The 281,033-nt window shown below is 44.2% G+C and overlaps 17 protein-coding genes and 2 long non-coding RNA genes across 34 annotated transcripts in view; 8 read left to right on the top strand and 11 right to left on the bottom strand.

Moving 5' to 3' along the window:
- Positions 1-35,279, bottom strand: part of obscna (obscurin, cytoskeletal calmodulin and titin-interacting RhoGEF a) — a 40,267-nt gene extending 4,988 nt beyond the window's left edge. Inside the window, exons 1-70 of the mRNA XM_080297062.1 lie at positions 35,213-35,279; positions 34,866-34,903; positions 33,572-33,950; positions 32,659-32,820; positions 32,383-32,487; positions 31,997-32,263; positions 31,644-31,913; positions 31,284-31,550; positions 30,944-31,207; positions 30,590-30,856; positions 30,000-30,269; positions 29,623-29,889; positions 29,190-29,456; positions 28,698-28,970; positions 28,357-28,620; positions 27,972-28,238; positions 27,434-27,700; positions 27,082-27,351; positions 26,630-26,896; positions 25,996-26,271; positions 25,563-25,829; positions 24,703-24,969; positions 24,198-24,464; positions 23,562-23,828; positions 23,134-23,400; positions 22,770-23,036; positions 22,375-22,641; positions 20,814-21,083; positions 20,373-20,651; positions 20,008-20,265; positions 19,647-19,913; positions 19,258-19,524; positions 18,873-19,139; positions 18,388-18,654; positions 18,000-18,266; positions 17,583-17,849; positions 17,080-17,346; positions 16,674-16,940; positions 16,248-16,514; positions 14,010-16,175; positions 13,863-13,935; positions 13,691-13,779; positions 13,496-13,605; positions 13,146-13,346; positions 12,936-13,018; positions 12,552-12,725; positions 12,315-12,474; positions 12,103-12,204; positions 11,841-12,005; positions 11,555-11,713; positions 11,274-11,451; positions 10,951-11,064; positions 9,860-10,027; positions 8,132-8,234; positions 7,914-8,043; positions 7,716-7,821; positions 5,198-5,306; positions 3,904-4,034; positions 3,710-3,822; positions 3,381-3,549; positions 3,190-3,277; positions 2,914-3,114; positions 2,771-2,831; positions 2,614-2,691; positions 2,362-2,534; positions 2,152-2,178; positions 1,908-2,060; positions 1,681-1,726; positions 1,530-1,607; positions 1-1,421 (exon numbers count right to left, since the gene is read on the bottom strand). The exon at positions 1-1,421 is cut by the window's left edge and continues 290 nt beyond it. Of these exons, the coding sequence (XP_080153188.1) occupies positions 1-1,421; positions 1,530-1,607; positions 1,681-1,726; positions 1,908-2,060; positions 2,152-2,178; positions 2,362-2,534; positions 2,614-2,691; positions 2,771-2,831; positions 2,914-3,114; positions 3,190-3,277; positions 3,381-3,549; positions 3,710-3,822; positions 3,904-4,034; positions 5,198-5,306; positions 7,716-7,821; positions 7,914-8,043; positions 8,132-8,234; positions 9,860-10,027; positions 10,951-11,064; positions 11,274-11,451; positions 11,555-11,713; positions 11,841-12,005; positions 12,103-12,204; positions 12,315-12,474; positions 12,552-12,725; positions 12,936-13,018; positions 13,146-13,346; positions 13,496-13,605; positions 13,691-13,779; positions 13,863-13,935; positions 14,010-16,175; positions 16,248-16,514; positions 16,674-16,940; positions 17,080-17,346; positions 17,583-17,849; positions 18,000-18,266; positions 18,388-18,654; positions 18,873-19,139; positions 19,258-19,524; positions 19,647-19,913; positions 20,008-20,265; positions 20,373-20,651; positions 20,814-21,083; positions 22,375-22,641; positions 22,770-23,036; positions 23,134-23,400; positions 23,562-23,828; positions 24,198-24,464; positions 24,703-24,969; positions 25,563-25,829; positions 25,996-26,271; positions 26,630-26,896; positions 27,082-27,351; positions 27,434-27,700; positions 27,972-28,238; positions 28,357-28,620; positions 28,698-28,970; positions 29,190-29,456; positions 29,623-29,889; positions 30,000-30,269; positions 30,590-30,856; positions 30,944-31,207; positions 31,284-31,550; positions 31,644-31,913; positions 31,997-32,263; positions 32,383-32,487; positions 32,659-32,820; positions 33,572-33,950; positions 34,866-34,903; positions 35,213-35,279 (16,982 nt within the window). The remainder of the gene's footprint in view (positions 1,422-1,529; positions 1,608-1,680; positions 1,727-1,907; positions 2,061-2,151; positions 2,179-2,361; positions 2,535-2,613; positions 2,692-2,770; positions 2,832-2,913; positions 3,115-3,189; positions 3,278-3,380; positions 3,550-3,709; positions 3,823-3,903; positions 4,035-5,197; positions 5,307-7,715; positions 7,822-7,913; positions 8,044-8,131; positions 8,235-9,859; positions 10,028-10,950; positions 11,065-11,273; positions 11,452-11,554; positions 11,714-11,840; positions 12,006-12,102; positions 12,205-12,314; positions 12,475-12,551; positions 12,726-12,935; positions 13,019-13,145; positions 13,347-13,495; positions 13,606-13,690; positions 13,780-13,862; positions 13,936-14,009; positions 16,176-16,247; positions 16,515-16,673; positions 16,941-17,079; positions 17,347-17,582; positions 17,850-17,999; positions 18,267-18,387; positions 18,655-18,872; positions 19,140-19,257; positions 19,525-19,646; positions 19,914-20,007; positions 20,266-20,372; positions 20,652-20,813; positions 21,084-22,374; positions 22,642-22,769; positions 23,037-23,133; positions 23,401-23,561; positions 23,829-24,197; positions 24,465-24,702; positions 24,970-25,562; positions 25,830-25,995; positions 26,272-26,629; positions 26,897-27,081; positions 27,352-27,433; positions 27,701-27,971; positions 28,239-28,356; positions 28,621-28,697; positions 28,971-29,189; positions 29,457-29,622; positions 29,890-29,999; positions 30,270-30,589; positions 30,857-30,943; positions 31,208-31,283; positions 31,551-31,643; positions 31,914-31,996; positions 32,264-32,382; positions 32,488-32,658; positions 32,821-33,571; positions 33,951-34,865; positions 34,904-35,212) is intronic.
- Positions 35,280-38,111: 2,832 nt separating this feature from the next.
- On the bottom strand, positions 38,112-44,099 carry LOC113016492 (dynein regulatory complex subunit 11). 2 transcript variants are annotated; one of them, XM_080297988.1, is made up of 19 exons: positions 43,956-44,099; positions 43,183-43,510; positions 42,961-43,080; positions 42,614-42,796; positions 42,446-42,517; positions 42,163-42,368; positions 41,976-42,060; positions 41,787-41,897; positions 41,558-41,633; positions 41,110-41,216; positions 40,843-40,929; positions 40,704-40,765; positions 40,547-40,629; positions 40,039-40,146; positions 39,758-39,957; positions 39,287-39,373; positions 39,040-39,217; positions 38,713-38,951; positions 38,112-38,470 (listed from the first exon to the last, which is right to left on the bottom strand). In XM_080297988.1, the coding sequence occupies exons 2-19, from the start codon at positions 43,279-43,281 to the stop codon at positions 38,360-38,362; spliced, it is 2,214 nt and encodes a 737-aa protein (XP_080154114.1). In that variant the 5' UTR covers positions 43,282-43,510; positions 43,956-44,099; the 3' UTR covers positions 38,112-38,359. The 2 variants fall into 2 exon arrangements, with proteins under 2 accessions (XP_080154114.1, XP_026015143.1); XM_026159358.2 differs by having other exon boundaries at positions 43,919-44,060.
- A 158-nt stretch (positions 44,100-44,257) lies between these two features.
- Positions 44,258-52,962, top strand: alkal1 (ALK and LTK ligand 1). Of its 2 annotated transcripts, none has more exons than XM_026159362.2 (6): positions 44,258-45,297; positions 45,588-45,869; positions 47,884-47,937; positions 48,469-48,549; positions 50,614-50,687; positions 52,481-52,962. In XM_026159362.2, exons 2-5 carry the CDS (start codon positions 45,599-45,601, stop codon positions 50,676-50,678), a joined length of 471 nt encoding a protein of 156 aa, XP_026015147.1. In that variant the 5' UTR covers positions 44,258-45,297; positions 45,588-45,598; the 3' UTR covers positions 50,679-50,687; positions 52,481-52,962. The 2 variants fall into 2 exon arrangements, with proteins under 2 accessions (XP_026015147.1, XP_080154115.1); XM_080297989.1 differs by having other exon boundaries at positions 48,466-48,549.
- Positions 52,963-58,137: 5,175 nt separating this feature from the next.
- mindy4 (MINDY lysine 48 deubiquitinase 4) lies at positions 58,138-65,998 on the bottom strand. 3 transcript variants are annotated; one of them, XM_080297280.1, is made up of 18 exons: positions 65,432-65,998; positions 65,012-65,131; positions 64,750-64,934; positions 64,396-64,654; positions 64,083-64,318; positions 63,924-63,976; positions 63,027-63,139; positions 62,815-62,931; positions 62,644-62,735; positions 62,383-62,544; positions 62,166-62,229; positions 61,947-62,012; positions 61,791-61,858; positions 61,640-61,703; positions 61,096-61,257; positions 60,126-60,306; positions 59,557-59,635; positions 58,138-59,433 (listed from the first exon to the last, which is right to left on the bottom strand). In XM_080297280.1, the coding sequence occupies exons 1-18, from the start codon at positions 65,522-65,524 to the stop codon at positions 59,385-59,387; spliced, it is 2,163 nt and encodes a 720-aa protein (XP_080153406.1). In that variant the 5' UTR covers positions 65,525-65,998; the 3' UTR covers positions 58,138-59,384. The 3 variants fall into 3 exon arrangements, 2 of the variants coding, with proteins under 2 accessions (XP_080153406.1, XP_026015264.1); XM_026159479.2 differs by having other exon boundaries at positions 62,383-62,484; XR_013905168.1 differs by lacking the exon at positions 58,138-59,433 and having other exon boundaries at positions 60,126-60,302.
- A 4,317-nt stretch (positions 65,999-70,315) lies between these two features.
- On the bottom strand, positions 70,316-79,249 carry nexn (nexilin (F actin binding protein)). 5 transcript variants are annotated; one of them, XM_026159535.2, is made up of 15 exons: positions 79,056-79,249; positions 77,294-77,654; positions 76,996-77,193; positions 76,085-76,169; positions 75,856-76,004; positions 74,411-74,611; positions 74,146-74,319; positions 73,543-73,725; positions 73,036-73,227; positions 72,649-72,693; positions 72,198-72,392; positions 71,866-72,087; positions 71,588-71,773; positions 71,145-71,505; positions 70,316-71,008 (listed from the first exon to the last, which is right to left on the bottom strand). In XM_026159535.2, the coding sequence occupies exons 2-15, from the start codon at positions 77,600-77,602 to the stop codon at positions 70,995-70,997; spliced, it is 2,514 nt and encodes an 837-aa protein (XP_026015320.2). In that variant the 5' UTR covers positions 77,603-77,654; positions 79,056-79,249; the 3' UTR covers positions 70,316-70,994. The 5 variants fall into 5 exon arrangements, with proteins under 5 accessions (XP_026015320.2, XP_080153126.1, XP_026015319.2 ...); XM_080297000.1 differs by lacking the exon at positions 72,649-72,693; XM_026159534.2 differs by having other exon boundaries at positions 70,976-71,505.
- Positions 79,250-85,158: 5,909 nt separating this feature from the next.
- tab3 (TGF-beta activated kinase 1 (MAP3K7) binding protein 3) lies at positions 85,159-92,454 on the top strand. Its single transcript, XM_026159665.2, has 7 exons — positions 85,159-85,418; positions 86,087-86,258; positions 86,414-87,671; positions 88,149-88,309; positions 88,811-88,904; positions 90,199-90,282; positions 91,606-92,454. Exons 2-7 carry the CDS (start codon positions 86,157-86,159, stop codon positions 91,743-91,745), a joined length of 1,839 nt encoding a protein of 612 aa, XP_026015450.2. The 5' UTR covers positions 85,159-85,418; positions 86,087-86,156; the 3' UTR covers positions 91,746-92,454.
- A 1,251-nt stretch (positions 92,455-93,705) lies between these two features.
- On the bottom strand, positions 93,706-99,197 carry tmem47 (transmembrane protein 47). Its single transcript, XM_080297279.1, has 4 exons — positions 99,022-99,197; positions 98,723-98,950; positions 94,693-94,833; positions 93,706-94,598 (listed from the first exon to the last, which is right to left on the bottom strand). Exons 2-4 carry the CDS (start codon positions 98,946-98,948, stop codon positions 94,420-94,422), a joined length of 546 nt encoding a protein of 181 aa, XP_080153405.1. The 5' UTR covers positions 98,949-98,950; positions 99,022-99,197; the 3' UTR covers positions 93,706-94,419.
- A 5,276-nt stretch (positions 99,198-104,473) lies between these two features.
- On the top strand, positions 104,474-109,839 carry prrg1 (proline rich Gla (G-carboxyglutamic acid) 1). 2 transcript variants are annotated; one of them, XM_026158982.2, is made up of 4 exons: positions 104,474-104,589; positions 105,196-105,236; positions 105,950-106,110; positions 107,726-109,839. In XM_026158982.2, exons 2-4 carry the CDS (start codon positions 105,227-105,229, stop codon positions 108,185-108,187), a joined length of 633 nt encoding a protein of 210 aa, XP_026014767.1. In that variant the 5' UTR covers positions 104,474-104,589; positions 105,196-105,226; the 3' UTR covers positions 108,188-109,839. The 2 variants fall into 2 exon arrangements, with proteins under 2 accessions (XP_026014767.1, XP_026014768.1); XM_026158983.2 differs by lacking the exon at positions 104,474-104,589 and adding an exon at positions 104,988-105,116.
- A 365-nt stretch (positions 109,840-110,204) lies between these two features.
- cpox (coproporphyrinogen oxidase) lies at positions 110,205-116,729 on the bottom strand. The gene is made up of 7 exons (XM_026160765.2): positions 116,024-116,729; positions 115,770-115,913; positions 115,581-115,691; positions 115,335-115,476; positions 114,287-114,505; positions 110,880-110,984; positions 110,205-110,782 (listed from the first exon to the last, which is right to left on the bottom strand). Exons 1-7 carry the CDS (start codon positions 116,583-116,585, stop codon positions 110,698-110,700), a joined length of 1,368 nt encoding a protein of 455 aa, XP_026016550.2. The 5' UTR covers positions 116,586-116,729; the 3' UTR covers positions 110,205-110,697.
- Positions 116,730-119,676: 2,947 nt separating this feature from the next.
- ccdc181 (coiled-coil domain containing 181) lies at positions 119,677-123,867 on the top strand. 3 transcript variants are annotated; one of them, XM_026160771.2, is made up of 6 exons: positions 119,677-119,817; positions 121,201-121,316; positions 121,682-122,695; positions 122,780-122,926; positions 123,095-123,255; positions 123,559-123,867. In XM_026160771.2, exons 2-6 carry the CDS (start codon positions 121,212-121,214, stop codon positions 123,728-123,730), a joined length of 1,599 nt encoding a protein of 532 aa, XP_026016556.1. In that variant the 5' UTR covers positions 119,677-119,817; positions 121,201-121,211; the 3' UTR covers positions 123,731-123,867. The 3 variants fall into 3 exon arrangements, with proteins under 3 accessions (XP_026016556.1, XP_026016555.1, XP_026016557.1); XM_026160770.2 differs by having other exon boundaries at positions 122,780-122,947; XM_026160772.2 differs by lacking the exon at positions 119,677-119,817 and having other exon boundaries at positions 121,295-121,423; positions 122,780-122,947.
- A 1,064-nt stretch (positions 123,868-124,931) lies between these two features.
- Positions 124,932-169,494, bottom strand: p3h2 (prolyl 3-hydroxylase 2). 3 transcript variants are annotated; one of them, XM_026158504.2, is made up of 15 exons: positions 167,987-169,494; positions 136,036-136,188; positions 135,380-135,569; positions 133,282-133,413; positions 132,067-132,194; positions 129,891-129,980; positions 129,509-129,549; positions 129,074-129,165; positions 128,843-128,970; positions 128,659-128,754; positions 128,368-128,518; positions 127,256-127,373; positions 127,094-127,169; positions 126,428-126,568; positions 124,932-125,929 (listed from the first exon to the last, which is right to left on the bottom strand). In XM_026158504.2, exons 1-15 carry the CDS (start codon positions 168,401-168,403, stop codon positions 125,837-125,839), a joined length of 2,046 nt encoding a protein of 681 aa, XP_026014289.2. In that variant the 5' UTR covers positions 168,404-169,494; the 3' UTR covers positions 124,932-125,836. The 3 variants fall into 3 exon arrangements, with proteins under 3 accessions (XP_026014289.2, XP_026014292.2, XP_026014290.2); XM_026158507.2 differs by lacking the exon at positions 167,987-169,494 and adding an exon at positions 161,414-161,432; XM_026158505.2 differs by lacking the exon at positions 133,282-133,413.
- A 5,285-nt stretch (positions 169,495-174,779) lies between these two features.
- On the bottom strand, positions 174,780-176,299 carry LOC113016696 (claudin-7-like). The gene is made up of 4 exons (XM_026159731.2): positions 175,960-176,299; positions 175,586-175,750; positions 175,390-175,468; positions 174,780-175,303 (listed from the first exon to the last, which is right to left on the bottom strand). Exons 1-4 carry the CDS (start codon positions 176,159-176,161, stop codon positions 175,141-175,143), a joined length of 609 nt encoding a protein of 202 aa, XP_026015516.1. The 5' UTR covers positions 176,162-176,299; the 3' UTR covers positions 174,780-175,140.
- Positions 176,300-178,426: 2,127 nt separating this feature from the next.
- LOC145424196 (uncharacterized) lies at positions 178,427-179,384 on the bottom strand. The gene is made up of 2 exons (XR_013905167.1): positions 179,022-179,384; positions 178,427-178,870 (listed from the first exon to the last, which is right to left on the bottom strand). It is a non-coding gene; the product is annotated as an uncharacterized LOC145424196 (long non-coding RNA).
- A 4,300-nt stretch (positions 179,385-183,684) lies between these two features.
- Positions 183,685-185,323, bottom strand: LOC113016958 (claudin-7-like). Its single transcript, XM_026160192.2, has 4 exons — positions 184,985-185,323; positions 184,632-184,796; positions 184,422-184,494; positions 183,685-184,320 (listed from the first exon to the last, which is right to left on the bottom strand). The coding sequence occupies exons 1-4, from the start codon at positions 185,184-185,186 to the stop codon at positions 184,155-184,157; spliced, it is 606 nt and encodes a 201-aa protein (XP_026015977.1). The 5' UTR covers positions 185,187-185,323; the 3' UTR covers positions 183,685-184,154.
- A 7,348-nt stretch (positions 185,324-192,671) lies between these two features.
- On the top strand, positions 192,672-194,021 carry LOC113016959 (uncharacterized). Its single transcript, XR_003271338.2, has 2 exons — positions 192,672-192,978; positions 193,100-194,021. It is a non-coding gene; the product is annotated as an uncharacterized LOC113016959 (long non-coding RNA).
- A 490-nt stretch (positions 194,022-194,511) lies between these two features.
- ccdc50a (coiled-coil domain containing 50a) lies at positions 194,512-212,883 on the bottom strand. Of its 3 annotated transcripts, XM_026158611.2 has the most exons (12): positions 212,561-212,883; positions 209,849-209,911; positions 207,566-207,695; positions 205,509-205,599; positions 204,971-205,061; positions 200,134-200,193; positions 199,729-199,880; positions 199,258-199,302; positions 198,921-199,058; positions 198,739-198,818; positions 198,553-198,662; positions 194,512-196,515 (listed from the first exon to the last, which is right to left on the bottom strand). In XM_026158611.2, exons 1-12 carry the CDS (start codon positions 212,613-212,615, stop codon positions 196,496-196,498), a joined length of 1,035 nt encoding a protein of 344 aa, XP_026014396.1. In that variant the 5' UTR covers positions 212,616-212,883; the 3' UTR covers positions 194,512-196,495. The 3 variants fall into 3 exon arrangements, with proteins under 3 accessions (XP_026014396.1, XP_026014397.1, XP_080153401.1); XM_026158612.2 differs by lacking the exon at positions 200,134-200,193; XM_080297275.1 differs by lacking the exons at positions 200,134-200,193; positions 204,971-205,061; positions 205,509-205,599; ... (1 more) ...; positions 209,849-209,911; positions 212,561-212,883 and adding an exon at positions 200,564-201,401.
- A 2,197-nt stretch (positions 212,884-215,080) lies between these two features.
- uts2d (urotensin 2 domain containing) lies at positions 215,081-216,496 on the top strand. Its single transcript, XM_080297276.1, has 5 exons — positions 215,081-215,313; positions 215,472-215,576; positions 215,656-215,693; positions 215,881-215,971; positions 216,056-216,496. Exons 1-5 carry the CDS (start codon positions 215,223-215,225, stop codon positions 216,079-216,081), a joined length of 351 nt encoding a protein of 116 aa, XP_080153402.1. The 5' UTR covers positions 215,081-215,222; the 3' UTR covers positions 216,082-216,496.
- Positions 216,497-228,070: 11,574 nt separating this feature from the next.
- On the top strand, positions 228,071-231,640 carry LOC113015825 (uncharacterized). The gene is made up of 2 exons (XM_080297272.1): positions 228,071-228,218; positions 228,666-231,640. Exons 1-2 carry the CDS (start codon positions 228,200-228,202, stop codon positions 230,612-230,614), a joined length of 1,968 nt encoding a protein of 655 aa, XP_080153398.1. The 5' UTR covers positions 228,071-228,199; the 3' UTR covers positions 230,615-231,640.
- A 5,206-nt stretch (positions 231,641-236,846) lies between these two features.
- lrrc15 (leucine rich repeat containing 15) lies at positions 236,847-241,789 on the top strand. The gene is made up of 2 exons (XM_080297273.1): positions 236,847-237,110; positions 239,186-241,789. Exon 2 carries the CDS (start codon positions 239,193-239,195, stop codon positions 240,891-240,893), a length of 1,701 nt encoding a protein of 566 aa, XP_080153399.1. The 5' UTR covers positions 236,847-237,110; positions 239,186-239,192; the 3' UTR covers positions 240,894-241,789.
- The last annotated feature ends 39,244 nt before the right edge of the window (positions 241,790-281,033 follow it).

Raw genomic sequence — 281,033 nt, 5'->3', positions numbered from 1 at the left:
TCCCGGGCTCTGGGAGGCCTCTCTGGAGCCTGCAGAGAAGAGAGGCTGGGACTGGGGCTTGGCATTAGCGGCGTCCCCAGCTGACCTCTGCTGTTTGTGGACAGGTTGGGATTGGAGCGTGTGCGATTACGTGGTGGTGCCCGGGGAAACGAGCTTCGGGGTTTTACTTCTTGGAAAGAGCGAGGCGATGGTGCAACGAGGCGCTCACCCTGATCATCATATCCATCGCCGTCTCCTGATCTGTATCTCCCTCTGAGACGACCGTGACTCAGTTCTTCACTGGAGCCGAGTCTACTTGAAGACTCAGAGCCACCATGCTCCAAAGTAAAAGACTCAGCCAGAGACCCCTGGGAGCCAGCAAAGTCATCTCCCTCCGTCTGTGCTTGGTCCAAGCTCGAAGGAACAGAGGCTCCTCTAAAAGCCTGCCTCACCTGCACAGGAGTGACAGAGCCTCTTCTCGTGGCTCGCTGAGAATTTGGGATTGTCAGCAAGTTTGTCCCGGCCACTTCATCGTCTGTGAAATCTTCCTTTAGACTTTGCGACCCTTCTTCTTCACCGGCGTTCGCACGTTTGGGTGAAGTGGGAGACCGACGTGAATACTCATCTAGAGACCTGCTCCTTCTGTGAGGTGGTGCGTTAGCATGGGCGAAACCCACCCCGCTGTCAAACGAGCAGGACTTCTGCATTGCGGTCTGAACGGATGCCCGTCTCTGGCCACGGCTGGTCTCCGTCTCATCCTCCACATATTCAATAAGAGGCTCGTTGAGGCGTCCTGAGAAGCTCCTCCTGAGCGGCTTGCGGCCCCTCTCCTGCTTCTTAGCTTGAAATTTGTCCCTTAATGTCATGTGTCTGGCAGACAACGGCGAAAGCTGATGAGAGTTGCTATAAAAAGTGCTTCGGATGACGCTTCCCCGAGGAATACGACCTCCGTCACTCCCTGAACCCTCGTCCCCATCCGACAGGTAGAGCGATGGACTGCTGTCCTTGCTGGACCGACGTTCCCTCTGAGGTGTCCTTTGACACGATACTTCCGACGATGCGACCGATTGCCTGCTCATACTCCGCTCTAATACAGTCCTCCTTCCTACTATCTCTCCATCCTCTTCCTCGCCTAGTGTCAAATCCCCTTCTTCTTCTCCATCCCGGTGGAAGCTGGGAAAAGGATCTGGGATCTGTGCTCTCTCCATTAAAGGATCATAGTCTTCCTCTGTTTCCTCTTCCTCTTCAGTCTGGCTGCAGTGCTGGAAAAAGTCCCAGGAGTCAGCCTCGTCATACTCCGACGAAGAGCCACTGCTCGGGGAGGTACTGCTGTGTTCTTGGGGCTCTCGGGGCACCGTCACTGCCGTCTCCCTGAGAGGAGCATCTAGTAGCTCAGGAATGGGCCTCAGTGTGAGCACCGACCCAATGCATGTCAGAGAACGCTGAAGAGAAAGAGAGCACACTCAGACAAAGATGTTTAACACTACAGGAAACCATCTGGTATTTCCTTTTGTATCCAGGCAGGTATTAAAGCTGCAGCAGGAACTCACCTGCCACTTCCTTTTTGAAATGAAGGCTTTCAGACTCCTTGTATTGATTTCATCCGTGTCTTCTCCTGCATGTTCATCCTGACAACAGTCCCAATGTTCAGTAAGTTTGACATTCACAGTTTAAAGGAAACACCTGATGATATGACCTCACCTGGATCCAGTCATGGCCCAAGCACTCAAAGGCAGACGGTCGCTTCCTAGGTACAGAAACATCAGAGACATTCTCTGTTTCACCTTAAAGCAACTGGATCCAACATAATGAAGCTATAAGAAGCTTAGCAGCGTTAGCATCACTGACACAGGGTACTTTCTGTCGTTTGCACATAACTTTAAAAATATCTCACGAGCCCACGTAAAACACCAAAAGCGCTTCCTTACTCTGGGTCAGGCTGAAGGAGCGTGTGGAGAAAGTTCTTGGCTTCCGGGCTCCTGTACATGACATCAGGGGCGGCCCAGTTCAGAGTGCCCTCCCCCACCCTCAGCAGTGTGGCGCGGTCAGTCTCGCCCACAAAAGGGCACCGACACACCAGGCTGTCCAGATAAAGTTTAAGAGTCGTTACATTTTTGGATGTTCTGTGTTTTTAAGATTTCAAGATTGCTTTCAAAAGGCGGAGATACATACCAGAGAAACGCGACAACCCCCACGGCCCTGACAAGACAGAAACGATTCAAACGTTTTGTTTCAACTTTTAACTTTTGTGCACTACTGCAAATAATCGTTTACTTTTATTTAAATCTCCGTATAAAACTAGAGGGTTGGTTCTGCATCTGGATGTAGAGAAATATACAGTATTTGATTTATATCTAAAATACATGTAGCCGTTAAACTCACCAAATATCAGTGGCCACAGTTACTGGTTCTTGGTGAACAATTTCTGGGGCAACAAATTCAGGCGTCCCAAACATGCTGTACTGGTGCCTGGATGTGTCTATTTCCTGGCAGAAGCCAAAGTCACAGATTTTGATCTCGTCTCTTGGGGGATACACCATGAGGATGTTTTCAGGCTAAAAGGAAGAAACATGAAAAAGAGACTTCGTGAAAATAAATCCCAGAGTAAATAATGCAATGCAGCAGAGCGCTCACTTTAATGTCCAGATGCAGGATGTTCATGCTATGAATGTGACCAACTCCCTCCAGAATTTGCTGTATGAATGACTGAATCTGAAATAAGAAGACACAACACGTGTCATGCACCTTTTCTGCAAGACTCAAATCATTTAATAAAGTAAATTAAATATACCTCTTTTTCTGAGACCGATCCTTTCAGTAATAAATGATCCAGAAGCCCGTGAGAACAGCAGCTAGAAAAGCTGTTAAAGAACTCACAGCTTCAATATGTGGTCAAACACACAAATTAACTGTAACACGTAAGAGGTAGGATACATTTCTGTGATCAGCACCAAGGTGCGTCTGGTGCAAAAGAAGTCCAGCAGACAAGCCACTCGGGGGTGAGCGAGGCGGGACAGCAGGTCCCTCTCCTGGAAGGCCCTGGTCCGAGTGCTGCTCCGCAGAGGCAGAAACTTGGCAGCAAAGACTTCAGCGGTCCTTCTGTGGACGACGCGCTTCACTACTCCGAACGTTCCCCTAAAACACAGAAAGATGATTTACTGCACATGAAATCTTGGCAAAGATAATGCTAAAGAGAAAATGCAGATTCACCTTCCGATTTCATCGTGGACGTCATAGACAGAGAACAGCTTCCTTCTTTTTCCCAGCTCCAGCTCTCTCTCCTGGAACTCCAGGAGTCCTGCAGGCAAAAACTAAAGCTGCAACTAACTCCAGCGCTGGAAACAACAAACGCATGCTACAGCGACGAGCAGCCCTTTGGTTATTTTGAGCTCCCGTGTTACCTTCTTCCACTGTCAGCTCAGCCTGACACGATGCATAACCAGAGTTGTTGTGAGCGAAGCAGGCGTACATCCCACTGTCCTCACCCTCGGTGCACACTATGGTTAATGAGCAGCGGGCACCATGTTGTCCCATCCTCACATTCTCATTGGCTGCAAGCTCCTCTTCATCCTATTAATGTGAACCAGCAGTTTCATTTATAAATAAGCTTTCAGATTGAAACCAGCGGTTTGTGATCTTAGAACAATGTGATTCCCTGTTACAACCTTTGAAGAGTTGATATAGACCAAAAAATCCATTTAGAAAACAACTCAAAAAACTCTGCTCATACCTTGTACCACTTTATCTTAGGTGCTGGTCTTCCTGTGATGATGGCTGTAAATGTCGATGGGTGACCCGGCTCTACAAACAGGTCCTCGATGGGTATCTGGATAGAGGGAGGAGCTAAACAAGAAATTTGATTCATGAGCTAATCATGTAAAATGTGATATTATTCTGCATGTTATGAGTAGGAGGCAAGGATACCATCTGCAATTTCTTGTATTTGCTCTGAGATGTAGATCTCCTCTTCTTCCTCGAGGTAACACATGGGCTGCTGTGCTGCTGGATCGGCTGACGTGGGGGCGTAAAGACTCACTTCAGCACCACCCTCAGCGCTGGAGACAAACATTAGATTAAGGACACAGTTATTATCAGAGATGGACAGTAACGCGTAATGCGTTACTGTAATCCGATTACTTTTTTCAAGTAACGAGTAAAGTAAGGGATTACTATTGCAAAAATGGTAATTAGATTACCATTACTTTCCCGTAGGAACGCTGCGTTACTGCGTTACTAAAACTGATTTTTTTGCGAGAATGTCTCACGACAGTGACGTAAGCGAGTGCGACGTTCGTGACAACAGCTGTGTGCAGATCAACAATGGATCATATATCGAGTGCAGAGAGAGTATGAGCGTGCAGCGTTTAAAGCGTGGAAGTACTGACCTTACTTTGAGTTTGATTCCATAAAAAGGGACAAAAACATTAGTGTCCGCTGTGCGTGGGAAGAAAACTTCTTTTTACAGCGAAAAAACCCCTAAACTTCCAACAAGCACCGAGTAGCTACGACGTAATGGGAAACTCACAGAGAAACTCGCGGATTCTTCCACTGACCGCAGCACACCTGCACCAGGGTAACCCTCCGCCTACCCTGCTCCTGCTTTACAGGTGAAAATAGAGCAACAGGACCGCTGAGTCTTTGACTTTATTTATTTTCTGCTGTGTTTTACTTGCATCTATTTGAAAGACTGAGTGTAAACACAAAAAATATTTTATTTTATGAGCTGGAATGTGCAGAAAATAGGTTTAAATGTTAAACTAATTTCTTCCAGTCAGAGAATGTTGCAGATAATTAAATCTTTGCTTGATGCATAAAGTTAAAAGATTAAAACTAATAAAACAAGTTTTAAAAAGAGACTTTTCCATTTGATTACATTTTGTATGATGGATTATGCAGAAAAAGTAGAATTGGGCTGAAAGATCTATCACTTTATCACCTACTCAGGTTGTAAATCGTGTTTTTAAAAAGTAACTAAGTAATTAATTACTTTTAAAAATAAGTAATCAGTAAAGTAACAGGATTACTTTTTGGGGGAAGTAATCAGTAATTAGTTACTGATTACTTTTTTCAAGTAACTTGACCAACACTGGTTATTACACAGTAAATGCTTAAAATCCAGATCTAGTTTCACAAGCAAACCATTAAACAGAGACAAACATTCAAAACATGATCGGGATGTAATGTGGAAGCGAATGTCAGTGCATAAAGCTGAACTTACTGTTCAGGACTTTCGGGAGGAAAAAGCATCCTTGCAATAGAAGTTGGGTTGAAATCAGCCTGTAACCATTTCTTCACAAATGCAGCAGACCAGCCCTCTGAGTCGGGATCTACGAAGATCAAAACCAACTCAGACAGAAAACAATGGCAGTAATTATATATTTCAAAGGATTTTACTCTTATTAATATGTTGAAAAAGGAAACACGTAGGGTACATTACCTTACAGCGCAGGAACAGCAACAATGTGCTGTGATCCTTACCTTCAGCCTCTGGGTTGGATCTTACCAACCCACCACATCAACAGGACATGGACACATGCCCCCTGCTAGACGGGCGCAAAAGTGACACTTGCCCAGCACATGACCATCTTTTGTTCACAGGAGTGAAGAGTTAGCTGGGCATGCGTTGGCAAGAGGAGAGAGGAGGATGCTGAGTGGTTATTTGTTATCATGACAATGATGACTTACATGGAACTGTCCATGTGAGGAACCTCCTGCTTTAGGACCAGTACAGGGAAGATGAGAAAATACGTAAGTTACGGACAATGGAAGGACAAACATGGCGTCAACAGTCCAGAAAATATAGATATACTCAGATCGTACATGCTATACTTACACTGATTGCTCTATTCTACTGTATTGCTCTGCTTTAAGTGTGGATTCTGTAGCAAAACTAGCAGAGTTGGAAAATCACTGCATAATATTCAGTAACAGCTACTTCCAAGCTTTGTATATTTATCTGTTTAGTTTGAATCCATGCCTTCTGTGAACAGTGGAAATGTGATGAAACACACAAAACGTTGCATACGGGGTCTTCTCATGGGATGCTGTGCAGTAAGGTATGGTGTCTATGTTGAATGGTAGCCACTAGATCCCATCGTTATGGCAACAGAACAAATGTTAGCTTTGAGAACACCATGTGACCCTAAAACATTTCAGACGTCCCATACATGCAGAGGGTGACGTGCTACAGCTCTACAGTCAGTTATTAGAGAAGATCAACAATGACTCAGGTCTGAGGAGCTTGGAAAGAAAAAAGCGTCTGGACTTTCACCTCTCATCCGAGAAGCTTCCTCAGTTCTAGGGTCAAATGGTGGAGAGTCCCAGATCTACACACCTTGGCCGTGCGATTAGGTGGAGGATCATTAGGGGGTCCATGTCCCTCTTGGTGTCAGCGTCCTGGGTCGGAGCGACCCAAGGTCCCGGAGCAGTTATGAATTATATTATTATTATTATATATGTATTTTGTTATTGCTGTCCCTCGTTCTCCCTGCTTGTAGATATATGTGTGTATGTAGGTGTGTGGGTGTGGCCCTGGCAAGTGATTGGCCACACCTGAAGTCCGTGACACACCTGCAGCTGATCAGGCCTCGTCGGAGGAGCTACTTGAGAGTGTGGTGGAGCTCTCTCCGACGCGGGATCATTGCGTGAAACTTCCAAGTCAGTGTGTTAATCCAGGAAGTACTGATCGTGTTTGCCCGCGGGAGGAGGAGCGTGGAGAGGAAGGACAGCACGCACAGGGTGTGCAGAGTCACGACAGCGGGGAGCACGAACACGGACGCCACTGGAAGACACACACGGGAGTCTTGGGGAGCACGGGGATTAATTGTGCATCGATATTTACCACACTGTAAATAAACGCACTGCTTATACACAGAGCACCACGCCTGGGTCCTCCTTTCCCCACATCCCCACGGTGACACTTGGGGGGACACTCCCACAGGGCTTAAATCTGGGACTCTCCACCATTTGACCCTAGAACTGAGGAAGCTTCTCAGGTGAGAGGTGAAACGTCTTCAAGCAACTTAAAGAAGTCCAGGCGCCTTTCTTTCCAAGCTCCTTAGACTCCGATGACCTGGATGACTGAGAAGCTTCACAGACAATGACTCAGGTTTTAGATTAGTATTAGAGAGGATGAGATATTTATGTGTAAGTTGGTTTTTGCTGGAAGATGGTAGTTACAGATACTGAGATGATATGGATATGAAGTGTGCATTTTTCATGACGTGCCAAATGGGAAATGGGTTGATGGTGAATAAATGTTGACGTGGTTTTATCTCGTGTGATATATGACAGTTAATAGTTAGGATTTTGCATTTGCTGCACAGTGCAAATGGAAACTGCATCAACTCTGTGGCATGCAGCTACAGTGCAGACTACACCCAACGCCATAATCCTTAGGAATCTAGTGACAGCTGGTAGGGTGGTTGGAACTATTCATGATGTGAGTGTGTGTGAAACGGGGAAAGGAAAACGTGAGTAAAGTCTGAAAATGGTGTAAACTTGATCAAATGAATGAAGGGTGGAAAGGTGAAACTGATCCAAACTGTTTGTAGTGAAGGGAAGAGATGTCACATGGTGTGATGTAAGAACAGGGTGACTGGACAATGGCATGTGCTTCACCCTTTCTCCAACGCAGCTGAACTAGTGACAGTGTGACCCCCACCCACTTAAAAAGGCTCTTATGGGTTCCCATCCTAGGTGGAGGATGTTAACTTCATTGGCTGTAACTGTCTTACCTTTAGGAGGCAAGTCCTGTGATTGGTCATTCTCGCGGTCAGTCGGGGGGACATAGGCGGGGCATAAACCTGCCTTGCACTTGACGCCACCAAGTTCATTCCAAAGCTGAACAAAATAAAACATTTTCATACATATCAAAGGCAGAGCTCTGACATTCGTGACACCAGCTGTGTTCACACATGGACGATGTTTTATACCTCACACTCGTACTGCCCAATATCTGCTTCAGTTGCCCTGACGACGGTCAGAGACAGGATCCCGCTCCGTGCATCATTCATAATCAAGTATTTCTGCTGGTCAGTCAACTCTTTGCCATCCTTCAACCACCTGTCAAGAGCAAGCAGCGCTGCATTCAGAAACACAATAGTTGCAAAATCGTAAAGCGACTACAGCGGTCAGCTCTGTGCTGCGATACCTAATTCTCGGTAACGGAGTGGTGAATGTGGAGCAGGAGAACTGGATGTCCTCTCCTTCAATGAGACAAGCACTTTCCAGTCGACTCACGAATCTGGGTGGAGCTGGAGAAAAGAAGCATGAAAAGATCAGGTTTAGCCTAGAAACAACCAAAAGCAGCAGCTATTATATTAATATTATAAGAGGTAAGTATTCACACTACAACCTGGGTTTGCCTCTTATTTGTAATTTTATTTAATTTAATAACTGTACAGTACTCTGTTTATAGTAACCACTGTCCTTGATGTAAATACAAAACTGTATGTTTCTTTCCTGTGTCCTGTTTGTTGTATATGTGTCTTTCTGGCTGCTGTTACAACCAAATTTCCCCTTGTGGGACAATTAAAGGATTATTCTATTCTATTCTATTCTATTCTAGTAACTCCGGAGCTCTCAGGGGAAATGTTCTTACCCTTACCCTTTGTAGGCAAATTTAAAGTTGGATTTATGAAACGTGCATAACGGTGTATGTTGTTGCATGTTAGTAAATCAAAATCATTCAGACACAGCAGCGTTGTGCAATCAGCATACTATCTGCATACTATCTGCATACTGCCCCGCTCCATTTCTCTGCAGAAAGAAGCACAGATGTGAAATGGCAAAACAGGTGACTATGGTGTAAGAACGAAGCCCGCACCTCTCAGGCAGGGAATAAGGTCAGACTATAGAAAATTACACAATGCTGTCTGAGGTCCAAGGAGTAAGACGGAAGAGGTGTAGCTTTTCAAAGTGTTTCGACTGGAGTGACGAAACATTTAAAAATAAATCAATAAATAAAAAGCGACGAATATGATTTCCCCTGAGATCACTGCAGCTTAAATAAAAAACACAAAGTTGATACGAAAAAGCCCAACAGACCACGAGAAAGAAGAGAAACAGGTGGAAGACACGGACAAGGTGCCGTGTGTCAACCTAAAAACAAAAACTCACTACAATGAAAAGAAAGATCCAAATTCTCAGCATCAAGAAATCACGCTGCCGTGATGGAAGTCATCCTGAAGAAAGGTAATGTTTAAGCTATGATAAAATAAAATAACGTATAGGGGAATATGTTTAAATTACAAAGGTTAAAGGCCACATCGCTACATTTAGTAATTTGTTTAATTTACATGTTTTCTTTTTGTTGCAATTCTGTGCATTTTGTTGTTTATGCTGTTTAAAAAAAAGGACATTTTTGTAAATAATAACCAAAAGGCAATAATAAAAACAATAATTATTGTTGTTGTTGTTAGTTGTAGAAGTAATGGTGAAAGCAGTAGTAGGTGTAGTATTCATTTTAAAGATTTGTGTTTAAATTCCTAAGGCAACCAAGAAGTTCTTTATTTGTTTTACGTCTAAATGTGTTCCTAATATTGATCAATCATGGATACGTGCGTGAAACAGTCGCGTGATTTACGCACAGATTTGTTTGTAAGTAAATCAGCATCACAAAACTTTATCAATCGCTGAGAAATTATACAAAGTAGTTCCCTGACAACAAGGAGAACCAAAACTTTCTCGATCCACATGTTTGAAAAGACAAAACAAACACTAACATACAAAGTAAAAGACAAAGACAAAAGTAAGAAAAAGTTAAAGTAAGGAGACAAAAGCATCAGCAGCTGAAACAGGCTGCGTGCCGTCTGACGCATGCGCACATATCAATCGAGCCCCAGTGTTAGCATAGCTTAAACTCGGATTGGTAACTCACCCTGCACCACCACCTTAGCCAGAGTGCCAGCTCTGCCCATGAAGCTGGTAGCGTAGCACGCATACTCTCCGGAGTCCTCCGCAGTGAGGCTGTCCAGGATGAGACTGCAGGAGCCCGACCGGTCTGCGGTGATGATGTGACGTGGGTCGTCCTCCAAAGGAAGGCCATCTAGGAGGAAGGGATCAGGATCCAGGTAGGTTCATCACTGTGACCATAACACTCAATTATGTGGTGATAAACTCGTCTGCTATTCTGGACACATGTCACACAAATACACGTTTTCTTTTCTTTTTAGGAACACAGTAATACCTGAAAGTGAAACCACCTTTTTGGGTTGTCTTGATGCATCTCAATCATCCAGGTAAGTAAATCTCCAAAAGTTGATTCTGTTCATCTGGACGTAGCGTTTTGTGGGAGAAACGTTTCGTCATCATCCAGGTGACTTCTTCAGAAGATAATTTGCATAATTAAGATGAAGGAACTGACCTCCCAGCCCATTGTTCCTTCAGTGGGCTGGTTTCAGTCATCATATGTACTCTTTATAAGATTGAAACCTGCAGTCAGCTGAGACTGAAGCAGTCACCTGGATGAGTGACCAAACGTTTCTCCCACAAAACGCTGCGTCCAGATGAACAGAATCCACTTTTGGAGACACTGGGTTGATTTTTAAAGTGGAAAAGGTGAAATGCAGTTTTATACCTAACACGAGTTCAGATGACAAAGGATTGGCACGTGATGAAGTGCGCAACAAACTTACAAGACAACCCGATATAAAAACACGAAAACACAAATGTATTAAATGTTGGATTAACCATTACAGAAGCATAAAAATGATGCTGGTACTTCAGGGCAGGTGTAAGCCTCACATTAGGTGGTCGTCTGATAAATGTGTTCAGCACAGTATGTAAAAGTTGGCTTAACTGTCAGTTCTTCATATAAGTCAGAGTTACTTTGAATGCAAAATGTGGATACACGATGGCATAAATAACAAGATATGTATGCGAATGAGGGCAAACAATATGATCTGATAAAACATCAAACAGATGCAACCATGTGAAGTATAATTTTCTATTATGTGTCTATTTTCAAACCTTTGAGCCAGCTGATCTCTGGTTTTGGAGATCCTGACACTTTGCAGGTCAGCTTGATTGTTTGTCCCATCTTCGATGTGCAGTCAGACAGCAGTGAGCCAAACACTGGGGGACCTGTGGATGCAAACACACAAATATACATCAAGCACACAGCGTAACTGGACCCATCAGTTTATCTTTGACTGTTTATCACTGAGATAACTTTTAATCCAGCGTTTCAGAACTGAATGTTGCCGTGTTAGGTTAATGAATGAAACAGTATTTAGTTTTATGGTTTTATCATAAAAATGTTCGATGTTCAGTACCTGGACTAACAGACTTACTGTTAGTAGGCAGGCTGGAACGTTGCTGTAGCTCCTTCAGGTCTTTAAGCCAGGACAGTTTGAGCAGCGTGGAGCTGCCCTGCAGCGTGTACCTCCTTATGGAGCCTCTGTGTTCGTGCCACAAGCCCCAAGACCTTTCGTCTCCACCCACAGTCTCCTTTATTTCCACATCATTCAGCTGGAGACAATGAGGAGGACGAGTAAGTGGGAGGACGACATGAAGAATAGGAAAAGCAGTAAGTGTACGGCGTGGTGCGACGCAGAACGACAAATGACCTTACCTTCATTTTGTTCTTGAAGGTGTAGGTGTCTCGGTTCATGCTGGTGTCTTTTTTCAGTTTACACAGTACAATGCATTCCCTGAAGAGAAAGACTTGTCTCTGATGCCCTCTAGAGGTGGTCTTAATTTCTGGAGTCTCCTCCAACACTGTGAAGGATCCCTAAAGAGAAGAAGACGTGAAATCATTTGTGCGTTTCTGCACAACTAGAATGTTACGACAGTTTTTTTGGTTTGCTTGTTTCATGCTGGAACCAGATCTAAACTGTATATAAGTCATTTTTGCCCACCTGACGCACGGGCTCGCCCAGGGCAATAAGAGGAGCCGGGTAGTTCTCAATCAGAGACACCTTGTGCAGGTTGTCTGACCTCCAGGGAAGGCAGGACACCAAAGAGAAAGCATCCTCCAGCAGATGGCAGCTCTGGCCACTCTTAGCTTTATTCTTGATTAACTCCTGCAGGTAAAAAGTTGAACTTTTCATGTGACACACTTTAAAGAAGATTAGCCCTAATAGCCTTAAATGTTAAATGGTATTAAATCTATATGCTGACCTTTAGTAATGCTTGGTAAGTTTGAATTCTTTCCACTGGTTGCTGGAGGAATGTAAGGACATCCATAACAGCACCGTCCAGCTTACCAGCTTCTGGTAACTCCTGAAATATGCCAGGAAACAACAACACATTAGACTGATGTAGTAATCCTGCTCTCCACACCTTTGTTTCAGCAGCATTAAATGTTTATACTTGAATTCAGTTGTGAATACCTTGAAAAACTGTTGGATGGCCTTGTCAGCGATGCAGGCCTCTGCCTGAGCTTGACCCACCATGTAGTGCAGATACTTCTCAAAGTCTTCTCTGTGTTTGATCAGATGCATGGCCACGTCATCATCTGTGGCACACTCCCTCAACCCAGGAAGGACACACCTGAGAAAACACGAGTTCTGTTACTGTGATTTGACACGTTGATGCGTTTTGCCTTTGATCTAGCACGTGTGTATCACCTCTCGTGTAACAACACGATGTCTTTGATGTTCCTGAAAATGAGCTCTTTCTGGTTGAGGACGTTAACGGGGATGCGGTAGCTGGAGTCCAGAAAATTTAGCTGCTGAGATATAAACATCTTCATCTCTCTCACAAACTCCTCCTCTCCGTCAATCAGGCCTTGGATCAACTGACTAAAGATACAGGGAAACAAATGGATTCATCACAGAAGCCAAGATGTTATTCAGGACCAGCTGTGATGACCAACACCAAAGTATCGTAGAAGTGCATGAACATACATGAAATATGTATGCATGTATTTACTCTGACACAGTTTAGTCATCATCAGTATAAGTCATCCAGTATCCCAATACTAGTAAAGCTCATCTGGCAGTATGACGCACCTCAGGCCTCTCCTGTACTCTTCTCCTGTACATCCAATTCCATCAAGATCCTCTTGACGTGCTCTCAGCTGAGGGAAGGTCTCCTGTTTAAAATGACAGTTATAACTATTAAAAGCTCATTTTTTAAATCCTCAACGTCTTTGTTGATATAATAATAAACTAACAGTATAGATTTTCAACATGTTTGTCATGCGGATGTCTACATCCCACCTTTCTCTTCTTCTCCAGGTATGCTGGACACAGCCATCCCTGCCGAGCAGGGTTGGTTTTGGTGGGTTTGGTCCTCACCAGCCATCTGTCAGGATGAACAGAGTCCAGCACCTCTACAAACTGGCCCTCCTTCAGAATAAAACTCTCCTTACTGCCACTGTTAGGGCTACAGTGAGCTCGAGCCACATATATTTCAGACGTCTGAGGAAGAAAACAGCAAATACATTATTTATGCCTGGGACGTGTGCAATATTATTTTGTCATACAGTGACTTTCTCAGATTTGTTCCACTGATGCTTAAAAAGGACATAAAAATAGACGATAACGTGCATCCAATCAACGTAAATCACCTCTCGTCTGTCCTCTTCCCCCTCCGACTCAGATCCAGAGACTATGCTGTCCAAGGGCGTGTGGGCACGATGTTTTGGAGATGGTGTCCTCATTTTACTGTCATGGGCCCCTAAACATTTGTAATAGAGGATAGCTTCAGTACACCTGCTCAGAAAGTTGCATAAATAATATATTAAATAAATAACCTTGCTGACCTTTGATCTTTAATAGCGTCTTCGGAGGTTGGGTTGTCTCTTCGTTATCATCCTTCGGAGCTGCTTGTTCTGTTGGTTTTGGTTCTTCCCTGTGACAATATTCATATTTTTGGCATCTTTACAGCCAAACAAAATGACATTCATAGAATAAATCAAATGTTTTATCTGGTACCTCGGTGTGATTGTGGTCATCTCAACAGGTTCCATCATATCGGGAGCTGTGTCATAATCGGAGGGACTCGACACTGTTGAAGGCAGAGTAATGAATCATTAGTGCTTCAATGTGACCCAGTCAAGTTTTTAAAGCTAAGTCACTCACTGGAGCTGGCAGCCATGACAGAGGACCGTCTCCTCTCTTGGGGGGTCTGCTGGGGCGCATGCTCTGTCAGCGTGTAGGCCTCCCACAGCGACACGTTCATGCTTTCTGCATAGTCCTCTGCTGACGTGGGCACCTGCGCTTGACTCGGTGGCAGATTCTCATTCTGGTCTTTGGGCGGGGCTGCGGGCTTTGTTGGGGCGAGCTGCAAAGGAGTAATGGCTGCAAGAGGTGGGTGTACGGGCTTCTGTGCCACAGGAGCAGGCTGGGGGGTTTGCACCACTGTTATGTTTCCATTGTAGGAGGTCACACCAAACTTATTGACCGCCTCACAGGTATAAATTCCTCTGTCGCTGTTTAACAGGTTCTTGATCACAAGTGTGCATTCTCCATCATCTGTGGTCGTAATCCTGCATCTCTGGTCGTTGCAAATTTGTTGCCCGTTTCTGAGCCACCGTACTGCGCTGGGCTTTCCCTCGACAACACACATTAGTGTGAGCGTACTGTGAAGATCTGCTGTCTGGTTCTTAAAAACCTCTTTAAAAACAGGTCGCATGTCTTTGCGCGTCTTGAAGCCTTTGAAGGCAGCCTGGATCTTGACCGCAGCCTCTTGCATTTGTGGTTCATCCTCGGTGCTGATATCGATCTCCGGCGGAGACTCCTTCAATGGTTCTGTCGTCTGGAGTGCAATCTCAACAAAGGGTTCGTGGGGCTGGACATCCCTGTGGGCAGCTGGTATCTCAGTCAGAGCCTCTGAGAAAGTTTCATCTTCAGAAATATAAAGGAGGGGAATGTCTTCTGCCACCTGTGTTTGTTGTTCTTCCTCCCTCCTCGTTGGCTTCACTGCCAGTCTCACGTCCTGGTCCATTTCCGGTTCTTTTCTCATGGGTTGAACTGGCTGTTTTAATGGAGGGTTGGCAGGCTGCTCTGTTTCCTCAGTTGCTGACTGGTTCCTCTCAAATGCTGGTTTCTCTTCGGCCTGTTTTATTAACGGCTTTAGAAGCTGTTTCATAGGTTGGTCTTGAACTTTTACCACTGCTGTTGTTGGCTCTTGTTCCTCTCGATCCGTCTCCGTGTCCCGTGATACTTGTTTTTCTACACCTTTTACTTTGCTTTTTGTCCTCACAGGAGGCTTTGGATGAGTAAACGCATCTTCCTTTTCTACCGGCCGTTCTGGTTGTTCAGTCGGCTCTTTTTCTGGCTTTGTTCCTCTCTCTGACTCTTTGGACACTTGTTTATTCAGACGACCTCTCTGTTTGCTGTCTTCTTCAGAATCGATCTGTGTCATCTTTAACATTGTAGGAAGGATCTCCTCACCATCCTTCAGTAAATACTTGATTGGTGGCTTTCCATCTGTCAGTTTTCCTTTAGATCTTGTTGGTGGTTTCAAAGGCTCTCCTTCTGTCTTGTCTAGTTCACCTTCATTTTCTAAAGATGTCATATTTTGATCTTTCATTGATTCTTTGCTAATCAACCCTTGCGGTGGTTTCACAGGAGACTTGTCATCCTGGCTTATCGTTCCTACTTCTGCAGCTGGATGTTTCTGCTTCTCCTCAACTCCACTTGTTTTTGCCAAATGTATTTCTAGTTGTTCGGAGCTGTTTTCAGTTCCAGGTTTCTTTTCTTTTTGTTTCCTTTGTGCAAAACATGTTTTATCCAAAGCCCTGTCTGATTGAACTTCTTCGTGGTCAGCTTTAGCTAATTCTTCAGTATGTCGTCTTGTTTGTTTCATCTCCGGTAAAGCATCAGTTTCTTTTTCCAAATGCCTAGCTGGCTCCTCGACCTCCCCGTCAACCCTATAGTCTGTAGTCTCCTGTAGTCTCACAGGTTTATCAGCTTTCTTGTTCACCTCCCTGTCCTTCACTTTATTAATCTGTCCATGTGCTGCGTTCTGTGCACCATCCGTGCCTTTTTCTACAGCTCTTGCAGGCTGAGTGTCCTTTTGGACTTTATCATCATGCTTCAGCGCAGACGGTCTGAGGTCAAAAACAAGCTCCGTGTCTTTTTCTGAATTTGCAATTGATGCTTTTCTTGCCCTCTTTTTCGGCTCAGGAGGAGCTGGTTTACCCTCTGGGACCACTGGTCTCTGCGTCTCCTGAGCAGGAGTTGTTTCTTTTGCCTGCAGCATGATTGTTGGAGGTTGTGCCTCTGCTGGAGTCGGTTGTTGTCCTGGACAAAGGAAATGAACATGAGTGTGTTTACCTTCTTGTAACCTCGCCGATCAGCAATAAATCAACGTACCTTTTACTTGCACCATTGCAGTGGTCTCTATGCTTCCTGCCTGACAAGAGTAGTTACCACTGTCTTCAGGTTTGAGCTCATTGATGATCAGCTGCAGGAAGCAGCCGTCTTGCTTCATCTCGTACTTCCTGCTGGCCCTCAGTGGGAGCTTGTTCTTTCTCCACTGTATTGATACGCTGGGCTTAGACAGCTCACAATACAGGGAAGCTGTACCTCCTGCTTCAGCCTCTATGCTTTCTAATTCTTTGTTGAAGAATGGAGTGAGCTCTAGGTGGGATAGAACAGCCCAACAAATAGTTTGATACAGGGTCAGCTAAGAAATACAGAATGCTACGATTTAGCTTACATAATGCTAAAGTGCCACAAGTGCTCAGAAACTGATATTAAGACTCCGTGAATGCAGCTGAAATGCACTCATGCACAAACCTTTCACTGTTACAGTTGCGCTGGTCTCTGCTTTGCCTGCTTGGCACGTGTAGCTGCCGCTGTCTTCCACTTTGAGTTCCTTAATCAGCAGCTGCATGAAGCAGCCCTCCTGCTTCATTTCATACTTTGCATTCGGTCTCACCAGTAGCCCGTTCTTCTTCCACTGCACCATAACTGCAGGTTGAGACAGTTCACAGGAAAGGGAAGCCACGCGTCCTTCTTCAACTTCCATGCTATGTAAACCTTGCTTGAAGAATGGAGGGAGCTCTGAGGTGAGGAAGGAAGGTAACGCTATGTTTTTAATATCTAGCTCATAGTGAACAATGGACTATGTACAAGAAGATGTAATAGATTGTTTTACTATGTAAATGTCTGCTGTGGATGAGTTTAAAACCAGTGTACAAACCCTTTACTGTCACAGTCCCACTGGTTTCTGCACCTCCAGCTTTACAGGTGTAGCTGCCGCCGTCCTCAGGTTTAAGATCTTTGATGTGGAGCTGGAGCAGGCAGCCGTCCTGCTTCATCTCATACTTCCTGTTGGCTCTTAACGGTGTGTTGTTTTTCTTCCACTGCACTGACACCCCAGGTTTAGACACTTCACAGTGCAGGGCTGCTGTGCTTTCCTCCTCGGCTTCTACATTTTGTAATTCTCTCTTGAAGAAAGGAGGCAGCTCTGGTAAAATAGGCAAGGAATTTAAAATTCATAATGTATAAGGAACCATGCTAATACATCACTAACTATATTTTCTCTTTAAACTACAAATATTTCAAGTGTGTGAGTTTATTAAAAAAAACTAAACTAATAGATTATGAATAACAAATAATAGGACAGGATAGAATAACAGAAGGCAGCACTAATACCAGAGCTTTACCAAATGATTGGGAAAAGTCTTTTCTCGCTGCACACACCTTTCACTGTCAGAGCTGCAGCTGTCTCTGCAGCTCCTGCTCGACACGAGTAGCTGCCGCTGTCCTCGGGTTTGAGCTCTTTGATGTGGAGCTGGAGCAGGCAGCCGTCCTGCTTCATCTCATACTTCCTGCTGGCTCTCAGAGGCAGCTTGTTCTTCTGCCACTGCACTGATAATCCAGGTTTAGACACTTCACAGTGCAGCAAGGCGGTGCCTCCTTCCTCGGCAGCCACATCTTTCAAATCTTGTTTGAAAACAGGTGGGCGCTCTGGAGAAAAAGTCATCATACATACAGGATACATACAATACTTCAGGCATAAACAAAAGTCGTATAAAATATCTTTTCAACAGCTAATGTAAGATAGCAACATACAGAATGAAACGTGTGTGTTTGTATGGTGGATTCTGTTTTGCATACCTGTCACGGACACTTTTGCAGTAGTTTCTGCCGTCCCTGCTCGACACGTGTAGCAGCCGCTGTCCTCGGGTTTGAGCTCTTTGATGTGAAGCTGGAGGAGGCAGCCGTCCTGCTTCATCTCATACTTCCTGCTGGCTCTCAGAGGCAGCTTGTTCATCCTCCACTGCACTGATATCCCAGGCTTGGACAGCTCACAGCACAGCGATACTGTACTTCCCTCCTCTGCCTTCATATTCTGCAGCTCTTTTTGGAAAAATGGTGCAAGCTCTGCAAAAAAATAGAGGAAGTAAAGGTAATGAATAAAAATGTTCCTGGATTACCCGAGTGATGCTTTAGACGTTAAAATGTCCTGAAAATATACCAAATGCAAATCTATAGTTTAACGTACCTTTTACTGACAGATTTGCACCAGTTTCTGCGTTTCCTGCTTGACACGTGTAGTAGCCGCTGTCCTCGGGTTTGAGCTCTTTTACATGAAGCTGGAGGAGGCAGCCGTCCTGCTTCATCTCATACTTCCTGCTGGCTCTCAGAGGCAGCTTGTTCTTCCTCCACTGCACTGATATCCCAGGCTTGGACAGCTCACAGCACAGTAAGGCTGTACCTCCTTCCTCTGCATCTATGTTTTGTAATTCTTTTCTGAAAAAAGGTTGAAGCTCTGGCAAAAATAAAAGGTTGAGGGATTATCATTAAAAGAAAAATTAAGGTAAGGGCAAATAAGTTATAGAAAGTACATGTGATGTAAAAAGATGACTAAAGTTTGCTCCACTTGTTTTTAACAAGTATAGATGATCAAAAGTAATTTTAAAGTAGTTCCCAGTGATCAAGGGCTTGTGAACACTAACGTTTACCATGTAACTGGCCATAATCACAGACCTTTCACTGTTACAGCTGCAGTGGTCTCTGCACGTCCTGCTTGACATGAGTAGCAGCCGCTGTCCTCGGGTTTGAGCTCTTTTACATGAAGCTGGAGGAGGCAGCCGTCCTGCTTCATCTCATACTTCCTGCTGGCTCTCAGAGGCAGCTTGTTCTTCCTCCACTGCACTGATATCCCAGGCTTGGACAGCTCACAGCACAGTAAGGCTGTACCTCCCTCCTCTGCCTTCATATTCTGCAGCTCTTTTTGGAAAAATGGTGCAAGCTCTGCAAAAAAGAAGATGGCTTGAAAGTAATGAACGAAAATGTAGAAATGCAGAAATGATTTCTACTCAGATATTAACGATGCTGTAAAACAAACCAAGCAAATCAGCCATTCACACACCTTCCACTGACACATTTGCGCTGGTTTCTGCACTTCCTGCTTGGCATATGTAGCTGCCACTGTCTTCAGGCTTGAGCTCCTTGATGTGAAGCTGTAAGCTGCAGCCCTCTTGCCTGATCTCATACTTCCTGCTGGCTCTCAGAGGCAGTCTGTTCTTCTTCCACAGCACTGACACTCCAGGTCTGGACAACTCGCAGTACAAGGAGGCTGTACCTCCCTCGTCAGCCTCCACACTTCTTAATTCTTTCTTGAAGAATGGAGGAAGTTCTGGAAAATGTGTTAAAAGGGAGAAGAAAGTCCTTTTGAAAGGTTTTCAGTGATGTCACACCATCACCACGCATTATGTTTCTGCCACTGGAAGGATGCTAACACAGTAACACTTCACACACCTTTCACAGACACAGTCGCACTGGTCTCTGCACCCCCTGCTTGGCACGAGTAGCTGCCACTGTCTTCAAGTTTGAGCTCCTTGATGTGAAGCTGGAGGAAGCAACCGTCCTGTCGCATCTCATACTTCCTGCTCGCTCTCAGGGGCAAGCTGTTTTTCTTCCACTGAACTGGAACTCCAAGTTTGGAGAGCTCGCAGTACAGGGTGGCTGAAGCTCCTTCTTCAGCTTCCACACTCTGAAGCTCCTCCTGGAAGAACGGAGGAAGCTCTGGGGGAAAAGGACAGAAATGGGAATAGTTTAAGAAGAACGCCTCACTGTACGTGCTGATCATAAGATTGTTTAGCTCATTGCCCTGAAGTACCAGTGACGGCGAGTTTGGCAGTGCTCTGCATATCTCCTGTATCACAAGAGTATACACCAGTATCCAGGGGGTCGACGTCACGGATGAGCAGCAGGTTGACTTTTCCGTCCTTGCGCATCTCGTATTTATCACCATTTCGAAGAGGAACGTGGTTGCGTTTCCAGGTAACCAAGGTGGTGAGGTCAGAGGTGGTGCAACTCAAAGTTGCCGTCTCGCCCTCCATGACCACTGTGTCTTTGGGCTTCTCCTCCAATAAAACTAGAATTTGATATCAAATCCCAGTGATCATCAGGGGGTACATAACTTTGAAGCATTTTATTAGTTTTTACTTAAATACACCCTCTCTACTGTGTTCTTATGCTCACCTTTAGGCTTAGGAACAACCAGCAGGCGTGCAGAGGTCCTCTCCTCCCCGACCACAAAAGCAACCGTGCCCGTCTCCTCAGGCGTTGTCATGGTGAGGACCAGTCGGTGCTGGCGGCCGCGACACGTCATCTGGTTCATCTCGTTCTTCTGCAGAGGGCTGTTCCCAAGCCACCAGACGCCCTCGCTCACGTCTGCGTGGCTCAGCTCGCACACAAACACCGCGTCCTCTCCCGCTGTCACCGTTTTGTCTTGAAGCTCTGTAACGATCCGAACGCGCTCTGTGGAGGAAGCAGGAGCTAGATACAGCTTCAGCAGAAAAGGAAATTTGATACGTTTACATTAACTCAACTCAGAAGGGTCAGCTCTGGATTTCGTGTCATGTAAATAAATGAGCCCAATACTTCAACAAATAATGACATTAGACTGCCATATACACCCACCCCTGACAATCAACTTGGCAGTGGTCTTTTTGCCCCTGGTGATGCAGCTGAACTCCCCAGCATCCTCCAGATGCAATTTCTTGATCTGCAGAGTGTGACTGGGGCCTTTCTTTGTCACGATACAGCGTTCTCCTTCTTCCACCACGGTGTTGCCCTTCTTCCACGTTACGGGCACATTAGGACTGGAGACTTCACAGGAGAACAGCACAGACTTCCCCTCCACCACAGTTTGGCTCTCGAGTTCCTTTTCAAAGAACACCGATGCTGCCGCTGCGTGAAGAAAGAGATATTCAGATTACTTTTTTAACAAAGAGGCGATGATCACAGTGTGGTGGGCGTGGCTTGCACTGCCGTGCAGGTAAGGCGGACGCACCTGCACAGCATCCGCAAAAAAGTGTGTGTTGTGAACGTCAACCTTGAGTTGTAATAAAGAGATGCTTGAAAGCATGAACGTGCACCGGGTCTGCTGTGGGTTTGTTACAGTGGTGCTGAACCCCAGGAAGGGGACACAGCAGACCCGCGACTGGGCCAGCCGGGGAAGGAGCTGACCCAGATGGCGGCTGAGATGGTGGCCACACAGCAGGAAGAACTGGAGGACCTGGTTAAGTGCCGCATGCAGAGGATCGCGAGTCTGGCGGCTCAGATCCAGTCCTGGCCGACATCGCCGCCACCCCCACCGTCATCCCTCGAATGCATGGGAGTGGCCGACGTCGGGAATGTTCTGGCGCCCGTGCCGGCCCCCAAGTTGCAACCAGCCAGGACGCAGCCTGCCGCCGCACCCATCCCCACTCCTCAGGTGGGAACGGCTTGTACCGCCTGTTGTTGCCTTTTCCTGCTCCCTGGAGAAGGGCCACGAAACAACCACTGGGTCCACCAACAGCTCACCCACCTGCTCAGCCCGAGCCGGAGGTCAGCACACGGCGAGCACGGGGGGAACCTGCCAAGCTGTCGCTGGAGGAGGAGGCGGAGCACGAGGGTCCATGCCTGACGGGTGACAGGAAGGAAAAAGAGGAGCTGCGCGGGGGTTCACGCCTACTTGTGGAGGAGGCGCGTGAGGATCCGTGCCTGCCGGTGGTCAGGGAGGCGCGTGAAGGTCTGACAGAGGCGCAGTTCTCACCGGGGTGGTAAGCGGTTCAGGAAAGGGATAAATTAATGGGTTCATATCAATTGTGGGATTGCGGTTCCACAAATACAACTCCAGCATGTTTAATGCACAGTTATACAGCGCAGGTCGGGCCTGAAGGATAAGAGTTCAGCCTTGGCAGGGGATCAGTCCGACAGGGCCTCCACTCCTGGCCGCCGCCAGGCACACAATGCACCCGACCCCTACGGTGCCTCCTGCGGGTGGTGGACCTGCAGGAGGATGGGCCCGTGTCCCCTTTTTGGGCTGTGCCCGGCCGGGCCCCATGGACTAAAGCCTAGCCACCAGACGCTCTGCCTCGGGCTTGGCTCCAGAGCGGGGCCCTACCAGGGGGCAAAAGCCCCCAGACAACATAGCCCATGGGTCCAGGGTAGCAATTCGCAATAAAATGCAATAAAGAAAAGTAAACTGTTCGAATACCTCTCACGTTGACTTCAGCTGTCGTCTTCTGCTCCCCGAAGGCGCAGCTGTACTCGCCAACATCCTCTGGCTGGATGTTTCTGATGGTCATCTCAGCTACCCTCCCCTTCAGCGTCATCTGATACCTTCCTCCATGATAAAGCTGGTCCTCCCCCTTCCACCACTGCACGGGCACCCCGGCCCTGGATAGTTCACAGCGCAGGGACACGTTGCCTCCTTCAGGGGCCTCCTGGTTCTTCAGACCCATTTTGAACGTGAGCGGGATAGCTGTGGATGTGGAGAAGAAAATCGAATTTGAAGTCTAACGATCAGGAAAGAACATATTTCATTTGGTAAACGTAGGCTTTAGGAGCATGAATGAACCAGACACTTTCACATCTACACTCTTGGCTTACGTGTGATTGTGACATTGGCTGTAGTCTTGACATCTCCATAGAAACAGCTGTAGAGGCCGCTGTCCTCCAGTTGTGCGTTTTTGATCGTCAGCTCCATGACGCTGTTTCGATTTTTCATCTGGTGCTTGAAATTATTCCTCAGCAGCTCTTCTCCTTTCCGCCACTCCACAGCAAGGCCGGGCTTGGACAGCTCGCAGCTCAGGGTCAGGCTGTTCTCCTCCTCCACCTGCTGGTTCCTTAGCTTAGTCTTGAATGTGACCGGCGGCGCTGCAAGAAGCACCAAAGAGGAGTTATGGAGTTATTTGACTTTTATAAAAGTTCATTCTTTGAGATTGAGTGTTTCTAGTGTGGGAGCTGGGTTTACCTCTAACTGTGAGCTCAGCAGTGGATTGGCTGTCTGTAGTCTTGCAGGTGTATTTGCCGGCATCGCTCTCCTCCACGTTGTTGATGATCAGCTTGGTGACGCGTCCCTCCTGTTTCATCTCGTATTTGTATCCAGGCTTCAGAATCACTCTGCCTTTCCTCCAGTCCACCGGAGCTCCGGGTTTGGAGAGCTCACAGCAGAAAACGCCACCGTCCCCCTCCCTCACCTCCAAATTCTCAACCTCCTTTGTAAATGTAACAGGAAGTGCTACAGAAAAGAAAACAAAGTGAGTGAAATCTGAAATTACAAGTCATTTTCTAAATCTGCCGTGGTTAACAGGAAGTGCTGGGTGTTTTCTCCTGTGGTCATTCCCAGCTGGACAGTTTGTATCTCTACCCCAGCTGTAGTGAAGCTGTAGTGAAGCTTACCTCTTACTTTGATGTCAGCTGATGTCACAACAGTCCCAACAGAACAGCTGTACTCGCCAGAGTCTGCCAGAGTTACGTTTCTGATTAACATCTCCGCCACTCGGCCTTCTTGCTTTGTTTGTATTTTTTCTCCCTCTTTCACCAGTTGAGCGTCTTTCCTCCACTCCACGGGGACTCCAGCTTTGGAAAGCTCACAGCGTAAGGTCACGCAGCCCTCCTCCACAGCTTCCTGGTTCTTCAGTTTCTGCTTAAAGGTCACTGGTATTGCTAAGGAGTGATAGCCAGAAACATTACAAAAACATTTGTAGATTGTTAAAGCTTAATTATAAATGGCCTGTATTTGTATAGCACTTAGTCCCTAAGGACCCCAAAGCTTTACACATCCACACATTCACACACTGGTGATGGCAGCTACATCGTAGCCACAGCCACCCTGGGGCGCACTGACAGAGGCGAGGCTGCCGGACACTGGCGCCACCGGGCCCTCTGACCACCACCAGGCAACGGGTGAAGTGTGTCGCCCAAGGACACAACGACCGAGTCGGGGCTCGAACCGGCAACCTTCCGATTGCAAGACGAACTCCCAACTCTTGAGCCACGATCGCCTCGTGAACGATGTTGCTGAATGCATCTCACCAGTAATAATTGTTGTTGCCGTGGATTTTATCTCATCACAAATGCAGCTGTAGGTGCCGCTGTCCTCGGGGAGGCTTTTCCTGATGTGGAGCTCGTGGATGCAGCCGCTCTGCTTGATCTGGTATTTGTCTCCGTTTGAAAGGACAGTGTCTCCCTTTGTCCACTGCACGGGGACCCCAGGCTGGGACAGCTCACAGCACAGTGTAACAACACCGCCCTCCTGCACCTGAATATTCTTCAAGTCTTGAAGAAATTTGATGGGCCGCTCTAGAAAAGAGCAGAGGAGACATCCTGAAATGCACGTCAGCTTTATGCTGCTGTAGCTCTGACAGGTAGACACTGAGATGAAGTCAATGACATATAAAATAGATTTAAACAAAGATATATGTATATACTGCGTCATTTTTGAGTCACCATACTTCTGTTCGTCATCTTCATCTTTAAATGTTGCTTTATGACATTCAGGATGCTGGAAAACTGCTACAGTGAAAGCAGCAGCGCTCACCATTCACTCTGATCTCAGCTGTTGTCCTCTGTTCTCCACATATACAAGTATAATCTCCACTGTCCTCCACACAGAGGTCTGCGACCTTCATCTCCACCTGCAGGTCCTTTTTCCTCATCTGGTACTTGTCTCCATTCTTCAGCAGCTCTCCTCCTCTCCTCCACTCCACCGCGGACGCAGGTTTGGTGAGCTCACAGCGCAGAACCACACCGCTGCCCTCCGTCACCTCCTGATTGGCTAGCAGTATCTTGAAACTAGGCGGTAACTCTAACGAAAACCAAGAGCCACAGAGAACATCACGTGTCGCGCACTAAAGGGATGTGATTTTAAAATACATAAACAATTATTACAGATAAAATTAAAGGTCACACTGAAATCCATAAAGCATAGGAGGGTTGTTTATGGTACAACTTCAGCAATGAGTGGAAAACACGACTACAGGTGGAGAAATCCAGTGTCCACTCTGCTACAAAGCTACTGCAGAGGAGACGCGGGTATTCGATATGCGCTATAATGGATTAAACTCTAATCCATTATATTCCAGGCTGTGTTTGTCTCATGATGCCTGCATGAGACAAATGATGGACTGCTGCTCATAATAAGATTCAGGAAGCTTTGGCTTCAATGATGCAGGACTTTACAGTAGAGGACACACTGTGACACAAACTGGGTGACGATATGGAAACATGAGTGGGTTCACACAGTGATGACGGTCTACTTAGTTCATTCTGACTATTATGTGGCTGACCTCTTTGACGTCTGCGCTTGGGTGACTCTGTTAAATAATGACATCAAAATTCAAAAAGAAGGAAGAAGAGTGCTTTATGAAATCACGATCAGATGTCGGGGGTGCGTCTCACCTACGACTGTGAGCTCAGCAGTCGATTGGCTGTCTTTAGTCTTGCAGGTGTATTTGCCGGCATCGCTCTCCTCCACGTGGTTGATGACCAGTTTAGTGACGCGCCCGTCCTGTTTCATCTCGTATTTCTCTCCAGGCTTCAGAACGACTCTGCCTTTCCTCCAGCTGACTGCAGCTCCAGGTTTGGAGAGCTCACAGCAGAAAACGCCGCTGTCCCCTTCCTTCACCACCAGGCTCCGGATCTCCCGTTTAAATGTTACAGGAAGTGCTGTTGGAAAATGGATCTTTTTTGGTGATTGAATTTGCAAAGTGCCGTTTACACCTACCCGCTGTATTTGTTTCTTATTCAGTCTTTATTTCTGCTTTTTCATGTAGCACAGAGGTTAAATAGCCAGGACCGATGCAGTTAAGGTCACAAACTGATTTAAACGTACGTTTCACTTTGACTTCAGCGGTGGTTTTCTCATCTCCTGTGATGCAGCTGTATTTTCCTGCGTCTTCCGGTTGGATGTTTAAAACGGTCAGTTTAGCCGTCTTTCCTTCGAGCTCTGTGCGATACTTTCCCCGCGATCCCTCCTCAGAGAGCAGCTGCCCCTGCTTCTGCCACTGAATCGGGACTCCCTTCTTTGACAGCTCACACTGCAACGTCACGCTGCTCCCTTCTTCGGCCACCTGACTCTTCAGGCTCACCTTAAATGTCGCAGGGATCGCTGTCAAAGCAGGCACATATATTTTTATATGTGTGAAGTAAAACAAAGGCAAGAACGAGACAAATATGATTTACAGGTCAAAGTTCAGTGAAAAGACATTTTTCTCAGGTCTCTGTGCAGTACGTTGAAAAGCAACGTTTATCGTTACTGCTTCCACAGAGATAAAGAAGGTAAGTAGCAGCCAGGTGATGTGCTTAACGAACTGATCCTCAGGAAGTGTGACCGACAGAAGCAGAAACGATGGAAGTTTGCTAGTGTGAGCATTCGGGTGTGTGACACCTGAGCAAAGGTCAGACGGTGCAGGCCTCATTTAGCAGGGCTAAGTAATAACGAGATGTGGCACCGAGAGTAAACTCACCAATAACTTTAACCGTAGACTTTGTCCTCTGCTCTCGGCACACACATGTGTAGACACCGGTGTCCTCTGGTACGGCATCTCTGATGCTCAGCTCCAGGACCGAGCCCCTCTGTTTTATCTGGTGCTTGTCTCCGTGCTCAAGCAGATCTCCTCCGAGCCTCCATTCCACTGGGACACCAGGTTTAGAGATCTCACAACACAGCGTGATGTTGTGTCCTTCCTCGACTTGTACATTTTTTAGCTTTTGTTTGAAGACGATGGGAAGAGCTGAAAGGCAAAGTAAGTGGACGAGATAAGTGAAGCGCCTGAAAACAAACATGCAGCACGTCCTTCTTTCACGGGTCTGCTCTGAAATTCACTGAGGTAATTAATTAAAGCCGTAATGTGTGGGTTTCAAATGTGTGACTGCCTGTACCTGCCAGATACACAGAAAACACTAGAACATAAGTTACCATTAACAGTCAGAGTGGCGGTGGTCTCCACGTTTCCACAGATGCACGTGTAGATGCTGCTGTCCTCGGGGGTCGCATCAAAGATCCTCAGCTCGACGAGCATGTCTCTCTGTCGTACGTGACATTTCTCTCCATTTCTAATCGGTTCATCCCCGCCTTTCCTCCACTCCACCGACTGACCGGGTTTGGAGAGCTCACAGCGTAACGTGGCAGTGTTGCCCTCCTCTATCAACACGTTCCTCAGCTTCTGCTTGAAGGTGACTGGGAGAGCTGAGAAACCCATTAAGACCAGATAAATAATCACAGATGGCCTCATATTCCTTTATCAGCTCGTTGGTAAATAAAGTCCTACCAGTAATCCTGACAGTGGCAGATGTCATCTGATCAGCACACACACAGCTGTAGACCCCACCGTCCTCGGGCACAGGTTTCCATATGAGGAGCTCCAGTGTGGTCTCCCGTTTCCTTATCTGGTACTTCACACTGTTCTTCAGCACCTCATCCTCTTTCCTCCACTCTACCGGGATCCCAGGTTTGGAAATTTCACAGCGCAGTATGACGCTGCTGCCCTCCTCTGCTTGCATATTCTTGAGTTGTTGTATGAATGTGATAGGAACAGCTGGAAAATAAGGAGTGACATCATAGACGTGAATAAAAGAGGATAAAAGCTTGTGTGATAGTTTATTGCATTAGCAGCTGTACCTGTGTGTGGCTAACTGCCATATATCAGTGCACAGTAAGTTATTGCATGTTGCATGCGTCTGTATTTCTCACTGCTCCTTTTATACTTGCATGAGCTCGCAATGGATGTGAAACATGTTGTAAATGCTAAAGAAGAAGTTTTTGGTAAAGCTGTGTCAGGTGAGTTTGTAGTGTGATGAAGACTTTACCGTGTACTTTGAGACTTGCTGTAGTGTGGTGGTCTCTGCACAGGCATGTGTACTGTCCAGCGTCCTCGGGTTTCAGGGCTTTGATGGTCAGAGAGTTGATCGTCTTCCTCTGTTTCATCACGTACTTGTCTCCTGGCCTGATGCTCTCAAAACCTTTCTTCCAGTGGACGTGGACCCCAGGCAGAGAGTACTCACAGGTCAGGGTGACAGCTTCTCCTTCTTTGGCCTCCACATGCTTCAAATGGTGGATGAACTCTGCTGGGATGGCTAGGAGTGACAATGAGGAGGTCTTTGCTTATTATAATTTCTCCAATGTAATCATATACAATCTACCAGAAATGTTCGACCCACAGCAACCACGTGACAAATAAATCCCTATTGGTACCTTTGACAGCGACCGCGGCCCTGGTTGTAACAGAGCCAGCACTGCACTCGTACACTCCTGCATCTGTTTTACAAACTTCTCGAATGGTCAGCCGAGCTTCGCACCCCAAACGACTGGTAAAGTATCTTGAGGAGTTCCACATGAGACAGCCATCTTTGTACCACAGGATGTGACACGGCTTGGAGGTCACACAGGACAAAATCAAACCACCTCCTTCGATGGCCTCGCAGTCCTCAAGTGACTTACAAATGGTGGGACGCCTTTCTGGTGAGCAGATGAAGCACAGCACATGTAAGATGTGACAAAAAATACACGTTAAAACCCAAAGATCTCAGCTTTACCTCGAACCAACAGCGAGGCGTACGATCTTTTGTCCCCTGCTGCGAAGGAAATGGTGCCGGTGTCTTTACGGGCCAGCTGTTTAAACGTCAGGGTGTGGAAGCCTCCTGAAAGCACCTGGATCTCATTGAGCTCGTTGGTATAAAGCAAAGTCTCATCCAAATACCACTTGGCCCCAGCGTAGTCACTGGGAGAGATACGACACCTGAACGTGACCGTGTCCCCCTCCAGACACTCAACGTCTTCCAGTTCATCCAGAATCACCACCTTCTGACCTGCGAGACGGAAAAGACAAAACTCTGACAAACTTGCAGCATACATGACCCGATCAGCACCATTAGATTTTTACCAAACATTTTACTCAGCAATGATAAACGTTGCATTGCAGCACTCATCGTATTGGCATTTCTCCCAGTGTGTTGGTTCCTTTGTTTTACAGTGTTTTCCATCACTGCCTGATATGGCCCAGTTTGATTTAAATGATCCACGCTCACCTTGCACAGTCAGCTGTGCCCGGCTTTGCATGGTGCCAACGTCACATATATAAATATCTGTGTCCGATTTCTCCAGTGAGGTGATGGCGAGCGACAGCACCACGCCCTTCTGCCTGATGACATACTTCCTTCCAGGCCGCAGCTCAATCAAGCCCTTCAGCCAGGTCACACGCTTGGCTGGCTGCCTCGTCTCGCACTCGAGTGTCACCTTTCCTCTTTCTTCTGCTCGAGTGTCTTTCAGCTCCCTGGCAAATGTGTGCTGTAACTCTGAAATGAAAAGGCAGCTTAGTAAAGCCGATCCAGCCATGAAAAGCCCAAAGACATATAAGCGTGGAGACAATATCGATCCTTTCAATCTGCTGCAGCCTGTGTTTTACCACTACCTGTAAATGGTTGCTAACCAAGAATGAATGAAAAGTCAAATCGAGGCTACCTCTGATCTCAAGCTTGGCACGGGAGGCCACGCCTTCGGCCTCACAGCAGTACTCTCCAGAGTCTCGGATAGTGGTGCTTTTGATCACCAACCGTGCCAGATGTTTCTCCACGCTCATCTCATACTTGGGGCTCTCCTTGATCAGACGCCCGTTTTTCAGCCAACGGATGGTGACTTCTGGTTTGGTGATTTCACAGCTCAGCTCTGCATCCTCACCAGGCACGGCCTTGACGTTCAACAAGTCCCTGAAGATGTGCACTGGCTTCTCTGTGTGAGAAAGGGCACATTTCAACATCTTGAAACAATTTACAGTGTAGGATATGTATAATGTGTATAAACTCTCCAGGCGTGACCATATCTTAGGAAAGATTATGTACCTTGAACAAAAAGCATGGTCCTACAGGTTAGATCTTTAATGGTGAAGACCACATCTCCAGCGTCAGTAAGTAACGCATCTCTAACTGTCATCGTATACATGCGGCCGCTGTTGGTGAGCTGAATACGGCTGTTGGTAGCCATGAGCTGGCCGTTAATGGTCCAGGAAGGTTTATCGTCAAGATCATGGGAGAGAAGACACTCAAAGGTGCAGGTGTCTCCCTCGAGGACAGCCGTCGTCTTCAAACGCTGGACAATTGTAATGTGTAAGTCTGTAAATAAATACAATCAGTGAATGACCACATATGTCAGCTGAATGCTATACTAACTGTGGATGAGAGCTCAGAAAGGTTTAATGCCACCAACACTCATTAAACATGGTGCAGAGTAAAGGAATAATGACCTTATTTAACTTCTTAAATGGTTTCAGAAATACAAGAGCTTTTACTGATAAACTCGCATAAAACAATTTACCCTGTGGTTTGAGAGCTTATTAGAAATGGCGTTTCTTCTTCTACTCACCATTAGAGATGGACCGATCCGATATTACGTATCGGACATGAAAAAGTGGTATCGGTCCATCTCTACTCACCATGTACTGTGACTTTGGCTTTGGTCTGACTTGTGCCGAGATCACACGTGTACTGTCCTGCATCGTCCTTGCTCAGTGAATGGATGATCAAAGCCATGGACTTCCCAAACTGGAGCAGCTCGTGTTTGTCATCAGCTGTCAGAACTACACCGTCCTTCTTCCAAGCAGGGCTCGCCGTCTCTTTGGAAATCTCACACTGAAGACAAAGCTCCCCTTGCTCCTCTCCAACTGCATCCTCCAGAGGCCTCAGGAACACTGCTGGGCATTCTGGGACACATTACAGGTTAGTCTTTGTGTTGTTATCATTGCAATTTATGTTTCTGAGAAATTTAAGCAACTCCTTCTGTCACTGACCTTTGACCTTTAAGGTGGTTGTCTCAGTGAGAAGGCCCGCTTTGAAGGTAACCCTGCTCTCCTGTGGCCGAAGCTTTTTGATTGTGAGGCTGTGCATGGTGCCCATGTGGTGGATCTTGTTGATGGCGTTGGAATAGAGCCGGACATTATTGAGGAGCCACTCCACATTGGCCACCACGTAGTTGAGTTCACACGAGAAAGTGGCGACGCCATTCTCCTCAATTTCCACCGGTTCAAGGTGTTTGATCAACTTCAGTGTCCGCACTGCAATACAAAGGCTCAATTCATCAACGTGTCCTGAAAAGGCTTCATATTAACGTTTGCATCACCCTGAACCTACCTTCTACTTTAACGTGTGCCGAGCTCTGTGACCCTCCAGCCAGACAGCGGTACTGTCCCGCATCCATCCCCGTCAGGCCGTGGATGGTCAGCCCTGCTCGTTTCCCCTCCCTCTTCATGCTGTACTTGTTAGAGGATTTCAGAGCTGTGCGGCCCTTAAACCAGCGCACCACCCTGGGAGATGGGGCGAACTCACAGCTCAGAGTCACAGAGCTGCTCTCTTTTGCCTCCACGTCATCCAAGTGGTGGACCACCTGAAGAGGCCGCTCTAAAAGGGAGACAGGTTTAGTTCAGCAGCGTGTTTCCATTATTTCACTGGAGAATACCATGTTATCAGTTTGAGGCGGTGTGGGAGATTCACCTTTAACCGTAAGCTGAGCGGTGGAACGACTCTTGCCAGCGACAAAGACCACCGGGCCTGACATGGAGCTTTCTGTGGAGGTGAAGCACAGGCTGTGGAGGGTGGCCTCCCTGTCAATGTCCACTGCCGCGCATGGCTCCATGACCTCACCGTTCAGCGTCCACTTTGGTGGCCTCCCTGATTTCAAGTTGGTCTCTACCTGGAATCGTGCAGGCTCTGGCTCCATCACCTCCACCGATTTCATCCCCCGCACTATGGTGATAGCCTGCTCTGCACGTACAGCATAATACATATTACCTCTACTGCACAGCTCCTGACATCATAGTTTGATTTCATAAGTGTGGGAACCTCACCCTCCACCAGAAGCTGGCAGGAGGTTTTATCATCCTGTGCGTCACATGTATAGGTGTCTTCATCTGACGAGCAGACGTCATTGATAGCAAGCTGCCTGTAGATATCTTGGCTGATTAGCTGATACTTCTTGCTGGGAAGTAGCTCCTTCCTGTTCTTGTACCACCTGACCTCAGCGTTAGGCCGTGACACCTGGCACTCTAGCAGACCTCGGTGGCGATACATGGCGATTTTTACTCTCAGAGGACGCACTATTTGGACTGGAAGCTCTGAGAGTGGAAGAATAAACTCAGGTTTTATGATCTTTATTGTTTTATAAGAGCTATTTCTTGTGTGTTCATCAGGATTTCCTTCATGCCCAGTGTGAGGTATGAATCTCGGGGCTCACCTTGTACCGTGAGGGTTGCACAGGATGAGACCCGCTCTGCCGTGAACCTGATCTCTCCTGCATGTTCTGGTCTGACTGACTTGAAGGACAGAGAATGAGTTTCACCTGAAATCACATTAAACCCAGTATTTTATTCTGCTTATTACCTTTTCCTCGGTTAATTCTCAGAGTTCCCCTTATGGTTCAGGTACCAATGACTGAAGCTCATCAGTTCAAGCAACTATAAGGCTAGCTCCCCCAAAATAAGGCCTACTGCTAAGATAACTGATCTTTTACCTTGGTGTCTGATCTTGATGCTGTCCCCAGGACGGATCCGGCAGTCATCTCTGTACCACCGACCATCCACATCCATCTGGCTGACCTCGCACACGAAGGTTACAGGTTGACGCTCGACTGTGTCGACATCTTCCAGCTCCTTCACGATGTGAATGTCCCTAGCTGGCAGGAAATATCCACACTATGACTCGAAACTTAGTGAAAGTAACCAAAGAGAGCTTTTTGCCACTAAAATATTGGCTAACTGCAATCTGACATATTACTCCATATCATTATTTATTTATTGAACTAAATGGCCTGTATTTGTATAGCTTTCCTAGTCCCTAAGGACCCCAAAGCGCTTTACATATCCAGTCATCCACCCATTCACACACACATTCACACACTGGTGATGGCAGCTACATTGTAGCCACAGCCACCCTGGGGCGCACTGACAGAGGCGAGGCTGCCGGACACTGGCGCCACCGGGCCCTCTGACCACCACCAGGCAACGGGTGAAGTGTCTCGCCCAAGGACACAAGGACCGAGACTGTCCAAGCCGGGGCTCGAACCGGCAACCGTCCGATTACAAGGCGAACTCCCAACTCTGAGCCACGATCGCCTGAACGAACTAAAATGAAAGACGGTGCGCTGTGACTGTATGTTCTGCGGTTCCATAGCTTTGTTGGGTTCATAACACTGATTAACACCGTCTGTCCAAGTCCAGCAGTTGTTGGACATTTCAACTACAGCATGCACTTCACTGCAGAAACTACAGCCTCTTAAAGACACGTATGAACCTCGAGTTAGTGGTTCAGGTTATCGAAGCCCCGGAGAAAGTCACTGACCTGATTTTGGGATCTAACACAGAGATGGTCTGGGCCATATAAAAACATTCAATCCTGTGAGCATGCAAGTAGTTCTGTCACATTACCTCTGACAGTGAGTCGGCCTGAGGTCTGAATGCCATTAGCTTGGAAGGAGAACAAACCGGCATCTCCCAAAGCCACCCTGTTCAGTAAGAGGGAGTGTTTCTTCCCGTGTGTGCTGATGCGACAGTTGGGTTTAGATTTGAGCTGCGTCCCATCCCTCATCCACACGCCCTCTATGTAGGCTAGGTTAAGAGATACCTCAAAGGAGCAGCTCTCACACTCTGAGACCTCTGCGTCATCCAATCCCTTCACCACCTGCAGACGGTTCTCTGGCAAACACACACACACAGGCGGCGTTAGAGGCCTAAAGGCCTTTGACTCATGGTGAGAACTCTGTTGAAAAAGCACAAATGCATTTAGAAATAAACATACTTGCAGCTGCTACTATTCCTCCAGGCTTATTGTCTCCCATGTCTCTTGTTCTTGGCTGGAGAAGTTTGTTTTCTATCACAGTCAGCAGGCTGCAAATACAAACGTACCCGAGGTGACCCTGAGTCATGATATGTTGTCTAACCGTGTTACAAAAAGAGAAATCAGCTTTTCCACGAACTCATTCAGCTCACAGTTCAGGGGTACAGACATTACTGATTTCTGCATAAGTGCTTAAATCTTTTGGACATCATTGCAAAAACAGATTAATTCCTTTCAGGCTAACCATCAAACCACAACGTCCAAAATGGTAACCCCATCAAACTGATATACATGGCATCAGTGTCTCATGTTGTTGATCCCTGTGATGGCGTGCCAGTCAGTAATGAAGAGCAGAGTAATCTCTGTCACCGCACTTGGCTGAGTTCATCCCCACCAATATAGACTCAGCTGTGATCAAACCTCCATAAGGCAACATGAGCTGAACTCAGAGGAAGGGAAAGCTCTGAAAAGCCAACAAGCGATCGACCGATTGATATGATATTTGAGATCATCAAACACGCCAGCTCCTCCCAGCAGCGCTCCAAGCATAGGCCAGTCTGCTCCATTACATTACCTACAGCTAAAATGGTATTTTATGATGCGTCACACACGCCACTGTCTTTGGAACCAGTTATCTAGATTACCTAATATTTTATCATAAGCCTATTAAAATCTATTCTGCAAAATAAACACCAGAGAAATAAAAACTGAAATCCTTTCAGAGCAATACAGCAAACCAGCTTAATACAACTCTGCAATATAATTCAACTATATTCCAGTGATACTCTATTCAACAGGGTTTCTTGTTGGCTATATTCAACTGCAAAAATAAAAAATATCATTTCTATACACATTTCCAAATTAAAGAAGAATACATAAGCTTACCTGCACCAATGCACCAGCTCTCAAACTAAGCAGGTGATCTATAGGACGAACACATGCCTGCATGCACTGTTTCTGCACCTGTTTCAAAAAAGCAAAACTACTTTATCCAAAGCAAACACGAGCTGGATGAAACCTCCAGCGTGGCCACTGATCCTTTGGGAGTGCTGTGCTGTTTCTCACAGAGCCTTTAAGGTTAACAAGATGCATTTAATCCACCAAAGAGCGTGTCCATGCCTCCTTGTGCATCCCAGTTCCCAAAGTTGACAGGCTATAGTGCTTTCTCTTTTTTTCCTGCTGTTATGGAGCATAGTGCTGAACAGCTGACATATCTCTCCCCACACACTAACCTCCAAAATAGCCTTCTGTCAGTATGAGGGCAAAGATAGCTTTGGCTTTAATGGTGCAAGGCACCATATGCTCGACATCACTGGAACCATGAAAAACAATCAGAATGTAAACAGTGGTCCCAGTGTCTCTGATGGTTTTCCACCGTGCATCAATGAGGGGTTGACCAGCTTACAAACATGACAACAAAACGTAGATTCACCTTATTTTAAAGCAACCTTTGTATTGCATCAGAAGGTCTGCAGCATTTTCTCTCAACAATGAGACCAAAATGACCGAACAGCATCAGACGAGTCTCTGCACCATGAGGCTGATGGGGTTTAATCGCCTGCTCTGTACAACCCCGACCCACAGGTTCAAGGTTCAAGGTTCTTTATTTGTCACATGCATCATAGTTATACAAGTATAACACACAATGAAATGTAGCCTGACATGTGCAAAAAAATTGGGGGGGGGGGGGGGGGGGGTGTAGAGGAAGAACATTATATATATATATATATATATATATATATATATATATATATATATATATATATATATATACATACATATACATACATATATATATATATATATATATATATATGTATGTATATGTATGTATATATATATATATATATATATATATATACACACACACACACACACACACACACACACACACACACACACACACACACATTGGGTGCCACAGTGTCTAAAACCTGTTACAGATACAGACGTCAAACAGGTAACAGGAAAGAGGTGGTTTCTTCCACTGTTAATGCTAAAAGGTCATGAAAGATGCATACGTCCTTAAAATCGTTACAAAACAAGTTTGAATGTAGGATTTTCTGTCATCCACACAGGGTCAAAGCATACATACGCACATGTAAAATCAAATCAAGACCCACCTTCATAAGACACCTTTGGAGCCTCGGGCATAACTCTGGCTGCATATTTCACCACTCATCACGGCCTGGTGGGTTTCCTTTTAAACATAGTCAGTAAATTTGAAGTTGGGGTTTTGGGACGGTCCATCAGAGAAGCATCACAGAGCTACATCAGAACAGCTGCAGATCAAACACAAACAACTGGACAAAAGTACCAGTTATTTGGATATGTCACCACTTTGCTGAGGAAGACCAGCCAAGCTGTCGCCCTCCGCTGAGAGGATGTTCAGGAACAGCCCAGAAACCACCAGGGTTAAAGTGTGTCATGAACTCGAAACCGCTGGAACACCAGCGTCACTGTCCACAGTCAAAACAAGTTTTACACAGACTGAGAGGATCCCGACCAAGACAGAAGCCACTGCTCCATAATCGAAGCCTTAAAGTGCAGTTGAAATTTGCAGGCGTACACATGGACAAACCAAATGCCTTCTCCAAAAGATCAAAAGTCAAGCATGGTGGTAGTAGCATTATGCTCTGGGGCTGTTTTGCTGTGAGTAGTACTGGAGGCCCTAAGAAGGAGACCCTCCAAAATCCTCAATTTCACGATGGTTGGATAGATTTTGCTAAGGGACATTTAACCTAATGTTATTTGGGGCGGGGGTTAAGGAAAACACAGAATAAATCCAAACTTGTGCACCAATTCTTGTTTTTTAAAAGTTCAAAGAAATCATTAAAACCTTAAATTACTCTGACATCCATGTCCGTGATTACTGTATGTAACCTTTTGACCACAACTATGGTCTGTGTGGCTGCATCTGGGATCTGAAAAGCTCAGTTTGCCCCAAAAACCAAATACAGGAAACATTACAATGAGACGGTCAAAGCCCAGCAGCCAACCGTGCTTCAGCCTTTATGCTATTGTTTTAACCATTTTTTACGTAGTTCAGATTTGTGGGAATCCCTCATCAAAAAGAAGAAAGCCAGAGCCAGGCAGCATTGTGTAAACCTCAGTCTGACAGACAGTCCCATGTGCCAGTGAAACTGTATCAGCAGAGATTATCTCTGTGGGGCACAGAAAATAACCTGTCATCACTGCGAAGGAGAACGGTGGTCCACAGAAGCCATTCTCAGTTTACAGAAGCTCATTCACTGCAATGTTTAACAGGTAAAATATCGAGTCGGTGTAGGAACAAATATTTCGTTGTATTTCTGACTCGAAGGCTGTCGCTGTTTCTGAAGATGAAAGACGAGCAGCCTCTGATGTCTTGATCCTGTGAAGATGTCCAACAGACGAGCTTTGCATGATGAAATGTGGATCTTTGTGTACAAACTCTAAAAATAGAGTCACGGTAAAGGAACCAAGTCAATGTGAAGATCTGCCGAGGGAATTTAGAACTTGACGAAACAGCTGAACTAAGCCTCTGGATCATGTTGGAAACACTCCCCCTCGTGTGTTTGGCATTTCTTCTGAGCCTGACTCTCTGCACCACACAGAGGCAATAACAAAGAGCACACTGTAGGACTCTGCAGCACGCTGTGATTATTTAAAATGTGGCTCCTGTCGTCGTCTCGGTGCCCTGGAAATGAATTTTACTCTGGCTTTGTGTGTGACACCTAAAGAAAAGAGGATCTCCTTAACCTTCATAACTGAGCGCTACAGCCAGGAAGCCACAGCCTGAACATTAAATGTCCTTGACTGAGCCGCCTTGGCACATCTAATAACAGCTTAGCCTTCAGTCTCACAGCTACAGCCACCAGTTTGACAGGTCAAGGGTCATATTTACATATATATACAAACTGCACCTCAGAGAGAACAGGCCATTCAGAAGTAAGGATGAAGAACCTGCATCTAGATCTTCTTCTTTGTATGGAAGCCCACAGTCTCGGCCTGGCATCCACCCAAACAAACATGACAAAGCTGAGAGGATAAAATCCGACACCAAGCGAGCGAAACGCAGAAAAAGCGAACGCACTGCAGAAGTGGGCGTCCTTGTTCCCACGTGCATACTGAAAAAAAGACCTCCCAACGTTTTGGAAACATTTTACTGACATAGAATTGAAAATCATCAAACTACTGCATTCAATAAAATGTAGGATGCTAATGATTTGAAAACGACTGCGTTCTGTTTACAGGTAACTCCTGCACAAGAGAGAAACTTCACTGATGTGGCTGCAAACACAGGGACTGCAGCTTAATGTGTGTTACTGACGCAGGACAGCGTCAGCCTCACTGAGGGTACAACTCACACACTTCAGTAAAAGACAACAAATAAAAGATCATTTTTTTCCTTTCTTCTTGGTATTTTTGTCTTTAGCTGGTTCTTCTTCTTCCTTTCCTGACGCAGCTTTACTTCTCTTCTTTCCCAGGGGCGTCTTTGCATACCAGCTCTGTTGGAAAAAGAAATCCTTTTATGATTTTAATGTCAGTGACAACAATACTGTCAAAGAATGTAAATGTAAGCAAATCCTAAAGAGTAACTTAACAACCTCTAATAATCTCATGTCTAACCTTTATATAAAGTGATCCGCAGTACTTTTAGTCTATTTTTAGCCCGAGTAAAGCGGGCTTCAATATTCTGCTTCTCAGCCTGTCGTTGAGTTACTCTTTACATCAAAGACATCCACGTTACCTTCAGGGCCTCCTCCTCCTCCTGGAACACGGGGTCAATCTGGGCTAACGGGGCGATAAACTCGGCTGCAGTCAGCGGTCGTTTTGCCTGCTGGAAGACTCGATGTTTGGTAAGAACGCTCTGAATCACTTGGACGATGTGTCCTGGAGTATAGCCGTCAGAAATCTTTGCCAGAGAACTGAGGTCCAACGCCTCGGTCCCTTCACCTCCGTGTTTTCTGATCAGCTGCTTCCACAGGACTGAAGGCAAACAGAGTCAAGTTTAACACCAACGTCGTCGAAATATCGTTACATTCATTACAAAAACATGACGTTTAATTGTCTTTACTGCGTCTTGAGCCGTAGTCAGGTCTTGGGATGAGGAGGATTTTGCTGAACATTTTGCACAGAGACTTGATCTCGGCGCTGTGCGGGTCTCGAGTCGTTCCTATGATCAGAACGCGATCCTCCCCTTTGATCAGCTTCAGGAACTTGGGCAAATCTTTCTTCAGCCGCTTAGGGTCCAACTATTAACCACATGGAAAAATCAGCTTTACAACATTTGTACACAACGACAATCCCTTTGTCTGCTTTACCTCTTTTTCCTCTTTGGGGATTTTCCTGTAAAACATTTTCTCTGCATCTTCGATCCAGATCACTGAAGGCTGCATCAGTCTCGCAACCTGTAAACGATCAGGAGGAACTTAGCAGGATGCAAATGTTCATGGTGATGTGGGTCATTTCTGCTGCTACGCCAGCTGAACACAAGCCTGTCTTTAGATGCACTCTAGTCTGTGAGCCTCAGCCCTCTTTCTTCCGCCTTATTTGGGTTACACTCACGCTGCATTTTTCTATGCACTGGCTTCTTTATTCTGCTTGACATTAACCAGTTTGTCATGTAAGTTCATTAAGGTTCTGCCTTCATAACTTTGAGTCTTTAAGATAATGACAGAAAAATCTGAATGCAGTCTGATTTTACCTTTTTTAAAGTCTTTAAATCACCAAATTCTTCTCATTTGTGCTGCACACGCGAGATTAAAAGCATTGATTGCGGTTGGCCGTTTCACCTTAAACACCATGTGAAGCATCATGGCGAGCCCGCTCTTGCCTGGGTACTTTCCGGCTGTGTTCAGGGGAGACAGATCAAACAGGCAGGCGCCCGTCTCGTGGCAAACCGCATGGACCAGCATCTTTTTACCCACACCTGTGGGTCCGACCAGCAGGACCGACTTTATCAGAGGAGCCTTCTCGTGTACCACCTGAGAGCCTGAAAGTGACGCGCATGTTATTTCAAACTACAGATGTTTTCTGTCCCGTTGATGTGAAAGATCGGTGCTGGCTTTAATACCTAACGGCAGAACTGCGTACAGAGATATGACTTGTCGCACATCTGACAATGACGGCATGGGCTCAATGTCGTGTTGCCTCAGCGTGGTCCCCAGGTAGCTATAGTCGCCTAGGGAGTATGCAGCAAGTCACCTGTTTGTTAGTTTCACATCGACACAATACAAATGTTCTGCAAAACCATAATCAGTGAATAAATCTCACCTTAACAAAGGCTGGGATATAAAATGATGTAATAAGTTACAGCATTTTATTTAATCTGTACTTAACTGAACTGTGACGTATGAATATAGACAGTCGGTGCAAAATCATCAACATTACATCGAACGACTGCGTGAGATTAGTTTTAGCAACGCGAGCCAGAAGAGGGCAGCACATCCACGCGCCATAGTTTCTACTTAACACAGCTCAGTGGTGAACTTCCTGTGGAGTACCAGCACATCATGCACAAGCACACAAAAACAAGTTACAATTAGACAAAAGCATTTCTGTCACAGTGTGTCGTGTCTTACCCAAGAAATCCTGCAGCTGAACATTACGTGTCTGCTTCAGTAAGCCCTGCTCCACCAGCTCCCGACACAGAGACTGCAGAGTCCTACAGATGTGAATAAAAGATGAAATCTCTTCTGCATTGTGCTGAACATCCAATCAGGCTGCGCGTGACCTCACCGATCAGCCGTCAGGTCTTTTTCCTTTTTCTTCTTCTTTCCACTCTTAGAGCCTTTCTTCTTCTGCAGAAACAAACACAATCAGCAACACGCTTCAAGGAATCAGCGTAAACTGCGGCCGCCGTCTCTCAGTCAGGTACCTTGGCGTTTGCTTTCGTCTTACCGCCCTTGTCTTTATCCACAGACAGCTTCCACTCAGCCAGTTCGTGTCTCATCTGCTCATCGACCTGGTGCGAGCAAAACATCACCAGTGAGTGAGGCAAACCCAAGCATTGCATCGAACTCTCTGTTAAGACCAAACGAAATGTTAATTTAAGGCTAAGCAGAAGCAAACGGGTGTTTTGCTGTGAAATGAGCCAAGAATTGCTTTTACAATGGTGGCTCGTGTGCTGGAGCCTTCGCCGCACCTTCACTCGAATTTCCGCCTCAATGACTTTCCTCTTTTCTTCCTTGATCAGCTCCGGGTCGTGCATTTGGTTAAAGTTTCCGTACTCGCTGCGATTGTGCCAAAAGTCTGAGGATGACAAAGATGCAGACTCTAAGTATGCGCGTGAAAGGTTGGCGCTGCTCATCAGGACGCAGCGTGGGGGAAGCGGCTCGTCACTTGGAGGCTGAAGAAGTCACCTGGATGAGTGACGAAACTGAAAACGTCCAGATGAACAGAACTTACAGAGTTACTTACCTGCATGACTCAGCATGCATCAGGATAAACTGTGATACTCACAAAGACTCATGATTGGCCAAAACAAACAAAAACCTTTACGCTTTGTTGCAAACTGGATGTGAATCACGAGTTTTAGTGTTAAAGGTTTTTAACATTTAAACAAACTGTCAGTGTTTGGCACTGGACCGTACCTGCGTAGATTTTACTTTCAACTTCGAGGTCCAGCAGAAATGCAGAGGGCAGCATCTTCAGCCCTGCCTCCTCCACCTGATCGTGATGCAGTTACAGCGATGAACACAAAGTGAAGCGTTTGGTTTTGCTTTGATTGAGCTCAATATTTTGCTATATTCTTATCTAAGATACAGTAATAATCATTTTACAGATTGTTCTACTAAATTAAAAACAGCGGTGTCTCCCCACCTCCTCGTCTTCCTTCCTCTTGTCACTTTTCCCCTTTTCCTTCTTTTCTTCTTTTCCTTTAGCTTTGGCGTTGGCCTCTTCTTCTTCTTTTGCAGCAAATTCTTCCAACAACTAAAAAACCCACCAACGCCACTGTTTACGAACAATATTAAAGCACGAATGAAACCTTTAAATCAGACTGGATTCTACCTGCTGAGGGGTCTTTTCAGCAAAAATGAGGGCAGAACCTCCATCTTCTTCATCTGGGTAGTCTGGAAATGTTCCTGTAGCATTGCTAAAACATCGAAGATTCAAACGTGAAACTAAACCCACCAAGTGTGAAAAAGCTCCGTGACCAGAGGGAAAAATCATGGAAACAAACTCTCTGCCAGCTTACCGGCACTCAGTGAACCACTGCTGAATTTGCACCTTCATGCTTTTGCTCATGTCGTCCCCTTCCACATCCCGTAGTTGGTTCATGACATCCACTGTGGCCTTTTGGTAAGCCTCCTCGTGCTCCATCTGTTTTACTCGTGTGGAAGCCGCGATGGCCTGGGCCGTCATTTCCGCAGGGCGTGGCTCCTCATACTTTGGATCCATATTCTAGAACAAAAATTCAGCACTCTAGTGTTTCCTTATAAACATTAAAAAGTATCTTGATGAAGCCGCATTTTACCCACCATTCCCAGAAGGATCATCTCCTCCTCTCTGGCAGTTTTTGTCCTCTTCCTCTGCACGTAGCCCTTCCACACCTGCGAGTACATTCAATTGTACCTGTGAGCATGAACGAGTGCTTGCACAGAAAAAGAAGATGGCACGTGACACGTGGTGTGTGAGTAACGATGGACCTTTTGGATGCAGACTGCAGCGGATTCAGCACTTTCTGCTCCAGGTTCCTTGATCCTGTACATGGTGTTCATATTTAAGTTTTTCATGTTGAACTTTGCCCTTTCACGTCCTTGTCGTGCCCGCTCTGCCACTTGAATAATCTTCACTGCCTCCTCTTGACTCATCTTCTTGGCCATTACAGGCTGTGGGGACAAAAATAGAACAGACAAAAATACGGGAACACCTTCTGCATGACGCCGGCTCATTAAATGTAACAGTTGTTGCATAAGCGTGTAACAAAATGACAGGAACAAATTAAGCGAGAAAGTTTCAGGGCTTTAAAAGATTTGGCTGCTTTTCCACTCACCTCAGGAGTTTCAGTGACCTCCGCCATTTTCAGGATGTCAGTCAGCATGGCCTTTCTTTGCTGCACCTCTTTGCTGCGTTCACTGTGAAAGTAGCGAGGGATGGGGATCTCGAGGTCGGCCTAACAGGACATCAGAGTAAACAGTGGTTACTATGTTGGCCCTGGGCGCCGGTGTGCAGAAGCTTATTTTGGTTTTATCTTGAACTCAGAAATCAAACGTACAGGTATGAGCTTCAAATCATGAAGCACATCATCCATGTAGTGGTACTCTGAAAACTCTTTCTCCACCATTTCATTTTTCAGCTCTAACACTCTTCCCATCACACTTTCAAGAGCTGAGTGAATAAATCTCCTCTTCTGAGGGTGGACCACCAGGTCATAGGCTTTCTCCAGCTGTCTGAAGATTTGGGTGTAGCGCACAAAAAGCACGGCCAGACGCTGGAAGAAAACGACTCTGTCTTTTTCAGGGCCCGGGGGCTCAGCTGGTAGTTCTTCTTCTAGCAGACAGCTCAGCTCTAACTGGGCATCTGCCCACAGCTGGTTGTATGTCCTGAAAAAGTGGAAGCAATCTGATGAGTTTGTGCCAGAACGAACAGTCTGTGAGTGAGAATCCTGAAAGGTACATAATGCAGGTTAGTGATTGTTCAAAGAATAACAAGAATAAACGATCATGACTTGCAAATGCGAATAACAACAAAGCTAAATATTTAAAGAGCAGAAACCAGCACACGTGTCAGCGCTGCTATTCAGCTGGAGTCTCATTACTCATTGGGATTGACAATAATAATAAGACCCTTTATTTATTCTGTGATCAAATATGCTGCTAAATTTGAAATATCCCTGCTGTGATACTTTCTTTAGTTTGACTTACTGGGCACAGATATTTTCACGTTTTACGCACAACAAGCAAACATTAAACACTTCACAACAACAAGCACGTGGCTTTTGAACAGGTTACCTTTGCGACATATTTAGATAGAAAACGTGTCTCTAACCAAAGAAAGGTCCCACGGAGCCGAAACTAAACCAAGGTTAGCTACAGCTAACGTTAGCTCAGCCTTCAGTGCGTGGTCTGTTTCCATAGTAACAGTAACACAGGAAGTCTGTCCGCGTTGAAAGTCGTGTTTCGCTCCGCATACCCTCCAAAGGTGTCAAGATACCTTTGGGCTCCAGTTGAGCGCCCCAGAAGACAGTGGTTATGTTCAGGGACCAACACCTGACGCACAGTGCTTCTTCTCCACAATTAATATAAAAACATATAAACATCTACACCAACAACAACAATAAAAACAGTAATGTCATCTTCCTCCTCCTGTGCTTTTTAAACCACCAATAAACATCGAATGACGAAATGCACATCTAAAGCTTCCACATGAGCTCTTTACGCAACTAGGTGACGTGAATGCATGCAAAGTGCAAACGTGGATCTCTGTAAGCACAAATAGAAGCCTGTTAATAACTGATTACACATGAAACAATGAATCAATCTGAAGACTTCACGCATTAATAGATTTGCCTCATTGTTACACTCATACAAACTTTGTATTTTAAACTGGATTGGAGCCACAGTTCCAGCAGCTGAGTCAGCAGGTGTGTCTGTATCAGATGCATCTGAAATGTAGCGACCCACTAATTACACCACTCCGTAACACTGCCACACCTGTAGGTAAAGTTTTAGAGTTATACACGGACATGACTCTGTTCAGCATGTGTGGGAAAAAGCCGGATGGCTGCTCCAGGAGGCGCAATATCTGCGGCGCTTAGGCGGTCACAAGACTTGGACATCGGTGAGCAAAAACATCGGCACGCTGACAGGTCAGCTAGAAGCTCACATGCCCACAGATTCTTCACTTCTCTGCACCCAACATCCAACAAGTCGCTCTTTTTGGAAAAGTGGACACTCGTGCGCTTCCGCGCCACGGTCTTTGTCGGGTTTTGTTCTTTCTTTTTTAATGGAAGTTATAGTGCACGGGGGACTTTTTCAGATCTTCGCCCATTATTGCATCTATAAGAGGGTCGTTTTTATTTGCAAGTAGCCTGTCCCGTTCAACTACAACTAGTGATGTTTTTGGTGCGTAAAGGAGTGGCTCATGCCTAAGTGAGCGAGTGCCACTGGAAGAAATTACACCAAAGATGTCAACATTGCTTTACCACCCACTCAAAATCGATTGTATTACCTTCAAGAAGGTGGCTCCTCGTATAAATAGGAACGCATTATTTCAAGAAAGACGGTGGTGAGCACAGTCTGTTGGCTTTCTCTCCTATCGGATCGGAAGAATTTGCTGAAGACAACTGTGTCCACCCTCCAGGACATAAGCATCTTTAACTCCTAAACTAGTAAGTTTGAAGTTCAATTAAATGCATTTGCGTTACTCTTATATTAAACAAGGGGAAAGTGGAGATTTTTTAGAAGTTACCTATTTTATCTCCAACATGCAGATTTTATTAATTTTGCTGTAATAATGAAAATGTGAAGGACTTCAAATATCAGTGCTGATTCGTCCCTTCATGTAAATCATAATGCAAACTGTCCAAGTGTGTTTTTGGTCAGTCCAGTCAAACAAATGAGGCATTTCTTTTCGTGTAATGACTTTCGTGTAACAAAACCCGTCTGCTCATGCTTTCAGACAGTAAAGTCATGCAGGTGGAAAGGAAATGGCACGTACTGCTCACTATCTTCTTTCTGCTCATCACTTCGGGTCAGTGTATGGACAGCAAGGAGGACAAGCAGAAAGAACGAAGGACCCTGTTGGATCTAATCTTACAGGTTATCAGAGACAGCCAGCAACGGGAGAAACCCATCTCCAGGCGCTGTAGCAGTGGACTCTTCACTTCAGCACAAGACATGAAGTTCTCCTCCCGGGAAAAGCCTTTCTATGTCCCTAGGCTGGATAACAGTAGACTCTCAGGTAAGCTGATAAGATTTATTTTTAGGTTCTGATGATGAAGGCATAATCCCCATTTTACAGTTGGGGACAGCTGTCAGTGTTCTGGGCAGTGCTGCACGCCTTATTCAAGAGCTTCTTTTAGCTGAATGGAAACTGGTTTGTTCGAGTTAAATTTTGTAATTTTGTGTGTCACTGGTGCTCAGAGAGGTCAGCATCCACATCCGTCTGGCCTCAAGTGTCCAGCTAAATTTAAAGTGGTTTCCATGAACACAATGCAGGTGTGCTTCATTTTGAAGACCTGTTTTCTGACCATGTTTCTTCAACACGTGTTTAACTGACTGTTGGACAGATGGAGATGTGGATAGGCTGATTAAGGTAGGAGGGGCATGGTGATGCTAAACTTGTGAATGAGTCATTCAGTATGATTGGACTCTTTAACGTGAGTGATGAGCGCCCAACATGCACACAGGCGCTGTAGTGTCCTGGAAAGCATCTCCGGTCACATTCACGTCTGCAGACAGAGCAGATAAAGCAGACTGGTTGTGCTGTGTCACGTACACGGCATTGCATCAGTGATACTCTAACTAAAATACTGTTTTGACCGTTATGGAATGAAGAGCCTGTATGAGGAGACTATAAACACTGGACTTTATTTATCTGGGAAGACTATCCAGAGCATGTTACTGAATGTTGCCCTTGCGACATTTAACAGGATTTTTACTAAAACTGAGTCGTCTCAGACATTTCAGTAAATCTGCATTAATGCTGCAACTCTTCAAATATCTAAAACCTGGCAAAGAAGGTGCGCTCGAATGTGATAAAGAAAAGGAATCCAGAAAATCCTTTTATGCAACTGTTTTTATCGCTTTAACAGACTCAGAGAGTAGTCGAGGGCTGTGCCTCACTGGTATGTGTGGGAGTATATTAAGGGCTAAGTTAACATAATGTGCTGTTTATTTCCAATATCAGACTGTGTCCAAAACCACTATCAATTAGATCCTGTCGTAGAGATGTTGTGCAGGCGTTATACAGCTTAAAATCTTGGCTCCAGCTCATGCAGTTGGAAAAGTACCTTTCAGACCACTGACTGGATGGAATTCATCTTTTGAGGATATAAAAAGCAGCACATTAGCAAGCGGTGCGTGCAACGCTACCAAAGATTTGTGGTCACGCAAGGATGGATGTTTTGAACACAACGAGGAGGAAAGAGAAACATCGATAAATCCACTGATGTGTGCGGCACACTCACCTCTTCCTCTACAGCTACGGTTGTTTCAAGAAACACGCCATGAAGCCAGGCACTTATTTTCTAGCTGGTTTTATCTGTTACATCGTTACAGTTTAGGACTGGCAGCTAAAAACAGTGTCGACACATTCACTAATCCTCCACATATGTAGACCCTGAAAACCTGACCCGTGTTGCTCTTATGGGTTGTCTTCTGTCCGTCTTCCTAAATTAATTTTGTAATATTCTCTGTGATTTTTCTTAGTGCATCTAAGTGATTTTCTTCCATATTTATCCCCCCGTAGAGCATTGCACAAATCTCTTGCTGGAGGGTTAATGTAGCTACTTACTTCTTCTGATGGGCATTAAACTCCCATAAAATAATCTCTTTAGCCTGTAAGCATGGCCATTGTGTTGCCTGGATGGACAGTTAATACAAACAGAGGTCCTTGGTGTCTTTATGAATACACAAAATTTCCTCAGAGTGCAAACCGTGGACAAAAACACGAGTGTGTCAATCAGTTGGAGAAAAACTACATTTGGTGCACATCTGAGGAACTTAATAGAGAATGAATAATGTTCATTTATGATTCTGCAGTTGGGACGTGTGCAGTAAAATCCAAAAACATTTCAAAGTTATTAATAATGCAAAGCAGCTGTGCATCGTCACGTAAAGCAGCGACACTGCTGAGATTCTTGAAACATAATGCAGGATGCAGGAGGGAGACTGTTAACACTGACGATCCCTCCGTCACTGTGGTTCATGCATAACTCAGATGGTGAGAAGCTAACAGTGAGTTTCTTTTCCAGAAATCTTTTCCAGAGATGCAAACATGAAAGAGAAAATCATTGAGCATTTTGGAGGTAAGAAACCAAAGACGACACTAGGAGCACAAACTCTGTCTCTAATGCAAGACCGTTTGTTTCTGACAACTAACTGTCCCAGCATTGATGGCACTAATCCAGTGCAAATTCCTCCTTTTGCCCCTGTGAAAAAATCCTTTTCTTTCCAAGCCAGCATGCAGTCTGCTCAGGTCATAGAAAACATCACGAACACTGGGGGCTGCAGTAAGTTAAGAAAGGGTTGCTTGTAGGGCAGCAGTGCTGAGAAACAGCACATGGTCTGAAGCTGACAGTATTAAGCTGAAGGCAGCGGCACATTAAGCTGATTATTTGTCTCAGGAACTATGTGCAGGGTTCATGAGTGATGTGAAAATCTGGAAGCTTAAATGTTAGATGTGCTTCTAATTGAAGACTCGATTCCCCTGCACACTAAGGCCAGGTCCAGCTTTAGTTAGCACATGTCTGTTCACATTAACTGTAAGCTTAATTACACCTGCAAATAAGATTCAAAAATGATTGCTTTATCTGATGAGACCTTTTTCTGTTAAGCAGGACCAGTCAAGTTCTCATCGGAGTGCAAAACACACTTTCATAGAGTTTATCACAACACGAGGGACTGCTCGACACCAGCATGTATGTATGACTTCTTCTCCTGTTCTGTTTCTGCTGATGTGCTCGATGATCTCTGCGCTTCCTCAAAACCTGCTTTTACGGGTTTACTGTAACGTCTTAACAGTTTGTTTGGGTTGAAGTTGTCACACTATGACATTTAAATCAACTACCAGTCAAACCTGATCCGAGTTCAGTTTATGAGTGCTAAACTCTGTGCTTAATAAGACAAACTTTATTGCTTTAAACTGTTCTTAAATTATAAAGTCATTTTGATTTGTGGATGAGGGGGATATACACCACCGCTGGCTAACATTTAGGGAGTAAAAACTGTAGTGATTGAGGGATATCGTATCTGTATTTATGCCAGAAGCATAGATAGTAGAGGTGGGAATCACCAAACATCCCACGATACGATATTATCACAATACTTAACGCACGATACGATATTATTGCAATTTTTTAAAATATTTTGCGATATTCAGATTCTGTCCATAAAGGTAAACTTCATCAATATTCATTTTATCTAATATCAAAGTCTCACACTCAGTCTTTCTCTCATCTCAGTTTTATTGTTGACAAACTGAACGGTTTGTATTACAGTCTAGTCCAGCTTAACTGAAACCATCTGGTACAATTACAGCTATTCTGAACTATGTAATATGAAAACTATGCAGCCCCTTCAGCAACTGAAGAATTTGAAAGTAAATTAAAACAAAATATAATTTTACATTAAATAAAAAAGTTTTAAACGTAATTAAAATAAAACATGTCTTAAATTAAAATAAGTAAACTGTCGTGTTTATTTCTGCCAAAAAACAGTTAAACACATTTGGACAGCGTCAGGATTGTTGCTCAGAAAAAGGATCAACGTGCTCTGAAGTCAGAGCACAAACTTTTTCTGTAACAAAATATCGATTTGTGCTGTCCCTGCATCGATACATTATTAGCAAACAAAATATACGATACTACACAGTATCGATTTTTCCCCCACCCCTAATGAATAGGGGATCATATCAGAGCGGCCGTCCAAACAGAAGCCTGAATCACTGTCAGCCTTCTCTGTGACAGCGATGTGACCCACGGCCTGCAGTACCACACTAAACTGTGTGATTTACAAGACTGACTGCAGAAATCGCAGCTACACTGGAAATGAATCGTTCACGTTATGTAAAAAAACTGTGAGTGTGTTTTTAAGTTCTTATGCAATCGTTCTTACTTCTGAGATCAAACCTGCGCACACGCAGCATTGAAATAAAACGAGTTTGACACTTGAGCTGTACACGATAACGCCGAGGGTTTCTAGTAAAAGTAAACAGAGCTAACGCGCTGCAGGGATTTCAAAGCTCAAACACGATGTTTTATTATTTGATTCTGTTGTTAAGACAATTTGGTGATGTATTATGAAAATCCCGGTCTTCCTTCTGGGATATTAATGATATGGGAATTATGAGGAAACCGTCCACAGACATCAGTGAGTGCAGACGGTAATGCTGGGTGGTGTGCGTTTGTCACACAATAAATTAGAGTGAGAAGCTCCTCCTCTTCCTGATGCCTTTCACACATGTGACCGAGTCAAACAGGCATCAAACTACATCACATAATCAGGATTGTCCCGAGGTTAAGGAAGTTTATTTAAAGCCTGACAATAGTGAGACAATGCTGGCCAATGGATCACATACAGGATGCTGGGTTGGCCCAGAGGATTGTGGGACGCAGTTCATGTCACGCAGATATTACAGATGTCAGGGTCAGAAAACGGGACTCTGTTTGTATTTCAGGAGTTATCATGTGGCAGCAGCGCTCAGAACCTTCTCTTAGGTCTATTTCTTTTTATATATGTATGTGTATGTATATATATACACAGACATACATACATATAATTGGCTTTTTATCTTTTACCAGTAAGTTAAGTATACTTTACTATAGATGCCACAGCAGAACACGGTTTAACAAGTATTTCACTGTGAACCTGAGACCTCATGTCTACGTTACTATTTTTACCACAAATCAAAACGTTTCATGTTTGTTTTTTACTGATATGGTTACCAGGGAGGCGTTATATTAACATCATGTTTTTCTCCCCAGATTACAAACGATGTGCGAGATTGCTAACACGATTAGCGATGAGTCCACTCTGCATGCAGTCCTAGATATTGCATGTAAGTTTTTCCTGCTTTCCTGACTGTCATCATTTGTTGTCATCATCCTCTGAATAGACAATAAACGAGGTTAAAGAAGACAGAAATATTAATTCAGAGGTCTTTGTTGCTTTTGGTCAGTTTAATTGAATGTGTGATACAGAGCTGGGGGGGGGGGATTTTTCACGTAAGTAGAAATGTTAAATTCAACATTTCTTTACATAAGAAGACTGTATGCTTTGATGACATGCTAGCCTGTCAGAACAGGGTTTAAATTTAGGTCTGTAGTGGAGTGAGAGTCAGAAAGAACAGAGATGCAGATTTTATACATTCAGTTCTCTTTATGCCAAACATGCACATTAGAGCATGTAATTCATGTTGTCAAGCACATGTGAGGAAATGGCACACAGAGATAATAAGACTTCACCCGTGGTCTCCTGCATCCACAACAACAGAGGGGTTAAAGTAAAAATACATACATAACATACATATATATATATACATACATATATATATATATATATATGTATGTATGTGTGTGTGTGTGTGTGTGTGTGTGTGTGTGTGTGTGTGTGTATATAGTCTTTTTCCATGAACGTCACTGCTTCCCGACGTTCGTGGGAGAAACGCCACTCGTGTACTTCCTCACACTAAATCTATTAATACGACCGCTCTCAGGACAGAGGACGGACATCAGTGGAGTAATTTACGACGCTGTCGTTGTCAGGCCTTTTTAAAATTGATCTTCTGTGACAGCAGGTCTGAAGGGTTCACTGCTGTCTAAATGCTGCAGCGTAAACGCACACATTCAGTACAGGAAATTAGCTGGAGAGTGATTGCTCTTACAGTTCATCTCTACAAGCGGTCATCTTGGTTCATTGGATTTTTCTGTAGTGGAGTTGGTGATTATAAATTTGAAGAGGCTGACACATCCCAGGTATTCAGTTTCTCAAGTGAATCAGATAATAAGATCCTGTCGGCGAAATCTGACAAATGTAACAATCAGAGGGAATATTAAAGGATTCGTTATGTCGTCATTCTGGTCATTTCTTAATAGAGATGTTAGCAGAATTACATCGTTGAGTGGAAAACAACAAAAATTTGCATTTGGAGGTGAACGTGGAAGTATAATTAGTTTTCTAGTTTTAGTTTTCTAAATACAGTTCCTGCTTTGCGGGGGCGTCTTAGCCTTCTTCTGTTTGCCTTGCAGGGAAAATCTGATTTGCAAAATTTTAGTAATGAACAAATCTACTGTAGCTAGCCTAGCAGTCGTTAACTGTTAGCAGAGGAGCTTCTGAAAACCATCACGTTTGCAAATAGAAAAGAAATAGAGCGTGGGAGACAGGAAGAAGAAGAAGCAGTGTAATGGCGTGCAGCAGTGGTGCACAAACACGTGGGGTCTGAAAATAGAATAGAATAGAATAGAATTCAACTTTATTGTCATTGCACATGCACAGGTACAGGGCAACGAAATGCAGTTTGCATCCATCCAGAAGTGCTTTAGTGATATAGATATATTACAATATATATTAGCAATAGTATAGATATGTGAGAAAAGGAGCCTGTTCCAGCTGAACTAAAGGATGCCTCAGGGTCACCTGATCCTAACTGTAAGGAAAAGCCTGAACTTGCATGTACGCTGGGGGTGCCTTCATCTATCTCCTGGATCCACAGTGGGAGCTGCTTCCACAGAAGACGCTCTGCCTCCCATTCTACAAACTCTGGGAGCCACAAGCAAACATGCAGTCTGAAAGGATGCAGGAAGGAGTGACGGTTCATCCTCATCAAGGTTTTGTATTTTCTTTTGATTGCAGGTCCCAGAATAACAGAAGAAGGATCAACGTGGTGCCAAGGAAGTGCCTTCAAACCCACAGCAGTCATGAGAACGTGGTTGTGTTTCTAGTGTTTCTACTTTCTGTTGTTCTCGCTGTCATCGACGGACGCCGTTGGTTGTTTTTGAATGGATGTACCTGTATATACCATGTATCTGTAAAGAAATATTAATTTAATATTAAATGCACCTATTTATTGAGAAGGAATGTATATAATAATTTCACAGTCATTCAAAATTTGATTCTTTTTTGGTTATTACAGTTATGGATGAGGAAGAAGCTTCTTCTCATCCATATATAAGACTCCCACTGTTATACTGATGTTACGCTCTGTCATTGACTTCATTACATTTTATTTGGCACTGGAGTGAACTAAAGGATGTGGCTGACATTGAGAATATATGGAATAAGAGCAATGGTGATAATGCACTGCAGTACTGAACAATAAAGAATACTGAAGCACAGCATGTCGCCATCATTGAAGATGAGGGGAAGCTGGTGGAGAGCAGTGTGATGAGCTCAGGATTAAGCCAGCCTCTCCAGTTTGCAGAGGAAACACCGTTCGGTGTCCTGAACGAGACTGCGTTTCATTACAGCTGTTATGCTGTGGGAAAGCCACAGCCAGTGGGTCTTTATGCTCCTTCTGGCCCGAGTATTTCTTCTTCTTTCAGTTTTCAGCACCTTTCTGACGCTCTCTGAACAGGGACCACCATTACTAAACTCTCTCCTCTAACTGGAGCTTGTTGCAAAATTTCTGGCAGATTCCTCTGCTTGTCTCTGGCAATCACACACTCAATCTTAGCTGTCAGATATCTTGGACTCGACGGGATGTTGAGCAACCCGAGCTCCAAAGAACCAGCTTTGGATAAGCTCAGCAAAGGTTTGATGAACTCCTCAAGTAGTCACACGTGAAAGGCATTTTTCAGAGTTGTAGCTGTTGATAGGGAGAATCTAAATTAGCTGCACGATGGCTGATGGTGGGCTTTGAAAACATCTGTGTACCGTGCGGAAGACTTGACAAATTGGCTCTGGCGAAAGTTTCTTGCAGTTTACAAGTGCAATCAAGCAGGGAAAGAAAACCGTTTGAAGAAAGTTTGTTCACGATCATCAAAATTCACTGATTGAAATGTGCTTTGTGTTCAAGCCTCAGGCCACCTGCTGTATCAGTTAACAGGCTGAACTGAGCGTAGTCTCCAACTCGTCTGACTTTGTGCCAGGAAAGAAAGAAATGTGTGTTTTTTTTCTTCCAGAGGTTCTCTCGTGTTTTCTTTTAATTGAATTCACTGTGAATTTCGGGGACGGGGGTCAACTTGGCTGTGGTTACAGTACAGAGCGCTTTAAACTGCTGACAAAATAAAAAGGTCAGAAATCTATTTCTCTTTTTCATGTCGTACATTTGTGCTCTGAGAACAGTGACAGTGATTGCTGTTTTTATTTGGGGAGTGAAATAAATGACCCACGTACACGTGAGGATGCTGATAAGCTAAGAAAACATACCCTAAGCCAAAGATTACAACAGCTCTGTTCTCACGTCAGTATGTCTCTGCAGACTTAGCAGGAAAGTGTTTCTTACAAGGGATCATGCATTATTCAACAAAGTTTGGCCTGTTGTGGGATCGTTAAAAAATCATCTGCAGCGGACATCAGTTCAAAGGGTTGTGAACTTAAACTCCGTTGAAAATATGTGCGTGGGGGGCGGGTTGGGTTGTTTTTTAGTGCTGATGATGTACAGATCCTATCAGTGCAATGTTTCCAGCATGATAGGAGATGTCCTTGTGCTGCAGGGCAATAAAATCGGTGATAGCCTCCCTTCCACAAATCAAAGTTGCTTAGGAACAGACGAATCCGGCTCAGAAATTTATGCCCCACCAAAAACCAGCATATTGCAAAACCAAATAGCCGAAAGGATCCAGATGAAGCACTTCCTCTGTGGCGTACTGTGCGGTAATGAACTGGACCAATTAGGCAAAAGGGTGATGTTTTCAGCCCAAACTATAAAAGGATTAGGAAGCTAAAAATACTGCTCGCACCCCACGGGATACACTGGGGATCCCTTTCCCTTCGGGCAGGCAGAGCAGGGACACCGGATCCTAATCTGAGGAGGATATCACTTATCTGGAGACAAACAGCACAGATTAGGAGAGGAGACAGAAGATGCACAGGGGACAGTATGTGGGAGGGCGTTAATACAATTACACACAAGCACCAAATCCTTCCTCTGGTGCCTCTGAGAAATGCTGCTGTAATAAATAGCAAATAGAGACCAAAGCCATGCCATTTCCTTCCTGTCAGGCGGTACCGAGCTCCATCAGAGCTCAAGACCAGTGAGGAGAAACGTGTTCATGGAGCCATGTTTAGATGGAGGCTGGAGGACACGTTGCTGTAAACTTCGGGCCTTGTTCGGATGTGATACCAGCTCACCAAGTGGATGCAATGCTCCCATTCCTGCAGTTTTGTTAGCCATTTGGCACTTACTAACATATTTCATGCTAAAACCTAAATATGGGCTCTTATGACGTAAATATCCAAGCCCTGCCCCATCCACAGAAGAACACTTTGATCCAAATGCTTGGACCCCAAGGCTTCATTCAGTCAAACCGCCTTATTTATAGTGATCGCAGTCGTCTTGATGACTGTAAAATTGCTGTCGAGGGTTCATTGATTCACTTCATGTCTCATGATTAATTCATCTCTCTTCTCATGTCTTTTGCGAAATGCACAAATCCTACATGAGTCACCAATAATGTCAATTCAGATAATACATCCTTCATCGGGAATCTGACAGCTGAAAGACGACTGCATTGTCATCTTCATCATCACAGTCCAGTTCCTTCGTGGCTTTTTCCATCGTGCTGAAAGAGCCGTTGTGGGTTTGAGTGATGTGAAGAAAACACCTGTTGTTCTTTTGTGTGTTTATAAAAAGATTGTTTGGGGATTCTGTGACCCCTGCGCAGCCTGGGCCGGTCCGTGCCGTGCCGTGTGATTTGATGAGAAGTGCGCCGCCGCAGCTGTCTGTGCGCCAGCCTCTTTGATCGCGTGTCCTGGAGGTGTTGGAGCTGTCTTCCTGCCACCCCCTCTGCATGCCCCACACTGAGTGTGCTGCCACGGTTAGGTCTGAACGCACCGATTAACTTCAAGGCATCTTTTTTTCACCCAGACGTGACATATAGTTAAGAGTTAATTTACGGTCAGTTTGTTCCCATTATGTGGAGAAATTACATAAACCGTCCTTTTTCATGATCGTTAAAAATAAATGCTTCACATCACAGAACATCAGCGACATCAATGAAAGTGATTTGTGCACGTGGAATATCGTTTAGAGTAATGTTTCTGGGGATTTTACTGTGTTTTGAATTCATGCCAGAGCCACAGACAACCGACGATAAACACGTCATTTTCCACAAGATGCTTTCATTTATTTAGCAATTCATCTATCATATAATTACAAACTCTTCTCAACCTGTGCATGGAAAAAATAACGGCTCCATGCGGGTTTGAAGTTTTATAGCCGTGCCGAGTCCGGCCCAGCCAGCTGGATGACTTTGGGAACATGTGAGAGGGTGAGGGAAGCTTTTTTATTCCAGGGAACATTGTGTTGCAAGTCATTTAGAAACGATCGAGTCCTGATCGCTGTTTTCATCCGAGACGGGGCTTCAAACACAGTTTTAGAGGCAGACAGAGAAAAGCACGATCTTAGAGAGCTCTGCTGTGTTAACTGATTATTGAGAAAAGTGAAAATCACACTGATTTAATGGTCAATAAAATGTGACTTTAAAAACTGATAACGATTCATCTCATAAGTCACGACTCTTTGCCTCCAGTACTGCGCAGGACATGTTTATGAGCTGTTGCACACAGACGCACAGACACGTTTCAATTGTAAATGTACTCAGATACTTTCTTTTGTTTGTTTTTAACAGACTCAGCGGGTTTATTGGTCTGGCTACCTGAGAACTGCCTGAACTACTTAAAAGACTTTGCATCTGGATGTGAGAGTTCAGTGATTTCTAACAAAGCTAACCTGCCCATGGACGCTAACTTTGCTGGCAACAACTTTGCAAAGAGGAGGCAGATCTGGTCAGTCTGGCATTAATTGTGGACATGCATTTTGTCACTGGTTTGTCTATTGGCTCCAGCTTTCCAGCTCTCCTCTCATCCAAAGACTGTTATTTCAGACAACAGAAAACAACATGGCAATAGCCACAGGCTACCTTACAACCATAAACTGTGGGTGCACATGTCCATCTCTTTTAATGAGAATCCCCCCGATGAACAGAGCACTAGCAGAAATCCTTGTGGTCATGTCCCTCTGAGGTTTGCTTGTGCAGCCTGTTTTTCATCTACATTTTATTTATTTTTGAGCACCCCGTTATGGAAAAGAAAGGTGCCCGGTCCATCCACTTTAATTCCTGCAGGCAGTTCCCATAGCTCTGCAAGAGGCTTCATGACAAGCGACTCAATTGACAGGAATGCAAGAGTTTCTTTATGGGCTTCCAGACCGTAGAGTTTCCTCATAGAACTGGATTATTTTAATTTATTGCCCACTAGTCATTTATAGCTACTATCCATGAAAATGACGTGAATGTCTGGATAAATCTATTCATATTTAAAATAGAACAGGGACGAAGCAGCGTTGAGAAGAGAGCCAGAGAAGAACTAATAACTGAATTAAAGTGGTGTATAAACATGCGAAGAAACACAGTGCATCATGGGAATCCCAGCAGCCTGGCTGCCTGTATCATAACTAAGGATTCCTTGGTTTGTTTAACAGCTTTAAACAAAACTTTTAACGAAATGTTTGATAAATGTAAAGAATATTTGCTGTATAACCTTTAAATCGGAATTCACTTTGTGGTGAACGGTGCATGAAGCCTTTCTAATTATTATTATTATACTTTTATAATATTGTCCTGTGAGCTCTCTGGGTTGTATGTCTGAATGAAGGTGCTCTAAAACGGTACAAAAAACCATTTATTTAATAAACAATAAACCCAAAATACATTTAATCATTACCTAAAACAAAACAACAGTTAAACAGGCGTGTAAAAAACACGATTTAGCCCTTTGTTCCTGAGTGGTTGAATTTTTATCATTTGCTCTAAGAGGTGATGAGTCTCATTTACATGCTGAAGAGCATTCCTATGAGTTGGGTCCAAAACGTTTCTGGATGCATTTGATGGATAAATGTAAAGATGAAGCTCGGTATAGTTTTAGCTTCGGCTGCCTGTCGAGCAGTCAGCAGCTAACACTGACTGAAGTGGCTTTGTGTTCAGGACTGCTCCTTTATTTCTCTTTAAAAACAATAAGTACATGCTCTCACAGCGGTGACCTGCTATTACAGACTTGCTCTTGAAACAGAGCATCAACCCAGTAGTTCCATTAATGCTGTTGTCTTTGTATGTGTGTCACCTGGGCGGCGGTGAAGTATCCGTGGATTTTCCTGTCCCAGTCTGACCCTTAAGGCCATGTTCATGGTCTTTTCTGATTACCAAGATACAGACAACAAAGAGCAGCTTACATAACAAAGTTAATGCACTGCAGTATTCAGTACATACTCGGTGTTCTGCAGTTTCCATCAGGATGGCAGGCAGCAGGAGGGCACAGTGCTTAGTGTAGAAAACATCAAGCATGGAGACAGCTGAGGTATTCAATTATTTTATTGTCCACACAGGTGGTTTGTCCAACGTGAACAAGCATCAAGGCAATGATGAGGAATGTCACACTCACTAAAAGTTCATCTAGATTATATGTGTCACAAGTCCTTAAAATAATAACATGTTACATATATTTTGTATAGAGCGCTTTGAGTCCATTTACCAAATATTTATCAGCAGAGAAATCAAATTAATTTAGTGTAAAATGTGGATACGATGCTTTTATGTTAAAAGGACCAGCTGACAGCAGAAGGCCACTGTGGTGAACACTGTCCTGCAGCAACACATCTAAAATATTCACATGCACATGTTCTTATTGCCAAACTTTAGAAGACCAACTATTCCCCAAAATATGGTAAATGTGCGGGCAGCAGAATCAGGCTGTGACAGACGACACGATGGCGGCGGACAGCTTTCCATGTGTCTGCACAACGCTTCGTCTCAGACGGACAAAACAGCAACGCAAGAAGTGCAATCGAAAGGTTCTGGGAGTGTTCCCGTTACGTGTGGATGGAGCACGTCGTGGTCGTGTGCATCAGCTCACACACTGCCATCAGAAATAAAAACGTCATGTTAAGAACGTCTTTATTATTAGGAAACGTTTTGGCCTGAACAAAATGTGTCAACATCAAAGTGTTTCCTTTCCCTGTTCTCGGCTCCGTTTTTATGTTTCTGTGACTTTGTTACCTTCAAAGCCAACTGAGGACAAAACCTGCAAATTATGGCGAGCTCTGCGGCTCTTCGTGGACCGCCCCGGCTTCATTTTACTAAAGGGCATTTACTGGCAGTAGTCTGTAAATCATCCCTGTTGAATGAAAACAAATGAAAAAGTAAATAATAAAAACACGCGGAGTCATTATTCAGAGACATGTTGCACAACCAACATCAGGAGTGCACGTATTTTTGTGACCAGCGCCAGATGTGCCTCTAAAAGTTTAACTGCGGACCTCAGAAGCAGCACTTTGGGCATTCAAAATAAATAAATATATATCCATTAAAAAGCTGACTTCTAGGGAATGTGTCAGGCATGGCAGGAGAAGAGGAACAAAGCAACTACTTGGAAAAGGACGGCGGCCAAATTTAAACGGGTCACAGTTTTCACTTTCCTACGGGCTCAGGCTCTGAACCTTTCGATCGCACTTTTCTGTATCCACTGTCAAGTTCGTACGTAATAAAACCGACGTGAAATAAACCAGCAGAATAACAAAAGCAAACTGAAAACAGATGATCGCTCAGAGAATAGGCTCCGTGTCATTCCAGCTGACACATGCATCCTTCCACCTGCAAGAAGAGCAGACTCGTCTATTACAGCTTCAGAACTCGTTACAGGATTAAAAGGAAAAGCAAAACACGTCGAAACATTTTATGGTTGTTTCAGGGATCTGTCTGTATGACGGCTCTCACCTTGTTCGGATGCAGAGCTCCAGAGGAGGAGTGAGGTCAGTATCCACCTCCTGACTGCTCTGGGACAATCTGCCGACCGCTAAAAGTAAAAACATTTTTATTTCGCAGCTTTAGGAACACTCAGAAGCAACGACTTGAAAAATCTGACTGAAAACAGGTCACGATTAACCCAACACATTTTAGACGTCATGTAAGGCAGAGGTCTCCAACCTTTTTTGCGCCACGGACCGGTTTATGCCCGACAATATTTTCACGGACCGGCCTTTAAGGTGTCGCGGATAAATACAACAAAATAAAACTAGTACCGGTACCGAAAAAAAGAAGATTTATTCATAACACACGTGGAAAGACCCAGGAAAACCGAGTACACGATAAAAACGATAACAAAATAACGCTGAAAACCGATAAAACCCTGAAAACCAGACATTTCACACCCGAGCCTCTACTCTCGCGGCCCGGTACCAAACGACTCACGGACCGGTACCGGTCCGAGGCCCGGGGGTTGTAAGAAGACAGACTGGACACACGGGGCTGCAGACAAAGACAATCAGATAAACGATGCTACGTACAAACAGTGAGGCGGATCTCCTCCTGCTGGTTGGCCAGTCCATCGAAATAGTAGAGGTCGAACTCCGTGCCGCCGCCCTCGTTGGTCAACAGCTCCCTCTGCAGGCCAAACAGCACGCTGAAGTGGCTTTCACTGCACACCACCCAGATGGGGTAGCGTGGCGTCTTCAGGTAAGCTCCTACCTTAGAAGGAGAAAACCAATTGTCTTTGATCACATCAGCCATACAGAATCACTGAGTGATGCAATACGTGTACTGAAAGCAACGCAGGCATTACTGCTCTGTACGTAAGCCAAACCCATCTTAACCATTTATTCCCGACGACCTGATGTAAAGACGTCTCGTGTGTAAGACGCCAACGAAGCGAACTACGACAGAGTCGACGTAACAGGTCGCCCAGCAGAGCAGCAGAGGAGTGAAGTCAGACACAGATGGTGCTCCAAGACTTCATGAGTTTGGAAGCTCTGCACCGGCCAAAGAAACAACTACAACAGCTTTGAAGGATTTGGGTGTTTCTGGAGCTTTTGGTGTCCCGGGTGTGCACAAAAACAGCTGAGCCGTGACGCAAACCCATATCCCCCTTATTCAAACTTTTCAACTATGAGAGGAAAACCCTGCTCACCTCAGGGTGTGACCTGACCAGACAGTGTGTGAAATTCAGCCCCAGAATAATGCTGGTGGCCTTCCCGTCTGCGTGGACGGGGACCAACTGGTCAGGAGTTCACTCATTTACCAACACGCTACCAGTTATTACGAAAAATCCAGTTAAAAATGAAGATTTTTGAGTACTGGTTTCCAAATGCTGCGGCACATACGTTTACTTGAATATCATATAGATTCTATAATAGTTTAAGAATATACTTGTGGCGATGCTCCCATCATCAGAGTGAACAATGGGCCTGAAGTCAGGGCTTGTCGGTGTAACATGAATCAAACTGGGATGTGGTCTGTTAGAGGCTCGGTGTTTCTCACCTTACAGATGTTATAATGTTCAAACAAGGACAGCAGGCCGACGTCGCAGTGACCTTTGATTCCTTTGAGCAGAGTCATGTTGCCGTTGCCCGAGTCCAGCTCCACGTCATCATCGAACACATTGGAAACTGCTCTGCCACACAGCAACAGGTTGACCAGCTCCTGGTGAGAAAACACACAGTTATTACTGCGTCGTGTTTCTGTTACCTCCTGTAAAGCTTAGACAGCGTGGCGCGTACTGTCAACACGTATGTTTAAAAACAACAAAGACAAAATGAAGAAATGTTCCTCTGACAGCAAACGGCGCAGAGAGCGAGCGGCCTCGGCCGAGGGGTTCATTGCTTTTTCACTGTTCAGTTAAAGAGTATTGTTTAGGATTTAGTGACACCTAGAGGCGAATCTTCCAAGCTACACTTCAAAGACACCTGATGTCGCACCATCACTGCAGATTCACAGCCCAGAAACACAACAACACTGTGACAGCTTTAAAAGCAGCTTAGAAGCTGAAGCTAATGAATCTTCTTATATCCAACTAGCACAATACCTGTGTGCAGTACCCATGGGCTCCAATCAGCGTGGTGGTGGGCACATCCATATCTTCCTGTACTCTAAAGAAAGAAGAACCACATCATAGTTGTTTCACAGTCTGGTTCCAGCTACTTTGTTCTGCATAAAAGATGTTTTTAAAAAAGTACTTTTGAATGGACCGCGAGAGAACAGCAGACACAGTCAGCAGCACGCAGCCCAACATCCCAGGTTCAAACTGTGGGGAAAAACAGATAAAAAGGAAAGTGGAGGATAAACGTTTGTGCCCTCGAGAGGGAAAAGGAGAAGAAATGTGCTTCTCTCACTTGCTCAACATGCTGCTCAAGGATCAACTCCAGATCTTTGAGGTTCTCCACAGTCAAACAGGTGATCTAGAACAAAGACAAGTCGTAAAACGTCAACAGAACAAAGTTACGGTTACGGCTCTGAATCTTACGTAAGTTTGACAAATATCATTTCATGAACCTCACCAGTTATCTTACATTCATTCTGATTAGCTTCAGTGCAAATATAAAAATGTGTACCTTTTCAAGCACCCCCTCAGATCTGTAGGGTCGAGCTGGGGTGAACTGATTTCTCCCTGAATTTCTGTTTCCAAACAACAAAACCACAGCAACACCTTCATAAACGTAGCGACGCGAGAGCAGACTCACACCAACGCAGTTCCTAACATCTGCACAATATCTGCAGATACAACACCAATAAAACGGCTGTGTGCTTCAGTAAAACTGGAGCTCTCACATTGCAACTGTGGCTTGCTTTTCCTCGCCAGCCCTCCACAAGATCTCAGCCAGAGCCAAAACGAGACACTTTCTCCTGATGCTGTTGGACGGTCTTAATCTCCTGAAGGGGGAAAAAAATCTCATCTGAGCGAGAAGCTCTCTGGTGATAGTACGGTTGAAACTGAAATACAGAAGTCACTTGCTGAACATCATTCCCCCGTGTGAAGTAACTGGAATAAAGTGCTCGCAGGTTCATGCCATGAACTAAAGGGTGACTTACTGCAGGCCCGTGGTACAGCTCTCAGTGCTTTCAAACAGCAGTTTCTTAAGAACAAAGGCTTGAACAGACGCCAGAACTCCACAAGGACCTCCCTTAAAAAATTCAAAGCCACAATTAAATAAAGCCTGTGAAAATAAAAACAATTTAAGCATCCGGCTTGATTGAAATCACCTTTCTCTGCACAATCCCATATCGGAGGTCATGCGTGTCTGAGAATGTGAAACCCTGATTCCTCCACTCAATATTGAAACAATTTAGGCTGGATCCAAGAAGAAGTGTTTTTAATTCCTAGAGGGAATAAACGGAAAACAAAGACATAATCAAAGGCAACTGCAGAAAGTCTGCGCAGCAGCTTGAGAGAAACCCTGGTGTAAATCACCCACCGTGGCAGTGCCCTGGTCCATCGGGCGACCGGCGAGGCTGTGTTCGGGTAAGGTTCCCCGCAGAGGGGCGTCGCAGAGTTCTCGCAGATCGTCATCATAATCCTCGATGTCATCTAAATAATTAACACAAATATATCCTTGAAAATCAAAAGTTAGGCACCGATTTGTTTTCAAAGGGCGAGAAACAATCAGTGAAGCCCCGGACCGCACATACAGAAAGTATTTGCCCTAAAATAAACTTTAATACTAGATGAAGACAGCCCAACGCCGTTTTTAAACAATGAGTTCACTTTTAATGGGAAAAGATTATCCAAACCTTAAACTAATAACTGTTTGTGCCACCAACAGGAATTTTGGACCCGTTTTTTGGCAGATTTGCTTTGATCCAGTCACAATGGGGGCTTTTTTTTGCAAGCCCCTTTTTGTTTAAGGTCATTCCAAAAGTATGATTGTTTGTTTTGCTGCCGGTGTGCTTCAGGGCTTTGTGCACTTGAGCTTCACAAACAAACGTATGATTAAACCTTCTCCTTCTGGATTTTATAGCAGAGAGCAGAATTTGTGGTTCCATCAATTACAGCAAGTCATTCGGGTCTTAAAGCAGCGAGGCAGCCATCTAACTAATGCTACTAACTCATCAGGGAGAGTCAGGGTGTGGCTGCTGACATCCACCTCAGCTTTCCCGAAAATGAATTAACCACGGGTAATTTATGAATAAAGAAGGTTTGGATAACTTTTAAAATCTGCGCTTTGCATTTACTCGGGTTATCACGCTCTAAGGTTAAAATTTGTTTGGTTTTCTGAATGCTTAGGTGTGACAAATATGCAAAAGAAATCAAGAAATCAATAATCAGAAAGGGACAAGCACTTTTTAACAGCCCTGTACTGCACAGCACTTACCCAAGACCATCGCAGACGCATCCAGATCAGCCACACTTGGCCTGGTCTTTGCTCTAAAAAAGAAAACAACGTGTAAATATTGAGAACAAAGCCTGGGAAAGCAGTGAGCATGAGGCCATTACTTATTATGTGGAGTCAAACAGCTTAAAGCTATTTTACTTTGCTGTCGTCACCATGCTCAGTCTCACTCGCTCAAAGCTGTTTTCACTCGGTGTTCTCTGTGAAACGCTCAGCGCCTCGCGCCCCGCTCGTACACGGTCAGCTGAGCCGATTTCACTTCTGCTGCCTTGTAAACTTCCAGTCACCAAACGTCCATCCTGAGTGGGTCTGGTTTCCTCTTCTCCTCTGAGTAGCGGCTGGGACACCTTTCGACTGTTACGTTTTCTGTTTGATTCCTGAAAGGAGAAAGTGGAGGATTAACAGCAGATGAGCACGCGATCACATGTGTTTTTAGGCATAAAAGCTTTAGTACCTGGGGTACCGGTCCAACCAATATGCCTCTCCTAATGCGATTAGTTCTGCTCCTTTGGGTGGTCTCAGAGGTGGTTTTTTCTGGTTCTTTTTGGATTAAGCTCTTCTTGTCTTGGAGGGAATCCATCGCTGGATGGTCTTGTTGAACTCCTAAGTCAGGACCCCGGAAACCTGTCTGATTATTACTGGACTTTCTATCGTTTGCTGGCATCAGTGAAGCATTTGTAGCTTGAGAAGGGAATGTTGCTGTTATATCAAGCCTGTGAAAGACAACAGCATATTCATTTAAGCACATTATTACAAAAAAGAAAGTAAAATCAGTAGAAAATAATCACAAACGCTGCCTGTAAAATACCTCGATCTGGTCTGTTTGCTTGGAACAGAAGCCGGGCTGCGGTCCTCCTCTCCTCCATTATCCATCGAACTAGTTTGGGCTCTCCGTGGGGAAACCTCACTGCTCACTGGTTTCTCATTCTTTACTTGTTCAATGAGATGCTTTACAATAACCTCCAGTAATGTTTTCAGAGGGTTATTTTGAAGCTGCAGTGACAGAGAGATCAGCTACACACGTTACCTGTTGCGCACCACAGCAGTCACCTTGCAGCTTTAACGCTTACCTTGTTCTTCCTGTAGAGATGCTCAATGCTGAGAATCTGCCTCAGCTCCGACCTGTTGTTGATACTGGCCTCTGTGCGTGGATGCTCCTCATCCATGCAGGCAATAGTCCTCTTCAGCCCCTGAACAACATTTCCAACAAAAAACAAACAAACTGGGAATTAGTCTATTTATTTCCCCTCATATTGCGAAAGCTTGCATCTTGGTCGCATGCTCTCCCTCGTGCACTGCTGCTACGACTACATGCACGTTTTCTTATTTTAAATAAAGCAGGGCTGCTTACAGACACGCTCGCTGGACCAGAATCGCATCGACACAAGCTCGCAGCGGTGCTGCAGCGGGCTAGCTAGCAGTGTTAGCGGTTTGCACAGAAACGCTATGATGGGCTATCAGTCTGAATTACCACACGTTAGCCGACTCACCTTACGACTCAAATACTCCCGTACAAGGGACGAAGACACCTCTTCGACTGAAGGGACCATGCCGAGGACGAGTCTGTCCGTGTTAGCATACATGATCAACGAGAAGCGGCCATGGTGTTAGCAAACAGCAGCGGGATGCTGCGCCGACAGCACTGAAGAGCTGAGTTAGCTGCTTATTGTTAAGGTCTTAATAAATCATAGCTGGGTACAGTTTAGGTTCAAACAGGGTGAAAAACATGCAATCTCCACTCGGTGTCGTGGGGTGTCCTCGCGGGGGCTACAGCTCCGCGAAACTGCGGCCCTTTCTGACCCTGTACGGCTGCGTTACCATGGCAAAGCTAGTCGTTCACGGACGCTTCGAGCTTTTTTGATGCCCTGGGCTACTTTAGCCTTGGTGCCCTTCTCTCAGGTTTGTGGGTACAGCTTCTATCCGGTACAGCTCGGTAGCACTGGATTCGACCCCCCCCCCCCCTTTTTTTTTTTAATTACGTTCGTTCAATTTGTGTAGTGATTTGTTCACTACACATGATGCAAATCTCCTGTTGCACCACATCCCAAAGCGGCTCTATAGATTGAGATGTGGTTACTGTGGAAACCATGTGAGTACAGTGAAGTCACTCATGTTCAAGAAACCAGTCTGGGATGATTTCATATCTAAATACCACAGAGATGCACCACAGATAATAAATTGTTACGGACAACAAACAGCTCAGGAGCTGCTGCTGAAATGATGTTTCATCCTTCATTTAAATACATCACCACTGTGATTTTTTAAATATTTGATTCATGATCATTTCCCCTCCGTGACTGTTAAGTTTGGAGAAATCAGTGACAGTTTACAATCACACTATTTCAATTACCACACCACCCTGCCAACAAAGAGGAACAATGTGTGCTTGGAGATGAGAGAAGCCAAAAGGAACAGACTGCCCATGAAATAATCGTGTTTGCAGAAAAATATCTTAGAGCTTTATGTGACCTTGTATCTAATCCATGTGTCTGAAAGTGCTATGAAACTATGCTGGGAAACCCACAGTTCAAACAAGCTGACAGGACTGCTCTTCAGCGTCCTCTCAGACTATCACAATTTTGCTTCTTCTTGCAAGAATAAAAGAAAAAGCTCTTTCAGCACATCGATCGGGGTCTCCATTGCCTTGGTTTTTATTAAAGTGGTGTCACCTTTGGATTTATCTGACATTCCGCTCCTTCAAGTCAGATCCTACATCCCAGCCCTTTGCCAAAAATAAGGAACCTGCAAATTGTGGGAGGCCTTGGGACCATTGCTGGATACCTTATTACTCCCACTGACCACAAATTCAAAAGACCTGTCCGACAACATTTGTGTTATCTGAATCTTATCCAATAAATTTACCAGGAAAATGTTTGATGATAAAATCAGACTTAAGTGTAATTCCAAGTGCAAAGGGAAAGCGAGCCATCAGGTTAGTGAACGAGAAGCTTGCTTGTTAAGTCATTGAAGTGCAGGGAACTTCTGCAACCCGATCCTCAATAACTTCTGATCTTTGCAGAAAAACCAAGACATAATTATGCCATTTAAGACAACTTAGCAACAACTATCAGAACTACATTGTACCTTATATTATAAACACAGATACCCGACCTGATTTAAATGATCAACAGATCAAAATGGGAAGCAAGCCACACACAAAGAGATGGCGTCTGATGCACTGGGAACTACTTTGAGATAACATAGCCACATTTAACTGTAGAGAGCCTTATTGAGCCATGGGCCATGCTATGCCTAAACAAACAGGAGGGCTGGTACAAGGTTAGAAAGATTTCTATGTGATGCTGAGGAAGACAGCAAGGGTGTACGATGTGCTCTGCCCTTCCAACCTTTCAACTGCATTGGAACCAAAGAGTGAAAAATCACCCTGCTCCAACCAGACTGGGCCAAGCTCCAACTAAGTGATGTGCAGCAGCTGACCATTACTGGTTGTTGCTGTGTGCCATGTCTTCAAGGACTGATTCAGAGAATTATTATTACAGCACTGATTAAGGTAGATTGCATAGATGATATAATTTTGTATACAGAGGTACCCATGATGGGCAGATGGTGGCCATGATGACACCAAGTATTGGCGATCTATAGCTTTGTGTTTGGTTTAGCTCCTTTACATATGAACTTGGTTGTAGCTTTTCTTTTGCGTTTATTATATTTTATTTGCAGTCTGTTTGGGTTCTGGTTAATCTTCCGAGTTCAGTCATATTAAGTTGATTCCCTTTGTGATCCTTTTTCCCAGCCGTCGATGGTCCTTCGTCTCGTGTGTGATGTTCTGCTTTGCTAGCTTTGGTTCTTTTGTGGGTTCTGTTCAGCTGTGTTCCCCAGATGTTTCCACTCTGCTCTTACCTCATGTGTGTGTTTACGTCTTCAGTCTTCCTCTGTTCTTTCTCACATTGTTGTCATACGTGTCCTCACGCTGTGTGTTCTACGTTTCCTCCATAGTTCATGGCTTTCCATGTGAGGTATTATTACCCTTTATACTCATGTATTTTGATCTTCTTGATATTGTTTAGATAATAATAATAATAATAATAACTTTATTTATAAAGTGCCTTCAAACAAAGTGCTGTACAGCTATTTGACAGTAAGAAGATGAATAAATAAAAGAGATAAATAGCAGTACAAGTAAAAACAGTAAGAATTAAAAAACTAAAAGGCAAAGAATTAAGACCTGTAGGATAGGGTGAACAAACATGTCTTCGACTTAGTTTTAAAAACCTCCACAGTGCAGGTCTGCCTAATATCTTGAGGGAGGCTGTTCCACAGAAACTGGGCACGAAAGGTAAAAGCTCTCCAACTGTCTTTTTTCTGGCTCTAGGAACCTTTAGAAGGCCAGAGTCCTGAGATCGGAGCGCACGAGATGGAACATAAAGGTGTAAAAGGTCGGAGAGGTATGAAGGTGCCGATCCATTTAGAGCCGCGTAGGTGAGCAGCAGGACCTTAAAATCTGCTCGAACCTGACGAGGTAGCCAGTGATCTCAGAACAGGGTAATGTGCTCTAATTTCCCAGTTCTTGTTAAAATGCAAGCAGCTGCATTTTGCAACATCTGTAGACCTCTGAATCTTTTCTTTGCTGTGCACGAGGAACAATGTGTTCTAGAACAATGTGTTCTACGACAAAGGAACAGACTGACCATGAAATAATTGCTGTGCAGAGAAATATTGTTGACTTGCATGTGACCCTGTATCTAAACCATGTGTCTGAAAGTACTATGAGGAAAAGCTGAGGGGCCTGGCTCTCATCTTCCTCTCAGATTATAAGAGTGAGAGTGTTCTTGCAAGAATGAACAAAAAGCTTTTCCATCAGTCTGACAGTGACGTAGTTCCTCCTGCAAAGTGCAGGATGCAATGAGCAGCAGCACTGTATACAGAAGTATTAGCCTAAGCTTATGCTAGCACAACCTCGCCCAGAGCAAGGAGGGCTAGAGGGGCCGCCAAACCACAGGCGTAGATCCTCCAAATATGTGGAATGATTAAAAAAGAAAATACATCAAATGCATGTTTTTAAACTGACAGTGTGTAAATTGCTAAGACTATAAACCTCTTTTTGAGGAACTTGCTCCTTGGTTGAACATTATGACCACAGGCCCTGTTCCTGCTGTGTAACTCCTCAAGTCTGAACACAAACTGTATTGAAATCACGTTTCAGCTGAACGTGTTCTGAATACAAATGTAGAGATGCAGATAAAGAAAAATAACAAAACTAATACCTACATTTTGTGACAGAACAACAACTAAAGAGGTGCAGTTCTCATCAAGTGCAGCTGATGAACGGGCAGTGCGACGATGCGGTTCGAGGGCAGTTGCCTGCTTTGTCTAAGGCATAGGTGTCAAACTCTGGCCCGCGGGCCAAATTTGGCCCGCAGCCTAATTACATTTGGCCCGCGAAGCCATACCAAATTACTATTAGAGCTGGCCCACTGGTATTATACAGCTAATATATATATTGTTTAGTATTAAGCTCGGCTTGTTCCATATTCAGTTTTTCAGCAAAACGTGTCCATAAGAAAAGATTCATTCTTATATCTGGAGGAATAAATATATTTCAATAAATATTAACGTTAGCCCGCGACTTTGTTCCAGTTTTGAATTTTGGCCCACTGTGTGTTTGAGTTTGACACCCCTGCTCTAATGTGTAGTCAACCAAGGATGGGATCCAAACATGTCTTTGTAAGGGAGGAAAACTTTGTGCGGCCTCCTTCTTGAAACTGCTTCATCCTGTGTTCACAGCGTGTTGCAGTTTACTCAGCAGTGTTATCCTGTAGTTACAAGGCCCTTTGATTGCATTTGAACACAATACTTACAATGTCAGGTCACAAGACATTTTAAATACTTTGCTGCCTTAAAATAAAACTTATAGAAAAAAGCAATGAACCTATTCTGGCATTTCATTCTAGAAAGGTTACATTTATGTATTTGCAGTTTCCTTCCCACAGTCTTTTCTTATGAACATGTATAATGTTCTTTTATTATGTGCATGTCTTTATTGTTGTATGTTTTCTCTGCACAGCTCTGTGTTGGACAAAAAGATGTCCACCTCAGACGGTTTGGAGCCATGGTGCGCTGTCCATGTCTTAACGGATCATTCTGAGTATTCGAACATTTTCATGGTTTTTATGGGGAACTTTTCATTTTGATAAATTACCACCCACTGCATTTCCATGGCATACAGCTCCATTCATTGTGCTGTACTATGGATGCATGCTACACTGGGATGCTAGTGTTTGTGGAGTGATGATGGGTTTCCTCAGGTGTAGCTTGTGGTTACTCATTCGTGACGGGACAGTCCGTCCTTTCAGGCAACAGGTTGCAGTTTGTTGCTGCAAAGGTTGTAACAGTGAAAGAAATCAACAATGCAGTTCTTTGTGTTCATTTTATTAAAAGGTTTTTTTTCTATTTATAATATACGACAAATAATCGGACATGTCTACTTTTATATTCATTATCAATCCTCGACAACTTTAAGTGTAGTACATTTAACACAAAAATGGTTGGTGCATGAAAAATTCATCTGTAGAGGCTGCAAGTAAAACTCAGGGATGCAGCTGTTTTGTTCCTGCAACATGTGGCTGCCTCTAAATCGTCGATATAACTGCTGTTCTTTAAGTGAATGCACATCTTACATTTAACATTTCAATACCTCAAGCTTAACATTTGCCATTTATGGACCAAAACGTGTGATATTTACAGAACAGTACCAGAGCAATGCAGGAAATGTGCTGGTATGACGAGTATTGTCAGGGCCGCGCAGGAGAGATCGTTTTGAAGTTTTGGTGCAGCCCTTGTCGTGGGAACAAGAACCACGTGTTTTTGGCACAGGTATCATCTTCCATCCTAGAGGGGAGTGCAGCTTTACATTTGAGCAATACGTAAACAACATCTTGTCTTTGTTTTTTGCATATGTGTGTTATGTGTCCCTCCCTTAGGAATGCCAAGCATACTGCTATTTCCTTCCCTCTGTTTGACAATGCCAGGAGGGACGACGTTTTACAAAAGGAGTGAGAGACAGAGGGAAACTCTCTAGATCACGAGGCGGCATCAGTAGTCGTAAGCTGCAAGAAAGAAACAGAAGGACGGTTATCCAACTCGCCGTCTGGCAGAGTCTACGAGGAAGAGGAGCATGCGATCCACTTCGTGAAGAGAGGTTCATATCCAGACGGGCATGCAATCACACCAAGGTGGTCTTACTTTCTATTGTGAGGATGCAGGTACTTGCTGCCGTGCCTCTGCTGTTCACGGCCTTGCACATGTACTCTCCCTCGTCCTCGGGGAAGGTCTCCGGCAGGTAGAGGCAGTATGTCTCTCCTCTCTCTATGTACTGATAGTCCTCACAATCTTGAAGCACCTCTCCCTCAAACCACCAGGTCACCTCTGGCTTTGGTTCCCCGGTGATCTTTACGGTGAACCGAACTGGCTCAGAATCTACCACCGACTGGTTTTTGAGGGGCTTTTTAAACCACGGGGCCCCTGACCTGGCGTGATCCTCCTCATCTTCGTAAGCCGCAGAGCCGTTAATGATGCTGCCCTCGTCCTCCATGTCGTCATCCTTCTGCAAACAGAGGACAAAACAATCACAAAAAGTTGTTCGTTTGTTATCTCGGTGCAGTTTGTCATGAAAATGGAAGATTTACTTTTTGGAGCGCGGCATCAATCTCCTGCTGCTCAAACTGCATCCTCTGCAGTTTCTGCTCCTCTATCCGCCTCCGTTCCTCCTCCTCTCTTGCTTTGGCCATCTGCTCAAAGCGGGCTCGCATGTCCACTTTCTGTTTGAACGGTGACTCTTCGGCCCTCGCTGGAGTCGTTTCCTGGTCCTCATCCTCCGGAAAAAACAAAAACTTGTAATACATGCTGCCGAGATCATCTTCCATTGATATGAAAAAAAACCACATGTGCTATAAAGTGCTCTTACCTCCTGGAACCGCTCAGCTTCTCTCTCCTTAATTTCATCATCGATGGCCTTCCTCTTGGCTCTCTCCGTCTCGATCTTCTTCTGAATCTCCTCCTCAGTCAGCTGCTTGATCTTCTCAAACTTGGACTTGAGGCTTTTGGCCTGAATGGAGCCGGTTCTCTTGAGCTTAGTGAGCTCTTCGTACTCTTTGCTTACAACATCCGAGCTTTCATTTATTTCTTCCTGTAACGATATGTGGAACACAACTTTAAACATTTAGTCACATTTTTCTGTAAAACACGCTGTCGACTCGACTGGCTGCTGTCTGATATTTTCAGCTGTTCGAGACTGACCTCGCCCATCTCTTGTCTGAGTTGTTCGAATTCCTGCTTCTCTTGCTCCATTTTCTTTTTGCGCTCCTCTGCCTTGCGTCTCCTCTCAGCTTCCTCCTTCTCTTTCAGCAGCTCTTCAAAGTTGATCTCCAGTTTCCTGGGGTGCAGGGCTTCCTGAGACTCGCTCTTTACCATCCCTTCGTCCTCATCTAGTACCTAAACACACAAGCACCCACAAAAGTGTTTCAGTATTTTAATGTTTAATGAAATCCTGCAGCAGTAACATCTTCAATTTGCAAAAGCAAGTGCAAATCTAAAGCATTACAAACATTAGATAAACAGCTGCATGCAAAAAAAACAAGATGCATCGTCTGGAGGCCACTGTGTCCTTGTATGTGTAGGGAACACATTGATAATAAGACTCTTGGAGTAAAAATAATTTATACTATATCTGAAACTGAAAATCTCTTACTGTTTCATCTCCAAATGCAGACTTTTCCTGATCCAGACCAGGGCTCTTGAAGAAATAATTGAGACAAGGAAACAGCAGTGCAGTTGTAGCCCATCATTACTGATGTGCAGCATGAATCTATTACAGGCAACACTTCTGCAGGGTCACTTAAAGAAGGTGTTGGCTTAATCCACTGATGCTGAATGAAACTGTGTTTGATTGTTTTACAAATATCGTAAAACTGCTTTTCATGCATGTTTTCCTGCTCTGTAACAAGAGAGCTGAGCAGCAAAGCAGCAGCAAATCAACTTGAGGCTTTAACAGCACAAAAAAGCAGTAACACATTAGTGATCAGTCCAATACATGCAGACTGTGCAACGCTTTTGTCACCAAGTGATGGACGTTTACCATGCTCTTGCGGGCCTCAGCAAACAGCCTCTTTTCCTCCTCCAGTCTCCTCTTAGCCTCCTCCTCTGCCCTTTTCTGCTCTTCCTCTCTCCTCTGGCGTTCCAGCTCCTCAAAGCTGACACATATCTTCCCAGGCTCACTGCCCTCCAGGTTCAGCAAGGCCATCAGCACCTCGTCATCCTCGTCTACAAGCTGAGTGAAAACCCAACGGTGCAAAGACCACATTAATGTCTGCCTGGTTTTAAAAAGCAGTTGATCTCACCGCCTGTACACACAGTAAAGGCAGCTCTGCACAGAAAGCTCGATAATTATCCAGACTAGTTTGTTTCACTAACCAGGCCAACCAGCTGCTGACTAGAGTGTAACGTTCAGTTGGCAGATGATCGCTTCCTCACGCACAAAAGTTCAATCTACACTTTTAAGGCAAACAAATTCATTGATATAATCAACAGATATGTATCCACTCTGAGAGAAAGGTTTTGTATTAAATGCAGATTTAATATTGACCATGCTTTTCCTGGCTTCAGCAAAAGCTCTTCTCTCCTCCTCCATCCGTCTCTTGGCCTCTTCCTCTGCTTTCTTGCGCTCTTCCTCTACCCTTTGTCTCTCCAGCTCTTCAAAGCTCAGTCTCAGTTTTCCTGGGCGAAACTCCTCCTTGTCTTCCTGTCCTGTGCTTTCCTCGTCTTCTTCCTGATGGGACACAAACATATCGCAAACGTGATTAGGCCATCTTCACAACACAAAAGTGATTTGGAAGCGCAAACACAAATCCCCTAAAGTTGTTTTTATGAGATGTTAATCCCAGGAGGACTTCTGAAATATTTTCACATGGCTCGTGATTTATATCTTGCTTGAAGTAACTGTACACTGGAAGATGCTGGCAGTCAGAAGGAAGGTTGTTATATCCGTCTGTAGATATGTATGTGTGGTTTCTCTGGTACCGCCCTAAGCTTGAGGGCGGTACCAGAGGAGGGTTGCAAAGCGACATGCAGATGTACAGCAACTATGGGAATGCTAAAGCTGCTGAAGCGCACTTGTTGCCTTCATGAGATCTGCCAGTGAATCGCACATGTACAAAAGCTATGCTTGCTGTTTTGCAGTCATGTGTACCATTCCCAGCCTGGCCTCCTCAAAAGCTTTCTTCTCCTCTAGCAGGCGGCGTTTGGCTTCCTCCTCCGCTTGCTTCCTCCTCTGCTCCTGCCTTTCTTTCTCCAGCTCCTCAAAGGTCAGTTTCAGCTTTCCAGGAGTGACTTGAACCTTATCGGAAGCTTTCTCCTCTTCATCCTAAAGCAAAAGAAAGCAAGAAAGCAGACCTGTGGCTGTAAAACACAATATCTCCTGTTAACACTGCGTTCACATTGACATCTTCATTTACCTGTTGATTAACTGAGCGTCTCTTCACTTCCCGGAAGGAGCGCTTGTTTTCGTCGTAGCGTCTTTTTTTCTCCTCTTCTGCCTTCCTTTTTAGCTCCTCCTCTCGATTCTTCTCCATGTCTTCAAAATTCACTTTGATTTTGCCGGGAGGTCGTGACGGCTTCGCCGGGACCACACGCACCAGGATTGTGTCATCTCCTTCCTAAAAAGTTAAAACAGCCGATAATCACGGTCTAGAGAATTCACAACAACAATATCATCACAGTTTATATTAAAGCAAATGTGACGAGTCAGATATGATATTATTATTACTATTATGTGTGTTGTCTGCAGCACTGAGAGAGCAAACCTCCCACGTTCACTGGGACTGTGTGTGGGTAGGGAGCGACTGCAGTTCGCAGTAGGTCAGTGTACGGGTGTCAGTCTAAGATAGCAGCAGTCGCAGCAGGGAAGGCTCGAGCTAATTCTGTCTGTGGGAGGTGTGGGAAACAGCTGCCAGTCATCTGCTGTCTACACCTGGCAGCTCTGTTCCAGCTGTTTCCAGATCAGTGCATTCCTATATGTGAACAGGCTCTTTTTAATGGTGTGATCTGAAGCGTCATTGTCTTGTGTGGTCAACGAGGCACAAAGGAAACGGTTAAAGCAGCAGTCAGGGGTCAGAGTAGCTTTTTAGACACGCTTTGAAGAAACTGATTTGACTTCATGATCTGATCTTTACCATAATCAGGGTCCCAGATACACGTAATTGTGTAACGTAACGTACAAAGTACAATGGAATCTGTTCACTGGTACAGATTCAGCGAGATATTTGAATAAGCAAAAGTTATTGTTTCAAGTTTGAGGAGAAAACATCTTTTGGGTTTGTTTTTTTCCGATTGTGTTTCAGTGAAAGCAACAGTGTTACGCTCCTGCTCTTTCAGGCTCAGTGTTATTAGTGATGACTAAGGCAGAGCTTTGCAGCCACATTCAAAGTTTCACACTGAACAGGATCCATATAAAAGCCCCATTTTCAGACAGCATTGTGAACCTTATTGCTTTGCTACAGCAGCAGAATCAGGGCAAAGAAGTAGTGCACTGCTGCTTGTAATTGCCTATTTGGCACGAGATCACTGACGTAACCATTTCCAAGAACTGCACCGTCTGAATGTATAAGAAGCCTGAAAGTGGACTAATTGGAAATCTCTGTCTGATTTAGCTTGAATCGTTTTCCTGCATAGTGAGGTTAAATGTGTGCCAGCAGTTCACAGACTGGTCATGTTAGCAATGCTACTGGTGGATTCAGACCTACATCCAGTCTGTGCCAACTCTTTGGACCTCAAATGCCCATTACAACTCATCCGAGAGGCAGCTGAGGATTAACCATTACAGTGGTAACCACACTGGTTCATCGCAGCCTCTCAAACACCAAAACACACTTTGTTTTTGCTTGAGCCCAGGTTCACTGACCTCAGCGGCTTTTTGAGCCAGTTCTTTCTGGATTTTGGCTTTCTCCAGCTTATCCTGGGCCTCCCTCTTCTTCCTCTCTTCCTCCATCCTCTTCCTCTCCTCCTCCTGTCTTTGTTTTTCCATTTCTGCAAACTTCCCCTTCACGCTACCTGAGGATTTCACAAAGCGAGACACAAGCCTTAAGCCTCGTCTTCCTCCTGGATAGTCATCGCTCATTACCATCCCTTACCTTTGATTTTGGGGACGTAAGATTTTTCCACCTTCGCTGGCTTCACCTCCTCTTCCTCATCACTGGAAGCAAGCAGTTCTTTTATCTGTGATCGAGCAGATAGAAAGTGTGACGAGGTGAGGTTACGGTTTAGCTGGGATCATCTCCTTTGCCACTCAGGAGCCATGCTGGTCCCAGCAAGAACACGAGCCTAATCCCTGCTAATAGCAGTGTCATGTGGCTTGCAGCAGGCCTCTGATTGGCCCGTCGTGTTGTTGAACAGATAGGGGATGAGTGCAGGTGTCCGAGCCTGGCCAGCTACGGCACAGCAGTACACAGGAAGGGCGTTTTGTCTGAGTGCCTGATAATCACACAACACCGTATCACTGCCTGTATTTCACTGCAGTCGAGTAGGAAGAAAAGCTGAACCCTGGAATTCTTGATCTCTGACCTTCTCAGTGGGACTGATGTCTGCTTTTTTCTAATGGATTAATGACGTTTTGGTGATATATTAAATCAATTTAAAGCAATTTACCATCGTGGACTAATCTGATTAGTTGATCACTGGATTCAGACGTTTCGGGCATCGTTCATGCTGCTTCACTATCACGTAACCCGCTGGATATTTGACATATGGTGAATTCTGAATTTAAAGTAGTGGTGAGAAAGTTGTTCAGTGCATATTAATATGGTTAAAGATGGCTTTTTACAAAAGGTCACTTTAACAACAAGCACAGGCCAGTTTGACTGAACATGGGCTCATATCTACAACGTTTAGCAGGTTAATACATGAGATGTGACAGATGTGACAGATGTGTCGGTGCAGTGTAAAAATCGAGTTCTCTCACAAACCGCAGTCTCTGTCACGGCGCCATGCCTCATCATGCCATGCAGATCACAGTGGGAGGTTAGTGGGGTTATCAGCCTTTGACCTGCTGCTTCCTGCGATGCCACTCTCTCTCCTTGATGTATTGCTCCTTCCTCTTCTGCTGCTCCTCCCTGTTCCTCTGCCTGCTGCGCTCCTCCCTGGCCTTCTGCATGGACTCAAATTTGCTCGTCACGTTCTCCTTGTCTTTGTTGAGCTTTGGCACGTAGCTTCTTGCCACCAGCTTTCTGGATCTGAGGAGTTTCTGTGGTTTAACAGTCGAAAAAATGATGAGTTCGTTGATGTAACTGTGGGAAAAAATGGTACCAGAAATGTAAAGATGCTGCCAGTGTTTTCCATCTCACCTCTTTTTTGAATGCCACATCAGAAATGTTCTGGTCTTCATTTGTTTCAGGCTCTTCCTCCTCCTCGTCCTCCTCCTTCTGTGAAACACCATTAACATCTCCCGAGCTCTCGTTTCGCCCTTTCTTTTCTTTGTGCTCCAAGCCGTTCACGTGTGTCTTGTCGGTCTCATTGCTCGCCGTTTCATTCCTGCCACGAGGTTTCTGATCTTCTGTGGATGCTCTCTCACCTCTACCCTCGACGTCATTGGCTGTCACATCGCTTTCTTTATCTTCCACGTCGTGGGCATCTACAGCTGCCACCTCAGTCATGTTTGTACCACAGTGACAGGCCGACAAACACACTCTGTTTAAAGTTCTTCACCTGCAAAGCACACAAGTCACGGTTCAAACACTGATGACCAGCCAACCTTGCTTTTTTATTCCACCAAACGTGTTTTTAAGAATCTGCTGTTAAACACACAAAGACACAACTCACTCATCACAGCAGAATAAAAGCTTAAAACTAAACTGACAGATACATGCTGAGTTTGTTAACCTTTGCCATGTAGTGCCGCACATAAGTGCTCCCTTTGGCCGACAACATGGCAGACTACATTAATTTTACATGATTAAAATCCTAATTTTAAAGTTTTTTTTTATTAATCTGTGTTTTGAATCAATCATTTTAATGCCATTTCTATCTTTGCCTAATTTGATTTTCCATCCTTTAGCTGAATATCAGCGTAGCACTTTACTGTCGTTTTGCTACATTTCACAGTTACTGTCTGTCTGCACTGTCACATTTTTACCACTGCAAACAGAGCTGTTACTCAGTATCTGGAGAAAGAGTGCAATGGAAGCTTGCCGGCCCCTATTTATAGCCCACTTGTGGCTCTAGGGCATGTGATCGTGACTATTTCTGATGACTGATAGGCAGTTGGACACAGCTCGAGCTGGCACCCACATGTCGCCCCACAGACCCTCGACAAAATGGCCAAACTGAGAGCAGGACAACTGGATGAATGAGAGCTGTTTGGACTGTTAGTCACCCCACACTAAAACTGTTGCTGTGTATCAGCGTCCCCAAATACCTTTCAGACTCAGACATGAAGATCTCACTGTGACCCGGCACAGCTAATCAGAAGCTCTGCCATTGAACCAACAGTCAACGCACTGAGGCGGATCACTGTAGGCCTCACAGGTGGGTTCAGCCCGACTTCAGAAGTATTCGAAGCACTTTTACATTATAGCAGAGAGTGGCTAATTGAAGCAATTATAGTTATCAATTTTAGGCCTACAACACACTGCTGGAGCCAGGGTAGGTTGTAGCTTGATTTAGGGACGGCTGATTTGATTTTCCACCCTCGTTTTAAGAGGTGAATGCCAAAGTCAGACAGTGACAGTGTTTGTTGCCCTTTGTGGATCTTCACGCCATATTCTGACTGTTTAAATTCCAATTTAGAGGGATTTTGAAAGAAATCCATTATAACTCTATTGCTGCTGATAAATAAAAAGAACCTCTCTCAATATTTAAACAAACGCTAGTGTGATTTCTGTGCACAGCTGGCAAAATCATGCCATAAAAGCCTGATTCTAACCTCAGTCACGTTTAAAACTATTATTAAGCAGTGAAGCTAGAGCGACACCAATGAGCATGGCTAAACCCGCAGTAACCAAAGAGCTGGTTAATCCTAATTCAGGGTGTAGGTAAATAATCTAAAACCACACACTTTGGTCTTTTCCAATCCCCCTCGTGCTACAGAATTATGAAACCAGACTTTACCTCTTCAGTGCTTTCGTCCTCCTGCTTTGATTGATTTTCTTTCTTATTCCTCTGGGAAGCCACAAAACCTAAAGTGAGACCAAGCGGAACAATGCGAGGAGCGACCGCTTCCACCCACTCGACTGGCTTCTGGTTGCTGGTTGCCTGTTGGTGAGCAGTTTCCTTAAAAGTACCGTTACTTTCTACCGGACACTGCATTCCGCGCGCGCCTGCTGCAGGTTCAGCTGTTCAGCCCCGCACGCGCTCCCACACACATGCACGCGCACCGGCGCACGGCCCTATCCCGGTCATTTATTCACAGCTCGAAGCCTTTCTTTTTAATAAAATAAATACAGTAATTGTTTTGGAGGATTTCTGGCTGCAGACTCAGCGTTACTTTTGTCAGATTATTATTTATGTATTTATGAAAAGATCGTTACAAAAGTGTAATTAGCGAGCGAATTATTGCTGATTTTATACCAATGACAACAGATGGATAGGTTATCATTTTTGGTTTTTATTAATTTGTCTGATTAACGTTTTTGTTTTGTTTTTAGAATGAACAAAATGAGCATCATCATCATCATCATCATTATTATTGTTGTTGTTGTTAACCAAGGACGCACTGCTGAGATAAGAGCAGCTCGTTTGGACTGTTTGGTAGAACTGGAGTCTAAATGCAGACAGATTATAATTATCTGCTCGTTATCCAGTTCAGCGCAGATTCAGGACTTATCAGTTCAGAGGGACAGCAGCTTGCCCTTTCCTTTTTTCTAAAATGACCTAGATGTTGCTGTCAGTATGCTATGCAGTGACAGTTGGTGCTGACATTGTTGTGCCAACACAAATCCAGTTGTTCAGTGTGTCACATGCGCTCAGGAACCAGGCATCTGTTTAACTTATCTTAAGTCAAATAACTGAATAACAGCTCCACGGTAGTGCTGATAAGCCTTCTTCTTTAAACTGAGGTGACAAAGTGTTTCTCTCACTGTAGATGGATGTAAATAGAAACCTGGCTGCAGACAGCCCGCTCTAATGCCCCCATGCACAGCTGCTGACTCACTGACCACACAGGCATCCGGCAGAAAGTGCACAAAGTTAAGTCCCCATTCAAGCACTCCAGGGCCCGTATCCCTAAGGATTCTGAGAATCCTCTCAGAGAGCTCCTAACTTAACCTAAAAATTCCTTGCCAGGAGTTTTAGCTTAGAAGTGATTCCAGAACATTTTCAGTGAACTCTGAGCAAGGAATGGATGGAAAATCCTATCTTAGTGAGGAGGTGTGGTTGACCCCGTTGCTAGGTATGAGTCATCATTTCAAAAGCCGTGATTGGTTGATCCTACAAGTTTGATGGAAATGAGCTTTTGGTGATAATGAGCAAAGGATGTACCCTCAAATCAATAAACATATTATATACTCTAATCTTATGCTGACTGTAATTGTAAATAATATTTCACATTCAAGAAAATATCTGGAAAATGAATAGTAAGCTGTAGGGGTCATAGCCAGTAGAATCTAAAATATGTGAAAACTTAAACTCATTACACCCTGTTCAAATAATGATTTGTGTCTTATTTGCTCATATTAATATCCTAGCTGGCATATTTTGTAGTTTCACTCCCATATGGACCCTGTTGAAAACAAGATGGCCTATCTCAAGAGGCTGTCCTTAATGAAGTAGAAATCACAACGTTACAAGTCCAGTGTGGTCTTAACGAGGGTAACACGGCTCAGCTTTTAGCAATGTCTGTGATTGCAGACCCAAGTCATCACTGCTGCATTGTTGCATTTTCCCAGTTGCCAAATACCTCGGGGTTGTGATTACTTTCGTCTCCGGTGTAATAGCGTTGTAGCGTCGAGTTGGTGAAGTAATTGCATCTCTAAGGAGATCCACCACAAACATGATTCCTGCACGATCCAATCTGTAGCGTCTCAATAGTTCCCTGTCATCCAGTGTTTGCAGGACATCTCTCCTGCCTCTTCTGTTGGCCATTTTGTGCAGCTGCTTAGGGGAACTCCTAAGAAACTAAAAGTCCTCTTCCCTGCTCTTAGCAGATCTCGCCTTAGGAGCCCTTTTAAGCGCTAGGAATCTTGAGGAATAGCTTTTATATTAACTGGGATTGTCGTGTCACTTTTAGGGGAAATTCTAAGAAAAGGTCATGACTCTGAGAATTTTCTTAGAATTTGGCCGCTAGGAGCCACTTTTTGCACAAAGATTCTTTAGGGATACGGGCCCAGGAATGTTGCAGACAGTTTTTGAGAGGCTGTGCACAAAAGGCTCTGCTGATCATGCTGCTCATTTGTCAAAGCTTTGGTCATATCTACTTTTTGGACATGCCAAAAATGTAGGAAAGCTTCATGATTCTAGCAATTACACTGTGACTATGTGAGAGGTGTTGATATTTTGGACCCCCCCCCTCCCAAACTGAAGAGCTAAAACTCGGGCTAGTGTTGCACTTCTAAGTGAAACATGAGAGTCACAGTGCCTCTGGAAAAGAAAGAAAGCTCGAGGAGTCCTTTGAGGAAACAACATTAAGACTAAGCTGTTGTGTTAACTCGTTCGGTGCACACAATTCATCAAAAGTGCACAGTGTAGATAATAAACACAGAAAGTTTGCCAAGGTCACTACACGTCTTCAAGCAGGCATCGAACTTTGGATTGTTGTATCTGCGTCTCGACTTTGACTGATGTTTGCATTTGAATGATCACATGAACTTCCTGCCCAGATTAAAGCATTAGCTGGTCAGGGGTACTGTTCAGTGAGCTCTCGGGGCACTGGGGTCGTGGTCCTCCTCTGTTTCCGAGTCCGGTGGGGTATTAGGGACAACAAGGGGACTGCTTTAAATAGCACCACAGCTGTGGAAACTAATCAGCACTGCAAGGACAGCTAACCTGAGTCAGACTGGGCCTTAGCATCAGCTGCTGCAGCACAACAACTCAGACTCCCCTGTGGATATTTCATGGTGGTACAGCCCGCGCCCCCACGCTGAAACCCCTGTAAAGTGGCTCACCGGGTCAAAACTGCGCCATGTGCTGCTGAATGGACACACCTGTCCACACCTCTAGCAAAGGTACACATAACTTATGAGCAAATTTCAAACCACATAACCAAGCAGTCAATAGAAAAGGCCGGCGCTACGTGACACGCTCATGAGCTCAGCAAAAGGAAAAAAACTCATCAAATCTTTTATGTCTCTTTTCATTTAAGTTACTTATAAACAGGCTGATTCACACAAGCAGGACTTGGACCAGTTAAAACACATTTTAGCGACCCTCTGATTCTTCCATCCACGCCTCATATAAAATATATTCCTGACACTTGGTCATGATGAAGCTCAGCCATGTCGGACTGTGAAGCAATCCTTCCTCCTGAGCAGACAGGCCAGTCCAGTGGCATGCAATCATGATACAAAGTTGTGCTTTGGAAAGAGTTAAAAGGCAAATGGAAAGTAACAAAGTGTGATCATGAGCAACAGCCTGCTCGGGCCCAGAGCAGTACTAATCTGCAGGTTGAGCTGGATGATTGCATTTTTAGAAGAAATTGCTGTGTTCTGGCCAGACTTGGCAATGCACTGTAGGACATGAACTCTGTGATGCCTCTGCCTTTTCTCCAGCCTACATAGTTAAATGAGATCAAATTAGGTGGTCCGGAAAGAACAGAACAACCCTTCATCAGCTGAGACATGAACAGATGTTTGTGCTGTTTTCAGAAGAACAAGCAGACTGTTGTTCAGCTCGTGCCCCCGTGTGTCTAAATCAAAATAATCAGAATGAATGCTTGTTAGCATCCGTGTTTGTTTTGTTGTTGTTGTTTTTAACAGTTTCTCTCTTGAACTACATTATAACTAATTTGGGTTAATGTTACATACAAACATGAGATCAATGTGGTTTTATTTGGCTCTTCTGTATTAAAGTAGGGACTTAGAACATTTCCGTAATAATGATTCAAAACAGCCCAAAGTTAAAATATTCCAGTTATCTGATAACAGGCACTGGCTTCCACTCTGCACCACTGGCTTGGTGACAGCCCTCCGAGGGACGGTTATTATGGTACTACCCATGACTGGACACAATATTAACAAGGACAGATTTATATGTAATCGTGCATCAGTCAGCAGCTGGTCTCATGGCCCGGGGCTTGTGTACATTTATTACCTGAAATCATGAGGAAAGCTGGTTTATCCTCCTGTGCTGTTAAACAAATTAAACCTTGTGTACATTTTTCTTTTCCGGACCTTCATCGAGGCGCCTTCCTGTCAGCGTGGATGCAGAATATGAGCGTCTCTCACTGCCCCCTAGTGGAAACAAAGGGAAAATACCTGTAACAGTCCTGACCGTAAAATGAAAGGCAAGAAATATATCATGTGAGCTGGTGACTAATTATAAATATTCATTATTCTGCACTTGATGTCTTTATGCTTCAGTTTAAAGGTTGTTCAACGACCTGAGCAAACTAAGAAACTCATTATGATGTGTTGACCTGAAGCCCCTTCATTAAAAGCCTGTGTGTATGTGTTTGCATTGATGTCGTCGGTTTGTGTCACTGTGGCTGAACCAGTTATTAGGTAACAAAACACGTTACTTCACTTTAGAATCAGAGCCTTTCAGTCTCACTGAAATGTGAAATTAAGTGATTTTATGGAGAGAACATTAAGATTTTCTTTGACTGTTGCTGAATTTTGGGTTTTTTTGTTACTTTATTTGAGCTTTGAATACTAACACCCTTGTTTCTTTTATTTCCATAATGTTGTGAAACATGTGTCTACAGGTGTGTTTATGCTTTATTGGTAGTGCTGTAAGAAAGTCAAACATTAATCATAAACAGTGGATTTCAGACTGTGGGCTGGGCGCTGCTGGGCACAGAGCCAGTGGACGTGTGGGTGTGGACTAGTGGAAATATCGATTGAAAATAAGTTAAATGAATGTGATGTTTGTTGTCATAAAATGATGACAAATATATGTTTGTGTGTGTGTGTGCGTGTGTGTGATTTTTGTAGAAAAAAGTACAATTTTCTTATACCCCACCTACTTTTATTTCACTAAAATGTGACATCTGACATGTTTTCAGCTTCCAGAGTTAAAGTATCTTCTTCTTTTGGGTTCCAACACATCAACCCTCTGCCTGCTCTGCTTCAGTACATCCATGAATCTTCTCTGTGGTCTTTCTCTTTTCCTGCTGCCTGGCAGCTCCATATTCAAGATCCTTTCTCCAACGTATCCATTGTCCCTCCTCTGCACATGTCCAGACCATCTCAGCTTTTCCTTTCTCATTTTGTCTCCAAGCTGGTCATCCTGAGCTTCCACTCTGATGTACTCATTTCTAATCTTGTCCGTTCTGGTCCCTCAGGCCAAAAATCTTTAACTCTGCCACCTCCAGCTCCTTCTTCTGTCTTGTTGTCAGTGCTGCCATCTCTGAACTATACATCATAGAAGGTCTCACTAAACCTTCTGGGCATGAGCTGATGGCTGGATATTCTAATAGAGAGCAGAAGTCACGATTCCATCAATTACAGTGTGCAGTCGTCCAGGTCCTGAAGCAGCAAAGCAGCTCAGACCATCATACTAACAGACTAGCTACGATGGTCTGTTTATGAAAAACCTTCCAAAAAGCTCAGTTTTTGTCTCGTCAGTCCGCAGATTATTTTTCCAAGAGTCTTGGGGATCATCAAGATGTTTTTTTTTGGAAAATGTGAGACGAGCCTTTGTCTTCTTTTTGGTTAATAGTGGCTCTTTCCGTTTTTGCCCACTCTGTCTTCCTTATTGTTGAATCATCAACACTAACAATAACTTAACAGGTGAGGCCTGCAGTTCTTAGACATTGTTTTAGCCCTGTGTGGAAAGCTTTTTGACACAGGGCCAGGTAGGTTTGGATGGCTTTTTTTCCCGTAATAATTTAAACTGTCTATTGTTATTTGCCTGAGTGTGACAAATATGCAAAAAATAAAAATAAAAAGATAGAATCTATTTATATATCTGTATGAAAATGTATGTGTGTGTGTGTGTGTGTGTGTGTGTCGGGGGGGACTGGCTCAGTATTTACAGGAAATACATTGTTATTCACAAGCATTTGTGCCCCTGTGCCGAGACAAAATACTGAAAGCAGTTTAGCGCGCACGCTCCACACATGCGCACTATTGACAGCGCCCATCACGTCGAATAAACAACTTCCTGGTCCGGGAAAATCTGACATTATCGCGATAGACGGGCTGATCTGTTAGTACTTCTGCACTTCAGCGGCACGGGCCTGACGCTGGAATGCAAAAGCATAAGTTATTTAGCCCAAACAAAGAACCGGGAAACGTCGGCGCACCTTTTCAGAAGTATCACAGCTATCCCTCGGGACTCCGCTACAGCCCGAGACATGAAGGGGACTCTTAACGTGTGGTAAGAGCCATGGAGCCGTTTTAGTGGCTAACGTTGGCTGGCTTTAGCATAGTTAGCTAGCTAATCCATCAACACCCGGGCTTGTGACAGCAGCTGACCAGCCAGCCGGACCGAGCTAGGGTTAGCATTAGCATATTTAGCTGACAGGCTGTTGAATTAAGTTAGCCTGGTTTAAACGCATTGTTGGTTTAGGGGTTTATGACGCTGCGTTAGTGACAGGTGACATCGGAGCGTCTTCCAGGAGTGGCAGGATTGTCTTTTAGGGTGCACAGGTGCGGTTGTTTATGTGAGTGATGTACGGAGGCTAATTGATGCTGATAACTAGCCTGCTAGCTAGCATTGGTATGTCGTCGTTGCTTGGTGCAACAGTATGGCAAACAAACAACAGACTGACAGCCACCTCCTTACTTAGCACGCGTGTGCTAATGGGAATAAATGGCACAATAATCCATGTTTTCGTTTCGTCTGTGTCTTCCATTCACGGATTAACTGTATTCGGTTAAATAAGCAACATGACATGCCGCACAGTGACTGTTTAATTGATACGTGCGTTAAGATTACTGCTGACACATAGGGTGTGTGACTGTCATTTGGCAGGCCGACCGTCCTGATGGGATCATTGCAGGAATTTCCACGTTCAATTATTTGTTTGCTTTGTTTGTCATCAGGGGATGAGACGAGATCGGTTATTTCGACATTTGCAGCTCTGGGCTCGTTGACTCTCTGTTTTGGCTCAGGATGGCGCAGGGAGGCTCTCAGCTCGACTACCACATCCTGCAGGACCTCAAGCAGCGTTTCCCAGAGATCCCAGAGGGGGTAGTGTCACAGTGCCTTCTGCAGGTACATATTGAAAGCTGCTATTTGGATTGAGACTTGTTATAATATATGTATTAGTGCATCATGTGTTTGCACTAATTCTTGCATCGTAAAAACATTGCAGAAGATATTTATGATCAGAACATGATACCTATTAATCACACTCCTTTCTGCCTCAGAACAACAATAACCTGGATCTCTGCTGCCATCTGCTGGCTCAGGAGAGTAACAGATACCTGTATGGTGATTTCCATCCCAGTCCAGAGGAGGGGCGGCTGAACCGAAATCACATGCTACACATTAGCTTGGGCTACCCAGGTTCAGATGCAAGCAAATCAAATGGAGGAGCAGGAGGAGTAGGGCGCTCCCTAGTGCACAGCACCAGTGACAGTCACATCGATCCGCAGCGACCCAACTACCCCGAACCGCTGTCAGCCCCTGCCGCCATGGCTCCTTCCCCTGGATACAATCCTTTTTTCATGAATGATCAGAGCCGCTCGGCCAGTACTCCCACCCCTCCACCCACAATGCCAGGCATGTCTCCCACATACTCTTCTGTTTCACATTACACCATGAACCCTATAACAGTCACTCTTTCGCAAAGCATACCCAACGTCCCACAAGCTCTGCAGATCCCTCCTGGACACTACGCAAACAACACCAACCCAAGCCTGTACATTCGACCCTCGCCATCTCAAAGCCCGCAGCCAGCACCCTGGTCCTCCTCAGGTGCACCTGTCTATCAACATCAGCAGTCCCCTTACAGCACTCCCACATACGGCTCACCTTACAGCTCCCCACAGCATCAGGTCCAGGCGCAGCCCCAACCGCAACCCCAGCTGCAACCCCAGCTGCAACCCCAGCACCAGCAGTATGTCTTCCTCCCTATTAGCTCCCCAACTCTTCCCAGCATGCCCTACCATCACCAGCAGCCGCCCCAGCAACAGCCTCCTGTTTACAGGCCGTACCAAACAAAGAACCTCCTTAAGAACCAGATAGAGATTACTCTGGAGGGTCCGCGGCCTCGCAGCAATTCACCTGTGCACACTCCTCACCCCCAGGGACAACTTTACATGTCTACCAGTTCTTCGCCCAGCTCCCCTTCGAGGGGCATTGCAATGAGTGCAGGTCCGCAGTCGTACCACCCTGGGGTGTACATGCAGGGAAGACCTCGGCCCGCCTCGTCCCCTCAACCGGGGCAGTCAGCCTATACGTTCAAAATCAAAGTGTCCCCAGGAGGCCAGGCTCAGAGGCCCCCGAGCTCACCACCCGTCACTGAAGCCGAGCCTATTCTCAACATAGTAGACCAAGGGGCGCACAACGCCGCCCCTGCACCCATCCTGCCCATCTCCGCTCTACCGGGGACTATCACCAGTCAGTTTCAGCCAATGCCCAGACGTTCCAGCTCGGGCTCTGATGACTATGCCTACACGCAAGGTAAGGGCTTCTTGTTTTGGTTTGTCCATCAAAATCTTATATTTCAATATTCATATCATTTTATGTATGTTATGCTTTGCAATACTTAAGATCTCGCCTGTCATGGGTTTATTAAGCAGCGTGACAACTTCTGCTGCTCATTGTTTGGACAGTGTGGTTGCAGCTGCACCTTCAGCCTTGTGATATTTTTTTACTGCTTTGTGCTTGATTGTCATCTTTAAGTATGTTTGGTTGTCTGCGTGTTGTGATGAGAAAAGGTGATTGTCAGCCTTTTTCTTTTTTTAATTTAAGGCTGCATGTTGGTCTTTTGCACGTGTTAAGTACACATGACACTGCTCTCATGTGATTGTAGTCTTCCCCACGCCCTCTACCTGCACCACTTTCAGGCTTATAGCAGATTGGAGTCGCAGCAGAGCATTGCAGCTTTTCTTTTCTTTTTAAAAAAAGCCTTTTTGTGTTTGGTGCGTTTCCCTTCAGCTCTCCTGCTCCACCAGCGGGCGAGGATGGAGCGTCTGATGAAGGAGCTGCGGCTGGAGCAGCAGAAACTCGAGCAGCTGAAGGGTGACGTCAACAACATGGAATACGATGCCCTTCAAAGACGCTTCCGACGAGTCAACTCCACCAGTCTTATCCCCCGAGTAAGGCCTGAACGTGTGCTTGTCTTACATGTCAGTCTTTGTGTGCTGCTTCGCTGACCAAAGCTATAAAGGCAAGCTGTGAAATGATCACTGATTTTATTGATTATTATTTTATTCACTGGGAACTGCTTGATTATTCTCCCAAGACCTTCGTGGCTGCTGCTTACCTTGCAGAGTTTTCACTTGACTTCATTTTCGTTGATGTGCTGAAGGACTTGTCTGTGCATGTTTGTCCTGTTTGTGCAGTATTATCTAATCTCACCCGCTGCACACGCCTCACCGGTCCAACACCTGCAGTGAATGGCTTTTTGTGGTGTTAAGGTATATTGCCACCACTTTGTGGTGATATGTTGCCTGTAAAAACACCATATTTAAGGAGTATTAGAAAATCACTGAGACGGTCAAGCTGGTGTTAAGACTGGTTTGATTTCGCTGCTAATACATATGAAAGTGGAGTGGGAGTGGGCTAATCAGACCGGCTCGTGTGCTTACTGTCTGCAGCCTGAGGAGATGACCCGACTACGCAGTCAGAACCGACAGCTTCAAATTGATATTGACTGTACACTGAAGGAAACAGATCTACTGCAGTCTAGAGGTATGTACGCATCACTCGCACACAAATGCATTCCCACACAAAGCTTTGAAGTGTCTCTGATTTATTTGAAAGCACTGATCTTGAAAGAGCCGAGGCCTGAAGCAGACGGTGTCGGGTCCAGAATGATGGACGAGTATCCACTGCAGCGCATGCAGATGCAGGCTTGTGAAATGACTGGCCGGTGCGTTGCAGGCCTCGGGCTGATCTGTGCTCGACCTCCACTCTGGGCCCTGCGTAGTATTTCGCTGGCACATGATTCTTGTTGATTCTGCAGTTGAAACACTTGGCCTACAACACAGCGTGTGGACATTAGTTCCAATCCTTTATCTGTTTAGCAGGAGTGATGATGATGATGGAAGCAGCACACTCTCAGGGACCGTTTTCTTCAGGATTCATTTGGCTGTGTTCGTCTGACCCTCTGCTTTGCAAGATGTGCTGCAGAGAGCAGCCCCACAACTCGATGCTGCCACAACACACTCCATGGCACATTGTGTGTCTGTGGATGTGACATAAATGTTGGCCTGTGCGATCAGACGTTTCGTTCAACAGAATGGCAGCAAATCACAGTGCTCGTGTTCACCTGTGCCAGCACCGTTAGGAGTCTGATACCTAATTTTCTAACAAAGACAAGATTATCAGTGCCGTTAATTCAAGATAAGCTCGTGTGCCTGTGAGATGTGGCCTCATGTTATTCATGTCACATCGTGAGATTCTTGTTGTCCTGAAATGGTAGCTGTTAAAGGTAAAATTAATTTGACAACACGCAAACATTTTACATAAAACTTGTTTACAACTTTCTTCTACAAACTCGAGGACTTTGCTTACAGAGAAAATCCAACAGTTATTTAAGTAAACGTCTCACCAGCCTGATAAAAGCAATCACAACATGTGTGAATGTGTCATTAATCTGTAATCTATTATTTCAGTTCAAACAATCGTTGTGAAGCCTGCTTGTTTGTTGTTTAATGATTCTGTGTGTGTCTGTTTTTCTTTGCTTCAATTTAATATAAAAATCTTTGAGAAAAAATATTTTCCTATAGATGATAAAACACTTAATTATTTGTCATCAAACAGTTAAAGCAACAATTACTTGATGCTCCCAAAGTAGGATAAGACGTTTCAAGTAGGCCTGCACGATGCTCGTCTTCTTCCAGGTGTTTGATTGGCCGACAAGTTGTTGAGTAAACTGAGTCTTTGTGACAGCTGCCTCTGTCTGTCGTTGCCTGTTGGGACAGTTCTGGCTGAAACAGGCTCTCTTTAAAACAAACTAAAGCTTTCTGTCTGATCTCTGCAGGGAAGTTTGACCCCAAAGCAATGAACAACTTTTATGACAATATTCAGCCTGGTCCTGTGGTGCCACCCACATCTGGAAAGAAAGGTAAGCACTTCTGCAGAAGTCAGAGACATTTTAATATTTTACCAAGGTGCAGATTTGAGGCTTCATTCAGATCTTTGTCTCACTTTGGTCTTAATTCTTACTGTTTGGTCTGTTCATGCTGACAGCTGTGAAATTAAATGACACAGAGCTTTTTATAAAGTGCTGCAGATGCATAAAAATGTGTCCGTTTAAACATGTGGTTGCTCGGCAGCATCGTGATGCGATAGGTGTGTAATTCAACTATAAACGAGTTTTTGTTGCCTTAAGATTAAAACAAAAGTCTTTTATAAAAAAGGATTTTAGGAAGATAAACGTTAAAATCAGGTCAGTTTAGGTTAGTTAGTTGCTAGGCAACGTGTCGACATTATATCAGACTCAACTGAACTTTAGTGGATAAAAATCTGATTTCACTGTTGTGAAATTAAAATGCTGTGTAGCTTTTCTAAGGTGCTGTGGTGGCCCCACAGCTTACACGATCGGCTCACTGAAACCCTTTCGAGCATCTGGAGTTAAAGTTGGCCAAAACAAACATGCGGCACTTCCCACACTACCCACCCAAAAGTAGAACTGGCTGTAGTGCAGGACATCCACTAATTGGAAAGTTGGTGGTTTCTTAGCTTCTCCAGTTTGATAGCAGATACTGATCCCAGAGCTGCTTCACTCACATTCGATAAAATGATAGTTTAGCGTAGACAAAAGGAGTAGAGTAGGAAGGTGCTGTATGAGAAGCAGTTCATCTAGCATCATAATATCTGATGTAGAGAAAAACCTTCAGGGCCAGACGATGCACCTGTTGCTCAGCTGCTGAGTGTAGCAGGACCTCGGACAGAGATGTAAGATTCGCTCTGCGGTTTAGTAAATGCATGTTTCTGTCAGGTTTCACCCTTGGGCGATCGTGGCTCAAGAGTTGGGAGTTCGCCTTGTAATCGGAAGGTTGCCGGTTCGAGCCCCGGCTTGGACAGTCTCGGTCGTTGTGTCCTTGGGCGAGACACTTCACCCGTTGCCTACTGGTGGTGGTCAGAGGGCCCGGTGGCGCCAGTGTCCGGCAGCCTCGCCTCTGTCAGTGCGCCCCAGGGTGGCTGTGGCTACGATGTAGCTGCCATCACCAGTGTGTGAATGGGTGTGTGAATGGGTGGATGACTGGATATGTAAAGCGCTTTGGGGTCCTTAGGGACTAGAAAAGCGCTATATAAATACAGGCCATTTACCATTTTTACCATTTGAATGATTACCTGCATTCGTTTTAATGCAGCTCTGAGTTGCAGCCTTTCATTACTGATGCGCATGTTTTACCACGTGAATGAGCTTCTTTCTTTTTGTCAGAAGGGACACAGGCCTCGAAGCGGGTGCCCCAGACGGACGAGGACTTTGAAGGCGCCCAGTGGAACTGTGAAAGCTGCACCTTCCTCAACCACCCTGCACTAAACCGCTGTGAACAGTGCGAGATGCCACGCTACACCTGAGCTTACGCACTGTGCTGTATCTCCACTCCTGCCTCATCCCTTGCAAATCCCTGGATACTATAAGCCCCGCCCCTCTACAGTCTGCAGAATCTGTGTAGAGGTCTCATCCCATCAATCAGTATACGTCCCCTCCTACCTGCTGAGGAAGAGCCACTTATCCCTCTCGTCCTGCTCTGGTCCCCTACTCCTGTGCACTTTGACCTTTGTTTTCTTTGATGGATAATGACCACGGAGGGCTGGAGCTTCCGGCGGCAGACATGTAAGAGCATACTGCGGCTCAGACGGCGGGCGCAGCAGGCTTCAGAGATGTCAGAGCGCTTTAAGGATTGAGGAGGAGGAGCTGTGGTTTACCTGGCGACCATTCCATGCAGAACTAATGACTGCCCTGTTTACACTGTGCCCATTCCCGAAGTACAAATGGAGACACTTGTTTTATCCAGGACCTCCAGCTCCCCCATTCTGACAGTGGAACAATGAAAGCAATGAGTATATAAGTTGTGACTAATGCGAAATGTAGACTTTACACTGTATCTGGCTCTGTATGAGAGCTCACTGAAAGAACACTAAAGACACTTGCATACGAGTATGTTCCTGGTACTTTTATGCATATTATTACCACCCTGTATTATGTGTTCAACAGATGTTGATTTCCTGTGCAAATGCCTCAACTTGCTGTACTTAATAAAAGAGCTGATTCTATGTGACTTGATCCTGCGCAGGTGCAGAGTTTCTCTCCTTCCCAAATGAAACACGCACGATTGATTTATTTTCTACTACATGTTTATTGTGTTTATCAGACCAGTGGGAATTGTAAATGCATGCACACATTCATTTACTTTGATGTTGCAGGAGGGAGTTCATGAACGCTATAAAGGAGCTTTAAGAAGACGCCCGTTACCACAGCACGCCGCCGTAGGTCGTCTACCTCGCGGTCCTCGTTTCACTCGTACACAGCACGTCTCACTCTGGCGTGCACCTTCGCTCAGACGCTAAAACCGAGTCTGTTGCCTTTTTCAGCTACAGTCTAGGGAAGCAGATGTATTTTTAATGGTGCCTGTTGAGAGCGTTTCATTTCCTACTGAGAGGGAAGATAAGGAGGCATCACACGGGTAGGTCTGTGAGCACATGCTGGGTGGTATGATCATGCACACTCGCTCAGCAGACGTGGTCATTTGCCCTCTACCTTCCTACTGCTGTGCTTGTAACTAACAAGCTTTATTATTTTATTTATGATGCAGTTTCCTGAAAAAGAAGGTATGACTGGGGGTATTTGAAAGGTTCTCACAGCAGGTTTACTAAAGCCAAGACTTCAGGTGATCTCACGATCGGCCGCTACTTTTAGATCGCCCTCTGACACTGATGCTGGATCTTCCATAGTGTAAAAGCTATGATCCGGGGCCGGGCAGCAGCCTAAGCAAGGATGCCCAGACCTCCACAGCCCAGCCACCTCCTCCAGTTTATCCTGGGAAATGCTGAGGAACCTCTTCAGCTCGACTCCTGTAGCTGGACATCTTAAACCAGCGACTGTCCTCCCTACGGAGGGCTCAGGTTCAAACAATTCAATTCAATTTTATTTATATAGCGCCAAATCACAACATAAGTCGCCTCAAGGCGCTTCATAGATACAGAGAAAAACCCAACAATCATATGACCCCCTATGAGCAGCACTTTGGCAACAGTGGGAAGGAAAAACTCCCTTTTAACAGGAAGAAAACAGAAGCTAATGTTTGCAGTCTGTGGTCATGGATACTTGGAATTCCAGGGAGCGATCTAAAAATAACAGCTGTGCTGGAAGCTTTGTGGGCGTGTCGCGGGTAAAAGGTAACTTTGAACGTTAGATGACCAAATTAAATTCAGGCAATGCTTTGGATTTTTTTTATAGTTTTGTTCTCAGAACTTCTTGATCGCATCTTGTAAATCAGGTTTTGTGTAGAAGACACTCGTGAGTCATTAACTAGGATTGTGTTACTTCCACCCGTTTGGAAGGTGTTAGCTGTCTTAGGTAGCTTCTGTTTGTTTATTGACCCAGTTATAATAGACACAAGCAGGACAGGACAAATGCAGTGAGTCCAGGGAGCTCCGTGACATGCTTTCTCCGATATATTAAAGTCTGCTGGCAGCAGAAGAAAGCTTGGCCAGCCTCCAGTTATTGTTGCGTCTCTGGGGAAATGTGGCATGTTGCATTCTTTAGGTGTGCCTCCTCAGTTTGTCATCCTCAGGATATCACTTCAAAAGAATGTCTTCCTCTCTACATCTCCTTCTCTTCTCTGATTGGCTAATTAGTCCATCAATTCCTCCGGGTATGGGGCCAGCGAATCCATCTGTTCACAACACACCTTGTGTCCAGAACTAAGACCTACTGGAGTTACACTTAAAGGGGACGCAGGATTATCTGACCGGTGGCATTCGCTCCCAAATGAAAGTGCCTCGCTTCTTTATATGACTGGATTCGCTGCCAACCCTCCTAAGAGACCTCAGGGCTTCAGTCCAATGAGCAAGGACAGCATTTCAGACAAGTTCACAGTATCAAATACAAGAGCTCCTTTCCAGTCCTGAAATTTTTAATGAGCATTTTTTTTCCTATTTCTGGTCTGGTTGTGCGATGTGTAACAGAGGTGCTATTACTAATGTGGACACTAGCTGGGTGAGGTCCCAGGTTTCTCCTCTTGTCTTTTCAGTAGTAGTCTTCATAGTTTTTGGGGTTGAGGCAGTAGAGGAGGGCGCCTCCGAAAGAGAAGATGGTGGATCCCCATGCCAGGCCGTAGCCCCAGTTAAATTCATGGTAGATCCTCAGACTGACCGTCTCTATGAACTTGATGGGGAAGAGAACCAAGCTGCACACTTGGAGCACAACTGCAAGAAAAACAGACAGTTCAGACGCAAGATGCATCATTAAAGTTGGGGTCTTCCTGTGCACATTCGATGAAAATGTATTTTCTTTACATACCTGCAGAGAAAAGCATGACGGCCACAGGCTTGTAGCAGCGACTCCTGGAGCCAAAGCACAGGGAGAACAGCGCCACGAGGAAGGCGAGCAGCGTGAGGGCTGCTCCCCCCAACAGCAGAGCCAGGGTGGCGATCTGCCAGTCTGAGACGAGCACAAACACAGGGGCAGAAAGGAGGGAGAGGGGGAGGGAGGAAAACCGTGAAATCACACTGAAACAGAGAGTGACACAGGTAGCTAAAAAAAGGTTACTCTGGAGAGCCGTGTCGGCGCTGCTGACAGGAGGGGGGAAGCGGAGAGACAAGATGAGGACGGATAAAGGGAAGAAGACAGAGGCAGCAGAATAGGTCACAGGCTGCAGTGGTTAGCCACAGTAACAGTGCAATACTCAGTCCCTCAAAAGTAAATAACACTGGTGGTGAATTGCCACAGTGTAAACACAAACTATTTGTGGTTCGGAGGCTGAGCGATGGCGGCGATGGCTCGGAACATTTCTGAGCCACCGGGGACCCGTTGGCGGGGTGCAGATGAGGAATGCAAACCCTCAAACTGAGCACAGGCCTTTTTCTGGCACGAACACGCGCCTGGTTACACGTGCACATTTCCAACAGTCCAGTAATGGATCCCAATGGAGCAGAAAGGTGACTCTGACAATGAGTATATCCCTGTCGGCTGATGACTGCTCAGCAGCATCCTCAGCATCCCATCCACACTTGAGTGGAAATAGCTGTCTGCCCCAAACAGACGCAGCTGTGAAAGGCAGAAAAATACGATCGTAGGCTTCTTCTTCTTTTTTAGATGCCTTGCCTTTTTCTTGAGAAAACAGTTTTTCTTAGTCTAAATTAGCCACGGGACACCAACTGACTGTTGAGAGACAATATACGTTATTGTTTAGAGATTAGGGGTCTCTTTCATTGCTTTACTGTTTACTTGCGGAAACAGGAGGTCTGCATGTAAACAGGAGGAGGATATTATGATGAAGCATTTGATTACACAGGAAGAAATCATTTAAAGTACGGTGGGTGGAAAAAGGTAAACATCAAAGCATAAAGGGGATTGGGCTCTGTATACGCGGCTCAGTGTTACAGAGTGTGGAAAAGTTTACAGTGACTGACTAAAGTTTATTTAGTCTGTTTTTAGTACGTGTACGAGGTATTGTTTATTACGGAGTCTGGGAAATAAAAAAAGATTAAGCATGGCTGAGAATACTTCCTCTCTGCTGAGGCAGAAAATCATTAAAACAGCAGAAGAAAGTGACGGAACATAAGCTGCTTAAAATACAGTTCCCACTCTTGTTGGAGGGAAATTTTATTGGAGGGGCCAAGCCGCTCAAATATAAACAAACATCAACCACTTCTGACCAAATATGGCTCAGGATTTAGAGTTTAAAAAATGGGTCCTGTCACCACAGGATGCTGGAGCGAGCCCACAAAAAGCAGAGCACCACTTTTCCTTCAGCCTCCCTGCTTTCACAACCACAGCGACCCCCTCGCTGCTGCTGCCTCTCAGCAAAGAGGGAGGGTTACACTGACTTGACCCGCAGCTGTCACAGACCCATCGCTGTTGAGATACTGTATCTTTCCTGGGTCATTTTGGTGCCCGCAGCCCAGCCGGCGCGCAACTTTATCATGAAAACAGCAGGATGCAGAAAGTCATCTCATCTCAGAATTGGAACGGATCCTGTTCGCTGTGCGAGAGACACAGCCAGAGTTAGGGTGCTTAAAGGCTTTGACGAGCAGGAAGTGCCAAACTATTAATCTGAGCCCCGCACGATAACAGATGGAAAAGGAGATACAGTACACAAGATCCAATCTGAGCATTAATTATGGTCCTCTGTACGGATGTCAGGAACTGCTGAAGTGTTAAGCAAATAAATCCTTCAAGGCCCCCGATTCAGTTGCTTTGTCTCAGACAACTGTGGAAGATCTGTGTCACAGAAGTGCCTCGAGTGTCTCTCTCTCTCGCACTGTCACACAATCTCAGCCTCACTCTCTCAAGGCAGCAGGATGAAGGCCTGTTTGAAGAAGCACCATCTTCAATCGGAGGCCCCAGGTTCGTGTCCTCTGTGTCGCTGAGCTGAGGCTCTGTCCCACAGAGCCGGTATGTGGCCTGCACAGTTCTGTGACCTCCCGTAAAGAGGAAGCAGGCCCCCAGAATGGGATAGCTAACATATTACATTATTAATACGCTTTGCCATCACTGCATCTCACTGAGCTGGACGTGCTCACACTCTGGCTCCACATTGATATCCTGATCTCGCACCACCCTGGCATGAACACACTGCTGCTGCTGCATTCCTGGCTCTATGTGGAGTCTGTAGCATTTATACTTGACCACCGGCAGCTCCTGACTACATGTGTGTGCGTGTCTGTCTGAGAGAGAAACACGCAGACAGGATAACCTATATGCATCTGCACAAACACTAGAGCACGTAATGAGGCCATACTTGATGTCTACCTTACAGCACATTATTACGGTTTAAAGAGAACTTTGTGCAGAACAAGTTCAAAACATCTGAGCTGCTGTTTCAGACTAACAGGATCTATTTAATGCCCGAAGCATGACACCAAGGAAATATCGCGGGTTGATGAGGGGAGGGGGTGGTTAGAAACTGATTACTGGGATTCAAATCAATAAGCCCTAGCCAAGCACGAGCCTGAGGAAATGGGAAGTTCACTGTGTGCATTTACTGTGGTATGCTGCTGCTGCTGGGAGCTGACACGGAGACTACGTGTCTTTATATGGCACCAAAGTGCACTTTGTCTGCGCTGACAGAGGAGGAATGGGGCCAGAGTGGCCCGCAGTTACTCATCTCAGACAGAAAGAAAACATTTTGTCAGACTAACAAAAATGCAATTCACCAGTCAGCACGCAGGAGCCGCTCAGAGACAGCAGAAACACAGACAGGAAATGTTAGACAGTCTGCTCAGGGATACAGCAGGATAAACCCGTGTAAGCTTTAGGCACATTTACAAGAAAATTAAAATGACAAACCTTCTCTGTGCGATCAGTTTCGACATTTTTTTGCTTTTATTGTGTTGCAAGATGGATCGTCATCTACAAACTGTGGCTTGAAAGCCTGCCAGTGCGTTAGAAATGTCATAAAGGGCTGTTGCACTGCTTTACATATGCAGTAGATATTTTGCACAGCGCTACAAACACTCAACTAGCGATAGGATCAATTTTCTGAGAGTTCAGCCAGCTTCTCTCTTCCTTTCTCTCGGTGGATTAGTAGCTATGATGGAAATATGAAATGCTTCTAGAAAAAAAAGCTAAGTGAGGGGACTCCATAAATATTTTTTTTTCCCTAATAGAGAAAATTTCTGGAGTGTTTCAGCTTGTTTCCCTGGTTACTAATCTGCAGGCATCTGGATCTCGGGGGAGTTCTCTGCTCTGAGCTGCCCCTGCTCCTTGGCCGGTGAAGAAACCCACACAAAGGCTCATTTTGATCGCAACAAAAGGCCAAATGAAACCCCAGCTGGACCGCTCCTGGCGAGGCAACATTCCCACATCATTCTGTGGCGCACTGAGCAAACGCTTTAAGCAAAAAAGAGTCAAACGGCCTAGAAAGAAACCAACGCGTCTTATTCATCAGACTTGTGAGACTTCACTTTTTCCTGTACTCGATTATTTCCCAATTGGACAGCAGTGCGCAACACACCGTTCTAGATCCTATTTCATGCAGAAAATGTCGGCACTTTAAATTAAACAGGCAATAGCTAATTATAAAGTAATTAACATCTAGCATTCTCTGGGGTGATGTTTTATAATTCTCACCCACAGAACAGATTGGTTCAGCAGCGCACTCTCCGCGGGGACCCTTTGTTATCCCTGAGAGCTGTGCATCGCACTTCATTTGAATATGAATGTAGGTGTCTGTCTGCGCCCACAACCCTGCGATTTCGAAGGTGAAGCATCCCTTAAAACTACAACACCCAACTGGTTTAAAACTTTCAGCCAACATGGTGGCACGTCACGCCAGCAGCCGCCAGTGTTAAGCGTGTCTGTGCGGGCACATGAGCGTCTTTCTCACCCGTGGCCAGCGTGCTGTTGCAGGACCAATCCTCGGAGCTGACGGGCTTCCAGCAAGACGCCCACAAGGACAGGGAGTACTGATCATCCGCGGTGACCCACGCCGGGCTCAACATGGCACCGACATCCAGGCAGAGAGCGAGAAAGACGCACACAAGTCCCACCAACTTCAGGGGCGTCAACGCCGTCACCCGCACCTCCTCTGTGCCGCTCACGGATGAAGCCATGTCTAAAGTATCTTACTCATTAAATAACAAATAGTAGCAAAAAACAATGAAACAAATGCGGGAAATCGCCAACCTTGAACCAGTAATAACTTGCGGTTGTTCCCTCTTGAACGCGCACAGTGTGGTGGCGAGCCTCCGCTCACTCTGCGTCCTGAGCCCAGAGGACGCTGCCGCGGTGTGTGCTGTGGATCCGGCGCTCTGCCGACGGAACCGTGCCACGGAGCTCTAAAATAACGGGGCTGCACCTGCTGGGTCCTAGTGCCAGGGTGTGTGTGTGTGTGTGTGTGTGTGTGTGTGTGTGTGTGTGTGTGTGTGTGTGTGTGTGTGTGTGTGTGTGTTCTAATGCTCTCACTGATAACCAGACAGATTTATGTTTCCATATTCAGATATTTGGGGGCTCCCAGCTGTTGTGGTCCTGCTCTTGATTTGAGATCAGTTAAATCTGTGTGTACTTATGTTACAGACCTTAATGTCACGGTACTGGGTCGTGTGACCCAGTGTTTGAGTTTTTATGTATCTTTTGTATTAATTTGGTTTCTAGTTTAGCTCATCTAGTTAATTTCTAAGTTGCAGTTTAGTCCTTTGTGTCTTAGTTGTTTCTGGCATCTCCCCCTGTACTGTCTACCTGTCATGTTTCATGTCTGTGTGGTCCTTGTTGTCAAGTTCGTGTCATGTCTGTCTCCATATTTCCTGTTTTATTTTGAAAGGCTCTGGTGTTCTTGCTCATTGCATTTAGTGCCCCTGTCCTGTCATTAGGTTCATGTGTGGCAGCTGTTCTTCCTCATGTGTTCCCCTGATCACCCCTGTGGGTATTTACTCTGTGTACCTTCCCTCTGGTCAAGTTAAGTGTTTTTCAGGATTCTGTGCAGTTCGTGTTTGCCATTTGGTTTATGTTGTTTTTCATGCAGCCGCACGATGAGGTTCCGTGCAGGTCATGTTCATGTCTGTTTCGTCACGCCATTTGGTTCACAGTTTCCATGCATCTGCACAGCATTCTGTTCACAGTGATCATAGTTTTCCCTTTCAGTCGTGTTAGTGTTTTTCCAGTTTAGGTTTCTGGTTAGTTGCCTCTCTGTCCCTGTTATGTTTTGTCTACTCCCCTCTATATCAGCCCAAATAAAGGCTCGCTTTCAGTTTAAGTTCACTCCCGTCTCCTCACCTGTGTTCGCACCTGGGTCCACCACACACACCTCCTTATAGCGCTTTATCACCCCAGTAGAGCGCTTTGTTCTCAGACTGTTGGCTTACTTGTGGTTCCAGGATATTTAAAAGTAGAATGGGAGACTTAAGCTTTAGCCCAGTTTGGATTTGGGCACCAGACACCCTCTTAGGCTTAAAAAAAACATTTTTCATGAAGCATATATTTAGGGCTGCATCAGGTGACCCTGAATTCTCCCTCAGTTATTCTGCAGAAGGCCTAGGCTGCTGGAGGCTTCCCATGATGCTATGAGTGTTTTTTCTCCCCGCCCTGTGTGTTTATACACCCCTCTGTATTTTGTTATTAATCCCTGGCTTTGTTCGACACCTTGTCTTTTGTCCTGTCTCCCTCCCCTCACCAGGGACCCGTCACAGCCCTGAGCCTGCTTGTGCTGGACGTTTCTTCCGGTTAAAAGGGAGTTTTTCCTTCGCACTGTCACCAAAGCGCGTGCTCATAGGGGCTCATCTGATTGGGTGCAGTTTTCTCTCTTTTCTCTTTATCATTGTAGGGTCTTTACCTTACAAATAAAAGCCCCAACTTAAAACTTTTTAATGACGCAGCCTTCCGATGTTGTTTTGTTAAGTTTTTCACTCCCTTAAGTCACTTTTCCAAAAACTGACTGCAGCTTCTACCTGGTGATAGGAATGTTCTTTCTGGCTCAAAAGGCATTGATGTTATTCCCGAGAGGCATGTTTGACATATGTTTGACGGATTATAGGCCAAGAAGTCATTTCTGAAAGTTTACATTCTTGCAACAATGGATGCCCAATGCATCCATAAGGCAGCATGTTAGTGCAAGAATCTGAGCTAATAATTAACTAATTTTTATTCTTTAACTGTGTGTTATTTTACAAATTTAAAGTATTGTGTACAATTTATCATCAGTTTTCACTGGATGCCTAAATACATGTCATAGTGTGAGTGTGACAGTAGGTGTGTTTTATTGTAGGATACAGGAAGTCCAAAAAGCATAGCTGAATATTCCTGAGATGCTGTCTGTGATCTCTATGTTATATGAAATCATTGTTCAAATTGCATTATATAACCATTCAATATAAACTCACTGGACACTTTATTAGGTACACCTTGGTGGTACTGGGTTTGACCCCTTTTTGCCTTCAAATCAGTCTTAATTGTTTGTGGCATAGATTCAACAAGATGCTGGAAATATTCCCCGCAGCTTTTGGTTCATACATGATAGCATCACACAGTTGCAGCCGCGTGACGTGTACAGACCATTCTCTGTAAATGCCAGATATTGCTATGTGGGAAAAATCCCAGCAGACCGTCTGGCACCAACAACCATGTCATGCTCAAAGTCACTTAAATCCTCTGTTCTTCCTCATTCTTATGCTCAGTTTGAACTTTAGGAGGTTTTCGTTTCTATGTCTACATGCCTGTATGTTGCTCCCATGGGATTAATTCATTGGATATTTGCATTAACAAGCAGCTGAAGAGGTGTACTTAGGTAAGGCAGAGAGGGTTTGGACATGTGTAGAGAAAGGGTCGTGGATATATTGGACAAAATATGTTGAAGATGAAGCTACCAGGAAAGAGGAAAAGAGGAAGACCTCAGAGAAGGTTTGTGGATGTAGTGAAGGAGGACATGCAGAAGGTTGGTGTGACGGTATAGGATACTAGAGACAGGGTGAGATGGAGGCAGATGATCTGCTACGGTGAACCCCACAGCAAATCTTCTGCGGTCACCAGAAGTGGAAGATGAGGGCTCGGCTTTTGTTCATTCACTTTGGCTTTAAGATCATCCTCCCTTTAGGCCAGCTTTGTTCTGATTGGCTGCCCTTCCCAAACAGAGAAGCTGGTAGGTGGAGCTGCTGTGCTGATAAAACTACTTTAAGGACGTCTCCACACAATGACATCATCAAGAGTGCTTTGAGCAGTGCGAGGTTGTGGATCACAGCGCAGACACCGACTGTATCACTTTAAACACTCTGTGAGACAAACCTTTATTCTGTCTCACACAGACTCAGAGCTACGGTTAGAAGGCTGCTCGTGTTCTTTCTAATTGAACTCAGTGATTTTTGTCCCCAGGGACGAATCTTGGAATTAATTCATATTGATCACAAATGCACCCTGAGAGAGACGTAGACGAGTAAATTAACTTCATAGCTACATTTAATTAGAAATGCACCATCAGCATCTGTGTTGGAGTCCTTGTTAGTTTTAGGTTATAGACCGCAGTTAGCATGAAAGGAAACTGAAAATAAAACACAACGTTTGAAGTTTCATGAACCAGTACAGTGATATTATATGCAGGTCTGTACTGTGTGTGTGTGTGTGTGTGTGTGTGTGTGTGTGTGTGTGTGTGTGTGTGTGTGTGTGTGTGTGTGTGTGTGTGTGTGTGTGTGTGTATTTACCCATCCAGCCTCTCCTGATTACAATCTGTTTTCATCAGTAATGATGTTGAAAGACTTTGCCGGCAGGAACATTTGACCTACACTTTGGTAAGACACACACACACACACACACACACACCACACGACATCATAACTCATCAGTGTTAATATACTGCTCGGAGTTGCATATTTGATTGCACGTCTAAGGCACAAAATATCAATGCTTAGATTGAACTGATGACTGACACAGAACACTGAGCACGAGGGAAACCATGTGGAAACAAAGTGAAATGAACAACTGTATCTTCCTCTGCCACGAGGAATTGGAAAATGTGGTGACGTGAGCAAAAAATGAAATGTCAGGCAAACGCTAGAGATAAATATATTCTTTAATACTAACGTCGCTGCACAGCAAAATCTCCAGTGTTAAATTAACACTGGAGAGTGTCTATATGGGTCCACACCTCTGAGTGTTAAATTAACACTGTTGACAGTGTTATATGTTTAAAAGTAACCTAGTCAGTTTTGAAGATTAACAATGGCTAACACTGAGCAGTGCTGATTTTCTAACACTGGAATATTTCTAACATTTTGAGTTATTTTCCAGAGTTAGAAAATCAGCACTGCTCAGTGTTAGCCATTGTTAATCTTCAAAACTGACTAGGTGTGTGAAAGAGGATGGTTTTCTGGATCTGCATTTTAGAATCATCCTCACTATCTGAGATTTGAAGTGAAATTTGTCTCAGCTTGGCAAATATTAACGTCCCAAAATCTCAAACCAAACAGAAGGTCTCTGTGAAGGTTCTCAGTGATCCAGGTCATCGTAGTCTAAGGAGCTTGGAAAGAAAAGCGTCTGGACTTCTTTAAGTTGCTTGAAGACGTTTCACCTCTCATCCGAGAAGCTTCTTCAGTTCTAACTGGTGGAGAGTCCCAGATTTAAACCCAGTGTTAGTTTCCCCCCAAAGAGGACCATCAGGGGGTCCTTTGTCCCTCTTTGGGGGGAAACTCCCACTGGGTTTGAAATACAGTGTACCCCTTTGGCCTCTACAATTCTCCTGTGGGAGCGGTTGGCGTCATTGCTTTCCTAACACTGTACAACACACATATAACGTATATTTAGCCACCCTGATGTTTCTGATTGTTATTTTAGTTCATTTATTGTCATCATTGTGCCTGTTTTTGTTAGATAAATGTGTAGTATGTGTGTGTCACAAATGTGTTGTAGGCGCCGTTAACGCTGAATATATAATTCTGGCTAGCTTGGAAGTTGTGATGGGCTGAGCTAACCCCCCCTGTTTGTATTTGGCTGCAGGAGCTGGAGCGAGTAAGTTAATGACTTGGACGTCTTTCTTTCCTTTACCTTTCTTTGTCAGGCACGCAAGAACACACGGTTACAATAGCAAGGGTTCGATTTATTCTATTTAAATATTTTCTTTCACTTTTTGTTCTGCTTAGTTTCATTTTAGCGTCTGTGATTTGAAGGCATGTAGGTTTGGTTTTCGTTAGTTTCAGTCTTTTTATTGTCGTGCGGAAAGATCTAAGCAGCTAACTCAGTCTTAGACGTCCAAACTCTCAATAAACATGTCAATCAAAGCCTTATCAGAAACGTGAAAAATGTTAGATATAAGATTTAAATGTTTTACCTAAAACTACGAATATTTCCTCTTTATTTTCTTTTCTTTTATTTGAGCTAGTTTTCCAAGTTCACAAAATAGTTTCATTATTTTTCATTATTCTTTATGTTTTTTTGTCACATACGATTTTAGCTTCGTTTAATTAACCTTGCGGAGGATGGAGAAAGCAAGAACTGCCGCCTTTCATCGATGACCTTTGATTTTTATTGGGTGGCCTATTTGTGAACTAACTTGCATAATTAGATTATTGGTTACATTTATGTATCTTTAGTTATTTTTTCCACATTTACCTGCTATTCTTCGTGCTAACGGCGGTGTGTCTCTTTAACTCGGGGCAGTTCGTGAAGCCGCGATACCAAACAGACCTTGTGCGCCTGCGCAGTTTGTACAACAAATCTTTCGGGCAGCGGAGGAGACGAACGGTCGCTAATGCGCATATTTGGGGACGAAAAAAGGTAAGTCGCAGCGATAGGCGTTGTGTTTGCAGCAACACGCGGTTTCGAGAAGCAGTGAAGCCCGTAGCGTTTGGCGGGACTCTCTCCCGGGAAGTCTTTGTTTGGATCCTGTGTTGATGGCCAGATTGAATTTAAAGGTGAAGGCTCCGTGAGCCCACTAATCGACCTGCCAGGACACTAACCCGCTCAGCCACACACCACCGAAGCTAACCTAACCCGATAGAGACCGTTAGCACAGCGCCGTGTCCCCGGTGGCTGTTTGGGGCGGAGGCGCTTTGTGATGGATGATTGTGCTGATGGTCATCTATTTTTGGATCCGTGCGGAGCGCTGGACGGCAGCCGCCATTGGTCGCTGTCACTTCAGCCACGGATGTCTCGTGGTCATGGCGTAACGACGCCCTTTACCGTGTCCCTGTTAGAAAACGTCGGTCTGTGTGAGAACAGCAGAGATGTGGTGTCTGAGAAGGAGCTTGGAAACCGTGCTGCTCGTCTTTAAGTAGGACCAAAGGAAGGGTGTAGCTGCTGAGGTGGAAGTTCTTGTTAACTGTCATCTTACTCCATCAGCAGGTTCAAACTGAAGCTTAATGCCTGTTTGCTTTTCTGCAGATAAACCCCCCCAAACAGACCCGCGGGAATCATGGGGAGTGGTAAGTTTACCCACAAGCAGAGACGGAAACACGGATTCCTCTTTTTCCTACTCTCGCTTGTTTTTCCTGTTCCATTGTGTTGATTTTCCTCATTGTCCATGCTACTAAACCACTGCAGTGCCCCCCCTTGTTGACACAGTAACAATTCCCATTCTGTCCGGGGGGAAATTCCTGTTTGGATTTTGCTCTTTGTCCTTTTTTCTGCTTTTAAGCCTTTTGCTGATCCCATTCCCGAAGTTATGAGTCAGACAGCCGTTACTTGTTAATTTGGGCATGTTGTGGCATCTGACTGTTTCCTTGGGGGAGTTTATGTTTATATTCTGGGTGTGAGAAACAGAGGGCCACCTTGTCTCTTCAAGTCCGTTCTTCCAGTTTCTTTTATTTGGCAGAGGGACGGATGCCTAAATCAAAGGAGCTTTTGTCTTTATGTAGAAATGTGGGCACTGACCAGCGCTCGGCTCGGCTGCCTTTGTTTCAGTCCCCACCTCGCTCCTCTCCCCATTTTCCTCATTATTCTTTTCCCAGCATCTCTTTCCTTTTTGCCGCCCTTTCAATGCCGTCTAAATTCCTCCCCCATGCTGTTCTGCTTGCTGACTCGCCCTCACTTTCCTGTCATCTTCATTCCTTTCCTGTCTCTGCTTGTTGATTAATGCATTTTTTTCTTTCCCCTACTCGCTCCTGTCTTTGCTTCCTCCCTCCTCCACTCGTTTCAGTGTTCCTGCCAGCAGAAGCGGCCCACTCGGTCCTGCGGAGGCTGCGCAGGGCCAACTTTTTTCTGGAGGAAATAAAGCAGGGTAACATCCAGAGGGAGTGTCGGGAGGAGACCTGCACCTATGAGGAGGCCCGGGAAGCTTTTGAGAACGAAGAGAAGACGGTGAGAGGATGAGGAGGCGTGTCGCATCACACAGTGCACATCAGAACTCCAACATGAACCACGCGTCGTTTTTCTTTAACAGGAAATCATTTCCCATTGCGGCACATTTGTGGAGTGCTGGAAATAAACAGCTTAAAGTTTTCCTGATTCTTATAGATGAGGACAAAATTATTAGCCCACCTATGAAATTTAAAGTCTTTCCCGGGTGCTTCTTCAACAGAGCATGTTTGTGCACAATAACAGAACTGTTTCAGATTAGTTTGACCGGGGTCAGTATTATTCGCCCTTCTGGAAAAATAGACCTTTTTATCGTGCCACCGCACAAAGCACTGCTGGGAAATGATGTGATTTAACTTGGTAATGCTCAGAGCTTCTAGAATCAGGATAAAACTGAAGGTTATTTTCCTATTTTCACTCAGTATAAAAACTTCAGCGAGGGTCTGAGCTATCAGTTGAGAAAGCATACAGAGTTTCCAGAGTAGAAAGCAGAGACGATGCTTATGTTTGGAGAGAGAAGTGAGAGGTGTACAACCAAAGAGCGCTGGCTCCACAGTGAAACACGGGGGTGGGACTATTATGCCGTGGGAATGCTTCAGCCCACTTTAAACAGAGAGTCTCAGGATGGAAGGAATCGCGAAGAAAGAAGGAAATAATAATAATAATAATGGATACTTTATTGATCCCCATGGGGAAATTACTTGTTTTTTCTCTGCATTTGACCCATTCACTCAGTGAAGCAGTGGGCAGCCCACTAAGCAGGTGCCCGGGGAGCAGTGTGTAGGGACGGTACCTTGCTCAGGGGTACCTCAGGGTAGCCGTTAAGTGGATTCGAACCGCCGACCTTCCGATCATGGGGCGATCATGGGGCGACCACTTTACCTACTGAGCTATCCCTTGAACTTGAAAGGAAGCTTTAGAAAGAAAACCTCAGGCAACCAGCAGCAAATCTGGGTCCTAATGTCTTCCAACACGACAACAACCCAAAACATGCCTGGTGAAGAACAGCTGGTCTGCACGGAGCCCTGACACCAGTGCCAGTCTGTGGGGGGGCCTGAAGATCTAGGCCAAGGTGATCAAGTCTGGAGGATCTTGGGAGATTCACTGAAGAAGACACGTGTTAGCATTGGGGAGCTAATCATTTTGACCCTGGTAGTAAAATAACATGATCATCCAAAAAACTAGGATGTTTGGATAATTGAAACTGCTCGCCCTTTTTAAAAGCACTTGGGAAACTTGAAACATGAAAACATGGCTTCCACTGCAGCTAAATCCCACAGGTCAGCATCACCGGTGGAGAGTAACCCACGCCAGCCGCTCTAACTACAAGTGATATTTTGTGGCGTTCATGTGTCCAGCAGTGAAATCCTGTGCCGAGAGCGGAACGAGGGTGTTTGTCAGAAAGTGATTGCGATCAGCAGGAAGAACAGCCCAGTGCAGCATTGTGTGGAGGCTGGAGCTAGGTCATGTGTGCGCTCACGTGGTCTCTTTTTGTTTGTTTGGGTGCTGTTGTCGGTTTCCTTGCGTTGCAGTAATGTGGATAAAAAGCGCTTGCAGTGGGGGGGGGGGGGTGCACGTTTGGGCTGTTTTATTGACAGTGTGGATGTTCTGTGTGCAGAGGCAGTTCTGGGAAGAATATGTGCGTGAAAGCAGTCCGCCTGGAGGCCCGGAGGCGGCGGTGGGCGGGATCCACTCGCTCTACCTGATTGTGCCGCTGCTGCTGGTCGTGGTCATCATCGCCGGCGTCGCAATCACTGTGTGGCGCTGCCACTCCCGCAAACGCTCACAGCGCAGCCCCAGCATGGGACTCTCGCATCACAACAACGTCTTGTCAGTGGTCTCTATGGACCACTGGGGGAGGGAATACCACGGTGACCAATCAGAACTCAGCATCCACAGCAGCCCAGCGTATCCAGGCTCAGAGTTTACGTCAGGGCGCGGAAGCGCCGGCGACCCGCCGCCATCTTACGAAGAGGCTGTGGGCCACACGGACGTCCAAATAGAGACTGAGCCGCCCCCACAGTATGAGGACATAGTCAACAGCAGTTCTGTTAGTGTCAGTGGGGGCCAAGGGAAGTGAACGTGTTTTTAACCAGCAGCCTAACAAAAGCCCTAACACACACTAAGACTTATTGTTTAGCAGTGCTACTGCTGTGGTTTCACCAGCCCCCCCCTGCAATCCAACACACACGACAGAAACACTAATAACTGTTTGGTCAGTGGACTAATGCAATCATCAGTGCTGGAACAGAAGTTGCACTAACCGTTGAAGGAACGAGTGATGGTGCAATACCACGCTGCTGCTTCTCCTCACGCTGTGTCACAGCTACAGATTCACAAACAGGGTTTGTATCACAGGTGTGAGACCAATGCTTTAGTGGCGCTCGGTACCGACTGATGCCAGTTTGAGACCCGAGTGGGCGGCGTCACATCATTTGTTTTTCATCTTTGAATACGTCCTTGTCAAAAATACTTCATCCACAAGTTTGTGGTTGTACATTTGCCGTGTGTGACTCGATCATAAGTGAACATAATGCAGACTTTTGAGAAAGGACATTATTCACCAGCCGGTCTCTCGTGGTGGGCCGGGAGCCTGCATGTGGCTCCAATGAGGGTTTTACCTGTAAACAGTAAACAGATGTCAAGGCATAATATATATTTTTTTATTTAACCAGGAAGATCCCACTGAGATTAAAAACCTCTTTTTCAAGGGAAACCTGGCCAAGATAGGCAGCAGCAGGTGTCTCCCAGTTACAGAAATGACTCAGTTAATATGCCTTAAACCATGAGGTGACACGCCAAACCAAAGCATTGGTCCATCTTTAGTAAACACGAAGGGTTAAGGGAAGGAGGGCAGTTATGCGTCATTCCCTGCTTATATTTCGGTAACGCCTGTAGTTCATGCTGTCCTCGTGAGGTTAGAGGTGTCTCCGTACTGTCTAATTTGATTTAATGGTCAGGACTCACTGGCCCATGAACACTAGTGGGGCCTCTGACAGCTGCTTTAACTGTGGAACGCCCTCCTTCCCAAACGGACCTCCTGGATGTGAAGCTGCAGCTGTGCTACAGTTACTGACTTGCACATAAATGTGGGGCAGAAAGCAGCAGAGACGGGTTGTCAGGGGAAGCTTCTGTATTTACAGTCACCGTGGATAAAGTCTATGTTTAGCATGAGTAATGTATCTATGTAACTGTGTATCTGTGTGCAAACATTACGGGGAGGCATTTTTTAAAGCTTAAAGGCCAGTGACTGCACCGGTGCTGATGTAACCGTAGTACAGTCGGTTGTGAATAATGGAGGGGCAAAGCTCAGAATGAGCTGTTTCATGGAAAGTAGGACAGTCTGTTTCACGTTTGCTGTGTCACTCAGCAGTAACAATGACGTTGTAATCCTCAGAGTGCTCGGTCTATATGAAACGCTGCTGCTGCTGCATACACTCTAAAGCCAAATATGTCGTCACTAATGCTGATCACTGTCACGCAGCAGAGCACTGAACGTTTGCAGCGTGACCTTTGAGCCTCAGCACTCGCTGCGACACTGAGCTGACTCGTGCTGGTAGAGGTAGCAATTTTGGTTCGGCCACTTGTTGTACTGTTACTTAACCGAACCCTGTTTTTACAAAGCCTTATCGAGGAAAAACACGTTACATAACACTAAAAGTAAGGAGCTTGTTATAAATCTTTCACTTGTGCAAAAGCTTGAATTAATTTGTAATAAAATATTTAAAACTCGCTGCATGAATCTTTCAGCGTCTCGAGAACATGTTCAGTTTGTTTGGGTGAGCACTTGTTGCCCCCCCGCACTGTTACCATCATCACTCACAAAGGGACAAATTATTCATCGCCTGGTGGTTTTCCAGGCGCTCACAAAGTGAGATTCTTACCAAGGATACAGATGTATCCAGTGTGAGCTTCACTTTATTTTAAAGGAACAGAAGAAACTGTAGATAAGACAGATTGTTGTTTCCACCTGGCCTGTGACTCACATTCGTCCTCTGTGGGTCAGAGATTGTTTACTGCTGTTCAAACAAACCATAAAGTGATTCATTAACCACAAATCAAAGACCAGCACAAAGTGAATGGGCCTCAGCAGAGAGTGGCGAATATCCATTTATTCATTTTGTGGCAGAAACAGTCATTGTGGACATTGAAACCAGCTTCTATTAACATTAGATGGCAGAGCTGACACTGGCTCAGTTTGTCCTTTTCAGGTGTTTGTTGAAAGCGAGCAGAGGACGGCTTTAACAGCTTTGAGCAGAGCGAGCCACATTTAGCTGGTCATAGAACAAAACACACACGTTTAAAGGAGCACAACGGAAGTGCAGCTGACCTGAAAAGGAGGTCGCCCATTAAGTCACATTATTTGGTCTTGCAGTAAGCAATGGCACCAAGCTCATGAACTGAGTTTGACATTATTCAGGGTCCGTTTTACCACGGCTCGTTTGACAAAATGAAAAAGCTCTTCAGACATCTACAGCGCAGCTCCATATTATAAAAGCAGGGTTAAATGTTGCCCAGCTGGTCGATCAGCCAGCTTTATAAAATAGATGTTTTTGTCCATACTGACGTCCAAACCCGGGGGCGCTCCGGTCACACCCAGTCTTTGGGGTTTCGTAACGCATCCAGCATCTCAGCCTCCCGGGTGCCTTTGGCAGGCTCGTGCATGTACTCCCACCTGAGGATGACGAGTGATTCTGTTACCACGCGACGCAGGCAGCCTGCTGTTGACACAAGCGAGGTGCAAACAGTGCTTTGAAGAGGCAGCAGCTTACCTTGCGGTGAGTGGGAGGGACATGAGGATGCTCTCGATTCTTGAGCCGGGCGTGGCCAGGCCAAACTTCACTCCCCTGTCGTACACCAGGTTAAACTCCACATACCTGCAGAGCAACACATCCTCACTGTAGGCTCAAAACTTCCTGTTCATTGTTTAAGGTGATCAGGTGCTGTATGAAAACACATAAGAACAAACCAAGGCAGCCCATGCTCTGGGTTTACTTTCACAGGAATAATATTGTAATGCGTATTTATTCATTTTGTTTTCTTTGTTACTGTGACAGGTTTGTGGTAGAGATGGCACGATACCACTTTTTAATGTCCGATACCGATATCATAAATTTGGATATCTGCTGATACCGATATGAATCCGATAGTGTTTTAATCAGTACGACTGTTTTATTAATATCTTGCTGCATTTTATACAAGTTCATACTCAAGTTTAAAAAAACAAACACTAAAGCTGTTCTGTTGAACCTGTGTGTAAAAACTATTTCATAGTTCAGCAACACTGATCAATCTAATAAACGTAAACCTGCTCCATCCTCCCTATTCTGGTATTTTAAAGAGTACTTAGCAGAAATATTAAGCAACCTAACTAATAGGGTTGAAAACGCCCCACAAAAAATAAATAACTAGGGAACCACCCCCACCCTCCGCTTCGTGATGCTTAATCGACGTAATCAACTTTCATTTCATGTGTGTAAAAGAAAATTCACAGAAATCAATTATTTTTCAAGAAATATTAAACAGATTCAACATCTTCCTTCAACAGATTTGCAGACTGCACAGATGGTACCTTCCCAAAGGAAAAAGTACTATAGCTTACTAGGGTATATTAGACTTAACAGTTACTACACTCAACAAAAATATAAACGCAACACCTTTGTTACTGCTCCCATTCCCCATGGGATGGACGTAGAGACCTAAAATTCATTCCAGATACACAATATAACCATCCCTCCCAAACAGTGGTCACAAATCAGTCCAAATGTGTGGTAGTGGGCACATCTGCCATATTGAGATAATCCATCCCACCTCACAGGTGTGCCACATCAGGATGCTGATCTGACATCATGAGTAGTGCACAGGTGTACCTCAGACTGCCCACAACAAAAGGCCACCCTGGAATGTGCAGTTTTTTGCACTATTGGGGGTCTGGGGACCCAGAACCGGTCAGTATCTGGTGTGACCACCATTTGCCTCATGCAGTGCAACACATCGTCGCATGGAGTCTATCAGATTGTCAATTGTGGCCTGTGGAATGTTGGTCCACTCCACTTCAATGGCTGTGCGAGGTTGTTGGATATTCGTGGGAACTGGTACACGCTGTCGTATACGCCGGTCAAGCACATCCCAAACATGCTCAATGGGTGACATGTCCGGTGAGTATGCTGGCCATGCAAGAACTGGGACATTCTCAGCTGCCATCTGCCCTGAACAATGTGAACCATGATTCATCCGTGAAGCGCACACCTCTCCAACGTGCCAGACGCCATCGAATGTGAGCATTTGCCCACACAAGTCTGTTACGGCGACGAGCTGGAGTCAGGTCAAGACCCCGATGAGGACGACGGGCATGCAGTTGAGCGTCCCTGAGACGGTTTCTGACAGTTTGTGCAGAAATTGTTTGGTTGTGCAAACCAATTGTTCCAGCAGCTGTCTGGGTGGCTGGTCTCAGACGATCTTGGAGGTGAACCTGCTGGATGTGGAGGTCCTGGGCTGGTGTGGTTACACGAGGTCTGCGGTTGTGAGGCCGGTTGGATGTGCTGCCATATTCTCTGAAACGCCTGTGGAGACGGCTTATGGTTGAGAAATGAACATTCAATGCACGGGCGACAGGTCTGGTTGACATTCCTGCTGTCAGCACGCCAATTGCATGCTCCCTCATTGCTTGTGGCATCTGTGGCATTTTGCTGTGAGACAAAACTGCACATTCCAGGGTGGCCTTTTGTTGTGGGCAGTCTGAGGTACACCTGTGCACTACTCATGATGTCAGATCAGCATCCTGATGTGGCACACCTGTGAGGTGGGATGGATTATCTCAATATAGCAGATGTGCCCACTACCACACATTTGGACTGATTTGTGACCACTGTTTGGGAGGGATGGTTATATTGTGTATCTGGAATGAATTTTAGGTCTCTACGTCCATCCCATGGGGAATGGGAGCAGTAACAAAGGTGTTGCGTTTATATTTTTGTTGAGTGTATATACAGTAATGGACTTCTATACATCAGATTAAAACTTTGGGTGTAAGATTCAGATAATTTTTTTATTAAAAGCTCGACATTTTAAATGAGAATAAGAAAGAAAAGTATGTCTTTGTGCCCCCTTTTCCCTGTTCATGCCCTATCGGCCCCCCTGGCTAAACTTTGCTAGATCCGCCCCTTTGCTTTACTTCTCTGGGATAACTTCCTCGGAGATGAAATGCCGGGTTGGTAGCGAGGCAGCAAATGCTGAACCAGACTGCCGACAGGCCTCGCACGCCACAGCCGCTCTGTCACGTGACGCATACTGCCCCGACGTGCGAAAGTTATGAGCTGAATTACGTCATGTCACAAGTTTTGTGAGGTGCTTTCTGTATGTGCCAACACATACCACACTGAGCTAATCTGAACAGTCTAATCACTCTACTGGTTTCCAGCTTGCTATGTACTTCCCTCTCAAACTCGCCCTTTAAGTCAGTCTCTGTGTTGTTAGCGACTCCCTGCCAGGATCCACTCCAGCTTCAGACCACACTGCAGTCATTAAGTAGCTCAATCACACAAGTGAAGGAAGACTAAACCTGAGACTGGCAGTCACTGCAAGTGTGTGGCCTGAAAAACAGGACGGACTGACTTGGATCAGCTGGTCTGTGAACCCTTTATAATTTTGTGTTTATTTGAGCTCAAATATTCTTAAAGGAAAATCTGAATAAAAATAATATCAAACTTTGATGTTTTACTTGTTGTAGAAAATGAGCAAAGGTGCAAAAATAAGTGAAGCTTTGTTTCGGTGTCTAGTGTGGATCCCTCCTGCAGCAGTAACTGTAACTAAAGCTTTGTGTCGATCCGACCTGTAGCTTCTTCCTCTGCAAAGCACAGCATCACCTCTGGGACGTCTGCGTTTCCTTGCATGACGTGCTCACTGCAGGTTCTTCTGCAACATTTCTGCGTGTCAGGACGCTCACTCTGACTTCAAAACGGTCCCTTTAGTCTTCTTCGACTCCTCTATGATACAAAGACTTGTGTGTTTAAGGTCACTGTGTTGATGTGTGAATTTTATTATTTGTGCAAAATCCAAGACGAGCATGAACAGCTCTTTGTTGAAGACCTCAGAAGTCTTGTTTGTAGACTTCCACAAAGATCTGAAAATCAAACTGATCAGATGGGTTCTCTCTTATTTACCGTTTGGTGCTACTCACCGGCCTCGTCGAACCTGCTGCCAGTCCTTCTCCTCATCAGAAAAAGAGTCATTGAGATGTTTGTACACGATGGGCAGATAGCAGGGCACCACCGTGCGGGCGCAGCTCTTGACGAAGCTGAACACTTCCTCCTGATTCGGGGAGTCCAGGTCGTCAAAGAAGATTCCTCCTATACCGCGGGTCTCTCCTCTGTGGCGGACGTAGAAGTACCTGTCACACCTGGGCAACATGCAGTAACATATACTGAGACAGAAGCAGGGCCAAATAAATATCCAAATATATGACATACGACAAATGAAGTCTGAAAGACAGATTTGCCTGTATGTTGATATCAGTATTTATAATGACCGAGTAATGAAAATTTAGAAAGTAAAATAAAACGTTTAAAAAAAAGAGAAAATGTCCTCTCAACCACGTTATGAGCAGTGATGTTCCAGTTTGTCCACCAGAGGGAGCTCTGCAACTTCTCTGTTGCTTGGACCACCACAAACACACCAACTCAGCAGATTCAACAAAACAGCAGTAATATCTTAGTGAGGATTAAAAATAAATATGAATTGTGTTTATGTTCCATTTTTCCTGAGAGAAAAAGAAAAATATCGGCCAATATATCAGACTTTTAAATCATCAAACGTCAGTATAGGTATCAAAGCTCCAAATGGGCTCTAAATGAATTAACAGCAAGTCGACTGAAAGCATGTCTGTAGAGACAGTAAACTGTGCTACATTTAGTGGATGAGAGGGGTGCCAATCGTCTCTGTAACAGGAAAGGCATATTTATGAAAACATCACATTATTCCTTAAATGTAAAACTTTACCTCATACAGCAAACATCAGATAAACCACACCCATCATTTCCCACTGAAGTCAATCCCTGACTAACGTCTTGCTTCAACGGTTTTTCTGCAACTGCAGATTTTAGGCAAAGACTTCCTCTTATCATAACTCCACAGTGGGGATACACCCAGTGCAAATCCACACACAGCGTACGTGCTGAAGGACGCACGTGCAAGTGCAGGGGACGAGCGTGGGGCTAACCAAACCGTACCATTTCTTAAAGTCGGGGTAGTGCTGTGGGTGGTGCTTGTCACAGGCCTCCTTCAGGGTTTTGTGGAAATGAAAGGCATCCTCCTTATCTATATACACCGGGGTCAGGTCTGTGCCTCCACCGAACCACCACTGCTTAGTGCCTAGAACAAGGAAGAAGGAAACAAGGGTTATCATTCACTCCACACTCAGCTGTGTCACTGACACTGAGAGCCAACTGCTGATGTGATGAAGGCCTGATGCTTACCATCTTCCTCCTCAATCTCAAAGTATCTGTAGTTGAAGTGCACAGTGGGAATATGGGGGTTTTTGGGGTGAATAACGGAGCTTACTCCCATGGCAACAAATGGCAGTTTACCTGGGAAAAATAAAGATACCAATATTAAAGTTTAAACCGCTGTGTTCAAGAACACAAATCGCAGTAGTCAAAACTCACCATCTTTCCCTTTGAGGACCTTTCCTCTGCTCCTCATCTGCTTCGCCGCCTCCTCTGTCAGGTTCCCAAACACCACCGACACATTAACACCCGCCTTCTCAAACACCTTTCCGTCCTGCATCACACAGCTGATGCCTCCACCACCTGACACAGACACAGTCTGTTTACTTTTGGTTCTTCTTTAAGCAAATATAATCATGTTACACTCTGTTACGCTGTACGTGGATATTTTATGTCAGGCAGAAGCGCCTCACCTTCCTTCCTCTTCCACCGGTCAACCCTGAACGTCCCACCGTCCACTTTCTCCAGGGCTTTGCAGAAGTCGGCCTGAGTCTCCATGATCAGCATCTCCATCTTCGTACGCATCTCGTCCTTGTTCCCCTGCAGCACACTAATGTCAGTCACCGGCGGAGACATGAAGCCCCGGCACCTCTGAAGAATGTCCGCTTCTTCCCCCGTCTCCTTTGCGGCTCGGGGGACCCTCGTTGCCATCTCTGCGCGCTGGAAGTGGTCAGTGTTAGCTAGAAACCCCGCTACGACCGCCGCCGCTGTTACTGCTGCGGCTCCGCTGAGCGCCAGGGCTCCCCTCCTGGTATTCCCGGACCTGCCTGCGGTCCCATGGGACATGAACCTCACGCCGGTACCCCTCGAAAACCATCTCGTTCCCGGAAGCAAAGGCACTGACCGACTGTGAGTGGAGGCTAGCCGCGAAACGGACTCTCCGGCACTAGCGAGCCCCTTTAACGGAGAAGTTAAACATCGTCTCGCGGCGCTGTGAGCCGTTTTGTTCACCGAGTAAAAGACGATGGTGGCCATCTGTGGACAAGACACGATTCTCTGTCCGTGTGTCCGGCCTGTCACTGTGTTCTCACCACCAACTTAAAACTGTGTCAGAAGTTTCACCTACGTGATATCAGGCATGTCTTAGATGAAGGGGCGTGGTTTGTCAAAGGAGATAAACGCAACATGGGAAATGTCGTTCTCCATTATCGCGGTGCGGGGCTCAGAATGATGCATGCCTACACAAAACTCCAAGACCCAGAGTTCAGTGCGCCACACAAACGTTGCATTCAAAGACTTCAAAGACTTCTCTGTTTGGGGAGGCATTTAAGGACCTCTGTTTCTCATACGATTGTTCATAACATTGATTGATTTTTTAGACTTCTGCGGGAAATCTTCGTCTTAACTTCGACGACGTAACCGGAAACCCCATTTAACCCTAACGCTGCAACCTCCTACAGCTTTCAGGTCATTGCGGGCTACATGTTACATATCCTGGGAGGTGCACATCCGGTTACATGGAAGTTTATCGGGGAGCGTTAAAAGGAGTTTGTGCTTACTTCATAAGTTATGACTTAGAATTGCAGCAGAAGTGTAAATCAGGCATTACTCTTTATCAGTGAGTCGAAATATAAAACAAGCTGATTCCCTAGCTTGGGGTGTCAAACATAGGGCCCAAGGGCCAGAATAGGCCCACCACAAACTCCAGTATGGCCCACTGGATGTCTTTGGAAAATGTGATGGGAGGCAGTTTGGACTTCTAACTGTACTTTCATAAGTTTAACAGCTTTTTCTACTGACAAACACCACCATGGCCATTCAAACTACACCAAAGTAATTAAGAAAAAGATGGGGAAAAAACATTTTTTGGACCATCTACTATAGAAATATTTATATATATTTATAATTATTTCTTTATTTTAAAAGTGGATGCTTCTGAAAATTAGCAAAAACTTTGTGTTTAATAATTACAGCACCACCTGGCCAATGAGCTACCAGAACTTTCTGTAATTGAGTAATTTCTTACAATTTAAGCCCAGAGAGCCATGCTGATAGCATCATTTGTTTATCGTGTGCAAAAAAGACATATTGTTCAAATAGCACTTCTTTTTCTTATATTAGGATAAATGCAGGAATAAATGTGTTGTTAAACATTTTCACACTGACAGAAGTTTCACTGCTCCTACAAACATAAGATCAAACTGATTTAAATCTCTGCTCTGGATCCCCGCTTTTCTTATCAAGAAAAAGAAAAAAGTATAACAAGTAATGATTAAATTTTTTTCATCCATCTAAACTGGTTTGATCGTCCTGGCATTGTGCGTACAGACTCCCTATCATATCTTCTTCTTCAGTATTTTTTAATTATAACGTGTCTGGTTTTACACAACATTTCTGGATGTAAAATCCCCAGGCTCTATGGCTTCCCTTCTTATACATTTTTATCATTATCTGTAACAACGAAAGAGTTTCGGATTAGTGTAAAGTTTGTGTTCAGGGTTTTGACACACTGAGCTGCACTGTTGGAGGTGGTCAGTTCTGTGGAGCTTCAGTGTTTCTCCGCACTTAAAGAAGAGGCAGTTGGGAGTAAACGGGAAAAGAAAGGGTCTGACAGTGACACAGGAAAGGTAGAAAGGTAATAAAGAGGGTGGGGGCAATAAAGAAAAAACAGGGGTTATGAGGAGGTGGACAGATAAGAGGTAAAGAGATGGGATGGATGAAGGCTGGGGTAGATGGAAAAATGTTAGGGGAAGGGTGGAGACAAGGCAGAGGCATGGGGAAGATAAAGGAAGGTAATAAATAAAATAAAATACATATTCAAAGTGGGAATACGGTGATGACGACGATTATGATTAAAATATAGTCATACAGGGTGTAACAGTAACAGAGAGATAAACATATCTGTATTTATAAATGACATACTGGGTAATGATGTATAAATGATGAATTAAACACTTACTAATACCTTACTAATGCTTAATACTGTGACATTATTATTAAGTATATATATCCAGTTGCTAGCTTGATAAAATCGAGCTCTCTTGCTGCAAAGAGGCAGAAACTTGTACCCACGTAGTGTGCACTGTTGCTGATTCTAATCATCCACGAGTGTTTTTTTTATTGACTCATACATAAAGAAATACGAAATTTACTTTTGAAAAGTAAACACATCATATAATGTGTTCGTTTTTATAAAGTCCTGAATCATTCACCAGCATCTGCAGCATTGCTGCCACAACACTTCCTGCTGAAGGCTCCTTTCAGTTGTTTCATTTTTGAGAAACATCTTTGCAAAGGTTCACCCTTTAATCACAAGGCTTGTTATAAACAAATGAGAGCATGCAAAAGTATAACTTCCAAGTTTTTTAAACTACTTTGGGGTGAAAGTCTAGAGTTACTTACTTTAACCTGTGCTAACCATTTACACTGATGTGTTGTACACATACTTCTTATCAGAGAGGTGGTTGGAGATAAATGACTTCCTTGTAAATTTTCTCTTTTCTCTGCCCTCTTGACACTTTTTAATCTTTCATCTGTTGCCTGATTTTGTTTTACTTGCCTGCCTTTTTTATTCTTTAATAAAACCCAAACTTAAATAAAAAAAATGTCACGACGTATAAAATGCAAATAAAAACGTAATGCAAAGACTCGCGAATCTCACAAACCCAAGTTTTATTCAGAACATAACACAGAAAACATATCAGTGTTTAAACTCTTCGTATTCTGGTTTTGTTTACATTTTACACGTCGTCCTGACATTTTTGGAATTGGTTTGTTTTTTTATTCTCACCGTAGATAAAGAGGCAATCTTCTAAGTGCAGCCTATCCGGGCTCAAATGTGCGCTTTAGTTTTGTTTAGTCATAAAAATGTGCAATAATGGAAAGACTCGCACAAAAGGACCCAGTTTATCTATAGTGCTTTAAATTTAATCGACCTCAGCCTGGAGGAACAGATAACTCATTTAATAACTTTACTTTATTCAATATTTACGGTCTTTTAACACCCCCTGGCTTTTCCCTCATGTTTACGCTGTGTTCATGGAGATTTTCTTTTTTGTGAATGCGTTTAGCAGGTGGCGTGCGCATGCGCATGTGTAAAGCGTGTTGCTGGTCTCTATGACGACGTGTCTATTAAACCTTTTAGGGGCCGTGGAGAGGCTTGAAGCAGATTATGTGCACAGGTGTTGCTCCACAGGCCGGCGGGGACTACGCAGGCCAGTTAGACGGTCGATTTGTTGTTTTACTGAAACAGGAAGAGCTGCTGCTGGTGAGTTTAACATCACTGTTGTCACATTTTACACTGCTGCTTTAAAACCGATCGATGTAATCCGACTGGGTCCAGTCTGCTCTCAGCCTGCCCTCTATACGCTATAAAGCGATTGAAACAAATAAAGTAAAAGCTAAAGACGACTCGACTCTGTTTCTGTGTTTTAAGCTGCCTGGTGGAAGCGGCTGTGACCCAAACACACATGCACTGAATCAAAAGCGCGTATAAATCTATAGATGTTAGCAAGTGAGGGATATTATATAGGTATTAAAGCCAAAAAGAATTGTAGATTTTGACAGCTATTCAACTTTGATCTAATACATGAGATGGGCACAAAGCCCTGCTACAGATTTATACCTAACATATAAATGAACCCACTTAAAAGTGGCTGTGATGGAGTTTTTACCATAACATGGCAAATACAGGTGCTCACAAACGCTGCAACACAGAAATATATTTCTTTTGGATTGTCTGTTGTTAGTTTTCTTAAAGCACAGGCCCGCTGTGAATAACGCCGGTCTGCCTCTATGTGCTGATCTTTGCATTATTCTTTATACTTAATGTTAACGAGCTGTTAGTGGTGCCCAGGTCGTTGGACATCAGCCATCATTGGCTGGATGTCATGTTCCTACACTTGGGTAAATAAGGTTATCTGTGCTGATATGTACCTCCTTTGTTTTCTGACCTTTACTGTTATATTTCGGCATAAAATAAACAGCACATATTATAGAGGGACACTGGATTTATTCAGGTTTCTGTGTGATCACCACAAATAATGTATTTAATGAGGAAGACTATGATTATGCACTTTTTGTCTCATGTATTAAGCACCAGTCAAGAAATCATCCAACCTGTTGGTGGCAGCCTCTCTGTGATTAAACACTACAAGAGAAACCCGAGAACACAACCAGCAGATAAAAACAATATAACAACACAATCCACACAAATGCAGCATCATAAACAGCAGGTCAGATACTAAGATTTAAATCAAGGGAAATTTAAGCCTCAAGTTTGAGAACAATGCACGTTTTACTCTACAGGAAAGATGCTCACCGTGTAATCCCAGATGTATCCTGCAGGGTGTTTTCTGCACTGTGATCTGTACTTATTAGACTTCAGTGAATAATATAAAACAGCTACTTTTCTCTTGAAGCCAAGTCACCCTCTCACAGAAAACAGTGAGCAGAAAATAATCATCAGTGATTTTAAACCTGAGGTGTGGTTGGGCTGCACAGGTGATCTCCACGGTCTACAGCCATGATCGCATCGTCACTGTGCTGTCTCAGGCTTGACTTCACTTTCTTTGGGTGCTACAGTGTGAGTGTGTGCAGGGAGAAAAACTTTTATAAGCATTACGTCACATCCTTCCGTCCCCTCTTTCAGTTCGGTGGTAGATGATGAGCGAAACAGTTTGCACAAAGACTCAGGAGGAGTACGAGGACGACTTTGAGAAAGATCTGGACTGGCTGATCAGTGAGGAAGGCCGGAGCGGGGACCAGGTAGGTCTGACATTACATCTCCTGCATCTCGTCTTTCTAATCTTTCTTTCCTTTTTAGCATGCAGTATATATCTGAATGCTGCTCTACTTGCTGCAGGCTGAATGAGGTGTGTATACCTGAGCCTGCTCTGTGAAAGTGTGACAGCGAGCAGTGTTGAGTTACCAGACCTGGCACACCGAGTTTGGATGTGAAACCTATGCTGCTGAAATGCAGCGGCATACTTTCACTGTTCCACTGCTGGATGTAATATTGATGAGCAAAATAAAACATACCTGTTATCTGTTGCTCAGTATTGATGTTGCACCTTCATTTATATGCAGACTTAATTAATGCATGCAAAGTACGTCTGTCTTATCCCCCACAGGGCTCTGACTATGAGGACATAGAGGCAGACATTGACAAAGAACTGGAGGAGGGTGAGAAACGACAGGGAATGAAAGGAAAGGAGAATAACTACAAGGAAACAAAGCGAGACAACAAAACAGAGCAACTGGAAGAAGATGAAGAGAGGTGGCCATCTCCCATGGAACCATTGGAGTATGACTCAGACAGGGACAGTCCCAGTAAGTCATCACCTACAGCCCCACCTCCTCCAGGGATGGATGACCAAACAGACGAGGAGAAGAAGTACATCCTCGAGAAGATCCAGCAGGCTAACCGGGAGCTGCAGGATCAGGAAGTGCCAGATATGACACGACGGAGGCGGTTGCATTTTAAAGAGACATTGGTGGACCTGGTGGTGCCTCCGCTGCAGTTTGAGAGAGATGGCAGCAGCGATGAAGTAAAGGGGAAAAATGGGAGCAAGGAAAGAGCTGAGGATGCACCGGCAGATACTGAAGTGTCGGGAAAGCTGTCCGAGCTAAAGATTTCACCTCGCAATGAAAGCAGGAGTTCTGAAGGAGGTTCTGGCAGGGCTGGGGAGAGCAGCGAGGGAGGCCAGGGGATGAAGGAGGGCAGAGTCCTTGTGGAGAAGGACGGGAAGTTTGACCTGGTCAGCCTAAAAGAGGTGGAGAGTCAAGCCCTTTTCCCTCCTTTAGCGAACAACTTCAGTGACAGTTCACGCTCCTCGCCTCGTGTTCAGGAGCAAAATGTAAACTCTGTTAAGATCCACAGTTCCTCCTCTTCTCCTCGCCTTCGGGCTGCCTCCTTCTTGTTTCCACAGGCAATAGATCACCTTCGGGCCCCCAGACCTCCAGCACAACCAAAGAGCAGGCCTAGCTCAGCCAGCCAGAGTCAGAGAGGCAGTCAGAGGAAAAGCAGCAAGAGGCGGGTGCAGTCTGCCACGGAGACACCCAGCCAGGCCACGTACACCCTGACCCCACAGCAGAAAGAGCAGCTGCAGAAGATCCAGGAGAGGAAGCAGAGGCTGGCCAGAGAGGTAGGAGATGCAGCGAATTAGGTCATTTCAAAAAAAGGTCTGGCTATGGTTGCTACATTTCTTCACAGTTATTATGTTTCTCAGGCAGAACAGAGGAGGCGTGAGGAAGAAGAGCTGAAGAGGCAGGAGAACGAGCTGGCCTTCAAAGCCTGGCTGATTAGGAAGAAAGAGCAGCTTCAGGAGGAGAGAAGGATCCACAGAGCCCAGGAAATCGAGAGAATGAATTGTCAAGTATGGCCACACGGGGGCACAGTAAGCTCATAACACAGTCGCTACACGAGGACCACTTTTCCCCCCAACACTTTCCGTGTCTTAAACTTTGATGCAATACAAAGAAAGTGTCCGGTAAAAGTGACCCGACTGAGGATGGTAATACGCTGCTTCTGCGTCCCCCGTTAGAGAGACTCCAACCCGGACCCGGAGGAGGCCTTCAGGTCATGGCTTCAGAGGAAGCAGGAGCAGCAGCACAAGGAGAGGCAGCTGGTGGAGTTCAAGAGGCTGGAGGAGGACAGTGGGTACCTGTTACACAGCCGTGAGGAGTGCGACGAGGCTTTCAAACTGTACGTCTGCTTTTAAACTTTGTAACCTGCAGAAAGTTTCATATGATGACTTCCTGGCACACGTAAGAGTAGAGACAATCACGTCTGTCACCGCTTGTTTCTGCTCTAAGGTGAAGTTAAAGATTTACAGGTTGAATTTTGGTTCGTTGATTTATATCCTGTCAGGAGTAAAGTTACATTTAGACAATATTAATAATAAAAAGCAGGCTAATGATGCAGCCCTCATCTGGCTACAAAGGGCAAATATTCTGAAAGCGTGCTGGAAGTATCAGCTGACTGACAGATACCTTTTTCCTCCCTCAGGTGGCTGAAGCGAAAGCGGACGGAGAAGCGAGCGGAGCAGCAGGCGGCCCGAGAGCACTCCCGCAGGCTGGTGTTAGAGGAGCGGCGTGCGCGGCGCATGAGGGACTTGATGTGCACCGCCAGTGAAAGCAAACCGTTCAGAGTCACTGAACAGCTGGCCTACCGCTTCTGAGCCGAACCAACCCGGCACGCCGACCAAAGCCACATGTTACCTCTAATCAGGGTCCCCACAAACTCAAACTAAGGACTCGGGCTCGTTACAGAAAGCAGGTATAAACTCCCAAGTTTGTTAAACACGAGATGAGCGAAATCCAGGTTATTTGTTCCAGAAAGAGGGTTAACTGAAACTCTGACTCCCCCCGACACACTGTTTCATTTCCTCATTGATAGGGTTAATATCAAAGTGTGTAGCAGAATGCATTAACATGCACATGAAACCCCAGGTTTAGTTTAGTGGTGCATTTAACACGAGTGCTTTCAGAATCAACCAGCCTTGGATCATGGATGTGATCAGCACACACTGTAGATTTATTAACAACTCAAAATCTGTTGGCTACATGTTTGTAACATGCTGACTCTGTGGTCAGTAAGGCAGCTGTCTGCTAAATATCTCAATGACACTTTTCTGTCCACCTCTTTTCTTTTTTACGATAAATATGACTCAGTCCACTGGATGGGTAGGTGGATGGATGGATGGGTGGGTGGATGGATGGATGGGTAGATGGGTGGGTGGCTGGATGGATGAGTGGATGGATGGATGGGTGGGTGGGTGGATGGATGGGTGGGTGGATGGCTGGGAAGATGGATGGATGGATGGCTGGATGGATGGGTAGATGGGTGGGTGGCTGGATGGATGAGTGGGTGGATGGATGGATGGGTGGGTGGGGGGATGGGTGGATGAATGGATTGGTGGGTGGGTGGATGGCTGTTTGGATGGATGGATGGGTAGATGGGTGGGTGGCTGGATGGATGGGTGGATTCCCTGCTATGGTGAATCATGATCAGTTCTGATCAGCGGGAAGCACAAGCTCAGAGTTTACTGACCCTGGTTTCTGTAGCAGGGCTCTGGTGGAGTTTCTTGTTCGTCATTTTTGAGCTCGAGTACATTTGTAAAAGTACCACAGTGACCTCTCCTCTGTAAATAACTGAATAACAGGAAATACAGGGGTGGCATGGTTTGAGTAAATGCTTGCACAAGTTGTGAGTATGGGCGGAGCTCCTGACAAAGTGCTGCGATGTAATCCTGAATAAAAATGACCTTTTTCCTATCGTCTGTCTTTTCTCTGAGAGTTTGGTTACATAAATACGTTTTCTGATAAATAGTATTGTTAGTTGCTATACGTAATTACACACAAAACAATAGGGACACAAAACACGTGAAATATTTTTACTTTATAGGCATGTACACATACATGTGTTCTTCAGCATTTCAGAATTAAACAGTAAAACATTTTGAACCCACGTAGAAAAGCCAAGTTACTCTTATTTATTTTTCTTCTCCACCTGATCTCCAGTGCACGACTCGACCGTTCTGGACCAACCACACAAAGTAATAAAAGACCGTTATTCAACACGTATTCCTTGAAACAGGAATAATTGGCATCTTTTATGAAAAAAAGTTTCTTATATTAAATGTAGCCAGCAGCTGTCATTACAAGACAAACACAATGAAAAACCAAACACACTCTGTCCTCGTGTCAGTGAGCATCTTAGGCAGTGTTGTGCAGTGATTTATTACAACTAATGAACTAAACTGACTAAAGATGTTTCCCGTTTCACTTAAATATTCAACAAGACACTAATTATTCAGATGAGTCTCATTTTAGACTGAGAAAACAACAGTGCACCGCATATTTAAAAATATATTACAGTCATAGAAATACAAACTAATAAAAAGGGATAATGTGCTTAATATCATACTTGCCTGTACCATTTGTGAAGACACAAGTTAATATATGAACATACAGTGAAAATGTTGGTGTTTAAGTCTGTTGACCAAAGCAGTGAAACTTCACAGTTGAGTGAGATTACAGATACAAGCTGACGACATCGTGTCGCTCCAAACACACGGAGGCTGTGATTGGATCGAACGCCCAAGAACCAAAATGTAAACTCAAGGTTGAACGAGAAGCAGGAGGAAAAATCAAAATAACACAAAACGACATTGACCTTGCACTTCCAAAACAGTAGAAAAATAGAAATGTTCTGATCCAGAGGTCATTCAATAAATAACATATACAAGTGTTTGACTAAAGAAGGTGGCGCCATTCTGACGTTTCTACAACTCATCTTTGGGGTTGATGTTGAGACCTTGACCGAACACATGCTGCGTGTCCAGGGCCTGGACCACCTCGTCCGCCTGCAGTCGCTCCTGTAGCAGGAAACAGTTTGTCCAACACATTTATTAAACAGCACAAATTCGGTGAGATTTTTTTGTGTTTGTACATTTTTGGTTAAAACATTCTTCCTTTCCAAACGGTCCCAGTGATTTCTACCCGTATAACCAGTATCACACAGGATTACTTTTCATAATAAGTTGTTCTACTGTTGAGACTTTAATACAGCAGCATGTAATTAAGTACACAGTGATCACTGGCACATGACTCCTGCCTCTTAAGAGGTCCTGACATATCGACAGAACACCTGAACCTTTTCTTGATAGAACGACAACAAAGTGCACGAAACAAAGTGTCCAGCACTGAATCCTCTGACAGCGTCCTCCATTAGAAACTAAGGTAGTTTTTATTCTACCAACTGAGTAACAATGTGACACTGTTACAGTGTAACCAGTTACTTCTCTCAGTTTATTCTGCAAAGACGGTAACTAGACACTCCACCAGCAGATGTAGACAAAGAAGCTACGTTTTACCAGTTCTCTGTAGAGTGGGTTCAGGGTGAACCAGAGAGCCACAGCACACCTCTGTCCACTCGTAACGGCCTTCACGCCGTGTGGATTTTCCCCTCCTGATGAGAAACCTACCATTCTGCCACACTTTGGTTTCACTGATGCCTGAAGGGGACGACAGAAGGACAGATGTGAGGCTACGATGATCTTGTGATGTGAGCACAAAGCTGAAGATAAACAGTGACACTTAAAAATCATCAACTTCACACATTATTAGGATTTTAAAGTAAATATTATGTTCATGAGTTTTTGGGTTTCCAACGGTCCAGATCCTGCACACCATGCTGGGATATTCCAGCTTTCCAGCCATCAACTCTGTGAAACACCTTGTTGGTGCAAAAATACTCATGCTTGTCAGACTATGTTAGCATTTTAGACTCAGCTGAAAAAAAAAGGGCAACAATGTGTCCTTTGGCTGGTTTCAATTTAAAATGAGTTCCTTGCCAGGTTGTCTTTGAATGATTAATGTGTTAAATGGCTTAAACAAAAAAACATTCCTCTGAAAACTAGTGACAAAGCAGCCTGAAGAACTACTGCTCAAGAACATTTAACACGAACTTACAAGTAAACGTGTTTGGAAGCAAAACAAATAAAAGCTATGAAATCATCTTTGCTGGGCAAACTTCTCACCGTGACGGTTTTGGCATCCATTTCTGTAAATACGAACTCCCCTCCTTCAAAGTCGGCATTTAGATATAACAGTGCACTGAAACAAAGAAGGACATTGAAACAGGAACGTCTCACAGTATAAAACAAACCTCACAAACACTTTAGTCTGGATAAACCTCGTACCTGTAGTCTCTGTTTGTGTAAGCTGGAGGTTCCTTCCAGCACTCATTGGCATCAGGGTCCAACAAGCAGTTGTCAGCATGGATGGGATGGCTCAGGTCATTCCTGTGATCTTGCTGACCTAAGGGAAAAATGACAACACTGCTTTTCATGTGACGGTAAACGCAACAACCATCCATCTTCCTGGATATCCGGTTGTTCAGTCTGACACTAGCCGTGTCTGGGTCTAAACTCCGCTGCAGGTCCATATATCAAACGATCACTGTGGCATTACTGAGAGTTGAAAAACTGTCTAAAGTCTTTCATCTTTAATAAAATGATCAGCGTTCTGCTCTACCAGGTGTAACAATCGAGTTTAACATCCAGGCATCCATGAAAACGGAATTTATGACATTTAACAGAGTTAGAAGTTAGCAGGGAGTTAGCTCGCTAGCTTCTATCTAAATACAATATAGCATGTCCTGACTGCGGGGTTTTGGAAACAAATTCAAACGTACAGCTCTGCTATCACTTCCAGCATAAATGAAGACAGAAAACTAAACAGCAGTGACGTTTGTAGGGTTACTGAAGTTGGGCTAGCTGGTATATAATGATGTGCTACGTGACAGCTAGCGACACAGCTATGTTAGCATAATATAAACAAGCTAACTTTTTTTCCACCCGATAAAAGTTAGCGTGAGTGTTCTCGGTGGTCAGGAACAAATGTAATCACATGGCAGGATGCTGTAAAAGGACCAAACTTCAGCCAGGAGAACAACTGAGATAATCCATCCACAATACGAGGTTAGTCATTCATATACTGCTGCATGGGCTGGGCTGTAGTTACATCCTAAGGTTTTAAAAACTGAGCTTAAATAAATGATTAGCGGTAATAAAAGCCGAGGGAGGTCAACAGGGATCACTGACTGTTTTAGGAGCTTTTTGAGATTAAATAGAAGAAAATACAAAACATTAAACATGTTAACAACACAAAAGCCATATTAAACGCAGACTACTTTAGGCCCGGAAGTAGGATTCGTCGCGTCATCACTTAACGACCAGATTTGAAATCATTGGTGTGAAAGGCAGCATTTTATTTCCTTTACTAAACACTGGTTTTGGCATCAGCTGAAGACCTTTGATGGCTGTCCGGCACACCAGGTGTGTGTAGGAGAAGTGCAACGTGGAGTTTAGCACGAAATACGACTCGATGATTCGTCTCGCCCGCTCGCTGGTTTCGTAGAAGAGGCGAGCACTTCTCATTGGCACTCTGCCCTCAAAGCCGTGCTGGGAGGAGAGAGGGAAATTGTAAACGCCATCAGAGTGGAGGTAACCTAACAGTCCTGTTTACAGTTTATGAAGCTTGTCCTAACATTCATAACCAGACTGGAAATTAGAGACTTGTTTGTTTAGTGACCAGTGTTTACCTGCAGGGTTTTAAGCACACTGGCTCCTTCGAACTTCTCATTGGGAGTGTGAGGGGACATCCTGCCTTTGTAACCGTCTCCTGCCATCGTGACAGTCTTTAGGACAAGAATACAAAAACCACTTTAAATACAGTTTCACACACTGAGACAGAAACAAATGCACGATCTGTAAAACTGTCCTTACATGTGCCAGCTGTCTGAGCTCTGCACACTCTTCCTCAGATAAAACATGATCCAGCAGCACCCGCTGGGTCCCGTTCAAAGCCGCCGAGTTCTGCACCAGCTGCACGCCCTCGTACAACAAGGGGCCCCCTGCCCAGATCACAGCATGGGAAGAATGCAGACTGTTATCTCAGCCAGTGGTGGTCTTCATCCTTTTAGCTCCTCATTCTGCTGTGTTAGCACCAAACTTTACCTTCCTTGAGACTCTGCGGAGACGTGACGGTGACATTTTTCTTATGCGAGATGGGAACATACTCCATCCAGCCATCGGTGCCTGAGGGAACGCTGAATGTGGAGAGAACCTGGTGTGAAGATATCCACTCAGGAACAGCAGTACGAACATTTTCTGAATTTAAAGCTCACAACACAAATACTGGAACTGTGTTTAGCTTCGTAGACATCTCCACCTGCCTGGAGCTGGAACAAACCAGCGTGCCCTTTGAAGGTTTGACACACAGATTTAAAAACGTCCGTCTATAAAGCTGAGCGAGCGTGGCGAGGGCGAACCAGCACATGCCTTTAATCTAGAAACTTTGGATTTGTGAACTGAAGGCAGTCTTTTCATTACCAGACAAATATAATATAAACAAAAGGATGAATACACATCACGTTGTTTACAGTGTTTCACCTGTTTGAGTCATCTCTTCCACCTGTGCTCCTCCAGTAGTTCTGAAAGAAAAAGAGAAACTGTAAATGTGCATGTATTGTTACGTGTGGCGGCATGGCCAGCAGGTGGCGCTGTTAGCTGAGCAGATAGACGTGCAGCAGCCATGCCAGACACCTGTTACCCCTGCTTTGAATGAGCCAGCAGCAGCAGGGGCGCATTAAGGCTGCTACACACTCTGCAGGAGATCTGCTCTGCATCACAAACATACGGACTCACTTACCAACAACTGCTCGTTAAATTACAAACTAAATCTCCTTCATTTTTGGGGGAAAACAAAATTAAAGAACGTCGGTTTGTTATTAAGCACTCAAAGGCTGCTCCAGGGTTTAATAGCATAACTTACCCCTTCTGTGAATTCTGCACCCATGATTTTGCTGCCAATCAGAAGGAGCTTTAGTTCCTGTTTGTGCCTCCTCAGGTACCATGCAGCTTTCTGTTGAACAAAAAAGGATTTATGGTGAACAGAGTAAAGGAAAATGTCATCTGCATTGTTTTAACCTCTCTGAGGTTAAAACCCTGCTGTCGACTCACCTGATAACAACCAAACTAATTAGTTGCAAATTGTTTCTGTTTTAGTTCCACTTACTTTTCCAACCCTCGACTGCAGAGACACAACAACGGCATCAGATGGCAGCAAACAGTAAACATGTCTCACTTTAAACATTTGATTTATTTCTATGTTATAAATAATAAATAACGGTTTTATTTTGATCTCTCGTGCATAAAACACCTTCAGACAAAATTATTCATATTTTAATACGAGTCCTAGATAACTCAGAGGTCTGTCCATAATTTCTCCAAGCTCTAAAAGTCACAGGGTATTCCTCTTGTCCGTATGAAGGAAATGAGAATGAGACCGTGTTTCCTTTGGCTCTCTGCGCTTCAGTGCCAGGGCTAATGGTTGTGATGAACTCTGCTCATTTTCTCAGAGGGAAACTTTCCCTCCTCAGGGTAAGAAAAGAATAATATTGCAGTAACACAGAGAGCTGCTCTGCATTGAGGTGGATTGTATAAGATCTAAAGCTCCCACAGTGTCTCACACACTTCTGTGATTTTTTCCTCCTCCCGAGTGCCTAAGAAGCCAGACTCATCAGCGGGGAGGCGGTCGGACGTGGCACGGGACCCCGGACTCTGTAAACGAACTCTCCCCAAAAGAGGGAGAGGACACAGAAGAAGAGAGTCTGCGGCCCAGTGACTCTTCTGTAAACGGATGGGGATGGAAAGACAATACACACACACACACACACACACACACACACACTCACACACACACACACACACACACACACACACACACACACACACACACACACACACACACACACACACACACAGTGTCTCTAATGAATAACAGGCTTTAGGAGAAAAGCTGTTTACTTGGAGCTGGACTGAGGCAGCATTTCCCTCTTAAAGCAGCTGATCAGAGTTTAGGAAGAACAAACGCTCAGCGCACAAGTAGCTGATGAGCAGTAGTCAGCCTCTGCAGATTTCATTTTCACTAGCTTGCAGACATTTAGCCTTTAGTTACTCAGAATAACAATAAAAAAGATGGCAGGGGAAACTATGTTGCCGTAAACATTGCATGTCGATAGAGTGAAATGTGCCGAGTGCTGCCAGCTGGATGGAAAACGTACACGAGTGAAAAGCAAACTTGAAGAGGCAGCAGCTGCCAAGTGGCAAGTAGCTGCTTCATCCAAGACATACAGCAGGAGGGCCGCTGCCTCTCGTCTCCTCGGGTTTCCTTAAATCCACACTTTTCCTCTCCAGTCCCGGACGTCTCACGCCAACACTCCTGTTACATTACTGCACATCCATCTCAAGTGGAATCTTTAGCCTTTATTTAATCTTTACTGTTTCTTTGACGCACTTGCCAGTTACCTCAGCCTCATTCCTCTCAGCGCAGAAAGGTGTTTGAAAGAGTTTGTTCTCATAACTTAAAAGAAACCGCATAAAGCCCGGAGCGCCTCGATTAACCTGATTACACCGTCCAGCTTTGAGTCTTTGAAAAGAGGGAAAAGAACAAGCAGAATCACGTCTGCAGATAATTAAGAAGTACCGGCGGCGATCAGTGCTACCCCTCAGCCTCCTAGTGATGCACATATGGGATGAATTTCAAAATCCTACGTCACCTTGTTCCCCAGTTATCGCATTCACAAGATTTTCAGGAAACATCACCTCTGACCTTGAGGTCAGAGGTCACTGAGACTCGAACTTTGTGTCCACGCCACCTGCCTTCCAGTCGCTTCAGTGAAATCTTCTCAAATGACTTGTTGGTGTTTTATTTGCATTTTTACTTTCATCGGTAAAACTTCCATCTTTACATACGAACTCAAACAAACAGAGGCCAAAACAAATGATCGCAGCTCTCTCATGCAACATCCTGCATATTCGAGCAGTAACGTAGCCGGGCACAGACACTAAACACACTCGACACGTTGCTCTTCTTATGAAGTTTAATTTAGAGGCCCATTCACTAAATTCATCTGGTGTCTTCACGTCCAAACACATCAGCTCCTTACCTCTCGTGGCTCAGCATCATGTCCCAGCTCCTCTCTGTAGTAATCGGCATTTTCCTTCATGAACTCCTCTCCCTCGTGGAACAAAAGGTAGGTGAGGGCGCACTGCAGCGCCTCCTCCAGCCTGCCCGCTGCAGAGAGACACACAAAGCAAATGAAGGAGTTTTATCTTGGAGTTTCCACAGGAGTAGACTGTATCATGCATGTCACACATGTGCAAAGTGTGTACCGAGTGTTTTGTGAAAGGACTGGAGTATGTGAGTATATGAGACCCATGTGTCACAGCTGACGTTCCAAAACTCTCATTACAAACAAAGCCAAAGGTTGACGTAGTGGAGACGGCGCACACACAGGCTCAGGTTGCTACAACAGAAGGAGACCAGCGCCCGTCACCGAGCGCTTCCTGAGACGTCTGCGAGCACAAACGCACTCCTGACGAGAGGCTGAAGGTTAACCAAAGCTCTCCTACCTCTGCTGCAGTTTATTATCTCCTCCCAGGCGTCAGAGTGTGGAGCTTTGAGAAAATGCCACTGACGTGTTTAGGAAAAAGCTGCAACGGTATGAGTCCTGCTGGTGCTGAGGAGTGAAACAGCAGGAGGTCACAGGCAGCGACGTTCCTGCCTCGCAGGCAACAAGCACCTGCCTTAAACTTCCAACCTTTAACAGGATGTTAGCGCGAGCGCTCCGCGCATGAACTTTTTATCGAGAAAACAATGTCGGACAAAAGTTCAAACTTTTTAAGTCTGATTTTTGAGTCATTCCCATTATTATCACACCCACACTCAGACCCACTGATCCACGATTCCTTATTGGAGCCACATGTTTACAGGTCATCACGATAATCAGTGATGTCACAACTCCTCAGCGCCATCTTTTCCCGTCTACGCGTTGTTGCCGTGCCAACACTTCTGTGCTGAACTCTTCACTCCCTCGTTTAGATGTTTTCACACTCGCGCGCACCACAGAGCACCAGCATCAGGTTCAGCCACGCCGTTGATGCTCGTGATACAAGGTGAGACTCGACCGGCGTGCCGATCCACTCGTCTGCAGCTCTTTGTGGTCGTGGGGCCTTCGTGTACACACATGTCTGTGTTTGTGTGGGCGTTGGACTCATGGGTGGATCCATCTTCATAATTGTGCAGTCAGACTGAGCTTCACACAGACAGTGTCTGAAAGTATTGTGCAGTCACCATTTTTTTACACTAAAGAACAACCTACCTTTGAAGTAGGCAAACTGAAGGTAATCGTAGTGCAGAGGCAGGTAGTTCTCCATAGGTGAGAGGCGGCCGGGTCGAGTGGCGAGGTCTCTGACACACTCGTGCTCGCAGTGCAGCACCTGAGTGAAGTGATCTGCAAACAACGAAAGATCTCAGAGCTGGTCTTTGATTTGAGTTTAGCATAAATTCCTTCTGCTGTGAGACGAGGACGTGACTCTTCCAGGCAGGTAACCACGGGGTCGTGCAGAGAACGAACTCTCATGTTGTTGCTTTATATGTTCATAGTTCCAGAAACTGAAAAGATGTTTGACAATAGGCCTGAAAGAAGCCGCAGGAGGGATCCTGTTACAGGATGTCCTGTGTTCAAAGTGCACAGACACGCCATAAATGCACTCCAACATACACACATAACAAACTTCATGTTATAGTTACTGCAACTCATACAGATGGTATGAGACCAGATCTGGGATTTACGCACATTAAAGGCAGACTTTCAGCTGGTCTAATGGAAAAGAGCCCGAGCTCATCTCAGGGCAGATACTTCATCAAAACACTGACGAGTCCCAGTAAAGTCTAATCTAAAACACAGAACATCTGAGAACTTTCCGAGTCCAAATTTGGAAAATAACTGGATAAAAACGTTGATGAATAAATGAAAAAGGTTCTCGCAGTTTCCAGTCTTGGCAGATCTTTGTAGAATGAAACATTAATGGAAATTCAAAAAACAAGGCTGTTGATCCCTGAGAGGAGAGCCAGCAGAGCTCGATGAGCGTGCTTTATGAGGACATGTGCTCATCGTTTATGTGCAAGTATACTGAGGCGATGTCTGAGCAGCTGCAGCAGCGCTTTCCTTACTCTCTCGCAGGAGCAAAGGTCGGATCTGAATCATGCAAAGGGATTTGACTTTCTGGGTCAGTGAAGGAGAAAGTAATCCTTTAAAACTCCCGTATATGCGAGTCATGTTGCGCATTATGACGATCGCAGCCTGTGCCGTGGCAGCGCTGTGGAAAATGAGCCTCCAACTGTAAGTAAAACAAAGCCTCTCAGCGTTTATGCATCCTGGATACGACTAACCTGCAGCTACTGCTCAAACTCAAAAACTCTTACAATAATAATAATGATAATAACACCCTGCCCAGTCACAGTGTAATATAATAATACTAAAATTATAACTGTGATCTGGTTCAACAAGATCATTAAGGTCTACAGAAACAACACAAACTGACAGCAGTATGTGAAGCATGAGATAAATGCCTGTTATTTATCCAGCTCATTAAAAACGTTTGAACAATATTTTGTGATGAAGCTATGCGGTTAACCTTTCGCCAGCTGTCAGTGTGATGGACGCCAGGCTGCCAGTGACCTTTGGAGTTGAACTGAGAGACGCCATTAGGGAGATAAAGTTGTGTAAATTACACTAACTTTCATTTTTGTGCTTAAAATCCCCCAAAACTGTCGACGGGAAAAACACTGAACCGTTTAAAAAAGCTTATCTCGTGGTGTGTTCAGGTACAAGAATAAAAGCTCCTAAAAGTCAGCTTCACAACACGTTTCCTTTTATCTGTCACACCTCGAGTCTCAGCTACAGAAACCTTCATATTCTGAATGAATAAAAACCAAAACACATCCAATAATTGCATGGATGTCACTACAATTTTAGTTAATGAGCCCAGGCATGTAGTAACTAATGCTCCTTTAAGCAAAGACGCCAAGAACAACGATCGCAGCAGTGGAATGAGGTGACGGGAGAGAGAGCTGGCCTGGGTTCAGGCCGTTTCTGCCAAACATGGTTATGAAGCATGTCGACTGCCTCCCAGAGCTAACCGCACAGCTCTGCTAATAATTCTGAACAGACTCAACTAAACTGGGATTTATTGGGACTCTTAAACATGCAGCTCAAACTCGACTCTGACTGGTGCAGACAGACGTGCCATAGCTTTTGACTTTGAGAGACACGTGAGAGAAGACGTGACCTCGGTTCTGGATCTCAACTGCTTTCTTTTGTTTGCTTACTGCAGTGAAAAGCGGGAGAGCAAAGCAAAGGTCAAAGGGCAGACTGGAACCCAGACGCCTCCTCGACAGAGCGCCTGATTTCTTACCTGATACGACTTCATGGAGGCTGTAGCGGTATCGGAGGTGATCTTGGCCCTCAAACTTCTGCGGGCCTTGGCACAGCGCCCGACAGTCCACGTCTGCCTTGTAGTATTCCACCAACGCCTCCTCAAAGAGAGCAGCCGCTCCTTCGTAGTCGCCTTTATCGTACAACTGCACTGCCGCTGTGAAGGAGCGCTGCGACAGGAGGCGATAACCAAGACAAAAACGATTTCAGCCATATAGTCGCAGAGCAATATGATTCCCATAATGATGACAGCTGGTGAACGTCACGTTCTGCCGCTGAGGAAGGGCGGGGCAGCACATGCTTCAGCAGAAACACTTGGGACTCATCCACAGTTAAAACTTTGAACTGAAGCACAAGTTTCACTCAGTGAGACACTCAGAGGCAGCTTCACCACAGCTGCCACTGAGATGTTTCCAGTCATTAAACTGCAAGCACCATTAACACAAAGCCCCTTCAAACAGGAAGCGCCGCTTCCCATGGTTTCCAACTTTTGGAAAGAAGCAAAGTAGGAAAAGTGAAACCTCGGGCAGAAATGCTTTTTGTATTAAATTCAGTACACGTGGTTTATGAAGATGCATCAGGACATGAAACCCAAATAAACTGAAATGTCTGACAGATTAAGGTTTTGTGTCTTGCCTGGTGAGGCCGGGCTTCTCGGTCCACAAAGTGAGTTTCCTCGACGCCCTGCAGGTTTTTGTACTGCTCCAGGTCCCGGCCCATCTCCACATGCTCTGGATTGGCCTGGAAGTAGGTGTGAGCCGCCTCTGCAGCCTTGTCGGGCCGCTGCAACTGGAAATAAAAAGAGCATAGACAGAAAGAAAAAGGGGTTATTGAAATAGTCGTGTCAGCAGAATTAAGAACTTAAAGTTTGTGACGGGCATTTTTGGAGCAAACTACAGTAGAATTCAGACAATAAATTTATCTTCATGTTTGCAGCATTAAACAGATGGACAGCTCTCTGTTATCCATAAGCTGACGTGCTATACCTGGAAAGAATCTGCAGCCGTTCTTCTGAAGCATCTGCCCGAAGAAACAGATTACTTTCCTAAAATGTTTGGCATCGATTTTTGAACTCATAAAATAATCATTTGTACAGTGTTTCTTCCTCACTCAAACTCAAATGCATCCAAGGTGCTCGTCTGCCATAAAGCAGCAACACGGGGGGGCAAGCACACGCTCAGCATGTGCAGGAGCTGAAGCAGCAACGCTGCACCTGAACAACTGCTGCCCATAAAGCCAAACAACGAGAGGTTTAGACATTCAACGAGACGAACATTTGGGCGTGACCACTGATGCTTTTTACCTCTAGTTCTCCATCGCCCGCTGAAGTTCAAAGCAAGCACAAAATAGGAAAGAGAGAGACTTTATTGCCCGACAGGCTAATAAGAGTATTTCAGAAGCTGCTGACCAAACAACAATCAAGCTGATAGGAAGGAATCAACCAACGAATATAGAAGAGCATCTGTGAACACACACCACACTGAATCCTGAAGCAGCCACAGAGCCCACCGAGTGCTGAGCCAACAACAGGAAACTCGGTACCAGATTGGAGAAGAGAGGAAACTCGCTGCCGGTCTGCTGGCTCTCGGTGGGCTGAGGATTTGATGTAAACGATGTGAAAACCTGGATCCCTGTATCAATAACTCCTGCTGGTGTAATGATGTGGGGGATTGAACACTTTGGGCCGCTCAGTACTAAGGCAGCACTTGGTTACTGTTACAAACCAAGTCCATCCCTCTGCGACGGTGGGGCTGGTTGAAGCCACGCTGGGCTCAGCATATATTAAGCTGCTTTTTTTAGATGTAACCTTTACAAAACACCGCTGCTGGCTCCGGCCTCAACCGAACAGCAACAAACCAAACAAACGGATCAGGGGGAAGATTAAGGGCATCTTGAGCAATTTGAATTCCAACGTTTGCCCTTTTCATCTCTAAAACGACCCACACGGTTTGTAAAAGTCGGCTATCAGGACGCGCCTGGTGCCTTTCAGATTAGATAGTCATCGCGTTCAAGCCTCAACACGGACACATTTCTCTCTGCAGCCAACTCTGTATACAGTCAACAAACAAAAGGGCTCTAAACACCAGCCTGCATTGGATCTGGTTCACTGGATGTCACTCTGTTTGAACTCAAACATGATAAGTGCCTGCAGGTTTTAATCTGCCGTTCTGTTGGATGGCTATAAACACGCTACCAACAAAGCCAAAACTGAGCGATAAAGAGCTTCGAAATTCAAATGAAGTGCTCGACAGTGACCGAACTGTAGGCAGAAGCAGCCGAGTAGAGAGCAGAACGATTACAAGAGAACAAAACACAGAAAGGTGAAAGTTGACAAGGTTGGAGACGATGTCGGCTGCGTATCCCCTGGAAGGCTGCTCAGCAGCAGAGCCATCTGACGCTAATTGTCTCAATCCATCATGTCGCCAACAGGTGCAAATTTAAAGCAGACCCCAGTATGTCGGACTGACAAAAACAGAACTCCACACACGCCAACCCCTCATTTGACCACCAGGCACCGATTCATGTTTGCCAGTAAAAAGGCATTTGTTACAGTAAAGGTCTCGCTTTGTGCTCCTTTGTTCTTTATTAGATAAAGTTCGGGAAAGTCCACATGTATGCACGGATATCCTTTCCTGCAGGGACCTTAATGCACAAACTCACATGCTGAAGATAGACAAACAGAGACGTCTTTGTGTTTTCTGTGGGGGATAAAATCTTCCAAGAAGTGTACATCATGAAAGCTGCAGTGGCCTGCTCTGATGGAAGAAGCAGAGCCACAAATAATGAATTTCTTTTTGAAGAATCCCTCCCCGTCTGTCTGACGGCCAGCTGGACATGCTGGGTTAGTCCTGAGAGTGAAGCAGCATTCCTGGACTGAAGACACGAACACAACTACGATAAGACCGAGGTGTCTTCGACACGTTCCTGATGAAGTTCAGAGGTTTAAGATAAGGAATAAGATCAGATGGTTGATAAGTAGATGAGAACGTGTGTTCTGAAGATCAAGATCAGCTTCTTATTTTAAAAAAGCATGGATGATCTTTGTGGCACGAGTTTGGCTACCAGCCCACTCCTGCTGCAAACACTGGGAACTCCACATTTTAACTCAGCGTAACATAAAACGTTTGAAAGCTTTTGAAAACCACACAGGAAGAAACGGAAACATCAAATTTACACAACCACGACGTGCACATACATGCACGATGACGAGTAATGCAACCTTCGCTGGAGTGCACGGTCTGAAGTGGACCAGAGGGAGGAGCTGATGGCACAGCACACGCTGCTGCGTTCGAGATACAACATTCTCCTTTAAGACACTGTTGTCAGCTCTGATCATCTGCTTTGTGCACAGTACCAGCAGGTCACAGCAGCTTGGTACACAGTACAGCCACCTATTCTCTCCCCAGCTGCTAACATACATTCACAGGGACGACATGGCTCAGGGCTCAGGGCCTGCTTTACCAAGGCAGGAATCATTCCAGCCAATCAGACACAGCACACAGTGCGAGGACCCCTGCACACTCAGGACTAAATATACTGTTCATTAGCAAATAGCAAAGTTTAATAGTGCCGGAGGTCATCAGTCTGAGATGCTCGCTACCATTTTATGGAGAGATAAAACAAAGTATTTCTGAGAGTCGGTGTACTGACTCAAACTGCGAAACCCCCAAGTGAGTCCAAGCTGGAAGCTTCTGCATTGAAAACACATGTTCATATATCAAACACTCCCTCAGCATGACGGAGCCCGAATCAATCACGGCTGTGGGATTTCCATCACGCTATTCGGCCGAACGTTCGGCATAAAGACAGTCATGTGTAGGTAAAGCCAACTGATGTTTTATTAGCAGCAATATTTCTGCATGTGGTGCAAATATTGCATCGTTGGTATCACTTCTGACTACACTCAGACTAAATGCTGAAACAATTCATTTTTTGCTGACCGTGCAAATCAAGCACCTGACTGCAGCAGATGGCCCCGCCCCTCCCGGAGCCTGGTTCTGACGGAGGTTTCTTCCTGTTAAAAGGCAGTTTTTCCTTCCCACTGTCGCCACAGTGCTTGCTCACAGGGGGTCATATGATTGTTGGGATTTTCCCTGTATGTATTATTGTAGGGTCGACCTTACAGTATAAAGCACATTGAGGTGACTGTTGTGATTTGGGGCTGTATAAATAAAGCTGAATTGAATTGCAGTGTCGTCCTCACTCGTGCATGAAACAACACATTTCCCACACGTGGGACTAATAAAGGTTATCTTATCTTAAACCAGAGACATTACAGGCAAATGTTACAGGCAGACTTTCTGATGGTAGTTTCTTTTCCTGTCAAACAAACGATTGCAACTGTGAAAACTGACGGATTTTAAATGAGTTAGCCATATTACACGTATTCATTTGATTGTTAGAAAACTGCACTGTCAGTCACAGTGAACAGAGTTCAGCTTTCACTCTCTCCAAAACAACACAGCAGGAATATTTTTCCTGTGCATTTAAAACTCAGTTTCTGCCACAGAAAGCAAATCTTATGATGTACAAGATGTAAACTGTGCTGACTTTCTCCTCCCTCGTGAATTTCAAAGCCGCACCTGTAGAGATGAATAAGCACCAGTCAGTGTGTCCAGCCTTGAAAAGAGCGACCTGTGTACGAGCTGCTGGACCGCCCTGCCACTCAGAGACGTGCTCTTGATGTGGGAACGTGTTAGTGCCAAGTTAAATGTGCATTTGCATGCTTTTCTCCTCTGGGGCTGCACCTTCCAGTCAAAAGTATGCAGATAGGTGTGGGCTGGCGCTGAAGACGCAGTGATGATGTGACACAGTGCACACATGGCAGCGCTACAAGTTCCTCTGCACACAGTTCTGAACAGCTGAGAGATGAGCAGTCTTTATAAGCTTCTAGATACCAAGAAGTTTGAGCTTTGAGAGTGTTACACAGATTTTAGTGTTTATGTCAAAAGTAGGGGCAGGAAAAGCTGCAGGATAGTAACAATTTCAAGATTATAGTGCACAACTCCTCTCCTATTCCACTTCTTCTTGCAAAGGTTTCAAACAAACTCCTCCCAAAATGTTACAGCTTTGAAACTTGAGGGTATGCAGGCTGAACACGGCGTTATTTTTCTGCCACTATTCTGAGCGCACGTAAAAAAAGTTTGGTTTTGTGGCACAAATATAACGGTGTAGAGAAAGAGTTGAGCGCGAACGGGCAGAAATGTTGAGAGCGTGAGCAACACATTGTGAGCGAGCGCAAATGCAAAAACTGAGCGAGAGGGGCTGCTGTTGTGTGTGTGTGTGGATAATAGCAAATACTGAAATACATTTTTTGTACGCAGCAATGAATTTTGTTCACTCAAATTCAGCTTTTCTTTGCTCGAAATAAATTTCTCCTCAAAATGCAACACTTGCACCTGCAAAGTTTGTTCACGTGCGCTCAGAATAGTGGCACAAAAATAACGCCATAGGCTGAAAGGCGTCGCTGCTGTATGCTTCAGCCACTCAGTGAAACTGCAGTTTGTGTGCATCTGTCCTGATAGAATTAGAATAGAATAGAATTCAACTTTATTGTCTTTGCACATGCACAGGTACAGGGCAACGAAATGCAGTTTGTGTGCATCTGTCCTGATAGAATTAGAATAGAATAGAATAGAATAGAATAGAATTCAACTTTATTGTCATTGCACATGCACAGGTACAGGGCAACGAAATGCAGTTTGCATCCATCCAGAAGTGCTTTAGTGATATAGATATATTACAATATATATTAGCAATAATATAGATATGTGAGTATATTACAGAAATGGGTCTATTATGGTATGTTATAATGTACACGTATGAAGTATGTTGTGAATATTCTATAACTATAAGTATGTACAGGCTGTAGTGAGTACAAGCTATGTACAGGATATGAACAGGATATAAATATGAAAAACTATACAGAATATGAAATAAATAACTTTACAGAATCTGAGATATACAGCTATACAGAAATGGGAACTATGCAAGTTGTAAACAGTTGTAGAATTAAAAATTATCGTATTGTACAAAATGATTATTTACACAGAGCTATACAGATCTTTAGGATATGAAAATGTCAGTACCTCGGTTTATCTGCCAGATGCAGATATGAAACGCCGTCATAGTTGGCAGGAGACGAGTCAGTCATGGTTCAAAATACGTCTCCTTACCAGGGTTGTAATGGCTCAGCAATGGCTGGCTCTAGCAGATCAATAATAAACGAGGACAGGACTGGGATTGGTCTCACCTGGTGAAGAAACCTGCACACACCTGCTGACTCTTAAGGCTTTTTACTGCCAGTGAAAGCTGCTGCAGCTATACTGAGTGAAAACTTGACACCGGTGCCTGCAAGAGAAACCCACCGTGGGAAAATGTGTCCAAATGGATGATCGCCTCCGATGAGGCGAGCGCATGCTTCCTTCTGCTTTGCTTCAGAGGTCACCAGCGAGCGCTTTGATTGATAATTCAAGCGTGGAAGGAAGTCTGGAAAAGACCTCGTGTTTGACGCTTTCAGTGCCCGTTTTGAGACCACGTGCCAACATTAACAGGAATGAAGCCCATTTTTAAAAAACACAAACTTTAACAGAAACATATTACAAAGCTTGCTTTTGATTCACGCGACTCTAATTGGCAAGGAAAATGTTGTTACACCTACACATTAGCCTTTCCATCTCGCACACTTAAGTCTTTGAATCTCTGGAGCTTTGATGGACAAAACATTGCTTCAGTAGGAGCTAGCTGGACACACGGCCACATAATGTCTTTACTGTGTGAGGAGGAGTGACCGAGCCGCACCTTCATCTCAGCTACACCAAGGCTTGACTTTTTTTGCTCTACTGATATAATCAAAAAGCCCAACACATTATTTGGACTCCAGCTCAGTTTTTCCATGCTAGCGAGGAAAGCAGCCAGACGCTCAAGGTGCACATGAAACACGGCTAACGCATGAAGCACACGCTGTGGGAGAAGACAAAAAAGAAAAGTGGGCCAGTGGAACTTTTCCTCTGAGTGATGTCATGGTTAAAGTGGTCTGCTTTGATCTGCTCCATCCTCCTCCTCTCTCATTTGTCCATTCCTGCTGACAGATCTGCACAGTGGCCTCTTTCTGCCCGTCCTTGACCCTCCCCGTCCTCGGCCCAGCATGTGCTGATCTAATAAGGTCACGCCAAAGGAATTCCTAAATAAACCCTCACCGCTGCTAAAAAGCCTCTTTCATTCCACCCATCAAGATAGGAGTCCCGTGTTTCTTCCTGAAAGTGCCTCAGACTGTACACTGAAGACAAAACAGCAGTAGATAATAACGCCACTGTTCAGCAGCGAGCTTCAGACACGTGTTGTGAAACTGCTGGCTGTCCTTAGAGAGCGAGGGGAGGGTGAGCGTAAGCGACCACAGTGGTCTGAACTCATAATGTACAACAGGCGCTCATGATCCAGAATCTCATTAGCTATCCAAACATAACGAGTCCATGTATGAGCTCAAGTGGATCAGACAACCTGACCTGAGGCGGCTGGAATCTGCAGGCATGTCTGGGCTGCGACTGACGACACCGGGCTGCAGGGGGAGCATCATTCCCTCCAACTTCAGCGACATCCAAGGAAAGACTTGCAGGAATGCCAAGACAACCTGACTTTCCCTGTAAGCTATGCTGACGCCACCACATGAGCTACTGTATCCTTGGACAACCATCACACTCTTTCCCACGTCAGATCGTGCTTCCCGGGCAGCGTCAGGGAACACAGGACCGACTTTGTGTGGAAACGTTAAAGAAAACATTAGGTGCAAATGTTTGAAGCAGTGCAGACGGGGTGGAAAATCACCCATGATGTCTTTCTCCTTCCCCCTCCTCCCAACACCTTCCTCACATTCCCTCCTGCCTGAAACACAATAACACGCTCTCTTCTTCCAGGGAGAAACAGGCCAGCTTAGCCAACGTCTTTATTTGGTTATTATCCCGCAATCTCACACTCCATCGGTTTTCATCCACATAAAAATAGGTGCCTCTTTCCCAAACTGGAAAAGTGTTGACCAGTCCAAGAAGTGTGAAAACAGTCTTGTCTGTTGCTTTGTGTAGATCTTTTTTTAGACCCTGACAGAAACAGGAGCCCGTGAACGAAGTGCCACCGGCCCAGCTTTCTCAGCAGCTTCTACCATGTTGCACGGGATTCAAGGAACTTACTTCAGCTTTTACTCTCCCACAAGATTAAAGGGGAAACGTTCGGTATGTAAGAGTTTAAAAAAAGCTTTACATTCACACAGGTGGAAACCTACACACAGAGGTTATGGGTAACATGAGCTGACTAATCCCAGCATGCAGCGCTGCAAATGAAACAGGCTGACGCAGCCGAGGATCAAACTCGTCCTTGGAGTTGGTGAGAAAGAGACGAGATGTCACAATAACCTCTGAAAGCTGTTTGCTCTCATCTTATCTCTCTCTGAATAACCACAGAGCGAGGAATCCTCCATTTTGGAGGATGTTTTGAGAAACGGCACATTTAAACACACTGCATGCCAATCAGGCTCAGGGGTCAAAGGTCATTTCCAGATGTGGCGTTTGTGTGTCAAAGCTAAAATAAAGACAAATGTTGAGTTTACACGAGAGAAGCGCAACAAATGAGCGAAACTGTCAGTGTGGGAGAGACTGCCTCTGCAGACAGCATCCAGCTGCCCCCTCAGCCCGCACTCCCCAGAGGAACAGAAAATATGTTAGTTCATGGAAACCTGCTGATTACCAGCTGCCTTTCAGTGACACCCACCTACTTCTTCTGTGGGGCCTTTGCTGAGAGGCTGAAATGCATCCAAGAGCCACAGCTGGACCAGAAGATTTCAACAGAAGATTCAGGAATTTGGAAACACTTGAAGCCTTCAAACTTGTGTCCTTTTAGTTTGATAGAAATCTCCATTGAATGTGCAATTAAGCTCATTTCCCCACGTCTCTGTAAAACTGAGCGCATCAGCTACCACGGCAGAAGGAACATCCAAAAATGCACTCAGCTGCCGAGAGTCAGGAGCCGGTTCAGACTTGGTTCAGCTTCACTCTGATTGGAGTAATGGACCCACCTTTTCCCTCGGGATTAGAAAAACAAAGAGTGATGGAGTGGTTCTGTTCAAAGTGTCATAAAAAGACTACAGCCCATAAATCACACCACAACCCTCTGAGCCTCAGTCAGGGGGGAAAGAAAAACCCTTTTACTGCATGGGAAAGGTGAAGAAATGTCCAAAGAAGCAGAAACAATAAAACCTGCGTGAGTCAAAGACGGAGCCTCGTCTCTCTAAGCTGACGTGCTCCAAGAAACCAAAAAGAAAAACGTCTCAAACCAGCTATGACCGCTCTGTGTCTAATTCTTCCCTTTCACGACCGTCCCGCTGAGTTTCGCATCTCCTGCAGAAACCACCATCACTGGAGAGCGATGCAGCGAGGAGGTGGGAATGGGGAGAAAACGCAGACGGGAGTTCAGCTCGCAGTAAGAGGCAAAACGCCGAGTTCATAAAATATTTACTACAAACTTTTGGACGCAGAGAGAAACACTTGGCGTTTCTTCTGATGTGGTGTTCGCTTGTTCTCCTTTAAACCAATCACATTAAGGATGTTTTTCCAGGTTAGTTTAAAAGTGCTTTTTATTATAACTCTGTTATAAATCTGCCACAAAGGCAGCGGACTCTGTTTTGTGAGCTACAAACTATTTGCTGCTCCCTTATTTACAAAGGGCTCGTCACAGCAGGAAGACGTGTGTCGTCTCCGGGGAATCCAACCAGGAATCTTTGGCGTGTTAGCCAAGTGTGCAAACTGCCACACTACGGAGACACTCTGGGGAACTACAGAAGTGAACAAATAAATAAATCAAGCCACATCTGTGTCAGCTAATATGAACATAGGAGTGAATTTCGATTAGCAGCTGTTCAGGAATGAAAAGCTCAGGATAAATTAGCTGCATCATCCACTCAGACTGGAACAATTATTAGACGTAGAAGAAATTCTCGATGTAGCTGAAACCAAACCAGACGCGCTTTTATGTCCTCCCGCTGCGAGATTTCAGCACAGCCTGCTTGCACATGACAGCGACAATAACTCTGATTCATGAGCACGTTTTTAACAGCCCAAATACATTCTGCACATAATGGGATGATGCAAAGAAAAGCACATGAATCCTCAGTGGAAGCACTGGGACGAGACGTTTTCTCCGCATGTCGCCACTTCCCTCTTGGGGGCTGTTTGAATGCCCCCCCCCCAGCCTTTGTGGGCTGAGCGTGGCTCTTTGCACACATTTGCTGGGGACTGCAGCGGAGTGTGGACACAAACGCACGTTCAGGATGTGTTGGGACATGTGGAGAGGAACTCCCGCTCCCATGAAAAGGGTGAAAACATGTGATGTCAAACTGAGGGTACAGCTGAGCAGACCTCTGCGCTGCATTAACAAGTCAGTTCAAAGGGCTGTGATTTCATTGGTCGGATACCTTCACACGTGTTTTCTAAATTTATCCTTGCCTAGAAAAGAAAATGAAGAGAAGGAATCCAGTCCGTCCACGGTGAAACCAAAATATTTTACTGTGATTTCTGGAAATGAACATTTTTTAGTGGAAGCAGTTATGAGGCAGATACAGAGCAATGCTGCTCTGCACTCACACACAGCACGACTGCTGATGCTGTCACATTACACAAATGTAACATTCCTGACACCCAGCATGGGGACTGGAATCCAGCTCAAGCCTGCCAGTGCATGCACACACACACACACACACACACACACACACACACACACACACACACACACACACACACACACACACACACACACACGTAAAATCACATGATAATGGTTATGAGACATTTTAATGGGAACCTGTCAGACCTGAGGCTTTGTTTGTGTCCGTGCATCTTTCCACAGCAGTGGAATTCAGAGGTTTGTGCTGCAGTCACCGTAAAAAGAAGGAAAAAAGTCTCACCAAGCAGGTCTGTGCCTGTCTCCCTCTTCCTGTTTGTGGTCACATCCTCTGCAGAGGCATTCGCCCCCTACCGGCCCTGTTATTTGATGGGCCTGGCTGCGAGGAGCTGGACAGGTCTGAGGTCAGGGGTCGCGGAGGTGTCGGGCTGATGACCCAGAGGTGACACGTTGCATGCTTTGCATGCTTTGCATTCTCAGGTAGTCATGGAGGAAGCATGGAGCATAGTGGGGGGAAACTGTCCAATAAAGAGAATATCAGGTGTCGATTCAGATCCAAACCAGCTTCACTGGTTAGTGACATTTATAATTACAACATAAATACAACATAACCTAAAAATCCATATTTATTGAATTATCTTTAGCTTAAGAGTCAATTTAATATGAAATCTCTGGATTTTATTGACTCAAAGTCCGTGTCCAACAGTCAGGAGGAACAGATGATGGGTAACAGAAACAATAGGACAACATGTCTTCATTCACCACCAGTTGTTTTATGAGACAAGACTAATGGGTTAGTGAGCCTTTGCTTGGCTGAATCACCTTATGCTGAATACATAACCTGAAGCTGCTCATGTTCAGAGTTTCAGTTTAAAATCAGCTGGAAGCAGAACATCTTTACAGGTTCTCTGCTCGGCCAAATGCAATTTACAGCTGAGGCCCGGCTGTAAAGTTACCGCAGCACAAACTGTCAAGTACTCGACTCTAGTCTGTGCACCTAATTCCTCATCTTACTGTGGACCAATCGTAGCATCTTTTACTGTAGTATTTGTGATGCTCTCTGTCATCAAATCAACAGGTAGTCGGCTAACTTTGATCTCCACTGTTGAAACCTAGATAAGGACTATTTATTTCCTTTTGCATTTCTAAAGCAAATCTTGATGTAAAACGTCATCAAAAGTGTTGACAGGCTCAAAAAGTGTTACAAAGGGTGAGATGTGATAGTGCTGCCGTGGAGAAAGGATGTTTTTAAAAGGTCAGTGCTCCTAAACTGCACAGTGGAATCTTGTTTGTGGTTTTTGGGAAGCGTGAAGGACAAAGAAAGACAAGTTAACCGTGAGGCGGCTGAATATTTATGTCACAGTTACAGAGATGAAATGATCTAGAAAACTTTACTGCTCCTATCTTACAATCATGAATCCAGACCTGCGGCGTGCATTTCCTCCTTCAGGCCTTAAATATGATTACAGGATTTCCCTGCCTCACTACAGAAACCTGTTTCGACTTCAGGTCTTCTGTTCGTTGTTAGAAGGGCAGCGCTCGCATGCCTCCGCTCTGCATTTCCATTAACCTGCCCCCCAAGTTTGAGTGAGAGCACGTTTGGTATTTATTCCACAGCAAAATTAAAGAAATATGAAGTGTGTCTGTGTCTCCATGAGTACTGAAAAAAAGCTGAGCCCCTGTAACCCTCAGAATAATACGTCTCCACAGCGAGGTAGGTGACAGTGGACAGCGAGTGGGTCAGAGACCCCCCACGGAGCAGTCTGCCGATGGTCCTCAACTGTTTGCCACTGGTTGTAACAAATCCTACGTGGCCACAAACACTGAAAGCCTCACAGCGCCTCAAACTCTGCTTCCTGATTAAACACCTGCAGGACTACACGAAACACTGAAAAGGAAAAAAGCAACCAAAAGAGAAAAAGGCCAACAGAGTTATTAAGCACAAACATTCAAATCCATCCGACTCGTGTTCATATTTCATGACTGTCACCACAGCAAAGATAAATGACACCACGACAACCGCGTTTGAAGGGTGGAGCTCGTGGACGTTACCAGGAAACCACCAGGAATGCCCCGCCCTCTGATGACAACACAAATCAAACAAGGACAAAGTGGCTAAAACTCTGGTGTTTGTGGCCTCTGGGCCCCATAAAGCCCACAGCCACAGAGCCTCTGCAGCAACATTATGAACCCAGAGCTGCAGCCTTTGAACTGTTGCTGCTTTGCTCTTTAAATACATCCAGGATCGACCACAGGCCCGTCCTTTTGGTAAATGTTTCTGTATGTGTCTCTAAGTGTCGCTCGTGATAGTGACTGACGGCAGCTGAAGCCTCAGTATCAGCCGTCATGAAGCACATCGAGATTTCCATCAGCACCCCCGAGTCTGCGCTGGTCCTGCTGCAGTGCTGCAGTATCAGGCAATGCAACCGAAACATCTGCAGAGGTTAATCTAGAGTATCGGGTCAGGAGATGTGTGTAGGCAGAGTGAGATAAAAGTGTTGATTTAGTGCCACAGAGCATGTCCCGCATGTGTTTGTGTGCAGCCTTGCATGTCTACACCTCAGCAGAGGTTTATTTGAGCATCCTCTGCTCGTGGATGATCCTGTGCATCTGCACTACACCCGTGAGTGCTCCAGCTTCCCGACAGGGACTGAGAGCTTACAGGCTGCTCAGTAACAGAGCGAGGAGGTTAAATTACCATAAGCGCTGACCCTTGGGTGGGAGGGGCACAGGTGGCCTCGTGTGTGTACTCTGTTAGTCTGGCAGCTCTGACACTGCTCGACTTCAAACTTATTTTCAGGGCGACGACTCTGCCAGCTGTCATAAACATTTCAAAGAGCAGCTTCTGGTCCTCAGCTACAATAAAACCCCGGAGAATATTTTGAGATGTTTGTCGGGCGTGAGCTGCAAATGCAGAGGTGACGTCTCAGCTCCAGGTCTGGGACTCTGCCCTATTAATAAACTGTGAGGAAGTGGTTTGGCAAAGATAAACACACGGGAGGACTTGAATTACACATCTGTTCATTACAAGAGGTCTGCTTCTGTTCTCTGAAAAATCTATGTCATCAATGGCAGAGCGGGCAGCAGAACCCTTCACGACTCCCTTTGTTTCACATACACGTCGCTCCAGTTCACAGAAGTATCAAGTAATGTGTTCAACATCTGAAAACTTTTCAAAAGGCCCAGAAATACTCGTAACTCATAATACCATTCACAAACGAGCCAGAGAAATCCAGGACGAAGGGAAATTCCCGACAAAACATTTGGCGACCAAAGCTGACAGACTTTTGGGACAATAAACAGATTGTCCAGCGGGTGTTTGTGCCAGTGAAACTTTCAAAACAACATTAAATAAACTGGTCGTGTGCAGCACGCAGGATTGGAGGAGCCAAAGTGCAGGAGGGCTTTGCTGCTGAACACCAAAATAACTAAACTGAATATCCTCCTGTTGGAGGAGTTTGGTTTGGGGAAAGTTTTTAGGCTGAAATTACATAATTGATAAAAGCACTGTCAAAGTTAACATCTCAGAGAAAACTAAGATGTACTGTCCAGCTTTCTGGGGCCTGGCTGGAGCTGAGACGTCTTACGTTTCATTGGTCTGTTTCAGATCGTAGCCAAAGATTTGTAGCTGTGAAGACCTCTGAGAATGCAGTACCTACAGATAAAAGGTCAAAGGTCAAACATGGTAAATGGTAAATGGCCTGTATTTGTATAGCGCTTTACACATCCAGTCATCCACCCATCCACACACACATTCACACACTGGTGATGGCAGCTACATTGTAGCCACAGCCACCCTGGGGCGCACGCACATGTGCGACATAAGACATAACATGACATAAGACTGTTTTGTATATTGATCCTGAAGATCATTCTTCAGACGCAGACACACTACATGCGATCGCTGCTCCAAGTTCTTGCAAAGGAGGAAATGAAGAGTGGAAAATGTCTGAGGCTAAACTTGGACAAGACTCAGAGTCTGAGCCAAGACTTCCAGGAACTCCAGATTAATCATGAACCTGAGATTTGGTTTTTCAGACAAGAAAGAGGCAAACATGTGGATGTTGTGTGCAGACAGCTGAAGCATCCACATGTTTGTGTCTGGCTCAAACATATTATCGGTCTCAGCCTTTGGATGATGGCTTAGAAAATAAAAACAGTGAGTCTTAAAAACTCGTCAGGATCTTTTTGTTGTTAGTGTCAGCGCTAAAAAAGCATATTTGGGGTCTGACTTTACAAGAGTAACATAAATAAGAGTCCACGGGGAGGGGGGGAGCAACAAAAAGAGACACAGCTGGGCACCGCTGGCCTACATTGCTCTACTTTCTCTAACAGCACAAAGAGAAAACTTATGTGACACATTAAGCATCAATCTGTTTTCATGGTGCTTAATTATAGGAGCCGAGGGCAAAAAGACTTCTGAGGTCAGACTTTTATAGCGGAGCGGGATCTGCCGAGGCCCCATTAAACCGTCAATCCCATTTGGACGACTGAAATATAAACTAAAGGACACAAAGAAGTAGCATCTGAAGGACAAATCCTCGTCCCATCTCAGTCCATTCAGGAATTTTAAAGCCACAATGCTGGACGTATTGCAGGACTTAAAGATGTGACGACAGTGTCAGAGCTGCGCTGACGTTCACACCAATCAGTCAATAACCTCAAAACGAGACTGAAAACTATTTTTGTTGTCCAAGTAGGTGAACAGCGACTTCGTCCAAATTCCTTAAAATCGTATTTTCCACAACCAAAAAGTAAATTTTGGAGCTGTTATTTGAATTTCCCTTCTGCACAAGAATGTGTTTACTCTTGGCCAGACCAAAGTCATCCCACACACAGCTGCTCGAGCGATACGAGGCAATGATGGATCGGTTGCCTTGTCTTACCCTTGCATGAACCGGCATTCACACCTAGAGCGAGGCCGCGTAACGTGAAGTTTAAGATAAGAAAAACTGCCCTCGAATCAATCAACTACACTAATCTAGGGGGAAGAAAAAGTCCAGTCACTGAAATGAGGCCTTTCCAATGAGTCACAGCTCAGATAACAGGATGTCCCCGGGGGGGCGAGAGGAAATCCCCCACAATCTGGAGAGGAAACATACCACCAGACCTCTCAAAGCTAGCTGTGTGGAAAAGTTTGAGTGTCGCCAACATGAGGTGCTTTTCCTACGCTACCTTCTACACAAACACGGGAAAGAAATGCATCATCATTACTGCTGATGTATGTGGGGGCAGATCCAGAAATATGACTTCCTAAGAAGAGGCTGATCTCATTTCCTCTCCATTCACAGCTGGCTCTTGTTGAGCTCCTGAGAAAGAAATCAGCTCCAATGTTGCCTTTTTTTCTCCCATTTTCTTGTCTGCATCCACCCAGGACAGAGATGTGACACAGCCTCCGGCCACGACTGCTCTTTCCATTAACTTCATTAGCTGCGATCCACAGACACGATATTCCAGAGACGTTTGTTTGGGTTTCATTGGCTTCAGTGTCAACGCTGTGATCTTCATCATGTGCAGTATTGTGAGGAAGACTAATAGATGGAAACAGGCAAGAAGAAGGAAAAAAGTAATCCATCATAAAAGGCTCACATTCTTCACCGTCAGTGGAAACGCACACTGGGTGATGTAGCCCGAGGAGGCGCTGCACAGGAATGCTTGTGTTAGCAGCTGAAAACATAGTAACACACTTACAACATGTGTGTTTGTCCCAAAGCACAATGCCTAAATTACAAAGCGGGGGTGACGAGTATGTGTCTCAACTTTCACTGAGGAATCCACCCACATGCTCCGAGTGCTGGAAAAACCCTTTGGTGCCGTAGGTAATAACCCCCCCGACGTGTTTCCTAGGCCTGCAGGATAACCACAGATGTTTGAAAGCAAGCCATGACAGCTGTAAGAGGTGGGACTGATAAAGCACACCTAAGACAAGAAACATCCCCCTGCCCTGCTCTGACATGACAAAAGTCAGTGAAGGTCTACTTAACACTTAAACACAGGACAAATTTAGCTTCACTTAAAAATCCTCACATACAAAGGCCTTGAATAACCAGGCTCCATCAGCCTACCTTAAGAAATTCATCCCATCATATTCCCAATATCCCAGTAGAGCACTTTGCAAAAGTAGAATGGGAGGCAGAGGCTTCCAGGCCCGTGTCCTGTAAAACCAGCTCCCAGTTTGGATTCAGGACACAGACACTCTCTGCTTTTTTAGATAAAGCTCACCGTCTGGATCAGCTGATCCAGAACCTTCCCTGTTATTCTCCTACAGGCTCTTTGTTTATACACCATCCTCATCCTCCAACAGGCAGGTGGCTGCCCCGCACTTATCCTGGTTCTCCTGTTAAAATGAAGCTTTTCCTTCCCACTGTCACCCAGTCCTTGTTCATTGTGATCATTAGATTGTTGAGGTTTTCCCTCTAATATTGTAGGGTCATCACCTTACAGTATAAACTGTAAGGTTTATACCTTATAAACTTTATACAGTATAAACTGCATTGAGGCCAAATGTGTGCTTGAACTGGTGATACCCCAATAACAGAGGAGTTGAACTGATCTACTACCAGATCACCTTTACAGGAGACACCAGAGCCAGTCAGGAGGTGTGTCTGGTGTGTTAATGAGCAAGAATGCAGGCTGATGTCATCAATATCACGTATACTTCAGTAAATTTGTTGTTATGGTGTTCACTCAGTGAAATATTTATAGATCTAAGCCACAGTTCCTTAACGAGACCCTGAAGTTGTTATCGTGTGAGGAAAACTGTCTACTGGCTGCTGGACGATCCAGTTCATTCATTCCTACATCCAATGGGGAGTACTCCTCATGATGTCATGGCTTTTATAGCCAGCTATAAACAGCTTCATTTGTTTTGTTGTCATACCTGCTGACACATACTGAACAAAAGCGGAAAAAAAGTTTGTATAATTTCCTTCATGTGTTTGGTGGGAACTGGGAACAATCCCATCCAAACATTTGGAACCACGGATTCAGATGAGCTCACTCTGACCTGGCAGCAGTGCAGCGTCTGAGGCCATTACAGAGCTTGCCCTTCACGCCACACGTGCAGCCCGGGTGGAAGCCTCCCACTCGCTGTCGGTGCACCGAAACCTCACCGCCTGTGCCATCAACCACAGCCAGGCTGTACTGTAAAGCCATGGAAACATGAATGACCCAGACTGCACTGTATGTATGACACGTCTGCATGCTGCTGAAAACCACACCGCCAACGGCAAGTAAGAGGACAAGAGGGGTTGTGATTGTTGGCTGTGACAGAGCCACCGAGTGGAGGCCCACACTGGAGTTTGAGTGAGGAGGCAGACAGGATGAAGAGGCTGCTTTATACATGGAGCATCTTCTAAGAAGGTATTAATGTGCTCTTATTTAAGGATAAAGCCGGCCTGCTGTCTGAATCTAGTGCCAGCTCCATCGTGATGAACAAATGAAGTCGTCATTGCTGCAAAACTTAAATTCACGTTTTTAGCCCAGAGCAGCGTTTTCCCCACAGACTATAGCAAACAAAAGGAGAGTTGTTTACTGTCCAACATCCACATGATGTCATGAAGACATTTCTGCACAATGGCTGCACTGTATAGAAAGTCGCTGGGCCTAATACGAGTCCATGGTACAGACTCTCTGGGGGAACTAACCACTCATTTCGTCAGAGTGACACAGTTTCAAAGGTTCAGCTTTCTGCCCAAACCATGTAAAAATTCCTCTTGGATGAAGAGATGCTATAAACCACTGACCCAAAGAGAAGTAGCCCTGTCATTGGGTCTGTTTGTATCCCCACTGCTGCTTAGTAACCAACCCACAAGGTGAGTTTCTGTGTGGGTTTCGTTAATATCGCCAGACGTATGCCAGCCTTTTTGAGGCGGACGCTAATTTTAGGAAGAATTTATTTTTTCCCCTACTTCATGCGATATTACACCATTACTAAATGATTCCAAGTATTTTTATTATATTATATCCTATAAAAAAACACCTCAAAAAACATCTTAATGCATCTTAATTCAGTTTTTTAAATATATATACAGTATATAGCACCAAATCTCAACAATGGTTGCCTCAAGGTGCTTTATATTGTAAGGTACACACTATGTGATAATACAGATGATCCCCCCATAAGCAAGCATTTGGCGACAGTGGGAAGGAAAAACTCCCTTTTAACAGGAAGAAACCTCCGGCAGAACCAGCTGACAGTACAGTACATCCAGAAATCTGTGGTGACGGGAGGGACACGGGACAAATTACACACTGTGGAAGACAGAGTTTAATAATTAAGTATTGAAGGCAATGTGGCGCATAAACACAGCGAGTGAAGATCGTTGAGATTGTATCGCCACAACACTGGCGAGCAGCTGATAACTGTAATTCTTTACATTTTGTCACTTCTGTCTGGAGAAAAACAAGCTGTGAGAGTTATGATGCTAAAGTGCTTCAACATGAAGAGTGGCTTACAGACAGGCTATGTCCATCTTTTAGCTAATATATTGATCTGGTCCAAATGAGAAGAAGTAGCAAAGTAGTAAAAGACGGTCGTGCGTAGTTCCACACTGTTGACCGACATCCAAAATGTTGATGGGCTCCATTGCACGTGAGTCACGGTTAAAGTAAGAAAGTCAGTTAATTACAGACACAGCTTATGAGTGATTTCAGCTGTGCCAAGGAACACTACACTCTCACAAACATTCACCATGAACCAGTGAGATAATCTTAGGGCTTGACACCTATAATTAACAAAAACACTAACTACACTGTATGGCCTTTAAAAAATCTGTTTTATTTTACAAGTTTCTGGTCATCCAGGAAAGCGACATGAAAGGAAATCTCCTGCTATGTCAGCACGTTGTGGCTCCATGGAAAAATGTACAGAAAGCTCGCTGTAAACCAAGTGCACGTCTGCTCAGTATATGCTTAAAAGGCTTCTTTGGATTTATGTTTCTAATCTGCTCGGGTGTGAAAACAGCAGGACCTCATCCAGAATAAGCGGCATGGTTGCTCTACAGATGTTGTTTCTGATGCAGCCATGAAGTGTATACAAACGATGCATTGTTCTCAGCCCACGGCCCCACTCTGCAGCGCATAGTTTCCACATTTACACCACTTAATAGCACAGTTACACAACAGCACAGGCTGTAAATCACAGCATATTCTAATATGTAGTGAAAATCATTAAGTAACCATTATGTTGGAATGGCACAGTACACTTACTGTTGCGAGTTAGCGCCACACGACACTACTCAAACCCCCAAACACAGAATATATTTCTCTGAGTCAGTGAGCTTGGCCTGCTTCAATACATCAGCCGTTTACTTGCAGTTTGCTGTGGCTGTAAACAGAGTTCGGACCCTTTGTTACGGCCCTAGCAGGGCCTCCTCCTGAAGGTGCCTGTGTGGGCGTGTCCCACCACCTCTTCTGCCTGAGGTGCTACCTTTCCCTGTTACACAGCTGACTCACATCAGTAATTAAAAGTATTTAAGCCCAGGGAAAGGTGAGCTCTGGGCCAGAGTGCCGTTAGTGTGGTTACAGCTTGTGAGCTGAGTGTTTGTTGTGTTTGCAGCTAGTGAGCTGCTCTCTTTCTTTTTGGCTTACGTTTTACTTTATTGACCAACGCCTGAGTTTTGTTTGTTTTCTTAAATGGTGATAGCGGCTTGTCCGTCTCTTTTAGTTGAGCTACTTTAATAAAACTATTTAATTTAACCCTTTTGCCTCCTTGACTCCTTTTTCTGACCCGGACACTTTTTGTTACTTCCCCCTCACCGCCTGGATCCTTCTAGGGGAACGTAACACCCTTGCTTAGAAACATTCAGCCTAAGCTGATGTGTTTATTATCAGCATGCTTCTAGGACTTAGCTTGAAGCAAAGTAAATATTGAAGATTCAAATCTAAAACTTAAAAATGTTCTTTATCATCTCTTGAAGGAAAATGTCCTGTAACACCATAACAAGTACGACAGCAGTAACACGACGCTGTAGGGCAGCTTTTCTAAGACAATGAGCACAAAACAACATCAGGCTTGAGGTAATGCGACATACATGTTCATGTGCAATACTGCAATGCATTGTGGGCTGCTTCTTGTTGAGTCTGACCGTGGCTGTGAATAGAAACGTACGCTGCAGACAAACTAAGGGCTGGTCGGGACCTCGACCTTTCCCGCCCGAGCAGTAACTCTGTGCCAGACCTAAAGCACTCCAAGTATTTGTGTCTGCTAAATTAAGAGGCCTGTCGAATCCATTGGATGGGCCATGTTTCCACACCAGGCAACAAAGATAATCGTGCAACTATTACATTCCTACCAAACAGACATTTTGCTGCATGAGAAGAGACACTGGAACCTTCTAATCTATAAAAATAGTTGGCTGCTGTTCAGGAGAAGAAAATAAGAAGGACATCGTTCCACTGGCTGAACCCTCATTATCGTTAGTTACCGGGTGGAAATGCAAAGACCTGTCGATAATTACGACCTCTGCATGGACAGAAGAAAATGGCAACATATTCATCAAAAGCAGATTCAGTTTCAATTCTCAAATTCAGTTTTAATTATGAAAATGACTGAGCGAAACAAGAAGAGGCTTTCCTTTGTCCTCTGTGCAATCGAGCCGCGAACCTTCGGATCCTCGCGTCTTTCTCAGGACTCGTAAGGATCAGTAATATCCTCCATAACTAAAACCACACAACTCAGAGATTAAGCAAACAGGAAGCAGAGACGGCACAACAAAGCAGCTCCAGGCACAAGACAATAAACGACTGTAAACACGCCACCTCGCTATACGGAGCAGGCGTAGCTATGGTTACACTGGAGACGCTCGGGATGGATGTCAGACTAAACGAATGCGACTCTGCTTTCAGCATAATGTTTACGATTACAGCAGGAGGAAGCGTTTGTTCCCGTATCGCTCCTCTACACCCCCCCAAATTTTTGCACATGTCGAGGAGCGTGTCAGGCTACATTTCACTGTGTGTTATACTTGTATAACTATGCATGTGACAAATAAAGACAGCATGGAGGAAGCGTTTGTTCCCGTATCGCTCCGTCTAACAATGCCATCTGCATGTCGACACTCGTGTCTTCTCTTTCACTGAGTGTCAGGATGTAATGCATCGTCTTCAAGTGGCAGCTCTCAAAATCCCAATGGGAGAAAAAACGTTTACGTTCATGTGACGTCACATCGCAGAGAGCGCTTCATATCAGCCGCTCGTCCAAACCATCCACTGCTAAACTGTCAAACTGAATGCAAACACATCCAAAGCGAACCAAAAGACAGCATCAGAGTGGTGCAGTGTTTCAAACAGGCCGAACACGCCGCAGTACACAAACATTACATCGTGTGTATCAGCCAGACGGGATCTCTGGATGTGACTCAGCGAGGTTAAAACTGGATCATCATCATGTTACCTACAAAAATTTAACTATTACTTCATATTACATTATATATCTTACTTATCATTATCTCTTTGCAGGTTCTGGTTTTAATTCATTTGCCATTATAGCATCACAAACACATAAATACACATTCAGTTCTGCTAACTAGAATTCACAGACCTGTACACTGTATTATTAAAAATAAAAAAATAACAGACAGCGTCTAGTCCTGAAAGATGAAGCCGATGAGGATGTGCCTAAACTCGCTTTTGTTAGCCATGAGAGGATATCTGTTGTTGCAAACAGAAGTCTAACTATAAAAGTGTAAAAGAAAAAGCTCGTCTGCTCACTGTCACCGCAGTAAATGCTTTCCTTTAAGGTCTCAGGAGAGTTTCACTGAATGCATCACCGTCCCGTGAGAATAAAGAATGAGAAAGCATTATTAATATAATGCTATTAATTAACATGATGCTGCGAAATGCTTGTGGTGCCAACCCAGCAGGCCCGTTCAGAGGAGACCTACAGGAGGCCCGTCCTACTGTCAGTGTGCACAGTCCTGCTGCTACAACAGACCTGACAGACCTCTGCAGTCAGAGCGGGCTTCCTTTAACGTGGACAGACACGCCGTGGTGGCACTGAGGACAACGTTGTGCGTGCACCGGTTTTTGCGTCTCACTGGCTCGACTGATCGAATTCTGAGGCGTACGAGTGGATTTGCTTGTGTCTGACCGACCTCTCCATCGAAAGTATGTTTGGGTTGATTGACACATCGCAGTGAAATGGATTTGTTGCATTTCATGACATAAAACGTTTGTTTTTTGACTAACACGCAATGTCCCTTAGTCCCTCGCTCACGTCCACACGATGAAAGGCAGCTCACAGCTTTCCAGACCAGCGGGCGTCTTCATACACACAGCCTTCTTCTCTTGGCCGTTTTGAACAGACTCTTTCCATTAGACGCATAAATTCATTTGTTGTGAACTTTTTACTTTTGCCCAGTCCAGGTTTTAAGTCCTGCATGCGTTTGTTTGTCTCACACTTTCAGCCGTTAATCAGTCTAAGAAAATAAAAAGGTGCGAGCGGGAGCTGATGTAAAAACTGATTTGGGTTTCACAGATGATGCGATGCGGCTGCTTGGGTGGAAATCCTTCATTTATAGCAAAGGTTCATTTGGCTCGAGACATAACTCCACATATGTTGGGGTTTAAAATAACTGCTCGCAACTTTCTTGTGCTATTTTCTCATTTAGAAACTAATGCATTATTTTTGTAATCAACAGTGTTGTTTTAGTGTAAGCACCATGTATAATGGTGTAAACAAGACGGGGAAATGTGATGTTATAAAGCATCTCTGTGATATGACAGCCAGTGCTTTTAGACGGCTTATTCTTACAAATGACATGAAGTTTACCCAAAATATTCAGACCAGCAGCTTACCCATGATGTCATTGGTCCATGACCTCAGAGAAGGATCTCTGCTTGGCTACAGATGACATAATGTGCAGCCAAAAAGGACAAACGTTCCTTTGGTTGCACACTTTCTCCTCCTTTCTCCCACTGCTGTCACATCACTGTGATGAAGCAGACAGGCCTGTCATTGGCTGCCTGTTGAACTCTGTTATTCGTTACAATTCAGAGATCTACAGCAGATGTGAAGGCCCCGAGGTCAGTAACACCCAGGGTCAGGTCAACATGGGATCGTGAAAACACGGGGAGAAAAAACGTTCTCTAAAGACAAAGGAGCAGGTCTGAGCAATGCTGAGCATCAGGATGTCCCGCTGGTTCTTTGGTAGTGAAGAGTCAAACTGGAAATAGGAAGGCGTGGCCCTGCCAGCTGTTCATCTTGGTGATGTGTAGCATAGGGTGGATGCAGCTGCATGGCTGTGTTTGTATGCTCAGGAAAAACATCTGCAGTGGGACATTTACAGCACAGTCTGATAACCGTCTACAGTATGCCAGTCTCTTCTGTGCTAAACTCAGCAAATGCACTGCAGCTCTGCAGGACGTTAAACCTATTTCTAGTCTTCAAGCTTCCTACATGATCGGTCATCTCAGAGGAAGCATGTGAGAAGCACGTGCTCTGCTCAACACCCTCGATTAAACCAAAACCTCGCTGAAGCAGACCACCTCCCAGCGTGTGCCCACTGTGATAAAAACCAGACAACTCCGGACAATCTCCCAACACTGCCCGCTGTTCCTGTGGTAAAACGAATGCTACGTAAATGTGTGCACATGTCGGGACCCTGTGTGCAGCCTGATGACAGCAGACTGGGCTGATAAATGATCAACACTTTAAATTGGATGTTCCTGGAAACAGCTGTGGGTCAAAGAAAATAAACTGTCCTCTTAATATTAATGAGAAGCCTGGTGAAAGCTCCAAAAGGAAAGGACATTAGACACACTTCACTTTCAGCTACTTCCTGCTCACACTGGTGTGAGAGCTTTGGTGTGGACCACACAACTGAACCAAAGACAACAGTCACGTCAGCTTTTTAGGCAGAACAGAGGACAAACATTTCCCCAAGCATTTAGGGGATGTGTTTTCCACGTTGCATTGGAATTTAAGATAAAGACCTCAGAATTAACTTGCATGCTTCAGTTTTGGGCAAACCCCATCTCCTGGTGACGAGGTCTCCAGTTTCCAGAGTCAGTAAGGACTATTGGACCCATATTAGATCCTCAGCTCTTAACATCAGCCAGGTTACCACACAGCTTCACTATGCATTAAGACACAAGCCACACTGGGCCCAGCACAGCTGTGTTGCTTTATCCCTGCACTCCTTTTGGAGCGCTACAGCCAAACTACACTTGCACAAGCCTCGAGCTAAACCCATTATTGTCAACACAGCGAGGTCGAGAGGGTGGAGACGATCACAGCTCGGCCCAAGCAGAACCACAACAGCAGAACAGTATCAGTTACCTTCTGCTTTGCTAGTTCAGTGGAAATGTATACACTCACATCTTGCCATTGTCGTGTGTGCTTAACCAAACAGACAAAGGGGATAACAGGCATGTGACCTTACTCTGCTCTGAGGCCTGCAGCTCTGTGCAGCTGGGACCTCACACAAAGCACCACAAACCTCCTGCCATCAAGAGTCATTTTACCCACTTTAGTGAGGAAGATTCAGGTTCCTGTGCACTCGCCCTTCTTTGCGGTTTCCACTCTTAACGGCGCACAACTTATTGCGGTCGAGCACAAAACCAACTTAATGCGACCGCACAATTTATCAGAACAAGCTGTGGGCTGGATATGAGACACATCACAACCCGATGAGTATTCTACCTCCTTTGAGAGGTTGGCTAACGTGGCTTAAACCAGTGCCAACAGTTCAATTGTTCAAAATGTTTAGTCTGAATAAGCAAACGAGTAAAGCTCTTGAAGTGACCGCTGGCTACGCGCAAGCAAACATTTTGATTAAAAGAAAACAGCAGCAGGGGAGATGGAGTTTAGCAGCGGGCATGCCAGTGGGTATGCAACTGATCAATGTAGGCTGTAATTCATTATCTGTGAGTCCCTCCTCGTGGTGTCAGCAGGCAGCTCTGTCTGCAGCATCCTCCAGACCATCCAAAGCTGACTTTAGTATTTTTCTGGGAAAGTCAACACACGTTACTCAGGCACACTTTGTGCAAACACACGTCTCCTCCCTGTGTGCTTTGACACACTTGACTGAAATAAATGTGGCTCCCACCCATCTACCAAAACACACCTCACGATTTACCAAAATCAGTGAAAAGTGTGTAAATGCAAACCGACTTTTTCCACGCTAACTCAGGTTTCTGTGCTCAGACACCACAGAAACGTTTCAAAGCCACCAAACAAAGATCGACAGCCCCCATCAGAGGCATGCGAACCCTTCAATGTGAGAAAAGGGGGACAAAATCCACATGAACACGTCTAAATACTGTTCTTCCGCTTTTGCCCAAATCCTGCTTATCGGATAAAGAGGATATTGTGAACTTTCATGAAAAAGGAAAACAGTGCAGTCACCATGTGGTCAGTGTGACTAATCCGTCAGTGAATCCAAACTGAAGGCGTCCTGATTCCTGTCAGATCCAACTACGTCTGTTCTTCTACTTGGACTCATTTCCACAGAGGCCAACTCTGCTCCATTCATCTGTCTTTTTCATGACTGCAAACCGACGCAGTGTTTTCAGCTGATCCTGAACCAGCCTTCTGCTCTGCGGCAGCAGTTTGTTAATCAGGGCAAGAACAATATAGGTGCCACGCCCCCACATTCCTGTCATGGGTTCTCTGCTGAAATCCAGTCATGCAGAAGACCTTTGGCACTGCTAAGTGCCACAATGTCTGATCATCTGGGCAAATCGCAGCATGCTTCACCCAGGAGGGCATTATGATGGTGCAGGTGTGGAGCATTCTGACTCTGAATGAGGTGTTCAGTTTTACCACTCCTGTTTCCCCGTTACTGGAACAACACAGCAGCGCATTTGTTTTTTGGAACATTTCCATTTAATCTTCATTGTGTGACAGTTAAAGAAACACCAGTGAATCCATCACAAGCAGCAGCACAGCTAAAACCTTTTAAGGTGGACCTGAAGCATCAAGCCAGTTGGCCTGTTGGACTCACGCACACACACAGGCTGACTAAAGTTTAAACTCAACGCATCACGACGGTGAAGATGCAAGAAGATGTAGTCGTTTTTCTTGGCTTCGTGCGTAGATGATGAAAGTTTTTGGCTCTGGTGAGATAAGCCGCGATCTTTGAGGGCTTAATGTCTTGCAACTTTGAGCACGTGCAGTGGAAGCATAACCTGCTGGTGATCCTATGCGTGCACGTGTCCTGGTAGCCCTTGAAACTAAATTTGCAGCTCTCATTCATTTGGACAGCAGCTTGGTCTTGTTAACCCCAAATAACCGCCCAGAGGCAACCTTTTCTTGGCTCGCCATTTAACAGATGGTTACCAAGTGGCAAGCCAAGTCTTGTATACCTAAAACTAGAACTTGCTGGTTTTAGTTTGTGCTCAGACTAAAGCAGAACACGCTCGAGACCAAGAGCAGACACACACACGCCATTCATAGTTTCCTCTTTTCAATTCTCCAACACGTCAAACCAGTTCTTAAACATCACGATTAAAAACAGTCTGGGTGTCAGTGACAAACAAATCAAGGCGCTGCTGCACCCAGACGTTTGATGAGACCTTTAAATTCAATGATCTTCTCATCTTCCTTCCTTCACTTCTCAGGTCAACCACAGAACGAGTGCTGCCGACACAAACGCACGACTCAGACTCAGCAGCAGCTGGACTGTTTTTGTTTGCTGTAACTGTGCCAGATGCAGAGCTCACTCTCTGTGTGCTTCAACCCTCGTGTCCCCTTATTATGTGCAGATGACGACACCATCATCTCAGACTCAGGCTCACTGCTTTTAATACAAAATCTTTTCATTCTTTCTTAACAAACAATCACTTTGTCCAGGATCTCGAGTCCAAACTAATGTGGACGTCTCAAAACAAGGAGCAGACCCCGGCCCAGCCTCCCAGGGCGCTTGAGTCTCACAGGTTCGTCAGTTTCTTTTCATTTAGCTTTTCTCTGATTCACGTACACACCCGAGGTTTTATATAAGCATACAGGATGTATGGAGTAGTATCGCAATCACGACCTTCCAGCTGTGCTGTAATCAAATCATCGTACTCATGAATGAGTTCGAGTTTTAAACTATCCCAAGGAACAGCAGCAGACTTGAGTGTCCTGACCTGCTGCCACGTTCTAGCACCATGCTGGGAGACACGGGAAAGTCCTCAAAGCAGAAAAGATCAATGGGACAGTCGGACAAATCGTGAGAAAGCTGCTTTCCCTCTGTTCTCATCTCTCAGAGAAACGTAAACTCGAATGAACAGATTTACATGATTCCTGCCAAGTCTTTGCATTTTTCCCATCACTGCTGATGCATTCAGTCCCGTTCATTATTAGAACAAAGCCCATCAACAGGGTCATTAGACCATCCCACTGTCCCAAATCTGTACGTGACGACTCTAATGACAGTGGGCAGTCTGAGACGAGCCCTGCTGGGTCTGAAAAGTCTCGGCTTAATCTACAGTAAGATGAAAATTATGTGAAGCAGGAGAAAATGTCTCCACAGCAGTAATAATGGACCATTACCTGTACACGATGGAGAAAGGGAGACGCAGCTCACTTTGGACCAGAACATCCACTATGCTGACTTTAATGCAACATGTTTTTACCTGCTTAACTAATCACAGCACTTCCCTTTCAGACTACAGAAAAGTAGACTGGGAGGCAGAGCCTTCAGTTTTCAGGGCCCTCTTCTGTGGAACCAGCTCCCAGTTTGGGTTCAGGAGACAGACACTATCTCTGCTTTTAAAGCTTGCAGGGCTGGATCAGGTGACCTGGTGACCTGGTGAGTGTTTTCTTCGTCACTGTGTGTTTATGCATCACTCTGAACTTAACCATTAGTTATTAATAATCTCCTGCACAACGTGTTTTTGTCGTGTTTTTCTCTCTTCACCCTGAACCGCTCACAGCAGACGGCCGCCCTTGCCTGAGCCTGGGTCCACAGGAAGTTTGTTCCTGTTGAAAGGGAGTTTTTCCATCCCACTGTCACCCAGCGCTTGCTGATAGGAGGTCGTTTCATTATCGATGGTTTTCTCTGCACCCTTCAGCGTGGTCTCCTTCTTTCCAGTTGGTGTCCTGTTTTAAAGTTTGCACGTGTGCTGGATTTTCTCCATTTTATCAAAAAGGCCATCCTTCAGCTTGAATTTCATTGACAAAAGCAATGAAGCCAAGTTAGAGTGTAACAATTGTTTTGGTGTGACACAAATCCAAAAGTGCCACGTCAGCGCCCTTTGTGGGCATTTTCTCTGAGCTGTGGTTGAGGCCCTCACTCCCAGCGTGCTGCCTTCAGGCTTGGAGCACACTGCGGACTCATCCAAGTTTTTGGTGAACTGCTGGAAACCCTGATATAGGTCTAGTGTGAAATGCCAGAAAAGCTGATTGTAGTAGAAGTGCTGGACTCGCCGCAGAGATGCACAGGGAGAATATGGTGACGTAAACAGTGGACGAGAAAACTTCCTGAGCACACACAGTATTTGGTGTGAACTTTGAAGATTTAAAATGTGTGGTGTGGGACTGAATGATGGCTGCCCCACCGACTGTCATAACAAAGAAAAATCTTTCATGAAACTTTTTTGAGAAGTTAAAAAGAAGTTTTAAGTTTTTCAAAGCAGCTCTTGGAATAACAGTGGATTAAAAACAAACTGTTGCTGGGAGAGTTCAGCGAGCGCACAAAGACCGCTACACAAGTTTCCCTTAATACTTACAAAAAAAGGTGATGTGCATCTTTTTTTAGAAAGGTACACAAACCACAAAAGGAAAATAAAATATTTGCCCCGCTGAACGACGGGCGAGCCGGAGACTTTCACCCAACAGCAACATTATGCCGTACAGCGTCAGGAGGAGGGTGTGGCACAGCGGAGCGTCAGAGACTACAGGAACACGCCTTTTTATAACAGCGTGCACTTAATGGTCAATGTGGCCAAACAGAGCAGCCCCGCTCTGCCCCTCCTTACCTGTGGTGAGCTCGCTGTTTCCAAAGGGCTCACAAAGATGTCAAAACAGCAAAGGCAGGGCTGTGTGTGTGTGCGTGCGCGTCCTTTTGTGGGGAAATAAAAACGAACCATTATGTGCCATTTTGTTCTCAAAACAGAGAAAACATGATTCTTTGCAGACGTAGAGAAACGTTGTCATATCTGGACGAGCATCTGTCTGTAAAGTCGAGTCTATAGTCACGTCTAGACAGGAGAGAGCGCTCAGCTCTGAATCTTTCGCTGCTGATTCAGGAGAAAGAACAAAAACCACCTCACAGCGAAGCAGCAGCCCTAACACGATCAACTTCCTACCACAGTAGCAGCTGTGTGTCATCACCTGGGCATGTGGGGCTGGTCTACAGTCAGCAGCAGTCCACATGTGGGAGGACGGTGCCAGCTGTCAGCCAGCTGGGTCAAACTGCCCTCATCTGACTTCAGTGAAACAATCTTATTCCAGTTTTTCCTTTCTTACATTTTATAGCTTGATTTAAGGCTGCCACAAACGATTATTCTGATAGTCGACTAGTCACCGATTATTTTTGCGATTAGTCGACTAATCAGATCATCACCCATTGGACGTAAAACCTACAAGCTGTAGGTTGCACCAGCAGCATCTGCTCTTATATAACTATCATTAGCTTACAGCTTTAAGTGTTTAAGGTCTGTGCTAACTAAAAATAAAGACAAGATGATAGTTTATTAAATTTTAATTAAACTTGCAGATTGTTTCGGTGAAGTTTAATAAACTCCTTGCTATCTAAAATATAACAGGACACCGGAGTAAATTCTGGAGCATCTCACACTTCTGATAATCAGCTGTCTGCTTGAAGTTTATTCAGCTGTGTAAAAACTATAACTTTAATCTCAGCCAAACAGATTTACTCAGGAACAAATAAAATACTAAAAAAAGCCAAACAATAACATTTTTAAGTTATCTAAGTGACGGCCGGGAGTCCGGTGTTCTCACGGCTCTAGTGACCTAGCCCCCGGCTAGCTATCGAGCTAGTGGGTAACAGACGTCTCCGAAAACGTCGGAGCGCTTTTGAAAATATGCGGTGTCCTGATAAACTGAGCAGATATTTGAGGTTTACACAGCTACATTCTCACCTGAAAATATGTTAAACGTTTATTTTGTGACCCAGAAAGAATAATAAGAGTAATATTCAAACTAACTAGCTGCCGCCATTGTTGGAAACTAAGCTGGGCGCTATGAATTCTGGGACACAGCTTCTTCTTCTTCTTCGGGGTTTAACGGCAGCTGGCATCCTTGTACATGCAGTGCTGCCATCTCCTGTTTCAGTCCGTTATTACACTCTTAAATCCTGCTACTTATTCCTGCGTCTTTTGTGATCTTACAAAGCTTCAAACGACGCGTCGACTATTAAATCAGTCGTCGACGATTTTGATAGTCGACGTAATCGTGACTAGTCGACTAATCGTGGCAGCCCTAGCTTGATTGGCACAATCACATGCCGCGTGATAGTTGCACTAAGAATTAAAGCGTCCAAGCTAACGCGTTTACTGCTGAGGGACACATGAAGAAGTCGTGTCACAGCTGTAGCCATGTTGAAGAGTTCTGGTCCTCACGATCCATCCAAAACTCCAGGAGACGCTTCCCTCACCTTTTCTCCCCCCTCCCACACAAACTAAGAAGAACAGTGACTGGGCTGACTAAACCAACACGGGGCTTTCCAACTTTTCTCTAAACATCCTTTAATGAGAATGACCAGCAGTGTTTACAGTTTGGTGAAACCGTGCACAGACAACCCACAAATATTCACAGACTGCCAGGGACACAAACCTACTCCTCCTTGGGGGACAAAAAGCAGCACACGGAGCCTGAATAAGCCATTACACTTTGTTCCCAACTCTCCTGCTTTATCTCTCTCTCAGATTGTTCCCACGCTTTGCTTTGCACTCACCAAATGATGAGCCTCATGGGAAGTTCCATTTAGAAAGTCTGTGATAATGCAGACGTCATCTTAATTTGTGCCTCTTATAGACCTGAAGCTGTCCAAAGAAAAAAAGTCAAAGGACAGGCTGAATTTGTTAGTTCAGCGCACTTCAAGTGGACCTTGATGTATCCGCTTCATACAAACAAGCAGCTTTGTAACACTGTGGATGTGGGAAGAGAGAGATCGAAAACCCACAAACGTGTTGAAAAACCAACAGTGCACGCTAAGAAGCCACAAAGCCAAACAAAGCAAAGCACTGCTGTAAAACAAAGTGCACAGATCAGCACGACAGCATTCACAGCAACACAGTTTTATGTTACAGCACATTGTTGTGGATGGAGACTGAGAGCATCGCTGTCAGCCTACAGATGTATAGAGCTGCATTATCGTGACAAGCATGATTGATCTACAGGTAACTGAGCTGGTGGAAAAATCCAAGTATTTGTACTTGATTACAAAGTGTCACTTTGGCTCAGCAGTGTATCTACTGTATAATGTATTTATGAAAATGCTGTATTTGTGTTTTACCAAGTCTTCTAATATTTGCTGGTCTGGGTCTCTCAGCCTGAAGAACAACGATGGATTGAAGCACTTTGTGAAACTGTCGCAAAGCAGCAGCGCTCCGTGTAGAGTCTTCTGGGTGGGTGTGTTTCGTGGGGTATCAAATTGCCCCTCGGGGATCATAAAGCGTATCTTGACTCTTAAAGTGATGGTTGCCAAGTTTTCAGTAAAAGAAAACTGGCAAGTGTTTTTCTAAATACTTTCATTTCCCTTTGATGTGTATTAACGTGTCTTGCAACAATAACACACCTACTGCACGCACCGTGTACGTGGGGTACATTGCGCAACACTGGCACAAGCAAAACTCTGCTGTTCTCTCGTCTCTCTGCTTCTTGTTGTCAGGCAGCAGAAACTTTTTCCTTTTTGATGAGGAATGCAGCAGGTAGCGCTGAGCAGACCAGCCAGACAAACCTTCCCCCGCCGAGTCCACAACAATAGTGCTCATTCAGCTCCAGCAGTTCACTCCTTCTCCCCCTCCTTACCTTCTGATACGCCTGCTGGAGGTAGTTGTACGGGATCCTCCTGTTGAAGTCCTGCACCACATCCTCGCTGACTTTGTGCAGAGACTGCGTGCCAACTTTCTCCTCGATGCATTTGTTCATACACGCTGCTCTCCGCAGGACCGAGTCGAAAAAGCGCAGATCCGAGAAGCTTTCATCTAACGGATGCTGGTCCTGGCACCTCAGCCGGCATCGGACTCTGGTGGCCCGGACCTGTCTGTGGCTGCTGAGCGCTCCCTCCATGTAGCGCACCACGCTCTCATAATCGGCACTGTAAAACGCTTCCACCGCGTTATCATATAAAAGGTCGTACGGCTCCAGCACACCGGCGGAAGATGGCAACACGGCTGAGAGCAGGACCGGGAGGAAGATAAGAGTCGGAAACAAGTTTCCATCCATCCTCTTCTCTTCAGGCTGCGAGGAGCTGCAGGCGGAGAGCACACAAAAATCAGCTCAGCCTCCTTTTCCAGTTCATCCAAGCGCTCCTCTCAGAGGGATCAGCCGAGCGAGGCGGAAATGGAATAATTACTTATCGAGGACGCACTTGTTACGACCCCCTCTCGCTCCTTTAACTCCTCCCCTCCGAGATGAATGGCCAGGGTACACTCAAAGCTCGTTTTCGTAACAGGGAAACAGCCCCCACGGGGAAGCACGGGCAGTCCCGTGGGTCCCGTTTATTCAACGTTGAAAACACGAAACGCTGCGTTTAAAGGAGGAATGCACCGTTTAAACTGTTTGGGTTCATTGAGATAAAAAACAAAATCTCCAGTTTTAGACAATTTGAGCTCACTGAGACGTTTATGACTGAAGATGTTTTCAGTCATAAAGAAACACTGAAAAGGAGACATTTGACTTCTCAGACCTAAAGAGTTTCCAAAAGTAACCGAGAGACATTCAAACAGGTAAGCAAATCCCCCAAAGCTGGTTCTGTTCACTGGATGTGTCGCCTTCACAGGGAGAAACGTTTTCGTCGCTCACTCCTTCCAAATGAACAGAATCAACTTTCTGGGAGTCCTAAACAACAAACTCTTCAGCTCATGCACATCAACGAAACTTCGTTTCCACGCTGTTTGGGCAACTTCAATAACTCTCATGTTAACTCAGCTACGCTGTTTAAGAATAAATTCAGTTATACTGCGAGCGCAGGAAACAACTAGAAAATTCTTTGTCAACAAAAGAAAAACGCGCTCGCTCCGAGTCCCCGCCAGACGCAGATCCACAGCTTTTCCCACATCAGTGGACACTGTCTCCCTCTTCAGGTTTTCGATGTACAAACACTTTTTTAAAAACACCACAAAACGACATGAAAGTAGAGTCCAGGTCAAAGCACTTGCATAGACTTCTTTGATAAGTCAAGTCACTTATTTACATAGCTTTTATTCCTGGTCTCCAAACAAGTAAATTATAAAGAAGCAAGAAACCAAACGTGACAGAAATAAAAAGCACACAAAGCAGATATTTCAGTGATAATAAAAATGTGATGAATCGATAAAATAGGGGGGAAAGTCTAATAAATAATAAATGGAGAAGTAAGGTGAATATAAATAAAACATATAATTTCAGAAAGAAGAGTCGAAATAAAAGAGCTGTAAGAAAACTGTCCAACTGTCTTTAGTTGGACAGTTTTTTGTGAGTCTGTTTTTTAAATGTTATTTCATCTGTTATTGATCTAATTACCAATTAAGCCAAACTGAAATATGTGATTACTTAATTTAATTAAGCCACTGTATGTGGATTGCACCACTAGGTGGCAGTCAAACCAAGGAGATTTACACCGATCACTCATAATATGAAGAACCACAAGCAAGAGCCCAATGAATGTAATACACCGCAGTGCAACACGTTTTAGACACACCAATGAGCTAAAATAGAGCTGTATACATGTTTACTATATGCTGTGAATACAATATTCTAATATTGAGATGATCTTTGAAAGTAAGTCAATTATTTGTGTGTATGCTACCATTGTATATAGTGTATAATCTTACTTTTTTCATTGATTGTACTTATTTGTATTTTTGTATTTCCTTCATATATCTGTACCTGAGCTGAGGTGACGCAAAAATTTCCCCGTTGTGGGATCAATAAAGTCTTATCTTATCTTATTTCAATGGAAGAAATGTAGATGACAGTCTATGCTGGCGGTGGCAGAGCATTTAAAGCTCCGCCCTCCCTGAGCCTGGTTCAGCTTCCTTCCTGATAAAAAGGAGTTTTTTCTTCCCGTTGTTGCCAAGTGCTTGTTCAAAGGACGTCAGATCAGATTGAATCAAATCTAATCAACTGATCACATGGCAGCAATGCACTCAATGCATTAAGGCATACAGGCATAGCTAAGATGGGCTGCTGAAGGTCAAACCGAGCATCAGAATGGGGAAGAAAGGTGGTTGTTGGTGCCCAACATGCTGCTCTGAGTATTTCAGAAACTGCTGATGGGGGATTTTCCAACACAACGATCTCTAGGGTTGTCAGTGTGAACAGTTCTCTGGGTGGAAATGCCTTGTTGATGCCATTTGAGGTCAAAGGCTGGTCTGCTGTGAGTCAATAAGAAGGAAACAGTAGTTCTAATAACCACTTCTAACAGCGAAGCCATGCATCTCTGAATGCACACAAGTTGAACCTTGAAGCACATGAGCTACAGCAGGTGTCACTCCTGTCAGCTAAGAACAGGAAACTGAGGTTAGACTTGACGTGGACTTTATAAACTGGACAAGAGAAGACTGTAAAAATGTTGCCTGTTCTAATGAGACTTTTTGGTGTAAACAACCATAAAGCATGTATCTATGCTGCCTGTGAGTTCACTGTACTGTAATGGCCTCTCCTATCAGCGGGGCTCAAACCAACAATAAGATAAGATAAGATAAGATTAAACTTTAAATCAAATCAAATCACTTTTATTGTCACATCACATGTGCAGGTACATTGGTACAGCACATGTGAGTGAAATTCTTGTGTGCGAGCTTCACAAGCAACAGAGTTGTGCAAAATACAATAATGTAAACAAGCAAAATACAAGAATGGCTACATCTGAAACTAATAAATATATGTACAATATATAATAGTATATGCATTTCTGGATGTGTATACTAAATATTTTTCTACGTGTGTGTGTGTGTGTACACATATTTTACAAATTAAATAGAGTAAACAATGAATAGAATATATAAAATATATAAAATAAAATATACAGAGTGAGACATGTGCAAAACAGTGGCATTACTGTACAGTATGGAGTGCATAATGTTGAAGTTCCAGTAGTGAAGCTGAGGTGTCTATGACGTGTTCAGCAGTCTGATGGCCTGGTGGAAGAAGCTGTCTCTCAGTCTGCTGGTACGGGACCGGATGCTGCAGAACCTCCTTCCTGATGGAAGCAGTCTGAACAGTTTATGGCTGGGGTGACTGGAGTCCTTGATGATCCTCCCCGCTTTCCTCAGGCACCGCTTCCTGTAGATGTCTTGGAGGGAGGGAAGCTCACCTCCAATTATCCGTTCAGAGCACCGCACTACTCGCTGGAGAGCTTTGCAGTTGTAGGCGGTGCTGTTGCCATACCAGGTGGTGATGCATCCAGTGAGGATGCTCTCAATGGCACAGTGATAGAAGGTCCTGAGGATGTGGGGGCTCATGCCGAATCTTTTCAGTCTCCTGAGAAAGAAGAGGCGCTGCTGCGCCTTCTTCACTGTTTTGTTTGTGTGTACTGACCACGTAAGATCCTCAGCCAGATGTACTCCAAGGAACCGGAAGCTGCTCACTCTCTCCACAGCAGCGCCGTTGATGGTGATGGGGGTGTGTACTTCTCTGCACCTCCGGAAGTCCACTATCAACTCCTTTGTCTTTGCGACGTTGAGGGTGGGATGGTTGTCTTGACACCAGTGGGTCAGGGCGCTGACCTCCTCCCTGTAAGCCGTCTCATCACCGTTGGTGATAAGACCCACCACTGTAGTGTCGTCCGCAAACTTCACAATGATGTTGGAGCTGTTAGTGGCTGTGCAGTCGTAGGTGTAGAGTGAGTACAGGAGAGGGCTCAGTACACACCCCTGTGGAGCACCATGTGTGACGGGGGATGAGGTGATGCTGCCCAGTCTGACCACTTGGCGTCTGTCAGACAGGAAGCTAAGGATCCAGCTGCAGAGGGAGCTGCTCAGTCCTAGATCCTGCAGTTTCCTGTTTCCTTTATTAATCCCTCGGGTGGGTTCCTCTGGGAAATTCGGTTTCCAAAAGCACAGCACCGACAGAAGTTACAGAACGTGAGCAGAATATTTTATATATACACACATATATAAATACAGAGACATATATGAATAAAATATATGAAAGGGATAAATAGAATAAATAGGAATAAGAATACAAGTGAATTGCACATTTCAAGTATTGAAGTGTTTTGCACCGTTGACTATTAACAAAAAGCATTGCACAGTGAAGAGGCACTACAGCTTAGTTGTTCCCCCCTCCTTTGTCCTCCTGTCTCCCCTCCCTCTCCCCTCCAGAGAGGAGTTAAACAGTCTGATGGCGTGTGGGACAAAGGAGTTTTTAAGTCTGTTAGTTCTTGTCTTGGGGAGAAGCAACCTGTCACTGAACAGACTCTTCTGGTTGTTTATGGCCGTGTGCAGAGGATGCCCAGCATTGTTCATAATGTCCAGCAGTTTCTTTAATGTCCTTTTCTCTGCCACTGTCACCAGAGTGTCCAGCTTCATGCCGACCACAGAGCTAGCCCTCCTGATCAGTTTCTCCAGCCTGCATGAGTCCTTCTTTGCTGTGCTGCTCCCCCAGCACACCACAGCATAGAAAAGTACTCCAGCAACCACCGACCAGAAAAACATCCTCAGGAGCTTCCTGCAGATGTTAAAAGACCTCAGCCTCCTGAGGACGTACAGTCGGCTTTGGCCTTTTTTATACAGGTGCTCTGTGTTGCATGACCAGTCCAGTTTGTTGTCCACCCACAGCCCGAGGTACTTGTACTTGTACTTGTTGACCACCTCCACCTCCTCTATCTGAACCGGCAGTGGACCTTCTCTGGACCTCCCACAACCAGTTCCTTGGTCTTTGAGGTGTTGAGTTGCAGGTGGTTTGTGTGACTCCATGTGAGGAAGTTCCTCACCAGACTTCTGTACTCCTCTTCCTGATCATCTTCCAGGATGCAGCCATTTGCATCATGGCTGTACGGCAGCTGTGCGATGGCATCGTGCTACTACGAACCAAAATGTTTTCAGCACCGCGTTAAATTTTAGCCAGAGAGAATTAGGGCCGTGATTAGATATGACGACTGCTTTCTTTCTGTTAGTCTTTTGCTGGCAGTTCAGGAAGGAATCTGTGCGGCACACGGCCACTCCCTCCAGAGTCTGCATCCACTTAAATCCACACCCACGTCTTGTTATGTTTCGAGTGAGGAGCGAGATCATTTGTTTCCACAAATTAGAAACGCACTAATGGAGCAAATGTGTATTTGCCAATAATTAATTTCACTGTTCTCTCCGAGCAAATGATCAAATCAAAGCATGTATTTATCCTTCGATCTTCCCCTTGTATATTTGCCCACACAAATGTTCACATGGTGCTTATCTTAAATGGTTGGTTTTACACACTGATGACTATGAAATGCAGACTGAACAAAAGTAGGTTTCTTACTGTCGTTCCATAGTTTGTCTAGTCTGAGAGCAACCCTGTCAACGCTTCTGGTGTACAGTAATGGATTTAATGACAGTGTATGAAAGGAAGGAAACGAATACACTGGAGAAAACACACTCATTACTTGTACACTGTGGCGTTTAAGATAACTGCTGCCTGGATACAGCAAACAACAAACTCTTATGGACTTTTTATATTCAACCAAATGCAGTTTGTGTGTTAAAGCAAAGTCTGAACACATGTTAAACTTATGGCACTGTGTTTATTTTACAGCTGTGGTGGTTAGCAAGCAGAGTATTACTGAAAACTGGAATCTGAATAATATTTTAAATTATGCGACCACAGTTGCTCCCAGACAGTAAGAACAGTGACTGACAAAACTGAATCAATAACGACAAATATTACAAAGTTACAAAATGTAACAAAACAGTTATAAATATCCCTGCAGATAACACAAGTTCAATTTATATGGTGGAAACTGAGGCGCCCTCTTACCAAACTGTAAAGCTTGTTATTTTCTCTGCAGAGGACGTGCACGATGAAGGGTGTGCACGATGAAGGGTGTGCACGATGAAGGGTGTGCACGATGAAGGATGTGTACGACTACTGCCGTGTGACTGTTCATTAGATGGAGGAGCTGTACAGCCAGGGTCAGGAATCATTTCCTGTGTGGCTCAGTGGCGCATTTGGGTAATCTCAGTCTCTCGCTGAGCGTGCTCCTGTGATTGGCCAGCACGTCATGGAGCGTTGTCCTTATCTTGGACAACATCCGCCTCTCTGACACCACCTTAGCTCCGTCCACTCAGCATTCCTGGCCGTGCAAATCAGTTTATTGAGTTTGTTGCCACCTGCGACACTTAACCTGCTGCCCCAGCATGCAACAGCGTAGAGGATGACGCTGGCTAGACTACTGAAGAGTATGCAGCTGATACATGATGCTTTTGTATTGTTGCACGTATGGCACAACCTCCAAATTCTCCCTCCATTAAAAAGTGCAGTGGCTTCATGGTTGTGGGTTTTTGTTTTTGTCAGCATCTAATAATAAATAACAAACTTAAATAACTTCATATAAAGTTTGTCTTCACAAAGGCACCTTTTTAAAATGTTCAAGCTTTAAATATCATTGATCAAACACAGGAAAACCCAGACGAGAAAAAAAACAAAAACAAAACAATTTTATTTAATTATGCAAACAATAAAAAAACTGACAAGTTACGAAATGAATCACACACTTTAGACACAAACAGATCAAAGTACAACAGAAAGTACTGCACTTTATGGCCACACTTTAAATTATGAAAGCAAATCTTATTTAAAGCTTATTATAAACGTGATGATTTTATAAGAGTGCAGGAGGACGACAGGGTCCTTCACTAACATAAATCTGTAATTACAGAAGAAATTTCAATGTTGAACCTTCACATCTTTACTGTGGGAAACAACACACGACGACCGATCCTGATGTGACCTCATTATTCAGTGAATGTAGAAAGTTTTTTCTTCTTCTTTGCTTTCAACTAGACGTAGTTGGACTTTGGATCACTAGTGGGAAGCAGACGGCTGGAGCTTATGGACACCGAGGACATGGTCGTGCATCTCCGACAGCTCAGGAAAGCACCACCAGTCAGAGTGAGCAGTCCACCGGCCCAGCTCACAAACACGGCATTACCAAACTCAGATCTGCCGGAGAGAGCAAATAAACACTAACTTAGCGTGCTGCATGTTTGCTCACAGGGTTCATGTGTGACGATATGTGTCAGCTGTACCTGATTAGAGGAGGCGAATGATAAAAGTTCTGAAGAACAACTTTGACAAACCAGGAGGTGATGATGATGGTCAATAAACCTAATCACAGACAGCACATGATATTGTCCATCACTGCAGCCCATTGTTGTGAATACATTAGTCGTCTCTCCACTCATTTAATTTTGGTTTCATGTGTTAGTTTAGATCTGAACGCACCTGAGAGCATGAACATGATTCCCCCGATCATCGCTGTCACAGATTTGCTCTGCGAGGCACCGTCCATGAAGTGGGTGCACTTCATCCCCACTGTGGAGACGAGCATTGCCAGAGCAGAGAGGAAGAGGCTGAGTGGCAACGCTATCCTGGTTGCTTGAATCTCATCTAAAGGAAACAGAAGCACAAATATGGGAATGTTTGCTAAACTGTAAATGTAGATTATACATTAAATATCAGATTTAGAACATTTTTGCTTGCAAAAGCTCAACAAAAAGCTGGAAGTAATTCCACACAAACATTTTTACTTTGTCAAAAAGAGACATTTCTGACTAATTACAGCCCCTGTTGTAAGCTGGGGTGCAATCCAAACCTACCTGGCAGTTTGATAAAGGAATGGTAAATTTCACAGGTGGCTCTGTCTTGGACTCCACCACAGGACATCCATAAGCCCTCATAGGAGCGGTGCTTGCCCTGGACCAGCTTCTTCCAGTCCACCATAACAGTGGCGGCAGCAGTGGCACCGACTCCGACCAGGGAGAGAAAAAATCCAAGCAGCTGTAATCCAGATGCGGCCATCTTATTCAGCAGAGGAGTTAACTTAATCGACGAGTCCTGAAACGTCTTTGGGAATGTCCAAATGATCTGAAATGCTGATGAGTGCCGCTGAAGTCAGTAGTCGCTCGTAGTTGCTCACAGTTATGCGTGAGCGCTGCTGCCTCCTGTTTTTAAAGTCCAAGATGCGTCACGCTCTAGATCCCTTTTTCCTCCTGCAGCCGTTGATGGGAAGAAAATGTTCCAGGAAGTCTTATCTTGCTAATTAACTAATGATGATAACATAGATTACACTGACATCCTAAGGAAAGACCGCCATAACATGTTTGAACAAATACGAAAAAGATTCCTCTTCTTTGGATGAGTCCTCCTGATGACCTCCATGAGTAGAAGTTTAATATTTAGCATTTAATATGTTTCTGCAAATCTGGCCTGATGATCAAACTGGGTCTCAAAGTGCACAGACACAAGAATGGATTTCAAGATCGGTGCAAATCTGATTTTTCTGCAGTTTCACTTTGCATCAAACATGTGCTTCAGGTGTGGCGCATGCCTAGTGCATTTAACCTGCACCTATATGAGACTGCAACAGGCTACGTGCAGGGAACTAAACTGTGAGCCCATCACACAACAATGGCCTGATTATCTAACGGGTTTCAATATGTATTTATTGGATGCATCTTTGGGTTGATGTACGATACAAAACATACTTTAAACTTTAAGCTTTGCATGATTCAAACTGTGCTGAGATCTACATTTTTAAGTATAATTTTACAGTGAATGAAGAAAATAAGCAGAGTTACTTTAAGGCAGCACATCTTACACATGCAAACATTTGTTGAATTTATTCTGTAACTTCTGTGTTGCATGCTTCAACTGATAAACTATTGCACAAGCACAATTTACAATGCACAGTACTGTACATTCTGAGTCCCACGAGATCCATTAAAGATGATCTTTGAACCAAACATTTGAACGTCAGCGTCCTCATTGTCATTCCTTTCCTCCATTTAACGTAGCAAGCTCGCGCTTACGTGAACAAACTCTTCATTTACTTCAGCAGTTACCAAATTATCTGACCATATTTGGTTCACAAGATGCCTGTTTGTTAACATTTGCATTGCCTGTTAGATTGGATCAGGGTCCAGCCTTTCCTGAAATAAGCACAAACATTTTGCAGCAATTAAAGTTACAGATCCCATCTGAATGTGCCACTTAACTTATTTATTATTCTTTTTTTCTTTCCAGCATTGTTAAGTTTGACTTGCAAGGTCTGCTTGAGTCAAATCTTATTTCCAAGGAAGTTTCTTTTGTTGTTGCCTGCAGGCAGAAGATGTTGGTGACAGCAGCAGGAAGGATGTTTTTGTGCCACATGACTTTTTAAATTACTTATTTTTAACAAATGATTGCACCAAGAAGTCGACACAACAGTCCGCACAGTTTGACACTTTTTAACCTTTCTTTAACTCCACACTGTAGTCAGTCGAGTTTTGCTTGGAGCATCAAGCTGGAGATTTCATTGTTTTTACCATCTTTCAAAATCTGTCTTCGTGCTAACGATCCTGTACGCAGACAGACCCTCCACTATGATAAAGTACACAGGACTGGTATTAGCTTTTTAACCTGTTTATAGCCTCATACTGTTTTCTATTTTTTGGTGCCTCAGAGGTCAAACCATCATCGGGGCGCTGCATCATCACTAATGTAGCACCCAACTCACGTAGCTCAAATTCAAATTTTATTTGTCACGTACACAGTCATACACAGTACGATATGCAGTGAAATGCTTAGACAACTGCTCGTGACCTAAAGAAAAAGAAAAGAAGAAAAGGCTATGAATAAGATAGGAAATAAATATGAAAATTAAAAAGGGTAAATTTAACTAGGAAGGAATAAAACAAAATATGAAAATTTAAGTTAAAAATGAAATAACTGTACAACACAAATTAGAATGAAGTTATTTCATTTTTAACTTTAATTTTTATATTTTATTTTTTTATATATTATTTTATAGCTCAGGATTAACTCTCGGTTAAGGTGATGATAGTACTATGAGCGGGGCCCTGGTACGTTACTTAATTTTACTGGTAAACAGCAGAAACAATTAACCAGTTTTAACCTTTGTACTTAGAAGTCTTGATATTGGCGGTGCCTCCACTCAGTGAAAATAATGAGTTCTGTTTAATCTTCACTAAGAATCATGAATTTATCTAACATGTTAACCCGTTGTTACTTTGTAGTAACCGTTACCACTTACAAACTCTGTAAATAATAATTATGACACAAAACTTTAAATTCAAAATGTATTTAGTCAAAATAAAGTATGATTTAAAAAAACATACAATATTCCAAGTTCTGAAGCGTTTCCTTACAATTCAATTGGATGTTTTCTCTTCACACTCACAGTCAATGTTTTAGAAAACACATTTATCCCACAATCCTTTTAAGTTCAGTCCAGATTTGTAACCTTTGCGAGCTCATGTACTGAAACCGTTGCAGGCCTGGTCGTTGCTCGGGCTCGATGGGCCAGAAAACACACAAACGGCCGCTTCACTTGTTAAACAAGCAGAAAAACAAAACGCACGTGCTCAGGTCTACTCCCAAATCCGTTGGGCTAAATGCGAGGGCGAGCTGAGGGGCAGGCTCGCTTTGTGACCGGCAACGCTGCTGAGTACACTGGCACAAACCCACGGAAATCCTATCCACAGCAGAAGGGTCCAGAGGATTCCTCCACTGTGCGTTAGAGATTACTATTTAGTTTCATAGAGTAATCTGTAGCTTACTACTCGGCATACATAGCTATTGCTGGCTCTAAAATGCTAACATGATACATTTTAAGTTCTTCTACATTCTGTTTAAGCTCAATACTACATTCAGTACTCACTCATCACAGGGTAAACAGCGCATAGCAGGAAGGTAAATAGCCTGTGAGCGCTTTACACATTCACACACTGGTGATGGCAGCTACATTGCAGCCACAGCCACCGTGGGGCGCACTGACAGAGGCGAGGCTGCCGGACACTGGCGCCACCAGTAGGCAGCAACGGGTGAAGTGTCTCGCCCAAGGACACAACGACCGAGACTGTCCGAGCCGAGGCTCGAACCGGCAACCGTCCGATTACAAGGCGAACTCCCAACTCTTGAGCCACGATCGCCGGTAGCCTCTGCATCCACGGCTATTGTTTTTGACTATTCTCCCGTTAGCTCGCGATCCTCCTCCGGTAACGTGCAGCTGCCGACTCTCACCAGTTTAGTTAGTGCTTATTTTTCTTTCGCCTCGCTTAGATCCCGCCTTCCTTACGTCTGATTGGACAATAGGTTTACATCACCCAATGGGATAGACGAAAATACAAGATTGACAAGCCAAAATGAACTCGTAAAACAACTCGCAGCAAATACAAAGTTTTCCTTGTTTCACATTAGAAAACAAACCTTTGGTTTTCTTGTAACTTTTAACTCCGTGAACACTTAAATTATGATTGACTTCTATTTATTGTGATTTTAAACACGTTTTTAATGCATTTGAATTCTTTTTTTGTTTTTTAAACACATGTGAAATATTTACAATAAAGTCTTTACATGACAATGTTTATATCCTTTTAACCTGTAGGGTCTAAAATAGATATTTGAGACCAGGCTACACTAATAATCCTGGTAACAGAGTGTATGAACTTACCGTAAATCCTGGACTACAGAGCGCACCTGATTAAAAGCTGCATGCTCTAATTGTAGGAAGAAAATCAATTTTGTACTTGTACAGGCCGCACCGTATGCGTTTCACCTGTAATATGAGATATCTACACAGAAATATTACACGTGAGGATTTTTAACGTTTAATTTAATCCGTAAGGTAACATAAACATGGTAACAAGTACAAGTACAAGCTGCAGTGTTCACAGTGTGGGGGGAAAGTAGCGGCTTATGACCCGAAAACTACGGTATTTGTGTTGATCAAACTGTAACACTAAAATGACATCACCTTGGTTGAGTAGGTTATGACATTTATAAAATAAAAAAATGACAAAGTGAAACAAAGATTTCATTCCAGGCTCGATTCAGTCCCTCCCTCCACGGAGAGCTGGGACGTCTGGCCCACGTCTGCCCTGACTGTGATGCACCTCTCAGGCAAAGAATTCACTGTGTGTGGATATTCAGATTGCTTATAATAAGCCTGCTTATTATGAATAAAAGTCATGCAGGTCTCAAAAAAGAAGGGAAACAAAGAGACACGTTAACATGATGGAAATGAAAAGCAAAACATTTCAATAATGAGAAAGTTTTATGAATGAATAAAACAGCAAAAACAAGGATTAACAAATGAGTCTGATAAATAAGCAAAAGTAGAAAAAAAAGAGCTTCAACAAAACGTTCCCAGTGTGAAGCAGGAAGCTGCTGGGAGGCTGACCTCAGTGACGTTTTGGCAGGATGTGGCACCAAAAGCTTTTGAAAACAATAACTTTTTAAAGGGAACAGTTCTGTATTTCACAGGTGCAGATGAGCTTTGTTGTGTGTGTGTGTGTGTGTGTGTGTGTGTGTGTGTGTGTCTGTGTGTGTGTGTGTGTGTGTGTGTGGACACTTTCTATGTGTCTGTTTGGTTGATATTTATACCTTATTGGAAAATGTTTCAATTGCCTTTAAGCAGCCGGAAGGAAAGTTCGTCCTTATGTGTGGATGAATTTATGTTTGGATTGCATCAGTAGATGGCGCTAAAACCACAGAGCTCACTCACCTGCAGCTGAAGAGAATATCCTCCTGAGAACAAGGACATTTCTGTCCTCTGTAATGGAAATTTGTTTTTGGTCTATATCCAAGTCCGATGCACTTAGCAGACGACATCCTGGGCTTACCACTGACATCTGGTGTGTTTGGGTGGTAAACAGGAAGAAAATCACACAAAAGTTAAACTCTTTGTTCCCGGATCCTCAGGAGGAAATATTGAGGAGCTCCATCTCTCCTGTCTGATCAGATGATGTTCTCAGTTCCACAGTTTCGTTTTCACTTCATATAGACAGATGTTTGTCTTTCTGACATTCAGTCCAATGAATTTAAATAACCAGCTGTAGACATGCCAGTAAGTGTTGAGGGGCACCAGTCATATAAGCTGCCATACACTGGTTGTGCATATGTGTGATATGTACATGACACAGCTGGAAAAACAAATGTTGGTGTGAGCATGTAAACATCAGTGATCATCAGAGCACACCCTGAAACCTTTTATCACACCATTAGCATCCACATGTTACCCTAATGACCCCTCTGCACAGAAACAGACACAGCACACCTGGGCAGTGACCTGTAGGAGCAGCTTGAGGTTTCTGAATATCTGAAAGGGTTTGCTGGGTTTCAACGACTCATTAAGAAACTGAAAATTCACTTTTTCATGGGTTTACAAGTGTGGGGGTCCCACTCTGGGCAGGGACACAACTGGCTCAAAGATCCACTTTACCCACTATTAAATACTTGTTTGAAAACAAATAATTACAATAAAACTTCTGAAGCTAAGTGAAAGTGTATATAGCAGATGTACATGAAGGTCCTTCACCACTGCAGCTTCTGCTTATATGTCTGACCTACACACACACATGCATATATGTCCCTTATTTAAGAATCTCTGGGTTCCTACAAATGAAGAATCTCGATACATAATTACTAAAGTGTTCCTGGATCAAATCAAATCAAATCACTTTTATTGTCACATCACATGTGCAGGTACATTGGTACAGCACATGTGAGTGAAATTCTTGTGTGCGAGCTTCACAAGCAACAGAGTTGTGCAAAATACAATAATGTAAACAAGCAAAATACAAGAATGGCTACATCTGAAACTAATAAATATATGTACAATATATAATATATAATACAATATATAATAGTATATGCAGAGAACGCGTTCACGTAATGATTCATCAGTTAGATCAGATGTAATTATCTACAGATGACTCACTGAAAGAGGTTGGTAGCCTCGTTAATCACAAACAGGGACACGCAGCTCTGCAGGATTCGTGAGTGTTTATTTACGGTTCCCAGCTCACAGCTCCGCCCTGCTCTCCACCCTCCTCTGGGCCCCAGCAGCTACTCAAATAGGAAAGGAATGATGGAGGGTCATCTGTGGGGGCCACACCCAAACCCGCTGCTCCACCCCTCCCCTGCAGCTGAGCCACAAACCACACCTCGCCACAGTGCAGTTGTGAAACAGGAATGCTACACAATACAAATCCAACAAGGTGGCACCTCCAAAGTGGCCACAGAATTAGTCATATGATCCGTCAGCTCTGCTAGTGTTGAACAAGGGGCAGTTAAGGATTACTTATCGGTGTTCCTGTAGAGAAATTTGGGTGGAGGACATTTATTTATTTATTGGAGCAACGACAAGTAACAGCAAGCTGTCCAGTGCTGGATCCTCTATAGAATAAAACTATTTATCTGATTCAAATTGTTGTTCTCAGCAGTCGAGTTAGACATGAACAAACGAGCACAGTAACATCAAATATCCATTAACTGCTTTATTTGATCCCATTTTGCTTTGTCACAATCAGCATCGCAGCGGCACACAGTCGCTCCCAGACACGGCCTGCATCCACTCACGTCCACATCCGCTCTTTGTTATGTTTCGAGTGAAGAGTGAGCGAATTTCTCCCCACTGTGACTCAGAAACTCGGAAGCAAACGAACTCTCACCTGTGTTAATCTTCTCACTCTTGCTAATTATTTAATCGAACGAGGCATTCGCGTATCCCTCACACTCGGGACGCAGCCCAGTCTCATGACATGAACATGAACCAAAGTCGGTAAACAGCTTCTGTTTTTGTGTATTTGCCTCCTGAAAATGCAGCTTATAGTCAAATCTCATCAGTTATCACTTACTTCCTAAACAATGGCAGTGCTTATCTTAAACCCACTAAATGCTGACTGAATGCAGCAAGTAGGTTTCTCTGAGAGCGACCTTGGCAACTCTTATATGGTCCTAATGGTCTGGAGTAATGGGCTTAATGACAGTATCTGTGAAAGGAAGGAAAGTATGACATCATTACTCGTACACGGCGGCGCTTAAGATAAGTACTGCCTGGTTACAGTAAACAAGTCTTATGAATGTTTATGCAGTTTTGTGCTGACATTATGGCGTCACATCTGACTGACAGCAGCTGATATCCACAGTGAACGATCCTTTGGTGCTGTGGGAACGGGACTGCTGGTCAGGTCTGAGCTCGCTTCTCCAGCCACATCACCTCGCCACAGTAACATAGCTTCACATTAGGATGATGTTTAAAAATGTATTTCAATGATCTGAGCCTTATCAGTTAATAATAATAAGAAGAAGAATCTTGGTTGGTGGTTATTATCTATCAAATCGATGATGTCTTTTTGTCTTTGTGAGTTTCTATAGATGATTTAACTGCATTAATGTTTCATATGTGTAGATGTTTTGTTGCACGTGTTTCTGTCTTTCAGTTCTGCCCACTTGCTTCTGATTTGTTGATTTCATGTAACCTGTCAGGTACTCTGCAGAAACTTAGCCTGTGCGGCTAATTAAAAACAGGAAAACACAGATTATAAAAAACAACATTATTTTATTTTTCTTCTCAAAATATACAAAATGTTATCTGATCAGGGGAAGCATCACAGATACAAATAAACACATAAAACACACACAAACAAATCCGTATATCGGAAAAGTATCAGAAATGACGCTGTCTCCACTTTACATGCGGCCACACTTCAAACTATTAAAAACTGTTTGTCTTCAGTGCTACTATGAAGAAACTCCACCTGACATGCTCACTTGTATATTTATCGAATTGTGGACTTTTTCAGACTTTAAACTTTGAACCCTGACATCTTTACAGCAGGAGAAACCAGAGCTGTGGTGGCATTTAAACCCAGGACAAAGGAGATTCAAAGGAGTTTCTTCTGAGCGATCCTCACTCCGATCTCAAAGACCTCTCAGTGAATGGACGTATTCTTTAAATAATCCACAAAGGGAAACCGGCTCCTTCTTCAGGTTCTTGTGGCCTTTTCAACTAGACGTAGTTGGACTTGGAGTGATTGGTAGAAAGAAAGTGGCTGGAGCTCATGGACACTGGAGGGTTGGTCCTCCAGCATCTCCGACAGCTCAGGAAAGCACCACCGGCCGCAGTGAGGAGTCCACCAACCCAGCTCACAAACACGGCATTACCAAACTCAGGTCTGCCAAAAAGAGCAGAGCAACATTAATGTAGCACACTGCGTGTTTATTTACAATGTGTATGCATACGTGTGTGTGTGTGTGTGTGTCTTGATGACAGTACCTAAACAGCTTGTGTCCACTGTAAGAAAGAACCATGTTGACAAACCAGGAGGTGATGATGATGGTCAGCACGCCTAATGAAAGAAAACATCTTTGATCATTGCAGCACTCATGGATCCTGACCCACCTGTTCACTACAATAACAGCCGCTCTCAGCTGCTAACTTCATTATGACTTCTGTCTTCAGTCTGAGCACAGGCTTTGGACACACCTGAAAGTATGAACGTGATTCCTCCGATCATCGCTATCATGGATTTGCTCTTTGGCACACCGTCCATGAAGTGGGTGCACTTCATCCCCACTGTGGAGATGAGTACAGCCAGAGCAGAGAGGAGGAGGCTGACCGGCAGCACTGCCCTGGTAACCTGAATCTCAGCTGCGGCGAACAGAAGCACAAATATCGGTAAGAAATCGTAGCTTTATTACACCGGTGAGAGAAAGAGATTTGGTTTGTTCTCTGATGGCTCGGTGGCTAAAATCCAAAGAAGTAACTGTAACTACATTTACTTTACCCAAAAAGCAGCGTCTTGCTTTGAGATGATTGTAGGTGCGATGCAAACTTACTCGGCATTTTCAGGATGGACTGATAAATTTCACAGGTCATTCTGTCTTGAACACCAGCGCAGGACATCCATAAGCCCTCATAGGAGCGGTGCTTGCCCTGGACCAGCTTCTTCCAGTCCACCATAACAGTGGCGGCAACAGTGGCAGCGACTCCGACCAGGGAGAGAAAAAAGCCGAGGAGCTGCAGTCCGGACGCGGCCATGTTATCCAGCAGATTAATAAGTCCTGAGACTTGTTGTGAGATGGAGAACAGTGATGAGCAGCCGCTGAAGTCAGTAGTTGCTGATTTAAAGGAGTCCCTCCCTCGTAGTTGCTCAGACCTTTGTGCGAGCGCGCTGCTGCCTCCTGTTTTTAAAGTGTAAGGGTGAGGCCCCCTTTTTCCTTCCGCAGCCTCTGATGGGAAGAACGTTTTCCTGGAAGTGGTATCGGGCTAATTAAGTGATGACTGGATCACACCGACTATTCTAAAGAAGAGTCGCTTCAACATCACGTGGCCTTTGCAGTTCTTTGCTTAGGCTCCTATCAAAATAAGCCAAATGGGAAATCAGTTCACGATTTCTTTATTATCTTCTTTCAAATAATTCAGAAAGTCCCTTTTTAATAGTTCAGTTGTTTCTTTTTCAAACAAACAATAAAAACGGTCTTTGGAAGACACCTCCTGATGTCTGTCTTAACTTTTGAGCCTACAAATCTGCAGAAATGTAATATTAGCCTACATGATCCCCTAATTTGTTGTGATGACGATCACCTAATATGTACCCTGCATGTGCCACTACTCTGGACATCAGGGCACTGACTCTCTGATCCAGTTTAATCTACGCAGACACAGTTAGCGCCGTATGATCAGCCCTGAGCCGAACAGTCTGCAGGTCAGGTTGCTGGACGCAGTTTCTGAGCTGTCACGGATGAATTGGCCGATTAGTCATGTTGACAGGAAAAGCTTTGGCTAATTCTCATTGCAGCCGCTCAGAGAGTCACAATAGTGTTGTTTCTCTTTTTGGGTTTGTAACATGTATTTGCATTGAAAGCCTGCTAGCCTGTAATCACTGGATCACTGGACTTTTCCATGTTTTGTAAGGATGTGACTTTCAGATGCTGCTGATCTCTGTTGAGGCTTGTGATTTGTCCTCTACTTGTTTTTTAAGGGCACACCTCACCAAGCTGACATTTTGGCCGGTGTTCCCCTAAAAGCTCTTTGGGGATGTCAAACTGTTTCCTTTGACATTTTTTTATGGATTTAACTAAAAACAGACAAATGATTTGTTTTCTTTAAAGAGACGATACTAACTTAGAGGCACAATTGAAAATTGCTTGTTTGCTAAGTCGGGAGAAACTTTGCTCCAGATCACTTTAAGAAATTGCAAGAATGCGTCTTTGGCAGCCAAATATACAGGAATGAAGGATGTCTCAAGGTCTTTGCACAGCGCTGTTCTTGAGTCCCAAACATCCGTTAAAGGTCTTTGAAGCAAACGCTGACGGTCAGCATCCTCATTGTGACTCTTCCTTTGTGATGCACAGCAGCAGGCTCGTGCTTACGTGAACAAACTCTTTATTTTTCCTTTGACAGTTACTAAATTATTCGAGCATATTTGGTTCACAGGATACGTGTTTGTAAACACGTCGCCTGCATCGCCTGCTAGATTAGCTCAGGCTCCGCCCTTTCCTGAAATATGGCTTCATCAAAACATTTTGCTGCAATTCAAGTCCCAGATTTCATCTGACTTTGCCTTAATTACATCACGTCTGTCCTTCCTTTAGCACTTGGGTTATTTATTAATTAACTTATTTAAAGTCTGCTTAGGTCATTGTTTATTTACAAGGAAATAAAGGTCACTGGGGGTCGCGTTATGAGCCTGCAGGGAGCAGATGGTTGGTGACAATATCAGGAAACCCGCTTTTTTGTACCCGTCAAGTATCTGAATTGGCTTCAGCACAACACAGAAGCCTGAAGTGAAACTGTCTGATGAGAAGCCGGCTTCCTTCTATTCTCACAGCAAGTTGAAAGCATATGCCAGCCTGAAGAATAATATGTCATCTTTCATCTAAGCACACGTTATTCCCACTATAATAATACTGTGTTTGTCAGCCTTACTCCATACGAGCAGGGTTTAATAAGGAATGCAGTCTAAAGCTGATGGTTTGTAACTGTGCAGTTAAATATGTGCCATTCAGCAACAGTAGCAGGTTCCAGTGTGTGCTGTGTGTGCAACAAGTGTCCCTAAAAGTAAGAAACGTACAGGTCCATGCTTACTTGTCAGAAAAGCTCTGACTGTTTGGCGCACTGTCAGAAGGCCTTCAGGAGTGTCCTGTGGTGCCTGTGCAGTTGGCAGCAGACCCTTTGAGTCCAGCTGGTTAAAGTTTAAAACATCTTGACATCAATGCGAAATCCCTGCATGGTCACAGGACTTTGCATAGATTCACTGAGTCTGAAAATAAGTGTTTGTGGCCAGATCTCAATGCTCAAATGTAGCAGCTTCTGTGTTTCAGAGGTCTAATATGCATCTGTCACACTGGAAATTAAAGGCCAGCACTGAGAGTGTACTGAATGAAAAAAAAGATTTATGAACTTATAAAGTCACAAGATAAACAATTTTTGGGATTTAGGTTTTATTGATCCAGCGAACACAAAGAAATCCTGGCTATGTCAAAGCCATGCCCCCATCCTCTGGTTTGTCTGGATCCTCCTCCATCATTTGTACAGTTTAAATATTTGCCCAATTCTAACTAAGGTGGTGCAAAATGTCTTGAAAAAGTTCAAACAGGAGCATCAAAGGCTGGAAAAGTAAGTAGCACTAAAAACAGACAATTAGGGGAACATTTGAATCCCAAAGAGCTTTGAGCTTCTGTAATGTTGTTTGGACCCTTCCTGAGAAGTTTGTGCTGGGATGTGACTCACTGTCCTCCGCTGTTGCCATGGGAACAGTGGTCTGTGACTTTGTTTGGGTATCATAACCTTTTTCCACGTGATTGTCAGTAACTAATGTTTCTCTGCAGAACGTTGCAGATCATCGTTTATTTTTGTGTTTGTGAAAATAGAGTAAGCATCTGTTTCAATCAGCCCACCAGATCCAGCGGCTGGATTCAGACATCTGGACCCTGCAGTCGCTCATCTTTACTCCACTCAGTTTTTCAGCTTTCGTACCAGCACAGACTTTCAAGACTAACATGCTGCCTTCAGCCTCTGTTGGTTATGTAAATGTCTGCCGACACCCACACAGATGGGGCTGCAACTATTTGGAGAATTGTATTTTTTTTTTTTATTGACTCCTGCATCCGACTGGTTAACAAGCCTGGTTTAGCTGATTCAAAAACAGGCTCTGTGAGGACAGTGCAGGGTTGCAGAAAGCAGGAAAGTAGGACTATACAAATACGTATCAAAACTACAAAGAAACTAATTCAAAACTAACTTCTTCAGTCTCAGCTGACTGCAGGTTTCCCAACCCTTTAAACAGTGCATTTGCATAACGACTGAAATGACTGACTGCTTATTAATGATCAAGAAACTGACCTCAGGAAACAATGAGGGGATGCTAATAACTGAGAGGCTGCCATGTGGAGACATGTTTTATGCTCAGATGAGACAAAGACTGAGTTATTTGGCTCCAGGCTTAAAAAGTATGTTTGGAGGAGTAAAAGTGAGGCTTTCAAGCCTGAGAACACCGTACAAACAGTGGTGCAGCCCCAGAGCAGCATCGTGCTCTGGGGCTGTTTTGCTGCCAGTAACGCTGGTGTTGCACAAAGTGGATGATGGAGGAGGACCAACTCCAAATTCAACTTCACCTCTAATCAACAGCTAGACGGCAGAAACTTGGGGACAACTGGGTGTCCCAATAGGACAATGGTCCCAAACACACATCCAAACTAGTGTTATGTTCTTGGAGTGAACGCAACAAGAAAAGTGACCTCCTACTCACACACACCACCCAAGAGCAAAAACAGACTACCTTCCAAAGTGCTATGCAGCCATTTACATTGGCAGCGAGCAAACAAAAAGAATAACAAACAAAAGATCCCTGAAGGGCCCGAAGCTTCCCTGTGAAAACAACAACCAAAAGACAACTTTACCCAAACAGGAGAAAACTGACCCGTACCAGGCTGCTGCAATATAGACACAGTGACAGAGGGACACAAACGCTACTTTACAAATCTATTTACAACAGCAATGAACACACACACACACACACACACACACACACACACACACACACACACACACACACACACACACACACACACACACACACACACACACACACTCACTGATACCAATTTGATACCAACTGATAAAAGGTTTTAGGCAAAGACCGTCTAAGTAATCAGACCCACAAGTGGTTTATTGGGTGGTGGCTTGGAGCATGGCTGTTGTTAAATACTGCGTGATCAGCCAATTATCCAATCGCAGAGCAGGAATAATTCCACTCAGCCGGCACTGGACTCCAGTAAGACACATCCAGGTGTCCACACCTGAGAGAGAGGAGAGAAAAAGCCCACAGCCATCCTCTGGTGGGAGGAGTCACACACACATGGCCTACGTGATCTTGGGTCATAACACCAGTTTTTGGATAAAGCGGGCAAACTTAAGCTTCTGGAATGAAATCTAAACATGGTCTTTTCTCACTCTTACAGGCGAGCTTTTCAACTTGAACAGTGATAAACAGTAACCTTTACAAAAGGTCGAGCTTACATAAAAGGCAAATAAAAATTCACTGTCACTGAGGGAAAAAAGCTCGATTTTATCACACAGCGACATTCCCTGGAATTACTTCCCAAACAAAGAAAGCAGCACTTATTTTGATTGTTATCGAATTCCAGCAGGCTGTGATTGTTTCCTCTAACAAGTAAAAGTGTTTGTTTGGATGGGAAAAGTCTCAGAAGCAGAAATGCTGTGTTTCACCGGCACACTTTAGGCTGTTTTTCTTGGGATAACAAAATCCTCTGAGATCAGTTTTCTGTTAATGACCTCATTTCCAGCACCTTGTTGTTGAGCAGTGTTGGGGCATTAGTGCTCTGTGTAACATGATAGTAAGTTTTTAAAGCTGCTATATCTTTCTTTAATTTAAATATATATCTATACTTCTTTTAAGCACCATTGTGTCTTTAATGCGATTCTTTATAATCTGATTTGCCGTTTGTGCCCGAGCTGGCCAAACCAGTTTTCACTCTTGAGTTTTCTATTCTGTATCAAGCACACGGTGAGATGTGTGAGCCCAAAACGTGAAAAGCTGACAGGAGCATGCTTCAAAGTAAACTGGTGCAGTGAACAGAAAAGTCCCTGAACCCTGAGTGGACTAAACTGGACTAAACTGCCAGATTAAAGAGTTCAGTCGGTAATTAGCGCAGCTGATCAGAAATACTGCAGGCTTCGCTTCCCGTGAAAACGCAAAGCACCTGCCAAATATCAGTAAACATAGGTTATAACTTTTGATTTAATGGAAAGATTCAAGGATTTCCTTGCAAATACTGAATAATGCAGGCCTTTATCACACAAAGGGAGGAAGCGGGCATCTGGGAGGAGCTACGCTGTAAACTCGTTTCTGAGAAAAGCAGTGAGCCACCAACAACATGACAGCCAAATGTTTTCAACGTGAGCTGCTGGGAGAGAGGAGCAGGAACTGTGGGAGAAAGTTGAACTCGTTCCCTGATTCATTAAGAATGTGAAGTAGCAGTGCACTACAGGGGAATTCTTAAAGAAGCCAACACCTGTTCCAAGAAGATGGGTGACTAAACCAGCCTTTTTTCCACAGCCACAGTCAGACACATGAAGATCAGTGCCACGCTCAAAATCAGGCCACAGTATGTGAGTGAGACGCCATCTAGTGGCATCACTGAGCAAGACGAGGTGCAGGAGGCACCGAGAACACAGTGAGACTGAGGTTTACGGGTTTACAGGGGGACCCGGCAAAATCACCGGACATGTCCGTACGTATTTATGTATACCCCCACACACCGGAGCTAACCACGTTCATTATGCGCACATTCCACTGGCTGATTCAGTGCTAAAGTTTGGCGTGGCACACGCTGGCTCCAGTCCATGAACCAAGTTTTTCTTTGTTCAATCAAAAGAATATTTGCGCAATAAAGCCAAACGACAAAAATGAATTGATCAAAACTTTATTTGGCCCACAAATAATTCATTGCTCCTAACTTGTCTCTGGCTTGAAACATTAACGTTATGTGCGCACATGCTCTCAGTGCTTATTGGTTATTTTAGAAAGCTTCATAAAACCGTTCAACAAACGAATGGCGACAGTGAATCTTCTCATGTCCACCAGCTGTAGCACCGATGTAATTCAGAGGGACACATGGTTTCCCTTAAAGATGGTCCAGGCTTCCCCCCTTATAAATGTGCCATTCATTTCCATTGTTAGTTTAATTCCTCGGGGTCCTCTCATACCATGCAGACAATAGCTTTTATTTGAACAGAGCAGATCCCCCAGCTAGTAGGAAATGTTTAGAAACGAAGAGAAGGCCTCTTTTACGCAGTGACTGTTTCACACACGGACAACGTGGAACAACCTGCCAGAAATCTCCCCCCCCCCCCCTACACACACACACACACACACACACACACACACACACACACACACACACACACACACACAATGTTGCTGATATCCGCTCAGGCTGCAGATTCGTAGGTGACTTCTTCTTACATGTGCAGTTGCTATATTGGTTCACTCGGTTTTTAGCTTGACTTCCATAAATATGACACGCTTTTTGTTTTTCTGCGCATATCCAATTATTCAGCGTCCTGTAACTGCACTGGCTGGTCAGTGTGGCAAAACAAATTCAGTACGTTTATGTTCTTCAGTGCCTGCTTTAACAACACTTGGAGGACTGCCTTGGCATGCATTCAGCAGAGACTCCCTCCGTAGATGGGCCTAGCTGCTGCTTCAAACCAGTCGGGTGTCATTCCTGCATCAGGCACAGCACAGAGCGCCTCGGGCCAAACGGCCTGCTAATTTTTTTTATTTTAGATGAGATGAGAAGGTTTACTTTTGTCAGCATTTAGGCGCTGAGCACTTTCTACAGCTTTGACATAACCGCCAGTGGGACTGTGATAATTCTGAGTCAGGGTTGTTTGAAAAAGATAAACATTATCCATCAGTCCAAATCTAGGCTAAACATGTCGCTCCCGTTACAGATTAAGAACTGCGTTTCTGGAAAAAGTCGCGATAGATGATGAGCTTTGTTCTTCAAGTGGCAGATTTGATGATCCTGATCGTAAATGGTTAATGATTTTTCTTCGTTTCTAGCTGAGGGTGGGGCCCTAGAAGCAACTCAGCTGATGCAAGGCTGCCGTAGGAGTGATTGTTGGCATGAAAAATATTATTACTGTTTAAAGTGTTCACATTAAATGTAGCCCTTATCCAGCCGGCCTACAATCTCCAACATGCTTATATACACCAAGCCAAAGGGTGTAGAAGTAACGATAATAATAATGACAACCTTTCTTTCTTTTTTTTCACTTCACATTTTGTAACTTCTGGCCTGAACTCTCATAAAAGCAGAGCTGGGGTTTTCTTTGTCTCTCTGAGGGTTGGCTCGGGAAGGCTTAACAGAATAGTTCTCTGACAACCTCTACCGGTTTTTCCTGCAGATGCGCCCCAGGCTTCACGGGGACGAGCACACAAACTAAAACATGCAGTGAATTAGATTAAAGATGACGGACACTTTTTTTTTCTTTGCAGACTCACATCAACGAGAGGAAACGATGTTTGTTCTCTCTCTCCCGAGATGATTTACTCTTTAATAACGTCTCTAATCTGGATTGACAGAAATGTAAGAAGGCGGTGACTCTCGCTCTCTCTCATGAGTGGGTGTGTCTTCGTGTCTGAACACGGCGTGCTCCAGTAGATAGACAGCTGCATTCACCTTTCTACCTGCCAGGTGAGACACGGAAAAGACAGTCAAGTCCTCGCAGTAAACCCGCTTCTTCACCATTCTGAGAGGAGCTGAACGCGAGTGGTCCGCTGACCCTGCACGCCGGACAGGTGAGCTCATTTACCTGTAGACACACACCGTGCTGCTGTTTTGTTTGCGCAGTTATGCTAACCATTTAACCAACTGCCTTGCTGATCAGGATGTATGTAATCGTGTTTTTCCCCTCCCCAGTTTCCAGGTAAAAAAAACCCCAGACAATCAAAAACACCTGTTGCGTCCGGCTGACCTGCGATTATCAGCGCGACCCGCAGTGCTCAGTATCATTAACCGGGTACCAACACCTCGGTAGGCCCGCAGTTGTGAGCTCCGGCAGGTACAGGAAGAGCACCAAACGCCTGCCTCTGTCCGCAGAGAGATTCCCGCCTGCAGAACTTGTGTTATCCGCACAGCTGGAAACTTTGCCTGGGAATTTCTGTGCTCAAATTTCAGTCATTGTTTCTGGTCGTGTGTGTAACTTCCCATCCCGGCCTTTAGCGCAGGGCTGCCTGCCACATGGTTTGGAGGGATTTCTGTAAATCATGTTTTAAATCTGGGCTGCATAATTGAACTATTCCAGCGTCACTGACTGTTACACGAGCAGAGTCAACATCAGTGTCGCCACTGTATCATTTGATTTAGCAGCACTAAAACCCAACAGCTGCATGCTGGTGGGCCTGACCTCCTCATGCATCTGCTGTCCCAGCAGAGTCTGATCTCCAGAGGATTGTAGCGTTTCCTTTAAGACTGCCCAAACTGAAGCCGATCACAGGTTCACAGCAGCAGCTGCTTTTCTGGCTGTTCAGGTGTACTTCCAGTAGTTCAGTTGTGACATATCCCATGGAGGGCATGGCAGTGGTGTTACCACTTGCAGACAAACCTTCAGTATTTCAGGTATGTTGGTGAACCAGCTCTGTTCTCAGAGGAAGGGTGTGACTGTACTTTAGAGTGGCAGAATTGAATTAAAACTGACAATAAAAGGCTACCTGCTGCTGGCACTAAACACTTCACATAAGGATGTTATCGCACACTGAGTACATGACTTTAGCATAATGAAAGGAAAAATGATTGCTTGTTTCCCTATGCAGCAATACAAATAAAGCAGCACTTCCTGCTATACTGTGTCTTCCTTTCATTTAGCATGGCTGAAATCACCTAAGTGACACTAAAAACTGAAGAGGAGGAGTGATACGAACAGTCTCAGTTCAAACTGACTTTTTTTAAGTAGTAGGTGTAGTTTCTTGAAGTCTAAGGTTTTCAAGAGGACTCAAACCCAGAGGCTTTGAGCAGTTTCTGCCTTTGGAAACTCAAAACCTGTACTACAGGTAACTCTGTGGTTACATGTGCCAGGGTCAGAGGTCACTGAAGGCTTCAAACGTTCTGCATTACGGGTTCTCCCACATCAAGCGGGCCCCAGAGGGGGTGACTGCAGGTCGTCATGAGCAGAGGAGTGAAACTAAGGTCACTGAATATCTTGACCAATAAACTAATGTGACCTTTAACACTAACCCCCCCCCCCTGTATTCTTATCAACTAAAGCTGTGGGATGAAGCGGGCATGTCAGGTGAGATGTGCTGAGTGGCCTACAGCTTCACAAACACGTTGTATTCATGGTGTAAATGCTGATGCAATTTATTACATTTTGAGATGCTACAAGTAAAAGCAACTTAAATTCATTTTACTTTAAAAGTCCAACATGTTGATTCATGATTGGTAGATTGCATAAAGCCCTAAATCAAAGAAAACAGACAACACATGAAAGTAAAGTCATATCTGAAGCACAACATACACAAATACACATCACTGTGATCTGTACCCTCACCAACTGGAAGCACGTCCACTAGGTGGCGTTCTCATCAAAGAATAAATTAGGGAGACCCACCACAGTGGGTGCGCTAGCTCCGCTACAACCACAACTTTTAATCGCTCCAATTTGTAAAGTCCCTGAAAAACAACACGTATATGGCACATCTCATTCTGTCAACAGCAAGTAGCACACACTGTAGTTCAATGACAGTTGCATGTTTGTTCAACGCACTACGAGAGAAGAGTTTCTGCGTACAGCACAGGGGCTTGTTCTCCACGCAGATTTATAATTTCAGCAACATTTATTACAAAGCAAAAACTCTACGCAGCACCAAATGCTCAATGAGTGAGTCATTGTGTGGCAATCACAAACATTTCAGCAATGTGCTCTTCATTATCCGTTTTTTTCCTCTCATAGCCAAAAATATCAGGACCTGAAGAAATATAAAACAAAACACTAGAATTTCTCCTTTCTGCAAGCAGGAAGTATGAGACCGGACAGTCCTGGAAGTGACAGCGGGGAAGCTTGGCCAATGAAAACTGAGGAAACAATGTGAGGAAAAAAGAAATTTACAAAAATAAATATAAAGCTCCCTTTCTCAATAAAGACAACGAGCAGGATACAAGTTTCATGGAGGGAGAACCGAACAGTTTCCACATGATTTGGTCGAATGTAAAAAACAAGAACGCAGATTTACACACAGCGTCTGAGCATGAACTCAGGTTTGACACAGGCAACACATGCATTTCATTTGGTACTGGTTCTTTTATGGGCCAGCTGGAAATGACAAGCTCATATGAAATATTGGCAGAAGACTGAAATACTGTACAGCAGTATATGTGAGCACATATTTAGTTTCTACAGAGAGATTATTATTGGCTGTTTGCAGCTTTAGCCCTTTCTGATAATAAAGAGGGAGCCAGTTAATATTGATACAGAGCTGAGATGCATGTACACATCTGTACACTCTCAGTAAGCATGCACATAGAAACAGTGAGTCATATACAGTCATACCACTACAGTTTAAGAAAGACAGGGTTAAGTGGAAAAAAAAAAAGTTCCCCTCACAAGCAAAAAAACCGCAAACACATCGAGCTGATCGATGTCCACGGATCGCCGCTAAGCTCCACCTCTTCTGCGCTGGAACAAGGTGGGAAACATATGAAAGCCAGAGCTACCAGCACCGAAATCAAGGCTTTGTTTTATAATTACAGCAAATAAAACAAAATATAATGCATCCCCTTCAGAGTCAAAGGCTGTGTGGCACATGGGCAGCCCTCACAGGGCCTCGCTGCACAGCACGGCGAGAACAGAGGCGCAGCACGCTGTAACAAAGAAGCTGCCACGTTGGTATCTAAGACACTGTAACAGCCACAGTGGACCAGACAGGCATGTCCCATGAAGAGTCTCGAGGAACTGTTACATCCAGCAGAGGCTTTAAGCCCTTTGATGGCACACAATGACCACAGCAGGGGGGCAGTTCCTTCATTTACACAGCAAAGAATCATGGGAGATTTCTTTTGGCTAGGCTTAATGTCACATCAGTTCAAAGAAATATGCAATCACATTTTACAGATCATTAAAAAAAAGATGAGTATTTCTAGCACTCACACATCCACTTCCTCAACTTTGGAGGATATTAAAAAAAAAAAAAAAAATCCCACTGCCAACTCATGACTGTCCGAAGGATTCTGGCCAACAGAGTGTGAATGGGTGAAAATAAAAGATAAACACACACACACAGGAGGACTGACAGCATGTGTGCGCACGGGCGAGAGCCTGAGTCACCGCTTGTGATGGGCACCTGAAAAAGATGGAAGAGACAGAAAATGAGCTCCATATACTGCAGTGTAGCGCTGCCACAAACGATTGATAGTCGACGTAATCGTGACTAGTTGACTAATCGTGGCCCTGCTGCAGTGCAATTTATGCTGCAGTGTTTATGAACTCAAGTTTTCCAAGGTAGCGTTCAGGAGTTTATTAATATGAGTGACGAGAAACCAGCTCTGGTCGAACTAAACGCCTTCAGCACTCTCACGTGTTCATGTAGGCAGTGCTAAGAAAATAAAGGGAGACGTTCCTATTTAGACATTTGGCCAAAACAAACCACTTGAAAGAAATGAAGATGTTCATTTTAACATTGATGATGTCAAAGATGAGGCCTGGGGACCAGAAGACTGGACATCTGGACAGCAATGAAAAATGTAAACTTTAGACTTTTAACTGGTTTTTTTCCTACTGATAAATGACCAAAGTAATCAAGTAAACTTTTTGTTTGTTCATTCCCAACTTCAAGCTTATTTGGATGCAAACAACATCGGGGAAAATACAGTCGGGTCTAAGCTTTAGCACGGAAACTGCATTACTGCTAGTCTTTAATGATCTTCTCTCAATCGCTGACTCGGGGCGCCCTGTGGTCTTAGCTTTGCTCGATTTGTCCTCTGCTTTTGATTTGGTGGACCATAATGTCCTTTTAATGAGGCTTAAGGTGGGCATCACGGGCAGTGCCCTTAGCTGGTTTAAATCCTATCAGAAAGGTCCTTTTCTGTCACCATGGGTACCTGCTCCTCCTCCATTGCCCCGGTCACCTCTGGTGTCCCCCTGGGGTCTGTACTGGGTCCTATGCTGTTCTCTTAATACTTGTTATCCTTGGGCCGAATCCTTGAAAAATACAATATTTCTTTCCACTTTTATGTGGATGACATTCAAATCCATTTTGAACTGGCTGAGGATGTCACGTCATCGTTGCAACACTTCTTCAATTGTATGAATGAAGTTAAAAACTGGCTGCTGAGCAATTCCCTCATTCTCAATGATAAGAAGATGGAAATCATAATCGTCGATAGTCAGGCTGAACTCAGTGATGTATTTGGGCCCTTTGCTGACTCTTTCTGATACCCGGGTGTTGTCTTGGACAGTTCCTCTAAGCTGGACAAACACGTGTCCTCGGTAGTTGAATCCAGTTTCTATCAATCACGTCTAATCTCCAAGGCCAAGCCCTACATACCACGTAAGCACCTTGAAAAACGTATCCATGCCTTTGTTACATCCAGATTAGTTTACTGTAATTCCCTTTATGCTGGTCTCCATTCTGCCGTCGTTCAAAATGGGACTGGTAGGTTTGAGTCTATTACTCCGGTTCTTTCTGACCTGCACTGGCTTCCCATTAAAATCACATTGATTTTAAAATCTTATTGTTCACGTTTAAAATCATAAATAATACCACACCCAGCTATCTTACTGATCTCCTCAGCTTTTACACCCCCGGGGGAGCGCTTAGATCAGCAGGCCAAATGCTCCTGGTGTGACCTACATCTCGGCTCAACACCAGAGGTGACCGAGCATTCGCCTCTCTTGCACCCTACCTCTGGAATAATCTCAACCTATATCTGCGTGTTCGTAATGGCACTGTGTTTTATCGTTTTGCTCTGATTAAAGCTTATCGTGTTTAACCTTCAGCCTTTGGCTTGTGCCTACTGTATATTGCATAGTTATGTCTCCCACCTGTCAGTATATTTGTATCTGTAACTGCACTTAATCGATTCTGTGAAGCACTTTGGCACACCCCTGGTTTTGAAATGTGCTATATAAATAAAACAAATAAAAAAACAAAAACTTCTTAGTTAAATACTGTAGTATTACTAGTATATTTAGTTAATTAAACTTCTTGTTGAGTCTGACAGCCTGATGTATTTCTATCTGCAGATTCAAAGTTAACTCTTTCTTTGCAGAACACACGCAGCCAGGAACGCTGGGAGAGACACGGCTATTAGCATCAAGCAGACTAAACACCACAGTGTTGAAAAAGGGCAGCAGCTGCCTTGTTTAGGTTTTCATTTACCTCTGTAAGTTGGATCAGGTCTGGCTGGAGCGCGAGGGGCAGCAGGGTGATCTGGGTAGACGTAGCCAGGACTGACATTCTCATAGTCATGTGTGCGCGGCTGTGGAGGCCTGAAACACGTGCAAAACATTAATACATTTCTGCTTCTTTACAGACTGGACATTTCTTCTGGTGAGAGCCGTGTACCTCGGAGGCTTGTAGTTCTTCTGCCTTTGGTACTCGTACTCCTCTCGTGTCCTGGGCCGGACAACGTCCTCGGAGTTTGGCTGGAAACCAACAGAAATTATGGTTCTCGTCCCACAGAGGAAATACAGTCTTATATGGAAAAAGCACGCATGTTAAAAATATGCACGGTCATGGAAAATTACCCTGTAGTCTCCCTCTTGCCGCCTCCTCTCCACTGCCATCCTTTCCATGGCCAGCCTCTCCCGCTCCTTCTCTTTCTCCCATTCGCGATTCTTCCTGTACTCCTTTTTCTCCTGCTCCATCAGCAGTCGGGCGATTTCCTGGCAAAGCGAGGCGACTAGGTCATTTACCCCAGAATACGTCCTACATGTCACATGACATAACTCTACACAAGCGTCCCAGATGTCATCAGAGAACACCTGGTTCACACGAAGCAGCCAAAGCGACACCTCCAGTGCTGCAGAGCATCTTTGCACGTAACATTTATCCATGTTGGAGGAGGAGTTTCCACACACTCACCTCGTCTTGTGCCACTTGGGCTGCACGCACGTGCATCTGGCTCGCCTGAAACCAGAGAAAAGGTTACGTTCTCACACAGATGTTACGTGATGTTGGAAACACACAAGAAAAACACTTTCAGTTTGGTTTTTGACATCAAGGCTTCAAGTTCTTTACAGCTTTGATAACAGAGTCAAATGCTTTACTGTCATTGGCTGCTCTGGAGCCAATCACGTTTCATCATGTCAAATCAAATAATGCACAACAAAAATACATTTATGGGCAGAGTTATTCAAACATTTTCATTTCTTTACAAAACTGATTTCTAAACAAAGAAGAAGAAACTCAACCACACACAGACCGACAGACCTTTAACTTTGCTCTTTGCGCACACTGTTTGCTAACTATAAGCTAATGTGATTGTTCCCTGTACGTCACGGTGTGCGTGCACATATGGACAACATGTACTTCTCTTCTGGTTTCCTTCCTGACCTTAATTTCCTCCTCTTGCAGTTTCCTGGCCACCTCCAGGTCCTTCAGCTCTTGCTCGCGCAGATCGAGCTTGGTCAAACCCTTGGTGGCCTCACTCAGTCCGTACTCAGTCTCTGGCATTACTGACCCGCCGCCACGGTGCGCAATACGACCTGCAAAAGGCAAATCATGACTAACAGAGCAGGGCTGCGATGATTATTTATTAGGATTCGCTTCAGCAAAAGGAAATCTCATCTTAAAGGTGCAATTTACACAATTACAGAATAAAGTAAAGTTTGTATCATTTTTCTTGATAAATTAAAATGATTTATGGATCAAAATCATTTGTCTGTTGAATGATCAATAATTTGATGCCACATTCACACAAAAATACATTCAGCAGCAGTTTGATCAAAGCCAATGCACCTTTAAAGGGCTGCAGTGCATCTCCACTGGTGTTGTTCGCTGTGTTTGGGTCATTTAAACCTGTGGCAGATCTCAGATCAGTTAAAACCATGAAATGGTAAAGTTTAGCTTGTTCAATTGACAAGAACACACAACCAGCTCTGAAGCCCTTTATCAAGGAAACATTTGAGCTTACAAAGCTCATCAAGCCATAAGAAAGCACACAGCACACGCCTCACTCCAAGCACAGAGACAAGAAAACTCCACACTAGGCGAAATAAATCATTGGCCTCAAACCTGAAATCACAAGATCGCTGATCCTGAAAACAGTGAATCTAACGTGTGTGTTAGCGATCGCTGTTAGACTGACCCACCACCTCAGACTGCCACAGAAAGGTTTAGCACACCACACAGCCCCCCCGCAGAGCCCAGAGGGAGCTCGGGGTGATACCTGTCTCTCCGCTGGGTTGACTATGACTGCGTTCCCTGCCACGACCCTCCCCCTGCTGGAGGTCCCAGAACTCCCTGCTGTCTCCTCTGCCTTCATCGCCCCTATGATCTCCAAACAGCTCATTGGGGCTGGACTGGACACGGTGCCGTCCCCTGGTCCTCTCAAAATCCTCCTCTTCCCCCTCCCAGGAAGCCCTCCCTTCCCTCAGCCGGTCCCGGCTGTGTGCTGGCTCCACAAAGGCCTCTTCGAGTCCTCTCTCCCTGCTCCGGGTTCTCGCTCTTTGTCTTCCTTTATCTCGATGTCCGTGTCCCTCTAGCTCTCTGTCCAAACTTCGTCCTCTGTCTCTGGATCTTTCTCCGTCCCGCCCCTCTGCTCTTCCCCACCTGAGGTCCTGGTCTCTGTCCCTCCTCCGATCTCTGTCCCTCCTCTGGTCTCTTGCAGTATACCTCTCATATTCCGGTTCTCTGCCTCCGTCTCGGTCGTACTGCCTGTTCTGCTCTCTGACCCACGTTTTGTCCCTCTCTTTAGGAATTTGTACTGGAGGTGGTCTAGCTGGCCTCTCTTTCCTCCTCACCACTCTCTCTGTGTCCTCGTATCCTAAATCCCTGGCTCTGCCAGTCTGTGAGGGCTCGTGCTCTGGATACCTGTCCCCGTGTTTGCCTCTGTTGTGCATCAGGTGCTCAGGAAAAGGATCTGCGTGCCTGCTACGGCCTCCTTCTCCCAGCAGATAGCCTTCTGGGTATCTGGAGCGACCACGGGGTGCTGCAGCATCCAGTTTTGGGTGTCTGCTCCTTTTAGGTTCTGTTGAACTATAATCTGGAGAGTAATCTCGACGTGAGCTCACCGGAGCATCGTATCGCCTGGGGGACGTCGGTGTGTGATGTCTGGGTTTGTCCAAGTCTAGAGGTCTTCTTGCAGCTGAGCAAAGCAGAGTGAGAAGGCACGATGATGATGATGGTGGTGGTTGATGAAAACAGGGAAAGTTAACAACAACAGACAGGTGTAATATAAGTCAAGACAGTGAGCACCGGGTTAGATACAGCACCTGTGAGGAGAGCAGTGGTTAGAAGAAAGAGGAAATGCAGAAGATGACATTAAATGACCCAAAACGTCCCGGCAGTTGTTACGGTTGGAAAATTAAAATGTTGCAAAGACAGCAACAGCGAGTGTTAGCCGCTATCAGACAGTCTGACTAAATATAAAGGCACTCAGGACTCATGATGGGACATCAACCAGTATATGATGTTTTTAAATGGTTACAAATGGTCTGCTCCTCCATTGCACTCCACATGCCACTGCTTTTGTAAATACAGACGCTGCAGACACACCAACAGAGCAAACTGTTGATCTGAGCACTTCACCTTTAAGGAAACCTGTTTGTTGGGAGTCGACATGTGGCTGAGAAATGTTTGAATGAATACAAATGAAAGGAAACGCACAGCGAGGAACAAAGCTCAGGCCAGTCCTCGCCGCACTGCCAGTCAGTGCAATGGCATTCCAGTTATCCAACCAGCAGCAGGGAGGTACGAGCAGAGCCTGACACCTGCTCAGACGCCCACGGGCATTCGCTGTTTGCTCACCTCGTCTCACTTTAAAAAAATAAAATATTCTCCTATTTTTAACATTTTATTCTACCCTGACAGCTGTTCAGTGACGAGAAGCAACATGTTTTTGTACGTCAGAGAGAGAGACTGTGACATCATCACAGTCACAGGTGCAAACGCCCAGTGGTGACGTTACAGGTGAGCAGTTACATAAGTTCTCACAGTCTGCAGTCGATACAGAGAACAAGCAGGTGGACTGACAGCGAGAGGCTCGCCCGTCCCCGTCTGCGCCGACAAACACCAACACGGAAACTATTCAAATCAGCTTCCGTGACAGTTTAAATGAACAAACAAGCACAAGATAAAAATCACTCACGAGCACTTTAAGTAGAAACTGTGTGTGTGTTGAATTTTTGCAGAGCACCAAATTGCTAGAAAACCAGACTGATTTTTCTTCTGTTGACTAAAAGGAAAAAAGAGATTTTCCTCTGTGCTTCCTGTGTGGGAGCGACACCACTGTAGAGGTTTAGTGTTCTGAGTCAATCTCAGAAACAAAACACCCAAAAGGGTTGAAATGGCAAAGCTGGTAGTCAGCATGTCACATTAGATTTAGCAGCTGCAGAGAGAAAAGCTGAGCTTTTATTAGGAACAGGAAATTTACTTCCTCCCACACTCACACTCACAACTGTGGTTCAAGACCTGCGACCGCACTCATGCCTCAACAAGACGCAATAAGAAACGGCCGCAGCGCTTCAGGTACAGAAGCAATCGTGATGACATTTTGGATTAGGACTTGCAGCAAAGCTTCAATTTTTCAACATGAAACATAAAATTGTGACACTGAGCTGCTAACACGTTTTAGAAGCCCCAAAAAACACTAAAAACATGTTGTTGTTTTTTTAAATACATCAGAAGTAAATCTAAAATTGCTCCTAATTCACTAAATGCCAACTCTGGTACAAAAGGCTCAATCAGCGCTCTGCACTGGGAGTAAAAGGACGAGTTATTTCTCTGCAGGAACACGCAAGCCTTCCTTCAGGGTTAATTATGTGCTTATAAATGCATTCCACAATCTTCAAGTCAGCAACAATCACCATGAGTGTTAGAGACACGCCCACCGCACTCAAAGCTGGAGACAAAACCAAATCCGGCACAGAAACAGAGACCGATCACCTCCCGTGGCCTTACTCATGACTTTATATTCTTCTGTGAAAAGCTGTGAGAATTATTCTTTAATCCTTGAAAGAGTAGTTGTCAAACAGCTAACAGATCATCTGCAGAGGCTTATTTGAAGAGTTTCAGTCAGGTTTCAGAGTTCATCACAGCACAGAAACAGCTTTAGTGAAGGTTACAAATGATCTTCTTATGGCCTCTGACAGTGGACTCATCTCTGTGCTTGTCCTGCTAGACCTCAGTGCAGCGTTCGATACTGTCGACCATAATATCCTATTAGAGCGATTAGAACATGCTGTAGGTATTACAGGTACTGCACTGCAGTGGTTTGTATCATATCTATCTCATAGACTCCAGTTTGTGCATGTAAATGGAGAGTCCTCTTCACACACTGAGGTTAATTATGGAGTTCCACAGGGTTCAGTGCTAGGACCAATTCTGTTTACATTATACATGCTTCCCTTAGGCAGCATCATTAGAAGACATAGCATACATTTACACTGCTATGCAGATGACACCCAGCTCTATCTGTCCATGAAGCCAGATAACACACACCAATGAGTTAAACTGCAGGAATGTCTTAAAGACATAAAGACCTGGATGGCCGCTAACTTTCTGCTTCTTAATTCAGATCAAACTGAGGTTATTGTACTCGGCCCTGAAAAGCTTAGAAATATGGTATCTAACCAGATTCTTACTCTGGATGGCATTACCTTGGCCTCCAGTAACACTGTGAGGAACCTTGGAGTCATTTTTGACCAGGACATGTCCTTCAACGCACATATTAAACAAATATGTAAGACTGCGTTCTTCCATTTGTGCAACATCTCTAAAGTTAGAAATATCCTGTCTCAGAGTGACGCTGAAAAACTAGTTCATGCATTTATTACTTCCAGGCTGGACGACTGTAATTCATTATTATCAGGAAGTCCTAAAAACTCCCTGAAAAGCCTTCAGCTGATCCAAAATGCTGCAGCAAGAGTCCTGACAGGGACTAGAAAGAGAGAGCAGATTTCTCCTGTATTGGCTTCCTGTTAAATCCAGAATTCAAAATCCTGCTCCTCACATACAAGGTCTTAAATAATCAGGCCCCATCTTATCTCAATGACCTTGTAGTACCATATCACCCTATTAGAGCACTTCGCTCTCGCTCTGCAGGCCTACTTGTTGTTCCTAGAGTATTTAAAAGTAGAATGGGAGGCAGAGCCTTCAGTTTTCAGGCCCCTCTTCTGTGGAACCAGCTTCCAGTTTGGATTCAGGAGACAGACACTATCTCTACTTTCAAGATTAGGCTTCAAACTTTCCTTTTTGCTAAAGCATATAGTTAGGGCTGGACCAGGTGACCCTGAATCCTCCCTTAGTTATGCTGCAATAGACGTAGGCTGCCGGGGGATTCCCATGATGCATTGAATCATATCTGCTATTAATCTCTGTCTCTCTTCCACAGCATGTCTTTATCCTGTCTTCCTTTTCTCACCCCAACCAATCACAGCAGATGGCCCCGCCCCTCCCTGAGCCTGGTTCTGTTGGAGGTTTCTTCCTGTTCAAAGGGAGTTTTTCCTTCCCACTGTCGCCAAAGGGCCGCTCATACAACGGTCAGCCGTTTTACAGATAGAAAACTAGCTTTGCTCCGACAGCCATAAGTCAACATAAATGAGGCATTTACATAAGTCAGCGGTGCTCTCCTCACCTCCATGATCTTCATCAAAGCGCGTTTCCAGCTGCTTATGTCTCCTCCTGTCCTCTTTCATCTCCTTCTCCTGCAGCTTACGAGCGATGGCCTGCAACAAAACAACGCAACAGTAAGCACGTCGTCCCGCATCAATATAGAAATGTCCCACTTAGACAAAGGTCATATTTCTTTGGGTGCACGTACAGTAGCTCGCTTCTCAGGCCAATTAGCACATGCTTCGTACACCTTATGGAGCACGTAGGAGGCGATCTGACCCAAGTTAGCTCACTCTGACTAATCTAACACAAACAGTGTTGCTGATTGGGAAACAGAATCTAGGATTTCTCAGCTTTCCCATTTATCAACAATGTGATTGTAATGTTTAAAAAAAAAGAAAAAAAAAAAAAAGGTCCCAATTACTTAAAAATAAAATAAAATAAAATAAAAGTGGAAACAAAGGCGCAATGATTGGAAAAGAATGACCCGCCCAAAACAGGAAGACTAGAAACAACTGAGGGGTAGAAACAAGCAGCACTGCCTCAGGTCCACTTCCTACCGCATCTTTCTCTTCTTGCTGTCGCTGTCGCTCTGCCTGTCGGACCAGTTCCTCCTGAATCTCCTGGGCGATCTCGTTATCTTGCTGCTCGCTGGGGTTCACATGTGTTGCAAGCATGTACGAAGAGAAGAAGCGGGAAAATGTTACAGCAGGGATGTAATGGAAGGACATTTTTAAATTCACAGCTTTGCTTAAAGATGCATATTTACACTGACACATTTGTTAAATAAGCCTTATTACACTTTTCAAGTCTCAATTATTCTGATGACAAACTCACACAGTGGTGCTGAAACCGGCTCTGGTACTACACACGTTAGATTGTTGTGTATATAAAGGTTTAAAAGCCTCACTGACTTCAACACTGTGAAAATGATGCACTTTTTTGTCACTTACAGTTTTCAGTAATTCTGTTTCATAAGGGGAGTCAACACCCGAACCCTCAGCTTTGAAGTCATCCAGCATGTTGTGAATGATGGTCAGCGTGCCTCAGGCAGGAGCAGGAGGATCTTAGCTCACTGCAGGGTTGATCTCACTAGCGCCTTGGCTCACGCTCATCTTTGAAGCTGCACGATTTAGTCAAAAACACCATCTGCCTGCAGGGCTGGTGTGTGAAAATCCTTACAGTGTGTGCAGACGCACCTGAGTGTGAAATCTTACTAACAGAAGGAGGAGCTTATACAACCCACGCCGTACCTGGATTTGACCCGAGTGGTTAACGGCTTAGGATGAATTAAAGTGGCACATGTAAACAAACTGCTGCACCTGAGCGTCTTGAAACAGTACGTGCTGAGAAAGAAGTGATGCTGTTTAGTCCGGTGTCTAAGTGGCGAGTGTGGGATAGACGGTGAGCTTGGAACAAGACCGGCAGCACCGGCCTGCATGCGTCGGTGAGGCATCTGGCACCCAGGGAGTGCAATCCCTCTACTCGAGCCCTGCATGTTTATGTGTGTTTAAAATAAGTGGGTTCGGCGAGTCAGCGCTTTTATGTTGATTAAAACTGCAGAGCACAGAAAGACTCCAAGTGCCTTTTTGCACACTTGGGATGCAACTGCTGCTTTGGGCTGAAACAGAGACAACAGAGCTCTCTGCTATGTTCAGCGGAGCCAGATTTATGTTTCTGCATCAGGCCACTGTGGTTAGTAAGTGTACACGCTGCATTGCTTTGGACATGCAGTTGGAAGCAACCCAAACCCCTCGGGGAATATAATTATACATCAGCGGTGACAAAGACACCACACAGACTCCATAACAACTGAAGAAGATCTGCTTATGCCGTTTGTTTCTGCATGTTTCTAAAGCAGGATAAAGACTGAAAGCATTTTGTAGGTTAGCTTGAGTCTATGAGTCTCCTAACACAGATATAACATGTCTTTAGCACAGACCTGTTAGGAAGTCTGTTACATCCTACGCCTAATTGACGCATGGCTCAGCAACATCTGCTCTTAAATAATCTGAAAACCAGCTGGTCAGCAGAACCAGCTCCAAACCTCATGATTGCTCCTTGGCAAAAACAAGATTGAAAGCATACTGAATGACAGGATCTTCTCATTTATAACAATAACAGTGTTAAACCTACTCTGAACAATCACTCAGCAGGAGTCACCTAGAGCGCTGCGCTGGCTGACCTCGCTGCTGAAGCACAAATCTGTCCGAGGACGGGGTTTGGGAGTAATTACATGAGATTAGACTAATTGGAAACAGATGCCATCATCAAAGTAACTAATAACGCTCACAGCGAGTACTGCTGAGTAATCTGATGGCTTTAAAAGTCCTCGAGGTGCATCGAGTGCTTCATTTCAAAAACCAAACATCCAACCAGCAGATCCTTATTTTTCTACTTGGACAAATGTTGCTCATATGCACAACTATAACCAGGCGCATGCTTTTATGCAACTGCTGACTCTAGTATGACTTTTCATTAGCACAAAGCTCAATGAATAAATGTGCTCCATGGCATTATTGATTTGGACTTTGAGCCATCAGCCACATCTCCAGGAATTCCTGCTCTTCTTACATTTAACAGGTGTGTATGAGGCTGACGTGTGAGGGACACCTACATGGCAACGTTCTCTTTCTGAGTCTTGATCTTGGCCCTCTCATCCTCCTCCTCTTGGAGCTTCTTGGCCACCTGCAGGTCGTTCTGCACCAGACGGCTCTTATAGACATTGGAGGCCAAGTGGCTCTCAACTGTTGACACACACACAGAGACACACACACACACACAGGCTTGACTATCAGTGAGATAACATAAATGTTGAACAGCAGAGGTTATTTGCAGGTCTACACGTCAGCGTCTGAGGACAAGAGAAACGCCGCGGCCGTTTCAGCCTCTGCTATTCAACAGACTGCGCTCTCAGTCGCTGAGGAATGAATGTTGGCGGCTGAGGCGTCGTTCCAAGGTTGTGTGACGGCATGCAGTCGACCATAACAGATGAGAAATCCTGCTTGCTGACGCACTTCTAGCACTTTGTAAGCAGCGCATCACTCACTCGCTCAGTTCTGTTCACTTTGTTATTGATCCGGGACAAAATTACATTTGGCAATTTGTACGCGAGGAGCTCCATAAGGTCTGTGTCTGTGATCGGTGGGATGGAAACAGGAAACCATGTCACAGCTGTGCCATCATGATAAAGAGTCGAGGGACTGACATCGATTTTTGGGGGGTTCTCTTGAATGACGCTGGGATTAATTTTTCACGTGCTGACAGCCCATGAAAAAAAAAAAAGTCTGAAGGTATAACTGAAGTCACACCGTAAAATGAAGGACATTTATCCACTGCCATGTTTGCCGTGTCAACAGCAATCTGGATTCATCTTTCAAGGAAACAAAATGGACATTGTGAAATCTGTTCATAAAACACATCCTCTGAAGAGGCCTCGGGCCATTCAGGAAAAGAAACAACGCTGAGCTGTGAGAACAGACACGAGTGGAAATCTGCACGGTGAAAAGAAGCAAACACAGAAACGGAAGATGCCAAGTGCTGACACGGCCTTGCAGAAATGTTTCCATGTGACATTTGGACACTTTGCTGTTCTGCATGCTCAACATTTTGAATGGGAACAAAAGCCAGCTGTATCTGCACATGAACACAAACTCAATGTGCTTAAAATCTTCTTTTGGACGCCATCTGCTGATGTGATCCATGAAGAAAAACAAAACAGGGGGGGGGGGGGCACTGCATATTTAGAGAACTACTGAAATATATTAAATGGCATCCTCCCTTTTGACTTCCAGGGTCAAAGTTGAAAGAACACTCTGCCAACACAAACCTGATCAGTTACTGTGGCAACAAAGGAGCAAATGGAAATGATCCCTACAGCTTTAAAAGGGCACAATCACATTCATTACAGCTAATCTGCACTGAGAGTGTGGCTGGATGACATCTGCCTTCCTCTTATTTAGCAGAGCTCGTGGCATAATTTACCTTTATATGGTTTTACAATGGAGGAAACGGAAAGACAAACTAGTGTCCTCTACAGCAGCGCGTTCTCTCGGTTCACACTCTAAACTTAGTGCAGAGGTTCACCAGACTCGATAATAATACAGCAGCAGCCCGTCTCTGATGCACGGAAAGAACCTGAAAAAGATGTTGATGTGAGATTTCAACAACTTATCTTGATGCGAGGGAACGGAGCCCTCTATAATGACTCTAATTACTTGCATATGTGCTCACATTAAAGTACCAGCTAGCGTAAAAGGAGACACAGATGCAGTGTGTTCAGCTCTACAATCAGAGCTTTCTGTGCTACAGCTGCTGCACACAAAAAAGCCACCTCACTGCTCTGATGCAGAGCTTTGTGGCGTCCCGCAACATGGCTCGACTAATTGTGTACCAGGGTTTATACGGGCTTAATCAGACTGCAGCCACTGACGCCGCGCTCTGCCCTGCAAATAGTGGAGCATCGTGGGCTGCATGCATGCTTTTACTGCTACAAATAAAACATAATTCAAAGCTTGATTTTTAGCAAAGTGATACCAAATGATTTAGGAAAGAAACAATCTGCAGTTACAGAAAAATCCCAATGCAGAAAACAGTGCAATAATAAATGGCACCAAGTGTTTAAACAGACTCTCCACATACAGACCTCTCTGTATAAACTTGGATTTCTGTCACGTGAATAACGCAGCCACACTTTCGTCTGCCTGAACACAGTCAGGGAAAGCAAACGTCTGAAGGAGGGAGAAGGCAGCACTGTTTGTCAAACGCTTGTTTTACCCGTGACACTCCTCAGGAGTAGAAACTCATTTTATCAAGAGTCAAGCTGAATGTGAGAATGAATGAGAACCACTGCCTTAGGATGAAGAAAAACCCCAAACATGACTAATGTGTAGATGCTTACTTTCTTGTTCCTGGAGGTTATAGGCCAGGGAGTGGTCCTCCAGCACGGCAAAGTCTCGGCACACTAAAGAAAGGAAGAAAAACAGGCTTCATTTAAAAACGAGTGCTGGAAAGTGTAGCAAACGTTACAATCATTCAAACAGCCCCATGTATTCAAACACAGAGCTATGCTCCCAGTTAAACACAAGCTTGAGGAAGAAGAGACGTCAATTTGAATCAGACTTCTCACGGTTTCCCCGTTTAACATCTGGCACGTCTTCCCTCATGTGCTTAATCAATAAAAATGAATTTAAAGTCATGACGGAAGGCAAAGTGTCAGGATTCCACCAACAGGGAATCAAATGTGTCACGATACTGAGAAACTACTCCTAAAACTGTTTCTAATCTGATAAGCTGAGCAGAGTGCCTCGCTGCACAATGAGCACATCATTCTTAGCTACACAAAGTGATTTTAGATCCTGTCTGACCTTCTGGAATTTGTTTTTGGATCTGAGATGAACTGAAAGTGAAAGAGGAAGCGCTCTGCACTCAGACTAAAAAAGCGCTCAGGGTTTTTTATCTTGACAAGTTATTTTAAGGTGAGAAGAAGTGAGAAAACGTTTTGTTGCTGCCCTAAAGTGCAATTCAAAAGGCAACATTTAGTTGCTCATCTAGCAGAAAACACATCCCAAAGGCAGTAAAACGAAACGTGTTTGTGTATAGCCAAATAAGCTACAGTAAGTAAAGTAAGATTAACCTGAATTTTCTATCTAAGCTGAGTTTTTATGACGCAGGACTTTTTTCCTGTCGTTTTCAGGCCTGGCCAAAGACTAAAAGTCCACCAGCCACAATCTCAGCTCTGTAGGAAGAGAATAAAAATGTTTTCTTAAAGAAAAAAATATGAACTGCTCATTTTCCATATCTACAGATAACCCGAGAGCAAACTTTCCAGGCTTGGTTTCGGTATCACTGGTGCTGCCAAAAGATTCATCCTGAAAACAACAGTTTCGGCTGATGGAGTAGGTGGGGATTTTTTCCTCCGAAACCCCCCAGCACCAAACGTCATCCCGACACATCCACCTGATCCTTCTCAACGACGCACACAGCTCGTGTCTCTTCACGTTTGCTCCAGATCTTTAACAGCAGACGGTTTCCTGTTAAGAAGAACTAAGGAGGCGGTTTTAGGCCTTTCTCACAACCTCAGCTAAACATGAATGTGGACTTAAAAGTTCTGTCAGCGTAGCTTAACTCCCCCTACTTAGCAACTTACCATAGCATCATATAAACAGAATACTCTGTCATGGCTTCATCAAACAAAAAGCCTTCAGAAGTGTGGAGCTGGCACCAGATCGCTTCAACAAAGCAAAAGCAATCTGGCATCATACATATTCACCAGTGTCGATCAGTTTGTGGAGCTCACACTGTCTCCTCACCCCTGTTAAGCTTACAGTCCAAAGATTACTTCATCCACATGAAATATTAATAACCAGTAACTGCCTGTGACTGTAGAGATCGCTGGGAGGGAATCGACCACCATTAGGCAAACACACTTGATAAATCATCCAGACTGCCTCGTTGTGCACGATGGCTAATGACAGATGCTTTGAAGGAGGATGACACCTCCACCGAGCATTTTCTCAACCATATGCTTAATCTTCTTAGCAAAGAGACTGTATCGTGGCTGCTGCTGCTTTATACGTCAACAGTACTTTAACAGTTGCTTTTAAACAGACTTCAGAAGAATTCAGCACAAGTGAAAGACGGGTTACAGCTGCACTCACGGTTTAGGTTTTCACACCATCATTCACTTCAGGACCTGAAATAGAAAATAGGTCTAACATGTGTGCACTATGCAAATAGATGGACACTTCTGCGTTTAATAAACCACAAGAACATCTAAATATAAGTAAATATTTCAAGTTCATTTCTGCACCTCGTTGTTTTTACTGTTTTCTAACTTTTCCAGCAGTTTTGTAGAGTCCATCCCTTCCCAATGCAGACTAGACAAGCAGTGCAGGATTCTTCTCTCTCTGACCAGAATAACAAACATCCTGCCCAGCAGCTGCTTCACACTAACAGGTGCTTCCCACCAGCAAAGCATCCCATCCATAATGCTTTTCCATATAAACACCCCCGTTTCCATTCTGCTTTTCAAATCCACAAACAATAGCAGACCTAGTTCTGGGTGTCTATGTGGCAAAGAGCTCGTGGGATTCATATTCTGAACAGTCATAAGAAGCAGGAGGAAATGGCACCAGAGAATATGAGACCGGGGGCAAAACAACAAACAAAACTCAAACAGAGCTTGTGTTCAAAACTCTGGCTGGACCACATACCTTAAAACAGGAAAACAACTCAGGTGACAAAGTTACAAGTCATGTAAACACAGCACATTTCACCAGCCCAGCACTGTGTTTAATATGAGGCGGCTCTCACTGTGTCAACATGTACACAACACATAAAACGGTGTTTCCCACTGTAAACCTGCCTGGATGACACCTGCACCCAGACTGACCATCTAACTCCAGCCTGAAAAGACCAGTAAGTGTGCTAGCATCCACTAGCAGCGTGTGCTAAGAGCCACATTAGCCGTAGTGCATGAGACAAACAAATAAACACCTGCGTTTACTCGGTTAACATTAGCCTCGCTAGAGTTATCCTAACCTAACAGGCTGGCTGTTTAAGAGCTAGCTTGCTTTATATTTTTCCAGGAAACATGTTATGTGGACATTACCCTCTTTCACTCCAGGTAGTTTATTCTGGTCGATGCTAACGTTACATTCAGCCATGTTGTCACGGATAATAAGTAAAAACAAGAAAAAGAAAAGAAAAAAACCCGTTGACGGTGAATTACACTTCAGCGTTTTTTCCGAAGGTTAACGGCAGCCTGATTGATCGCCTTAACTCATAAACCCGATTGATGGTTCAGGTGCTGGACGACCCTTTGATTAGTTTCGGTAACCACCCTCTCCTGATACGTCGCCGCTGTAATTGCCAGGCTGTTACTCTGCTGTAGCTAGCTGCCTGTCAGATTGCTAGCGTCCCTCCCTCCCTCCTACACCCGGCCAACGGAGTAAGAGGATATTTCCTGTCTAGATTTTTCAGAATAAAATACCAGCGTTCGCAAGACTTGTGCAGGAAAAATAAATCAATTCAATTTAATTCAATTCAATTTTATTTATATAGCGCCAAATCACAACAACAGTCGCCTCAAGGCGACTCACACACACACTCGAATAAAAAGAAAAGAAAATCAAAGTGAAGATTGTTCAAGAGTTCCCTTATTTATTTATAAATATTAATTAAAAATATTTATATATTCGTGACACAATAAATAAAGAAATACAACTGAACCATGCTACTGACTACACCAGACCTACATGCTTACGAACTTAGCCCAGCCAGTATAACTTTAACCTTTGACTGTGCAAAAGCCAACATTTAGATTTAGCTTTATACTTTAGGTTTTTTGAAATGTACCTTTATCAGCCAGCTTCCCAAACATTTATTGAATATATTATTAAACTAAAAGAAACGTTTAACGAAGCTCTCCATTGAGGTAAAAAATTGTCTAAGAATACACTTATGTTTCGGAAAATGAGACTATTTGAATTTAAACCCTTACATTATAAATAGCTGAAATACATCACCAAAATAAGCTAGTAATAATTGTGGATTTTCTAAACTTGGCATGATTAGTACACGAAAGTGCTGCAGTTTTAAGTGTATATTTTCATAGTGATCATTACAAGTCAGCAGCATATGATACAACTGCTCCGTTTATAAATTCAGGGACATAAGAATGCACTGCTGCTATTAACGTCTGCTTTAAGCTGAAAAGTGAGTGAGCACACTTCCGGTTGGTTTCTAACTACTTGCGGCTGACTTACGAGAGGCTTTGAATTGACGCAGCCCTCTTCTCGAGGTTCAGCTGCTGTAGACGTGTGCTGCATGTGCAGCTTCGGAAAGTCTTCACCACGAAGCAACCGTGGGTCATCACTACGGTGCACGCGAGCAACGATTCATGTGTGGGAACCGTCAAGGCAGACTGAGTGAATGGATCCGCATTTACACGCGTCATGCCTTCTATAAAATACACGCTCACTGCAGCTGCTCTTTTGATTATGATAATCTAATTGCTCCCTCTGGTGTTCAGCTCTACCACAACCGCTTCCAATTGAGATAACATCCCTAAAATAAGTCGATGGTAGCGGTCCATTTGCAGATAAATCAATGGGATTGTTTGTGGTCGCGTGCACAGACGGCTTCCTTAAGTGATGCTTAAGCAAAGCAGTTTTACTGTTTAGTTTTTCAGTGAAATACAATGAGGTCAACAAAGGCCTGACCTCTGATGTTAAAGATGAAATAGAACAGAAGCTGGACTGGAGGCTGTGGGGCTCTGAGGAGTGCTTAAACTGCTTGGGTTATGCTGTTACAGAGTTACGAATGCATCGTAAGGTCTTTAAGTGCATCCAAATGATATTTAGTTGGCGTGAACAGTGACTGCCTCCTGCAGACTCAGTAGCCTAGTTTCAGTTCTTTATCGGTACATTTGGTTTTCATTTACAGACCCTGAAGATCCCCTCAGCACAGTCTTTCCTGATTCTTTAGCTTTCGTGTTTGTAGTCTCTTTATTTGTGTATTTAGAAGATGAGTGGCTAAAGGAGCGAGCTTGTGGAAACCCCCTGTATGCAAGTCTCATTTCAAAGGACTCTTATAATAACAGCCAAATTTAGCAGGTTCAAGCAGTTCATTTCCCTTAGCCTGCACAAACGCTGTGTGCGCTCCTCTGGCTGACGTATGAAATGTGATTTCCTTGATTCATAGAATAGGATACGGTAAAATGGGAGGTGTGGGATGTTTGGCGTTGCCTCAGTGATGGATGCTTCTTCACCTCCAAAGCAGTCCTGAAGCCAAGATTGAAGAGCCCGTCTCTGGTTATGGTGCACTTAAGGACCGAATCAATTTACTTGCCACTCTTTCCCTAGGCCAACCCACTCCTGCGTACCTATTTTAGGAAGCAATTAAAGTAAAAGAAAAAGACTTGCGAGTGCCAAGAACATCTGATCCTGGTTCACAACCAACAGGTTGATTAATAGCATCCTCTCTTTTTGATTTACCCGTGTCAGAGTGATGTAGGGTTTCTGGGCCGCACGTCCGCGTCAGATCGCTGTATTTCATTCAGACGATTCACGGGCCCCGTGAGAAGGTGGCTCAGTGACGAAGTCCACAGTGACGAGAAGTGAATTTAGTAATCAAGGGGCCGACAGGCCCCTCCTCCCAGCTCGGAGAAGTATAAATATATTGACGGGATGGTTTTAAGCAAGTGGACATCTAGCCTTGCTCGAAGGAGTGCTCACAGTGCGAAATCTGCTTGAAACATTACATTGAATGCCATGGACAGGGTTACAGCTGTGAGCTACTGTTTAGGACTCCTGAGTTTGTTTCTACTGCTCAATGTAGACGGGAGGAGCCTATTTAATCCAGGTGAGTGTGCAAAACAGCACATTTTATTTGAATTAGAATGCCAAATGCATGCAACTGCTAATTAAATGCTTTGTCTATCACTACAGTTTTATCAAATTTCAACATATTGAGAGATAATAAGCATATAACTCACTGTGTGTTTGCTTTGGTACATCCAGGAAACCCTGCTTTCAGTCAGAAAGAAGACACAGATTCCCAGAGCAAGATTCTGGCACTATTACTGCACAAAAGCTTGGTCCCAGTGGAAAAGGATGATCCTCTGGGTGAGACCTACAAACAAATGCCTGTGATAACATGCACAGGTACATTTCTGCTTTGGTTAACTGGGTCTCCTTTCTGCAGGTGTTGAGCTGGCTAATAAATTAGCTGAGATCGAGGAGGTAAGGCTTATTTTAACTGGCACTAATAAAATGTGATTTCGATGTTATTATAATGTGAACAAGCTGCTCGTGTATAAATGGCGCACTCATTTTTTGTTTCACATTCTCAAAAGTTGTTACAGTAATTCACAAAAACATTGGAAAACCTCTCTCGATGTGTTATAATCACTTTGATCTGTATTTCTAGCTGAGAGTGCTGAGGGAGGACCTGGAGCTGGAGAGGAAGATTACAGCTAATATGGTAGAAGGCAAATCCATAACAAGGAAACGCGGAGAACGTAAGCTCTAACATTTACAATCATTACACTATAAATATACTTAATATGAGCTCATTGTACAAAATGCTGTCTTTTTGCCTGTAGCCTGCTTCTGGAAGTACTGCGTTTGAGACGGATGCGAGAGGAGGATAACCACTGTGAAATCTTGCTGCAAAGCCCAACATAGCCTTAAAACTCAGACTAGCAGTAGTATAATCACACTGTATTTATCCCAGCAATATAGAGATGTAACATAGTTGTTTCATTAATAAAGGTTTCGTTTCACCGTGGCTTTACATCTAGAATCTGTAAATAATCAGCCGCTCACTGGAAATACTTGAGGGTCACATATGACGAAACATTACACATTACTTTACCTGAGAGTTTTCTTTGCATGACACGTGTGTTTCTGTCGCCCTCCTGTGGTAGAATTGGGAATTACATGCTTGTTTGTTTTTCACACAAGTTCTATCGCCTCATCACTGCTTATAGAAATGCACCGCTGTTAATTTTACTGTGTAAATAAAATCATAATGTGAATCTGTACTTCTTGTTTTCTTTTTTCCTTTAAAAGTTTCAATGTTTAGAATTGATTTTAGGATTAATTTATTTAGTATTTTTTTTTAGTATTTATTTATTTATTGTCATTGTCAAGAACAATGAAATTGCGTTTGGGGCTTCCATACAACCCAAAAAAAAAGAAGAAAATAATAAATACCCCTTAAAACCCAAGTGTACATATTTAACCCAGTGTGACTCCAATGCAATAAGACAATCCTTAGCAATAATGTTCGTAGAAATTCAGACAAAGACCTGAGAAACATGACAAAATACAACAATGCAACCCATTCAATATTATTGTACTGTGAGATATGATATCAGATATGATAGTTATCTATTTAAGAAAGAGGGGGGGGGGGCAGGAGGGGGAAGAGAATAAAGATATGATGCACCAATGCAGACCAGTTCATTGCTATTAAGAAGTTGGATATGGTTATTGTCCGTGAGAGGGGGGCAGAGAGTTCAGGAGCCTCACAGCCTGTGGATACAGGCTGTTGGCCAGTCTGGATGTTCTGGCCTGTATAGACCTGTACCTTCTCCCTAAGGGCAGCAGGTGGAAAAGGTGGCGCGCAGGGTGATGTTGGTCCCGCAGGATACTGTGCACCCTCCTCAGACAGCGAGTGGGGAAGATATTACTGATCTCTGGCAGACTTGTTCCAATAATTCTGCCAGCTTCTTTCACCACCCGCTGGAGTGCTTGCTGATCGGCCTTGGTGCAGCTGGGGAACCACACTAGAAATCCATACGTCAGAACGCTGCTGATGGCACAGTTGTAGAAGTTCAACATCAGAGATCTGGGAATGTGTGCGCTCCGCAGTCTCCTCAGGTAGTAGAGGCGCTGTTGGGCCTTCCGTGCAACTGAGGTGATATGGTTGCCCCAGGACAGGTCCTCGGTCACAGTTACCCCCAAGAATTTAAAACTGCTCACCCTCTCCACCGCCTCACTGCCAATGAAGAGAGGCAGATGGTTGTTATGGCCCCTCTTCCGGAAATCTACAATGATCTCCTTGGTCTTTTTGGTGTTTAAGACCAAGTTATTGTCGTGGCACCATGACTCTAGTTGTTGCACCTCTGTCCTATAGTTTGTCTCATCGTTGTTGGATATAAGTCCGAGCACTGTAGTGTCATCTGCAAACTTAACAATGAGATTGGACGCGCAGGAGGAAATACAGTCATGGGTGAAGAGAGTGTATAGCAGAGGGCTCAGAACACACCCCTGAGGGGCACCGGTGTTGACCACAAGGGTGGAAGAGGTGTTCTTACCCACTCTGACACTCTGTCTACGGTTAGTGAGGAAGTCCACAATCCAGTTGCACAGAGAGGAGTTAAGTCCCAGTTGGTGGAGTTTGGGACGGAGTTTGTATGGCCGGATGGTATTAAAAGCCGAGCTGTAGTCTACAAAGAGGAGCCGTGCATAGGTGTTCCTGTGTTCCAAGTGCTTCAGTAATGTGTGCAGCACTGTGGCGATCGCATCCTCGGTTGACCGGTTCTCCCTGTATGCAAACTGGTGCGAGTCCAGGGATGGTGGAAAAGCAGCTCTGATGTGTTTAATGACCAGTCTCTCCAGGCATTTGGCGGGAATGGGGGTGAGTGCCACAGGTCTGAAATCGTTCAGACATGTGACATTTGACTGTTTTGGGATGGGAACGATGGTTGCTGCTTTGAAACAGGATGGTACCAGTGAACAGGACAACGAGGTGTTATATATAGAGGTGAAGACGTCCGCCAGGTCCACAGCACAGTCTTTTAGCACCCGGCCCAGCACTCCATCTGGCCCGGCCGCCTTCCTGGTGTTAATGCTCCGGAACACACGCCTCAGCTCATGAGTGCTCAGGACCGGAGCAGGGTCGGTTGAGGGGAGAGGGGACAGGACAGGGTCGGTGTTCTCCCTATCAAAACGGGCATAAAAGAGATTTAGATCCTCAGCCAGAGTAGAACTGTCGGCTGAGGGTGATGGTGTTCTTCTTTTGTAGTCCGTGATAGCCCTGATGCCCTCCCAGACCTGCCTTGGGTTTGTGTTGTTCTCAAACCTGGCCTCGATACGCCTCCTGTGCTGCTGCTTGGCAGTCTTGATGCCTCTTCTCAGGTTGGCCCTGGCAGCACTGTATGCCTCCTGGTCCCCGGATTTGAAAGCGTTGTTCCTTGTTCGAATAAGTTGTTGAACTCCGTGTGTCATCCAGGGTGGATTATTAGGGAACACACGGAATCGTTTCCAAGTTGTTACATTGTCCACACAGAAACAGATGTAGTCCAAGACAGTGGAGGTGTAACTGTCCAATGCGACACGATTGTCAGTGTTCTTGTTTTCTTTTTTCCTTTAAAAGTTTCAATGTTTAGAATTGATTTTAGGATTAATTTAGCATCAAAGGGGGAAATAGAAAAAGGCGTTGTTAACACTACTGAAGACTAAATCATTTCTAATTATATATTTATTCTACTGATGTGATGCACATTTGTCAGCTAGTTTAAACTGTGCGAACAGGAAGTGGATGGTGGGCAGTGGCGGGCTTTATGTTGCACATTTGACTGGGTTGTTCGGAGGCGAGTCACAAGCACAGTCCAAACAGCGCTGCAGTGAAAAGGCATTAATCATATGGCACACGATGAACTGAGTTTCAGTTCATCATGGGGGGTCAGATATGACTGAAAGATTAATAGGCTGTGTTTTGAGTTTTGTTTAAAAAAAAGACTTCATATAGGGAAAAATATATATATCACATGTGCAGGACACCTTAAACTAGTATTTTAATTAAGCAGCGAGGCAGAACAAAGTCGGGGCTGCATCAAGACACGAGGACTAAACCCCAATTCAACCAGACCCAGAACTGATCCGGAATTAAAACAGGATACAACAGTTCAAAATCAGGACTACTGAGGATTTAACCAAAACAGAACCAGAATCAGAACTAGATGATAGCAGCACTAAAATCATCATAGACCTGCACTACACTTATTTTTAATTCTACCAAAGTCCACTATTTAGATTGAGAAACGTTTATATAATTATTTATCCTTGTTGTGCAAACAAGCTGCAAAACTTAATAAATATAGAATTTGAAAAATAACAAACCTAAAAAGAAACACTAGGTACGAGATACATGAGGACCTGTGATACGGTGATACTTTTGGTAAACAACCATTTGACTAACATGTGAGTCTCACCTGCTCTTGTTCATCTCTGTTCTGTCCTCATTCTCCTCTCTCTCTGTTCCTCTCTCTCTCTCTGTTCCTCTCTCTCTCTCTCTCTCTCTCTCTCTCTGTTCCTCTCTCTCTCTCTCTCTCTCTCTCTCTCTGTTCCTCTCTCTCTCTCTCTCTCTCTCTCTCTCTGTTCCTCTCTCTCTCTCTGTTCCTCTCTCTCTCTCTCTGTTCCTCTCTCTCTCTCTCTCTCTCTCTCTCTCTCTCTCTCTGTTCCTCTCTCTCTCTCTCTCTCTCTCTCTCTCTGTTCCTCTCTCTCTCTCTGTTCCTCTCTCTCTCTCTCTGTTCCTCTCTCTCTCTCTCTCTCTCTCTCTCTCTCTGTTCCTCTCTCTCTCTCTCTCTCTCTGTTCCTCTCTCTCTCTCTCTCTGTTCCTCTCTCTCTCTCGCTCTCTCTCTCTCTGTTCCTCTCTCTCTCTCTCTCTGTTCCTCTCTCTCTCTCTCTCTCTCTCTCTCTGTTCCTCTCTCTCTCTGTTCCTCTCTCTCTCTCTCTCTCTCTGTTCCTTTCTCTCTCTCTCTCTCTCTCCCTCTCTCTCTCTCTCTCTGTTCCTCTCTCTCTCTCTCTCTCTCTCTCTCTCTCTGTTCCTCTCTCTCTCTCTCTCTCTCTCTCTCTCTGTTCCTCTCTCTCTCTCTCTCTCTCTCTCTCTCTCTGTTCCTCTCTCTCTCTCTGTTCCTCTCTCTCTCTCTCTCTCTCTCTCTCTCTGTTCCTCTCTCTCTCTCTCTCTCTCTCTCTCTCTCTCTGTTCCTCTCTCTCTCTCTGTTCCTCTCTCTCTCTCTCTCTCTCTCTCTCTCTGTTCCTCTCTCTCTCTCTCTCTCTCTCTCTCTCTCTCTGTTCCTTTCTCTCTCTCTCTCTCCCTCTCTCTCTCTCTCCCTGTTCCTCTCTCTCTCTCTCTCTGTTCCTCTCTCTCTCTCTCTCTGTTCCTCTCTCTCTCTCTCTCTCTCTGTTCCTCTCTCTCTCTCTCTCTCTCTCTCTCTCTGTTCCTCTCTCTCCCTGTTCCTCTCTCTCTCTCTCTCTGTTCCTCTCTCTCTGTTCCTCTCTCTCTCTCTCTCTCTCTCTCTCTCTCTCTGTTCCTCTCTCTCTCCCTCTCTCTCTCTCTCTCTCTCTGTTCCTCTCTCTCTCTCTCTCTCTCTGTTCCTCTCTCTCTCTCTCTCTCTCTGTTCCTCTCTCTCTCCCTCTCTCTCTCTCTCTCTGTTCCTCTCTCTCTCTCTCTCCCTCTCTCTCTCTCTCTCTGTTCCTCTCTCTCTCTCTCTCTCTCTCTCTCTCTGTTCCTCTCTCTCTCTCTCTCTCTGTTCCTCTCTCTCTCTGTTCCTCTCTCTCTCTCTCTCTCTCTCTCTCTGTTCCTCTCTCTCTCTGTTCCTCTCTCTCTCTCTCTCTCTCTCTCTGTTCCTCTCTCTCTCTCTGTTCCTCTCTCTCTCTCTCTCTCTCTCTCTCTCTGTTCCTCTCTCTCTCTCTCTCTCTCTCTCTCTCTCTCTGTTCCTCTCTCTCTCTCTCTCTCTCTCTCTCTCTGTTCCTCTCTCTCTCTCTCTCTCTCTCTCTCTCTGTTCCTCTCTCTCTCTCTGTTCCTCTCTCTCTCTCTCTCTCTCTGTTCCTCTCTCTCTCTCTCTCTCTCTGTTCTCTCTCTCTCTCTCTCTCTCTCTCTCTCTCTGTTCCTCTCTCTCTCTCTCTCTCTCTCTCTCTCTCTCTCTGTTCCTCTCTCTCTCTCTCTCTCTCTCTCTCTCTCTCTGTTCCTCTCTCTCTCTCTCTCTCTCTCTCTCTCTGTTCCTCTCTCTCTCTCTCTCTCTCTCTCTCTCTGTTCCTCTCTCTCTCTCTGTTCCTCTCTCTCTCTCTCTCTCTGTTCCTCTCTCTCTCTCTCTCTCTCTCTCTCTCTGTTCCTCTCTCTCTCTCTCTCTCTCTCTCTCTCTCTCTGTTCCTCTCTCTCTCTCTCTCTCTCTCTCTCTGTTCCTCTCTCTCTCTCTCTCTCTCTCTCTCTCTGTTCCTCTCTCTCTCTCTGTTCCTCTCTCTCTCTCTCTCTCTCTGTTCCTCTCTCTCTCTCTGTTCCTCTCTCTCTCTCTCTCTCTCTCTCTCTCTCTGTTCCTCTCTCTCTCTGTTCCTCTCTCTCTCTGTTCCTCTCTCTCTCTCTCTCTCTCTCTCTCTGTTCCTCTCTCTCTCTCTCTCTCTCTCTGTTCCTCTCTCTCTCTCTCTCTCTCTCTCTCTCTCTCTCTCTGTTCCTCTCTCTCTCTCTCCCTCTCTCTCTCTGTTCCTCTCTCTCTCTCTCTCTCTCTCTCTCTCTCTGTTCCTCTCTCTCTCTCTGTTCCTCTCTCTCTCTCTCTGTTCCTCTCTCTCTCTCTCTCTCTCTCTCTCTCTCTGTTCCTCTCTCTCTCTCTCTCTCTCTCTCTGTTCCTCTCTCTCTGTTCCTCTCTCTCTCTCTCTCTCTCTCTCTCTCTGTTCCTCTCTCTCTCTCTCTCTCTCTCTCTCTCTCTGTTCCTCTCTCTCTCTCTCTCTCTCTCTCTCTCTGTTCCTCTCTCTCTCTCTCTCTCTCTCTCTCTCTGTTCCTCTCTCTCTGTTCCTCTCTCTCTGTTCCTCTCTCTCTGTTCCTCTCTCTCTCTCTCTCTCTCTGTTCCTCTCTCTCTCTCTCTCTCTCTCTCTCTCTCTGTTCCTCTCTCTCTCTCTCTCTCTCTCTCTCTCTCTGTTCCTCTCTCTCTCTCTCTCTCTCTCTCTCTCTGTTCCTCTCTCTCTCTCTGTTCCTCTCTCTCTCTCTCTGTTCCTCTCTCTCTCTCTCTCTCTCTCTCTCTCTCTCTCTGTTCCTCTCTCTCTCTCTCTCTCTCTCTCTGTTCCTCTCTCTCTCTCTGTTCCTCTCTCTCTCTCTCTGTTCCTCTCTCTCTCTCTCTCTCTCTCTCTCTCTCTGTTCCTCTCTCTCTCTCTCTCTCTCTGTTCCTCTCTCTCTCTCTCTCTCTCTGTTCCTCTCTCTCTCCCTCTCTCTCTCTCTCTCTGTTCCTCTCTCTCTCTCTCTCCCTCTCTCTCTCTCTCTCTGTTCCTCTCTCTCTCTCTCTCTCTCTCTCTCTCTGTTCCTCTCTCTCTCTCTCTCTCTCTGTTCCTCTCTCTCTCTCTCTCTCTCTGTTCCTCTCTCTCTCTCTGTTCCTCTCTCTCTCTCTCTCTCTCTCTCTCTCTCTGTTCCTCTCTCTCTCTGTTCCTCTCTCTCTCTCTGTTCCTCTCTCTCTCTCTCTCTCTCTGTTCCTCTCTCTCTCTCTCTCTCTCTGTTCCTCTCTCTCTCTCTGTTCCTCTCTCTCTCTCTGTTCCTCTCTCTCTCTCTCTCTCTCTCTCTCTCTCTGTTCCTCTCTCTCTCTGTTCCTCTCTCTCTCTGTTCCTCTCTCTCTCTCTCTCTCTCTGTTCCTCTCTCTCTCTCTCTCTCTCTCTCTCTGTTCCTCTCTCTCTCTGTTCCTCTCTCTCTCTCTCTCTCTCTGTTCCTCTCTCTCTCTGTTCCTCTCTCTCTCTCTCTCTCTCTCTCTCTGTTCCTCTCTTTCTCTGTTCCTCTCTCTCTCTCTCTCTCTCTCTCTCTGTTCCTCTCTCTCTCTCTGTTCCTCTCTCTCTCTCTGTTCCTTTCTCTCTCTCTCTCTCCCTCTCTCTCTCTCTCTCTGTTCCTCTCTCTCTCTGTTCCTCTCTCTCTCTCTCTCTGTTCCTTTGTCTCTCTCTCTCTCCCTCTCTCTCTGTGTTCCTCTCTCTCTCTCTCTGTTCCTTTCTCTCTCTCTCTCTCCTCTCTCTCTCTCTCTCTGTTCCTCTCTCTCTCTGTTCCTCTCTCTCTCTCTCTCTGTTCCTTTGTCTCTCTCTCTCTCTCTCTCTCTCTCTGTTCCTCTCTCTCTCTGTTCCTCTCTCTCTCTCTCTCTCTCTCTCTCTGTTCCTCTCTCTCTCTCTGTTCCTCTCTCTCTCTCTGTTCCTCTCTCTCTCTCTGTTCCTCTCTCTCTCTCTCTCTCTCTGTTCCTCTCTCTCTCTCTCTCTCTCTCTCTCTCTGTTCCTCTCTCTCTCTGTTCCTCTCTCTCTCTCTCTCTCTCTCTCTCTGTTCCTCTCTCTCTCTCTGTTCCTCTCTCTCTCTCTGTTCCTCTCTCTCTCTCTGTTCCTTTCTCTCTCTCTCTCTCCCTCTCTCTCTCTCTCTCTGTTCCTCTCTCTCTCTGTTCCTCTCTCTCTCTCTCTCTGTTCCTTTGTCTCTCTCTCTCTCCCTCTCTCTCTCTGTTCCTCTCTCTCTCTCTCTCTCTGTTCCTCTCTCTCTCTCTGTTCCTCTCTCTCTCTCTGTTCCTCTCTCTCTCTCTGTTCCTCTCTCTCTCTCTGTTCCTTTCTCTCTCTCTCTCTCCCTCTCTCTCTCTCTCTCTGTTCCTCTCTCTCTCTGTTCCTCTCTCTCTCTCTCTCTGTTCCTTTGTCTCTCTCTCTCTCCCTCTCTCTCTCTGTTCCTCTCTCTCTCTCTCTCTCTGTTCCTCTCTCTCTCTCTGTTCCTCTCTCTCTCTCTGTTCCTTTCTCTCTCTCTCTCTCCCTCTCTCTCTCTCTCTCTGTTCCTCTCTCTCTCTGTTCTCTGTTCCTCTCTCTCTCTCTCTCTCTCTCTCTCTGTTCCTCTCTCTCTCTCTCTCTCTCTCTCTGTTCCTCTCTCTCTCTCTCTCTCTCTCTCTCCCTCTCTCTCTCTCTGTTCCTCTCTCTCTCTCTCTCTCTCTCTGTTCCTCTCTCTCTCTGTTCTCTGTTCCTCTCTCTCTCTCTCTCTCTCTGTTCCTCTCTCTCTCTCTGTTCCTCTCTCTCTCTCTCTCTCTCTGTTCCTCTCTCTCTCTGTTCTCTGTTCCTCTCTCTCTCTCTCTCTCTCTGTTCCTCTCTCTCTCTCTGTTCCTCTCTCTCTCTCTCTCTCTCTCTCTCTCTCTGTTCCTCTCTCTCTCTGTTCTCTGTTCCTCTCTCTCTCTCTCTCTCTCTGTTCCTCTCTCTCTCTCTCTCTCTCTCTCCCTCTCTGTGCTGACAATCAAGCCAAACACCAACATCATCAAATATACAGTTACTAAATAAATAAATAAATAAATCACAAATCTTTTTTACAAGTACAAAATATTTATGACCACATTTTGAGCCCATAGAGCAGCATTTAAGCCAGGAGGTGACTGCTGTTCGTCGCTGGATCGTTGTCGACTACGCGTTAGTGAAGTCAAGCTACAGCAAGTTTAGTTAAGAGTGTTTTCCTTTGTGCGTCGTTCTTAACCCTGTCTACAGAGCTTCCTGGATTTTCCCCGTGTGATTCCCGTGTGGCAGTGTCGGAGTGTGAGCCTGTGATCGTGTGAGTGGATATTCTGAAGAACGCGTGCTAGTGATAGCCAAATGAAGCTTTCTGAAGCTTGAATTGAAAAACGGTTCATTACTCGAAGCTTTTCAACACAGTCCTCTCTGGTGACATCTGGTGGCCAAAAATATGAAGAGCAGCTTGAATCCACAAAATAAAACCAACTGCTTCATTATGATTGCCCACTCTACAGAGTGGAATTTTGTCTGATATTGGGCCACCGCTGTGTTGCTTTGAACGTGTATTTTTGGGGGTGAAAAAAATGTTGTTTATTTCTTTAATACATCATTTTGACCAGTAAACTTTCCTTGTTTAAATATGCACCATGGTGTGGTCTTTCTTTGCTTGTGACTTCTTGATGTTGGTAAATACAATAATTGAAAAGTACCACGCTACATGTAATATACATATAATAATGTACAACACATTATGGAGTATGTTTCTGCTGTGAGGTCCTGCCTCCTTGTACTTATGCAATTAATCGCCGGACAGGCATATTTATAAATAATATTATATTAGGGACATTTTCCTAATATAATATTATTTTTGACCTGGGGGTAGAATTGATTGTGAACTGGAAAAGGAAAATGCTTATGAACTTGCAAATTAAAAACATGATGCATTTAAAGTAGCCCTTTTTCATTTTTATTTAAGAAGAGAATTTGTTCTAGTGTGCGATGGCCAAACCTGTTCATTTTCGTGGAGATCATTTCTCCTGCATTAAGGAAAATCCCTTCATATGGCACAGAGGAGGCTGGAGTGCAGAGAAACTGGTAGAGATGCAGTTATACAGTCTACCTGGGCCCCACAAACTATCAGCTAAAGAGAATAAATAAATTAAATTGCTGCACATTTTGCAGACTAACATTTTCAGATGAATTAAACAATAAAATATATATTTTTACAACATTACATGTAAAGAGTCAAATGGAAGTTTTTCTAAAGTTATTTAATGATATTTATATTATGAAAATCAGATTTTTGACATTTTAAGTTTTTCCCGTTTTCAGATAAAATAAACACGCACTAAACAAAACAAACAGCCAGAACACAAAGCTGGAAAACCCACCCGATCGACCAAAATCAACTCAAAATACTCCCACACAACAGAACCTCCTCTATTCCTCACTGGCTCCAAATCTCTCAGTAGAAATATCAGTGGTTCGCTATCTGTCACCATCAAAACACTCCATAAACCACTTCCTTATAAACCAGGGAATCAGACACCGAAGCGGTTATGTTCTAAATGAAGCTTCGGACGTCACTGATCACGTGACTCTGGCCAAACGAATCAAGCTTTTTGTGACACACGCACCGGAGCGTCAGCTTCAAGCAGGCCATCACTAGCGCGTGCTTTCCCCTGGACTTCCCTGGAGACCCCTTCTCCCCCCACTCAGCTGTATATAACACCCCACCCCCGCACATTCTCTACACCTGGTGACTTGTAAATAAACCCTTCTCGTGAGCATCAGAACCAGAGTCCTGCGCTTGAGTCCTCCTCCAAACCGTAACAAAAGGAATGTAACCTTATTTTAACATGCTGTTTAAAATGTCAAATTGTTGGTTTAATAAGTGAATATGAACAACTTACCCTGTAAGTGACCTGAAGAAAATGTGGTGGCAGGAGCTTTCTACAGTAACTCCACACTGGGGGCGTTTTGCTCCAGCTGATGTCATAATGACTCTATTAGAGTAAATACACTTTAACACTGCTGATTTAACACTGGGAAATTTACTGTGCATCAAATATCGGATTGATTTTAAGATTTTATTGCTTACATTCAATTCAATTTTATTTATATAGCGCCAAATCACAACAACAGTCGCCTCAAGGCGCTTTATACTGTACAGTAAGGGAAAATCGTAAGTAATGTTGCGCCTTGCTATTTAACTGAACTTCTCAGCCTGTATCCTGAAGGCACTTCTATCATGGAGTCAAATGACCTTGGTGCAACCTCGGTCTCAGAAAACCAGAGGTGATCGTGCCTTTGCCTGCTGCACCGAACCTCTGGAACAATCTTCCAGCTGATATTCGCGCGCCGGAATCTATTCAATCTTTTAAAACACGATTGAAAACTTATTTATTTGATCTTGCATTTTCAGTTAGTGATTTGTCGGCTGTACACTTTGTACTTTTATTACATTTTGTATGTAATTTTAACCTATTGTTTTACTGGGTTTTTGCAGTTGATATTTCTGTGTTGATTTTACCGAACTTTTACACTAAGTGTGAAATATTTGTTTTAACATAGTACTCCCGGGCTAATTAGTGCTTTGTTTTATCTGGGAATTTATTTATACTCTACTATCGTACCCATATGCAATTAATTTTGTTTCATATTTTATTACTGAGAAGCACTTTGATGTACCTCCGGTCTTTAAATGTGCTATATAAATAAAGTATTGATTGATTGACTGCCAGAACAAAACATCTGTCCCAAGGTAAAGTCTCTCATTGCACAATTTTCCCTCTCTGTGATTTTGACTGTTAACCTCACACTTTACAGAAATGTTGTACAGAAGGACAGAGTCTATGAGCTCAAACCTGAAAATGCTTGTACTTGAGATGTTCAGCACTTTTTTGAAAGCACTTTATAAATAAAGTTATTATTATTATTATTATTAAAACACAATTAGAGTTCACCCACTAATCTACCAATGTGAACACAAGTATGCTTTACTCGCTTTTATTAGTTTAGTAACAATACAGTACATGCACAAAACGGCCAAACTTTCCTGCTGCAGATATGGCCGTTATCTGTTTCTGTCCAGCCCATGAGCTGCATACACAGGAAATGAAACAGCACCCTCTGTGTCAGTCAACATTTGTGATGGCAGGTTTCAAACATAGAAAACATGAATTTACAAATAGCCAACCAAATGTTGCACATTGGGAAAGTCAAACTGAACAAAGTGCATGAAATGCTCTGAAGACTAAGATGACATCAGTTTTACATTAATTTGTAGCATTAAAGTATCCAGAAAAGTGAGTCCAACTTTTAAATAAATCAAAAGTCATAATGCTGACGTTTTCTTGCTAGCCTGAACTCTAGAATTAATCTCAAGGCCTGAGCAGCATGAAGGATGAGATAATGTCTCTGGGGCAGACGTCTTGGTGAAGCAGGGGCTGGATAGCGTGACAGACAGAGAGTGCGCATCTTCTAAACACAGCAGTAGAGAGAGGAGCAGCAGGCAGCACGGGAGCAAACAATCCGTGATGGATCTTTACTTCAGAGGTTAGTCAAATGCTTATGTTGGTTTTCCGCCCCACGTTCAATGCTTTTGAAATGTATCTATGAAATAACATAATTTAATTTTTAAAAAATATTTTCATTATGATTGCTATTATTACTGTGTTACTACATCATTAACTCCGTTTAAGCCTTTAATGCCTCATATTTGATACATGAAAGCTTTTGAGACTTCAGTCATCAGTTTTTTCTCCCTGAAAAACCCAAGTGCACAATTTATTTTAAGCAATAAATTGCAAAAATATATATGAAAATAAACATTTAATTGAAATATCAGAAGGTTCAATAAATGCTCCATGTTCAAAACGCTATAATGGCTCAGACTTCAGGAGGTGAAGTTTTCTTTTATACAGATAAAATGACTAAAATGAGTTATTAAAATCGAAATAAAGAAAAATGTGGACTCTCATTGGCTTTATTTTTACTTCCCAGGCACCACGTGGATGATGCCCTTGCTCTTTATGATTCCAGACTTTACCCACAGCAGTTCTTGCCCCAGCAGTTGCCGATGCAACCCTCAAGGCGCTGCCATGTGTACTGGCTCCACCATCACTGATATACCGCCTCTGCCTCTCCACACATACCTGCTGCAGCTCAGTGTTACAAACATGAATGTCCTAAATGAGCGAAGTTTAGCAAATCTGGACCTCCTGCTGCGTTTCAGTCTCATAAAGAGTCATCTACACACCGTCCATCCTCAGGCTTTCCTCATAGCTCCCCAGCTCAAGTCTGTCAAGCTGTCATCTAACGATCTGTCGACCCTTCCTCCTCGAGTGTTCAGTCCACTTGCTGCTCTTGAGCAGCTGCATCTAGATGGGAACCAGTTTGAGAACATTCATCCAGACATGTTTGAAGGACTGGGTGGGTTGCAGGATCTGGACCTAAGCCGCAACAAACTCAGGAGTCTTGATCCAGACCTATTTGAAGGACTGACCAACCTCACCTTTCTGAATCTTGGAAGGAACTTCATAAAGAAGCTTCCTCCTACCATCTTTCACTCCTTGACTAAACTTCAGCAGCTTATACTCTATTACAATGAACTAGAATTTCTAGAAGCTGGCATCTTTGACAAACTCATCAACCTCGTGGAGCTAAAACTCCATCAAAACCAGATTGCCAGCCTTCCACCTAAAGTCTTCTGGCCTCTGGGGAACCTGAAAAACCTGACCTTATCCTCCAACCAACTTCAGGCCATCCCAGAAAAGAGCTTCTACCACATGCCAAAGTTGGTCAAACTCACCATTTACAAGAATCCACTATTATCTCTACCAGATGAGCTGATGGGTCACATGCCCGACATGACAGAGTTCTATCTATATGCCACCAACCTCATCACGGTTCCTGGAAATTTGTTCGCTAACATGTCTGGGCTGCTTATGCTGAACTTCCATTTAAATGACAATCTGAGGGACCTTCCACCAGATGTTTTCTGCTGTCTTCCAAACCTTCAGAAGCTCTCGCTAAAATCCAACAACCTCCATTATCTTCATCCCCAGCTATTCTCCAAACTAACCACCCTGAAGAAACTTCACCTCAATGACAATAAGTTGTATGGCCTACCAGAAGATATCTTTAAGGGTCTTGGAGAGATTCTTGAAATTTTATTGAACAATAACAACCTTAGCAGTCTTCCAGGAGATATTTTCGTGTCTCTTCCAGCTTTGATGAATCTGACTCTGAGTGGAAACCCCTGGGATTGTAATTGTGCTATCAGAGGCATTGCAAGATGGATGAGACACAATGAGCATGTGCTTTGGGACAGAGATGACGTGATGTGTCACACTCCAATCTACCAGCTGCTGCGTACCGTTGGCTCGCTGCATGATGAAGAGTTCAGCTTTTGCAGTGCTACAACAGCCAAGAGTTTTCCTCTACAAGATTTGAACCGGTCACCAACACAACCACTCCACATGTTGTCAACCTCTGGACAAACATCAGCTTTAACTTCCATAACCACACCCCCCACAACGGCTACTCGATCCAAGGAAGCGGCGATCCAAACCACTCAAGGAGCTACCCAAAAAGTCCCTGACAAAATAACCACTCAGACTGTAAAAGCAACCACATCAGATGATACAACACTCTCAGCATCACTTTCCACTGAACTTATTGGTAAATTTGCTCAGAACATGTCACCTCCTTTTTATGGCATATTGGTGATAGAACCGGGGCCTGAGTTTGTCCACCATAACCATCAGAAAGGCTGGGTGTATGTGTGGTTTCTGCCCTCAAACACGGCTTTGGCTGGGTTCCTCATGTTCTCTCACATCCTTCTTCTAGCTACAGGGTTGTCGCTTATTCTTGCTACCATGTATGGCATGTATCGCCTCCACAAGGCCACGTATAAGCTAAAGGCTGAGTGTGCTCGTCATGAGGCGTAGCGCTGGCTTATCGGGCTGGTGCACAACTAGATAAACGATCCTCTTCTAGCGGCTGACAATTACTGTGTTTGTTTTCTCTGAACACATTTCCTCAGGAAAATCAGACTTTGAAATATGATGGAATTGAACCCTGTGGGGTTTTTCAGAAAAAAGCACATTCAGATGGTATTGTGTTTAATTTTATATCACAGCTAAACTAATATCTGTCAATAGTCAGCATACAGAGCAAATATTTGAATGTTCATCAATCAAATGGGAAGATTTTAGGTCTATTTTGAAACTGGGTAGCTATGCAGACTGCTAAAGTCCTGCCTGTTCATGTCCAAATTATTCAAATTAAAAGTCCCCAACACTGGTAAAAAGATTCATGCTATGATGCACATATTCAAACTCTTTAAAAAATATTGTGGTGTAATTATGATAATAATGATAAAATGAGAGGATTGTATAATGCCTTATATACATATATCATTGTTTATTCTATAGTCATACAGTTTCTGTTAAAGCCGGAGAGAGCCACTGAAGAATCCACCTGTTGTTGACCACTGTTTGTTTTTCAAGCATATAAAGTGAAAACCTGGTTTCTTCCACTGGTCTTTTGCTTTCACCATGTCTCGAGTCATACACACTGATGCCTGCTGTATTTATAAATGTACGTTTTATCTACTATGCCAAGACTGCAGTGCTTCAGCAGCTTATAGATAACACACGTCAGTGTTAAAGCTGCAGGTGATTTGTTTCCCTCCAGTGGTGGATACTTGAAACTGCAAGACGAAAGCGCACGACTGGACAGTGTCTACTTTTATATTTGTGCTATTTACAGATGTTTATTTCAAAATGTTAAAGCTGTGTGTGTTGTGAGCTACACTTTATATACCCAGTGCCTGTTGTGTATTTCTCTTTGTAAGGCATTCATGTAATGGCCTTTTTTAAAAGCTGGGTTAGGGTTAGCTGTGATGCTGTCATCATTTGTATTTTATGCCATGAAAATGAATGATTAAAGTGGTTTTTTTTTAATATCTTAAACCTGTCCACTTCTGTGATCAAACTGCTAAATATTTGACCGATTGAGCAGATCGTGGTCAAGATTTTGGAGTATCTTGTTTAATCCCACAGCACCTGTTATTCGAACAGCTGCTGTAAACAACCATTATTCCTTATCTGGATTTGACTTCCTTTTCAGGAATGTTACAGAAATGTGCTTTCCCAGAAGGAATTACACATCTTCACAGGAAGATTATGCCCTAATCTTTGTAACAACGTTCAAAACAGGAAACACATCTATCCATGATGTCACGAGGTCAGTATGTTTAGCTTTTGAGATGACGAATCCATTTATGAAATGACGCCCCTGTAATTTCACAAGCCTCTGCCATAACCTCAAAAATGTGAACGTACATCCAGCCCAGTTCCCTTTTTAATAACTGTGCAACATGTTTCATTACAAAGCCGCTCTTTAATTCTACCGAAGTTTTGACACAAATGTTTTTCATGAGAAAGGAAATAACTAAAGGTGAAGTTCGTACATTTAAAGTTTCATTTGTGAGCAGCTTGTCCTCACAGTTGGACATTACACATTGTTCTGTAGAGACTAAACAAGGGGCCATATTTGCCTGAGTCACAATAATTTTTCAAGTCTTTTAAACCCTAAAAATGACGGCAGATGCCACAAATTCCACGAGAGGTGATTGGACGCTAAACCAAGCAGCAAACAAAAGAGGATGAATTGGTGAGCAGTGCCCAAGTTCATTGCTATGACAACAGGTGATTAGGACTTTCCAGCAGGCTGAGCTCACACAACAGTGGGCACATACACAGGGTCAGCGTGGGGAGAGGAAAACTGCAGGGGCACAAGAAATATTGGACCAATGTGGAAAACAAGACTTTAGGAAGAGAAACAAAAACCTGTTGATTCATAGCTCTGGGAGGAATCTTTCATTTGTCTATGTTAACCTTCTAACTTTGACCGTAATGCCAGCTGGGAGGGATTTCCCAAAACATGAGCAAATGTGGAATTCCCAGAGTCTTGGCTGCAGGGTGTAATTTTAATGCTCTTGATTAAGCTGATGGACATTATGGACAATGCTGGGCATCCTCTGCACACGGCCATAAACAACCAGAAGAGTCTGTTCAGTGACAGGTTGCTTCTCCCCAAGACAAGAACTAACAGACTTAAAAACTCCTTTGTCCCACACGCCATCAGACTGTTTAACTCCTCTCTGGAGGGGAGAGGGAGGGGAGACAGGAGGACAAAGGAGGGGGGACAACTAAGCTGTAGTGCCTCTGCACCTCACTGTACAATACCTTGTGCAATACTTTTTGTAAATAGTCAACAGTGCAATAGACTCAATACTTGAAATGTGCAATTCACTTGTATTTTTATTTTTTATTCCTATTTATTCTATTTATCCCCTTTGTATATTTTATTTATATTTGTCTCTGTATTTATATATGTGTGTGTGTGTGTGTGTGTGTGTGTGTGTGTATATATATATATAACAGTTCTGTAACTGTAACTTTGGTCGTTGCTGTGCTTTTTTTGGAAGTCGAATTTCCCAGAGGAACCCACCCGAGGGATTAATAAAGTTCTATCTTATCTTATCTTATCTTAAGCCCAATAATAAGCTGTTTATTTAAAAAATAGGAATCTGGAGAACTGGTGCCAGAGGAACAACCTCCTTCTAAACGTCAGTAAGACAAAGGAGCTGATAGTGGACTTCAGCACTAAGCAGGAGAGGAACTACCAGACCCCCGTCATCAACGAGTGCCCAGTGGAGAGAGTGGACAGCTTCAAATACCTCGGAGTTCACATCACGCAGGACCTGTCATGGTCCTGTCACATCAACACCGTGGTGAAAAAGGCCCGACAGCGTCTCTACCACCTCAGACGCTTGAGAGACTTCCAACTGCCCTCCAAGGTGCTCAGGAACTTTTACTCGTGCGCCATAGAGAGCATCCTGACGGGAAACATCTTAACCTGGTTCGGGAACAGCACCATGCAGGACAGACGAGCTCTACAGAGGGTTGTGCGGTCAGCTGAGCGCACCATCCGCTCCGAGCTCCCTGACCTGCACTCAATCTACAGCAGGCGGTGCTGGACCAAGGCCAGGAAGATGGTGAAGGACCTCAGCCATCCCAACAACAGACTGTTCTCTCTGTTGAGGTCAGGAAAGCGATTCCGCTCCCTGAAGACCAACACAGAGAGACTGAGGAGGAGCTTCTTCCCGCAGGCGATACGGTCTCTCAATCACACCACCACACAGTACTGACCCACACATATGGTTCTTACACACACACTGGACTTTCTGGACTTTGGTTTTGCACAACACTGGTCACTATATTCTTCATTTCCAGTTAATACTTGTACAGCTGCTGTTATTGTGTATATATTTATATTTCTTCATACATTCTTATATAGTTCTATATTGTGTATTTTGTTGTACAGTTATTTTATTTTCAACTTTAATTTATATATTTTATCTTATTCTTCCCAGTTAAATTTACCCTTCATTCTAATTTGTGTTGTACAGTTATTTCATTTTTAACCTTAATTTATATTTTATTCCTTCCTAGTTAAATTTACCCTTTTTAATTTTTCATATTTATTTCCTATCTTATTCATAGCCTTTTCCTTTTTTGTTTTCTTTAGGTCACGAGCAGTTGTCCAAGCATTTCACTACATATCGTACTGTGTATGACTGTGTACGTGACAAATAAAATTTGAAAAAAACAGGCTGTAAGTTGAGTCATACTGAATGTACATATCCTAATATTCCTTTCTAAATCCTCCGTAAAGAACATGCACTCGTTACATCACAAAGAAGAGCAGCTATAACTGTAACCCTGCTCAATCCGGCTTCTTTTTTATATATTATGTGTTCACTGAAGTTCACTGAAATAATAAGGTGAACATTTGATCAGTCTGTAAATCTGTGAAAGGATTTCAAAGCTTGGTATCTTCACATGGCTCTGTAACTCACAGCTAAGTGTTTTCAGTTGTCACAGATTGCATGTTCTGGTCAGTTGATTTTATGACTGAGAACTTCAGCACTCACAGTTACATGTGTAAGTTTGTAATAGTGCATTTAAAGCATTTCTTTAAATGCTCTCACCCCAACCAGTCACAGCAGATGGCTCCACCCCTGCCGGAGGTTTCTTCCTGTTAAAAGGGAGTTTTTCCTTCCCACTGTCACCACAGCGCTTGCTCATAGGCAGTCGTATGATTGTTGGGTTTTTCTCTGTATGTATTATTGTAGGATTTCCTTACAAAATAAAGCACCTTGAGGCGATTTGAGGCTGTATAAATAACTTGAATTGAATTGAATGCTGAGGAAAGGCAAGTGCTGAAGCTTTTCTAACTGCTCCGTAACATTAAATACTGTATACCAGTCCTCACTCATAAGTTGACATTTCTATGGTTCAGCACCATTAAGCTGGTTTGTCTGGATTGAAGCTGAGCGCGCTGGTTTTCCTGTTTGTTCTCACAGGCTCTCATGGGGGAAGGAATTCACTGTTTCTCCACAAACTGGTGTGCAGGTACGTGTCCCCAGCTTTCACAGGCTTGAATCCAGATAAGTGTTTCTTTGTGGACACGAGTGGATCAGGCAGCTTTGTCCACAGGTAAGACAGGCAGGTGCAAAAACACGGTGAGTGGGTAATCTTACTCAGGAACAAGAAAACATGCTTCACCTATCAGGAGAGTCCAGTCTCACTACAACATGACAATTTTAGTTCAACAATCCAGTGAGGAATAGAGAGGAGAAACGAGGTGAGTGTAAGTGGAATCAGACATGCCACTGGCTACTAGGCAGCCACGCCCATACCTGTGAAGAGCACCTAATACTAATACTAGTACTAATCAAATGTCAATAATAAACATATGCCATGCGTTTCCAGCAGGAAATTCTTTTTATCCTGAACTCTTTTACTGAAAACTGTAGAATTAACAGGATAATAAACTCGGACCATTTTGCATTTAATCATTAGTTATTGGTTATTAAACTCTGGGTTTAAGCCTGTCTGTCCCAGAGGTTTCTTCCTGTCAATCTTCCTCTTTTTCTTTGCAAGTACTTTCTCGCAGAGTTGCATCTATTTGATGGGATTTTTCTATTATTGCAGGGTCTTTACCTTACAATAGAAAGCACCTTGAACAGAAGAACAGAAAATGCTATCTTGTCATGCAGTCTTTTGGGATACTAATTTAGAAGCTATTGTACACAGAATGTGGGATAGATTTGCTTTATAGTAAAATATGCAAAACTAAAAACATACAATAGCTCTCATGTCGGAGGCATGTAAATCAAATCAGTTATAAAACACAATTATTTATGTTTCAATATTGCAATAAAAGTGTTTAGGACAGTTTTGTGCACTGCAGCAACATCTGCCTTTAGATGAGCTCCACCCTCATTATCTGTTTCCAGTAGTTTCCTGTGTGATAGAGTTTAAAAGCTAAAAGCTGCATATCACTGGCAGATCAGAGCCATCTTTTTCACCTAAAAACCAGAAAACAAGACAAATTTAGCACTAAAGCTTAATCACATAATAATTCCCTTTACTGTTTGTGATATCAAAGAAACCGTTCCACTCTGTTTTGTAATAGCGTGTTTGGCTCACATGAGAAATATGCACACAACACGAGCAAAAGCTGTAGAGGCAAGGAAAGCTTCGTTGCTTAATTCTATCCAGATGTACTAAATGCTAAAAGTTGTTCCTGAACTTACCCGCACAAGACTTTCATTATGATATGAAAATAATAAGAAAATGAATAGAAAATGTATCATTTTTGTTACAGCAGAGAGAGTGAACGCTCATTCAGTGTGTTTGTGGGTGGATTGTGTTACAGTCTGTCCCTAAAAGTGGATTTGGGAAACCAAACCCATCCATTTACAAGCATACCATGAATGTTACTCCAAAGATATGTGCAGACCATACTTTGCACACCCAAGCAGACACACAAACAACATTGCCACAAACTAAAAACACAAAACAATCTCCATTGTTCTGTCCAGAGTCACTTGTCACCCTTCCTGTAACCTCTAGCACACATATACATCTTTCCTTGTCCATTAAATAAAGAAGCTTGAGGCATTAAAAAAAGTGTCTTTGCTAAGATGAAACAGAGACCAAATACCCACATAAACACAAAATCAGTTCAGTCCCAGGCTGGTACCAGAGGGTGGGGCTTCTGCTGGTCTGATCCCCCTCCACCACATTTAGAAAAAAAGGGTGAGTGTGTGTGAGACACCGAGGGGGCCGGGGGACGGCCAGGAAGCTCAGAAACAGGATCTACACATTTCTTGTGTGAGACAGAGAGAAAAAAAGCTGACTTATAAAATTTGACTGATGACGAAGAGCAGGAAAATGTGATGGTGTGAAAGTTCAGGCAGTGCTGGAAACTTTCAGAGGATTAGTAAAACTGAGGAGGAAGGGAGGACGCACATAAAAGAACTCCACACCGACTCACTGTCTCTGTTCAGGGATCGCAGCACGAGAGGTAAGCTCAGCAAAACAGCACGCTGGCCTACTTTGTTCCTTTATTTGACTTTTTCTTTTTTTAAAACTTTTATTTACTTAAGACTTAAGATGTGTCCAGTATATTTCTGAGGTAAATGTAACAGGAAACAAACAAGATAAAGAAGTCGGTGACAGTAATGTGGAATAAGATATAATGTTAGTTTTTCTTCTTGTTATTTTTTAAATATTAAATTTATAATACGTTGTATAGTCATGTGTTTTCATGTGTAAAACAATTAGCTTTTTAATATGTCATTATTATAAGAGTTACGTTTTGAATTACATGACAAAGTGTATTTTTTATGTCATGTCAGCTACAGTGTTCATCAAAACATGCTAAATAAAACATGCATGGCCTTCTGCAGCTCTGCTCCTACGCTCTTTTCACAGAACATAATGTTCTGAGCCTTTAATTATCGAAGGGAGAAAAACATCTAAGGAATTACTGGTGAACTGGAAATGGTTTAACCATTATATTACAACACAGATCATTTCAGGCTGTCCCAGTGACGAAATGACAGTGGGTTTGGGTTGGACTGAGAGGATAAAGTCTGCCAGAGATGACACATAGTTTAGGTGTTAATTTACCTTTTCTTCTCCCTCCTGCTGGCTCCTCCGCTTTTTAATACGGCGAAAATGATCCCATATAACAAAAGGAAGGGTATTCCACGGATACCTAAATTTTATTTTTCAGTAGTTCGGTAATTAGAAACCCGTCTATGACTAAAGTCTGAACTCTGACCGGCCACATTCACAGCAGGAAAGAAAAAGGAAATAATCATGAAACTGTTCGGTGTCTCTTATAGGAAAGTTAAAAGAAATAAGAATTATGAGGAATTAAATGAGGTATTATGTTAGTATGGCTAGAAATCATGTAAACGTTATAAAATTGTAATAGCAGTGGAAACAATGACTTCACCCTCACAGCAGGAATCTAGTACCACCTCTCCAACCTTTTAATGAAAACAGAAAAAATGTGTTAAAATGTGAGCAGCTGGGACGGACCAGCATGGATTTTATGACCTCCTGCTTTTGATGAAAAAAAAAGAAAAGAAGGAAGTTAAGAAATCTGATGCCTTTGAGTTCGTTTGAAGGATATTTTATTTTGTCTTTACAAAGTTCCTTCCTGAAAGACACTCTTGTTGCAAACTAATACATCTCATCTACTGAGAAGCAACTCAGGCTTGCCAGCCCTCAGTTGCAGGACTGTGAATTTGGTGAATTTGTGTGGAGAAGCAGGTCATGATGCTGGCAAGGTTTTGTTCCAGGAGCCGTCTGTGCCTCTACAAACAGTGAGAACGGCTCAGCTTCCAAACTTGTGCAGGCAGTCTGGCATGCTGAGAAGCAGACAAAACACTGAATTTCATTTGCTAACAAATATTCAGTGTTCACTTTCAAAAAATTTTGCAAAACAAATTATTCAGGCATGAGTGGTTCAAAATTACTGCTTAACACAAATGCTGCATACACGGTTTTGCTGCCAGAGGCCTGCCAAGCATTTAGCAGTCAGTTCTGTTGGTGGGCAGTGCTCCTAGCTACGGGCAACATTGGATTAATTTATGCAAATGTCGGCTTCCTGGACGAAACACAAACTCAGAGGCTACACCATGAAGACACTGTTACTAATTAGAGCTGCATTCAGTAGAACTTTCCTATCATTGTGATGGTTCTGGGAGCAGAGAATCCCAATCTGACATGGAGAGGAGATAAATAAATCCTTTTCTTTACTGCCCTGTAAGCAAAAAGGTTTTGCAATAATAAATCAAATTTCAGAGTAGGTCCAGTGGCGTTAACACACCAGAAATGCAACAATGTCCATTTTCCCTCATGAATATCCAAAGTGGAGCAGTTCAGTTACTTTCGTAAGCAAAAATAACAGCGTTTGTTTAATGAGCGCTTGCTGGCCTTCCACATAAAGCAAAATCCCCACAGGTTGTACACAATCTTAATGTATCCAGACTTCTTTTTCTTAAATATGGCAACAAACATGGCTCACACTGATTTGTTTAGTGACTTTGGCATGTAACCAATCAACATATGTTTCTTCTATTTTAGGGCAATAATGGAGCTGCCAACGACACTTCCTGTACTCCTACTTCTCATGGCCCTCAGTGTTGTCTGGGCGTGTCCGGATGGATGCCAATGTAGAGGAAGCACAGTCCAATGCGTTGGCCTGTCAAACTTCCCCATGCCGCTGCCGTCATCTGCCACCAAACTCTATTTTTCAAAATGCAGTTTTAACTCTCTGGAGCCAGAACACATGACGAATTCGTTGGATTTGTTGCTAATTAAAGAATCTCTTTTGAGGGAAGTGCGCCCTGGCACGTTTAATTCAACACCACATATCGGGTCCTTAACATTAACTGGTACCCAACTGCAGGATCTGCCAGAAGCCTTGTTGAAAAATCTGCAGAAACTTGAGGCTTTGACACTAAGCATCAACAACCTCTTAGTACTTCGGCCTCAGTGGTTTTCCCTGTTGACCGAGCTTAGAAGACTTGACCTTAGTAGGAATCTTTTCACTGCAGTACCTGTGGAAACTTTTCATCCACTGAAACAGTTGAGCTACCTTTCCCTTTCTGGTAACAAAGTCAGCCAGCTATCTAGAGAAACCTTTAAGGGTCTTTCTCAGATCATAACTTTACGCCTTAATAGAAACATGCTACAGGAGCTTCAAGTTGGTACTTTGGATGACCTTGTAAACCTGGGAGAGCTGTCACTACAAGACAACCAAATCACTCACCTCCACCGTGACCTGTTCTCCAAGACTCCAAAACTCCAGAAGCTGTTTCTCTCCAACAACAAGATCACATCTCTCCCAGAAGGGATCTTCCTAAACGTGCCAAATCTTTCCCAGATCTCCCTGTATGAAAACCAGCTGGAGACTCTGGGGCCAAGGGTGTTTGGGCCCACGGCCCTTAAGGAGCTGTGGCTGTATGACAACAAGCTGAGTCGTGTGGAAAATGACACGTTCAGGAACCTGACTCAGTTACGCCTCCTGGTCCTCAGTCGTAACCGGATTAGTTATGTATCCACCAGTGCATTTAGAGGATTGGAACAGCTGGGAGAGGTATCCCTGCACACCAATCTGATCACGACCCTGCAAGCTGGGACTTTCCAGGTGCTACCAAGACTGGTCAACATTTCTCTGGAAAACAACTTCATCAAATCCCTCCCACGTGGTTTCCTCCAGGGTCTGACCCACCTGGGACAGATAGACCTGCGAAACAATTCCCTCCCTAACCTACCACAGGAGAGTTTAGATGCCCTTACTGCATCAGAGGAAGTACTCCTCCAGCAAAATCCCTGGAGGTGTGACAAGGATATTCTGCCACTTAGGGACTGGTTGAAGCAGCACCCATCAAAGACCAACCAAAGCCTTGTGGTCTGTGACGCTCCTTCCAGTCTGAATGGCGAGATGATTGCTTTGCTGGCAGATGAGAACTTGGTATCTCTCAGCTCTACTCAGGAGCCCGTGCTGACCTCAACAGAGAAGAGGAGGAGGCCACATACACCTCCAGCCAAAAGAAGCACTCCCTCACCAGCTGTCAAGACGACCCCCACCTCAGAGTATGAAAAGGTAACCAGGAGTGGACAAGGGAATACTGGAAGCATTTCTCGTGATATTTCAATCACCCTAATTGTCATCGCAGTAGTGTGCACTGTCATCATCAGCACTGTAATTATCAGCTGTATTTGCTGGAGGAGAAATAAGAGTGGCACGGGGAATATAGGCCGCAGGAGTACGAACTCTGTGCTGTAGACTGCAATTCAAACAAAGCACACGAAGAACTTTTAGAGGGCGACTTTGGAGAGTTGGTAATTGAGCCTGAAAGGCACCAGAGAGTTCATTACCTTTCAGTTTTATTCATCAGATTTACCCCTCAGTGTGTCTTCCTGACTGTGCATCTTTGAGGAAAGAGATGCCATCTTAAATACTAACTGTAACAACAAATGCCTTAACAACTTTTGGCCAACCTGGACATATTTGTGAATGTAAACTGAAACATGCTTCGCCTGTTGAGTTAACCACCCAACGACTGTTTTTCATTAACAATTGTTGCAGCTTGACGGCTGATTTTGTGCTAACAACCCAACATTTAGCAAATAGTTGAACTTCTTTGCAAAAGCGTTACAATATACATACAAAAGATGTAATATGGAGTTCACTAGGGGCAGGGCTAGCTCAGTAGGTAGAGTGGTGGCCCCATGATCGGAAGGTCGGGGGTTCGATTCCCCTGAACAGCTACCCTGAGGTACCCCTGAGCAAGGTACCGTCCCTACACACTGCTCCCCGGGTGCCCAGTGGCTGCCCACTGCTTCACTGAGTGAATGGGTTAAATGCAGAGAGGGATTTTCCCCACGGGGACCAATAAAGTACACTTTCTTCTTCTTCTTCTACTATACTATACATCACGCTTCAATAGCCTGAATAAATGCAACACTTCTAGTGAGAGCATGTGCACGCTCTCTTATTGTCTCTTATTTACTGAGCTTCACCATTCATACTAGGTTTGACAAGTCTGACATTATTTATATAAATATATACATTGTTTCATATTTGAATTCTTGTGAAAATGATTTTAAACACGTGAAAGTTTTCAGCATGACACTGACATAGTGGGTTGTACATTTAATAAAACGTAACAAAAACAACAACCCAGGAGTACTAATTTTTTTTCCATCCATCCATTCACTTCCGCTTATCCTTTTTCAGGGTCGTGGGGGGCGCTGGAGCCTATCCCAGCTGTCATAGGGCAAGAGGCGGGGTACACCCTGGACAGGTCGCCAGTCTGTCGCAGGGCCAACACACAGGGACAGACAACCATTCACACTCACTTTCACTCTCACATTCACACCTAGTGGCAATTGGGATTATCCGATTAACCTATCCCTACAAGCTGCATGTCTTTGGACGGTGGGAGGAAGCCGGAGTACCCGGAGGGAACCCACGCAAACACGGAGAGAACATGCAAACTCCACACAGAAAGACCCCGGCCTGATGCTGGAATTGAACTCAGGACCTTCTTGCTGTGCGGCAACAGTGCTAACCACCGTGCCACCGTGCCGCCCACTAATTTTTTTTAATTCATTTATTTTAATATGGTAAAATTAAAAGAAACAAGGCAAGCCTCACGCTTCAATCACATAAATCCATACATAATAGCCAAGTACAGAGTGTCAGCATGAGTACCATTGTCAAGGTCCGGCTGTGTGGGAGGCAGGATGTGGACCCAAACAGAGGACTTAGAAAACAATAAGTAAACTTAAAATCTAACTGTAATGCTGACTATCCACAGAAATAACAAAAGAGCAAAAACTTCTCCAGGGCAAGAACTGGAAATCAGAGTACAGGTATATAAGGACAACACGTGTCAGAATCAGAATCAGAATACTTTATTGATCCCTGGGGGAAATTATTTTTGTTACAGTGCTCCATTATAAGCCAACATTAAGACAAGACAGACAATACACTAACTAAGAATAGTACAATATATACATATATATATACATACATACATACATACATACATAAGTCACTCATAAATAAATAGCTGAACAAGAAACATGTGTAGTTATAGCAGCAAACAGCAAACAAACAGCGTGTCAGGGAGACACGCTGCTATGAGGGAAGACACAGCAAAGAACAGAGGGAGACTCAGACGATAAAAACCAACCAGGTAATGTAAGAGATGGAAAACAAATTAAACTAAGAAGTCCAAAACACAATACCCTGGGTTAAACACCCAGTTACATCTACTATCCTCTTGGTAAAATCCATTCTACATCCACAGTACCTTCCATTACACTGCCATCTAATGGAAAACAGTCACGATAAAGTCTGAAATACTTTAGCTGGAATCCAAAAGTTCCACCTGAAGCTTGCCTATGATTACAAACTGGAAGCAACAAATTCATCAAAAATGATGTTGTGCATTTTTTCGTGCTGTTCCAGTGAGGAAGTAAAAAACCAAAATAACAAACACGTGCGTTTTAACTGGCCTGAAATATTGTGTTAAGCATGTGTTAAACATTAATCACACAGCTATGTATGACGTTAAAGAAAAACTCCACAATCTTGAATGCACTCTGTAGACGTGTGCAGTAACTAAAAAACTGATGCCTTGCTCTTATCTCGGGCTGCAGAAGTGTGCTGCGCCACGCCTCAGATGCAACAGACTTACAGCCTGTTGGAGCCTCAGTAATAATTACCTAACTCGCATGTGTCTCGTTTTTGCTGGAGCTTCATCCTCCAAAAGAAATAACCTGGTAGGTACCCTTTTCTTTGATATTTGACTAGGTTTAAAAAAAAAAGATTTTCCAGAGAAATTGCAGGTCTGAATTTGATGCATCAAAAACAAATCATGCTAAATTACAAACCAAAATGTAATTCTTGAAAATTTTGCATGAGGGTAAAAATATTTTTTTCTTTTTCTAGTGAATAAAAATGTCCAGAGGCGAGATCATCGTTTTCTTTCTACTTTTCATGCCTGACTTTTCACTGGCTGAAACCCAACCATGTGAAAAGGCGACTGACTGCCCCAAAGAGAACCAGGCAGTTTTTAGCTCAGCTACAGAAATCCCACGCTCTCTCAGACCCAAAGTGACAGAAGTCTTTTTTTTGGTTAGCCATATTACAACAATACCAAAAGGAGCCTTTGCTGAAAACCCACAGCTTGAAAAGGTGGAGTTCATAAACAGTAACATATCATCCATCGAGCTGGGAGCGTTCGAGGGACTGAAAAACCTGAAAAATATTGAGGTCTCTGGCAGCAAATTAACGTCACTCCCAGTAGGAGTCTTTAACGACCTCAGCAACATGGAGGAACTCGTACTCAAATCTAACAAGCTTCAAAGACTTGATAAAGGTTTGTTTGAAGGCCTTAAAAAACTAAGACACCTCCTGTTGAATTTGAATGAGATTAAGTTGATTGAAGATGAGACATTTGACGGTCTTGACAACCTTTTAATGCTCCATTTGGGTAAAAACAATCTCTCTGCTGTGTCAACTCACTGGTTCTCCAACCTAAACAAGCTGGAGGCATTCCGACTTTATGAGAATCAGCTGACCACCATTCCTGAAGACTTGTTTCAGAATTTACCAAACTTAAAGGAAATCAGCTTGCATGGAAACCAGATAGAAGAATTGCCTCCCAATCTGTTCCCTCATAAAAACAAACTGATTAAACTGTTGCTGGACAATAATCTTCTAACTACTTTTCCTGAGGGGTATTTTGTTGGCTTCCCTCAGCTTAAAACACTGACCCTGAAGAACAACAGGCTGAAAAGTTTGCCACCAGTGCTGTTTGGAGAAATGCCCAAATTGACCGAATTAAGCCTCCAGCAAAACAATCTCTCCAGTCTCCCTAAAGGAGTTTTTGGCCCTCTGAAGAAAATCAGGAAGCTGGACCTGTCGAAGAATAAATTCGTCACCTTGTCCCCTGAATACTTTGAAGGCCCAGAAAAGCTCACAGAACTGAATCTACAGAACAACATGATAGAGTCACTGGATAAAGATCTGTTTGAAAAGCTACAATCACTAGCCACTCTCAAGCTTGCTCACAACAACCTCCAGACGCTTCCTGGAGATATTTTTGACCCATTAGGAAAGCTCAGGAAGCTTGACCTCAGTAACAACCCGTGGCTCTGCGACTGTAACCTGAAAGCCTTCCACAGCTGGGTGACCAGAAATGCTGCAAAGCTCACGTCTCCTCCACTCTGTGAGTGTCCCGAAGATTTGAAAGGGACGAAAATGTCCTCATTAACACAGGATCAGCTGATTTGCCCAGCACTTCCACCCACGACTACCACAACAACTACACCCACAACTACACCCACGACAACACTTCCACCCACGACTACCACAACAACTACACCCACAACTACACCCACGACCACCCCAACCACAACTACACCCATGACAACAACTACACCCACGACCACCCCAACCACAACTACACCCACAACTACACCCACGACCACCCCAACCACAACTACACCCATGACAACAACTACACCCACGACAACACTTCCACCCACGACTACCACAACAACTACACCCACAACTACACCCACAACAACACTTCCACCCACGACCACCACAACAACTACACCCACAACTACACCCATGACAACAACTACACCCACGACAACACTTCCACCCACGACTACCACAACAACTACACCCACAACTACACCCACAACAACAACTACACCCACGACCACCCCAACCACAACTACACCCATGACAACAACTACACCCACGACCACCCCAACCACAACTACACCCACGACCACCACAACTACACCCACAACCACCCCAACCACAACTACACCCACAACCACCCCAACCACAACTACACCCATGACAACAACTACAGCCACGACCACCCCAACCACAACTACACCTACAACCACCCCAACCACAACCACACCCACAACCACCACTACATCCCTGACTACGACAACTACACCCACAACCACCCCAGTAACAACTGCACCCACGACTACCACAACAACTACAACCACCCCAACCACAACTGCAACCACAACCACTCCGACTACAATTGCAACCACCACTACTCTGACCACGACTGCACCCACAACAACATCTACACCCACAACCACCCCAACAACAAGTACAACCACAACTACTACAACAACTACATCTCCTCCACCCACTCCAGTGATCTTCTCCTGTCTGAACGTGACAACCTCAGAGCAGCAGCAAGCTTACTTTGTTCCTCAAGACAGCACAAAAGTTCAGCAGTGCAAAACTCATCTGAAGGTTTACATTGTTATTCTGGTGGTAGAGATTATCTGCACATTGGCTCTGGCTAAGTTCACCATTTCACTTTATCACCTACTCCAGCGCAGTGAGAGGTTGTACCACAAAGTGAAACTCACCCGCTTCTCCTACAAGAGGGAAGTCATCCTACGGCCTCTGCGAGAGGCAGAGACCCGAGGACTTTGAATTTTCTGAGGTGCTGCTAGAGATCAGAGTTTAATCATCCGAAAGATCACCAGGATGGCAAATAGGCCAGAAGCAATCATACAACTTATCACAACATCCTTAAAGCTGTAATAATTCATCTTAAATGATTTGTGAGCAGTGGAGCGATAAGATGAAGAAAGAATAAGAAGTAAGAATGATGCATACACATGCATTAGGTTTTGTATCCCTTGCTCAAATGTAATGTTTCTGGATGTTTTCTCTGTTTTTGCTTAAAAATATATGCAAAAGATATTAGTTTTTTGTTTTTTTATGTCAAATATAATAAAATGTACATAATTAAAAAAGACGTTTCTGAAACTAGTCATTACTGAGATTTCCTTTAACACATTCTTACAGCAAGGGGGTGGCAGAGATCCATAAGATCTCACTCACATTCACCAAAAACAAAAAACAAGAGGTGCTAAGAATAGGACCAGTTCTGCAAATTAGAGACACTGTAACAGGTAAGAGAAGTGCTCACTAACACAGATTTGGACAGATTTGTGAACAATATTTGAGAGTCATGGGTCTTTCAATTTTAAATCATGCTTTTTATTTGTTCTTGTTTCTAATGTCTCTGTAAAGCACTTTGAATCACCTTGTTGTTGAATTGTGCTATACAAATAAACTTGCCTTGCCTTGCCTTTGTGCATGTAGAAAATGTTTCAGATCTTTAAAAAATGGGAGCAAAAGTGTTGCGTTTATATTTTTGTTCAGTGTAGTTCACTGCCACACAAAAGCAAATTCTCCCAACATGTTGAAATTGGGCTTGGTCTTCCCACACTCTGCCACCATTGCTACAAGCGATGAAGTGCCTTGAGGCGACTTTTGTTGTGATTTGGCGCTATATAAATAAAATTGAATTGAATTGAATTGTAACCTCACTACTCAACAAAGTGATCCATGTGATCCCTGTACTGACTCCTTCCCACCTCTGACAAATCCCACAACTGCAGAATTGTCCAAGAATAATTTTTTTACAGATCACACCGCTGTGAGTGAAATCAGGAGTGTACAGGGTGAAGAGAAAAGGCGAGAGTACGGTCACCTGTGGTGCTCCTGTGCTGTGACTGACACACACACACACACACACACACACACACACACACACACACACACACACACACACACACACTGTAGTATATAAACGCTACATATTTTCAGTATACAAAAGCATGGTGTCTTATCAGGGCCCCCTGGTGGATCACAAACGTACTGCAGGTGGGCTGCAGTAATAACAGGAATTCAGTTTGTACATTTCTGTAATTTCAATCACATTAATATAAATGTATTAATTGATATAATAAGTGAATAATTCAAGGTGGTTAGTTTTGGATATTACAACTGACCTAAATTTATTAAAGTTTGAGTTGGGTTGCATTAGCAATTTATAGCCAACAGCCTAAGAGCTTTATGTTCTTTGCATGGTTCACAAGGAAATGCATCATTTTCTGTTGTATTTGATTACAGTGAAGGTTTAATGATGGGTGGGTCCAATTTTATTTCCTGTTTTTTTTTGTTTTTTTTGTTTTTTTTGTTTTTTTTCCGTGTATCGTGCCCACCCCCAAGATCCTATATGTATGTGTAATGAGAGTGTGAGTAACGTGAATGTCTAAGTTGTGGGATAAAATTGAGGCAGAGGCAGCCAGAAGGGGACAGAGGGGGGGGGGGGGGGGGTAGCCTCCTCTGCACCCTGGTGACATACCCCTACTCCAAGGTCCTGCATGTGTGGGTGGTTGTGGTGGAGCGGGAAGAGAGAGGCAGCTGGAGATGGGGAGGGAAGGAAGGGAGGGGCAAGGGACCCCTCCCTGGGGCCAGCTCCCCCGCTGACCCCAGTAGGCACCCCCATACTCCGCGACCTGCCAGGGAAAGGGGGCCCAGGCCCATCCAGACCGGGGCCCAGTGCAGCAGCGCCTCCCGGCCCCACAGAGCCCGGGACAGTCCACCCAACCCCACCACAGAGAAAACTGCACCCACCCCACCATCCACTCATCTTCCAGACTACATAAGACAATAAACACCCAGGCTGAGATCTTCCTCCACCTCTCCTGTATCTCCCCCTCCTGCAGAGAGAGTTCCTGAAGAGAGGAAAGCTCCTGCAAGATGTGACAAACTCCCCCACCAGTTGAAGAGCCCCCCAGGTGGCTCGATGCACCGGCGGCACCCTGCTCCAGGGCTGGGCCCCCATGCACCCACCCGCCCACAACCCCGGCAGCACACCAACCAGGACCCAAGCCCCCGAGGCCCGGCCCGGGCCCCAGCCCAGAGACGGAGCGCCCCAGAACCTCACGCCCATCCCGGACCCACCCAGGGGCAGACAGACTACCAGGTCAGTAACCCACGTCCGTCAGCACAGACCCTCCCCTAGCCCCGCTGCACGCAGCCGCGAGGAAACAGTCACCTGAGAGCCAACAGAGCCCCTAACCGGACATGACCGCTACCCCGGGTTGAGCCCCCCAAGGAAGATGCCTCCGGGGAACCCCCCCGACGCCCTAAGCCTGTCCCTACCCCCACATCAATCACATCAGTGAAGGCGGGACCAAACTATGACCCCCCACCCCCACTAGGTGATGGAGCTGATCAAAGGAGCCCAGAGCAATTGATCTGATGTGGTGGCAGAGGCTGTATCAAGACTAATGTAATCTAATAGATAATTTCTATATTGGTTAGAATTAAGATTATTTTTATTTTTCCAGTTCATGAGGACTGTTTTCTTGGCTATGCATAGGGCAGTGAAAACCATATGGGCTATATTGTTTTCTGAAGTGACATTATCTAAGCTGCCCAACAAACACACTAAGGGGGAAGTTGGAATGTTACATTTCAGACACCCACCCATTTCCTGGTTTTCAAATGAATCGCAGCACTCTCGGCTTTGGGAATGGCTGACATAGAACGTGGCAGTAAGTCTAGCTCAGGAGCATGCCAAATACTCTTGGGCAAAATACTGACCCAAGTTTCTCTCCCCTGCGTCCGTCGGACCATGAATGTGTGTGCATGTTAGATAGAAAGCACATACTTAGAAAACGGTGTTTGTGTGAATGACCAGGCTGATGATGCAAGTTGTATAAATTGTGCTGGTGTCCCTTGTTTTCCCTTTTACTGGTGTGTGTGTGTGTGTGTGTGTGTGTGTGTGTGTGTGTGTGTGTGTGTGTGTGTGTGTGTGTGTGGTGTCCTGGTTTTCCTGGGACACCAGGAAGGGTTGTTCCCACTGTGGGGACCTGCCTCACCTGGAGGCATAATCACACACACCTGCAGCTGACCAGGCTCGTCTGGAGAGCTTCATAGAAGAGTGGCTGAGCTTCTGTCAACGCTGGATCGTGGTGTGACCTCCAGTCAGTTTCTCAGCAGTAACTGTTTGTAGTCAGTGTGAGTCTGCCACAAACTGTGAATGTACTAACGGCTGCCTCTGTGATTTCCCAGGAGGACTCAGGAAACGAGAGGGCAGCGTCATAAGAGGCACCATAAATATATTAAATATATAAAAATGAAGCTGTTAGGTGATAAACAAATTCCTATGTAGTTCCATCTGATAGCAAAAACACGATTATTTAAAAATTTGTATTAACAAACATTTATAAATAACACAAACAATTTTTAAAGAAGACAGTAAAAAGTCTGATTACAAAAAGCATTTCTTTAAAACAACACAAAATTAATGATTAAAATTTTCTTAAAAGTGTTATTAGTGTGTGAGAAGTATGTGGACACCCAGCTGGTTATTTATGTGACCAGCACACCATATGACATGTTTCAATTTATTTTAGTTTTTTAGTTATTTATTTTATCTTATCTCATTTTAATTTTCTTTACTTATGCTTTTAGCATGTACAGCACTTTGTGAACTCTGGTTTTATGTTAAAGTGCTTTATAAATAAAGGTGGTATGGTATGGTATGGTATAAGCTGTTCTGTCACATTGTGAGAGCCAACCAACCAGCAACCAGGATTCAACACACGAATGGCCTGACGACAAAAACTCCTCTTGAGCCTCTCTGTTCTTGTTCGGACGGTGTGGAACCTTCTGCCTGATTTCAGAAGCTGGAACAATTCGTTGTTGGGATGGGACGGGTCCTTTAAAATCTGAGTTGCTGTAGTCCAGCATCTCCTGACGTAAATGTCCTGTAGGGACGGGAGAGCAGCCCTGCGGCAGCGTTCTGCCACACGGATCAGTCTCTGAAGAGCTTTTTTATCCTTGACACAGCTGTTTCCATACCAGGATGTGATGTTCTGTGTGAGGATGCTCTCCACAGCGCCTGTATAGAAAGTCCTGAGGATCTCTGGAGAGACCCTGAACTTCCTCAGTTGTCGTAGGTGGTACAGGCGCTGCCTAGCCTTTTTGGACTGGACCTGATTGTCTGATTTATGAACAGTCTGCTGGGCACTATTGTGTTAAACGCTGAACTGTAATCAACAAACAGCATTCGCACATAGTTACCCTGTTTCTTGTCCACGTGGCTGAGGGTGGTGTGCAGGAGGTGGGCGATGGCGTCCTCTGTGGATCTGTTGGGTCGGTAGGTGAACTGCAGCGGATCTGTGGTGTCTGGGATGGAGGAAGAGATGATGTTCTTCAGCAGCCTCTCAAACACCTTCATTACCACCGAGGTCAGTGCAACTGGCCGGTAGTCATTCAGGAATGAGGGCTTGTTGTTCTTGGGCACAGGGATGATGGTGGATCTCTTGAAGCATGTGGGGACCACAGATTTCGCCAGTGACTCGTTGAAAATTGAAGTGAACACACCTGCTAGCTGGTCAGCGCAGCACCTCAGCAGACGGCCGGTGATGCCGTCTGGCCCCGTCGCTTTCCTTGTGCTCACTCTCCTCAGCGCCGCTCAAAGTCATGCTCTGCAATGCTGATCGCTGGTCCCTCTTTTTTTTTTTTTTTTTTTGTGTCCTGTTTGGATCTTTAGCCATCAGAATTGTTGTCTTAAGGCCAAGAAAGATGCCAAGCGGATTTATTTTACCAAGTGGATCATCATGGCCTTGCCAAATTGGTCCATTTGATTGACCTTTATTATAATTATGAATTTATTTTATTTTCAGTTGCTACAAACGGGACAGACATGACTGGGGGATAGGACAGGGAGAAAGAATGAAAGAAAGAGAGGGAGAGAAAGAAAACCAAAGGGGCCCATCCGGACCGGGGCCCGCAGCAGCAGCACCGCCCAGCCCCACAGAGTCCAGGGCAGCCCACCCGACTCCACCCCAGAGAAAACTGCACTCCATCATCCAATCATCTCCCAAACTACACAAGACAATAGACACCCAGGTTGAGTTCATTCTCCACCTCTTCTATATCTCTCCCCCCACCTGCAGAGTGGGCTCCTGTAGTGAGGAGACCACCTGCAAAGATATAACAACCTCCCCACCAGTTAGAGAGCCCTCTAGTTGGGCCGATACACCAGAGGTCCCCTGCACTGGGGCTGAGCCCCCCTGCACCCACCCGCCCACTGCTCCGGCGACACAACAGCCAGGACCCAAGCCCCTAAGGCCCGGCCAGCACCCCAGACTGGGGGGCGGAGCACCCCCAGACCCCCAAGCCTCCACGCCCATCCCGGACCCTCCCAGGGGCAGCCAGGCTACCAGGCCAGTAACCAACGTCCGCCAGCACAGACCCTCCCCCATCTCCGCTGTACGTAGCCACAAGGAAAACACCATCTAAGAGCTCCCAGAGCCCCTAACCAGGTCATGGCCACATCCCCCGGGTTAGGCCCTCTAGGGAAACGTCCCTAGGGACTCCCCAGACGCCCTAAGGCCGTCCCTACCCCCATATCAACCACAATAGCGAAGGCAGGACCAAACCATGACCCCCCACCCCCACTAGGTGATGAAGCCGATCAAAGGAGCCCAAAGGGATTGATCAAATGTGATGGCAGATGTTGTATCAAGACTAATGTGATCTATTAGATGGTTTTTATCAGAGGCGGAGCCAGACATTTGAAACACCCGGGGCTTAGCCAAAAAGGGTAGTATGCATGTGGGATTTTTTTTTTTTTTTTTGGGGGGGGGGGTTATAAATGACTGAAAGATTAATTGGCTCTGTTTTGAGTTTTGTTCAAAGAAGAATGACTTCATATACACTCAGAAAAATTATGGTTCTTAAATGGTTCTTCAGATGTCTTCATGGTTCTTTAAAAAACCATATATATATATATATATTCCCTATAGGGAAAAATATATATCACATGTGCAGGACACCTAAAACTAGTTTTTTAATTAGGCAGCAAGGCAGAACAAGGTCAGGGCTGTATCAAGACACGAGGACTAAACCCCAATTCAACCAGACCCAGAACTGATCCAGAATTAAAACAGGACTACAACAGTTCAAAATCAGGACTACTGAGGACTTAACCAAGACAGAACCAGAATCAGAACTAGATGATAGTAGCACTAAAAATCATCATAGACCTGCACTACACTTATTTTTTTAATTCTACCAAAGTCCACTATTTAGATTGAGAAAAGTTTATATAATTATTTAGCCTTGTTGTGCAAACAAGCTGCAGAACTTAATAAATATAGAATTTGAAAAATAGCAAACCTAAAAAGAAACACTAGGTACGAGATACATGAGGACCTATGATACGGTGATACTTTTGGTAAACAACCATTTGATTAACATGTGTGTCTCACCTGCTCTTGTTCCACCTCTGTTCTGTCCTCATTCTCCATTTCCCTCTCTGCTCCTCTCTCTCCCTCTCTCTCCCTCTTTGTGCTGACAATCATCAAATATACAGTTGAAACCAGATATTTACAAACTCTTCAGATCAAAACACTTTTATAATTGTAACATCAAATCAGACTAAATGTTTATTTTTTAGATTGATAAATATAAAAAACATATTTGTTAACTTTAAGAGTAAAGAGAGAAACTGTCTGTATTTCTTAATTGTAAATGGCACCAAATTGTATTCAAACTGAGCCACACTTATGGAGCTCCACGATTCTTTTCCTGGTGTTTTGGTTGACATCTCTTGATGTTCCCATTTCAAAGAAACAGACTCTGTGTTTTGCCTTATATGCATCCACAGCTGTGCCACCAGTTTACTCACATGGACTCTACTAACCTATCAGAAGCTTCTTCAGCTCAGAATGGAATCGTCTGGAGTTTCTTATTAATTAACAATAAACTTAGAGTATATGTACTCCTAAATTTGATGAAAGTGATAAAAAACAGAAATCTCTGTCTCTCTTTATTCTGACATTTAACTAATTCAAAATATATTTCAATATTTATCTAAAACAAAAGTTTACTCTAAATTGATCTTGTACAGTAAAAATGTTTTATGTTTTCTCCCTAAAGTGTAAATATCTGGTTACAAATGTGAATATCCTGCTGTGTACTGAAATCCCTCTTGTTTTGCATAGAAATATACTGAACAACATACAAAGCATAATATATAAAATAACATCTACCTGAGTTTTTTCTTTGAAAGAAGCCTCTAATGTCCATTCTTATATTTCAGTACATAACTGAAACCGATTTAGTCGGGAGGGTAAGAACTGAAAATATGAAATAAACACACGTAAGCTAAGACTCTCTAAAAAATAGCATTTGTTCGGCTTTTCATTTTGCCATTTGTTGATTCACTTGAAGAGCAAGTAACGTAATATTGGTCAAGTGATCAGTTTGATATCAATCTTTCGTGATGCACCGTCATATTTACATTATTTGTACGGTACGAATGATTTGCTTTGGTACCTGGTCAAACTTAAGCTCTCCTTGGTATGGCTGGCTCCGTTTCTCCAACAGCGCACACAGGCAGCAGCTGCCCCGCCCCCTCGCTCAGTCGCTTAGTGCCTGAGCTCAGATCATACCAATATCAGGGGGGATTCACGCACAGTCGTAAATTCCCCCAAGTGTGCACTATGTGCTTCGAATATTGTGTGTACTTTTTGTTTTATACAGTTGTCAGCCAGGCATCTATGAAAAAATTACACTCCAAAAGACCCCGGGCTTCTGACAAAACAACCCGGGCTTAAGCCCAGTAAGCCACCCCCACGCTCCGCCCCTGGTTTTTATATTGGTTAGAATTAAGATTATTTATATTTTTCCAGTTAATGAGGACCATTTTCTTGGCAATGCATAAGGCCGTAAAAACAACGTGGGCTGTGTTTATTTCTGCAGTGACCTCATCCAAGTTGCCCAGCAAGCATACTAAAGGGGAGGCTGGAATGTTACATTTCAGACACTTTGATAAGTCTTCACATATCTCACGCCAGAATTTCTGAACTGGTGGACAAAACCAAAGAGCGTGGATGTAACTGTCCGGTGTATTTGCTGTGCAGTGTGAGCAGTTGTTGGAAGGCGTATAGCCCATCCTGAACATCCTATGACCAGTATAGTGCACTCTGTGTAATATTTTGTATTGTAATAATTGCAAACTGGGATTTCTGATCCATTGAAAGGTTTTTAAGCATACCTGAGACCAAAAGATTGGGTCTAAGCTGATTGATAAATCTGCTTCCCATTTTGCAACAAGAAGGGATATTGATTCATCTATTTTAGAAAGTGTTCTGTATATTTTAGACAATAATTTGGGGGGTTTTAGACTAAAAAACTGTACCACACTTGGTGGTGTTTGTAATTCAGCCTCACTGGGATTAAATTTCTTTTTTACTATGGATTTAATTTGTTGATATTCCAAAAATCATTTCTTGTTGATCCCATATTGTGTAACTAGTCTGGGAATCAATCGCATTGCACTTGACGCACTCCAGCTGACTTACCTTTGTTTGAATGATGACGTTTGGCGGCTTAAAAATAGCCAAAACTTGTACCCAACCATTGGTAAACTGGATGTGCGCCTCCAGAGATTTATAATTACGAAACTGGTTCGCTGTGTATGTGCTGACTCCACAGACAAGGTACGTAAAGATATCGGGGTAGGACAATGGCAGTAAGTCGTCAGGGTCTCTACTCCACTGGTGTATTTCCCAAGTACCGTCTCTTTGCATCCGAACGCAATCGGTCTCTATACCACCCTTTGTCTTCTGAGCTGCTTTTAAGCATGTTTCTTGCAACTGTCCTTCCAACACAGTGTGTTTGTTTTGATTCGTGGCCCAGAAATAGGGTGCAGCCCTATAGTTCCTCCACATGACACACAGGCTCAAAGTGATCAAAAACAGCAGAGCTGGTGAATTTCTTGGAAAGGTCCTGTGAAGGCAGGGCGATCATAGATCGACGATGATTTAACCTTACTGATAAAAAAACTGCAAAAACCTTTCACAAAAAGGAGAGGAACAATGGATAGGGAATATGCACCGACTATCATAAGGCCAGAAAAGGCAGAAAAATCAGGGATTGGGAATTCTGCGCCAGTAAACCGATTTGCTTTCTGGGGGATTCCAACCTGAACCGATACAATAATGAAACTATTCGCTGACAGCTATCTGGGGGCTTCCTTCTACCACTTTCACCAAATTTTAGAGAAAACTCCAGATCACCTGCTCTTTAAATTGGTGGTGTTATCAGTTGGAATAAACAACAAAGATCAGGATCCAGAAGAATCTTCAACTAAACAACTGAGGATGCTGTACAGGAAAGCTCGAGCAGTTTTTTCTTCTCTTCCATGGGAACAATGATGAAATTTGACAGTGATGAACAATTTCCTGACTGATCGCTTCCTGGTTCTGAACCTGCTTCCTGCTGACCAATTCCAAACAGTTGGGGATAACATTCTTAAAACTTATTTTTTTACTTTGGCTTTTGATTCTGTCTAGTTGGCTGTTTTAGCTTGTTGCGTTGTTACCTATTGTTTGTTGTCCTCTTCTATTGTTTGTTTTAACTGTCTCATGTTTTTATTGACTGTGAAGCACTATGGTCAACACTGTTGTTTTTAATATGTGCTATATAAATAAATTTTGATTTGATTTGATTTGAACATTCACTGGACACAGGACACAGCGGAGCGTACACTCTTACATTGGTGCGAACAATTATAGTTAAATGTTTAGTGCATATTCAACCTAGGGGTGGAAACGGGACCCACTGTTGATTTGTCGCGGGAGTGTTTTAAATCTGTCGGAATCGTTTCACCCCACAGAACGTCAGGTGCGTATGCTAGAGAGGGTCTCACCTGTATTCCGGTTCCAAAAACACATGATAGACTGGCGCTCCGGAGGGATCTTCATTTGTATCATAGGAAAATTAAACGAACTATTTCTCACAAAATAGGAATAAAAATAAAAATGCCTTGGAGGCAAAATTCCCTTTACCCTCTAACTGGGAGCCTGTATGGGAACAGGTGGACGCTAAGATGAGGCGCCGCTTTAGCTGCAATTAGAGCAGGGCGATATGGCCAAAAATATTTATCACGATATATATTTGAAAATTTGCGATAACGATATAACCGACGATATAATTGATGCGAGACAAAATACAACTCCACAACATTACTAGCGCAAAAAGACAACCTTCCATTTATTTTCACTTAAACAAGAAGCTGGTTTTTATGTACATTAAAGCTTTATAAAAATGTAACAGTGCAAATGCAAATTACTTGCTGAAAGTTTAACCAAAAGGCATTTCCAGTAGAAATGGGCTGACATATCCTGAGCATAACCATGTATAATATCCACTGAAGTTAAAAAGAGGTGCTTTGCAACATTAAACTGCAGTGTGCAGTACGCATTTTTCGGACCATAAGGTGCACGGGATTATAAGGCACATTAAGCGAAACAAAGCAGTCAGATAAATCAAACTTTATTAAACTCATTCTTCTTGATTCCTCCACTTCTGTACCATTGATTCATTAATGTTGAATTCTCTGGCAGCTGCTCTATTCCCATGTTGTTGCAGTATATTAATGACTAACCTCGTATTGTGGATGGATTATCTCAGTTGTTCTCCTGACTGAAGTTTGGTCCGTTTACAGCATCCTGCCATGCGATTGCATTTGTCTCTAACCATGAGGAACCTTCACGTTAACTTTTATAAGTGGAAAAGTGTTAGTGTTCGTCCTCCAGCTTCACTGTTTATGTTATGCTAACATAGCTGTGTCGCTAGCGATCACGTAGCACATCATTATATACCAGCTAGCCCAACTTCAGTAACCGTACAAACGTCACTGCTGTTTAGTTTCCTGTCTTCATTTATGTTGGAAGTGATAGCAGAGCTGTACGTTTGATTTTTTTCAGAAATCTTTCAGTCAGAACATGCTATATCATGCTTAGGTAACTAGCGAAACTAGCGAGCTAACTTCCGCTAGCTTCCTGCTAACTTCTAACTCCGTTAAATGTAATAACTTTTGTTTTCATGGATGCCTGGAAGTTAAACTTTATAGTTACACCTGGTAAAGCAGCAATGCTGATCGTTTTATTAAAGATGAAAGAATTTAGACAGTTTTTAACTCTAAGTGATGCTGCAGTGTTGTTTGACCTGAAGCATACGGAGTTTAGGACCCAGATTACTCCCAGATTTAAGAGCATCTTAGTCCGACAAATACGACAATAACAACGGCCGCTTGCATGTTCTGCAAAAAAATGTGCTTTGTTGTGTATCTGACGGACAAACACCAAACCAGTTCCACATCACTGAAGTTGCACCATTTTTACAAACCAATTCTGGTTCATCTGTTTCACTCAACAATCGGCCATGTGCGTATGAAAACAAAGGCACTGCGCATGCGCGTTTTACTCCCATTCTATCACGATATTTCATTTTCCTATCGTTGCCTAACATTATACCGGTATTACCGTGAACGGTATAATATGGCCCAGCCCTAGCTGCAATGATTTTGAATTTAACGCCAAACAGTACCTCCAAGTGGAGGGACTGCAGTGGGAGACAGATATGCCCCATCTTATGCCAACTTCTACATGAGTGAATGGGAAAAGGGTGCTTTGGTGAAATGTCCCTGCAAACCTTTCTTCTACCTCCGCTTCTTAGATGACGTTATAGGGGCCTGGTCGTACACACGGAGGAATATATTGAGTTTTTAAAGGTGTTGAATGACCATCGTGCTTCAATTAAAGTTAAGAATACGTTAGATCCACAACAGGTGAATTTTTTGGATACAACAGGTTTTTTTTGAGCCTGTAGATGAGCAGCACAAAAGAATACTCACATGAGTATACTTCAAGTCGACACACACTCACGCCCTCCTCCATAAGACCATCTACCATCCCAAACATACATTTAAAGGCATTGTTAAGTCACAGATCATCAGATTTTACAGAATAGCATCCCGTGAAGAAGACCTCCAGGAGTCCATCGCTGTCCTCTTCCTCAGTCTTAGAAGTAGGGGATATTCAAACAGGTTCCTCAGGGCCATTAAGAAGAAAACTCTCTTAGAACTGGACTCACCCGGGACCACTAGCCCAGGGGCGGGGGTATTGTACCTCTGATTACCACTTACTCTGCATCACATTTGCCTCTACAGCGGGCCTTCATTTGTAACTTTGAGAAGCTTCCAACCAGTGTGAGCTACTTCCAAGATTGTAGGGTGATAGCAGCTCACAGAAAGGACAAAAATCTAAAGGATGTGTTCGTTGAAACGAAGCTCTGGGATCACCATGAGTAGAGAAACCGAGGGACGAACCACTGGGCCCTAAGACAAAAGCAATACCTGTTCAATCCACATGGGGGAGCTGAAGCTCCAATTCTGAATAGAATTACACTTAATAGTAGAGGGTGGGCCATTTATATGGATACACCGTAATAACATGGGAATGGTTGGTGATATTAAAGTCCTGTTTGTGGCACATTAGTATATGTGAGGGGCAAACTCCTCAAGATGGGCGGTGACCATGGTGGCCATTTAGAAGTCGGCCATCTTGGATACAACTTTTGTTTTTGCAATAGGAAGAGGGCCATGTGACACATCAAACTTATTGGTAATGTCACAAGAACAACAATGGTGTGCTTGGTTTCAACATAACTTTATTCTTTCATGAGTTATTTACAAGTTTCTGACCACTTATAAAATGTGTTCAATGTGCTGCCCATTGTGTTGGATTGTCAATGCAACCCTCTTCTCCATCAGATCTATTTTCCCTTTTTTAGAGGAATAAAAACCAAAAGGGATTCGTGATCATAAATATGGGACAAGAATAAAGAACTTACCTGAAGGAGAAATGGCAGGACCTGAGATGAGGGCCACTGAACCAAGTATAGGATGGAAAGAAGGCGACAGCACTCAGACTCCTGGCTGCCAGTGCACTGGACCCATAGTTTATGGCTACAGAAAAGCACTCTCTTTATACCTAACCCCTGCTAAGAGTAATGCACAGTTTTCTTTTGCTAAGTCACCTCCTGAGATCTTCAATCACAAACCGAGTCTCATTTCCACTTGTAGAAAGGGAAGCATCATTATTTATCCAGGCTTGAATGACTGGTGTGTTTTAGTCTGCTCTTCCTTCCCTATCTCTCTGTGATTTACAGATAAAGTAGCCACAGTTTTCAGACTTTCTGATCAAGCCAACAAACACAGAGTTGAAATAGTTGTTTCCACCACGCTGCCAGGGACACACTTCACATGGGATTGCTGAGAATGTATTTATTTATTTGTCTGTTAGCCTAAAAGTGGAAACGAATAAAGAAAAATATCATCAGCCACACTGTTATTTCTTTCTTTGAATGTGTAAATACCAGTTAGATTGCTAATGTGGCCAGAGTCACAAAGAGGATATGGAGGAAAGTGAAAGCTTTTCTTTTAGCACTTCTCGTCTAAGCACACGAGCTTGTGGTCCATCTTTCCAGCCTCATCCTCTCCAACAGTGGACTTTTTCCTCTTTTATAATAGATCCATCCATCTCTCTTTAGAACTGCTTGTCAGAGCCATGGTTTGAAAGCTGCAGCAGCTTGGAATGACTAGTTAGCCTAACATGCCTGTCTTTGGACTGTGGGAGGAAGCTGGCATAGAGAAGAGCACTCATGCAAGCACAGGAAAGAGCAACTAGTGGATTCAAACCTGTGAGACAAGAGTGCTAACCACTGCATCACTCTGCCACCACCTCTGTTCTTTGGTTACCTCGAGCTTGGGGTCGTATGATTGCAGAGGGTCGTGAAAACTGCCCAGCGCATCGCCGGAGCACCACTTCCTGCCATAAAGGACATCTACAGGAAGCAGTGTCTGAAAAGGGCTGGGAAAATCATCAAAGACCCCAGTCACCCATCACATGGACTCTTCACCCTCCTGCCCTCTGGGAGGCGCTACAGGAGCCTCCGGACTAAGACCACCAGGTACCGGAACAGCTTCTTCCCCACAGCTGTCAGACTCCTGAACTCTGCCTCCTGACATCTGACCCACGTTAACACATGGACTGAACATACACACACCCACAATGGACAACTGTACCCTCAAACACAATAATAACATGGACTGAACCACCACTCACAACCACCAGCACTTTATATAGCCTCTGTAGAAATTATCTACACCCTCACTTATCTTAACTGCACTACTGTATAGCTCTGTGTAAATAATCATTCTGTACATTCGATAATCTTTAATCCTACAACTGTTTACAACTTGCACAGTTCCCATTTCTGTATAGCTGTATATCCCAGATTCTGTAAAGTTATTTATTTCATATTCTGTATAGTTTTTCCATATTTATATCCTGTTCATATCCTGTACATAGCTTGTACTCACTACAGCCTGTACATACTTATAGTTATAGCATATTCACAACATACTTCATACCGTGTACATTATAACATACCATAATAGACCCATTTCTGTAATATACTTACATATCTATATTATTGCTAATATATATTGTAATATAGCTATATCACTAAAGCACTTCTGGATGGATGCAAACTGCATTTCGTTGCCCTGTACCTGTGCATGTGCAATGACAATAAAGTTGAATTCTATTCTATTCTATTCTATTAGCAGCTTCGTTCTGTTCAAGAGAAACGAAGAAGCCTTTGTGTAAAGTAACTTCTAAGATGTTGTGGGTTGATGAATAAGATACACATGCATTTATGTTACGCTGCCTATCTTCACATGGGACCAAACTTGATTTCTGTGAGTCATGATGGCATCACGTCACACCAATCTAGTTAAAATGCTGATTTTTTCTCTGTTAAAGTCAATAAATATCATTCGATTCCTCTAATAAATCTCCTCTTACTAAGATGGCTTTAGTGTCACAGCAGCCACTGTTGATCAGTAAAAACTCTGACTTTTCAATTAATCTTTTCATGTCACACAGATATGAAAACAATGCACTTTACCAATACATTACAAAAGAGAGCTCACATACAAAAAATTAGTTAGATCTACAAAAAAATTGCAATAGTTTCTTAGTTTAAACTGTTTATAAAGCAGTGAACTTTGACCTCTGCTAATCTGCAATGTGATAATTAACAGACAGCGAGGCAAAGGGAAGAGGATTTGATTCTTGTCAGAGTGTGAAAGTTGATTTGTGTCCAGAGGGAACAAAATATAATCGATGCTATGTCTTCTGCTTTTAGCTGTCACACAGCAGGTCATCTTACCCGTCGCACCAACAGTCTGCATGTCCTGTCTCTCATTTCCTCCATGAATCTTCCTCTTTTCCTCCTCCCATAGTCTCTAGATTTAAAATCCCTGTTCTCATACATACTGCACATATTTCTCTTTCCTCTTCCATTGCCGTTGGACAGTGTCCACTCACACCTTGCTGGCCAACAACACAGATCTTATTGATAACCTGAAGTTTGATTTGGCAAAGGTTTTGTAACGCAGACTCTTCCTGACACAACAGAGTACACTTTTGCTGTTCAAAAGTGATGTTGAATGAAAATGGAAAAATGTTCAATAGAAGTCCTTAAAGTAGCCAGACAGATTAAACCAAACAGACCTCACATTACTCCTTGTTTAGTGACCTTTTCCATTACCGCACAGGCCTACCATGAAAACAAATGAACTGTAATCAGCTGGCTTTAAGATCATATTTTGACGTTCAATGGCTTTACATTTCAGCAGTTTTAGCTGAGCCAAAAGATTATCATCCAGAAGCAGACAAAGTTGTCATATCCCTTGAAGACTCTGCTTTTAGGGAAGTTCTTCTAACGAGCCTGAAATGGAGCTGAGGAGGTAATTGCGTGTGAAAAGGGCAATGTACTGAAGAACATAAGAGGCTATAAAATAAGGAGGAACCCATTATAGCCAAAATAAGAGATTTCAACTGGAAAACAGTTTAAAGCAAGCAGGCAGAGTTTCAGCTGGAATGGTACAGCTGATTACCTGGGGTTAATGACCGGCAGGCTCCTATTATAGAGAACATATGATAGAGATGTGGCCAACTAATTTTGGGGCAAACTAACTTTCATTCTTCAGTGAATCTACTTGTTTTATGGTACAATGAGAGAAGCTGAGGGAAAGTTCTTGATCAAAAGTTGTTACAAAAGCCAGAAAAAACTTCAGTGACTGCAGTTTTAGTAGGATTTGATGCAAAAACTGCAAAGACTCAAAACTAAACAAAAAACTTTATAGATTTTCTCCACGTACACTGAATGCACCACAGCTACAGAGGTGCAGAAGTGTACAAAATGCCGGTCACACTCAAAACCTTATTTTGTTTGTTGATGAAAAATAAAATCGGGCATGGCAACATTTTTTATTTTATGACAGATATTTGGGGGGAAACGAATATTTAAAAAATGTAGCAGATTTCTTTTCGTTTGATAAAATATAACCAAGTGCAAATGTTTTTGTGAAACTGCAGGACAAACGTCAGGACTCCTTAACTGCTACACATGTGGGCATGTAGATTACCAGTTCAAAGCTTTTTCTCTTTGCTGCTGTCAGTTACTGGATATTTCTGCAGATGAATTATTTAAATCTTCCCAGAACAACAGACATCTTCTCTTGGCTCAGCAGGGTCAGTTTCACAGCTGCCTTCAGACAGGCTCACAGACTCCAGCAGCGCTGAAACCTGCTGTCAGGAGCACGTTCAACAGAAACACAGACACTTTATACTCATTTTATTTTTTTAAGTTTAGTGTATTACATGCAGTGTTGGGCAAGTTACTTTAAAATAGTAACTTAGTTACATCACTAGTTACTTCTCTCAAAAGTAACTCAGTTACTTCAAGTTACTCGTTACTTTCAAAGTAACTAGTTACTAGGGAAAGTAACTAGTTTTACTCAGAATTCTCTTGTTAATGTGTTGCTTCCATAACTGGATACCCAGCAAGATTACCAGTCTTCTAGCTTGCCTACTTGCCACAAGTGCACTGTGCCACCTACCAATAGAAAGGAAAAGATAATGTGCATATTTCCACAAGAGAAATCCCACGCCTGGACCGTCATTGACTGCTGCCATGATTCTAGCCTATGTCACAGCGTCATGTGCACCTTTAACACAAAAACTGCAGTCGTGGTGCTTTCGATTGTACTCAGAACTCGGAAATTCTGCCTTCTGAATAGGAAGATGTAGGTAACACCAGACTGCAGATGAGCCGCATACAGGGCTGGACTGGGACAGAAAATTGGCCCGGACATTTTGACTAGAGAGCGGCCGCCATTATAGGAAAAATCTTAAAGCCTTTGAATGAAAATAAACACTGACTGTTGTGACAGTGATGTGCACTGTTCTGATGGTATATATGCATCAATCTATCAATCGTTTGTTGTAAGATTCAGTTAATTATTTTTTAAAAGCGAGACATTTTAAATGAGAATAAGAAAGAAAAGTATTTCTTTGTGCCCCCCTCTCCCTGTTAATGCCCTACCTGCCCCCCTGGCAACACTTTGCTAGACCCGCCCCTGCACAGTTACCAGCTGTCAGCTACCTAAAAAAGGATCCTGGTGTTATTTGTCTCTCAGAAACAGTTCATAACTTCAACTCATCCATGTCACCTAAAAGGTAAACCTGTTTCTCCATCACAGCTCTGATGGTTCAGTAAGGACATCTCCTGGTTTCATCTTCATGTTTCCCTCTCACCACATATCCAAACCGACATCATGACCAGCAGCTTTACAGCTGTGGCTCCAGCAAACATCAGCTGATACTAGAAATTAATATTAAATAAATTCTAACAACAGCTGATCAAGCTTAAACGTGCTGCTGTTGTTTAGCGCGACATCCGCTGGTTTCCTCTTTCGGCGCAAAGTGAGCGATAAACAAACAAGAGAGCCGATCAGCTGATCATTGATCAGTTTCATGATTGAAGTAGAAACGGGAGAGGGAGGGGGGAGAATGAAAGAAGAAGAGGCAGCTGTGCAGCAAAGACAGAATAACTCCAGCTTTGTGTCTTTTTCATTGTAGCTGAATTACGGGACAAACTGTTCCTTTTCACCTCAATAAGAAACGCGTAATATTTCTCTGAATACCAGACGGGACGGTTGGCAACTCTAATAACTTATGAACAAAATAAAGTTCAACATCAGTAACTTCATAGCACCACCCAGCTGTATAGAAACTCCGTCATGCTAGCTAGCACGCAGTACGGAAAAAGTCAGCATAACGAAAATAAACTCCACCTAAACATGGTTCATATCTGACCCAGAGAGACTGCAGGTCATAACTTCTTACCTGAAGTTCAGTTCACACTTGGACCGGCGGCCGCCTCGGGTCTCTTTTCCTTCTGCGTCCCCTTTCCTTCATCCACCTGCTGGCCTCCACCACTTGCTAATGTTACTGAATCTGTGGAAGCTCCGCGATGCCACCACACGAAGTAACGAGTAACGACCCTATCTAAATCCCAGTAACGACTAACGCGTTCCTGATTTTGGCATAATAACTAGTTACCGTGCTCGTTACCACAATAATAACGTAGTTACTGTAACGCGTTACTTAATAACGCGTTAGTCCCAACACTGATTACATGAATGCCTGCAAACACAGATGTTTCTGTACACAGCGGGAATTACGAGCACAAACTGTCACATCATGACAATGCTAGCTTCCTGATACTGACAGCATTAAGGTTTCTCTAAGGATTATATTTCTGCACAAATGCACATTTCTCTTAATGCCACAACATGAAATATTTGACACTTAAAGAAAAATCAATTTGGGTGATTTTCTTTTCAATTTAAAAATTTACATATGTCACAACCTAAACAAGAAAAAACATGGAAACTGTAATTTGTAGTATTTCAAAAGTAATTTGCAGCCTACATGTGGTGTGTTTTCCTAACCATAGTTATGGTTGTACCTCATACTTTATACCTTTACAGGCACTGTGTGTAAATCTCACCACTAGATGTCAGTAGACTGTAGATTGCAGTTAACTGAGGACTGTTTCCTTATCCCTCCCTATTCAAGTGCATAATCTACTGTAGGAGAAAGGACTGCAGTGAGTATAGACAGTGAGTCCAGTGTTTCTGTCAATATGTCAAGTGTCTATTTACTGCAGATGAGGCTGTAAACTTAGTCCAATATGAGCCGACGAGTCAGCGAAGCTCACTTCTGTCCATTGACAGCGTCACTGAGGAAGCTTTGAGGATTTCTTCTATGTCAGTAAGTGCTGCTGTTTTTCTGTTAGCCAGCATCAGTGCATCTGACATTGTTGGACTCGAACACTCAGAAAATAAAGTCTTATATGATGTGTGAACTGTTTAACAGAGAGAAAGTGAGATTTTTAGGGCGCTCGAGCCTCACATTAGCTGAATTGCTGTTAGCCGTCCAGTGATGGCAGGGTTGCGTGTCTATTGTCTGCTGATAATAAGTAATTGCAACAATTTTGGGAATAACAAAGCATGTATGTGCATGTTGAGTTTTCTTCCACCCCCTCTCAGAGGATAAAACAGAGGTGTGAGCCTTTATATGTTGAGTCTGAAGGTGCAAACGCAAATTAAAATTTGTCCCCATGGCACACAAATACCTACAAGTTCTGTCCTTTCCTTTCCAGTTTGTTAGAAGACGCAATTAAATATATTTTTATGAGTAAAGCATTCAGTTTTTCTATTAAATAAACTAAACATGACTGTCCCTTTAAATAAGTGTGGACCAACACGCTGTTGCTTAGTTTGTTTTACTGCAGTAGCCTTTACATGTCCATGAGTAGTCACGTATGCAGTGAGGGGGCCTGGACTCAGGCACTTGAAAGCACAGCCACCTTGGCGCTGGTGTCTTGCGCCTCCCACCCGAGGAGCATTCAGCAGTGCCAGCTGAGCCCAATCTCTGCATGGCAGCTGCACCTCCAGCTTAGGAGCTTAGGTCACCATGACACCTTCTCATCTGCTCCTTAAAATGGAATCAGCCAGGGAGCCTATAGAGAAGCTGCCTATAGAGTGCACACAGATTAGCTATCATTCCGTGTACTGTTAAGTATTACTAATATTAACACTTAGACCCCCGGAGAGCAGTCATTTTGGTTTTCTACCTTAGACCCCTGCGGAGTCATCATTTTGCGTTTCTACCTTTAAAAGCCGGAGAGCAGTCAGTCAAATGCTGGAGTCATTCATATGTATATTAGGTCGTTACCTAGGAATTCTAGGTAACGACCTAAGGTAACGACAAGGTACCACATGTGTACCTGTAGCAGTGAACACATCGCACAGTGGCCTGATTTTTTTTGCATCTGTGTACTTGGATTTTAGGTTGCAAGCCACCCAAAACTTGCTCCATGCACCACTCAGCAGGCCATTTGTAAATATGTGTACAAATGGTTGGTTTTTTGTACTGTTTTTATCAATAAATGTCAGCAACAAAGGACATACACCCATGTGTGTTGATTTCTCCCTAAGATGGCAAACTGAAACACTCCAAGTTGGTGACTTTTGGAGATTTGTTTCCCTGGATGATTGAGAATGCATCAAGATGAAACACAAAAGGAAGCTCACCGCTTTTAGCAGCTCCCCCACCCCCTCAATCACTCAGTGAGTGATTGAGGGGGTGGGGGAGTGGAGTGTTTCAGTGTTTCAGTTTGCCATCTTAGGGAGAAATCAACACATGTCCTTTGTATGTCCTTTGTTGCTGACATTTATTGATAAAAACAGTACAAAAAACCAACCATTTGTACACATATTTACAAATGGCCTGCTGAGTGGTGCATGGAGCAAGTTTTGGGTGGCTTGCAACCTAAAATCCAAGTACACAGATGCAAAAAAAATCAGGCCACTGTGCGATGTGTTCACTGCTACAGGTACACATGTGGTACCTTGTCGTTACCTTAGGTCGTTACCTAGAATTCCTAGGTAACGACCTAATATACATATGAATGACTCCAGCATTTGACTGACTGCTCTCCGGCTTTTAAAGGTAGAAACGCAAAATGATGACTCCGCGGTCAATTTAGCCAATTTAGCTTCCACTTCCACCATTTGACTGCTCTCGGGTTTTATAGGTAGAAAGGTAGAAGCCTGGGGATGCTAGTGTTAAGTGTCATCACGCTAAGTATGCCCTGACTGATATATGAACGCTTAAGCCCGCCCAGGAAATGACGACCTCTATCCAGGAAGTACATCCATACAGCAGCATTATGTGCTTATGTGGTAGAGTGTATATAATGATCAGTTACTGAAATAAAACCTTAAACAACAACCCTGAAACAAGTCTGTAACTGTGCAAATGTGACCACCGAGCATTATGCCACGATTCTGTTCAGTCAAGCATCTCAGGACAAATTAGAGTTATGCAGTCATGAATGGGCTTTCAATATGCTCCCTCAGCTCCTGTTTGTTGTAAATCAATGATGGTGCCAGGTCTGTCTTGTAAAAGGGATTATGCATCTCAAGTGACATTGCAGTTAACAAAGCAAAATCAATATTTAAAAGATTTTGAGTAGAATTCTCAATAAAGAGAGACGGTAAAGTGCAGCCTCAGAAAAACAAGCAGTTACATAATAGAAGGAGCCTTAGGAATTTAAGCAGGAATGTTAATGAATAGTAGTGTGGGATGTAAAGTCATAGTTTATAAACTATTAAGAAAATGAAGATATTTTAATTCCACCCTACAGTGATGCCAGTTGTAATAATACTCACATATCTATATTATTGCTAATATATATTGTAATATATCTATATCACTAAAGCACTTCTGGATGGATGCAAACTGCATTTCGTTGCCCTGTACCTGTGCATGTGCAATGACAATAAAGTTGAATTCTATTCTATTCTATTCTAATAGGAAAACGGTGAAACTTCATAAAAAGAAAGTGAAAAATGTTGAAGGGCCTGAGCTGACGCGAAGATGAATCTTGGACGATACGCTGCACACGACGCCAGCGGCCCAGCTGCCAAAACAGGAAGAAATAATGGCTTCAAGTAATGACTTGTCAGCCTTTGTATGAAGGAATGAGACAGAAATAGCTCCGCTTGAATTAAAAAAAGAGAAGAAGAAAGTGAGTCTATTTTTACTCTGCCCTCTTCGCCTTTTGTCTAATTTTAGTCTAGAATTAGTCTCGCTGGCTGCCTGAGCAGGGGTCTCATCAAGCTGCACAAGGGTGCTGAAGATATTACAGGAAGGAGTGCACATTTCTTTTAACTTTAAACACCTTGATTCACACAAGCACACAAATATTCACAGTTCTCAGAGTCAAGGTTTATTCATGGAGAGGTCAGTGGGAGTCATCCGATTAGAGAAAAGCTTCAGGTATTTTGGGAGCTTTTCGACTCTGACATCATTGTAAAAGTCACTGCAGATGTGAGTGTCATTGACTTAATGAGCGGTTTCACCTTCGCTATACCCCCAGTGATGATGAGGCATTAGCTCAGTGTGCAGGACACCAGAGTACACTTTTGCCGTTCAACTTTAACATTTCCAGGCAAAAAGCACTTTGCTCATAATTGGCCTGTGCAATTAGCCAGACTCTCTCCTTTGTTCATGAACAGCAGAGCTACAGTCGGGGTGAAGAAAGAAGAACGTTTCATGTACTGCAGTTTTCATCTTGACCAACTATACAGCAGTTCAACACAAACTACTACTTTGCTTGTTTGTTTTGCTGGATGTGAAGTTCTTTTGACAAATGACAAATTAAAGGAAAACAAATCTCAGCTGTACGGAGGGCCTTTTGGTTCCACAAACCAATGGGACGATAGAGAGGAGCAGTCACACCCCTCAGTAAAACGATTAGGTTTTAACCTGACCGACGACAACATTCACACGTTACAACCTCAGGTTCATGATGGTGTAAAACATGCTTCTACATCACTCCCTGTCCACAGATTTGCGGAGTAAAAGACGAGCAGCACACCGCAGACGATGCTCCAAAGGACAGCACAGTCCATTTCTTAGTTATTATTTATGGATATATTATTGAGATTATTTCACGTTAAATACTGAAGTTAAATGGCACAGCTGGTCAAATGGTGTAAGGCACTTGGTGCTATAGCTAGTAACTGACATCATTTTCATACTCGTATCACTCAGTTGATCTTCTTGTGAACGATAAACAGTAAAGATTCGTATTTGATTGTGTTTGTGAGGGAATTCAACTCAGTTCTGAAACTATTTTCACCATCTATTGATTTTTTTTTAAATTCATGGGTTAAATGCTCTAGTGTGCAGTACTGTAGTTTCAGTAATGTGTTTATATAGCCATTATATTTATATACAGCTGATTTTTCAGGACAACTCTTCACTCCTACATGGACAGCGAAGAGTGAGCACAATTTCGGACATAAAGTGAGCAGCAGCATAGACTCTGATGACACAGCAGCCCTGATTGAGAATGAACAGTCTCAGTCTGAGGTAAATGTCACCTAAGCCTGAAATCAATTGCAATCTCCCCTTAGTGTTGTCTCCCAGGAACTGGATGTTCCTCCAGCCAGCAGTCCCGCTCTGCTTGGGCAGTACCGAGGATGATACCTGACACTTCCTAAACTTCCCCCTGGAAGCTGATGGAAAACTGCATCTTTAGAAGCTCACAGTAATGATAAGAACGACTAACAAGAGTTGGCTAAATGATAAACAGATGATGGGCTGAGTATCGTGTGCCTCACACAGCAGCATGGTCGACCTGAGTGCCGGTGTGTATCTCAGTCACACGGAGGTGTGTGAGACGACACAGGAGGTGATTTGGTGCCCCAACATGTGTCAGCAAGCAGATTCACACAATAACAGTCTGTACACCATTTATTTTGACACAAAATTCTCTGTCAAGGTCCCGATAAATCAAACGTGACTGTCAAACAGCCGGTGATTTTTCTAAAGAACAAAGACGTTTAATTTCAACTTAAAACATCCCATGAGGAATGTTCCGGTTTTAAACTCTTTCAGCTCAACAATTACAACAAACTGTCATCGATGTTGGATGAGAAACAGTTAAGAAGAAGATCTGTGCCTTTGTTTAAATGCTCAACATAAGCACTGGTGTAGCCGGATACAACAAATGCTGTCTGTGTGTGTGTGTAAAGTTAAAGCTTTGACGGTGTGATACTTTTGGATATGCTCCTGAGTTATATAGAGATCGATGTTTACCAGGTGTAGTAGCAGGATACTGCATTAGTCCTGGTGAAGGTCATTAAGAGCTCTGTGCAGGATACCCTTTGGTAATTCGGTGTATTGTACCTGTTTAACTGCAGTCACGCCACAGGAGCGATGCTAAACTTCCTGTCTTGGGTTTAGTTCACGCCAACATTTGCCTCCCAACAAACTGACAAACGTTTTGTTACTCAGTGACTTCTAGTGCCAAATGTCAGCTCCTCAGGAAACTGTGAAGATGTCTGATCATAAGTGTGAGCGCTGATGAAACATCCTTTACACAATTACTCTGATTACTTGTTTCCCTGAACTTCAGAACATGAACACTGCTGTTCAGGGTTACTTAGGTTCACACACACTCGCACTTGCTTGGACCTCTTACATTCATTCAGTACCATATGAAGATATTACCACAGTGCCTGTATTATGGAGGCCAGATCAGTTTGTTTCACACACAGTTTGTGTTTCCATCCACCAAGTTTCTTCCATTTATCCGATTCAGAGCATTCAAATAAATCAAATTCAAATTCAAATTTTATTTGTCACGTACACAGTCATACACAGTACGATATGTAGTGAAATGCTTGGACAACTGCTCGTGACCTAAAGAAAACAAAAAAGGAAAAGGCTATGAATAAGATAGGAAATAAATATGAAAAATTAAAAAGGGTAAATTTAACTAGGAAGGAATAAAATATAAATTAAGGTTAAAAATGAAATAACTGTACAACACAAATTAGAATGAAGGGTAAATTTAACTGGGAAGAATAAGATAAAGATAAATATATAAATTAAAGTTGAAAATAAAATAACTGTACAACAAAATACACAATATAGAACTATATAAGAATGTATGAAGAAATATAAATAAATATATACACAATAACAGCAGCTGTACAAGTATTAACCGGAAATGAAGAATATAGTGACCAGTGTTGTGCAAAACCAAAGTCCAGAAAGTCCAGTGTGTGTGTAAGAACCATATGTGTGGGTCAGTATTGTGTGGTGGTGTGATTGAGAGACCGTATCGCCTGCGGGAAGAAGCTCCTCCTCAGTCTCTCTGTGTTGGTCTTCAGGGAGCGGAATCGCTTTCCTGACCTCAGCAGAGAGAACAGTCTGTTGTTGGGATGGCTGAGGTCCTTCACGATCTTCCTGGCCTTGGTCCAGCACCGCCTGCTGTAGATTGAGTGCAGGTCAGGGAGCTCGGAGCGGATGGTGCGCTCAGCTGACCGCACAACCCTCTGTAGAGCTCGGCTGACCGCACAACCCTCTGTAGAGCTCGTCTGTCCTGCATGGTGCTGTTCCCGAACCAGGTTAAGATGTTTCCCGTCAGGATGCTCTCTATGGTGCAGGAGTAAAAGTTCCTGAGCACCTTGGAGGGCAGTTGGAAGTCTCTCAAGCGTCTGAGGTGGTAGAGACGCTGTCGGGCCTTTTTCACCACGGTGTTGATGTGACAGGACCATGACAGGTCCTGCGTGATGTGAACTCCGAGGTATTTGAAGCTGTCCACTCTCTCCACTGGGCACTCGTTGATGACGGGGGTCTGGTAGTTCCTCTCCTGCTTAGTGCTGAAGTCCACTATCAGCTCCTTTGTCTTACTGACGTTTAGAAGGAGGTTGTTCCTCTGGCACCAGTTCTCCAGATTCCTAATCTCCTTCAGGTAGGCCGTCTCGTTGTTATCAGAGATCAGGCCCACCACGACGGTGTCGTCAGCAAACTTGATGATGGTGGTGGAGCTGGTAGTGGCCACACAGTCATATGTGTACAAAGAGTACAGCAGGGGGCTCAGAACACACCCCTGGGGGGCTCCAGTGCTGAGAGTGGTGGAGGCTGAGACATGTCCGCCCATCCTTACTGCCTGTGGTCTGCCAGTTAGGAAGTTGGAGACCCACTGACACATAGATGAGCTGAGTCCCAGAAATGATTCACAAATGATTTGTATTGTTTTTATTTACAGTGAATCAACAAAAACAAAGGAAACAAACTTGTATTATACTCTTGATGCATCTCAGTCATCCAGGAAAGTAAAATCTCCAAAAGTTGATTCTGTTCATCTGGACGTAGCGTTTTGTGGGAGAAACGTTTTGTCACCCATCCTTCTTCAGTCTCAGCTGACTGCAGGTTTCAATCTTATAAACAGGACATTTGCATAATGACTGAAACAGCCCACTGAAGGAACAATGGGCTGGGAGGTCAGTTCCTTTATCATAATTTTGCAAATTCTCATGACCATTGGTCAACAACCACTGATCAATCCCCACAGACACAGCAGCCAGGGAGGCAGAAGAACATCAAGAAGGCCCTGAATAAATGTGGTTATCCCAGCTGGACTTTTGTCAAAGCTGGAAAGGCTCCTAAAGAAAGCTCCAGCCGATCCAGGAGAGAAGGACAACCGCTGCCTAAGCGAAAACCTCCCATATGTGTCAGGAGTGTTGGAGCAGTTGAGACGCATTTTTTCTAAACACCGGGTCTCTGTGGCTTTTAAACCCCAAAACACGCTGCGCCAAAAATTGGTCCACCCCAAGGATCGGGTCCCCCGACACAAACAGAGTAACATAGTTTACGCTGTTAAGTGCAGGAAGATTGCCAGGATTTATACATCGGGGAAACCAAACAACCTCTGGCTAAGAGGACGGCACAACACAGAAGAGCCACCTCGTCAGGCCAGGACTCTGCAGTCTGTTTACACCTACAGGCCAGTGGACACTCTTTCAATGATGAGGATGTAACATCCTGGACAGGGAGGAACGCTGGTTTGAGGGCGGAGTCAAGGAGGCCATTTACGTGAAAAGGGAAAGACCATCTCTGAATTGAGGAGGGGCCTAAGGGTACATCTGTCACCATCTTACAATGCTGTGATTGCAGCCATTCCCCAACTCTCTGTGACCGGGACTCATGGTTATTGATCAGTGGGTTTTGGTCAGTGGTTGTTGATCAATGGTCATGAGAATTTGCATAATTAAGATTAAGGACCTGACCTCCCAGCCCATTGTTCCTTCAGTGGGCTGGTTTCAGTCATTAAGCAAATGTCCTGTTTATAAGATTGAAACCTGCAGTCAGCTGAGACTGAAGACGTCACCTGATGATGACGAAACGTTTCTCCCACAAAACGCTACGTCCTGAATCAACTTTTGGAGATTGTATTGACTAGATCTCAGTCCAGGTGCTGTCATTCTACAGGAAGATCAGGATGGACTCGACCACCCTGTGTGCTACTTCTCAAAGAAGTTCACTCTTCCCCAGAGAAGGTATTCCACCATCGAACAAGAAACCCTTGCCGTTCTGCTGGCTCTGCAGCATTTTGAGGTTTATCTCGGATTAAGCAGGGAGCCCATAAAAGTCTTTACAGACCACAATCCGCTTGTTTTCCTTTCAAGGATGTACAATAACAATCGTCGGCTTATGAGGTGGTCTTTAATCATTCAAGAGTACAACCTTCAAATCTGCCGTAAAAAAGGGACAGAAAATGTCCTGGCTAATGCACTGTAGTCTGTTTAGGGTTTTTGTTTGTGTTTGAAGGATCCAAACTGTTTGTTTGGTCTTGTAAGGGTGGGGGTGTTACGTGTCTGCAGGCTGCATGTTTTCTTTCCCTCCCCTTTTGTTTGCCATTCCCTTAGGTCGCAGACTGCAGGCTGATGTCAATCTGGGGACGTCCAATTAATTAGAGGAGGGAGGCCCTAATTGGACAAACCAGGAGTGAAGCCCTTGATAAGGAGACTCACCTGTGGCTGGGGGCGGCTCTCTTCCCTCCTTGAATTGTTTGACACATGTGTGACGGTTTCCTGCTGTCTTTCTTTTGTTTGATGATTGTGGTGGGAGTAAAGTGGACTAGGTGAGTTTGGGGACCCCATACACTTACTCACGTAGAGTCTTTGTGTTAGAAACACTAGGTAAGTAGGTTGGTGCCACCCATGTAATTTTGAGCTTGTTTCAAGTTGAGGTTTGGGTCTATCTCTCCTGTTTGTTGCTTTTCTAGGATAGTAGCTCAGCTCAGCTAAGTTTTGGTTTTGTCTTTTTGGTGTTTTTTTTGGCACAACCTAACTGTCCCTTTTCCCCCCACATTTGTTGTTTGAGTCTGGGTTGTTTATTTTGTGAGAGTGCTGCCATTAAACCTTTTTTCATAACACCTGTACTGAGTTTCCGGAGTTGTGTTATCCCCTCCTGCCCTCGGGGAGACGTAACATACGGTCATACCAATATTTTGGTCCTCCTCCCACTGAGTGCGGGTATTGTGAAGACGTCTCACCTCAGCGCAGCGATGGGCAAATTCAAATTAAAACTTTATGTCTTCTCAGTCCTTTGACCCAAAAGCTGTCAGCCAAACACGCGTCACTTAACTACAAATGCAAACGTGGAATAGCAAACACTAGCATCTGCCTTCTCTTCAAACGCACACTCGTGTTTGAAGACACACACCTCCTACTCTGCCTGCTGACATTCAGTCAGTCATGTCAGCAGCGATGTCTCACAGAGGGCCGTCTGCTGTGTCAGGATGCTCCCCGAGTTAACCTCACCACGGGCCGCTCTGAGCATTAAGTAGCAATATAAATGGAAATTAGACCTTCCAATGAAGAGTAAATGAAGTGCAAGGAAACAATATATGTTCCCAGATAAGTAACAATGATAAAGATGCCACAGAAATGAAATGACTGCCTGGATTACTTGCTTGTTGGAAGAACCAAAGACTGAATGGAATGAATGCCTCAATTAGGATTTGTGTGTCTTATTGTTAAAACATATACTTCTTTTGCTCCACCAAAACTGAGCACCATGATAACTATTTTAGTGGAGATGCTGAAAACTTGAACACGGGGTCAGGGGATTTTTACTTTCTACACTGCTGGTACTACACGTTGGCTTCTAAAACAATTTCAAGTTTAAACAACACTAGCTAAATATACCACATTAAACCCCTTCCCACATCACTGCTTCTTTAATCCTGCCTGAAAAAATGGTTGGGTTTGTTCAAACGGCAGAAACCAAACACGAGCTCAGTGACTTTCACTGTGGATGTTTGACGCTCGTGTTCCAGCGGGCAGGAATCTGTCAGGATCCAAACGTTTCAGAGACACGTTCGGGAAAACTTACGGAACGAGCTTTCACCTTCTCGGTTATAATAATAAAAGCATGATGTCTGGGTGGGTGGGTGACTGTGGATTCTTGTCTGTGTGTGGCTTTTTTAAGCCGTGCCTTCAGGGCATCGAGATAGCGATCACACCGGGTCACAGCAGCAAGCTGAAAAACGTGTAGCCATCATCTGCTCTGACAGAAGTAGCAAACGACCGCCTGAGTTCACAAGAGCCAACCCTCCCTCCTGCTGCTGCCAGCTCATCACATGAGCGCTACCGTGTTTCCATCATAAACAACAGAGGTAGCTGATTTCACACAGGCAAACATGAACCATCATGAACCAACAAACTAACCATTTAATAACCATTTAATCCGATTCAGACTCACGGGGATGAAGGCTGGGATTTTTCCCAGCTGTGAGAGGGCAAAAGGCACGGCACACAACCCGGACAGGTTGGCAGTCTGTCGCAGGATCTTTAAAATACGCATCAATATCAGTGTTTCTTTATTGTTATCCATTGTAGATGCTGTGTTAGTTTGTCATGGGTTGTTTCTTTGGGGTTTTTAAGGATTGAAGACATCTGTGTCCCAACAAAACTGGCTTAATATTTACAGAATAATGTTCTTCTCGCCCCTATTGCACCGTCGAGGAGCGTGCCAGCATACATTTCACTGCATGTTGTACTTGTATAACTATGCATGTGACAAACAAGCAACCTTGCATCTTGATCTTGAATCTTAACCAGAAATATTGTCGGCCATCTGAAATAATGTGTGAACCAATGAACTACAGGAACTAGCTTTGCTATAGTTAATATACACTCAGCCACTTTATCAGATGTTTTTGTGCGTTTAAAAACACAGCTGCTGCACATTCATGGTCAGTACTGTGTGTTTGGCTCAATCAACGAGTCACAAACACACAACAGTGGCTGGTGTTAGGCATGTGGGGCTACTTTGACTTTTTTAGTGGGACGTCCGAGCTGAGCGGCTGTTCCACAAATAACTTCACTGGGAATTCAGGAATGCACCATAAGAACCAACAATTCCTGTTTCTGCTCAGTTCAATCCTGAATTAGACATACATGCCTAAATGCACTGAATTGCTCCGATGTGATTGGCTAATTATAGATATTTATATATATATATATATATATATATATATATATATATATATATATATATATATATATATATATATATATATATATATAATTATATTACATTCTTTGTTAATGAGCACCTGAACCCGAGGTGTACCTAATAAAGTGGCTGGTGAGTGTACAATTTAAAATAAATACAAACTTATCCGTCCACTTGGAAACAAATACTTATTATTTCTGATAAAAAGTCTTTACATTTCCTGTGGGTGTAAATATTCGTTCCTCCAGGCTGCTGACCTCTCACAGATATCCTGCAGCCCCTTGCGACCCGGTGCTAGATAAGCAGGAACAGAAAAAGGATGGATGGATGTTTGCTGTTGTTTGTGCCAAGAGGGAGCATGACGCAGCGGTCAACCACCAAGGCCGGGCCCGTCAGGTTAGAGCGCCCTTTTTTTCCTCGGCGCTCTCAATCATCACAGAACAATCTCACATCGCAGCTCTCCCGGACCTGCCACATTTCATCTGGTGTCTATTTATCACGCTGGGGTCAGACGGCTCCTTCTCCTCAATAAAAATACTCACTTGTATTGTATTTTTTTTGGGTTGTATGGAAGCCCCAAACGCAATTTCATTGTTCTTGACAATGACAATAAATAAATACTACTACTACTACTTTATGTGACAAAATACTTTGAACAGTGGGTTTGCAGTTGAGCAAAATGATTCATGCAAATGCTGCTCGAAGAATTGTGCAAATATTATCACTGCGAGTCTGAAAGCAAAGAAAGGGAAAACAGATGTGCATGAATAAAACAAAGGGGCTGACACACAGAGATTTAGATAAAAATAAAGAAGACTGGAACGGAAAAGACATCCCCAACAAATCTCGACACCAGAAGAAGAAAAAATAAGTTTAAAAACAAGCATGAACGATTTTGAAGGGATACAGATCTGCATACTGTCCAGCACTAAACCCACTGAATGTGATGATGATTGAGGAGGTGGCACATTAGTCGTGTCTGCCCAGTGCAGACTCGTCAGTGTGCTGTGCCTTTTTGATAGTTGTTGATGGACTTGGAAGACTAATTCATCTCCATTACAGTGACATATTTCTGTGCTGTCGTGCTCAATTAGATTCCACATCAGTGAATAAACCTCTGTGCAGCACTCCTGTTTTTCCCTCCTGCCACTTTCAGTGATGACAATACTGGAGTCGCTTTAAGCCTTCTGCAGGTGGCCTGGCTGTGGGCTGATTTCTGTAGGTGTGGAGCAAAGACAGAATTTGTCCTCGGTGAAATGACATCTGCTCGCGATCCCTGATGCAGAAACTCATAAATATACAAGGATTAAGGGGGAAAAGTCACTTTTAATTCAAGATGTTCTTTTTTTCCAAGACACCTGTCACGTTTCCAAGTAAACAGTGTTCATGTGAAAAATCCGCTTCAACAATGACACATTTACTCAGTAGCCCACGAGGTCCTGCACCCTCTCCTCTTTAATTCAAAACAAAAAGAATCATTTTAGGTTGCAGACACATGCCAGTACTTCACACTTCATCCTGTTTGTACTTTTGCATTAAAAATCCCCCAGCGAGACTAATTACCCTGCATGATTAGAAAAAACTATGGCCTGCTGTCAGCTCAGCGATGAGGAGTTGCTCAGATTTGGCAGGCGAGTGAGTAATGTGACAGAGGACTCTTAACTCAAAGTTGATCTGTGCTGATGCTGAACACTACAGCACAAACAGCCTGATTGCATTAAAATTCAGTTTGTCCTCCTCGACAGTTACCCTCAGTGTCCACCATCAGCCCGGAGCTCGAGCACTGCCATCCATGCCCACATTAGGCACGAGGACCCTGCTTCAAACTCACTCAGAACAGCGAGTTTCACACTTCAAGTCATTTAGCTGTGATGTGTTTTTACTGTCTTTGATTGAAGCGCCTGCATGAGAGCAACTAGCAATCGTCATAAGTGTTCTTTATATTCAGATCATCAGCAACATCTTCAAGCCTTGTCAGGCAAGGTCACAGCTTCAAGTGGCCCACTGGAATTTCATGAAGCCAACACAACAGTGTGCTATCCAGCTCTTTTTGGAGTCTTATGCTGCAAAACCAGCCAGGGAATCCAGTCGAGAGCACAAAGCACAGGGTCTTTATACGTTTGCCTCCTATCAGACACTGAAACAAGCAACGTGCTATGATGATGCTGGCTGTGTTTGCCATTCACAACAACAAGTCAGGTGTGTGTGTGTGTGTGTGTGTGTGTGTGTGTGTGTGTGTGTGTGTGTGTGTGAGCATTTCCACTAGGTACGGTCCATTTCATAACAACCAAACATAAAGTCTAGCTTCTATACACAGCTGACATATAAATCTCAGCGACTGCACCCATACAAAGCCCACATGTGCATCTTTTATGTGTGTTTGTGAAATGCTTGCTGTTGCTTACACACAGGAGAGTTGTTGAAAATAAAGAGAAAGGAATTGTGAACTCCCTTGGAGGTAATATAGCGTGCTTGCCAGTGTTACATAAGGCAGTGATTGCTCCTTTCACAGACACTGGCACCTCTGTGCTTTTCTCAACTCCATGCTCACGTTTTTAATACTAACAAACGCTGAAATGTCAGCAGTGTGGCTCTCACTCGGACCACTATGAAACCATAACATGAGTGGGTGAAACTGTGTTTCCCCTCAGTCCTTGTAATAAAAAAATGACACTTGCCTTAATCTGTAAGAAGCTTAACCCCCTACTGTGAGATGGATTATAATCTCTACAGACACAAATATGACAAGGTTATGAACTTTGCAAAGAAAAATCATCACAGCTGTCCTTGACCCAAGAATGCAAGTACTAATTAAGTTCAAGTTATTAAAAAAAGGCCAACAGATTAGTTCCTGATTATTTCCTAAGATCAGCAGAAACAGATGTCCAACTTGTTCATTTCGTATTTAGCTGCAGCTCCTTAAACATCGCACCTCTGCTGAGGTGCTGCTCAAACCCAGGTTGCTTTCATAGTAGCTTTTCCTTTATTTTTGGCTCAGGTGTTTCTCGTTTTCTTTTGGACAACACCCCGGAGATGAGTTAGGTTTAATAGTGTTACAACCAGAAAACCATCCGGTAGTAGTTTTGGCCCCGTGAGCAGCTGCTATGTGCTGCTGGAAAAGGAGATCTGCATGTTCACAAAGGTTCAATATTAGGAATGCATGTTTGTGCACCTTTTCCTTCCAATTTTCAATTAATTCGCTTTAATGTAGCAGCCAGCCTTCTGTGCACACCGACCATGTGGAAGGAGCATCATACGGACAAATAAAAGTTTGAATGTGTCGGAAGTAGGAAGTTTTGGACCCAAATTTAGGTTTCAAACTTCAAAATGAAATTCAAACAGAGACAGAATCAAAGTACAAAACTCCCCAAAATGTCTGGGTGGCAGGAACATACAACCAGAGAGAAACAAACAGATGCTTGGACAAAGGAAGTACAGGACTATAAATACTCACACTGCACTGACAGCTGACAGGGGAAGTGACCACAGCTGGGGAAAATGAGGCACAGGTGAACACAATCACTGGGGAGGACACAAAGCTAAACAGACACAGAAAACAACAAACCAATAAAACAGGAAATGAGTAAGAAAAACTAAGCAGGGAAACTGAAATGCAACAATAAATTAAAGTTGATGAAACGGCAAAGGAAGGCACAAAGGCAGAGGATGAGGACACTAACATATAAACAGTGACTGCAGCTCAGAGCTAGAGGTGATATAAATATATTCAACAGCAAATTGAAACTCAAAACCCTGGGTCTCAAACCCAGGGACCATGACAAAATATGAACAATAAGACCACGATCATCAAAACTAAACCAGAAAAAGGCTTAAAGTACTTTTGCTTTACATGGGATGAATATAGAATATATGAGTTTTCTCCTGAGATCCACTTGTAGAAACCTGATGCAACACTGGGTGTTTTAACATCCTTAACATCAGACGTTTTAGCGTGAAACATGGGAACTGGCTTTCTTTTGGCAACTATGATGAACTTGGAATTATTTTTCATCCCTGAAGGTTTCCGACTCGCTAAGAAACAAAACACACGAGCAATGACCTCTTTTACTGTTGCAGCTGTCTGCATTACTTTGCTCTGTAGCGTTGTTCGTGTAGCATGGCCAGTTTAAATCAAAGGAGAAATTGAGCCAATTACAATTTGCTAAAAAGATGGAAAATTAGCAAAAAAACCCATCATGTTCTTCACCGCGACTCAGTGCAAGAATGACTGCTTTAAGCTCTTAAGCTATTAAATTAAGTAGTTGGTTCAACAAATGTGAAGCTGATGTGAAAATCGCCAGTTTGCTTTCTGTTACAACGGCTCGTTTTATTCACAGCCACTGTGAGACGACTGCACCAAAGTCTGTTAAACTTTGGTTCATCGCAC

Source organism: Astatotilapia calliptera, chromosome 23, assembly GCF_964374335.1.
Source record: "Astatotilapia calliptera chromosome 23, fAstCal68.1, whole genome shotgun sequence".
In the NCBI taxonomy this organism is placed as follows: Eukaryota; Metazoa; Chordata; class Actinopteri; order Cichliformes; family Cichlidae; genus Astatotilapia; species Astatotilapia calliptera.
Note: the sequence above shows the minus strand (reverse complement) of the source record. Positions and strands in the feature narration are given on the sequence as shown.

Bases quoted from the DNA above. Each gene is read 5' to 3' on its own strand.
- LOC113016492 (XM_026159358.2), bottom strand. The intron at 43,081-43,182 runs GTACGTTTGATT...ATGTCCTGTTAG, and splicing joins ATGATTTGAAGCTCATACCT to GCCGACCTCGAGATCCCCAT. The intron at 39,374-39,757 runs GTGAAACGGCCA...GATCGTTTACAG, and splicing joins TGCTTCACATGGTGTTTAAG to GTTGCGAGACTGATGCAGCC.
- alkal1 (XM_080297989.1), top strand. From the start codon at position 45,599: ATGCAGGTGGAAAGGAAATGGCACGTACTGCTCACTATCTTCTTTCTG. The intron at 45,870-47,883 runs GTAAGCTGATAA...TTTCTTTTCCAG, and splicing joins GGATAACAGTAGACTCTCAG to AAATCTTTTCCAGAGATGCA. The intron at 48,550-50,613 runs GTATGTATGACT...TTTTCTCCCCAG, and splicing joins GGACTGCTCGACACCAGCAT to ATTACAAACGATGTGCGAGA.
- mindy4 (XM_080297280.1), bottom strand. From the start codon at position 65,524: ATGTATGCTAACACGGACAGACTCGTCCTCGGCATGGTCCCTTCAGTC. The intron at 62,736-62,814 runs GTGATTTCAATC...GAATTTTTTAAG, and splicing joins ATGGGATTGTGCAGAGAAAG to GGAGGTCCTTGTGGAGTTCT. The intron at 61,704-61,790 runs GTACTTTTTTAA...TTCTTTCTTTAG, and splicing joins CTCTCGCGGTCCATTCAAAA to AGTACAGGAAGATATGGATG.
- nexn (XM_026159534.2), bottom strand. From the start codon at position 77,602: ATGACTGAGGTGGCAGCTGTAGATGCCCACGACGTGGAAGATAAAGAA. The intron at 77,194-77,293 runs GTGAGATGGAAA...GTTAAACCACAG, and splicing joins ATGTGGCATTCAAAAAAGAG to AAACTCCTCAGATCCAGAAA. The intron at 71,774-71,865 runs GTAAGAGCACTT...TTTTTTCCGGAG, and splicing joins AAGCTGAGCGGTTCCAGGAG to GATGAGGACCAGGAAACGAC.
- tab3 (XM_026159665.2), top strand. From the start codon at position 86,157: ATGGCGCAGGGAGGCTCTCAGCTCGACTACCACATCCTGCAGGACCTC. The intron at 86,259-86,413 runs GTACATATTGAA...TTTCTGCCTCAG, and splicing joins TGTCACAGTGCCTTCTGCAG to AACAACAATAACCTGGATCT. The intron at 88,310-88,810 runs GTAAGGCCTGAA...TACTGTCTGCAG, and splicing joins CCACCAGTCTTATCCCCCGA to CCTGAGGAGATGACCCGACT.
- tmem47 (XM_080297279.1), bottom strand. From the start codon at position 98,948: ATGGCTTCATCCGTGAGCGGCACAGAGGAGGTGCGGGTGACGGCGTTG. The intron at 94,834-98,722 runs GTGAGAAAGACG...TGCTCGTCTCAG, and splicing joins CAACAGCACGCTGGCCACGG to ACTGGCAGATCGCCACCCTG. The intron at 94,599-94,692 runs GTATGTAAAGAA...TTTTTCTTGCAG, and splicing joins CGTCATGCTTTTCTCTGCAG to TTGTGCTCCAAGTGTGCAGC.
- prrg1 (XM_026158982.2), top strand. The intron at 106,111-107,725 runs GTGAGAGGATGA...TTCTGTGTGCAG, and splicing joins TTGAGAACGAAGAGAAGACG to AGGCAGTTCTGGGAAGAATA.
- cpox (XM_026160765.2), bottom strand. From the start codon at position 116,585: ATGGCCACCATCGTCTTTTACTCGGTGAACAAAACGGCTCACAGCGCC. The intron at 115,692-115,769 runs GTGAGTTTTGAC...TATTTTTCCCAG, and splicing joins GGTCCTCAAAGGGAAAGATG to GTAAACTGCCATTTGTTGCC. The intron at 110,783-110,879 runs GTAAGCTGCTGC...CGTCATCCTCAG, and splicing joins TCCCTCCCACTCACCGCAAG to GTGGGAGTACATGCACGAGC.
- ccdc181 (XM_026160770.2), top strand. From the start codon at position 121,212: ATGATGAGCGAAACAGTTTGCACAAAGACTCAGGAGGAGTACGAGGAC. The intron at 122,948-123,094 runs GTAAGCTCATAA...GTCCCCCGTTAG, and splicing joins TATGGCCACACGGGGGCACA to AGAGACTCCAACCCGGACCC. The intron at 123,256-123,558 runs GTACGTCTGCTT...TTCCTCCCTCAG, and splicing joins TGCGACGAGGCTTTCAAACT to GTGGCTGAAGCGAAAGCGGA.
- p3h2 (XM_026158504.2), bottom strand. From the start codon at position 168,403: ATGGATGGAAACTTGTTTCCGACTCTTATCTTCCTCCCGGTCCTGCTC. The intron at 129,981-132,066 runs GTAAGGAGCTGA...TTTGTTCAACAG, and splicing joins ATGATGCTGAGCCACGAGAG to AAAGCTGCATGGTACCTGAG. The intron at 127,170-127,255 runs GTACGAGGTTTA...TCTTTGTTTCAG, and splicing joins TACACAAACAGAGACTACAG to TGCACTGTTATATCTAAATG.
- LOC113016696 (XM_026159731.2), bottom strand. From the start codon at position 176,161: ATGGCCGCATCTGGATTACAGCTGCTTGGATTTTTTCTCTCCCTGGTC. The intron at 175,469-175,585 runs GTGCGTTCAGAT...GTCTGTGATTAG, and splicing joins AATCATGTTCATGCTCTCAG to GTTTATTGACCATCATCATC. The intron at 175,304-175,389 runs GTACAGCTGACA...TCTCTCCGGCAG, and splicing joins CATTCGCCTCCTCTAATCAG to ATCTGAGTTTGGTAATGCCG.
- LOC113016958 (XM_026160192.2), bottom strand. From the start codon at position 185,186: ATGGCCGCGTCCGGACTGCAGCTCCTCGGCTTTTTTCTCTCCCTGGTC. The intron at 184,797-184,984 runs GTAAGTTTGCAT...TGTTCGCCGCAG, and splicing joins GTCCATCCTGAAAATGCCGA to CTGAGATTCAGGTTACCAGG. The intron at 184,495-184,631 runs GTGTGTCCAAAG...TTCTTTCATTAG, and splicing joins AATCACGTTCATACTTTCAG to GCGTGCTGACCATCATCATC.
- ccdc50a (XM_080297275.1), bottom strand. From the start codon at position 201,236: ATGCACAACAGAGGCAAACACGGGGACAGGTATCCAGAGCACGAGCCC. The intron at 199,881-200,563 runs GTATCACCCCGA...TGCCTTTTGCAG, and splicing joins TCAACCCAGCGGAGAGACAG to GTCGTATTGCGCACCGTGGC. The intron at 199,059-199,257 runs GTGAGTGTGTGG...TCGCTTTGCCAG, and splicing joins CCCAAGTGGCACAAGACGAG to GAAATCGCCCGACTGCTGAT.
- uts2d (XM_080297276.1), top strand. From the start codon at position 215,223: ATGGACAGGGTTACAGCTGTGAGCTACTGTTTAGGACTCCTGAGTTTG. The intron at 215,314-215,471 runs GTGAGTGTGCAA...TGGTACATCCAG, and splicing joins GAGGAGCCTATTTAATCCAG to GAAACCCTGCTTTCAGTCAG. The intron at 215,577-215,655 runs GTGAGACCTACA...TCCTTTCTGCAG, and splicing joins GGAAAAGGATGATCCTCTGG to GTGTTGAGCTGGCTAATAAA.
- lrrc15 (XM_080297273.1), top strand. From the start codon at position 239,193: ATGGAGCTGCCAACGACACTTCCTGTACTCCTACTTCTCATGGCCCTC.